Below are 288,358 nucleotides of genomic sequence, written 5' to 3'. Positions count from 1 at the left end.
TCTAACTATCCTTTCAACTTTTAATTTAAAAAAAAAAAAAAAAAAAAAAAAAAAAAAAAAAAAAAAAAAAACCAGCACAAAAGCCAAGACCAAAAAACCACCCGCCATGTAACCCCTTATTACCACCACACCATTTCAGAAGGAGAAGCGCATAAGCGCTAGAACTTCGTTTACTGAAGAGGGTCCATCCCTCAGCCCTGTGCGAGGTCGAGGTCGAGGGTGAGAGGCCTTTCCCTCGCTTCCCCCACCATGCGCCCCGAGGACTGCCGCCGCCTGGCCTCCCCCTCCACGCCGCCAGCGCACTGAGGAGCCCGCAGCTGCCGCAGGCAGCCATGGAAGAAATTGCACGTTAACAACAGTTTCAGTAACGAAAACCATGCGAGGCCGTCACCACAGTAGCGAGACTCTTGCCAAAACCACCGACCAGTCACTTAGGCCGTTCGTTTTCCATTTCTCTCACTGTCCCTCTCACTATCCTTTAATCTTTATTTTATTTTATAAAAAATATAAAAAATCGCAAAAAAAGGGAAAAATGCACAAAGCCAAGCAGCACGATAAAACCATGAAATTTTCTAGCCAAACCGTCATGCCAGAAGGTGAAGCGCCTCGTGCGCTAGTACTTCGCCCCCAGTCGAGGATATCTTCCTCCTCCAAATGTGCAGGCGCGCGCCGCCTCAGTCGGCTGCTGGCCAGCAGCCAGGGACGCCGCTCGGCGTCTGACTAGCTGCGCCAACTGTGTGCGGGCTTCAGCCTGGCAAACGTAATCACAACAGTTACAGACACCATGGCGCGCGTGCGGGCGGCGCCTGATGGCCTCAGCAAATTCATGGCCCTCGCTGAGGGTGCTATGTCATTATTCGATTCTTTTAATGTATCACCTCGATCCAGAAAACTAACAATATTAAACTTTAACGCAAATGGCGTAAAACCACAAAAGCAGATACCAGAAGAATTTCTCGACCGGCATGACATCGATGTTGTGTGCCTGACAGAGATCCACCTTGAGCCCGAGGACCGCTTCTCCGTCCGTAACTATGCCATACATAGAACCGACCGCGTAGGCCGCGCACGTGGCGGAGTGGCGATCCTCGTGAAAGGCAGACGGTGCTTTCGCACCGTGGACTTACCCCAGACACGCAGCATCGAGGCGGCCGGTATAGAAATCAAAATTAGAAACTCGACATACATAGTAATTTCCGCGTACCACTCCCCAGCCACCACTATACTGCAACAGGACCTTCAGGCTCTGCTAGGTACTGGCGTTCGTGTAATTGTGGGAGGGGGCCTCAACTCGAAGCATAGGGCCTTTGGCTGCCGCGCCGAGAACAGTAGTGCCGTGAGGTTGCATAGACTCGTTGAGGTGCGTGCCGCCCTCAGCGTCATCGCATCCGTCGAGCCTACGCACATCCCCGCAGACACGACAAGCAATCCAGACATCCTGGATATTTTAGTCGCAAAAAACTTCGCTCTCGATGCGACAGTCACTGTGCACCACGAGCTGAACTCCGACCATAATCCGGTCGTTCTGGACATAGCCAGTGTCGAAGACGATGCCGGGAGGATGGCAAGAACAGAAGTAATAACGAACTGGGACCGATATAAATACCTGGTGGGTGAGCACGTGGAGGAAATCCCTCAGATGGAGACAGCAGAAGAAATAGACGACGCGACAGCGAACTTCACAGACGTCCACGCCTGTGCTCGCGCTACAAGCGTCAGGCTCACCACAGAGCCAGGCCCCAGGGACCTGCCCCCTGACATCTGGGACCTCATAGTCGCCAAACGCAGGCTGCGTAAGCTGTGGCAGCGTCACCGCGACCCCGCTGACCGCCGCCTGGTGCAGCGGATGGAGGACCAGGTGAAACTCCGACTACAGGAGCACAGGAGCCGCTGCTGGGAGGAGATGTTACAAACCGTCGAAACAGAGAACAGAAAACGCAAGATCTGGCAAATAGCCCGGCAGCGGAAAGCCCCCACCAGAGAGAACAGGCCACTCCACGGCGAGAACGGTCTAGTGTACGAAGACCAAGAAAAGGCGGAAATAATGGCAAAATCACTAGAGTCACAATTCCGAACTCACGTCATCGATGATGACGAGAGTGAGAGGCAGGAAAGAATAGTCATCGGACGAGTGACTCACATCAGAAATACGCGCCCAAACACAGAATTCGTGCCCGTTAATGAGCCGAAAGTAAGTGCACTCATCAAGCGACAGGGAAACCACAAGGCTCTGGCCCTGACCGCATCCGCAATCCCACTCCTAAAGCGCCTTCCGCCTCCCGCCATAACATTTCTGGCAAGCGTCTTCAACGCTTGCCTAAAACTCACCTACTTCCCCTCAGCGTGGAAAACTGCTAAGGTAATCACCCTCCCCAAACCTAACAAAAACCTGCTCCTTCCAGAAAGTTATAGACCATCTCCCTACTCAACGGCATGAGTAAAATACTTGAGCTGCTCTTCCTCTCACTCCTTCAACACTTACTGAACACAACATCCTGATGCCTGAACAGTTTGGATTCCGCGCTGAGCATTCCACAACCCAACCCAACTTCTTTGTAGAGCACATTTGTCTGGCGAGTTCAAAGAGAGAATATACAGGAGCAGTGTTCCTGTATATACAGAAGGCATTTGATCGCGTTTCGCACGATGGCCTAATATATAAACTAGATCAAATTGAATCTATTGTAGATCTCAAGACCCACTAATGTGAAAAAAAAACCTCCAGGCCCCACTTCAACTGGCTGACGACACCACCTCCCCACAAGGGAAAGTCCTGAACATCGATGACTTCCTCAAAGCCACGACCTTCAGTTTGACCAACCTTTTCCAAGGGCGCAAAGATGAAGCAATATACGCAGTCAGACAGGTGGCCCAACGCTTCTTTGACAAAGACCTAATTTATAACCAGACCGGCCAACAAGTCACGACCACCATAACACGTCGCTCCTTCGCGCGCGCACACACACACACACACACACACACACACACACACACACACTCATGACTTAAAGACCTCGCCGACTCGTCCGCCGCCCCCCCCCCCCCCCCCAAGACTCACCATGGATACCTGCTCTAACAGGCACACCACTAACCTGATGTTCTTAAATGCAGGAGGCATCAGGAATTTAAAACTGTTAAATGATATCCTTCCTAGACAGGACATAAACATCGCTGGCATAGCCGAGACATGGACCAAACAGTCACACAACGTCAACATTAACAGAGACTACGATAGCTACATGAAACATCGAACAGACGGCAGGGGCAGAGTTGCAATATCTTGAAGCGGTAATGTTCACCGTCCCACGACACAGACGTCGCCGACAGTCTCTATGTCACCCCAGGCACAGAAATTCCGAGGGCCTTCCTCAGATACGTGGACACTTTCCAAGAAAACATAACGAGAATACTGATGACGACATAGACCTTCGTAGGACACGGTGGCAACTCCCTTCCCGAACACATCCTCCACAGTCGCAGCTTGACAGACACCATTACCACAGCGACAGTAGGAGACAGCATAACGAGCGACCACCGCCCCATTCTCTTCAGCACAACTGCAATTAACCCTCCCCCTCCCCAACAAACCTCCAAAACCATACGACTATACTCAAAAGCAGACTGGAAAAAATACCAAGAGACGATAAACAACAATCTACTGGCACCACTGACTATTAATAACGACTTCGAGTTAGACTTAATTAACGACACAATCGTGGACACAATAAAAACAGCCATGGAGACAGCCATCCCCACCAAGACCATTGAACGCTGGAAACCTCTTCTACCCCCTGACGGACTAAAACTCATAAAACACAATAGACAACTACACACAGAAATAGTAAGGTAAAACAACCCAGATATCAAACCACTGTGGAACGAGTTAATCGCGAAAATAAAAAGACTTGTCTTGGAACATCGACAAAAGCAGTGGGACAATTCATGCAAACAACTTAACAAGACAAGGACGCAAGTTCTGGACGAAATTCAAAACATTCATAGGACAGAACACTGACAGGAAATGCAAACTGACAACCGACAACACACCCACAATCAACGACAAAGAAATTGCAGAGGCATTCAAAGAAGTTTTGGTCAATGCCTACAGTTTCCCCCCAAGACAACCTCTTCGACGAACAATTCAGACAGACAGTCACGGACGAACTCCCCCCCCCCTCCCCTCCTCATCCATATGGCCACTGTGCCCTCCGAAAACGATCACGACTTACTCTAGGGCATGACGGAAAACGAAGTACCAGACGCCATCATGTCCGGCAAGAACTCAGCCCCAGGCGAAAACGGCATTCAAAGAATTCGTCTCATGACTAAAGCCCCCCCCCCCCCCCTGCTGACACTACTGTTTAACTACTGTATGATGCATGAAACCACCCCCACAGCGTGGAAAAAAACAAAAACTGTAATGATACATAAACTGGGAAAACCTAAAACAAACCCGAAATCATACCGCCCCATATCCCTAATAGACGTCCTCAGAGAAACCTTAGAAAGGATAATCACCGACAGACTGACCAACTTTACAGACAAACTAGAAATAATCCCCCCTTTTCCAGTTAGAAGAGAGAGACGACGCGATAGCGAACTTCACAGACGTCCTCCACGCCTGTGCTCGCGCTACAAGCGTCAGGATCACCACAGAGGCCAGGCCCCAGGGACCTGCCCCCTGACATCTGGGACCTCATAGTCGCCAAATGCAGGCTGCGTAACCAGTGGCAGCGTCACCGCGACCCCGCTGACCGCCGCCTGCTGCGGAGGCTTGAGGACCAGGTGAAACTCCGACTACAGGAGCACAGGAGCCGCTGCTGGGAGGAGATGTTACAAACCGCCGAAACAGAGAACAGCAAACGCAAGATCTGGCAAATAGTCCGGCAGCGGAAAGCCCCCACCAGAGAGAACAGGCCACTCCACGGCGAGAACGGTCTAGTGTACGAAGACCAAGAAAAGGCGGAAATAATGGCAAAATCACTAGAGTCACAATTCCGAACTCACGTCATCGATGATGACGAGAGTGAGAGGCAGGAAAGAATAGTCATCGGACGAGTGACTCACATCAGAAATACGCGTCCAAACACAGAATTCGTGCCCGTTAATGAGCCGAAAGTAAGTGCACTCATCAAGCGACAGGGAAACCACAAGGCTCTGGCCCTGACCGCATCCGCACCCCACTCCTAAAGCACCTTCCGCCTCCCGCCATAACATTTCTGGCAAGCGTCTTCAACGCTTGCCTAAAACTCACCTACTTCCCCTCAGCGTGGAAAACTGCTAAGGTAATCACCCTCCCCAAACCTAACAAAAACCTTCTCCTACCCGAAAGTTACAGACCAATTTCCTTACTCATTGGCGTGAGTAAAATCCTTGAGCTGCTAATACTCACAACCCTCCAGCAATTCCTTACTGACAACAACATCCTGTTGCCTGAACAGTTTGGATTCCGCGCTGAGCACTCCACAGTCCAAAAATGCCTGCGCTTGGTAGAGCACGCTTGTCTGGCCAGGGCAAAGAGAGAATCCACAGGAGCAGTATTCCTGGACATAGAGAAAGCATTCGACCGCGTCTGGCACGATGGCCTAATATTCAAACTAGATCACATAGGGTGCCCAGAACATATCATAAAGATCATTGACTCATTTCTTGCGGAGCATCACTTCTTCGTAAGAAATGGGTCAGGATCGAGCCACATGCGACCGATTGCGGCCGGAGTTCCGCAAGGTTCGGTTTTAGGTCCCGTCCTATACTCCATTTACACGAACGACATACCGAAGCAGGTCGGCGGAGAGATCGCTCTCTACGCCGATGACACTGCCATCTACAGGAGTAGCCGCAACCTTGACTTCATACGACGAAAGCTGCAAGCCCACCTCGACTCCATAACGCAGTGGTGCAATTTATGGAAAATTAAAATCAATCCGAGTAAAACCCAGGCCATATACTTCACAACCAGGCTAAAACTCCCAGACCAACAACTAACAATTGGTGGTCGGGACCTAGCCTGGCGAAATTGTATTACCTACCTCGGGATGGAGATCGACAACCGCCTCACATGGAGACAACACATAAAGAAAGTGGCAAACAAGGGGTGCGCGCTCCTGTCCCAACTATACCCTCTTCTGAAGGGTGAAGGACTCACCTTGAAATGCAAAACGCTTCTCTGGCGCCAACTCATGCTTCCGGTCATCTTGTATGGCTCGGAAGTGTGGTCAATGGCGTCAGACACCTCACTCGCAAGGCTACAACGGCAACAAAATAAAACCTTCCGGGTAATCACAGGTGCTGACAGATACGTCCGCAACACACAAATCAGAGATTTCTTAGAACACCCCACCATCTATTCCCCCATAAAGGAAAAATCTGCCAAACTTTATGAGAGGACACAAACATCGCCCCATCACCTCATTCGAAATTTAGGCTGCGAACATCCAGACCTTCAACATAAGAGACCTAAACTAACCCTTACGCGCCACTTTAGGGACATTTAAAACACACAAACACACACACAAAACAAACATTTACTCAAAAACACGCACACAAACCAAACCACCACCTTCATGAACCCCCTAGCGCATTCCTAGAAGTCAGACGGGCACAGCCCAGTGGTACTTCAGTACAAGAGTGCGAACAGAAGGCCTGTCCAGCGCCCACAGCAATATTGTCGTGCTCTACGCTATTTCAGCTGCGATACAAATTGATCAGCATCTATTTGTATTGCGCTTAGGGACCGATAGGGCACGCTGTGAGCCAGGACCCCCTTCATGTGGGATCAGTCCTCGGTCACTCGCTTAGATTCCGTCTCTTCCTCTCCTGCCCTCCTCATCATGGAAGCACAAAGCACTGACGCGGCGGTTACCGCCCCATCTGTGCACGCTCAGGCGGCGGCCGCACCCGCCCCACCACCTGTGGCAACCGCGGTCACGACCACGGTCGTGCCCTCTGCTGCGCCCCCAGGATACATCCCGTTAACCGGGTTACAACTGTTTGCCATCATGAATCGAATGTCCAAAGCCACCACAGCCTCTGAAAGAGAGGCTGCTGAGAAGGCTGGCTTACGAAAGGATCAGAAAATACGAACTTGCCGCTGCGTCGCCAGGCGCAGCCAGAGAAGAGATCTGTGTACCGACGGGAGCCCCGCCAGGCGTGTCCAAACAAGAGGACACTGTCCTGCCGGAGGCGGCCCTGAAGGGAGCAGTGCCACCAGGCTTGGTTTCCCAAGCAACCAATGTTCTGCTGGCCGCCCCTCCGGTGCAGACCATTCAAGAGGCTGTTGACCTGCCCTCTGCAGCACAAAAGGGCACAACGATTCCAGAAGCGAACCTGGAACAGCTCCTTCTGCACGAAGAAGCAATGGCCGTCGCGCTGCCGTCTCGCAAGAGACCAGCGACAACGGACGATGACGAGGCACCCGCAAGCGCGCCTCTTTCTGTTCACAGGCTGCCCCAGAGGAAGAAACAACACGCGCCAGAGGGCGCCACAGATGAGGAGGCCGCCCAAGAAGGAGAGGGGGAGTTTGTTGTCCCCAAGCGGAGGCACACGGCTCGGGCAAAGACGCTCGAAACCGACTAACTCCTTTGCAGCCGTCCAAGAGGATAACGAGGCCTTGGAGACGGGGCAGGCGCCCATAAAACGTGCGCCTGCACCGCCTCCGATCACTATCCAGTGGAAGGAAGACTACAACTCCTTCCTACAGTTGTTTAAAGACATCCCCTCCCTAGCAGTAAAGACTCAGGGACCTGACCTGTTAAAAGCAACTGTCCGCTCGATGGACGATTACCGTCGAGCTATGAAAGTCGTCGATCAGGAGAAGCTCAAATGCTCTACTCACAACGCCGACCCCCAGAAACAACTCAAGGTGGTCCTTCGCCACCTGCCAATGAAGATGACGACCGATCACCTCAAGGAAGAACTGGTAGCCATGGGCTACCCAGTCAGCTCGGTGACACTCATGAAGTCACCACGGACCAAGCGAGACATGCCACTGTTCCTGGCTATCCTCCCTGACAACCTGGATAACAGGAAAATATTCCAGGTAGAGAAGGTAGCGCGGGTGACAGTGGCGGTCGAGCCATTACGGGCAAAACGCAGAAGGGCCCAGTGCTACTCATGCCAGAGCCTGGATCATGTTGCATATTATTGCAGCATGCCATCCCGATGCGTTAAATGCGCCGGCGAACATCAAAGCCGGGACTGCGCAGAAAAGAGAGAAGAATCTCCGGAGTGCTGCAACTGTGGTGAGCCACATGTGGCGAGCTACAGGGGCTGCACTATATTCTAGCGCACAACCAAACGCCAAGGTAAAAAGCCTCCTTCTCACAAAGTACAGCCAGGCACTAACTATGCTGCCAAGAGGACCACTGCCACCCCATCGCGCCAACAATCACAGAAGTCTCTGCCCCAACACCAAAAAGCGGAGACCACCTCCACAGCCCCAGAGGACTCAGGAATGTCGGACATGCCCTTGCCCAACAACACAGTTCGTGGACACCCCAAAGTGCGCCCCACCACCAGCAACCCACTGCAAAGTGCGGAACGCCCCATGCAGCAACCGGTAGCGGCGTCGCAGCCGCAAACCGTTGCCGCCGCCGCGGCACCCACCCACGCAGCCGCCACCCCTCCAGGTACAGATGCAACCAGCTTGGGTGAGATACTACGCTCACTCAACACACTACTGACCCAACTGCCAGTGCTCGTCACTGCAGTAACGTGGGCCCTCCAGGCCGTCACCGTTCCATCATCAGACCACCATGGATAGACAGCAGATCCATGGCCTATCGGTCTGCGTATTTAACGCAAACGGACTGGTTAAACAACAAGGTGAGTTTCGCCAATTTATACAGGACGAGGCAGTGGACCTGTGTCTAGTGTGCGAGACTCACCTCAAACCATGAGTCCACGTAAAGGTAGCCAACTATGCCTGCTACCGCCACGACAGACCAACCGCCGGAGGAGGAACTGCCATCTACATCAGGTCCTCCCTACGACACCACCAGGTCCATCTCCCAGCCCTGGCAACTCTTGAACCCACAGGGGTCAATGTCTCCTCCATGGTGGGACAGATCACCTTCGTGGCCGCCTACAGGCCGCCACGCGGTGATCTCCTGGAGGCAGACTTTGACACGCTACTGACGATCGGGGGACGGGTTTTCCTTGCTGGCGACTTTAACGCCAAGCACACTGAGTGGAACTCCCGTTTTACCCACGTCAGCGGTCGTCGACTCCTCCGTGCCGCCCTCCGCAGCGGCGCCATCGCGCTCGGACCCCACGACCACACCATCTATCCACACCGAGGGCAGTCAGATGTCCTCGATATCGCCCTTATTAAGGGCATTGGGAACCATATGACCGCCACCACCCGGTGTGCACTGTCGTCAGGCCACCTACCAGTGCTCTACGACATCGACGTAAGGGGGGCCACTCTCCCACCCCGCCGCAGGAACTACCACCGAATGGACAGCGAGAGGTTTCAGGAGAACGTTCTGGAACTTCTTTCGGATGCACCAGACCCCACGGAAGTGGGGGGGCAGACAATGTACTACGGTACTTTAACAGCCAGCTGCTACTTGCAGCTGAAGAAGCATCACATCCTCCCCCGCGCCAGCCAAAGGACTTCGCCCTTAGCCTCCCATTGCACATACGAGAGACTATACGGGAGAAGAATAGAGTGTTCCGTGAGTGGCAACTCACGCGACAACCTGCCACCACACGCCTCCTAAATAGGATGAGGAGGGAGATCAAGGCGGCGGTTGAGGAACACAGAAACCGCGACTGGGCTCACCTAGTCGCCACCCTCAACCCACACGACGGCAGTGCTTGGCGAGTCGTCAAGTCCTTCCTGCGCCGGCGGCAGCGAGTCCCACCACTGCAGGCCGGGCAGATGGTCGTCTGCAGTCCAGATGGGAAAGCAGGATTGTTGGCCGACCACTTCGAGTCGTCGTTCACCCCAGTGGATGACAATCTCGATGTGGCCCACATTGGCAGAGTGGAGGAAGAGCTCCCCATCATCCTAGCAGCGAGAGAAGAAGGGGACAGGATTGACCCCCATCTCCGAGGAGGAAGTAGCAGAACAGATACAGACGCTCAACACCAAAAGGGCGGGAGGCGCCGACGGCGTCAACAATCACTTGCTGAAGAACCTGCCAGAAGGGGCCTACCAGCTCCTTACAGGCATCTTCAACCACGTCCTCCGCTCCGGGATCTACCCCTCTGAGTGGAAACACGTGGAGGTGGTAGCCATACCCAAAGCGAATAAGGACACCCGGCAGGCCGAAAACTACAGGCCAATCAGCCTTCTCCCGTCCCTTTCCTAGGTGTTCGAGCGTCTGTACGCCAAGAGGCTGCTCCGGCACGTGACGGTCGAGGGCATCATCCCGGACGAACAGTTCGGATTCAGGAGCGGATATTCCACCACCCACCAGCTTCTGCGGCTGGTGGAAGAGGCCATGCGCGCCCTGGAGACCAGGGAATACCTTGGGGCGGTGTTCCTTGATGTCTCCAGGGCCTTCCACACCCTGTGGCACGACGGCCTCGTGTACAAACTCTTTGTGCACGGGGTACCGACATCACACGGAGTCCTCATCCGCTCCTATCTGGCCGACCGGACCTTCCACGTCCGACTAGATGATGGCACCACGACCCACAGGCCGATATGAGCGGGAGTGCCGCAGGGGTCCGTCCTTGGCCCCCTGCTGTACTCCATTTTCACTGCAGATGCCCCACGAGTGGCGCCGGTGAAGTTAGCACTCTACGCTGACAACACCGTGATATTCGTGCGGAGCATGAACGCGAGGGAAATGCGACGCCTCCTCCAGATTGGCTGCGACCCCCTGGGCGCGTGGTCAACCAAGTGGCGGCTCAAGCAGAACGCCGCAAAGAGCCAGGCAGTAGTATTCACTAGAAGACTGCTGCCTACCGATTTGCCGCCGGTTACAATCAGGGGAAGCCCCGTGCCGAGGAGTAAAACCGGCAAATACCTCGGGGTCCCACTCGACCAGAGGCTTACCTGGAGACCACACGTCCAGGATGTTAGGAGCAGGGCTATAGGGCGACTTCACACCTTGTACCGCCTGCTTAACCCCACGTCGACGCTGGCCCTCCAACACGGCATCACCCTGTACCTAGCGCTGGTCCGACCAGTACTGGAGTACGCAGCCGTGGTGTGGGGCATGGCAGCCGACACTCATATAGGCACACTGCAGAGGGTGCAGAACAGAGCTCTGAAGCTCGCCCTGCGCCTTCCAATAAGATATTCCTCCGCTCTATTACACGAACAGACCGTCGTCCTGCAACTGCGGGACCGTTTCAGATAGTCTGCACGACTGTTCTACAGCAAGGCCGAGGGTTCAGAAAACCGGCTTATACAGGATCTGGGCCAAAATATACACCGCAGGCCAACCACACATTGGCCTGACCTACTGAGGGATTAACAACCCTCAGCAGGCAGGATGCAATTGCATCCCTATAGGCCGAATCGAAAAACAAGGCACTATAACCAAAACCATAGGTATAGCAGGAAAAACAAAACATTGTTTACCCTACTCCTACGCGACCAAGGACAGCTCGTAAGGTACAAGCGAAGCGAATGCCAGCGTCCAGACGAGACTGGAACGCCGTCGCGGAAGGGTCGTTTAGCAGCGGGGAAGAGCAGCCAGTTCCCCCCCCCCCCTCCCTCCGCCAACAACGACGGAGTGGCCAGACGCCGGCAGTCGCTAAACAGCGATCATTGCGGGGTACTCCCACACCAAAATAAGCTGAAGAGTGCTCCACAGTCGATTGCAAAGCGCAGGGATTGGCAAATTGTTGTGACTCTTAAAAAGCAAAACTGTCGCGAGAGTCCCTGCGTTGCGATCGGGAAGCACCATCCTACCGCATCGTCGCAGCGCGCGGACAGCCGGAGAACACTGAACAAGAGGCCTACCACAAGGGCGCAGGGAGCGCAGTTGGTAATATTCACCCGTCACGCTGCCTCAGAGCCTTTCTCTGCCCCACCCTAGTCTGTTAGGGCAAGTACTCCTTCAGGGCCCAGTCACTGGCTGGATACCGCGAGGAGAGGTGTAAACTACTCTCATTAGGCAGCAAACCAGCCCGCACACAACGCCACATCCGACCAACATGGCGAAGATAGGGAGACTCGACCCAGCGACCCAGGGGTCGCCTGACTCACCTGACTCTCCCCAGACACCCCCGCCATCAGCCTTCACCCCCACGACGAGGTCGGCTATCACCCTCGCGAAGAGGTCACGGCAGACGAGGACAATGAGGGCTGGACAGTGCAGCGCTCCAGAAGAAGAAGGCGTAAATCAGACAGCGACACCCTCTCTCCTCACCATCCCAGAGAACCGAGAAGGATTACTCCGGACGGGGGGCCTAGGGAGGACAACGAGTCGAAAAGGCCCGCTGGAACGACAAAAGCACCCACCACTACGACATACTTCCTCAAAAATTTACCTGATAAGACTACCAACAAAAGTCTGTCCCTGCACATCAGGGAACACATTAGAGACTACAGCGGCTCCCTTAACGTCTTCAGGGCGGAAGGACCGCTGAACTCACTGTAGACAAACATTACGATATTAAATATCTGCAGAGAACTCTTAGGCAATTTCTCCCAACCAATGTCATAGTGGAGAAAAAGTTGAGCTGGCCGATGGCAGCGCAATTGCCGAAGACCAAGCCCCCATCGTTTAGTGCAGTCATAAAGGACGTGTACTTCGATATTGACAAAGACGACGTGATAGCTGAGCTGAAACTTCACGGCCTAGAAGTAAGCTCAGCATGGCGCATCAAGTCGCGCAGAACAGGGAGATTTGGCCCGATGTTCAGGGTCATCACCCACAACTAAAAGCACATAGATTTTATGCTTGAAAACGGCGTGCACATTTTCCTATCGCACCACAAAGTCGAGCCCTCAAACCCACCAAAACCCCAACCTATACAATGCCAGAGGTGACAGCAATTTAATCATCACACCAAAGACTGCACATCCACCCCAAAATGCAGTCGCTGCGGCGGCAACCACCATCTTGCCGAATGCGCCAACGACGACGGCTCCACCCCTTTCTGCGCAAACTGCGGAGGACCACACTCCGCAAGATCCTTCAAATGCAAGGAAATGCCCCCAACAGCCATAAATGAACTGGCTGACACGTCCTACTCACAAGGAGAAGTCCTGAATATCGAGGACTTCCCTAAAGCAATGACTTTCTCCCTAACCAACCTCTTCCAAGGCCGCAAAGAGGAAGTAATATACACGATCCGACAAGTGGCCCAGCGGTTCTTCGACAAAGACGTAATCTATAACCAAACAGGACAAGTGACAACCACCATTACCCGCCGCTCTTACGTGCAGACACTCAGGACTTAAAGACCTCACCGACCCCTTCCCTCCCCCTAGACTCACCATGGACTACCGCCCCAACAGGCACACCTCCAACCTGATGTTCGTCAATGGAGGCAGCATCAGGAACAAAAAAAGCCTACTAAATGACATTCTGACAAGGCAGGACATCGACATCGCGGATATAGCCGAGACATGGACCAAAGAATCACACAACATCAACATTAACACAGACTACGACACCAACATGAAACATCGATCAGACGGCAGGGGAGGAGTTGCAATACCCCGCTCCCTATCCAATTCAATCACCTAGAAGCAGTAATGGTCACCATTCCTCGACCAAGACGCCGCCGATTGCTGATAGTCTGTCTATACGTCACCCCAGACACGGAAATTTCGAGGGCCTTCCTCAGATACGTGGCCACCTTCCGAGAATACATCTTAATGGGCGACCTTAACGCCAGACACGAACTCCTTGGCGACACAGGCAACAACAGAAACGGCGAAGCGCTCCTGGACTTCCTAACCACGGAAAACGCTACTAGAATACCGATGACGACATACACCTTCGTAGGACACGGTGGCAACTCCCTTCCCGACCACATCCTACACAGTCCTAGTTTGTCAGACACCATTACTGCAGCAACAATAGGAGACAGCATTACGAGCGACCACCTCCCTATTCTCTTCAGCACAACTGCAATTAACCCTCCTCCATCCCCACAAACCTCCAGAACCATACGACTGTACTCAAAAGCAGACTGGAAAAAATACCAAGAGACGATAAACAACGATCTACTGGCACCACTGACTATTACTAACGACTTTGAGTTAGACTTAATTAACGACACAATCGTGGACACAATAAAAACAGCTATGGAGACAGCCATCCCCACCGAGACCATCGAACGCTGGAAACCTCTTCTACCCCCTGACGTACTACTACTCATCAGACACAATAGACAACTACACACAAAAATAGCAAGGATAAAAAATCCAGAGCTCAAACCATAATGGAATAGACTGAACGCGAAAATAAAGCGACTCGTCTCGGAACATCGACAAAACCAGTTGGACAACACATGCAAAAAACTTGACCACAGACAAGGACGCAAGCTCTGGACGAAATTCAAAACACTCACAGGACAGAACACGGACAGGAAATACAAACTGACAATCGACAACACTCCCACTATCAACGACAAAGAAATTGCGGAGGCATTCAAAGAAGTACTGGTCAATGCCCACAGTTTCCCCCAAGACAACCTCTTCGACGAGCAATTCAGACATACTGTCATGGACGAACTTCCCCTCCTCCTACATATGCCCACCGTGCCCTCCGAAAACAACCACGACTTATTTAAGGAAATAACGGAAAACGAAGTAGCAGACGCCATCATGTCGGGCAAAAACTCGGCCCCAGACGAAAACGGCATCCAAAGAACTCACCTCAGGAAATATCCCTCACGACGCTAATCCCCTACTGACTCTACTGTTTAACTACTGCATGACGCATGAAACTACTCCCACAGCGTAGAAAAAGACGAAAGCCATAATGATACACAAGCAAGGCAAACCGAAAACAGACCTGAAATCCTATCGACCCATATCCCTAATAGACGTGCTCAGGAAAACCTTCGAAAGGATAATAACCGACAGACTGACCAACTATACAGACAAATTACAAATAATCCCCCACCTCCAATCAGGTTTCAGAAAAAAGACACTCGACAAACGACCCCCTACTAAGACTTACCACAGACATAACAAGACATCAGAATCTGGGACAATGCACACTCGCGGTCTTCCTAGACATCGAGCGCGCATTTTACAAGATCTGGCACGACGGACTACTGTAAGAACTACTAAAACTAGGACTTCCACCTAATATCGTGAGACTCATACAATCACTACCACAAGACAGACAATCCCAGGTACACGTGAATGACGAATCATCCGCCTCCTCTTCCCCACTAGCAGGAGTAGCGCAGGTTGGAATAACCTCCCCCCTGCTATACTCACTATACACCACGGACGTACCAACTACCACCAGACCCAACGAACAAGTCCCAACTCTATGCAGACGACACGGCGTATTGGAATTCAGCACCATCAACAATCACAATCAACCGTGAAACGACGACCTAGCTGACGAAATTACAACAGTGGATGCAGAAATGGCGCATAAAGCCAAAGCCAAACCCAAACAAAACTCAGTTAATCATTTTCAGACACCGCGACATACCCAAAAAGACGAAACAAAACCCTGACAACATCACGCTAACGCTGTGGGGAACCAGACTGAATATGACCGGCAAAGCGAAGTACCTGGGAGCGACTCTAGACAGGTACCTAAACCTGGACCACCATGTCAAAGAGACACTCAACGAAGCAAGACAATGCCAGTCCTTAATTAGACGAGTCCAGGGCAAATTCCATGGCTGCAATGATAAAACAGCAATCAAGACATACAAAACATTCGTCCGGCCCCTCTTCGAGTATGCAGTTGCCCCCCTAGCCTGTATGTCGAGAACAAAAACAGAGACTATATCAGACCGAAAGACGCATTCTACGCAGTATTCTGAGACTGCCATCCACCACCCCCCAGACAAAAGCATACGATGAAGCGAAGGTCCCCCCCCCCCTTCAGACGAGACTCGCGGTCCTCCGCGCACGTTACGGCCGACGCATACTTACAACTCGCCCTGACCTCACACAGCTATCCACAAACATACCTAGACACAAAAACAAACCGAAATTCAAATACACTTTTCCACCCCGAACAATTATACACAACACACCCAGACACCATTCACGACCATGAACACTCTGCACAAATAACACTAATAGCACATGAACCACCAACACCACCACACCTACTGGCACTAGACCCAGATCCCGATCCAATGTGAACTCCCACACACCGCAACAACCTAAACATTGCACAGCCATAGGCCAGGAATCAGAGCAAACTGGTCACTCATTTATTCAAAATCATAGTAACTAAAACATTAATGTTTCACATTGTCAAGCATCGAAGTACTTATCGCCTGAGTAATTGTGTACCAAATATATCAAAAATTTAGCTGTATTCCCAATTTCCCTCCGTTAACTTAAGTCTAGCTCTTAAATCTTATTGTCAATCACATCACATAATTGTAGTATGCCATAAAATTCAAATAAACATCAGCAATCTGTACATATGCCCAAACATCAATAAGTCCGACTGAGGACAGCTAGAATTTTAATTATACAAAATGTATAGTAGATGTAAGTCATAGCTATAAGGACATTGTCAATAAAGAGAAAAAGAGCAAGCAGAAATGTTAAGCTAAGGCCAAATAGAGCGAGAGGCTCTCCAATGGCCCGCCCACTACCCCTCAGGAGTGGGAATGAAAAGTATAAAAAAAAATGCCAGCGTCGTCGTGCTGGCAGATGCGCTCCAGCCGTCGCAGCGGAAGGAGCTCTCAGCCGGTGATGGCCGGTGCAACGGTAGCTATTGGGGTTTAGGCCTCGCTGACCGCTCTGCTCTACAGAGAGTTCCCTTTCGAGGCGCCAGTAGCGCTCGGTGGATCGGCGGAAGGTTGAGCTTTGCTCCCTTTCGTCGAAAAGCCGCGTAGCTCGCGGAGAAGCTTGATTGTCGCAAGAGTCACTGACTCGCAGCAACCCGTAACTTCGGTTACAAACTCCCTTAGCGAGACTATCTCGTTCTGTGTTAAGGTTGACCAGTACCAGGGGCCCGTTAACGTCGGACCACCCCGCGTACTGTAGGCCACTTTTCTTCCTCCGCACCTCCTTTAGGTGCAGCGCCACTGCACCAGCGGCGCACGCTAGACCGTAGGGCATTCCCCCTCTTCAGTAGGACCTATTTGATAGCTCTTTCTTTTCAGAAAAAGCAAAATTGTCGTGCCCACCCACACCTAATAAAGCTCCTGACAGCACCAAGATGGCAGATTCCGCCGGTGTTTCCCCCGCCCTAACCCGCAGCAAGGCTGCAGCTAAAGAGGCGCGTGAGTCGGATGTTCCCGTCGGCGTCAACGTCCCGCTTGCCGCCGTTGAGGGGGTGTTGGCCGACAAGGATCGGCAGATCGCTGCGCAAGCGCAGGAACTGCTGAAGCAGCGTCGATTAATAACCGACCTCTGCGGCCCAAGTGATTCCCCCACGCGGACAAGTACCCTCCACATCACACTACATTCACCTGCAACTGGTGACTTATGCACTACCGTCCCACTGCGGCAGCTGACTCCAACGGCGGAACCAGCGGCTGCAGATGCGGACACAGAACACCACTACACTGGGCCCTGGCAGGTGGAGGGCCCACGACGAAAACCGAGAAACAGCACGCAAACAAGCGAGCAATCACACTCGCTAGGTAGCCGAAAGGCGCTGCTGCCTACACCGAAACCCACACTTCCGGTTACGAACACTACCACAACAACAAACACGACACGACCTGCGGTTAGCAACACCACAGAAACACCAACCGCAGCTACGCCCGCACAACAATACTGGTTTTCTCCCAATCGTAATACAAAACTACGGGGACCTTAGTGTCCTCAACACAACATTCGCGGAAAGGCACACACCTTGCACGCTACACACGAAGTACTCTGGGGATAGGGCCTCACTGTACGTGTCAACTAACAACGAATATAAAGATCTCCTTATCTTCCTCAAAGAAAAGGGGATCGAACATTATACGTACAGGACCGCTGAAGAACGAACACAGCAGTACGTGGTAAAGGGAGTGGACCCCAATACCCCAAACACTACAGTACAAGCGGCGCTCAACTTCCTAGGATTCGACTGAAAAAGTGCTTCCAGGATGACGGGCTTCCGCTCCTACCATTGTCTACCACACTACCTGGTCGAGATGGCCGACACAGCCGCCTCCCGCGGCCTTCTGCAGATAAAAAGCCTTCTGCGGATGGACGTAAGGGTAGAGATATACGAACCACAAGTCCCCCAACAATGTAACAACTGCCAGCGGTTCGGTCATTCGGCCCTTCGCTGCGGCCTGGCACCCCGTTGCCGCGGATGCGCTGGCAAACACGCATCCATCGCCTGCACACTAATCCACCAAAACATACCCCGTTGCGCCAACTGTGGCCAAGGCCATGCGGCCAACTACAGGGGCTGCGACGTGTACAAAGTGGCGCAGAGTCGAAGCCACAACACGTCCAAGGCCCGCACTGCCTTCACGCCCTTGAGGAGCGGAGCAGGCCGCGGAACCTCTGCGCCCAGCACACGCACCTAACACAACCGCTGCGACAACAACACAGCCGTCTCAGCCAACATGCAACACTACAACCACACCGGTACCAACACCAGTCCCCAAAAACAACACAACCCCACCCCCTGAAGTCACTGCCTGTGAACCAACACACGATACACAGGAAGACACACCTACACAAGGACCCCCAGAACCAAAAACCCAGAGAAGGCGTAGGCGACCACGAGGTAACAGGAGTGGGAACACACGTGCACCACAACAAAGTACCCAACAACAACAAAACACTGACACACAGTCAGCAAGCCAGTGATACCAGCACACACACTAGTCCACCCCTCACCACATGTGAAACACAGGCACCTCAAAATGTTCCACATAACAACACAAGCGCCATTCCACACATAACGCCAACACCCGCACCAGCGGCCGCCAACACCACAACCGAGCCACAGGCCGACACACACAACACCAACACAACACTTGAGGGTTTATTGGCAATAATATTCCCCCATCACACGACCGCTCAGATCTTTAACAAGTTCGCGGCAGCCGTCACCACACTCGTCACACCGCTCATAACTGCTCAACCTGGGCAGTACTGGGCCGCCATACAAACAGCGCTCACCACACTGTTTACACCAATACACGGATAACACGCCACACCCGGCCCACATCGCAAACAACCAGACACAGACACATATCCTGTTCTGGAATGCAGACGGGATCAACAACAAAAGGGCGGAATTTGCCGCGCTCATGGAGTGAAAGGGTATCCTTATCGCACTACTGAGCGAAACTAAGCTCAAACCACGCAACCAACTAAACTTAACCGGTTACCGCGTCTGTCGTACCGACCGACCGGACGGCTCCGGTCATGGCGGAACAGCCATCATCATACACAAAGACATAGAACACACAAACATAGTGCTCCCTGAACTTGAAAAACTAGAGGCAACCGCCGTCAGGGTCATGTTCAACGGAACCTACACTACACTGGTGTCTGTATACAACAGCCCTAAAACCATCAAAACACGCGACATCAGCACAATACTCAACATATCACCACGCGTAATCGCCGCTGGAGATCTTAACGCAAAACACCCGAACTGGAACTCACGAATACGAAACTCCAACAGCAAGAAACTATACGAACACGCACTAGGACGAAACTACATCACACTAGCGCCGACCGAACCGACGCACATTCCCTTCCGGAGGGGACACAGGCCAGACGTGTCAGACATGGCCCTCATCAAGGGCATAACAACGACACTCAACGTTGCCGCTGAAAACGATCTGCCCTCAAATCACCAACCCGTTATACCGTACACTGAAGAAACACTGCAGCACATTGAACAACGCAGGATGTTAAGACTACAGGCGCGCGAATTGGACCCAGTCCAAGGAAACGCTTGACAGTCGCATGCCACCCACCCACGCGATTAACGAGACAGCCCAAATTGATGAGGCAGTTGAAACCCTCACCGGCGCCGTCGAAGACGCAATAGCCGACACCATACCGATCCGCACACAACAACAACACAGTGCTTCCCTGCCCCAGGAGATCCTGGGCCTAATCTCAATGAGGAACCGCCTCAGGAGACATTAGCAGCGTACCAGGCGCCAGCACTTCAAACAGCACATGAACAGGCTCCAGGGTATAATCCGGGAAAAAATACAAACATTTAAGACACAACAGTGGGACCAGAAACTAGAAGGGCTGGACACCACGCGACCTGACGTGTGGCAGCTGGCCCGACAATTCACCAGGGAGAAACTGCACACCCCCACGTTACAAGGGCCCGACGGACCGGCATATTCTGCGGAAGAAAAAGCGGAACTGATGGCCCTCACACTCGCAGCGTCATTCACACCGAACCTGGCTCCCTCAGACCCAGCGTTCACACTTGCTACGGACCAGGAGGTCACACGCATCCTGACCCAACCAGCGCGCAACATCATCAGACAAGCTAGTACAGCTGAAGTCAAATGGGCCATCATGCATACCACCGCTAGGAAGGCCCCTGGTCACGATGGCATTCAAAACTGTGTCCTCTAGGAGTTCACGGACAAAGCTGCAGACTACCTAACACACATCACAAATGCCATACTCAAGCACCAACACTTCCCCGCCTTTTGGAAGACGGCCAAGGTCCTGATGTTCAGGAAGCCGGGGAAAGACCACGCCCTCCCACAAAATTACCGACCCATCAGTCTGCTGAGCGCGCTCAGCAAGATCGTTGAGAAGGTAATATTAAAACGACTCACCAGGCACTGTATCACAAACGACACCCTGAGACCGGACCAATTCGGTTTCAGGAATCATCACTCAACAACAACTCCACGTCGTTGAATACATAACACACGGATACAACACAAAGCTACTGGGGCGGTGTTCCTGGACATCTAAAGGCTTTCGATCGTCTATGGCACAACGGCCTAATACGCAAACTTAGCGACGCAGGGTTCCCCGACGGGCTCGTACGTCTCGACACGACATGGTATCCAGGTAGGAGTACCCCAAGGAAGCATCCTAGGGCCCTTACTGTTTAACCTCTACATTAACGACCTCCCAGCTACACACAAGACGACGGTGGCAATCTAAGCGTATGACACCGCCATCCTTGCGCAAGATTGGAAGCAGTCTAACATTAATTCACGACTACAGACTGCACTCAGAACGGCGGAGGTTTGGGTGGTGAAATGGCGTGTTAAGAGTAAACGTCGACAAGTGCGAGGCCTTTCTGTTCACTAGAAGACCGAAGCAACTGCAAAAACATCAGCACTGCAACCCAATAACACTACACACACGCCCAATACGTTTCCGCGAGAAGGTCAAATACCTCGGTGTCTGCTGGACAGGAAACTACTCTGGTGAGGGGGGTGGGGGGGGGGGGGGGGGGGGGGGGAGAGGGGGGAGAGCACATTCAACACGTGACCAACAAAGCAAACACGAGGCTCAAACAACTCTACCCTATGCTTAACAGGCGTAGCACGCTGAACAGGAGGGTGTCTAGGTCCATGTACATGACACTTATTCGACCCATGATGACGTACGCAGCCCCTGTCTGAGGATACGCTGAGCCATCTCGCCTGCGCCGTCTGCAGCTCATACAGAACAAAGTACTCAAAATCGTAAGTAACGCTCCGCGCTACACACGCATCGCGGACCTTCACCGGGAATACCGGCTAGATACTATCTTGCAGGTATTCCAAAAACTCTCCGCACGATTGTACAATAACACGAGACACTCGCGCAACCCGTTTATCCTTTCTCTGGGTAACTACGACCACAACCATAGATGGAAGCATAACGGACCATAGACACTACTGGCTAGGAACTAAGCATCTATGGTCCATATCACGCCAACACGACAGTACTGGCGAGCCCTTGCAACACAGCTACTACTGGTAACCCCAGATGTTCGACCAGCCGAAAAACAGGCAACCGCAGGGAAACCGCACTGTACACAGCACGCAAACCAACCACACACACCCCCTACACCGTCTGTGAGCCGATCTATGACCGATCGCCCACTAATGTACAACGACCTTGAACTGTTGCAGGGACGCAGCAACTGCAGCAAGCCCCGCAACGAGCTCCAGCAACGACAAAGGTAACGATGCACGATACCTCGTACTAACATGCACACCTTGCATGCACTATCGCAGATAGCAAGCCGCTGCTGCCCTTACTACCCGTCCTACTGCCGCAGAGGTTTTTTTCCCTTGGCGCTTGCCTTGGCACTTTTTATCCTCTGCCCTTACAACCGCTACCCTTCGACCGCTTTCGTCCACTTTCTATCTCCTGCTGGACCATGTTAATGAGTAATCTTACCCAGACGCATGGATACCATCACAGCCCGCATCCTGTGACTCCTGATTCAAAAACTAACATGTTATACGGAGGTGACAGTAGAACTTTTGGTTTGGTCACCACGTTGGTGTGGGCGTGGAGGGGCCCCATCCTTCGTGAAAGCCAGCGTCGTTTCCGAGCGGAGCAGCCAAGCGAAGCGGACGCACGTTGCAACGGGAACGGCGTCTTCGCGAGCTTCTGGATGCGTCAAAGCAGCCGCACAGGCGAGCCAGTGGGAAAGAAGGTCGCTGCGGCCCCCCGGACTACGACCACAGAAATACTTCGCTCCTGTCAACACCACAGATGGTGTTGCGCAAGAAAGCAAAACTATCGTGTTTCTCTGTCCTTTGTGCCGCTCGCGACACAAAGAAAGAAAAAGCGTATTGTCTCTATCGGCTACCATGAAGTGGCTGAAAAATTGGCGTGGCACACAGAAACCAGTGTCGTACGGCAGAACAGTTCTGCCTCCTCCGAGCATAGGGACAATTCCGTGTCAGGGCCGGCGGCGCTGCCCCGTTCCCCGCGCATGTGTAAAGACAGGGCTGCACAACTCGTGGAGGCCTTCAGGCGAGGCTTCTGCCAAGCAAGGTGCCAACTAAGCGGGAGTGCGGTGTACCCCAGTACGACCCCCCCCCCCCCCCACACACGCACACACACACACACACACACACACACACACACACACACACACACACACACACACACACAAAAACACAAACAAACAAGGAAACTGCAACAACATGGACCGCACCAGGACCCACAACCATCCACTCCCCACCAGGCAAGAAGAAACAATCCAAAACACAGGCTCCCCCTCATCACCAACACCCGACAGCAGAAGGCGGAACATCTCCATCACCAGCCCGCCCTCGCCAGCAGGGAGCTGCAGTCCGAATGCGCCTGCACGCCCCATGTGCGACCTCATCTGCCACACATACGTGATAAAGGGCTTGTCCAGCGATATCACGCAACACGACCTCGCCTCCACCATTCGCCGATTCTGCAAAAGCGCGATCGTAAAAAATGTCAAAAGCCTCACCTTTACAAGGTACCAAAAGGCCTTCTTGGAGCTCAGGGTGAAAGAGATAGAAGGGGAACTACAGAAAGACCTCCGAAATTCGGGCTACCCCACGGCTAAGGTCCAATGGCAAAAACCAAGAGGACCGAGACCAAATCCCAACCGCAAAATCACACCATCCCTGTCAGTGATTCTCAAAAAAATCCCAGTCACCACACCCGAGGAGGAAGTCAAAAAACAAATGATAAAACAAGGACTACATGTGGAGAAAGCATGGCGCATCATCTCCAAAAAAAACCAACAACCAACCGGGAAGTTCAGGGTCATAACACACGACCAGCAGACCGTCGACCAACTGCTAACAGAAGGCGTCGACATAAACTTCAAAAGAAGAATGGCGGAACCAGCACAATGTGGCCGATGCTTATCTTTTGAGCACCCCACTAGAAAAGGCACACAGCAACAGGCCAAATGCGCCAGGTGCGGAGGGCAGCACAACCTCTCACAGTGCAATCTGAAGGAGGAAAAATGCGCGAACTGCTCAGGATCGCACTCTGCCCTGTCTTACAAATGCCCCCGCAGACCCAAGGAACCATCCAACCCTGAAGTCCGCGCCCCGTTCAAAACAATGGGCGGGCCAGATCACCCACCCACAAAAAAAGACGAAAACGGAGATTCGGTCTCAGCAAACCACATCGTCTTCAAGAACGACCTGATACGTCTCATGACTACCATCCTGATCGATCTCTTCCAGGACCGACGCAAGGACGCAAAGAAATCCATCGACCGTGCTTCCAAAAAAATCCTTGAGAGGGGGATGATAGCAACACAAGTCAGAAACACACTACATGTCACCATTACAGAGGCATGGGACCCAGAAAACTACACAGACACAGAACACTTAAGTACAAACATACCTCACCACTCCACCTCACCCCACCCCTCCGCCATCCACCACTCCACTCCACACCACACCACACCACACCACACCACACCAAACACAGCAAGAAAGCAGCGCCGAAAGGCAAGCACAACAGTGAACACTAACGCGCACGTACACACACACACACACACACACACACACACACACACACACACCACCACCACCACCACCACCACCACCACCACAAGCACGGACGACAGAAACCACTTAAAACTTCTCTTTGCAAATGCGCAAGGGATAAAAAATAAACGGACTGTCCTCACACACACTTCACCATGAGAAAATACATATTGCTGCGATTGCAGAGACCTGGCTCCGCGACCACGACAAATACGACTTCACAAAACATAACACCTTCCGCAAAGACAGGCAAGACGGAAGAGGATGCGTTGCAATCTATATAAACAATTCCATAGCAGCCCAAGAAATTGCGCTCCCACATGCATACAACAACATTGAGGCCATAATAATTAAAATCAAAGACGGGGATAGAAGGACTCTCCAAATAGTTTGTATGTATAACCCGCCAAGCACAGCACCGCCAACACAATTCATACAACACATCATGACACAAAACCGCACCATCCTCCTTGCAGACCTAAACGCCAGGCATCACCTACTAGGAGACAGACTAGACAATGGGAACGGCCGACTACTATTCGGCCTATTAACTACCGAACCCATTCTCAGACTACCAATTCATGAACCCACTTTCATAGGCTTCCAAGGCACATGAAACCCAGACCACATCCTCTACAGCCCAGACCTCCACGACACCTTAACTGAACCCAAAGTAGGCGACTCCATCACAAGTGACCATCTCCCACTCACACTCACAACAACAGCCACACAACCACCTCCCCCTCACCCGACCAGCAGAACCATAAAACTATACAGAAACGCTGACTGGGACAAATATCGAGACATACTGACAGAAGAACTAACTGCCCCCGTCAGTATCACAGACCCAAATGACCTACAACTTGTTGCCCACAGACTTGAATCAGTCTTCCAAAAAGCCATAACAGAAGCGGTACCAACAAAAAAAAAAATATATAGAACTGGAAACCCTCCATCCCCCAGAAGCATTAAACCTCATTAGACAGAAAAAACGACTACAAAGACAAACGAGACGTGGAGACAACCCAGACCTTAAACGACAGTGGAATAGACTAAATGCTAGGGTCAAGAGAATCATCTCAACACACAAACAACAGCAATGGGACGACACCTGTGCTCAGCTAACCTACAGGTAACCTACAGGGAGGGCAGAAAATTTTGTAATAGATTCAAGACCCTAACAGGACAACGAAAGACGACTCAATCCACCCTACTGGTAAACAACGAGCCAACGACCGACCACAAAGAACAGGCAGAAGCATTCAAACAAGTGCTGCAAGAAGTTCATTCATTTCCAGCCGACGACAAATTTGACGAACAATTCAGACAACACTTAGAATCCCAACTACCACAAATACTAGAAACCCCCACAACCGAAACAGAACAACTAACCCTCACTAGAGACATAACAGACTGAAAGAGCAGACGCAATATACACGGGACGAAACTCTGACCCTGGCGAAACGGAATCCAACGACTCCACCTCCAAAAAGCCTCATTACATATCCTCACCTCTCTACTATCCCTCATCTTCAACTTTTGCATGACTCACGAAACAATACCGACAAATTGGAAAACCAGCAGAACAATAATGATCCCCCACCTACACAGGCAGGTTTTCGACAGAAGCACTCCACTAACGACCCCCTACTGAGACTGACTGACAGCATAGCGGAAGGATTCAACAAAGGACACTGCACAGTCGCTGTCCTTCAGGACATCGAGAGCGCCTTTGACAAATTATGGCACAACGGACTACTTTACAAATTAACAGAAATTGGAATCCCAACGAAAATTATCAGAATTATAAAAGCTTACTTAACAGACAGAACCTGCATCGTATATGTAGGAAAAGAAAAATCTGAAGCCTTTACCCCACAAGCGGGGGTACCCCAAGGCGGGATACTATCGCCCTTACTCTACACGTTGTATACAGCCGACATACCCACTGTCAGGACACGAACCGAAACCGTAGGACTGTCTGCAGACGATACAGCATTCTGGTGCACCGAACTAAAAACAAACACTGTACAACGAAAGACGAACGACTACCTCACACGACTAGAGCAATGGATGACCAAAATGGCGAATTCGCCCAAACCCCAACAAAAAACAGACAGTTCTCTTCAAACACAGACGTCTGACAAAAAAAAGACGACAGGACGACAACGACATCCGACTAACACTATGGAACACGCCACTCGCACTGACCAACTCAGCCAGGTACCTTGGAGTATATTTAGACCGATACCTGAACTGGAAAACACACCTAAATCACCTTCTGAACAAAACACGACTACGACAAAACTTAATAAGACAGGTTCAAGGACGCTTCCACGGCTGCAGCGACGAAACAGCCCTACGTACATATAAAACATTTATAAGACCAATACTCGAATACGCATTCGCCCCACTCGGGGGAATACAGGCCCACGTAGCGGAAAAACTATACAAAACGGAAAGGAGACTAATACGCAGCACCACCAAGCTACCCCCTACAACCCCCAGCAATGAAGTATATACAAGCTCTGGCATAGAATCACTCCAAACCAGAATGACCAAACTTAGGACGAGATGTAAAAATCACATTCTCCACAACAGACCGGACATGGAGGATATTCTCACTATTAATGCAAGAGGAAACAGAAAACCGGAGTACAAATACGTTCCCCCATCACGCACAATAGCCCAAAACACAGCCAAAATATTCCCTGACCTCATCCCAATCCCGCTACCCTTAACTGCAGACACAACACCAACAACTCACCTTGACGAAAGAATAACAGATTAAACACACACACACACACACACACACACACACACACACACAACAAACGACCACAGGAAACACAAACAATCTAAACCAACACCAAACACCGCTCACCCCCTCTCAGGGTAAATCAGGATAAAACAGGATAAATAATGTATTATATATACCTATTTATTATATATATTTCAAATTAAACTATGGAAAAAAAATTGTAGAGCCAGCTACGCTCGGAATCCTTAATACACAACAGAATAATTATATGTATATATGTATCAACTTCTCACACCACATTATCAACCACACCCAAACATATACACAAGACATATTTAACTCAATCATCCAATAAATTCCTATAATGTTAACATAAATTTGTATTCTATATGTCTTTTTGTATCCCAATTATTTTTTATTCTATATGTCTCTTCTCTTCCATTGCTATGTACATTGTGTACTTCATACTTTTGTAAACTTAAAATTTATTATCTTAATATACTTGTTTAAGTTATCTTCATTTTGCTAAAAACCTGCAGTAACAAAATTGTCAACCAATTATAACAATGCACTTGCAGGAAAAATAAATTGTATCAAATAAAAATAAGTATGTAAAAACCCAACGGCTGAAAAGCGACGCCAGCATGCTCTCAAACAGCCCGCCCTCCTCCAGCAGAGGAGGGAATGAAAAGTGGGAAAAAAAACTGCCAGCGTCATAGCACCACCACACCAGTCTGCGCTGAGCCGCCGTAGCGAGAGGACGCTCTGGCTCAACGCAGCTGCTGTTGTTCCGTTCGCGCTATTGTTCTCGCGCGTCTTTGTCTGCACGCCTTTGTCTGCACGCCTTTATCAAGGTGCGTTGGTCAACGGCGTCTGCGTGGTACAAGCAAAAGCGTGTCTCTCCTGCTGACCACTCGCCTGCAAGTTAGTTAGCGGCAGAATTGTCGTGTAAACTGCTACCGGCTGTGGCACAAATCGATTCACGACCCCCTTCACGTGCGACCAGTCCGCGGTCACTAGAGTTAGGAAATACCATCATTCCATCTCTTTCCAGCTGCCCTATGGACCCGAGTTGCGACCTAACCGCCATGGAGGATTCCGCCCCGACAGAGGGCGCTCTGGCGCTCTACAACCCGCGTCTAACGACACCATGTCCTTGGACGACACTTCTACTGCCCCCCCCCCCCCCTAAGTTATCGCCCCCTCTCTGGGATCGAACTGTTCGCGAGAATGAATCGCATGGCAAAAGCCACCACAGTTCCAGAAAGAGAGGCCGCAGAAAAAGCGTACGAAATGTTCGTCCGCTACGAACTTGCCGCCGTAAAGGCGCAACAGCTTCACAGCGAGACGTCCCTGTTGCCACGTGAGCAGCCGCGCTCGGCCACAGAAGAGGAGATTGTTCCGCCGGGAGCCCTGCCGGGCGCAGCAACTCAAGATGTTGCCGCTCCGGCGGAGGCGGCCCCGATTGGTGTTGCGCCACCGGACCTGGTTACCCAAGAAGCCAGTGCGCCGCTGGTCGCCCCAACGGACTATCCCAGTCAAGAAGCCGCTAGTGCGCCAGTTCTCGCCGCGCAAGGACAGACTGACTGCGACCACCCCGTCCCCACACGGCCTACAACTACTCCAGATTCTCTGGAAATACCAGAGGCCAACCTGGAGACACTCCTATCGGCAGAAATGCCAATGGAAGTGCAACAGGCATCGAGAAAACGGCCGGCCACCTCCGACTCTGACGAACAGACTACTATAACAACTGCGTCTGATAGGCGACAAACCAAGAAGAAGGCTGCAACAACAGACGCCCCCACGGCGCCCCCAGCAGACGAAAGACGGTTTCACTGCACCGAACCGGCGGCACACCGCCAAGCCAAAGAGGCTAGAGCATGCGCTTCCGCCATCTCCAACCACGTCAAATCGTTTCGCAGTGGCAACCGAAGAGGTCATGGAAGCAGAATCAGCCCCCCCCCCCCCAGTACGTAGACAGACACGCCCTCCACAGGTACTCATGAAATGGGAGGACGACTTCATGAACTTCCGTAACAAAATTAAAGTAGTCATAGAGGTCAAGTCCTTCAAGGTCACAGGGAACGACCTTTACAAGGTCTTCCCATCCACCCTAGACGAACACAAGAAGCTTATGGAGTTTGTTAGGACACAGGGACTCCACTGTTATACACACAACACAGAGTCCCTAAAAATCCTGAAAGTGGTTATACGCAATCTCTCTCTTAAGATGGATCCAAACCACCTAGAACATGAACTTTCCGAACAGGGCTACGCCGCCCGCACAGTAGAACTTATGACGTCCCCCCGGACGCATAAGAAGGTGCCGCTGTTCCTCGTTTGTCCTGGTGGACAACCGAAAGATTTTCCAGTTGGAAAATATCGCAGACGTCGACGTCACAGTCGAACCGCTCCGGGCCAAGGGCGAGAGAGCACAATGCTACTCTTATCAGGGCCTCGACCACGTGGCGCAGGCCCGCACCAAAGCCGCGACAGCGCCAAAAAGCGCGAAGAGCAGCCCCAATGCTGCAACTGCAGTGAACCGCATGTTGCAACGCGTTCAAGGCACGCAACCGTCGCACGGCTGCAAAGAAAATGCAGCCTAGCGTTGGTTTTGCTTCTGTCGCCGGGAGGCAAACTACCGATCAGCGACCCCCACTTCGTGGTGACCGCCGCCAACCCACCCACAAAATCGGAACTCAGTGCCGCTGGGCCACCCCCACCTCCTCCTTCGGCTCGCGCTGAAGATGAACAGCCAGCCCCCACTGCTCAGAGTCTCGTCGGAGAACAGTGCCAGCCTGGTCCTGCCCCAGCGCCCCCCGCCACCGCGGCCGCGAGCGCTATCGCCGGCGACCTGCAGACTCTACTAAGACACTACATACAATCACGACACAGCTTCCCACGCTAGTCTCCGCAGCTGCGACGGCCCTCCAGGCCATCGCGCAGCCCCCCCCCCCCCCCCCCCAAGGCATGGATAACGACCACGCACATGCCCTGACTGTTTGCGTCTTCAACGCAAACAGCCTAGTACCACAGCAGGGCGAGTTTAGGGAATTTCTCCACAGCGAGGCAGTGGATATCTGTCTCGTCTGTGAAACCTTCCTAAAGCCCGGAGTGCACGTCAGGCTCGCGAACTACAACAGCTACCGCACCGACCGACTGACCCACGGCTGTGGTACGGCGCCTTACGTCTGGTCGTCCCTGCGGCACTATCCCGTGCAATTACCGCAGCTCGACACCCTCGAAGCCACTGGTGTGGTCGTCCACACGTCTATCGGCAAAATCACCTTCGTGGCGGCCTACCGGCCGCCGCGGGGTGTTTTGCAAGAAGCCGACTTCGACTCCCCACTGGCCATGGGCGGCGGCTGTTCATCGCTGGGGACTTCAATGCAAAGTCCGCCCGCTGGAACTCCCGCCTCACCAATGTCAGTGGGGGTCGACTCGAACGCGCCGCCCCAAGACACGGCGCCATCTTCCTAGGGCCCTACGACCCTACCTTCCACCCAACGCGAGGACAACCTGATGTGCACCACATCGCCATACTAAGGGGAGTCGATCGGTTTGCGACCGCCGAGACGAGGACAGCTCTGTCATCCGATCACTTGCCGGTGATCTATGACATAGACGTCGTCGGCGCGGGGGTGCGGGCCGGCCGTCCGTCCTTCAAGAAGGTCAATGTCGAGCACTTCCAAGACGAGGCAACGACGTACCTCAAAAATGCACCTGACCCAGAGGAGGTGGGGGCACAAGCAGCCATCACCTGCCTAAATCAGGCGCTCCTGCGAGCTGCAGAGGCGGCCACTCCTGGTCGCCCTCGACAGCCACAAGACAGGTCACATCGCTTCCCGCAAGGAATACGCGAGATCATTGTGGCAAAAAACAATCTTTTTCGCGAGTGGCAACCAACAAGGCAGCCAGCGACGAAACGCCGCGTGAACCGCATAAGTCGTGTCATCACTGCTGCCGTCCATGAACACCGCAATAAAGCATGGGCCGACCTCGTCGACTCCCTTGACCCGGACGACGGCAGTGCATGGCGTGTCGTGAGAGGTTTCCTGCGCCGCAGGCAGCGCATTCCCCCTCTGCAGATTGGCCAGGATCACGTATGTGAACCTGACGCCAAAGCAAGCGTCCTGTCCGAAGCTTTCGAGGCTAACTTCCGGCCTGTAGCAGACATTGACGAGGCCCACGTCCAGCTCGTGGAACAACGTCTTCCTGCGTTCCTTGCCGCGCGAGATGAGGAGGATGTCAGACCACACCACCGCCGAAGAAGTCGCTCTGCAACTCCGTTCACTAAACGCCATGGGGGCAGGCGGCAACGACGGCATTCCTAACTTACTCCTACAGCATCTCTCCCAGGGCTACCATCCATACCTGGCCTCCATCTTTAACAAGATACTTGCTTCGGGTGTTTACCCCTCGGTGTGGAAGCACGCCGAGGTGGTGGCCATCCCGAAACAGGATAAGGACTCCCGGTTGCCGTCCAACTACAGGTCCATAAGCCTCCTCCCATGCCTCTCGAAGGTTCTCGAAGGTTTTCGAAAGGCTTTACGTGAGGCGACTCCTCCGGCACTTGGACGAAGAACAAGTACTGCCAGACGAGCAGTTTGGTTTCCGTGGAGGTCATACCACCATCCACTAGCTGCTTCGTCTCATAGAACCCGCGATGAGGGCGCTGGAAATGAGGGAATACCTTGGGGCGGTATTCCTGGACGTCTCCCGCGCCTCCGACTCCATGTGGCATGACGGTCTCGTTTACAAATTGTTTGTACTCGGGGTAACGACGTCGCACGGAGCCCTTATCAGTTCTTACCTCTCTGGCAGGACCTTCCACGTCTGGGCGGACCAGGGAACGTCCACAGACAGGCCTATCCGTGCCGGAGTACCGCAGGGGTCCGTACTTGGCCCCCTGCTCTACTCTCTTTCTCTCTTTTTACGGCAGACGCACCACGAGTGGACAGAGTAGAGCTGGTCCTCTACGCGGACAACACTGCTCTGTTCACTCGCAGCATGAATGCGCTTACGATGGGACGTCGCCTCCAACAAGGCTGTGAAGCACTTGGTGCGAGGGGCACCAAGTGGCGTCTTAAATTCAATGCTGGAAAGAGCCAGGCGGTGGCTTTCACTAAGCGGAAAGTGCCGCCAAACCTAGAACAATTACACATCGCGGGAGGCCTCATCCCGTGGTCGAAAACGGCAACGTATCTCGGCGTGAGATTGGACCAGCGGCTCACTTGGGCCCCACACATTCAGTGGATCAGAAATAAGGCGATAGGGCGGCTTCACGCCCTCTATCCCTTACTAAACCCGGAGTCGACATTGCCCTCGCGCCACGGCATCACGCTTTATCTGACACTGGTACGCCCAGTGTTAGAGTACGTGGCCGTGGTGTGGGGCAATGCCGCCGACTCCTCCATACGCTCCCTCCAACGTGTACAGAACAAGGCGCTCAAGCTTGCGCTGCGCCTTCCCTCGTTCTATCCTACCACCTTCCTCCATGAAGACACTGGTCTCCTGACGCTGCGAGACCAATTTCGAGTCTTAGCACGTCAGTTCTATGAAAAAGCGGGTCAATCCCGCAATTGGCTCATACAGGGCTTGGGCCAGCAGCCACACCACCGACCAACTACCCGTTGGCCGGACCTGTTGCGGGAGTAACCTATTCCCCCAACAGCACCGGGACGAAACCCATATCATAGCGAGGACCCCACAAATAGATAGAACGCCTTTTTAAACTTTTTTCCAGGCTCTGCAGGCACAGCACTCACGTGCTTACCCTGCCCTCACATGTGCCTCAGGAAGGCACGACAGTCTCGGAGTCGGAGCCAGCGTCAGAAGCCAGCGGGACACCGCCCTTCTCACCTCTCTCCTAGGGGTCGCTCCCCAGAGGACGCTTGCAACGCTAATAGAGCTAGCATGGGAGAAAGAGAGCAGCAAGCGGAATAGCAGCCAGCACCCTCACTGCCAGACAGTGGAGGAAGCTTCGAGATTCCACAAGAAGACAGAAGAATCTCCGAGACCACAGAGCATCCAGAAGCTCAAGAAGAGTCAACGAGATCGCCACAGAAGACTACAGCAACAGTTCTCGCTCTGGGACATGGGTCCACAGAAGAGAAAAGCAAACTAGTCGTTGTTGCCAACTAAGTTGGCGCCCATCCCTGCGTGCACCTGCATTCAAATTCTCTTCGGTTGGCATTCGCGTTCTTCAGGAAGAAGGCAAAGCCACCTAGGGCAGCTAGATTAGGGAAAGAAGTGGTCCAGGGCCCCCTTCACGTGGGACCAGCCCGCGGCCACCAGGCAAAGGCTAGCACTATCTTCTTTGACCAAACTCCCACACGCCCCAAAATGGTTAGGTACACTGAAAGTAGGGAAGACTCCGAGCTCCCACCCCCGTCGCCATCCCCAAGCGACCATCTAGAAGATCAGCAGGAACTGCTGATTGCCCTCCATGATGCTGCAGACGCAGTTACCACCCCCAACAGTTCCAGGTACGAGCAGGGGCTCTACCCCAACCTCGACGCCATGGAAGAAGAAGAAGTCCTGGATCCAGCACCCGCACCAGAACCGGAACCCATGAACCACAAGGCGATCTCCCGAAAAAGGAAGACACAAGACGCCGCCAGTGCAGAAGAAGAAGAATAATCCCCAGACAAAAGGGTCTGTGACTCACGCAGTCCCGGAAACGACGGGTTCATATTCCCCAAGACGACGGCACCAGTCGCCTCCATCAACCAGGTAGCGACAACAAACAGCTTCTCAACACTAGCAGAGGTACAACCAGACCCAGTAGAAGCTGCTGCAAAAAGCGCACAGTCATCCAACAACTCCAAGATTGCTCCCATCATAGCAACGTACAGTGGCTCTTACATGGAGCTGTACGAGAGCTTAAAGGAGAAAACTACACACGTCTTCCGTGTAAAGTCAGCAGGGGCGGGGGGTATGGGGGGGGGGCACCCTCAAAATAACAACGAAGGATGCAGAAGACTACGTCAAAATTCTGCGAGAACTAAAACGCAGGAACATACCATTCCACACACACACTCATCAGGGAATGACAGACCACTGAGATTGGTAATACGCGGCATGCCGCACTCATTCACAGCAGACAACATGAGATAGTCACTAACAGACTTGGGGTTCACAACAAAAGCAGTGACCAAAATGAAGTCCCCCAAAGAAGCGAAGGCCCATGCCGCTATTTGAAATAGTGGCCACAAACAACGCTCAGAACAGGACAATATGGAATGTCAAAACCGTAGCCGCCTGTGACGTCACGATAGAAGACCCAAGAACCAAGAAGAAGTAGGCACAATGCTACAGGTGCCTCCAACCTGGGCATGTTGCACGATACTGTGACAGGCCGCAGAAGTGCGTCAGGTGTGCAGGGGACCACCGCAGCAACGAGTGCCCTGTGCCAAGAGAAGAGCCGGCCAAATGCTACAACTGTGGGGAAGCGCACCCTGCAAGCTACGGCGGGTGCAGGACGCTACCAGACGCCCAGACCAGAGAGGAGGCAACACACAAGAAGCCGGGAACGACATACGCCGACACAGCGAAGCGCCGCCGCCGCCAGCCGAGGAACACCCCCAGCACGAACGCAGCAGCCCAGCAGGAAACCGGAAGCAGCACCAAGAAACCAGGCGGAACCCACGCAAGCACCGCGACCGCTGCCCCGCCACCACCTGCAGAAGAGGCCGAGAACGGAAGGAGACCAACCGACACAAGGCCACGACCACCGCCAGCAGCAGGAAGCCACAGCAGACAACCGCCACGGCACAGAAGCACAACAAAACACCAACGCAGCAACCACCAGAGTAGAAGCGGCCCCACAAGCACCCACAGCCGCAGACATTGCACCCCTCATGGCAGTCATGATGGATGCCATCGTCACGCTCAAGAGCGTGACAGAGAAGATAGCCACCTACATGGCAAACACGACAGCAGCCCCAAGAAACCAAGATGGCAGATAGACCCATGCAGGGACTAAGAATCGCGGTGTGGAACGCAAACGGGCTAACACACCAGGCAGGCGAATTCCGTCAGTTCATATATGACGAAGCCGTAGATATATGCCTCATATGCGAGACATTCCAGAAACCTGGAGTCAGGTTAGGAGTACCCAACTACGACTGCCACCGGCAGGACAGACCAACACACAAGGGAGGGACGGCTATCTATGTAAGAAGATCACTCCGGCACCACCCCATAGAACTCCCGCGCCTCAACACACTGGAAGCAAACGGAGTGGCAGTGGACACGACGCTCGAAAGAATAAACTTCATCGCCGTCTACAGGCAACCCGGCAGAAACGGAGCACTCGACCCAGCCGACATAGAAGCTCTTCTCTCAATCGCATGAAACATCTTCGCAGGAGGCGACTACAATGCGAAGAACCACGCGTGGAACTCGCGAGTAAATAACAACAGCGGAAGAAGACTACTAACGCCGCTGAAAGAAGACAAGCAACCATAATAGGACCCAACAGTCCGACGTACTATCCGAAAAACTACAATCCGGACGTACTGGATGTAGCCTTGGTAAAAGTACTTCCCCTAGCCATCCATGCCAGCAAACGCAACGCGCTGGCCTCGGATCACAAACCAGTCATCTACGACATCACCCTGGAAGGACTCGCCCCGCCAAAGGACGGACTCGACTTAAAAGGCAACAGATGGCAGAACTACAAAGAGCTGCTAGCTGAAGATCTCGCCATCCCACCCGACCCGGACGAAGTCGGAGCAGAGGAAACCATACGGTACGTGACAGAGAGAGCCATAGACGCAGCCGTAGCCACTACGCCAGCAAGGAGGGAAGAGGAACAAGATTCCACACCACACCACCTCCCCCCACAAATAAGAGCAACCAACAATAGCAGACAAAAACAGGCTCTTCCGAGAGTGGACCAGAACGAGAAACCCAGCAACCAAGAGGCAAGTGAACAGGCTACAAAGAGAAATAAAGGCAGCAGTGGAGGCACACAGGAGTGCAGCCAGGATATCAGCACTCCGAATCGAAGATGGGACTGCCTGGAACACCACAAAGAACCTCCTGCGCCACTACCAGAGAATACCACCACCCACAGTGGCAAACGACACGTTATACGAACCCAACAGAAAAGCGGACGCGCTTGCGGACGTGTTTGCGCAGAACTTTACACCGACAGAAGACCTCAGCGACCTGGAGCACATCGAAATGGTGAACAACCGCCTCCCCTGGTTCCTGAACGCTCAAGACGACGGAAACCAGATACAGGAAATTACCACGGAGGAAGTAAAGTTACAGTTCAAATACCTAAACCCAAGAAAAGCGGGAGGTATAGGCCTGTTCACAAACAAGATGCTCAAAGAAATGCCAGAAGAAGCCGCTGCAGTACTAGCAAAGTCCTTCAACGCCATACTGCGGACGAAAATGTTCCCCCGAACATGGAAAAACGCCATAGTAGTACCGGTCCCAAACCGGGAAAGGACGCCACCTAACCAACAAGTTACAGGCCCATTAGCCTGCTACCGGCGATTTCAAAAGTATTTGAACGCTTATACCTAGCAAGGCTACTGCAACATGTGAACGAGGACCAACTACTACCCAACGCACAGTTCCGCTTCCGAGCGGGACACTCAACAACACAGCAACTCCTAAGAGTCACACAGGAGGCCACGGAAGCGATGGAACAAAGGGAATTCTTCGGCGCAGTGTTCCTGGATGTTTCCAGAGCATTTGATTCGGTATGGCATGAGGGCCTACTATTCAAATTGTAGGACATAGGAGTGACTGTGTCACACGTGACACTATTGAGGTCTTATCTGGAAGGAAGAACATTCCACATTAAAGTACAGAATGGAGAATCCTCAAGAAGCAGCATCCTAGCTGGAGTACCACAAGGAAGTGTACTGGGCACGGTGTTATACACATTCTACACCAGCGACATCCCAGCATCACCCAACGTCCACACAGCTCTATACGCGGACGACACTGTGCTCCACGTACGTAACAGGAGTGCCAGAGTCCTCAGGCATAGACTGCAACGAGCCACAGACGAACTCTGCGCCTGGCGTTCAACGGAACAAAGACACAAGCAATCCCCATCTGCAGAACGAAGTTCCCGATGGACCTGCCACCGATAGAAGTACGCGGCACCGCAGTCCCCCGGAGCAGAACAGCACTCTACCTAGGAGTCACGCTAGACAGACACCTTACGTGGAAAGACCACGTAAACAACATCAAGGACAAGGCAATGAGCAGACTCAGGATGCTCTACCCAATCCTCAACCCCACCTCCGCACTCCCGCAGGAGATGGGCATCAAATTATACCTCGCACTGGTGCGGCCACTCCTAGAGTACGCCGCAGTGGTGTGGGGTAATGCAGCAGAACAACACATTGGCAGCCTGCAGTGAGTCCAGAACAGGGCGCTGAAGAGAGCCCTGCACCTGCCGTGGGATTTTCCAACAGAAGAGCTCCACGAGCTGGCCGGGGTTCCCCGACTCCACGAGAGGTACCGGCAAGCAGCGCACATCTTCTACGAGAGGGCAGCAGCAGCAGCAGCAGCAGCAGCAGAGAATCCCCTCATCTCTGCCCTCGGGCACCGAGAGCACCGCAACGTCAACACGAGATGGCCGGACCTGCTGCTGAGATACGCGAAGAAAAGAAGACAATACCCCTCCTGTTACCCCCAATCCCGAATGTAAATAGTGTAAATATCCCCCCATACAAATGTAATGTAATATTGTAAATATTCCCCCATACAAATATAATGTCGCCACCAACAGGGGCGAGTCAGTGAATGAATGATCGAGTGAATGAGTACAGAGATCACCTTCAATGGTGAGGATGAATGTGTGTCTGGAGAAAAAAAAAAAAAGCTATCCAGCAAAGTGGAAAAAAGCATGGCACCAAAAAAAGTGTTCCTCGAAGAAGCCAATCACAATTGTATGTACACCCTACACTTGAAAATTAAGATTTGTCCACAGGAATAGCTACAAAGCTCACACTGAAAGACGCCGAGGAAGAAAGAAGAACCTTCCTCACAAGAAGAAAGGTGCACGCCGACAGTAGTGTCCGACATCATCGCCGAACACCCTTGCGGCGCACATAAGAAAAGCAAGTGCCGTGTAATTCTAAAAAAGCAAAAGTGTCGATTGCTGTTTCGCCATGGCAGCGAAACAAACATAAGGCCGTAAAGCCACAGCTCCAACCACCACACAGTGCCGCACGGCAGAGCAGCTCTGCCCCCCTCTGTAGGGACAAATCCGTGCAAGGGCCGGCAGCACTGCTCCGTAACCCGCGCACGAGTAGACAGGGCTGACCACTCCCGTGGATACCTTCAGGCTTCGATGCAAGGTGCCAACCAAGCGGGAACTCAGTGCCCCAAGTGCGGCCACATATGCCTAAATATTTAGACTACCCAGCTGACAACGCGCCAGCGCACCAACAAAACCTAACCAAGATGACTGGACGACCGACTGGTGACCCCCCAAACCCACGACCATCAGCCCAGCATCCCCAGATGACATACCATCTGCACAGCGGGATCAGAGGAGCCGGACACCACCAAATACACGATCATCGAGAGATACCTCTCCGAGCTCCTACTGCAGCACGCCGCCACGAAGGCATAGAATCACCACATACGAAATACTCAACTTGCCGTGCGAAACGACCCAAAACTCTATTGCGACAACCTTCAAACAATTCGCCAGTTCAAACATGAAGGCAAACGTTGTGAACATCAATGTCAGGAGAGGCCTCTCGACAATTGTAAAATACACATCCGAGGAAGCTGCGCCAATCCTGCAGACCTTCTTCCGCAACCACCTCTCCCCAGCAATTAAAGTGCAGCTGCTCCCACCCAGAGAACTACTGCACCGCAGACAACTGAGCAAGCCCTGACTTAGCGCAGTGATCAAGGGTGTGGAGCAAGAGGTAGATGGGGAAGAAGTAAGGCAACAGCTGATTGAGCAAGGATTGAAGGTCCATAAAACCTGGCGAATCACCTCCCGCGAGACTGGCGGGCCAACCATGAAATTCCGCGTACTGACTCACGATCCTGACACCATCGGCAGAATGCTGAACGATGGTGTCAAGATCGAGAACAAAGTACTAGCAGTAGAGCCATCAAACCACCTGCCCCCCCAACCGGCGCAATGCGGTCGCTGCCTGTCATTCAACCACGGCTGCATTGCCAAACCAAAATGCCCACAGTGTAGCGGAGAACACACGTTGTCAAGGTGCAACGCATCCCCACAGAACACGAAATCCGCAAACTTTGGAGAAAGCCACTCTGCACTGTCACTAAAATGCCAGAGCTGGCCCAAAGAAGCAGTAAACACTTACGCACAGGCCGTCCTGAAAACAACTGATGAACCTGCCCCGCACCCCCAAACAACAGCAGAACTGAAAGAAGAGGCAGCCATGAAAGAAGACTTCATCCGTACACTCACCACCGTCCTGCCGAACATCTTCCAGGACAGGAAACACGAAATTAAGACTGTCCTGCGCCAAACTGTCAGACAACTGCTAAATAAAGACCTGGAAGTGACACAAAGCAATAACAGAGTCCATGTGACCATTACAGACAACATAAATAACTCCCCCCACCCCCCACAGCAGTCAGAATCATGATTCATGATGGCGGGACGGATGGAGAACGACAGAACCAACATCATGTTTGTAAATGTCCAAGCTAGAAACGCTTGTTTTGATAACAACCAAGTTTCCGGACGTACCTAAGACAGGAGAGAACATACGGCACAAAATCGAAGAGCGGATGCTTGAGTTAGGAATTAACAAGAATAATCTTACAAAATGTTACTTTGTCACCGACCAAGGAGCTAATATGAAGAAGGCACTTTAATCTTACGACCGTTTGCCTTGCTTTGATCACTGCTTGATGACTGCACTTCGTCACAAATTTCAAGATATGTTTTTAGAAGATGAAGCCCCTGAAATCCTGTTGTGTCTACTATCAGCAAGAGTTATAGTAGGCTATTTGAAGAGATCGGGTCACTCAGGGTGTCTGTGGCACTCTGTGAAGAAAGAAGCTGTAACTTGGTGGAACAGTATACTGTTAATGCTCAATTCCGTCATAAGTCAAATCGACAATATTCGAGATCTACTAGAATCCCGAGGGCAGTCAACACTCTTAGAAACCTTCCAAGAAGGGTGCATACGAGACGTTGTCGCTTTTCTAACCCCCTTTAAAAAAGCGAGTTTGGATTTGGAAACTGCAAAGATAAGAATGCTGGAACGTGTGCTGCCGTAGTACTGTTACATCATTGTGAACCAATAGACAGTGACAACGAGGTAAGAACACTTTCTATAGGTTATGATCCACCATCACCACTAACCAGGGTCGGCAGTTTGAGTCTTCCCTGTTCACCATTTTATGTCACATCTGCAGCACAAAGAAAACATCTGCAGCACAAAGAAAATTCATACCACAGCCTACCAAACACAAAGCAACGGGTTGGTAGAATGGTGACACCGCACTCTGAGAACGGCCCTCAGGTGTCACAACTGCCTCTGGTCTGAAGCCCTTCCATGGGTGCTCCTCGGCCTCCGCTCAACTTTCAAGCCCGACTTACAGGGAACTGTCTCAGAATTCGCTTTTGAGGAGAACCCCATCCAACCTGAGGAACTCATTCAGCCTCAGGTACCTGAAGATTTCCCCCCCACCCGGATTTCTTAAGTTGCATGCACACTCACTTCAAACATGCGCACCTGCACCCACCCATCAGCCACTCCCACTGGACACTTATGTGCCAACCGCTCAACAACAACAAAGTCCTCTGACAGGCAGATACAACTTTCGACATCATCATCAAAGACTCTCCCCAAACTGTTTCGTTACACCGACTCACACCAGCATTCGTGGACCCCGACACCCTGCTGGCTCAGTCAGATTCTTCTAACGACTCACCCGCCGTGGAGTCCGACAACGTTTCTCCTCGGGCCACCACACCGATTTCCCCGGCGCCATTCGCAGGTTTCTCGGATACGTCAGCCTCCACCCCGACAACAATCCGAGTCTTCATTTCGCTGGACAGCTCGGTTAGCATCCGGGCTTGCCACACCTACACCCTGCCATCCACCGTAAGGCCAACCTGCTCACGGGCTGGCTGCCGCATCGTTCACCCTCGCTGGTTCAACGACTTCGAGGTGGGACCTGCCTCCCGTCGTGCGTCTACCATCTTGTATGACCACCAACAGTGTTAATGCCCACACTGTCTCCATCCAAGATTCACCTGTGGTACTCCATACTGTGGGAGGGGGGGTTGTGTGGCATCGATAGGTCATATTGACCATGAACAACATGATCTTTGGCTGAGATCGGACATTCGCGCCACCATGTTATTCTAACAGTCTGCGTTAATGTTCTTGCTGTGTACGTGTGTACGACTACTGTGGAAATATATATTTAGGTGCAGATATTTGTGGGACAGTTCGTTCAGTATACCTTTACATGCATCCCGATCCCATAACTTAAATCACCAGCATTCAATATACAGTAGCTTATTTCCTTCATCATAATGACCCAAAATGCTCATTGAAAATTAAATTGTATTCATTTATTATTCTAATTTAGCATATTATGAATGTTGTTATGCATACGGTTTCATGTTATACATGATAATATTTTATTTATTGACATATAATTGTTAAACTTCTCATGTCCTATTTTCTGTGTAAGACAATGTATGACAAATCCTACATCATTTTTATAATGATGAAATACAAAGATTCCAAGTAAATACATAAATAAATAAGTAAGTACGTCATAGTATTGCACATTGTGTGTTTATTCAGTGCGCTCGTAAATATAGGTGTTTACTCGTGGAAAAACAATTTATTAAGGCAATATTCTGGCTTAAATAAGTAAATTAGTATCTATTGTGATCTACATATTGAAGGTTTTGCTTTTACTTGCGTAGTTTTCGTGAAAAGATAACTGCTCTAAAATGCAAGCCGTTGGCGTGGGTTCGTTTTCATTATCGAACGCAGTAAGTTATGCGATTATTCAATAATTTCTGGGTAGTGACTGTGTAGCTTTATTGTGAAGAGTATCGTGCGTGTATAGTTTGCATTCGATTCGTGTTTCTATACTTCCGTACAGTTAATTTTCCATATTGTGCATCAAAGTCATTAAGTGGTGTTTCTGTTTCCATTACAGTATTTATACATAATTCAGTGATATCGCCTGGTCAAATTTGTCGTTAGAAATTATCAAGCCTCTTCAGTTTCTTGCTCGTTTCGTGATTTCCGCCATTATAACTTACGCCAGCAATTAACTTCACGCTGTTTACATTTGCCTGCTGCTACAGTCATCTGACGTCCAGAAGTTCTCTGCTCATCTCACCGGAAGCTAAGTTACTTTCTACTAGGCCTGATTATTAGTTGGTGTAGCGGAATTCTTTGTAGAGTAATTTGTATTGTTTGTATTCATGTTGTTTGTTTGTAGAGTAATCTATACTGTTTAATCTGCCGTCATGTGCGACAAATGTGGATGTAGTAGACTAGTAAACAAGGGAGTGAAATGTCAGGGTTGTGGGTTGGTGTTTCACTGTGGTGATTGTAGCGGGGAAGTTGTTATAGTGCCAGATGAGGCTCGCCAATGGAGTTGTAGATTATGTAGCTGTGACAAGAAAATCGTGGAACAGGGAAAAAAGATTTGTGTCCTTCAGGCTGAACTAGAAATGGTGTACTTCGAATTAAACAGGTTGAAGGGGGCAAGAGACAATCGGAGCTGGAACAGGTAACAAGTCGTAGTTAGAAGGAGAAAACCCCAGAAATCACTTTTCAGATTCCAGTGAGCAATCAGTTTGATTTGTTACCTGAAATAAAAGAGCCTCAAACAGTTTTTAAGCAAAGTAGGGTGCAACGGACTCCTAGTAACAATTGTAATGATACGTCGGGAGTAAAGTCAAGCAGAAAGAAAGAGAGTCCTGCTGTTAGGTAGCAGTCATGGGATAGGTGTAGGCAAGTTGCCACAAGATAGCCTAGGAGTCGAGTACCAGGTCACAAGCATTGTGAAACTTAGTGCTAAGCTCAGCCAAGTTACAGAAAACCTAGGGGCCTTGTGCAAAGACAGGTGACAGAAACGTCAGAGGCAATGACGTCACACAGGAGGAAAACTGTTAGCAGTCTGTAATGGTGCCAGCATTTGCAGACTGAAATCATGTAAGTTAAGCCCACTAACAACGCCCTTTATTAAGAAGGTGCCTACCAAATAGCATGGGGGTAGTATCATAGAAAACAGTAGGGCAGAGGAGAGGTGGCAGTGTAACAAAGTTTGTTTACCTAGGAAATGAAGTAGCATCTTGTGAAAGAAAAAGTCAAAATAGACATCACAGGAACCATGTTAGTGAGGAACCAGGTACAGGAAGCAAAGATTCAAATCAGGAGGTGGGGTTGAATCAGCACTGCAAAACAGATGAGAGACCTACCAGAGATGGTGAAGTAGCATTATTATCGGGGAAACAGCTGTGGAGGTACCCAAGGAAGAATATAATAGAGCAGAGGAGGTTGTATATAGGTTGAATGAAGTAATTTCCAATAGTGAGGAAGAGGGGTCAGCAGAAGAGGAAGGAGAAAATGATTTTGAAAATTCTGACACCACCTTGGAGACGGTTGCCGAAGTAGAGGTTATTAAAGGTAAGAAGCTAGGGATATATTTTGATTTATCAATAGTGGACAGGGTAGTTAAAGCTGCCACTATTAATGAAGTGAAAGAGGACCCAGTTAAGGTACGTGTACTTTCCACAGAAGAGAGAGGTTTCGATAGGCATGAAATAGTGCAGGATTTACTAGATGAACCTCAGTCTGCAGTCAGAAAAGAATATATTGGACAACCTATAATTGAGGTGACAGTGTTTGAAGAAAAGGTTCCTTGCCTAATTGATACTGGTTCTGAAGTTTGTGCAGTGTCCCACAATTTTGTGAATGCTCTCCCTAAAAGTAAGCAAATTGTTATAATGCCTTTGGGTGGGATGAAAATTGTGGTGAAACTGAAACTGGGTAAAACAGAATTTGTAAAGAAAGAAATTAAGTTTCTGGGACATATTGTTAGTGGCAATGGGATCATGCTCAATCCAGAAAAGTTAGAAGCCATTAGTGATTATGCAGCACCGACCACAAGAAGAGAGTTAAAAGGAATGTTTGGCCTTTTTGGATTTTACCGAAAATTTGTACCTTGTCAGTTATTTAATTAACCTTGTCTGAGGGAACTTTTAAAGGAGAATGTAACTTATAAGTGGACTCAGGAATGTCAAACCGCATTTGAAGAACTTAAAGAGGCACTGGTGAATAGTAAAATTTTAAACCATCCTGATTTTTCCAAGCCCTTTTGTCTTGGATCTGATGCCTATGCTTATGGTCTGGGGGTAGAATTATTTCAGATTGAAACAGTTGGTGAAGAACAGGTCCAAAAAACAATAGCTTTTGCTAGTCGGTCATTGCAACAAGCTGAAAAGAATTACAGCATTTCAGAGTTAAAAGCACTAGCAATCATGTTGGGTTTACAGAAATTTGAACAATACTTGTTGGGCCATAAAGTTTTAGCTTTCAGTGACCATAGTGCATTAACTTACCCACAGATGTGACAACTTAAACACAGCAGACTTCGGAGGTGGGCCATGTATATCCAGCAATTTGATCTTCGCATAGAACACACAAAAGGCTCTGAAAATATTGTGGCGGATGCATTATCTCAATATGTAAGGGAGAACGAGCAGGATGGAGATTTCTTAGGAACACGGGTTTGTGATGAAGTTTTGCTGGCGGTCAGTCAGGAAGAGTGACAAATAAAATGTATTTGTAAAAATCTCAGGTGGGAACAAAACCAAGATGACAATCTTAAGATGGTAAAAAGCAAGCTCCGTCATCCTGATTTTTCACTGAAGAAGAAATAATCCGCACAATTATGAGCACGAAGTACAATAAAGCTTGTGTCCTAGACAACATCTATAACGAACACCTGAAAACTACACTCCCTGTACTAGTGATTCCACTCAGTGCTCCTCAATGAGTGCCTGAAAGGAGGAATTGTACAGGATCAGAGGAAACATTCAAAGGTGATAATGCTGTAAAACGGAAAAGGTAACATGGCTGACCCAAATGTGTACAGAGGCACTGCACTACAGAACGCCCTATTCAAGATCTTTACAACACTACTGTGCAAGCTTCTTAGAGATATCATCGATAAGAAACTCCCCGATTTACAGTTTGGTTTCAGATGTGAGAGATCAATGACACAAGCTGTACACTGTCTCCAAACCAATATAGAAATGGCCTTAGCGAACCGTGGGGGAAAGCTTCATGCAATTTTCATAGACCACACCAAGGCAATTGACACAATCAATAGATCCATTCTAATGAAGAAACTGGAAACCGCCTTAGGTCCAAGACATTACCTGTTGCCAATCATTAGACATCATCTCACTAACAACTGGGTGGAAATACATGATGGTATAGGTAAGTCCAGCCTGATACAGCAAACAGCTGGAGTGTTGCAAGGTGACCCACTGAGTCCCTTACTCTTCATCTTAGCCACGTCAGATGTTACTGAGACAATGAAACCCGACAATGTAAATCTTCTCATGTATGCAGACGACATGGCATTAACTTCAGTTTCTGAAGATTAGCTGCAGAAAACATTCGACCAGTCAGTGTACTGGGTACGAAAAAACAACCAATTCTTGAATGAAGAGAAGACAACCTCCATGACTTTAGAAACGGAGGAACACCCAGCACTTCCTATGTTCGAGAGACACCGCCAAAGTTAATCACCAGTTTTAAGTACCTAGGAGTTACCCTTCAGTCAAAGGGAACAGTAATCACAAGCCACGTACACTACAAAGCCAGAGCCGCAACGGGAGCCATAAATGATATCAAGTCAATAGGCAAACACTCCCTGGTGTAATGGAACTGACAAATATACCTCATTCTGTTATATTATACACTAATTAAAGTTGTTTTAAAAACCATTTGGTCAATATGATATTAGATAGGTGATACAATCAATAATCAATAATAAAATTTTATGTTTTTTGTCACTATGACTGATCTTTGATGAGCAACGGGATTTTGGCCATGGTCGAATGTAGTCGTTTTCGAGCTCTGACAATAAGTGTGTGTGTGTGTGTGTGTGTGTGTGTGTGTGTGTGTGTGTGTGTGTGTGTGTGTTTTATTTTATTCATTTATTATTTTAACAAACCGTGGAATACTGCGTCATGATTTCGTCAGTACAGTCATAATCAAAAACCCACACCTTTTCTTGCACCCAGAGCAGCAAAGGAATCATCGCCTAGACAACGAGAAACTACATGGACAACACAGACTCGGCAAAGGAGACATCATGGCCAGCTCTACAAAGTACTATACAACCATTAGCCACACCATAACAGTGTCATGGAGATAGCTTTTGCAGCGTAGTAGAGAGGGTCTATGATAACTGGGGGTTCATCCGGGATTAAGACATTTATATGTACATGGGTTGACAAAATCTGTTTTGCAGGAGCCTAAGCAAGGAGAGAAAAAAAAATTTCTTGTGTCTAATAACCACGTGGTAAAAAGAAGTGCAATACATGGAAGTCAAGGGAGACAAAACAAAACGGTGAAGTGGACTGACCGCCCGAGTGAAGACCCGGACTGAAAAGATTAGTACATTTGTGTAGTGCTTTTTATTGCTTTTATTATTTTGTTTGTGAAATTTTACAAAAATGGCCGTTGTAAAAGAGGAAAGTGGTGCTGAATCCGAGCAGGATTGTGAAAATTTGTTACTCTCTGAGGACTTAGACATGCCGATAAAAACAGAAGACGAGTCATTCAAAAAAGCGGATCAAAGTCTTAATCCATCAGAATGAGAGATGTTTGACATAAAATCAGTGTTATAAATTATGGAACAATCATTAGCTTTAAATCAAACAGTTGCAGCACGCTTACAAGCTAATGGGGAACAGTTACAAAACATGAAACTGACTGTCGCGGACAGTTTTCATGTCATGGACCAGAAAATTTCTAAACGATTAAAAACAGTAGTCGAGAATTTAGAACACACTATAGATCAGAAAGTGTCGCATCTCAAGGCAGTGATGAAAAAATATTGACAATGACTTACTTTGCGGTAATAAACATCGCAACGACATATCACAGATAGACAAGAAACTTGAGAAACCTTTAGGGAGTGCTCGGCTCGAAACCAAAATAACCAATAGCATTTGCGGGTAGCGATATCCAATAGGATTGCTTCGTTTTGAACACCCCGTGGCGTAGACATTTTTATCTTTGGAAAGTTTACACATGCAGTTTTGTCAGCAAATACGTAATTAATGGAATAAGTGTATTTTGCCCTTACTGTTACTTCATGCTGTGGAGTTTACTTGCCCATTTCAAAGTGAAACAGTGTTCCAAGTTACTGATACATCAATAAACATTCACAGTGACTTAGAGACGATCAAAAGTGCAGAAGATAAGTGTGCAAATGAAACTATAAACTTAAGTGAGTCAACAGAAGTGACAAGAATGATAGGATAGCCATCTTTTAATGTAAATATTCATTCGGATAGTCACGGACACGGACTCGCGAAAGTTCTACGTTTGGATTATGGAGTTAACTTTTGTAGCTATGTTAAACCTGGAGCACCTATGTGCGAAGTCACAAATAATATAAAAGCTGGAATTTCACTAAATGCAAATGAGTTTACAGTAATAATGGGAGGTGTCAATGATGTCTACAAGAATGAATTATCTCGTGCTGTTCTAAACTTAAAGTTAGTGTTGGAATCTAATACAAAAAACAAGCTCATCATCGTTGGAATACCTCACAGACACGACCTTATAAAGACTCTTGTGTTAATAAAGAAATCAATGAAGCCAACAAACAATTTGAGAAGCTCTGTACAATGCATCAAAACACCCAGTTCTTGCCTCTAAACTATCTGGAGAGATAATGCTTTACCAGACATGGACTGTGCCTTAATGGTAAGGGCAAGAAACTTCTCAGTTATAAAATTATGGAATTGTTGGTTGCAGCTCACGGAAGTAATATTAATAATGTGCTGATAGCAAGAGTACCACATTTAGCTTGCCAGTCACAAACAATAGCTCATCAAACCTTACCAACTGTAGCAGTAGAACCGACACTATCTACTGATAAAACACAGACGTCACCAATACCAACAGCAACGTTACCTTCTCTAGAAACAGCAGCAATTACAGAAGAAGCATTATTGTCACCCCAACAAACATCACAACTACTGTTACCAGAGTCAGCTGTTATGCCAGAAGCACCAATGACACAAGCATCAGCCTCCACAACTTCGGTAGAAGAAGAAACTATAGCAATAGCAGCACCAATAGAAGACCCCTGTGCCCCACCATCAACATCTCAACCGGCCACAACCACAGTCTCCAAGGTCCCATCTCCAGCATCACCTGAAGGAGCCGAAAAAGAAGAGATGAACAATGAGACACTTTTTTCAAAGCTTCTACCGTCCACTGAAATGTCTGCTTCCACACGTCCAAGAAAAAGCCATAAAAGTAGAAGACCTGCTGTTCACAAATACTATTTTTTATGGGATCAGTGCTGCATCACGAAACAGAGGAAAGCACAAATCAAATCGTAAGTAATGTGTGCACAAGCAGGCCCCTTAACAGGGAACCAGTCAGTAAATCAAGTATCAATCCTGATGTACTGAGACATTCTAATTTAACACCCATAAACTGCAACTTTAAATCTGTATTGAAAGATAAATTCTGTATGTTCCACCAAAATATCATGAGCCTCAGAGGAAAATTGGAGCTTTTGGGTCTCATGTTAAATGAAAACCAACCTCATATATTGTGCTTTACAGAACACCATGTAAGGTCTGCCATGCTGATGCCCCATCTGGAAGGTTATGTTTTAGCTGCTAGTTGCTGTACATCAAACAGAGAGAAAGGTGGATCTGTAATTTATGTCAAAGAGGGTATACCTCGTAAATCACTTAACTATGCATTGTGAAGATTTTAATTTTGAAAAATGTGGATCTGAAATTTTTGCTGATAAGTCTAATTATTATAGGGGTAACAATTTATAGGGCTCCTGCAGGGAAAATCTGTATTTTCTTAAAACAGCTTGAATCAGTTTTGGTAAAAATATATTCTAAGGCTAAGCAGTTAGTCATTATGGGTGATTTTAATGTAAACTTCCTTACAGGCAACACCAGTAGAAGAGAATTGGAACATTTACTGGAAACCTTTAATTTAACTCCAATAGTTCAATTTCCTACCCAGGTGACAGATCCCAGTGTAAGCCTTATTGACAACATCTTTATTGATAAGTTTAGTCGTAGTCTTAGTACTGTATGTCAAATTCTTAATGGTCTGTCAAACCATGATGGGCAGTTGCTAACTCTTAATTACTTATGTTCTGACATTAAAAAATATAAACCAGTTTTTAGGTCCTTCAGAACAATCAATGTGGACACTTTAGAAAATTTCAATCAGCTCTTGCAGCAGACTGACTGGAGCCCAATTTACAAAGAAAGAAATGTTAATATTAAATTCAACCCATTCACAGATGAATTCATGTCCCTCTTTGAAGCAGTAATCACAAGAAAACTATTAAAATTAACCCCCAGAATTGCAAAATCAACCCTGGATTACAAAAGGGATACAAATTTCATGTAACACAAAAAAAGGTTATATATGTCACAAAGATGTTCTGAAGATCCTGCAATAAAAGAACACTACAGATTATATTGTAAAATCCTAAAAAGAATTATACAGTGCTCCAAAACCTTACATATTAGAATTGAAATAGACAACTCTAACAACAAAATAAAAACCATCTGGGATGTCATCAAAAGGGAGCTGGGTAAAAAAAGAAAAAAGAGGAGAGTGTATTCAGCATAGAAATAAGACAGTGTGGTAATTTAATTAAAGAAACAAATGCAGTTGCAACAGTCTTAAATGAGCACTTTCTAACAGCTTCTGAGAAAATTGGTTGCAGGGGTTCAGTCAACGAGGCTATGGACCTTCTGAAAGGATCTGGTCTGTGTAAAATTGATCAAATGCTCATAGCCCCAGTTACAGTCAGTGAAGTGAAAAGGATGATCACTAAAATGCAAACCAAAATGTCATCTGGCTTTGATAATATCCCCGCTAAGGTACTTAAACATTGTCATAATGCCATTTGTGTAATACTGTCCCATATATTTAATGAATCCCTTCGACAAGGTATCGTCCCTGATAGAATGAAGTATGCCAATGTGAAACCACTGTTCAAGAATGGGGAAAAACTTATGCTCCTAACTACTGCCCTACATCCCTTTTAACATGCTTCTCCAAAGTTCTCGAGAAACCGATACACAGGAGAATTGTAGAACACCTGAATTTCCACAAGTCTCTTAGCCAATGCCAATTTGGTTTCCAGTCAGGCCTGTCAACTGATGATGCCATATTCTCCTTTACTAATAATGTTCTAGAAGCACTGAACAATAAATTGGCTTCAGTTGGTATTTTTTGCGACTTAACCAAAGCCTTTGACTGAGTGAGCCATGAAATCCTCCTTTCAAAGCAGCCTATTATGGTTTAACTGACACAGTGGGAATGTGGCTCAGATCATACCTGATTAACAGAAAGCAGAGGGTATTGCTGAATCATGAAGATGGCTCAATAGCTTCGTCTGGCTGGGGAACAGTTACTGTAGGCGTGCCGCAAGGTTAGGCGCTTGGCTCTTTGCTCTTTCTTATTTTTACTAATGATCTTCCTCACTGTTCTAAGGCTACCATCAAATTTACTCTTTTCGCAGATGATACATCCCTTGTAATTGAAAAAACACCTGAAAATGATATTGCATCATCTGCCAACTTGGGTGTTCCATGACCTCCGTAAGTGGTTCAGATGCAACGACCTAACTTTAAATCTAAAAGAAACCCAGTTCATACATTTCCATGGGCCTCACAAAGTTCAAGATGACATAAGGCTAAGCTGTAATGATCAAGATACACATCAAGTTTATTCAACAAAATTTTTGGCCTCCGCATTGACAAATTAAATTGGTCTTGCCATATTTTGGACTTGAGAAAAAGACTTAATTCAGCAACTTATGCTCGAGGTATTATAGCAACAACTGCTAATAGTGATGCTGTTAAGGCTGCGTATTTTGGCTATTTCCATTCATTGTTATCCTATGGCTTAATATTATGGGGTAGCCAACCAATGGCAAATAAAGTATTTGTAACTCTGAAAAGAGCAATTCGAATTATAAGTGGAGTCAACAGGAATCATTCAAGCAGAAATCTTTTTAAAACACTCAAAATATTAACAATGACCTCACAATACATCTTATCCCTTATGTGCTTTTCAGCTAAGAACCTACACATGTACAAAACCAATACTTCTTATCATGACTATGACACAAGAACAAAACATGGCTCATATTGACAGAAAAAACTTGAGTCTGATACAAAATCTTACCAGTTAAATGCCAAAATTTAAGAGTAAATTGAAGGAATATCTTCTGGAAAAAACATTTTACTCTCTTAATCAATTCTTTAATGTAACATTGTAACTCAGACGTAATGCTTTACTGGTAATATCAGCTATTTCCACTTTGTAACTTCATACATTTTACACCAGTATGGGAATTTGTGTTCAGGCAATTGGCACTATCAAATTCCTGCTACTGTATAGTTTGTAATATGGAAAATTGTAATTTATTATTTTATCGTTTTATACCTCTGTTTTACCACAGAAAATGCTTAAGCCTGTAACTATTAACATACTTTGTTTCTTATACACCAATTGCAATTTACATTTGTTAGCATATAGAAGTAGGCTACTGTGTTAATTTATATTGTGACTCGTTCCATATCCATGTAATTCTTTTGTATACCGGATCTACGGAACACGAATAAATAAATAAATAAATAAATTAGTGTGTCCGTGTAAGCAGTGAAATTTTCGTTGCGTCCAACATGATTTTTCAATGTCGTGTGAGATAAGGCCTATCCTAAAAAAGGAAATTTGAATAGACACTTCTTAGAGGTTCATGGACAGCAAATAGAGCAGCACAAATTGTTTGTGTGCACCCTGTGCAATGAAAGAAATACTTCTGGAAAGTGCCTATTTGAACATTTACAGTCGGCACATGAAAGAGATGTGAAATACTACATTTTAGCACCGTTGATGAATTTCAGAAGTGGAAGGAGGAAACTGAGCATACAACACTCTTAAAGTTCGTCAAGCATTGTGGTTCCCATGCTAAGGTTGATTCAGAAGCTGTTTCTTATATTTGTCACCGATCTGCTGAGTTTGTGTCTAGAGGAAAAAATGTAATGATGTCTTAAATTGCAAGGTAGTAGTAAGATTGATGCACTGTGCCCTGCTAAGATGAGTAGATATGAAAAAGGATGGAACCTGCTGTGTGAAATGTGTTTCAACCCATGTTGGCCACAAATCCAAGTTATGTCATCTGCAACTAACAGAAAGAGAAAGGGAAAGTATTGCTGCAGATAAGCAAGTGGCATACCATTCTCTGTCATATTAGACAAAATTCGAGATACAGATGTAGATTTGAACTTGGAAAGGATACATTTGATTATGAGACAGGATCTACATAATACAGATCAATCTTATAATTTGTCCTTCAAGTCAATAAAACACTATAATAATGCAATAAATGTAGAAGCATGGGTAAACGAAGCAAATGATGGAGACAGTCCTTGTGTGCTTTTCTACAAACCACAAGATGTGATCCTTGATTCATACACACAATTAAAGCGCTGTGATTTTGCATTGATAATTATGAACAGTGCTCAAGGCAAAATATTAAAGAAATATGGGAATGACTGTGTTTGTGTTGATGGGACACATGGTCTCAATGTATATAATTTTGAATTTGTAACTCAACTAGTGCTACATGATCTGAGACAAGGGCTTCCATGCGTGTTTCAAATATCTAACAGGATACCAGACACTGTCCACATTTTTCCAGCATATGAAGAGGCACGTTGGGCCAATTTAGCCAAATGTTTTTATGTCGGATTTGGTCAAGTCTGTCTTTATTGCAGGGAATTATGTCGTGGCAGCTCCATCAATGTGACTTTATTGTACATGGCATGTTGATAGATGTTGGAGGAAGAATATATTTAAGATTCAAGGTGTAGAAAAACAAGGTGAAGTATACAAGCAAATCAGAACTTTGATGCATGAGCAGGATGTATATTCATTTGACACTTTGCCATGAAGAAAAATAATCCTAATCCTACTCCTAATGATCCAGCTCCCCAAGACACTATACAAATTGAACGCTGCCTGGAACAGTTCCGTCCTCCGTCACAGTGGGACCCACCTCCTCTTCCTCAAAATCACCCTCTCCAAACCTTCCAGGAATTTGTCCTTGCCTCTCAATCTTTCTTGAAAAATCTTAATCCTACTCCCAACATCACCACAGCTGAAGCCCAGGCTATCTGCAGTCTGAAGGCTGAACGATCCATCGTCATTCTTCCGGCTGACAAGGGTTTCACGACCGTGGCACTTGATCATCAGGAGTATGTGGCTGAGGGACTGCGTCAGCTTTCAGACAACACTACATACAAAGTTTGCCAAGGTAATCCCATTCCTGATGTCCAGTCGGAGCTTCAAGGAATCCTCAAAACCTTAGGCCCCCTACAAAACCTTTCACCTGACTCCACCAACCTCCTGAACCCACCGACAACCTGCACCCCTACCTTCTACCTACTTCCTAAAATTCACAAACCCAAACATCCCGGCCACCCCATTGTAGCTGGTTACCAACCCCCCACAGAACGTATCTCAGCCTACTTATATCAACACCTTCAACCCATTATATGCAGTCTCCCATCCTTCACTAAAGACACCAACCACTTTCTCGAACGCCTGGAATCCTTACCCAATCTGTTACCCCCGGAAACCATCCTTGTAACCACTGATGCCACTTCCTTATACACAAATATCCCGCACGTCCAGGGACTCTCTGCGATGGAGCACTTCCTTTCACGCCGATCACCTGCTACCCTACCTAAAACCTCTTTCCTCATTACCTTAGTCAGCTTCATCCTAATCCACAACTTCTTTACTTTTGAAGGCCAGACATACCAACAATTAAAGGGAACAGCCATGGGTACCAGGATGGCCCCCTCATAAGCCAACTTATTTATGGGTTGCTTAGATGAAGCCTTCTTGGTTACCCAAGCCTGCCAACCCAAAGTTTGGTACAGATTTATTGATGACATCTTCATGATCTGGACTCACAGTGAAGAACTACAGAATTTCCCCTCCAACCTCAACTTCTTTGGTTCCATCAGATTCACCTGGTCCTACTCCAAATCCCATGCCACTTTCCTCGACGTTGACCATCTGTCCAATGGCCAGCTTCACACATCCGTCCACATCAAACCCACTAACAAGCAACAGTACCTCCATTATGACAGCTGCCAACCATATAAAACGGCCCCTTCCCTACAGCTTAGGTCTTCGTGGCAAACTAATCTGCTCCAGTCCTCAATCCCTGAACCATTACACCAATAACCTGAAAACAGCGTTCACATCCTGCAACTACCCTCACAACCTAGTACAGAAGCAAATAGGTAGAGCCACTTCCTCATCCCCTCAAACCCAGAACCTCTCACAGAAGAACCCCAAAAGTGCCCCACTTGTGACAGGATACTTTCTGGGACTGGATCAGACTCTGAATGTGGTTCTCCAGCAGGAATACAACGTTCTCAAATCCTGCCCTGGAATAAGATCCATGCTTCATGAAATCCTCCCCACTCCACCAAGAGTGTCTTTCCGCCGTCCACCTAACCTTCGTAACCTCTCGGTTCATCCCTATGAAATTCCCAAACCACCTTCCCTACCCTCTGCCTCCTACCCTTGTAACCGCCCCCGGTGTAAAACCTGTCCCATGCACCCTCCCACCACCACCTACTCCAGTCTTGTAACCCGGAAGGTGTACACGAGCAAAAGCAGAGCCACATGTGAAAGCAGACGCGTGATTTACCAACTGACATGCCTACACTGTGAAGCCTCCTATGTGGGAATGACCAGCAACAAACTGTCCATTCACATGAACGGACAAAGGCAGACAGTGTTTGTTGGTAATGAGTATCCCCCTGTGTCTAAACATGCCTTGGTGCACGGCCAGCACATCTTGGCACAGTGTTACACCGTCCGGGTTATCTGGATACTTCCCACTGACACCAACCTATCAGAACTCCGGAGATGGGAACTTGCCCTTCAATATATTCTCTTTTCCTGTTACCCACCAGGCCTCAACCTCCGCTAATTTCAAGTTGCCGCCCCTCGTACCTCACCTGTCATTCAACATCTTTGCCTCTGTACTTCTGCCTTGACTGTCATCTCTGCCCAACCTCTTTGCATTTACATAAGTCTGCCTGTGTCTGTATATGTGCGGATGGATGTGTGTGTTAAGTCTTTCCGCTCCCGGGATTGGAATGACTCCTTACCCTCCCCCATAAAACCCACATCCTTTTGTCTTTCCCTCTCCTTCCCTCTTTCCTGATGAGGCAACCATGGATTGCGAAAGCTTGAAATTTGTGTGTGTGTTTGTGCGTTTTTTATTGTGTCTATCAACATACCATCGCTTTCTCATTTGGTAAGTTAAAGCATCTTTGTTTTTTATATACACTCCTGCAAAATGGAAAAAAGAACACATTGACACCGGTGTGTCAGACCCACCATACTTGCTCCGGACACTGCGAGAGGGCTGTACAAGCAATGATCACACGCATGGCACAGCGGACACACCAGGAACCGCGGTGTTGGCCGTCGAATGGCGCTAGCTGCGCAGCATTTGTGCACCGCCGCCGTCAGTGTCAGCCAGTTTGCCGTGGCATACGGAGCTCCATCGCAGTCTTTAACACTGGTAGCATGCCGCGACAGCATGGACGTGAACCGTATGTGCAGTTGACGGACTTTGAGCGAGGGCGTATAGTGGGCATGCGGGAGGCCGGGTGGACGTACCGCCGAATTGCTCAACACGTGGGGCGTGAGGTCTCCACAGTACATCGATGTTGTCGCCAGTGGTCGGCGGAAGGTGCACGTGCCCGTCGACCTGGGATCGGACCGCAACGACGCACGGATGCACGCCAAGACCGTAGGATCCTACGCAGTGCCGTAGGGGACCGCACCGTCACTTCCCAGCAAATTAGGGACACTGTTGCTCCTGGGGTATCGGCGAGGACCATTCGCAACCGTCTCCATGAAGCTGGGCTACGGTCCCGCACACCGTTAGGCCGTCTTCCGCTCACGCCCCAACATCGTGCAGCCCGCCTCCAGTGGTGTCGCGACAGGCGTGAATGGAGGGACGAATGGAGACGTGTCGTCTTCAGCGATGAGAGTCGCTTCTTCCTTGGTGCCAATGATGGTCGTATGCGTGTTTGGCGCCGTGCAGGTGAGCGCCACAATCAGGACTGCATACGACCGAGGCACACAGGGCCAACACCCGGCATCATGGTGTGGGGAGCGATCTCCTACACTGGCCGTACACCACTGGTGATCGTCGAGGGGACACTGAATAGTGCACGGTACATCCAAACCGTCATCGAACCCATCGTTCTACCATTCCTAGACCGGCAAGGGAACTTGCTGTTCCAACAGGACAATGCACGTCCGCATGTATCCCGTGCCACCTAACGTGCTATAGAAGGTGTAAGTCAACTACCCTGGCCAGCAAGATCTCCGGATCTGTCCCCCATTGAGCATGTTTGGGACTGGATGAAGCTTCGTCTCACGCGGTCTGCACGTCCAGCACGAACGCTGGTCCAACTGAGGCGCCAGGTGGAAATGGCATGGCAAGCCGTTCCACAGGACTACATCCAGCATCTCTACGATCGTCTCCATGGGAGAATAGCAGCCTGCATTGCTGCGAAAGGTGGATATACACTGTACTAGTGCCGACATTGTGCATGCTCTGTTGCCTGTGTCTATGTGCCTGTGGTTCTGTCAGTGTGATCATGTGATGTATCTGACCCCAGGAATGTGTCAATAAAGTTTCCCCTTCCTGGGACAATGAATTCACGGTGTTCTTATTTCAATTTCCAGGAGTGTATATAGTAAATGTGTCAAACGTTTAGACAAAGCTGTTTGACAGGCTTATTGTGCTAGTTAAAGGTAAACTGACTAAGGACATTCGCCTTAGGCATAAATCTGGGAGTAAAGTTATGGAGGACCTCATTACTATGGAGTTTTCTGGTTGGAAAGTGCGTTCTTCGTCAAAAGGGTCAACAGATTATTTTGTAAATGATAACGACTTTTAGTGGAACTGCAGATTGATGGGCATTAAATTTACGGCATGCATTCACAGGTATTCTTGTAAGTGTATCGACTATACCATCAAATGGAATATGTGCAAGCACATACATAGTGTGTGCCAGATTCAGTTAAAGCAGCAGTCTTCTGAACACCCAGGAAATAGTAAAATTATACTTATTGGGAGTGAAGATATTTCTGTTGTAGATGAGAAAACAGAAATACTAGCTGAGGGAACGAAAAATAGTAGTAATGATTCTGTCTCTTTGTCAGTCCAAAGAAGGGAACTTATCGCAGAGTTTTCTGGTACTGTATCTGAACGGACCTCAAATGACTTGGAAATTGCTAAAAAAATGTTATCATCGCTAAAGTCAACTGTAGCTGTCAGAATGTTGCAGCAAAAACAAGCACCAATGCAAAAAGAAAGGAAACAACCACAAAAGATTTTACTTCAACGTAGACTGTACTCTACAAAGAAAAACAATAGGAGTAATAATATATCTCTGGTGCTACCAAATTCAGAAGAATCCAGTTTAATCAAATTATCTCTACTGGCAGACAAAGAAGATGCACTTGTGGAAAAAGGTATGTTACTGGTGCCCCCCCCCCCAACAAGATACATCCCTACAACAAAAAATACTTATAATTAAGAGCACTGGTAAAATTTTACCTATGACTCAAGTGGTATAGTGTGCTGGTGTTGGCCATGATCAACCGTGAAGTAAATAATTAACGCTGTTCCTGTTCTCTGGTTGTCAGGTTCTTGTATGTATCCTTGTTCGCTCAGTAATTTAATTATCCTTGTAAAGCAAACATTTAGAATAAGTAATTACAAGAAACAAAATATACTGAATAAATCAACAGTTGTTGCTAACATCGCAGCACCATGCCGATTGAGCCGTAAGTAAAATTTAACCAGTGCTCTATTATCTGTTAATGTCAGCAGTGTAAAATAGTATTGTGCTTGCAGGTTCAGCTGTTAAAAAGCCACCAACAATAAGAAAGACGAGGGTGTAGCAGGTCCATTCCTCATTACAGCATCATTTAACGATAAAATAAACACATAATTGTAGCAAGCAACAAAGTTCGTCAAGACAGATATTCATTAAACTAAGTGCTACAAATTACAAAAATATCAGTGGATCTTCACAACGTGTGAATGTTTCAGTACGATAAGCACTCGCGTATTCAAAATATGGGCCACATTATGTTTCCCTCCCCTTTTTCACAAATATAACTGCAGTGACAAAATACACCATTCCACTTATAAAAACGCAATGAAACATTTCACTAGTATAGTTGAGAAATCGTCAAAAAGCTGTTGCCAAACAGACATTTTGTCTTCTTCTCCTGAATAATCGTACAACTAAAACACTGTCAGTGCAAGGAAAACAGGTATTCACTGATGATGCGTAATTTTGTTGCTCGTAAAAGGAGTTGTCAACACGTTTCACCTGGCCGCATGCAAAAACGGTAACTATCGCACTAATATAAGGAATTTTGCAATAACTACGTTAACTGTATCTCTACATATGTAAAGGCAATATGACAAGACTTTTTATTGTTAAAATTAATGCTGGATTTCAGTTATAAACGAGAAAAACAATAACTATCTCAAAAGAGTAGAGAGTATGCAGTATAAAAGAGAGAAACAGTAACTATCTCAAAAGATTGGAGTGTGTGCAATCTATGTTATTGAAGATGGCATGTAAACACCAAAGATGAAAATATCCACGCCAAGTTCATCCGAAGCGAAGCAATCCTATTGGCTCTAGCTACCTTGAAATGCTATTGGTTGATCTCTTTTCGAGCTGAGCTGTCTCTAACGGCAAGCAGAAACTTGGCAGGGCGAAAACAAAGATTTTGACGATAGAATCTAAAGTGAGGGAAGTCACATCTAGTCTGAGAAACAAAATTCAATCTGTAAGAAAAGAACTGGTCACGGACAGAGAAAAATGCAAAGTGTTTTGTTAATATTAACAGACAAATAGATACAGTTTGTGTAAATCTGAAAGTTATGGCTGTAGATCTTGAAAGTAGAGTAGATTCGAAACTAACTGTTGTGAATGATAAAGTGGAAACAGTCAGTGACACTGTAAAACCCCACAAGGTTGAAACTAAGATAAACATTAGTGAACTAAAAAGTACAATATCAGAATTAAATGATATAGCTAACAAAAATTTTTCTTTGAGTACGTGAATCTTATTATTCAATATTCCAGTTAAGAACTTTTCTATTGAAAGTAGTTTGCATCCTGTTGACTATATGCAGATTCGTAAGGGCAACAGTAGCCCAATATGAGTAAAAGTTCGAAAATGAAGTTTGTAAAAAAATTCTTGGAGGGGGGGATCTTTGTCATGGGCCAATCAAATTTTTTCTATGGACATGTCTTATGCAGAATTTGAAATGGAGTTCCTAAAATGGCTCTGGTCTGAAACTGAACAAGCCATGAGAGTTCCTGAATGGACCAAATTATAGGCAAACACAGTTTCGTAAAAATCAATTGAAGAAACTTGTACATTTGAGTAAATCCTTTGATGAGCTCACACAGATTGATGCTTTAAAGAGATCCTGATGTGCAATGGGACCTAGTTTATGGACCAGATAACAACATTGACTTATTTCTAAACTACGTGGACAAACTAGACAGAATCATAGACAAAGTGCGGTAGCCACATAACTATTTCAATCTCACACAAGAGATGTGTAGGAATCATAGTTGGGGAAATACTAATTTTAACAGAGGGGAAAACAGTACCTGTAGGCCTAACGACAATAGTTTTCATCATAGGGAACAAAATCATCACAATAATAATTTCCATTCAAGGGAAAACTATAATTTCCAATCAAGAGGAAAACTGGTTGTAATGATGAGACATAGAAAGTAATTGACTTAGTTGAATTTTATGAGTGGACAGAAACTTGTAGTTTGTCAGAGGACCAGCAGGTTAACAATTTACATGATTTAAGAATTGAAGCACTGATGAGGGAACCAGGTTAGCAAATTGTTGACACTGCTTTAATGAGCAAAGAATTAAATACACTTAGATGTGAAAGCAGTGTTGTAAGTTTTCAGGAGAGAGGAGTTGATGATCTGCACTGTTATGGTATAAGGGGGAATGCAGTAGACATCAAATCATTTTTGGAGAATAGAAAGCACTGTGTAGAAAAAAGCAAAAAGTGAAAAATAATATTAAAAGTGTCTCTTCAAATTTTGAAATATGGGGTTCCTCAAGAATTCGTCCTTCATCCAGTACTTTTCATTCTGTATGTTAATGATATGACCAAAACAGTATCTGATAGTGTGGTCATGTATGCATGACACTTCATTTGTTGCTATCAGTTCTACAACAGATGACCTGCAAGAGAAGGCTTCACTAAATATGAAAAGTGGAAACAATTATTTCAGGGAAAACAATCTCTTTATAAATGGAGAAAAAACAACTTACTTGAAGATTCACGCAAACAAAATACGCACTATGCGCAACTTACGTGTGAGGCTTGGAGATCTAGAACCAAAGGGGACAGACAGCTAAAAATTTCTAGGTGTAACAGTGGATAGATATAAGATATGGAAGAATCACATAAATAACATTTGCAGCAAAATAGGTTCAAGCATATTTATGATGATAAAAATGTCAAAGTTAGTAAATAGACACATTCTATAAATAATGTACTATGGACTAGTCCATTCACACCTCTCATGTGGCATCCTGGTTTCAGGAAATGCTGCCTATGTGCGCACACAAAAGAGAAAACCATATCATGCATTCCAAAAGTATCACCTAGAGAACCAACCCTGCTGAAATAAAGTCAGGGAGTGAGTGTGAGTGTGTGTGTGTGTGTGTGTGTGTGTGTGTGTGTGTGTAACAATTATCTACTTAAAAAATCTAACTGTACTGCATTGCTAAATAGAAAATATCATGAACATAATACAAGAGGAAAAAAGACTATAATATAGAAGGAAGTATGCTAAAAGTAACAGACAAAGAACCTGTAAATGCTGACCGCATACTGTACAACAGTTTACCACAATGTATAAAGATGATAGAAAGTATGTCTCTTTTAAAGAAAATAATCAATATTTGCCCTTACAGTGTTAAAGAATATCTTCGAATAAAAAATTAAATAGTGTGTCAGTATACATTGCAAAGGGAAACTGTAACAAATTTAAAGCTGTATATAGAATCATTTCCAAGATATATGAAATAATATTTCGGGTCAAACCCAGACGCTGCTGTCTTCTACTTTTCCTCCACACACACACACACACACACACACTCTATCTTTTTGTAACTAGCAGATATATGTAATAGATTATAAATGCAATCATACCTTAATTGGTATACAAGTATATCACTGCATTTCGCTATGTATATGTAAGTTTTATGTAAACATGACGTGTCCAACATCATTGTAAGAAATGATCCACAGACAAAGAACAAGAACAGAAAAAACGGGGTCAAATACTTTGCACAGGAGAAAAACAGTGCCCCCTATCCATTTGAATGATTTTTTAGTCGGAGGCAGACAGAAGAGGAAGCACAGAAGATGAATGGGAATGGAGCCTCCTGTAACTTGAAAAGGAACAACACAGAAGCAAAACCACCACACTATGTAGCAATTAAGTTTCAAAGCCCAAAGTTAATTGCAAATTTGTCAGTGCTTCATCAAAATGTGCAGTCACTGACAAAGTGAGTGAACAACCCACAGTATCTGAATCCTCCTCACTGGAATTAGGTTTTCTGAACTGAGTAGATGGGAGTTGTTCTTGCGACACATTCTTCGTTCCCATAATCTGTCCAGTCTCAACCTCCGTTATCCCTCTGCCCCAAACTCAACACTTTCACTATGCCCAAGATCCTAACTTCATTCACACTGTACTCTCATGTCCTTACCTCACAGTCACCCCCGTTTTCTGTTGTTACCCTCCACCAATCCACTCACCCATACCTCTACTGTTCGTTGAATCTTCTTTACTCCCAAATTATTTAAATTTGGAGAACAGTTGCCTACAGTGATAGCATACTGCATAAATATTCTATTGGGTTTCTACAGGGTTGGAAACAGCAGTCCCGTTCCTTGGCCCGCGTGGTCCTCCAATCCAAGGTCTCCCATTCATAAGGGGTTTGCAGATTTCACTCAGATATTTTAGCCATAGGCTATGATTTTTAATAATAGTGAAAAACAAGCTCAACTTTAAATACTTTTATGGTTTTCAGGTCTAACACGACAAGCAATTTCAAGTGGTCATTTTAAGAAACATATTAGACAGCAGCTAAAAGTAAATTACAATGTTGATGCGATGAATGAATGGAGCGCAATTCAGACCAAGTACGAGCCTGAAATGTTCGCAAAACACAGAGTTATCGTGGACCCCAACAAATAACGTCAACAGTGAGCGGATTTTATCTTGCTATAATAAAGTTGTTACAGACAACAATACAGACATATGTAGACTACTTTCTTTTGACCAGGAAAAATATATATTTTAAAAAAATCAGCTCTCAAATACCAGTTTACTTACTTTTCTCGAAAATACTGATATAACAGTAGCAGATAATGAAGTAATTGGCAACTGCAAGATGTTACATACACTAACAACAGGGAGTAATCAGATTCTATTAAATCTAGAAATCTACTCATTTCCACAAAATAGAAGCTAATTTTGCCAAAAACAGATGCTAATTTCGCAAAATACGGTAAAACTCCATTTTTACGTTCCTGGATTTTATGTTTTCCTGCTTTTTACATTCATTTTTGTTGGTCCCACCAGGAGCCACTCAGTACATTTCTTTCCTGTCATTAACAATTCCATGTGATAACATTTCCAGCATTTTTTGTTTCTCTTGATGTTATCATAAACTTTAACATTGAATTTCATACGCATTTCTGCAAAAAGTGCATTGTTTTCTGGCTCAAAGCCAGTTGGAATAAAGCAGAAAACACAGACTACATGCAAAGGTACTGATCATGTAACATAGTATAGCGCAGATTTTTATTGTCAGTGCATTGGGTCATGATCGCCCCTGTTATAAGTTTGCAGTGTTTTGAAGTGTGGAAAAGTGTGCCGAGTCCCTGCCTTAATGATAATCACAATCTGATGATAGTGACTCTGCCAGCAACCTTCCTCCCATTCACTGTGTTGTATTACAACAGCTTTAATTCAATTTCACAGTCATTTATACATATAAACACCAATTTTGAAGACAGTCATCTCTATAATGGGCTCCCACGAATCACTGTTACTTCTGCGGAAAATATGCTAATCTGTGCCAGGTGCACAGTCTTAGGTTGGTACAACGTAAACATTCCTCCTCAAGATGCTCTGTAATGTGATTACAATTATTGCCCTCTTTTTCACCCAGGACGTTCCTGAACAGGGTGACCACCATGTTGGTAACAAGCTGTAGATTTCATTCCTCCTGTTCTCTGTTTACAAATGCTGGCAATGTTAGTATTTTAACCAATATTGTGTTCATAGTTTTATTTACCATAATTTTATAGTGATTATCAATAATAAGTCTCACTTTAGAACCTGAGTATCATCATAATGTGGTTTCACACATGAGTAGAGTTAACTGCTATTAGAAAGAAACAAAAATAATTATTTCAGATATTTTTTTTAAAAAAATAGGCAAACTTTAAATTGTGTTAATTTCACATTTTGAACACTGTAAAGACAATAACAGTAAGAGTAATTTATTTGTTATTGCTTGCTGTGTTTCCTATACTCTCTTGTATTTTACACTTTCCTGCATTTTACACTTTTTTGGGTCAGTCCACTAAAAGTATAAAAAGGGGCTTTTACTGTATAGATGCTACATTTTATGTCTCCATTGATAAGTTTGTGCAGTGGCTACATAAAAACAAACCAATCTAAAATAAACTGTTTACCTTTTTCTATTACAAAACAACTCAGAAAGTGAGTGAGTGCAACATCATCAGATCACTAGTAACACATTTGGACCAGTAACTCAAAAGCGATGCACAATTTAACATTGCGATAGAAAGATGTCTTTGTCTTTGGGGCTTCTTTGGTCGATATATGGAGTTGAGTGGAGGTCAACATGGTGAGTGGAGTTGAGGATAGTAGGCTGAGTGAGATAACGTAATCGTCTCAATTTAGGAAAGTAATACAAGTGCTAAGCAAATACGAAGAAAAGCTAAGTGTGTATCAATCATTTTGTATTCAGCATTTAGACAGAGTTGAGGCAGGCAAGCCGAGTGGAACAATGCAAATGCCAGGAGCTATAAAAATAGCTGGAGTGTTAAATATAATAAAAGGAGAAAGACATCTATGTGTACTGTACATTTTTGAGCAGAATTAAGTCCTCAGTGCAATAAAAAGTTTTGATTTAACTTTTTTTCTTATAGTTTATGACTCCAATTATCAAAGTAGTATGAGTGACATGATGCACAGTACTTGCTCCCCCACACCAGTACCTTACAACAACCAGAGAAGTTTTGCACCAAACTGTCACAAGTGGTTTACCTAATATGCAAATTAAAAATTACCAATAAGGAACAGATTCTGTCTTCATATATTCATCCTCACTTAACATGCAGATATTTAGCAAGGGACCAATTTTCCGGTGCAAAAAAGGGGAAAGGGGAGATTATATATATATATATATATATATATATATATATATATAAAAAGAAAGATGATGAGACTTACCAAACAAAAGCGCTGGCAGGTCGATAGACACACAGACAAACACAAACATACACACATGTCTGTGTGTCTATCGACCTGCCAGCGCTTTTGTTTGGTAAGTCTCATCATCTTTCTTTTTAAATATATTTTTCCCACGTGGAACGTTTCCCTCTATTATATATATATATATATATATATATATATATATATATATATATATATATATATAGCTTCACCATAGCCACACTTCAAGCCAAGCTTCATGGCAGCAACAGTTCAAAAACTACAAATCCTAACAGGACCTTCCATTTGTATTAAAGCCCATTTACTCTCAATGACAAAGCAGTCAGAGACTAACTTGAAGAAATGATGTTCACAATAACAGTTATGTTTCTGACATAGAATTTCCTAAAGCAAATATGTAATTTTTAAATCGAAATCTAAATGTAATCTGTAGTTTTCATTGTAAAATCTCATAATCAAACCTGCATAGTAAGTGCCGTCATCAAAACTCAATGTGTGTGATCTGTGGTACATGAATGAATAAATTACCTACCAAGAACATGCTTATATCATGCTACATGTCTGGTAAACCCCAATGGCCCAACATTTACATTAAAAACTTTCAGTCTAACCAGCTAATGGACAGAATACTGAAAGGAAGAACATATGAAACACTATTCACAGAGCTAAGGAGCTAACCAAAACATTACAGGTCTTCATTTTTCTCATATGAGTGGGTTAGACCCAAACTCTTCATATGAAACTGTGTAGTACAATGTGCTTAGAGGCAATAAAAAGTAATTAATGTAATCTGTTGTTCAGATAGTGTGACAAAACAATTTGAAGAACAATGCAGAGATCCTGAAGTAGTCCTCAGTTCATATGTAACTTTAGTTACAGAACATACATGTATGGTCAGCTAAGGAACATAAAAACTCCTGTTGTTATTAAGCTGTTATCACAAAACAGGAAACTCAACAGACCCACATTGTGACTTCAGTGTTTCATATTTTCTCTACTAAATACTAATAAATGGTTTGCCTTATATATCACAGACTAGCAGTGGAGAAATAGGCAACCCATCAAATCCTTATACTATCTGGCCCATTATTTTGTAAAGATGATATAAACTGTACATTTCACAATGTGGTCAAGAGAGACCTTTACAAATTAAGTACTATAACATGATTGCAGACTCATTTGCAGAATTTATGTCTTTAACTGACAAACTATCTGGCTCAATGGAGCAGTAGTAAAGTGCCAGACTGCAGATCCAAATGTCTCAGCCTCAATCCCTGGTCACTCCTAAGATTTGTATCTGTCATCTTTAGCAATGTTTCTTGATATGAAAAATGACAAGTTCCAACATGGTGTGGAATACAGATTTACATGTAGCTCCCTCTACAATCATCTGGTTGTAGAAGAGGAAGGGTATGACGTACTTACACCGACAGGACCATGCGTAGTAAGCACTGTGGTATACAAACCAATCTTATGATTGGTAACAGTTTTAACTTTACTTTTGAGACCAAAACATACACTGTCTTTCTTCTTGCTGCAAGGAAGTAAATCTCCGGAGTCTCAACAGAGAACAGGTTACCTTTCATTCTCTGTCTACTCCTGCACCTTTCTGATGGCTAACATATCTTGAAGTGACATCTAGACATATGTCTGCGAACTGTAGACTACACACCAGCAAAAGGTTATTTCTTGTAGTTTTCATACCAGTGCACCTGCTCTTGTGACAAGGAGGGCCGAGACAAAGACAGAGCTTTGCTGAAGTGATTGTGCTTCACATGACTAGCATCCATTCCTTCATCAGTTAGAGCCCACAAAGCAGCCTGAAAAAAAAGAAAAAAATAATGCTCTGTAATTAGGTAAGAATCACTTCAAACATCAGTAATGGATGGGATGGAATGAGCCAAAATGTCAAGGATAAGAGATGGAGGGACAGGGCACATAAAGGTATAGGAAATTGTTGCATTCCACTGTGTATCACTCTCTTCCTGTTCTGCTACCTCTAACACACCCCTTTCGGACTTTGTCAGATCATTTGGGGAGGGGGTAGTCCACTACACACAATATGAAATACTAGTACTGAAAGCTTTGATGTTATTCACTTCTGCACCTGTATGGTAAGCACATTAGTACTAAGGACAGTCACATAGGACTCCACTTCAAAGGAGATACGAGAAGCCAGGACAACAGGAAATATCTACACATACATCTATACTCCACCTAATGGCGTATGGGGAAGGGTACCTTTGTACCGCCGTCACATTCCCTTTTCCTATTCTACTCATGCATGGTTTGCAGGAGGAACAATTGCAGTGTTCCATGTGACCTCTAATATTACTGGCCTTATTCTTTTGTGATATATCTGTAGAAGAAATAGAATGTGCACTGTCAGAACTACCAGCAAACCGCACTGTGATGCAGAATGCCTCTCTTGAAGTGACTGCCACCGGAGTTCGCCGACCCATCAGCAATGCTTTCACACTTACTACATGAATGCATAACAAAAAGTGTTGCTCTTCTTTGGATCCTCTCTATTTCCTCTGTCAATCAGGATCAGATATGTATTCCAGACAGATAAGCAATATTGAAGCTCAGTACAGCCGATAGATAACACAAAACAGAACAGAAAATTTACATTCCTAGCTTTCGGAACTTGCACTCCAACACATCCTTTCACCCCGCCATCCCCCTGGACTGAACCTACGTTAACCAACCTCACTCCCATTTACTCTTCAGTCTTCTTCTTTTTCCCTCTCCTCTTTACCCATTCATGCATCTTTTCATCCTACATAGTTGTGTTTATCTTTATACTATATACCTCTTTACTTCTGTGTGAACCCTCTTTGGTTTGAAGCTGGCACAGTACTTAACAGTAGAATATCTTTGGCTTCCCTCTGACAACCATGCCTCCATCCTTGCTACCCTCCCTGTTTACCTTTCCCTGTTGCTTCATAGCCTGGGTTGTGAGTAACTGAATCCACTTTCCCTTCTTCCCTTTTTTCCCCTCTCTCCTCCCTGAAGAAGGAACAAAGTTCCGAAACCTAGGAATGTAAATTTTGTGTTCTGTTTTGTGTTATCTATCGGCTGTACCGAGCTGAGGTAAGTACTGGCCAGTCCCTCTATCTCTTTGTTAGTATTTGTTTCACATCTTTATATGAGATTTTCCACGTCTGTACACTGTCACTGCATACGATCTTGGTATCATGCAAAAAACCAAGGACCCACTAGCACCAGCCATAGGAGGCCCAAAAACTCTGAGGACAGCTTTAACATCAGTCATAACTGGCCGTACAATAAACAAACATTATTGTGATCTCGACTGTCATTTTAATCACAATATTCAAGTATTGGTTGAATGAAGATTTTGTAAGCTACCTCCTTAGTGAGTGGGCTACATTTACAGAGGATTCTTCCAGGGAATTTCAATCTGGCATCTGCCATGATAAGCTTTATGTAGATGTTTCATTTTGTATTGCTCTGTAGACATACACCTACATGTTTTATGGGCTAATATAACAATGAAAATGATCAATTTTTGACAAAGTAAATTAATTAGATAGATAGAAAATCCACTTACCATGCGGCGGCACAACACACTCATAAAAGAGGGTTACAATTACACAAGCTTTCAGAGCCAGTAGCTCCTCCTTCAGGCAGAAGGGCTGAAGGGGAAGGAAGATGGATGAAAGAAAAGGACTGGAGAGGTCTAGGAAAAGGAGTAGATTTCTGGAAAGTCACCCAGAACCACGGATTAGGGGAGACTTACCAGACAAGATGAGAAGAAAGACTGATTGTTGGGGACTGCATTGGACGAGATTTGAAAACCTGAGAGCTTAAATATGCAAGGCGGGGTAATATGCAATATAGAGATTACTGCTTAACATCTTGCAAGAGTTAATAAGAGTAAAAAGCTAAGTGCATTGTACATAACAGATGTGGGAGGGGGCAGTGAAAAAAGGACAGGTAAGACATTGAAAGATGTAGAATACTAAAACAGAGTGAAGAAAAGAGTAGTTACTACGAAGAAATGCTGAAATGGAAGAAATTAGCATAAATTAAGGCCAGATGAGTGGCAAGAACGAAGGTCACGTTGTAGTACTAGTTCCCACCTGCAGAGTTCTGAGAAACTGGTGTCTGGGGGAAGAATCTAGATGGCATGTGTGGTGAAACAGGCACCGGGGTCACGATTGTCGTGTTGTACAGCATGCTCTGTAACAGGATATTGTGAGTTGCCAGTATACACCCTCTGACTATGCCCATTCATCCTAACTGGTAATTTAGTGGTTGTCATGCTGATGTAAAAGACTGAACAATGTTCACAAAACAGCTGGTATATGACATTGTTTCACAGGTTGCTTTCCCTTTGATAGTATATGTTTTGCCAGTTACAGTGTTGGTAAATGTGCTGGTAGAAGGGTGCATAGGGTAAGTCTCGCAGTGGAGACAGTCACTGTGGTAGGACCCATAGGTTAGGGAGATGGGTGCAGGAGCAGCATAGCGTTTGACAATAATATTGCGGAGATTGTGAGGGCAAATAAAAGCTGTTCTAGGTGTCGTGGGCAAAATCTCAGACAGAATGGATCTCACTTCACTTCAGGGCATGACTTTAGCAAGTCATGGCCTTATCGAAGTAGTTGATTAATACATTCCAGACCAGGATAATACTGTGTGACCAGTAGGGTGTTCCAAAGCTGTTTTTTGGAGGAAGCAGCAGTACCAGGATTGGATGTGATGACCAGGGAAATTTGCTTTTGAACTAGGCTGGTGGGGCGCTGAGGTGAGAATGGTGGGGTATTGCTGTAAACAGTCTCCATCCCCATCGAAACAAATGTGTTTGCCTCGAATGCCAAGGCTGTGTAGGAGCAAACATTTGACATGGAAAGGATGGCAACTTCAAAATGTAAGTACTGTTGTTTGTTAGTAGGTTTAATGTGGACAGAAGTATGTAGCTGGACTCCGGTGAGGACGAGATCAACATCAAGGATGCTTGGGATTTGGAATATGACCAAGTGAAATTTAATTGGGAGGAGGAATTCAGAGATTCCAAAGAATTTTAAAAGGTCAGCCTCACCATGAGTCCACTTGGTTAAGTGTATCTAAACCAAACCATGGGATGAAGACTTATGGATCCCAGGACAGCCCCCTCCAAATGACCCTCAATTTATGTTAATTTCTTCCATCTTTGCATTTCTTCATAATAACTAGTCTTTTCTTCGCTACGTTTTAGTTTTCTACATATTTCATTGCCATACCCATCTGTTTTTCATTGACCCCTCCCACCTCTGTTACATACAATGCACTTAGCTTTTCACTCTTATTAACTCACGCAAGATGTTTAAGCAGAAATCTCTATCTTGCATATTACCCTGTCTTCCACCTTTCAGCTCTTAGGTTTTCAAATCTCATCCAGTGCAGTTCCCAACAATCAGTCTCTCCTCCTCATCCTGTCCAATAAGTCTTCACTGACCCACATTCTGGGAGACTTTCCCGAAATCTACCCCTTTTCCTAGGTCTCTCCAGTCCTACCCCTTCACCCCTCTGCCTTCCCCTTCAACCTTTCTACCTGAAGAACCAGACACTGGCTCCGAAAGCTTCCCTAACTATAATCTTCTTTTATGTGTGTGTTGCGCTGGGGGAGGGGGGGGGGGGGGGGAACCAGACAGCGAGGTCATCGGTATCTTCGGATTAGGGAAGGACAGGGAAGAAAGTTGGCTGTGCCCTTTCAAAGGAACCATCCCGGCATTTGCCTGGAACGATTTAGGGTAATCACGGAAAACCAAAATCAGGATAGCAGGATGCGGGATATGCGTGTGTTCTGCTGCTGCTTGGGCGAGTACACTTTTTTTTAATCTATCCAATTAATTCATATATTTTATGGATGTGACTGCTTCAAGTGATTATTCTGCAATCACATAATTATTGTAATAATGGGTCTCTTACATTTGCTTGCACAGGGGCTGAACTTTCACTGCCTGTGTCACATGTTAATCCTCTCCAGGTCCTCTGCATTTTGTTACAATTTTCTAGCATTGCAACTTCTCTGTGCACAACAGCACCACCCGCAACAAGCCTCATAGAATCTCAGATGTCATCCATGACGTCATTTATACATATTGCTTAGGTATATTGCGAAAAGTAATGATCCTGTAACATTCTTGTGAGATACTCCCAAAGTTACTTTCATGTGGGTAAATTTCTCTCACTTTGAATGTTCTGCTGTGTTCTGTTAGCCAGGAATGTTTAAATTCATTTACACAGCTGGCCTGATATCCCGTACACTCATATTTTGTTAATTAGACAGCAGCACTGTTATACTGAATGCCTTCCAGAAGTCAAGGAACACGGCATCGACCTGCATGCCAATACCTACTGCTTTCCGGATCTCGTGGAAGAATGGAACAAGCTACATTTCACAAAATCGTTGTTTTAAGAGGCCAATTCGATCCTACAAAGGAGATTTTCAGTCTTCACCAACTCATAGCATGCGAGTATAAAACGGGTTATAAAATTTTACAACAGGCCAGTGTCAGATATAGTCCTGTAGTTTTGTGCATCTGTTTGCTGTCCATTCTTAAAAACGGGAATGACCTGCCCTTTTTTCCAATCATTACGAATTCTTTGCTCTTCCAACGACCTATGGTGTACTGCTGTAAAGAGGGGGAGCAAGCTCTTCCACATACTCAACAGAGAACCGTACTGGTATTCCACTAGGTCCAGTGACCACTCTTCTGTTGAGCAATTTTGGTTGCTTTTCTATCCCAGGGTCACCTATTTACTACCTGTCTTTTTGACATTCGTGCAACAATTTAAAGGAGGAGTTACTGCATTATCTTCATCAGTGAAACACTTGAAAAAAGACATTTAGTATTTCAGCCTATAATTATCCTCTGTTTTAGTGTCATCTTGGTCACAGAGTGTCTGGGCACATTGCTTTTATTTGTTTAATGATTTAACATAAAACCAGAATTTCTTAAGATTTTCTGTCAAATTACAGACAGAATTTTACTTTAGAATTTGTTGAAGCTTCACACACATGCCTCTCCTTACACTAATTTTTGCTTTGTTTGGTTTTTGTCTGTCTGTGAGTCTTAGGCTACATTTGAATTTGCAATGAAGTTCACTTTGCTTTTGTAGCAACTTTCTAGCATGGCTGTGAAACCATGGCATGTTTTCAGCCCTCACAATTTTGTCTGGTACATACCTGACTTGGGAGTACTGCACAATGCTTTCGAACTTTGTCCACTGATGTGTGTAGAGCATCTTATTTATTCATAATGTCAAAGTTGAATATTATGACTGTCCTTGATATCATAAATGATGATCAGCTTTTCTGAATTGTAAGCTTCCGATATTTGCAGCCCGTAACTCCAAAAAAGTAAAACCAATAACTCAAGACGTCAATAAACGCACTTCCATAGACACTGTGACTGTCATTTCAAATCAGGAGACTTAAGTCGCCTAGGAGGCAGGGCAGAAATTGATTTCCCCTTCCTTCAATGTATCTTCCAGTACTGTTACAAGGGAAGTCAAGTTACTCACCAAATTACTATGAACTAGGTATGTATCGAATGAAAGAACCGCGTCAGACAAAACGTACAGGTTTACGTGAAACTGAAAGAAATTGAAAAATCACTCAGTGATGTTAAGAATTGTATAAGAACAAAATTTTCATTTGTTTTTTCTTAAAGCAGGGCTGGTTAAAATCAGAACAGATTAACATTGTTCTTGCAGGTGTTTTGCCAGAACTGGTGGAAATATTCGTTAAAAGTATTTCCTGAAAAATGGGTTTCTTAATTCAGTGTTTTACTGTACTTGTTAACTCATTATGTAAAATGTTTAATTTATTTTTACTTATGACCTTCTAATGCCATGGTGTGAATTTTTATCAAATTCGTTTCATACATTACCTCCTTACACAAAACAGCCAAGTCTGCCCCACTGTAAAGGTCAGTGGCAGCTGCAACTGATGACAGGTCAACACAGGGAGCGAGAGGCATGTGCGCCGTATGCACGCGAAGTATTTCCAGACGGGCATGCTCGTTTGGTGCAGACACATACACCAAGCGGTCCAATCGTCCCGGCCTCAACAGGGCATCATCAAGCAAATCCGGCCTATTTGTTGCTGCCAGTACAATCACACCAGCTACCTGCAAGATTTGTAGAACTTAAGCATACTCAAGACGAAACTGCATGTGCCTCCAAGTGCTTGTATTAATATCTACAGACATTATAGTAAAATATTAAGTTAGCACTACTAACATCAAGCACACCTTTCAAACAACAACTGTGCCTAAGCTTACCTGCTTCTATGCTATAACAACTCCTTACATCAGTAATGTCACAAGTATTTTTAATTCCTTTTTTTTATTGCGCTGTTTTTCTCAAGTTACATGGAACCATTTGAGCCTAATTCAATCACACAACATCTAACTCAGCCTATTCACATAATGCTGATAAAAGGAAAATTTCAGGAATTGAAGAAGACATGGCAAATTTGCATTATTATATTAACATAAAATATGTAAGAAAGTATGGTGAAGGCATCTAAGCTTTTGTAGTTCTTTTTATGAGAGTCCACATTGCAAACCACAAATCCAATGAACCCACCCAAGCACAGGAACGAAAAAATTTAGACAGGCTCTAATAATGGCTGACACAAAATTTGTGACCAGATACCATAGATCATTCTGTTAATCTTTTGCTATGCAAAAAACATTATTTCTGAATGCACCCCAGTTACACCAAAATACGGTGCTATTACATAAAAAATAAAAAGCTTTTGTATTACAGTGTCATTGTATGCAAGAATAATTCCAAAGTGAAGACATCATCAGTCAAATTTCTGCACAAGATTCTGAATGTGATTCTTAAAAGAAACATTTTCATGTACCATCAGTCTTACAAATTTAAAATTTGAAATCAGTACCTAAAAATAATTTCCTGTTTCTTCATTAATCACTGCAGCTCCTGAATATACCAAAGTTCTGAAGGCATCCACAATCTTACACCTTACAAGGAATTTGCGCATGTCATGATTTGACTTTAATGTTTCCATAAAATTTGTTTTGCGCATGTAAGCATAAGCTACATAAAAGAAGAATGGTTTCAAAAACAAATATTTTAGCTACATAATTTATCAGCAAGGAAAACTTCGTAAAAAGAAAATGACACAGTCTTAGAGACTAAGTGACTGACATATTCCTTTATTTCTTATAATTCTTTATGACACAATCAAATAAGCACTTCACAATGCCACAACAGGTTTTGATCAACCAGTGGTCATTTTCAAACTAAAGGCAAATGAGGCAAGTGGTTTCTGCTGTGTTGTTAACAATAGTCAAAAGCAACTTGTAAACAAGGTATTCATGTTTGTGTAATTTCTGAAGTAAATTTTTTTAACATGAACATCAATTCTGCAAAGATAGAATAATTAGAATAGGAAAGTTTATGGCACAAGTGCTCCCTTAGAAGACACAGTCATGTCAATCAACTATCTTGTCAAAAAGTCACCACGTGTGGCCATATAATTGAGTGAATGCATGGGTATGGAAAATTTTAACTGAAGATAACATTTAATGATTCAAAGAGTTACGAACCAGCTGAAGTGGAAGCTTGGGGAGTGTAAGTTATTGTTTAAAATATTCATAAAGAAGGTACGGTGCAATAGTGTCTAGTTTGCCACACATAATATGGGGTGCAAGACTGATGCAACAAAATGCCAAAATGGTGGAGGGAAGGAGCAGTTCATGGCACTCTGATTAACTTTGTGAAATGAACAATTATCCTCTGAACAAAATCAAAAATTTACAAGTGTATCATCCTATAATATCAAATGGGGTTACTAGCAGGGACAGGCAGCAAGATCTGCAAAGAATTCATGACACTATTACATCAGATGGTGATGATAGTATATCTGAAATGCTGCTGCTTGCCTCGGTTAGATACTAAAAATTAGTTCTACCCCTACATTAATGTCAATATTCTGCAAACCATTGAAGTGTATGGTAATGAGGGACTTCCTACTGTGCTATGTATTAGGGCTGCTTCCCTCCCATTTGCATATGAAGTATGGGAAGAATGACTAAGTGGCTCAGTGCTCACTGTTATTAGGCTAGTCTGGTGTTTGTGGTCACTATGGGAACACCACCTAAGCACTTATCTTATGGTCATAAATTCATCACCACTGGAAGTCAGTTATTGAAACTTTGTAAATAGACTTTTACTGGACAGTTAGTATCTAATTTCAAGTGTGTGCCAATTTTGAGCTTTCAGCATTTCCACGAGGTTCTTCCTCAGGTCAAATGAACCTGTCATCATTAGTGCTGACCTTCTTATAAACATTCAATACCCCTGGTTGGTCCTATTTGGTATGGGTCTCATACATTTAGGCCAAATTCTAGCTTAGGTCACACAAAAATTTTATATGCAATACCTTTTGTATACTGACAATTTTCCTAGCATCCTAAAATGGAATCAATGTCTGCCACCTGCTTCAACTATTGTATCTCCACGAATCAAGTTGGCTAATTCAAACTATGACACACTGACACTGCAGCCATAGGATACTAAATTCTTGCATTTTGCAAAGTTTTACATTTCAGATCATTTTAAGCAAGTCGCCAATCTTTGCATCACTATGTTATCATGCTTTTTTCAGGCAGTATTTCAAGGTAACTATCATAAGCATAAAAGACTGAGGCTATTACTACTGACATTGTCTGCCAGGTTCCTAATATGCTACATCATCATTAAGGGTCCCAACACACTTCCCACACTTCCTCAGGGTAAACATGACATTACTGCTGTACCTGTTGACTCATCATTCAGGATAATATACTGTATCCTCTGTACCAAAAAAATCCTCAATCCAATCAAAACTTTTGCTTGGTACTGCATGTGATGGGGCTCAGGAAATATTTCAAGATTCTACAACAGATGTATACCAAAGATCTGGGCTGCAATTTTGAGTGTTGCTTCTGCTGACCACCTCAAACAATGGAAAATCCAGGATGAAATAATGACAATATTTTTTTAAAGGAGATACTGTTACTCACCATACAGAGGAGCTGTTGAGTCACAGACCGGAACAACAAAAAGAAGTAGGAAACACACACGTGGCCACTGACTCTGGCCCAAAGCTCAAATGTATAGCAATCTTCTTTGCTGTGCTTGTCTGCAACTCAACATCTGCTGACCTGACAGATGAGTGTGACTTTTGCTTTCTCCCAACTACTGGCCACAGTTTTTCTTTTTAAGAAATTTTCTGTATATTTTGGTTAGTGGAGGAACTAAATCTCAGCATTTCTGCTTTCACTTCTATACTTTCAATTTCAATTCCTGTTCATTCACAAGTGTCTGAAAATTAAATTTGGTGCCACACACAGCCTTTGCAAACAATTACACTTTCTTCGTATTTTCTGAGAGGACTTTTGATAAGATTTTGCAACAGCAGTGACTGTAAGCTTCATGCACTGCCCTTTTGACAGTCTTAACATGTTTCATTTAGCATCTCCCTATCTATATCCTATGTTTCATTTTACACCTTGGGAAGTCTCTTTACAGAGACTATGTACCATGGTTGGTCTCTGCCATTATGAACTGTTCTACTACATACTTCTCAATCTGGTACATGGTGAATTATTCTTCTAAACAGTTCCTCCAAATGCTCCTGCTCAGAGCAATATAATTCTAATTTTTCCTTGAGATGCGACACTGCCATCTTTATCTAGTTGGCTGAATATGTAAATCTGTTCACTTGTTTTATTCATCCTTCGTACTTCAGTAATTATTTCTGTTGCCAGTTCAGTTCAGCACTGATTTAGTTGTCCGATCAACCTATCAGATCTTCAGTATTTTCCAGAGCAGCATTATAAGTCCTAAAATACCCCTGCAAACAATGACGTAATAAACCCCTGGCATATAACATAACACAGCATGTGGAGTACTTTCAAGAGAAATAACTAAGTTACTTATGTGGTTAAGAGTCCACTGTGGCCTTCATGGGACTGGAGTGGCTGACAAGTTAGCAAAAGAAACAATAACCATGGGCGTTCAGCAATAAGATAAGGTTCCATACTCAGATTTCATAATCCAAGTCAAGGAAGTGTTAAGAAACAAATGCGACTGAATGGAAAAGACTTAGTGCTACTAGAGGACATCATCACAGTGAATTATAACTATATGTATCTCCATTCCACTACTGTATTAATGACTCATACTTCACTGATTATATGTGACCGTACTTTACTGACTATATGTAACAATGTCAGGACTAAAAGTCAATCAGGGACACTACCAACAAGAACCACATCAAACAGAGGTATGACTTGCCACACTAGTGTGGAGAGCAAGATGACATTAACCACACTGCTCCCCTGTCTGTGATAAATATAGGCAACTGACTTCCTGCATCATCAGTTTCTGAAGTAGAGGAACAAAGGACCTCACAGCATCACAAAGCTTCTCTCTACTATGGATGTCAGCATCTTCAAACTATTATCTACCTTCCTTGCTGCAGAGGGTGTGGAGATATGACAGTAGGAGGCTCACACAATCATCTCAAAAATTCTCAAAAACCTAATCATAAAAAGGGCAACATTAAGAATTTTGATGGGACTGTACATGACTGAGAAAGAGTGCGGCTGCAGCATGACAATTTTGTGAATAAATGCTCAACATAATGAGCCCAGATTCGAGGGCAATGGGGCAAGGAATATAATTCAAATACTCTGAAGTGAAAGAGAGAAGATAATTCAACTGAACTGTGTGTTTTTATTATTTTGCTTTTTTAATCACCATTATGTATTCACGGGCATAAGGAAAATGAGCAACATCATAATGCCCAGTTTGACTTATTTGCTTTGTATTCCATATGATAAAGTTTCTGGAGAAACTGACTCTCCTCAGCCATCATTAATTGTGTACATGTGGTGCATGATGGCCTCTTCTCATAAAGCAAAGCTTCCCCTTTCACATTATGAATGTGGGACTGCTACTTACTTTTGTTTGAGAACCTTGAGTGTCCAAAGGTCCACCAATACCATCCATTTCCAGTAGAAAGGCAGACAACACTCTCTCCTGGACACCCCTCTCTCTTCCCTGGCGGCTTCCGACGAGAGCATCTGGTGACACATTTTCGAGACAAAATATCTATTAATAAGCAAAAGTTACAGGACCTAATGGCTACTGAGATAATATGGTAACCATAAAAGGGCACAGAAAATTACTTCAAAATTACAAGGAAACACAGCGGCTGATTAGTATTTACTTTCAGGAGATATCGTTCCAATTTCCAGTGACAGGTGGAACTGCGCATAGCTGAAGCTGTGTTTCTGTTACTAGTAGAAAATAGTCAATTTTCATAGAGTAAAGTGATTGTATGAAGCATATTTTGTAAGTAAGTTTGTTCTTTTATATCTCGTTTATCCAGGCAACTGAAGATTTGGTGATCTGGGGTTTTTACCACTTAAAAAAGCACCATGCCTAGTAAACTGTATTCTGCCAATAGTAAATATTGTCTAATATCAAAAAGTACTTGTGATAAGTAGCCACCAGCAGTTACATTTCATTGTAAATTAGACTACCTGAGTACCCGACACTGTCCTGGTACATATTTACTTCAATCCTACTAGTACAGCTCCTCCTCCCCTCCCCTCCCCCCCCCCTCCCTCTCTCTCTCTCTCTCTCTCTCTCTCTCTCTCTCTCTCTCTCTCTCTCTCTATCCATCTCCACTTTTCTTTCTATGACCACCTTCCATTTCTCTGTCTTCCATCCCTCATATCTCTTGAACTGAGTATCATAAATAGATATAATTTTGCAGGTACATTCAGTGATAACATCATCTGCAAAATGTGCCACAAAACAGTTAGTAGTACGAAGAAATAAATTAAAAGTCATGTCTGGTGCTAAAGCGAACAGTCAAAATATAGTAAATGATAAACTTTCTTCCTTTCATCATAATGTGGGGGAGTGTCAATAAAAAAAGATCTGTAAAGATTTGAAATTATGTGTAAAGTTTATTTCAAGTCACTCAGTGCTCTTGTTCTCAAATACTTGATTAAAATCCATGTATTTATGCACTGTGGCCTAACACGTATAAATATATTTTTTTTCCGTAATCCAATTTTGATGCAATATGGTCCATACGGTGCCCTCGTCATGATGAAGTTATCAGTGAAAATCCTATAAAAAAACTGTCTACTGGTTTTAAATGATCGGCAGGTCTGGCAGATAAAGTTTTAATAAGACTTTCAATCACAATATCTTTTTTTTTTCTCTGTGATCTGATTTTGATAAACTAAAGCCTATACAGTGTCCCAAACTACACTCAAGTTACCTGCGAAAACCCGACAACAGGTGATCTAGTAGTTTAGGAGATCAGCATATTCAAAGATAGATAGATATGATGGTTTTACAGATTCATTATTAATATATATAAGTTAATTAACAGTTAAGTGAGTACTGAGTTCTTGTTTTAAGCAGAAATGATTAACTTTTTCATTATAACATGCACCTGAACGTGGACGTTGCTGTATGGTACATAGAGTGGGAGTGGTATGTGTAGATTGTGAGCTGGAATTCCACTGGGGCAACTGTAGTGTGGAACTGAATAGGGAATTCAATGAGGCTCTCCCATGGAAGTGTAGGCTCTGCAAAAGAGATGAGAAACACTAAACAGGAAGCAAATATTTGTGCCCTTCAGGCTGAAGTAGATCACGCAAAATTTGAACTAGATAGGCTGAAGGGGAAAATGATTGTGGGATCATCACACAATGAAAGATCCCTGTGGTTCAAGGTGTCAGAAAGCACCTTTTTTGGTTTGAATTTAGGCTCAGGCAACCCTACTGTGAAAGAAGTTAATTTAACAGAAGAGTCCCACAAAATGCTTAAGGATGTACAAAAAAGTAAGGTTAGGTTATTTCATCACAATATTAGAGGATTGAGTAAGAAGCATTGAGTAAGAAGCATAGAAATTTTAGAAAGCTCTGAAAAGATAGACATCATGAGCTTATCTGAGTACTATATAACTACACGGTTAAAGAAGTTAAATATAAAAGATTACCCTCATGCAGGTCTAACAGGGAAAAGGAGGAGTTGTTGCATATATTAAGATGGAAAAAAGTTCAAAAAGATTGATGCAAGTGGATCTTTTAGTGGTCAGCACATAGAAGTATGTGCCACTGAAAAATATTTCACTTTGAGTTTTGACTGTGTACAGATTCCAACTCTCAAATTTTGAACTACACTCCTGGAAATTGAAATAAGAACACCGTGAATTCATTGTCCCAGGAAGGGGAAACTTTATTGACACATTCCTGGGGTCAGATACATCACATGATCACACTGACAGAACCACAGGCACATAGACACAGGCAACAGAGCATGCACAATGTTGGCACTAGTACAGTGTATATCCACCTTTCGCAGCAATGCAGGCTGCTATTCTCCCATGGAGACGATCGTAGAGATGCTGGATGTAGTTCTGTGGAACGGCTTGCAATGCCATTTCCACCTGGCGCCTCAGTTGGACCAGCGTTCGTGCTGGACGTGCAGACCGCGTGAGATGACGCTTCATCCAGTCCCAAACATGCTCAATGGGGGACAGATCCGGAGATCTTGCTGGCCAGGGTAGTTGACTTACACCTTCTAGAGCACGTTGGGTGGCACGGGATACATGCGGACGTGCATTGTCCTGTTGGAACAGCAAGTTCCCTTGCCGGTCTAGGAATGGTAGAACGATGGGTTCGATGACGGTTTGGATGTACCGTGCACTATTCAGTGTCCCCTCGACGATCACCAGTGGTGTACGGCCAGTGTAGGAGATCGCTCCCCACACCATGATGCCGGGTGTTGGCCCTGTGTGCCTCGGTCGTATGCAGTCCTGATTGTGGCGCTCACCTGCACGGCGCCAAACATGCATACGACCATCATTGGCACCAAGGCAGAAGCGACTCTCATCGCTGAAGACGACACGTCTCCATTCGTCCCTCCATTCACGCCTGTCGCGACACCAGTGGAGGCGGGCTGCACGATGTTGGGACGTGAGCGGAAGACGGCCTAACGGTAGTCCAGCTTCATGGAGACGGTTGCGAATGGTCCTCACCGATACCCCAGGAGCAACAGTGTCCCTAATTTGCTAGGAAGTGGCGGTGCGGTCCCCTACGGCACTGCGTAGGATCCTACGGTCTTGGCGTGCATCCGTGCGTCGCTGCGGTCCGGTCCCAGGTCGACGGGCACGTGCACCTTCCGCCGACCACTGGCGACAACATCGATGTACTGTGGAGACCTCACGCCCCACGTGTTGAGCAATTCGGCGGTACGTCCACCCGGCCTCCCGCATGCCCACTATACGCCCTCGCTCAAAGTCCGTCAACTGCACATACGGTTCACGTCCACGCTGTCGCGGCATGCTACCAGTGTTAAAGACTGCGATGGAGCTCCGTATGCCACGGCAAACTGGCTGACACTGATGGCGGCGGTGCACAAATGCTGCGCAGCTAGCGCCATTCGACGGCCAACACCGCGGTTCCTGGTGTGTCCGCTGTGCCGTGCGTGTGATCATTGCTTGTACAGTCCTCTCGCAGTGTCCGGAGCAAGTATGGTGGGTCTGACACACCGGTGTCAATGTGTTCTTTTTTCCATTTCCAGGAGTGTATTTATGAGGAATTTTAATTCCTTACTATGCTATCTGACTGACAGCAGCAAGCTGTTAATGGTCTGCGATTATTTCAATGTAGATTTTCGAAAGGATTTTCACAGGAAAAATGAGCTGGAACCCTTATTTGGATTCTACAACTTAATCTCAGCAATCACCTTTCCAACACAGGTGGATCAAGACAGTAGGAATTATTAATAATGTTTTCTTTGATGAAGCTCAAAGCAAGAAAATAACTGTACCAATTAACAAATGCTCTCTCTGATCATGATGCACAGCTACTTAGGATAAATACAAGGGCTACCCTCCTCCCCCCTCCCCTCCCCCCAACCACTGATCGGTGAAAATCTGACGAAACATAGTGCAAAGTCGCTGATACGCCCATTGAGCACGTCACATTGCACATTTCAGATCTGATTACACAGTGAGTATGTGAAGATGCTCAGAACAGTAGTGTATCCTGTCAAGTGTGAAGTGCCTAATTAGGCGTTCCGCCTGATTTCATGCAGACCATAAAATGTAACTGTCATGCAATTCTTTTGTCATGACAACACTTGGGTGCACAACAGTGCAACAATGACACTCCTATAGCCCGGACTCAGCTCCCTCCAATTTTCATGTCATCACTCACATTAACTGCTGGCTATGAGAACAGAATTTGCACAGACAATGAACTGCAGATCAACATAGTGAGCTGGCTGATAGCGCAGGCAAGTGCCTTCTATGACAAGGGTGTTGGGAAGTTGGTACCACACTACAATAAATTTCTAAATCGACGTGGTAACTATGTAGAGAAGCATCTGGAAGTTGTAGCTGAATGTTTGAAACAAAACATTTTTGATTTTCACTGTGGTTTCTATTTTGCAACTGATCGGATGTTGAAAAAACACTAAAATATATCGTATCACTGTTTGAAAATAGTTTTCTGCATAAGATAAGCAGAAAGGACACTAAACAGCCATGTCAAAAACCATGGATCACTAGAAGGAGTAAAGAATCCTGAGAAAGGGCAAGATAAATATACTTGTTGGGAAGAACAAGCAGAGAGATCTTGCAGTTAATTGCAAACTATGAAAACAATGCAAAATTGCTCAGAAAACTCATTACAAACCAAGGAGCATACAGTTTATGTCAGAAATCACTACTACTGACAACAGACTTAAGGAATGTAGGAAATGAGAAACAGGATTACTTGCCGAAGAACAGGATTAACTGAATTAAACAGTAGGACCATAAGCGTTGAGTCACAGATAACAAATATATTTTATAATCATTCCTTAAATATAGCAGAAATCATATGGACTGAGAGTTCCAGAGAAGACTCATAGCAGCCAGTTGAAAAAGCAAGTCCCAAAATTCAATCATATGCATGTATCACCAATTTCTACCTCTAAAAATAAGAAAATTATAAAAGGAAGCACCAAAGAACCAGTATAGGCATGAATATTCAGATACAGAGACACGTAAACAGGCAGAATGTGGCGCAGCGATCGGCAATGACTATATAAGACAAGTGTCTGGTACAGTTGTTAGAACGGTTACTGCTGCTACAATGGCAGGTTATCAAGATTTAAGTGAGTTTGAATGTGGTGTTATAGTTTGTGCACCAGTGATGGGACACAGCATCTCTGAGGTAGCAATGGTGTGGGGATTTTCCCATACGACCATTTCACGAGTGTACCATGGACATCAGGAATCCGTTGAAACATCAAATCTCCAACTTCGCTGCGGCCAGGAAAAGATCCTGCACTAGTAGGACCAATGACAACTGAACAGAATTGTTCAACGTGACCAGAAGTGCAACCTTTTGCAAATTGCCGCAGATTTCAATGCTGGGCCATCAACAAGTGTCAGCATGCGAACCATTCAACAAAACATCATCGATTTGGGCTTTCAAACTGAACGCCGCTCATGTACCCTTGATGACTGCACAATACACAGCTTTACGCATCGCCTGGGCCCATCAACACCGACATTGGTCTGTTGATGAGTGGAAACATGTTGCCTGGTCAGACAAGTCTCGTTTCAAATTGTATCAAGCAGATGGACATGTACAGGTATGGAAACAATCTCATGAATCCATGGGCCTGCATGTCAGCGGGGGCCTGTTCAAGCTGGTGGAGGCTCTGTAATGGTGTGAGACATAATGTCCATTGTGCATTCCGACAGACTTTCACAATTCCAACAGGTCAATGTGACACACCACATGTCCAGAATTGCTACAGAGTGGCTCCAGGAACACTCTTCTAAGTTTAAACACTTCCGCTGGCCACCAAACTCCCCATACATGAACATTATTGAGCATATCAGGGGTGCTTTGCAACGTGCTGTTCAGAAGAGATCTCCACCTGCTCGTACTCTTGCGGATTTATGGACAGTCCTGCAAGAGTCACGGTGTCAATTTCCTCTGGCACTACTTCAGACATTAATTGAGTCCATGCCACATTGTGTCGCGGCACTTCTGCAAGCTCGCAGGGGCCCTACACAATATTAGGCAGGTGTACCAGTTTCTTCGGCTCTTCAGTTTACATTCTCTCAAAAATAAAAGCTCATTTGGAATTGGTGTTTTTTCCAACAGTACTAAAGATTTATTCCCATATAATAAGCCCTACATAATGTGGAATACATCATGCATCACTAGCTCAAGGTATGTTTCCATATATGCCATTCCTAAATCCTTCTATAAGAAAGGGAATAGGAGAGCGATCAGTCACTTCCAACAGGACTTCATTTTCTAAGATTTTTGAGAAGGTTATGTATTCTACAATAGTATCCCACCTGAGCAACAATAATATCCTTAGTAAACGACAGTTTGGATTTCAGAAGAGTTGTTCTCCTGAGAATGCCATTTACATGTTCATTCATCAAATTTTATGACCATTAAACAACAAAATAGCACCAGTTGGTAATGCAAACACACACACACACACACACACACACACACACACACACACACCAGACTGGTGCATGGAACACACAAACACGTAATAGGAAACAGCATTCACACTATCATTCAAGCTCGCTCTCTTTTTCTAGCAAAAGTATACACATTCACACGCACAATTACATACATCAAACGTATACGTACATGGCGAGTTTCACTACGGCCATGGGAGTGTGCGTTTGAGTGTCCATGAATTGCATGTATGAATGTGTGTACTTCCGCCAGAATAAGAGCAGGAGCCCAAAAGTTAGTGTGAATGCTGTGTTTCATGTTGTGTGTTTCTGTGTTCCATGCATCGTCCACTGTAGGTGAATAGTTGCCTTTCCCTTATTTCATGCATTTGACTTTGTCAATCACAATATTCTCCCATACAAACTCAAGTAATATGGAACTAATTGTATAGCCAACCTTTGTCCATCACAATATTCTTCTATACAAACTCAGGTACTATGGAACTAATGGTATAGCCAACCTATGGATGAAGTCACATCTAACGAAAAGAATGCAGAAAATTGTACTTGGTAATTCAACCAATGTAATTGGGGTGATTTTCTGACTGGGGAGAATAATGTACAGTGCTCCCAAAGGCTCAACCTTAGGTCCACCAATGTTCCTCATACAACAAGCAGAAGTCATTCTTTTTAAGGGATGCCACTAGCATTGTAATCAGCACAAGCACACATACAGCAACAGAAGAAATTGTAAACAATGTTCTTAAAAGTGTCCGACTGGTTTTCTGCTAATGGTCTCACAGAGACAACATATTCAGTTCTGCACATCTAGACGTACTACACCAATGTTATTTCCTCGCACAAAGTGAGGAAATAACAAATAATGTGGAAACCCTCAAAATTATACTTGTCCCTATGGATGAGAATTTAAACTGGAGAAAGTACATTTTGGAATTACTAAAACAACTTAGTTCAGCCACATTTGCATGTAGAATTATTGCAAGTATTGGGAACAGGGAAGTCAGTGTGTTGACATATTTTGCATATTTTCATCCAATAATGTCACATGGAATAATGTTCTGGGGAAACTCATCTTTAAGAAGTAAAGTGTTCGTTGCTTATAAACTTGCTCTAAAGATAATACATAGTGCTCACCCACTATCATCTTCTAGATACCTGTTTCAGATCTTGGGCATTCTGACTGCTGCTTCACAGTATATTTATATCCTCATGAAGAGTTGTAAATAATACACTCCAGTTCAAAAGGAGCAATAATGTATACAATTACAATACTAGAAAGAAAAACAGCATTCATTATTCCACATTAAGGCCGTCTTTAGCACAGAAACAGGTGCACAATGCCACAACTAAAATTTCTGATAGCTTACTCAGTGATATACAAGGTGTACAACATTGCTACTGCAATTTTTTCCCAACATTTGAGGCTTTAATTAAAACAAATTGTTTACACATGTATCATTCAAAGTATTTTCCATCTCTGGCCACTACTTTCACCCATCTTTCGGGCAGCGTACGAATCCCGCATCGAAAAAATTGTTCATCTTTTGAAGCAATCCACGAATTGATCCAACTTGTGACTTCTTCATGAGGTCAGAAGTGTTGGTCAGCCAGGCCATGTGCCATTGTTCTAAACAGGTGATAGTCAGAGGGAGCAATATCTGGAGAATATGGCAGGTGGGGTAGGACTTCCCATTTTAACATTTCCAAGTACGTTTTGACCTCTTTTGCGACATGAGGTCGAGCATTGTCATGCTGCAAAAACACTTTATTGTGCCTCTCGCTGTATTGTGGTCGTTTGTCTTTTAATGCTCTGCTCAAACACATTAATTGCATTTGTGATTGTTTCACTTGGTTTTAACACCTCATTGTACATGACGCCGAGCTAGTCCCACTAAATGCAGAGCATAATCCTTGAGCCATGAATATTCTGTTTGACCATCGACGTGGAAGCATGGTGGGGATATCCCCATGAGTTTTTGCATTTAGGGTTATTGTAATGAACCCATTTTTCGTCCCTGGTCATAATGTGACGCAGAAATCCCTTCTGTTTTTGCTTCTGAAGGAACTGTTCACAAACACACAAAAGCTGTTCAACATCTCTTGGTTTCAGCTCACACGGGACCCAAGTTCCTTCTTTCTGAATCTCACCAGTAGCCTCGAGAAGTTTTCAAATGGCTTGCTGTGTCACTCCCACTAATCAAGCCAATTTTTCTTGAGTTTGACGTGAGTCATCGCTCAGCAATGTCTCCAGTTCTACATCTTCAAAAACATTCTCTCTTCCACCACTATGCCAGCCTACAATGTTAAAATAACCATTCTTGAAGTGTTGAAACCATTCATGACACGTTCTTTCACTAATGGTGTCCTTACCATACGTACTTGAGAGCATTCGATGAGACTCAGCCGCCGTTTTCTTCATATTGAAACAAAACAGTAAAAACTGACATTTTCAATCAAGAACAACTTTATGATGCCACCACTACTTACCGTTGTCATCACCTATTGGCAAATGGCAGAAGCAAAGTTGTACACCTTGTAAAATGTCTGAATAACAGACAGCACAGCAAAATTTGAAAACAAAACAAATAAGTTTCTCCTAGTCAACTTCTCCTATTGCATAGAAGAACTTATGTTAACTGTAGCGTGTAAAAGGTGGTGGGTGGAAATTACTAATTCACATCTCTATAATTTTAAGAGAGAGAGAGAGAGAGAGAGAGAGAGAGAGAGAGAGAGAGAGAGAGCGCAGGGGGCTCAGCATTTAGCCATATTTACAAATTATTTTTTATGTGAAAGTGAAACGACTTGTTCTACATCATTACTATTTATCATGATAACTAACAAGGTGTGCTGCACTTCATTTTTTGGTTTTCCCACCTTTTCTCCTAATTCTTCATTGCACTCTACGAACTGAGAGGTGGAGAAATGAATTGTGCATTTAAGAATTAGGCAAAAGGCAAAAACAAAGACATGCAATGACCAAGGATTGACACTTTTCCATTTTTAATCTCCTGAAGGTAAGCTTGAACCAGTCCTCCTGTTTTCTAAAATTTTATCAAGTAAATTTTCCTTCCAACTAAAAAAAAAAAAAAAAGTCAACAGAGAGGAGATGGGAGAGAATTTGAATTTTATTTCCCGATATGATGATGGAACACTGATCTTCACTATGCAACATATATGGCTTTTTGCATACAGCAGCTCCATTTCAGACATAATGGAAAATAAACAACAAATAAAATAACGTATATGACACCAACTTACACAGCGATTATCTGGGGAAACTGAGAGCAGGTCACCAGTGAACATCACAATGAGTCTAAAAGCTTGATTTTCAGAACAGACAGTTCCTTTTTCATGATCTAGTTAACATTTCATGATACAATCAACAGTAAAACCTTTTGCCAAAATTTCATTTTCAAAAAAATGGCCTTATTGGGAGACTGGTTGCCACTTTTGTTTGTACTTTTAATACTCTCACCAATTCTATCACACAGAAGTTTTATACTGTTACCATTAACTGGTTTCGGCCACCATCAAATCAACTGAAGCAGCCTCAGGATGGATGCCAAGTAATGCTTTGCCAGACAAAACATTACCTGGAGCCCATCCTGATGCTGCTTCAATTGTTCTACTGGTGTTTGATACAGTATAAAACTTTTATGTGATTGAATCAATGAAAATATTAAATGCAGAAACAAAATTTCCTTCGCTGATGACACCATACCAATTAAAGTGATTGTACTCACACTGATGGAAACAAATTAAATGCTTCACATAAATGAATTTACAGGAAAAAAGAGAGGAGGATGTCTCTTAGTACACTGGCTGGTTCAGCACGCAATATACATGTAAAAAATATTTAAAGTTCATCCAACACGTAACATTTATAAAATTTGGTAAAAAGTAGAAAAGAATTCTTTTACTAACTTTAACATCACATTGTGTCAGATGGTACAGACCACAGACACACAGAGTTATTGATATTGTGCGTTGCCCTTCTTGCCTCCAGAATCTTCGACAGACAGATTGCTACTCACCATATGGTTGAGACATGCAGACAGGCACAACAAAAAGACTGCTAACAAGTAAGCTTTACTTCTTTAGTATTCTTTTTGTTGCGACTGTCTGAAAATCAACATCTCCATTGTGTGGTGATTAGCAAACTATCCTTTTCATAATATTGTCATTATTCCATCCTGGATTTTCCACTGATTAAATAATATTCAGAGAGATTTTACCCAAAGTACAGTGGGAAGAACTACATCAGTGACACACAGTAGACAAAAGACTTAATTACTTTTTAAATCTATTCAAGAATATCCACAAAGCACATTCGGTACCAACCTACCTATTTCATCCACAAAGAGCAAAGTTGGAGCTGCAAGTCTAGCTCGCTGAAAAAGTTCACAGACATTCTTCTCAGCTTCCCCAACATATGGTGAATACAATTCTGCAGCAGAAGTAGACATGAACGTCACTTGCATCTCTGAAGCCAGTGCTCTCACTATGCTGGTTTTTGCACATCCTGGTGGGCCATACAAGAGAAGACCTAGAACAAAGACAGTACAGTTCAGCATCTACAAACAACAATATTATGTTTAGTATTTAACTTTTTATCATCTTAGTCTAAATCTACAACCATACTCTGCAAACCATACTGCCAATAGGCCAAATTAGGGCTTCTTCCCATGCCCTTCACATACGGTGCCCATGAAGAACGATTTTTTAAGCATCTGCGTGTACTCTGCAATGAGTCTAATCTTGTTGCAGTATAGATGGGAAATTTTACATGTGAAACTGCAATGTGTAGATTCTTATGGTTGTAATGGGCTACCTATGCAACCACATAGGTAAATGTAATCATTATCTGCAATTTTTTCTATCTATTGTGAAATAATGGAACAATATGGAAGTGACTGATTGCTATTCACCACAAATAGGAGGCAGTGAGTCGCAGACAGGAACAATGAAAAAGACTGCCAAACTGCCAAGATGTTTACACTTGGAAAAAAACACACACACACACACACACACACACACACACACACACACACACACACACACACAGCCATTGTCTCCAGGTGCTGGATCCAATCGAGACAGTGAGCTTGTGTGAATGCGTCTGTTTTCTACTTCAGAAAGAGGACTTGGTCTGAAAGATTAACCATCTTAGCGGTCTTTTCCATTGCCCCTCTCTGTGATTCAAGCCACCTCTACGTGGTGAGTAGAAGTCTGTCTTTTCCATATTATCATTATTTCATCCACGACTTTCCACTTTTCGAAAAGTAGATAATCTCTTTTTAACTTTGTTTTATTTTTAGACCTGAAGAGGACCAAATATTGATCAGAGCTAGTCATCATAAAAATAAATGAGCAACTGAGACATCTGACCAATTTCTGTTTTTGCTTTGCTACCCTCAATTTCAGTTCCTGTTTCATCAATGAGTGTCTGGATGCCAACTTTGGTGCCACTGGTTGTGGATGACACTGGAGTTGTCATCAGATGATGTCCTGTATGTGTTCAATTGGAGATAGATCTGGTGATTGAGCAGACCAAGGCAACATGTTGACACTGTCTCACTGTCTACATCTACATATATACTCTGCCAGCCACCAAGCAGTGTGTGGCGGAGGGCACAATTTGTGCCAAAGTCATATCCTCCCCCCCCCCCCCCCCCCTTCTTGTTCCACTCATGGATTGTGCGAGAGAAAAACGACTGTCTGAACACCTCAGTATGAGCTCTAATTTCCCTTCTCTTTGAATGGTGATCACTGCGCGATTTGAAAGTTGGTGGTAATATATGCTCTACTTCCTCAACGACGATCAGATTTTGGAATTTAGTGAGCAGCCCCTTCCATTTAGCGCATCGTGTACCTGCATGTGTGTCCCACTTCAAACTTTCCATGAGATTTGTAACACTCTCACGATGGCTAGATATAACAGCCATGAATCTTGTTGCTCTTCTTTGGACCTTCTCAATCTCTTTAATCAGACCCAACTGGTAAGGGTTCCATACAGATGAACAATACTCTCAGACTGGACGAACTAATGTATTGTAAGCAATTTCCTTTGTTGAAGGACTGCATCGCTTCAGGATTCTACCAAAAAACCACGATCTAGAGTTCGTCTTGCCAGTTACTAGTGTAATCGTATCATTGCATTTGATATCATTTCGAACAGCCACACCCAAACACTTGATGGATGTTACTGCTTCCAAAGACTGGGCATTTATTTTGTACTCTTACATTAATAGGGATTTTCACCTTGTTATATGCAGTAGGTTACACTAATATTGAGAGATAACTGCCAGTCATTACACCACGCATTTATTTACTGCAAATCCTCATTGATTTGTTCACAACTTTCATGTGATGCTACTTTCCTGTAGACTACAGTGTAATGCCACTGTCAATGCCATCAACCAGATCGTTTATGTAAATCTTAAAAAGCAGCGGACTATTACACTGCCCTGGGGCACACTCAAAGTAATGCTTGTTTCTGTTGAAGTCTCCCCATTCAGGACGACATACTGCTCTCTGGCTGTCAGAAAACTTTCTATCTAACCGCACATGTTATCGGATAGACTGCAAGTCCGCACTTTTTGGAGCAAGCGACAGTGTGGAACTGAGTCGAACGCCTTTCGAAAAGCGAGAAATATGGCATCAACCTGGGAGCCGGTATCTAGAGCCTGTTGTATATCATGCACAAAGAGGGCCAGCTGTGTCTCACATGACCACTGTTTCCTAAACCCTAGCTGGTTTCTGCAGATGAGCTTCTCAGAGTCTAGAAAGGTCATTATGTCTGAACACAAAATATGTTCCATGATTCTACAACAGATCGATGTCAGTGAAATTGGCCAGTAATTATGTGCATCCAATTTTCTACCCTTTCTATAGATTGCTATGACCTGGGCCTTCTTCCAGTCCCGTGGAACTTTCCGCTGTTCAAGGACCTCTGATAGATGATGGACAAGAATGGTGCTATATTTGTAGCATAGTCAATATATAATCTTACAGGTACACCATCTGGGCCAGATGCCTTCCTAGCGTCTAAGGATCTTAACTGTTTTACAATTCCAGACATACTAAACACTATGTCAGCCATCCTTGCATTTGTTCAATAATTGAAAGGGGGAATGGTGCTACAGTCCTCTACCGTAAATGAGTTTTTGAAAGCTAGGCTTAGAATTTCGGCCTTCTGTTTATCATCATTCGTTACGTTATCCATACTGTCAGCAAGAGAAGGTATTGAATTATTTGTAGCATACATAGATTTTACGTACGACAAAAATTTTTTGGGGTCTTTTTAGAATCTGCAGATAAAATATTGCTGTCAAATTCGTTAAAAGAATCCCTCATTGATCTTTTGGCAGCTGCTTTCATTTCGCATAATTTCTGTTTTTCAGCGGGGCAGTGACAATCTAAAACGACTGTGCAAAATTCTCTGCTTTCTCAGCAACTTCCTAATAGGTTTGTTGTACCATGGTGGATCCTTTCCCTCCCCTACATTTTTGCTAGGCACATACTTCTCTAGCACCTGGTGGACAATACCTTTAAATTCCAACCAAAGAAGCTCAATATCTTTGTGTCCTGCAATGAATACTTGGAGCTGACTATGAAGATATTCATTAATGACACTTTTATTTGCTTTCCCAAAGAAGAAAACTCTATGCTGTTTCTTTGGTTAACTTCCATTGACACAGAAGCCACAACGACATTATGGTTGCTAATACCTTCTTTTAGATTAACTTCCTCAAAAAGATCAGGTCTGTTTGTCAGCAAGATATCTAATAGGTTCTCATCTGGAGTTGATTTTCTAACCAATTGCTCAAAATTGTATGTTGAGAGCGCTCCTAGAATAACTTCACACGAGTCTTTACTTCTGCCCCCTGTGATAAACATGTCATTTTCCCAGTTAATGGATGCCAGATTAAAGTCTCCAACTATAACTAATGGATAATTTGGATATTTATTTTCTATGTACTCAATACTTTCCCTTAAATGTTCTACGACATCCGTTGCAGATGCTGGTGGTCTACAAAAACATCCTAATACAATGGTCAATCCTTGTCCGATTGACAGCTTTATCCAAGACTATTGCACAGTCCGACCTAGTATCAATCCAAACTGCATTTAAACAGCTTTCAGCTGCAATGAACACACCACCTCCCATGGCATCAGTAATACCATTCCTAAACATTGTCCAATCTTAGTTCAAAATTTCACTGCTATTTATGTCTGGTTTCAACCAGTTTTCAGTACCTAATACAATATTGGCATTGCTACTGCTTATTTCAGAGAGCAACTCGGGGATCTTGCTACAGACACTTCAACAATTTACCAACATGAGATTTAGCATATTTAAATCCTTTGGAATGACCTGTTTAGGTGAACTAACAATTTTTATAGTTGGCACACCCACATCAGTGTCATGCACTGGTAATTTTTCAGGCCAACAGTTTGTTTCCCGTGGGGAGGATCCTAATCTAAAAAAACCCACATGCATGCCACAAGTACTGTGCTACCCAGTACCTGCCTCCTGTGTGTAGTGCACCCCTGATCTATTGAGGGGCGTCCTACAACCTTCCACCCCATAATGTAGGTCGAGGAATCTACAACCATTTTCATCACAGAGTCTGGTTTAGATTCTCCACTCGACTCCAAACCAGAGGACCCTGGGTACGATGCCGCAGATCATCAGCTTGGCTTCCACTCCTCGAGAGATGGAGGCCGCCTTCGCCAATTTAGCCATCCGTCTAAAGGATCCAAGGATTTCCTCAGAAACCCGACAACAGGCATCATTGGTGCCGACATGTGCAAAGATCTGCAGCTGGCTGCACCCCACACGCTCAATAGCTGCTGGAAGAGCCTCTTCCACATCCTGGACAAGGCCCCCGGCAAGCACACTGAGTGAACTTTGTACTTATTCCCCACTTTGCAACAGTTTGTTGTGTCGCTGTGGTACCAACTGCTGCTAAAATTGATGCTGTAGATGCAGTATGATGCACCAGAGCCTTATGCTGAAAACAATGATCTTCCCTCTAGGTAGTGCAACTTGGCCATCCGGAGTCCAATCTTCTTGGTACCATACACTCCTATGACCATCGCTGCCAGCAATTGTGTACACTGGCTACATTCCTGCCAAGTGTCTTGGTAATATCATAGAAGGAACATCCAGCTCCTTGTAACCCTATTACATGACCTAATCGAACTCAGTGAGGTGTTGATAATGGTGCCTTTGTTGCCTTAAAGGCATTCTTGATTAACCAATTCATCATGTCCAATCTCAAAGCCAACTAACCCTCACAACCATTACAGCATGTATTTAAAGCAGACCTGATTTTCAACCTCATACTGGTGCTACTAGCACCACTCTTTGCAATTGGCACAAAATTTCAAGGGACGTTATCTTTCAGATGTAGAAATATGCCCACCAACTTTTGTTTACGTTGTACAGCTCCTACTTTTGTTGCTTTTTTCCCCCCGTCAGTGTATTTTTCACTTTCAAACAAAATCCTCCTCCAGAAGTAGAACTCTCACACAGTCACTGTTCTCCACTTCCCTAACACCTAACCCGTTCCCTGCTCCCACTCCCATACACGCACGACTTCTATTCCACCAATGGACCTACAAGTCCTTTACTCTACTACCCCCCCCCCCCTCCCCCCGCATCACTGACTCGCGCATTCCTACATCTCTCCAGCACCCTACCTGATCTTCCCCAGGTAAGTGTCTACCAGTTTTGCACTCTTCTGTAAACAATTCATGTCAGTATTTTGCAGGCTTAACTTATTAAACTGTTGGTTCAATAATATTCAGTTGTAAGCACTGGCATTATTACATTCTTCTTGAATGTCTGAGGGTATTCTGCCTGTATCACCATTCAGGCTGCATCTTATTCACTTAAAACTTGCCATATTTGGTGTTCTATCTTCTGTTTCTCATTGATGAAGGGATCTGTTGCCTGACTGCACATTTTACACAAATTCTGTCTTTGAAACTAGTTTTCTTGCTCATTTTTTTTTATTTGTAGCACAGTGCCAAAGAAAAATTTTTGTGCTATGAACATATAGACATCAAATCAAAATTGTGAGTAAGAAAAGATAACCAAAACCCCACAATTCACAATGTTTTGAGTGAATAAGGTGAAACATGTAGCATGATGAGAAAAAATGCATTGCATCAAATGGATGCACACTATCAACTTAATGAACTATACGCACAGCAGCTAAAGGTACCATTGTCACACGAGTGAAGAACTTGACTTATTATTCTGGAAGCATCGGCAATTGAACAGGTAATGATTTAATATATGAGGGTTGTCCACAAGTAAGTTTCGTTTCTATTTCCATCTCAACAGCACTATGATCGCAGTTCCGAGCATGCGCGGCAGTTACTCTGACTCCAGGAGAAGACATGTACGCCATTTTAAGATTGCTACTGCCAACGTGTGCTGTTTAGTGCTTCTTTATACATCTACATCTACATGACTAATCTGCAATTCACATTTAAGTGCTTGGCAGAGGGTTCATCGAACCACAATCAAACTATCTCTCTACCATTCCACTCCCGAACAGCGCGTGGGAAAAACGAACACCTAAACCTTTCTGTTCGAGTTCTGATTTCTCTTATTTTATTTTGATGATCATTCCTACCTATGTAGGTTGGGCTCAACAAAATATTTTCGCATTCGGAAGAGAAAGTTGGTGACTGAAATTTCATAAATAGATCTCGCCGCGACGAAAAAGTCTTTGCTTTAATGACTTCCATCCCAATTCGCGTATCATATCTGCCACACTCTCTCCCCTATTACGTGATAATACAAAACGAGCTGCCCTTTTTTGCGCCCTTTCGATGTCCTCCATCAATCCCACCTGGTAAGGATCCCACACCGCGCAGCGATATTCTAACAGAGGACGAACGAGTGTAGTGTAAGCTGTCTCTTTAGTGGACTTGTTGCATCTTCTAAGTGTCCTGCCAATGAAACGCAACCTTTGGCTCGCCTTCCCCACAATATTATCTATGTGGTCTTTCCAACTGAAGTTGTTCGTAATTTTAACACCCAGGTACTTAGTTGAATTGACAGCCTTGAGAATTGTACTATTTATCGAGTAATCGTATTCCAACGGATTTCTTTTGGAATTCATGTGGATCACCTCACACTTTTCGTTATTTAGCGTCAACTGCCACCTGCCACACCATACAACAATCTTTTCTAAATCACTTTGCAACTGATACTGGTCTTCGGATGACCTTACTAGATGGTAAATTACAGCATCATCTGCGAACAACCTAAGAGAATGTCAGCCGTAGTTGAAAATGCCACCGCATGTGAAATCAGATCTGTGATTCGTTTTCTAAATGCAAAGAAATTTAAACCAAAGGAAATTCATCGGTAAATCTGCAAGGTTTATGGACAAAATGCTATGAGTGATTCAATGGTTAGAAGATGGGTCAGACTGTCCAATGAAGAACATGATCCAGTGCATGATGAACGAAGTGTATACTGATGAACTGGGATGGCTTTGATCATCCTCTGTACAGCCCGGACCTCGCTCCTAGCAACTTTCATCTCTTCTTACACCTAAAACCTGTCCTTCGAGGTCAAGACATGAACGATGATGACGAGCTGAAAGAACGTGTTACCACATGGTTGAATTCACAGGTGGCAACCTTCTATGAAGAAGGCATACAAAAACTTGTGCCAAGCTATGACAAGTGCCTACAAAATTTCGGAAGCTATGTAGAAAAGTAGTTTAACAGTTGTAGATTTTTGTACAATAAATATTTTTTCTGTATCTGTACATGTTTGTTTTATATAACCAAATGTAACTTACTTTGTGTACAACCCTCGTATTTACATTGCTTATGTACAGACAAATCAGTAATACAATTGTTGATGCAATTACATTAACAATATCTTTAGAACAGCATGTATTTCTGTCCTGTAGATCACGTCACGGCATGCAGCTACATTCATGTTGTGCACATTCTTATCAGCTGCAGATAGGAAGCACCTCTGCCAACCTAATATGAGCTGCTTAGACAAATCACTACTAGCCACCTGAAATCTTAAATTCCTTACCAATCAGTTCTCCAGGACCTAGGGCCATTCTGTACTCATTTCTGCACTGTCTTAAAACTTTTTCTCATGTATGTTTCACCTTGTTCTTTTTAACTCAACCTGAAAGCTAGTAATGTCTGTGCCATTGCGTGTTTACTCCACATGTAAACCAGCAACAGGTGTGTGGCTGCCTCTCCCAATCTCTGTTTATTACAACACAGAATACAGTCCTTATAACTTTCTTTGTGTATAAGTTTACTACACAACACCAAATGAAAATTTTTAGTCCACCTTAACTTCACAATAGTTCACGATATTTCTTTGTATGTTTGCTAGTGGCGAACAAATAAAACTTTTATTGTATCTTAATTTAACAACAGTTCACTTTGGAGGTCCTTTTCAAATCAATGCAAAATTATGTGCTTAGCAGAGTCCATTAAAGTGTGGTGAAAAATTAATCATCAGTATTAATAGAGCAAAAAGTGTGAATAGAGTTAGCCCTACATGTCTTAAACAAAACATGAAATGTACAGTAACAAATTTGAACAATTTGTATGGAGAGAATTTTCCATTGCATTTGGCCCTGAGTTACAGAGCACTACTTATATGCACAAGGAACTGAAATACAATTTAAATAGAAAATTACTTGACATGGGCTCAAAAACTTACACAAGATATATTCTAAAAATAAGGTAGAATCCATTATTTATAAAAATCTCTCACTTTCTAATATTTCTACATTAAATCCAACAGAATGTACTTTTACAAACATCATTAGCAAAAACAGGATCTGATTTACCTCTTGGATGTGGAAGACCTAATCTGGAAAACGCATCTGGTCGGAGTAATGGCAGTTGAACAGCCAACTGCAATATACGCTTTATTTCTGAAAGACCACCAACATTTTCCAGGCCTCCAATAACTTTCTCTGCGTTTGTGATACATCCAGCCAACATATAGCTCGGTCGCACTTTTCGAGCAGCAGCAAGCAGCATAGCTTTCCACTGTGCAGCACTACAAGGTGTGATAACTGAACTATCCTCTGCATTTCTCTGTACAAAAGACAGGGCTAATATAATTAACTATCATAATCATATGGGAATACCGAGTTACTACACAGTGAACATGGTAAAAGTAGCAGCACACAGAGAGAAAAAAATAAACATACTTTTTCTGCTATTATCTTTATCAGATGGCATAAAGGAATAGAAATTGTAAGATGAACTCAGCAGACGGGTACTATGATGATGTAACAGAGAGAAATTAGAATTGACCAACATAGTTTAATTGAAATTAGCGATACCAGAATTTAAAGAACTAAAACAAAACACTTCACAGAACTATTGCATTAACACGAAAAATAACAAACCTGCAAATTACGAGTGGAACCATATGAAAATTCTCAAAGAATGCACAGTACGTACCCACTGCAACAACAGTAGTCCATAGACTACCGCCAAAAACAGAAGCCCTATGACAAATCACTGCACACACTTACTGTGAAAAAGGGAAAAATAATGACCCATGGAATCGGTAATTACAATTGACTTTTAGGTCAGTTCTGGCAACCAATTTCAATGTTTGTTATTCATTGCAATAATACAGAAAGCAACACCAAAAATAGAAATCATATAACAAAGAATTGCAGACATCTACTACAAAAATGCTGAAAATTATGAACCTTGGAGTGTGTCATAAGGATTGACCTGTATAGTTCAATTGTAGTTACCGATTCCAAGATTTGTTATTGTTTCGTGAATTTTCATTACTTGTGTAGTGCCTTTACTTTTATGCTTTCTGTGTAGCTCACTGCTTACTTTCTGGTAATGTCCTTTTTACAATTCCTGTAGGTTACTATCTATTCAATTTTACATTAGTTGTGTCAGATTTTAGTACATCCCCGACCAAAAACCACCAATTTCCCACTGTAGCCCCCCTTAGATTCATTATTTATTACTAATAATTACCACTATTCCATAATATTATGAGTGAATCATGCAGATATTGTAGTGGACTTCAAGGGTCGTCTGCAGTTCTTTCACTTACTCGCATAAACTAAGATAACTTATTTGAGAAATGAGGTTTTTCCTGAAGTTACTGTCTTCTTTCTTACTTTAATTTCTTTGAATTATAATTCATGGCTGTGTAATTAATCACTTGAACTGTGATTGTATCTTATCATATGGATTTGCATTTTTTGTGATTCATTTGCTTGTTTATGAATGAGCCCCTATGGCCTATGCCTTCAAATATTGCCTCTATGTAGCATCTTTGGTTTAGCTATGATCTCGTTGGTTAAAGCCAACAGGTGGGAAGAATCTAATCCAATTTTGAAGCTGTGGCCACAATTAAATTATCATGAAGAAATGCAAAGACAGTAATTAGTAAACATAGGTCACTTCCATGCAAACACCTTCAATTACTTCTGTGTACTCAGGATACCTTTTTATGTAATTAAGTATGATGAAAGCAATGTTTGATCTACAAAGACTTACGAAGTTCTGTGAATTATCAATCAGTGCAATGATTTAACACACAATGGAGACTTGATTAACAGGACTAATTGTTATTGTAAGTCATTCAGATCTTCAAAAATCAGGATAACTGAATGCATGAAGGCAAGTTATTTTTGCACTATTAATTCTAGAAAGATAATCTACATCCATATGGTTATCTTTTATGTGCATTGTCATATGGTCATCTTTATTGCGTTAATGTGTAATGTTAGGTGTTTATTCAAAACAACAAAAACAGATTAAACTTATTAAAATCAACAAAAGTCAATGTTTATTAAGATATTAGAGACATTTATGTATGAAAATATTTTCTTAAAATTGCTAAAATACTGCAAGCCTAATCTTGGAATACCTAAGAAAATTCATGGTAGACAATCACTGTAGTTGAATTTTGTTTAAAATATTTGGTAACTGTCATTTGACAAACAATTTTTTCTCTTCATTGCTACTACATCATGAATACAGTGTTATTTAAACCCGTTTCCAGGGCTTCAAACCTTCTCTATCAGAGGGTCCTACATCATTTTCTGCATCTACACATTATTCTGTTTCATCTTCTTGCATTTCCTGCTGTTTGTTTGCCTGTAATATGCTTTCAATGATTTCGACATCTGCAACAGGGTGTCTATGTGGACAAGGAAAAAAAATTCCCGGATTTTTCCCGGATTTCCCGGTTAAAAACACACTTTCTCCCGGATGACAGTATATTTTCCCCTATCACTCCTTTGAAAGGTTATGGTTTTGTACACGGGCGTACAATTTCCCGGCACTTTAGAAAACGAAAATCAGAGAAAAAGACACGTTTTGGAAATATCTTTGATGTGCAGCAACATGTACGCTGCGTATTTTCGTATTACGAAAACATACATTAGAAAATCCCCCAAACACCGCATGTTACTTTCCGAACCATTGAAACCGAGATTTCAATGCGCTTTTGTAAGCCGTTCGTAACTCATGTCACGTGATCTCGCCAGCCGATGACAGAGGATATTCAGAGCATAGGACACGTGATGTAGTCAGCCAATAGCAACATCAGTGTTAAGTAGCGCGGCAAACAGGGAAAGTTAATAGTTTAAATTAATATACATAGTGTTGTTACAAGAAAAGCAAAGCTTTCACATAAAATATTGGTCTCAAGCTGCAAGAGAAGCTAAGCTTCCGCATATACTGTTGATCTTTTTTGCGCGTGTTACACTTTAAGAGATATCATACAAATGTGCCTGTAAAATTTTTAGTAATGACATAAATGTCTGATCTTCAGGGTTCGAGGGTTCGAACTGCTTCTAAATGGCTCGTCGTCAGACACCTAATTTTTAAATGAGAGTCAAACGCTTTGTGATTTAATAGATTCACAGTCCATTCTTGTACGTAGTTCAACTTACGTAAAAGGATATTTACTTTGAAAGTAACGCTTTTCAAACCACCAATCTTAATATTTTCCTGCGACCTGTTACAAATAGGTTCGTTTCAGCAGTTGCCAGAGAGCTCAGGTAACAGTCGACACCGCGCTTGGGTAGATATCATGACGTAGGTTAAAAATGGTTAAAGTGGCTCTGAGTACTATGGGACTTAACTACTGTGGTCATCAGTCCCCTAGAACTTAGAACTACTTAAACCTAACTAACCTAAGGACATCACACACATCCAAGCCCGAGGCAGGATTCGAACCTGCGATCGTAGCAGTCACGCGGTTCCGGACTGCGCGCCTAGAACCGCTAGACCACCGCGGCCAGCCGTGACGTAGGTAGCCCGTATGTACGTACGTGTAAAAGATCATCAATGAAAGACGATACTGCAAGAGCGTCGGAATTTAGTGAACCATATTAAAATGTGCACATTTAAAGTGCATACTTAAAGGCACACTCGTATGTCCAGATTTCCAATGAAGTACTGCAGACCCCGACCTGATATTAAGCTCTTAAGTGTGGTTTTCAGGATGTAATTTTTCTTGGAGCACCAGTACTGTATTATATCATGTTTGGTTCTTTATTATGGCATAATGCCATACGTGCTAGAAAATGAAAACGTGCACTTGAAATGCAGCGAACAGTTGAAACTACCCAGTACTGTGGAATTAAACATTTCGTTTCAGATACATTTACTGCCTCTGCGGAAAAGATTAGCAAAAGTCAAATTTCTTTAGCAAAAAGACAAAAATAACTTCATTGTTCCGCAAGGCGATTAATGCTTGACTGTCAGAAAGGTGGAAATAAAATAAAATCTGAAACTAATTACATATTTGAGCCTTTAGTAATTATGTGAATGTGTTTTAATTCACTTGATGGCTCCCGGCCACTATTATCTGTTTTGTTTTCATTTGACGTGAGAGTAAACGAAGGGGAAACAGCAAAATCACTGAACGTAAACACGGGTCACGTGGAGACTACCCACTATAACTCAGATTGCTCTGTGCACCAAATGGTTCAAATGGCTCTGAGCACTATGGGACTTAACATCTATGGTCATCAGTCCCCTAGAACTTAGAACTACTTAAACCTAACTAATCTAGGGACATCACACAACACCCAGTCATCACGACTCTGCGCATCAGCCCCGGATCTACGACATTTGCGAACCGGGTCAATACTAAAAAAAAATCGAATTTTCAAAATATGTTCAACTTGTAGCGCACATCTTTCTGAAAAGTCTGAAACATAAAACGTATGTATTCGAGGAAATGTAAGAGATATTATTTGGTCTTAGGTATGCCCAAGTGCAGTGGCATGCCTCTTCATAAAGCATTTTTCTACTGCACGTCCAAACTACAGGGTTATTACAAATGATTGAAGTGATTTCACAGCTCTACAATAACATTATTATTTGAGATATTTTCACAATGCTTTGCACACACATACAAAAACTCAAAAAGTTTTTTTAGGCATTCACAAATGTTTGATATGTGCCCCTTTAGTGATGCGGCAGACATCAAGCCGATAATCAAGTTCCTCCCACACTCAGCGCAGCATGTCCCCATCAATGAGTTCGAAAGCATCGTTGATGCGAGCTCGCAGTTCTGGCACGTTTCTTGGTAGAGAAGGTTTAAACACTTAATCTTGCACATAGACCCACAGAAAGAAATCGCATGGGGTTAAGTCGGGAGAGCGTGGAGGCCATGACATAAATTGCTGATCATGATCTCCACGACGACCGATCCATCGTTTTTCCAATCTCCTGTTTAAGAAATGACGAACATCATGATGGAAGTGCGGTGGAGCACCATCCTGTTGAAAGATGAAGTCGGCGCTGTCGGTCTCCAGTTGTGGCATGAGCCAATTTTCCAGCATGTCCAGATACACGTGTCCTGTAACGTTTTTTTCACAGAAGAAAAAGGGGCCGTAAACTTTAAACCGTGAGATTGCACAAAACATGTTAACTCTTGGTGAATTGCGAATTTGCTGCACGAATGCGTGAGGATTCTCTACCGCCCAGATTCGCACATTGTGTCTGTTCACTTCACCATTAAGAAAAAATGTTGCTTCATCACTAAAAACAAGTTTCGCACTGAACGCATCCTCTTCCATGAGCTGTTGCAACCACGCCGAAAATTCAAAGCGTTTGACTTTGTCATTGGGTGTCAGGGCTTGTAGCAATTGTAAACGGTAAGGCTTCTGCTTTAGCCTTTTCCTTAAGATTTTCCAAACCGTCGGCTGTGGTACGTTTAGCTCCCTGCTTGCTTTATTCGTCGACTTCCGCAGGCTATGCGTGAAACTTGTCCGCACGCGTTCAACCGTTTCTTCGCTCACTGCAGGCCGACCCATTGATTTCCCCTTACAGAGGCATCCAGAAGCTTTAAACTGCGCATACCATCGCCGAATGGAGTTAGTAGTTGGTGGATCTTTGTTGAACTTCGTCCTGAAGTGTCGTTGCACTGTAATGACTGACTGATGTGAGTGCATTTCAAGCACGACATACGCTTTCTCGGCTCCTGTCGCCATTTTGTCTCACTGCGCTCTTGAGCGCTCTGGCGGCAGAAACCTGAAGTGCGGCTTCAGCCGAACAAAACTTTATGAGTTTTTCTACGTATCTGTAGTGTGCCGTGACCATATGTCAATGAATGGAGCTACAGTGAAGTTATGAAATCGCTTCAATCATTTGTAATAGCCCTGTATATTCAGGAGAGTGGAAATTGAAATGTCCTGTGGTGCCTCTCCTGCTCCCAGTCGGCCGGTTTGGCAGCCTGCCTCTCTTAAAAAAAAATCTCGCAATTAATAGCGGATGGGATTATTTGTAATCGAGAGAACAAGAACTCTTCGGAAAATCTGAACTCTTCATTGCCCATTAGTTAATAACTTGCTGTTTTGTGTGTCATAAAATTAAATATAGGATATATAAAACCAGTACTGACAAGAGATAAGCAAGAAATTACACATTTCTTCAAACCTTAGCTCCTAGCATTTTTTTCTCTCTAACCTTGCTACAGCTTTACATGGCGTGTTTTCCTTTCTGTGAAAGAATCTTTTACCTCATCAAAGTTTGCCAAACGTTTTGCTACATGGAAAATCGAAATGCAGTTATCTAATACTGAAAAAGCTGTTAATACAAATAATACCCAAGACTGGTGTGGTTTCTCGATCTGATTACGTCTATTATGTCACTGTCTGCTAGATAAAACAAAATAGGCCTTTCTAATACGGCAGCAATTTTATAACACACCAAATAAACGAGACTGTTTTGGCACAAATGGTCATTTTTATAACACGACAGAATATAATCCAATAAGTATCAATATCAAATGCCTATTAGCCCTACTACAAGCAAAAAGCTTTATGTTAGGAAATAGTTTCACGTTTCATTCATATGCACCAGCCTCTCTAGCATGACATCAAAAACTAGTATTACGAAATTTTTATATAAATTTGGAATCGTCTTATTCTTCCATAATTTGTGTGATGTCCTCGTTTCTTCTCCGTCCTCGTTCTAACAAACAATCCTGTCATCACCAATTCTGTAGCTATTGCTGCCACTGTCAAAATTTGTTCGACGATTAACTTCACTAACCCTGCCAGAATCACTGGTTTAGTTCTCCCGCAATTATTCTCCGGTTAGGCGTTGTTACGTGTTCGTACAACACGTTTTCCGCGTTACTTCCATAATAGAACTTAAGCGGCTGGTAGCTGGGGACTGTACTACTGGTCCTTACTAGTGTAGCGATCTGGCCAAACATTTTCTGTCAAAACTTCATTTTCTTGGACACACCGAGAAGATAACACATAATCTTTCTCACCTGTTATTCCTGTCAGTCGTTTATTTCCATTCTGATAGTATGAATCTATGGATTTCGCTAGTAATTATAACAACGCTGATCATTCCCACACCCAATCAGCCACATAATCAGACAGCGATTGCCATTCATCCATTCGGCTTTACTCCACTCAGCGCGTATAGCCCCGTCCCCTTTTGTCTGTGGAAAGTTTATTTCTAGATGCGACGAGGATTCTCCTGACAGAGACATCACGTACACTATGCATGCATTCAAAAGTCAGCTTATGATTCATTCAGAAATCAACTTAAAATGTGTTCAAATACCAACAGAGAAGCGTTTCAATATCATATGACTAATTGATAGGCAAATGTGCGCTGGATGCTAGGTGCTTTGTGAAACAAGTTTTTTTCCCCTCAAGAATATGAAATAGGCGCCCCCTTTTCCCGGAAGTATCTAGCTGCTGGCTGCGACTGCTTGCACAGCCAACAGCCACATTCCAGTGACAGAAGCGGGAGAATCTACTACTCAAACGTGACTCTACTGCGCATGCGCGTGAGCCCGCGCGTTAACTGTGAAAACAAATCGAATGTAAACAGTTGCGACTTCACGCTCATTGGAGGCAATTTGTTGTTATGAAGCACTGCATAGTCTTCCTAAAGACTTTGACACATTTTCAATCGGCAGACGCTTGCATGAGCACTTGTGTCGTCATTGCATATGGTGCATTTCCTTTGCAATTTAAGTTATTTTCGTTTTTTTCTCTCGTTTATGTTTTATTGTTGAAGTATTATTCCGCAGTAGTAGGATACAGTAATATCCTTTGTTAGTGTGTCGGTTCTTGCTAGTCAAAATTACAAAAATTTAACTGAAAACTAAAACAATGAAAAATTCCCAGAATTCTAAAAATATCCCGGGTTTTTCCCGGTTTTCTCCCGGATGAAAAAAATCCCGGGTTTTTCCCGGATCTCCCGGTTGTCCCGGGTCGTAGACACCCTGTGCAATGATCTGAAAACCTTGATCATGGCTGACACAAGAAAGGCACTCTTCCATATCACAGATTTTACATTCCTGGCATTTTTGTATGTTTATCATAAGCTCCGTTATATCTTCCAAAACAAAATCATCCATACCGGTAATTAAATTTTCATGCTCCCATTTTAGTACTCTGTTCCAAGTTCTGTTCAGAGACTTCCTTTCAATTAAATCTCATTGTGTACAACCATGTAACAACACAAATTAATTTATTTCAAAAATCACAAAATTACTTTTACGCTACCTTCATCAACAGATAACATTCTAAGTAAAAGTTGTTTTCTGTAAAGTTGTTTTAATATTTCAATACTCCACTGGTTGTAGCAAGGATGTCATATTAGGAGGCAAAAATGTTACTGTGAACGTCCCATTTTTTTCTCTAATAGTTCAGCCAAAGGATGAGTCGGTGCATCTGGCAAAAGTAGGGCTTCTCCTTGTTTACCAACATTGTTTTGAAATTTTTTACTTCACAGATAAAAGTGTTGTCACACCAGTCAACGTGTATTTCAGTGTTCAGCCACGCGCTTTTGATGCGCGACATGTTTTGACAGTAATGATTTCTAATTTACCCTGCTTGACCAGTGTTGCAAACAAAGTCCAAGGCAAAGTAATTTTCATCCAATTCTTTTTTAAAACCATCTTTAAAAGAATTTGCTGGATCTACATCAGCAACCTTTTTTTCACCCTGTATTTCCAATTCGCGAATTGCATAAGAGATTTAATTCCATACAACCACCTGCTACCTGCCACAAACGATTTATCATTACCTCTCTTTTTATGTAACTATAGTACCTATTCACAAAGCAAAGGACCAGATATTGGTTGCTCTCTTGATAGTTTTTGCAGAAACTAACAATACAAAGCTTCTTGCAGAAGTTCATTTCTTGGTTTCTTCACCATTTTTTGATATTTACTTCCATTTTCACTATCAATTTTGCAGATGTACTTCAAAATTGAATTGGTAGTCTTATTAAAGTCACTTATCTACACCAGACGTGTCATCTGACTAAAGACCAGTTTCCCCTCTTTTTAATGAATCAATAATACTTATTTTATCTTTATGCAGTAACAGTACTCTCTTACACTTTGACATTTTTAAGCACAGCAGCAACACGGCACAGCAGCATAGAAATTGGCATCTGTCTAACTCAAACAACAATGAAATGCAAGGGGCAGATATCACACGGGGTGTAGGCAGATAGTGCCAGCATGACATGTCCATGCACAGACAGACTAGACTACAAAGATATTTGCTCATAACTGACAATCCAGGAAATTGCAAATCCGTAAACTAAGGTACAGATTCTTCTCAAGTCTGCACTGTAAAATTAACAGTTGACATTCGCTCCATGTGAGAAAAAAGTGGATTTAGTGAACTAACTGGCACTATCCAAACTAGTCCATACACTCGCAGGGAGTACCTGAACCAGTCTATTTACAGGAAGAGAAACAAATAATGCTTCACAGTCATGTAGGAAGTTCTTTAACATATGAAATATAATTTCCATCAAAAGCTTGACATGATTAAATAACTGTAATAGCTCTTCTAAATTTTCGAGTTGATCCACTTTGTGGAAGAATTATGCTGTTCATTGCTCTGGCTTCCTACAGAAACCTAACAGTACCATTTTGCTTCATTACTTCTTGTACAGGACTACAGTACTCACTATCTGATCACTGAATGAGTCGCATATCTAGCACTCATTGAATTTCTTTGTCAACTGCATGCTTCTTGGTTGATAGAACAGAGTAAGTTTTCAAACAGAATGGCTTTACTTTTAATTTAAAATCACTTCCTCTCATTGTTCCAGGGTGAGATGAAAACACACCTTAGTAGAACTGGAATACCTCTCTCAATTCTCCCCTTTCATGCTCGGTAAGTTCTGTTTATTTGTTTTGTTTTGTTCAAATATCTGCAGCAGTGCCATTTACATCAACCTGTGACTTCATGTCCCCCTCAACTCCCACTTCTGTAAGTTCCCTTATGAGCTTTGTCCAACCGCAGTTACAGTTCCATTTACCAGATAAATTGCTATGACCATTGAGATCTTGAAATAAATTCTCAGGAATCGCTCCAAGCCAGAATCCAATAGGAAGTCAATATCAACTCTGCATACATTAGCTGTAACAACTATTGTTGGCATCCTTAGTACATGGCTCATCTTCCCTTAATAAGTCTTCCACAATGTCACATCCATTATCTATCTGCATTGTAAGAGGTGACCTCATGTCCATACATTCAGTTTCAAAGTGGTCGCATCAAATTTAACTCAGTTTTCCGGCAGATCCCTATGTGGAACCACATTATGATTTCTCCCCTGTTGTGGTGATTGATGGTCTCACGACCATCGTTCCTCTGGAATTCACAACACCCCTGGTTTTTATCATATGATCGTGTATGGCCATCATACCTCTGTGATCCGTTATGATCATTCCAATTCAGTGCTCCAAAACTCCATTCGTTACGATACTCATTTCACAATGTCTCATTGGAACGATTGAACCTCACTCCACCTTTTCTCTCTATCAAGAGCTTCTATTCGATGTAATACCAAATATAAATTGTCGATGACTTTGTATCTTGTGAGAGCTACCTTCTCACGGGAATGGAGTAGTAATTGCTGGATAAGAATCTCCTCGAGTTCTGTATCTTTGACAGGTTCGTCTAGATATACTGTAAGTAACAATCCCAATACTTCAGCTAAAACTCACCAATGGTACTGACACTGTGACCATCCGTTGGCAGTTCCAGCAATTTTGTCTCAAGTTTCCCCATTATTGTTTGATATCCCCAAATTTATTAAAGAAGGCTGTATGGAACTCACTGAAACTAAAACTATCAGCAACTCTCATGCGTCATGTATGTGTACTGTCTTTCAGATTATTCACATAAATATCTATTTTTTTCTTAGAATACAATGTTAAAAAGCATGCTTAAACTACTGTGTGAAAGCAATGGGATGTAATCCTCGATTCAGTTCCATTACCTTACAGCAATCATACTTGGAATTGCACTCAGCATAATTTGTCATTTTTCTTGTAATTCATTAATGATTTTTTTCTTCTAGCACACATCGTCTAAAGTGAGTTGCTGCACATTTTCAACTTGATTGGCGAGCTTTGTGCATTGTTCCTGTATGCCAACTACCACCTTAAGGTGTGTCTTCTTGTAGTATGAACAATCCTCCTTTACTGCCGTGGTCTCAGTTTTACTTTCCACCAAACTGAATGACTCACGATCTTTGTCCTGCTTAAGTTTTAATTTGTCAACCTATACTCTGGGATTCAGCTGTTCAGCCATAACTTCATTAAGTAATTCATTGTGCTTCCCCATGAATATATTGACAAGTGCCTTTTGCGAATTTTTTAATAATTCTCGAATCTCGTGTGCTTTCTTTTTGACCTGACCATCCACGCAATTGGTAATTTCAACAGTTTGATTCACAAGATACTTGGCAGTTTGCTGTTGATCATCAATTTGTTTTGCAATCTGCTGTTTAATATCATCATTTTGCTGCCCAAGATCATTATTCATTTTCTTAATGTGTCCAAACAATTGATTTAGCCACACCATTACTCCATTAACGGTGCATGGATAACTGTTGGTGTGGTAACCTCCATTGTTGAGCTGCCTACTCATTTCTCCAAGTTTATTATTCTCACATTTAAGTTGCTGCTACGTAACAAAATTCATGATTTGTTTTCAGAATCAGACGTTATAGTTGGATTGTTGTGCATATTGATATTTTCTACACTCCCAATGGTATCATCACTTAACATTAAATGTCCATCAAAGCACGAGACCTATTACCTCTAAGTCGCAGATTACAGGGGAGCGGCACAACATCGCAGAGTGGAGCGGCATATTTGGTAGCTGCCGCACTGTTGCTTCGCGCTCAGGTATAGTGCGACCAGGTAGCAGCAGCCAGCAGGCTTGCTTCACTGTGTGGATGGCAAATGCACAAGGCAACTGATCTACAATCTTTCTTAAATGATTTTTGAGGAACTACTCAGTAAAAAGAAATTGATTCTCACACATCTCATAACTTTGTCACCTTCATGATGAACTGCTTATTTTGTTAATCCTCATAGTTATTGTGATAGTTCAAAATTTATTAAACTACTGCAAAAAAGTCCAATAGCATGCAATGGAAAATAGAGGTCACTATGAATGTATTTAGTGCACGTTAGGTCACATGTTGCTGCATATCAAATGTAATTAACATATTGAGATATTATTTAACCTTGGAATGGGATCTACAACTCACTCCATTCTGGGAAAATGGATTGCATATTGCACACTTCATTCCACTCTGGCACCTAGACAATAAGTGGGAATGGAATATTCATAACACCTTTGTATCTGAAATGGTTTAAGATACCGAAACAAGACTTTGGCAAATAATAGCATGCAAAGAGGAAAATTGGTTGCCCTGTGTACTGTTTGTAACTACCTTTCTAGCATGTTAAAATACAAGCAACTCCAGATATTTTCAATGGAATAATGTAATTTTTTGAGGGGCATTGACAGCTGGTGAAAAGAAAGTTGTTACAGGGCCCAGAAACCAGAAGTAGTTTCTGCGATGTGGCTCCGACATTCACAACAGGATTCACAACCACTGCAAGAATTGTGGAGTCAACTAAGTGTTGTGGGACTGTCTCCAGCAAATCTACATGAGAGTGCCTTCTGAAAGAGATTTTCTAAATACTGTAAATCATTTATATAACACACAGAATGTTCCAGTGCAGTTGGTGATTTTGACGGACAACAAAATTGTTTCAAATGCCCAGAAAATTCTGGTACAATGTTTTATAGTTATAAACATCTCCATTCAATTGTACAACAAGCAGTTGCCGATTCTCGCAGAAAATTCATTATAACCAATGTTGCGGGGGATATGGGAAGGAAAGTGAAAGTGGTAGATTTCATTCTTCTAGTGTATTTCACTTAATGCAAGAAGGGGATCTTAATGTACCGCCAGGCACTCCAATACTGAAGACATCAGTTATGTTGCGTTTTGTATTCAATGGAGATTAGGCAATCCATTGTTGAGGCATTTTATCAAATATTACATTCGAAGTGTTTTACATCCAGGTAAAGAATATTTCAACAAACACTTTTCCATACCATGAATACCAACTGAACATGCTTTAGACATAATGAGTGCTAAATGGAGCACATGTTGGAAGCCAACAGAAACTTCACCACAATTTGCTGATGATATTGTGAAATGTACATGTTGAGCACAACACTGTCAGTGACCTAGAAGGATTCCAAGTGTCAATGAGCAACATACAGTAGAAACTGAGCGTTTTATGCAAGTCACTTATCAGACAGTACGAAATTTTAACAGAGCTTAAAATTAAGCTGTCAAAATGAAATGGTTTTGAAAACATTTTCCACATAATAAAACAATTTTTATGGTGCTAAATAGAAAAATTGCTATCAAGGCTTCCCCTGATGCCATTTCCTCAACAGTACAATGAAAGAAACACAAGAGCCAGTGACAGTGTGGACTGCTACCAGCAGCAATAGCCAAATGCTGCTGGCATTGCCCAAATGCAGCTGGAGTCACACTAATGCTCTGGTTGCCATGCTCAGAAACAAACATGTATAATTCACTCAGAATCGTTCTACTTGCAGCGCCACAATAATCACTTGCACTGAACAGCTCTCGTTTGTTTTTCCAGAGTCGCTCTGGTCTGCTCGGCATGCTGCTCGGGTCATGCCACAACCTGGAAGTCACACCTATTCCCAGTTTATAGTTACCAAATTATCAGCACTTTACAACTTTGTTTTTAAAAATATGAAGTGTTGCTGTGCTAGAATGCTGCAACTCACCATTGTTGTATTTTTACATTAGTCGTCCCTGAAGATTGCAATTACATCTGACACACGTGACACCTGTTAAGAGTCCCACCCTTCTTCTTTGCCTCATTTAAATGATAAAAACACCTCCCCTTTTAAACAATGACTTGTTGACTAATTAGTAACATTTAATTACTGGTGTATGAAGTTCATAAAGTATGATGGACTAAGATGCAACTATTGATTTATTAATTCATTTGTACATGACAGTTATGAAATCAGAATAATGAAATCATGCCATGAGGTTCTAACAACACTGTTCTGAAATGAGTTATCTTAGGGTGACATTCCCTACATTCATACTAAAATTAAAACAAGTCTCATGAACATGGCTGAACATGTTACAGCACCTTTTTAACGATGTACGATATCTTAATAACTCCAGCCAAATCTGAACAACTACCACATTGCGTGCCCGATGACGACGACGCTAACAACAACCACATCTGACTGTTGTAACCAAAGAGGTTTAGCCACATATTGCTGCAACTTGCAAAGGCTGTACTTGTTGCCCTAAGAAGAGAGGTGTAGCGACAATAACCTCCCAGTAGCCCAGTCAGCAATTCCATTGTCTGTCATAGCCAAATTTCTAGGTTCAAGTCCCAGACTGGCACACAGTTTTGATCTGACAGGAAGCTCCAAATTAGTGTGCTCCACTGCAGGATGAAAATTCATTCTGCAATCAACACACGCGTACTCCTGTGGCTACTGTCCCAACACAACTTGTCTGGGCCCAGTCAGGGCACAGCACTAGGACTATAAAACTTGCCATGTATGTGTAAGTGCTTTTTCTGTTTGTTGGCTATCACTGAGGAAGAAAATGCCCAAAAGCTTAGCCATACGCTCAGTTTTGATTATGTGCTTGTCTACTGCTCAATGCCTCCACTACATGGTAAGTGCTTCTTTTATTTAGTCTTAATGATTCATAGCTCAAAAATTCAGCAAATTCTGCTGGAGCCCACAGCTTGAAAATAACAAGAACAATGGCATCAGACAAGAAAGATGGTAAAATGTAAACAAATATATCAAACAAAATTCTTACCTCATTTGTGCTATACTGCACCGCAGCATTCTGGCACAGCAAGGCAAGATCTGCCCCGACATATCCCTGTGTGAACCCAGCCACCTCTGCACACACTTCATGAAGTTCATTCGTCTTCATTTTACTGACCAATGGATGCAACAACACCTGTAGGATTTGTTCTCGTTCCTGGTGAGTAGGCACTCCTAAGTGTATCTGCAAATTGAACACGTATATGTACAGTACTAGATTCATACCAAACAAGGCAGCAGTTTAGGTAACACTTTCGAATTAGAATACTTTTTACCTGGCACGTGCCCCATGAGATTAAGTCAGAAATACAGCTTAACTTCAGTGGATGGTAAACCTCGACTACATATACAAAAAGAAAAAGCAGCAAATTAGCTATGAAGCTGACTTGACGTAACAGCCCTAATTTATATGCTTCTTGGTGGAATCATTACACAGGACATGGAAACATTCAGTGACCCTACTGTCACTCAACATCAAACAGTGAACCTGTTTCGTCTGCCAGGCCAAAAATATTTACATGGAAGCTTATCAAGCTAGAGATGTTCTCTTAATTCTTCACAGCAATTACTGATTTTCTCTTGCAAGCAGTGATATTTGGCTTCCAAGAGTCCACTATCTGAATAACACCAGTTTCACATTGCATGACCCTTTTGGAAAACAATTCCTGAGGGGTTAAGGAGAAAAAAAAAAGTATATGTGTATATGGCTAGAAATGCAATCCAAGGCAGGTGCACACACTTAAAGGAGGAGGTTGGTTGGCTGATTAAAGGGACAAAACTACTAGGTCATCAGTCCCTTTTTCCTCAAACAGATATGTCTGCATGAATGTACATCAGAGATGGTCTACCAGGCAAAACCCTGGGGAAGAAAACCCCAAGATCTACTAAAGATGAGATAAGAGACAAAAAAGAAGAAAGGGACACGGACAGGTCAAGAGAAACACAGATATACAAACAACAAACAAGTCTAACAGACCAATTGAGAGGGGGGGGGGGGGGAGGAAGGGTAAAAGAGCAGTTAGGGTAAGGGCCGGAGTGGACCACCAAGCCCAGAGAGCCGCAGCCCTGCCTGGCCAGAGGCACAACAGTGTCCAGTCAAGCCCTCAATGGGTGGATAAGGTTAAGTGGTAAAGGGCTCCTTCACGAAGAAAACATAAAAGTAGCTCAGCTGCTGAGGCACTGCCTCCTAAACCAGGGGTAGCGAGTCGGGCCGATTAACAGTCTGCCGCAGGATGGCTAGGTGAGGGCAGTTCAACAAACTATGGACCACCACCAAATGGCAATCATAATGACATGAGGTGGATCTTCATGGAGAGACGGCCATGAGTCAGCTAAGTATGGCCAATGAAGAGTTGGCAAAGGACAGTAGAGTCGTTGTGAAAGGCCTGCATGGAGGACCTCCATAGGTTCGTAGTCTTGTTTATCACCCATAGTTAGTTTGGTGAAGTCAGAGTGAGCCATTTCATATTCCAGATCCCTAAAACTTTATGACATAAGTCGATTGGAGGTCCATATCAGGGATGCCGATCTCAAGAGTCAGCTTGACGGTAGCCAGTGTGGCCAAGCCATTAGGTTTTCATTCCCCAGGATCCCAACACCGTCTGGGGTCCCGACAAAGGTCACTAAGTGTCCACACTATTCAGGGGCATAATGGGAATCCTGGACAGCCATGACCGAGGAATGGCGAGGGTGACACTAGCTGAGATTTGCAAATGGCACAAGGAGTTGCTACACATGAGAAAGGACTCACGGCAGCACGAAAGGATATGCTCAAGAGCACAAGAGATGGTTACCAACTCTGCAGTGAAAACATTACAGCCATCCGACAAGGAGCACAGTTCAGTATGTTTCACATTGAGTACAAGCAAAGCCTGCATTACCAGCAACCATTGAGCCATCAGTATAGACTACTTCTGAACCCCAGGATGAGCCAAGGATGAAGAAAAGTTGGTGGTGGAGGGCCTCGAGATGAACAGGCTTTCGAACCTTGTCAAAGGTCAAGGTGCACCATGGAGGGATTCACCACAGAGGTCTACAGAAATGGGCCCTGAGGAGAGGTGGTAGAGGAAACAACTGAAATTCATACGGCCGCCATTGCAGGAGATGGATTCCCGTGTTTGGACAGACGAGACGGTAGTTCAGATGCTTAACAGAGCTGCATTTGGGTGTAGCGTAATTGACAAGCTGTTGTTGGCACCTGATCCACAATGGAGAGACCCCACCATAAGGCTAGTTCGAAAGATTCCTGTCAAATCAAACCCTGCAGTGCTGTATCTGATCCAGTATCCGCAATGCTCAGGGCAATGCTGAACTGTATGCCAGACTCCCATAATTCAGATGGGATTGTATCCGGGCTTTGTACAGCTGCAGAAGGGTAGTGCGATCCGCACCACAGCTAGTGTCACTCAGGCAATGAAGTGTATTAAGGTTCATCCAGCACTTTAGCTTAAGCTGGCGAATATGGGGAATCCACATCAACCAAGCATTGAAGACCACTCAAAAAAAGTGAGTGGTCGGTTGTCGAGGTAATGTTCTGGTTGTGCGTGAATGGTAGGACATTGATAAAAGTACACGATGTGAATCTTGGTGGCTGAAAACCTAAAGCTGTGGGTGACAGCCCATGACCGCATGTTTCACATGGCCCCTGGCAGTCGACATTCAGCAACACCCACACTAGAGGAGCTACAGTGGAACCAAAAGTTGTCGGCATACAAGGAGGGTGATACTAAGGACCCCACAGCTGCTGCCAGACCACTGATGGCACCTAGAAAGAGAGGGACACTCAGTACAGAGCACTGCAGGACCCCATCCTCTTGGATATAGGGAAAACTGCACCAACTTGAACCCAGAAAATACAGTGAGACAAGAAGTTGTGCACAAAAATCAGGAACAGAGCCCAGAGACTCCACTTGTGTAAGGAAGCGAGCTTGTGGTGTCTCCATGTGGTGTCATGTGCCTTTTGCACTTTGAAGAAGATGTGTATAAGGTGTTGATGTCAGACAAACGCTGTTTGACTCCGAGACTCAAGGAGCCAACACAGCTGCTGGGTCACCATACGTTCAAGCAACTTACTGAGAACATTGGTGAGACTAATTGCATGACAACTGTCCATCTCTAGAGGGTGCTTACCCAGTTTCATTACTGGGATGATGATGCTTTACTGTCATTGCAAAGGAAGCACAACCTCACTCCGTATGTGGTTGAAGATGGCAAGGGCGTGCTGCCATTAATACACTGATAGGTATTTGAGCATTTGCTTGTGGATGCAGTCTGGTCCTGGTGCTGTGACAGAGCAGTGAGCTAGGACACCGACTAATTCCCACTTGCTGAATGGGGAATGTGGTTCCAGGCGGTGTGTAGTAAAAGGTAATTGCTTTCACTCCAACTGCTGTTTTAGGACATGAAAGGCGGGTTGATAATTCTCACATGCAGAAGCTTGAGCATAATGCACAGCAAATTGTTTGGTGATGGTACAGACAGTGTCATTCAAGGTAATACCAGGAATACCTGTATGTGTCTGGTTATCCATAGAGACTGTGACGAAGCAAGCTGGGATCTCTTTACTTCCTCTCTTGTTTTGCCATCTGCCTCCTTAAATTCATTTTTGACTATCATTAACATACATGAGTATAATCTGCATAAAAAAAGAGAAAGAAAGGGGGGGGGGGGGGCTGGCCCTCAGTCTTAAGAAATATAATACCAGATCTTAATTGTGTACTAATTTTAAGCATTTGGAAGAACCACTAGGATTCTTAAAGTATTTATATGTCTCTACTCGAAAACACATCATCAAAGCCAGCCCTTAATTATTTCCAAAATAATTACCAGATTTGACAAAAGCATTGTTTGCGTACCTATATCCGTTAATTTCATTATTTAAACAAATAATTATGCCTACCTTTGTGGTAGAAGAAACTGTTAAAAGAAGAAATTTAATGGATTCAGTTAGTTAAATGAGTTATGTTGTAATTGTAATTTCTGTAAATTAAATGTTGAACAATGTATAGTTTCAGTACCTATTATTGTGAGTATATATAAAGGCCCAATTTTTCGTCCCGAGGCAGTCAGTCCATAGCCAATTTTCAGATGGGAAGTCTGTGTCAGCGTAACAATAATGCATTAACTTAACAGTGGCATAAGTGTAACACCAATAGGTCGTGTGTTAAAGCAATGACAGTGTCTGTTCAATTTATTTGAGAAATAGTGACAAATGTTCTGTATTATTCTGAAAAAACTGAACTGTGTGGTTAGGTATTCACTGCTCATATATGTTCAACAGCAAACTACTGTAGCAGTATGCTGACGTTTGCCTCCAACCAATTAATGAGGCTTAACATTTACCAATAGTGAACTGGCCATATAACCGTGTAATATTGGGGGGAGGGGGGTTGTGAACAGTGAAAGTAAAGAACTGCGAAACTCAACTGTGCAACTGTCGGCTACATCATTCACAGAAGTCAGTGTTGAATTTCCACCCCCCATTTTTCAGCTAGTATAACAATGAAGTACGTCGACACCGAGGACTATCAACGAAGAAATAAAGCAGGCGAATGTCAGAAGATGTATGATCTTTGCCCAAACCTGCCCAAAGGAGAGATACGTGGTCTGATGGTTGAAATGTACCACTCCCAGCATTCTCACTTCTGCCACTTTATTAGGTGGCAGACCTGGGCACAGAGACATTTTAATGCAATGATGTGCGCCATCAATGGGTGCCACCTATGGCACGGTTAAAAATACACTCTCTCTCTCTCTCTCTCTCTCTCTCTCTCTCTCTCTCTCTCTCTCTGAGGAAAAAAAAAAAAAACACTTTTTCCCTGTTAAGTAACAGTATACTTTTCCTATGAACTGTAAAACTCATCAATCCTTTCAATGGTTGTGAATGGTAGAATTTCCCAGCACTATAGAAAATGAAACTCAGGGGAAAAAACACATTTTGGGAAGATGTCTGGTGTGCAGCAACATGTACACTGCATATTTTCATATTATGAAAGTATAAATTCGAAGTCTACCAAACACCGCATGTTATTTTCCAAAGGATTGAAATTGAGATTGCGATGTGCTTTCGTAAGCCAGTCATAGGTCACGTCCAGCAATCTCGCCAGCCGATGACAGCGGATATTCAGAGCATAGGACACATGATGTAGTCAGCCAATAGCCAGAAAAGCTATCATGTATAATATTGGTCTTGAAGATTAATAAGCTACAAGAAAAGCTAAGCTTTCACACATAATGTTGATCTTTTTTGTGTGTGTTACACTTTAAGATACATCACACAAACGTGCCAGTAAATGTCCGATCTGTGCTCAAAAATATTGTAAATGGTCGTCCTCAAAGATCTGATTTTTGAATGAGAGTCAAACGCTTTGTGATTTAAGAAATTCATCGGACATTCGCGCACAGAGTTAATCTTGCGTAAAAGGAAATATACTTTGAAATTAACGCTTTTCAAAAAACCATTTGCAATATTTTCCCCACGACCTGTTAGAAATAGATTCGTTTTAGCAGTTGCCAGAGAGCGTTAGATAACAGCCATCACTGTCCTTGCGCAGCTGTGATGACGTAGGAAGCCCGTACGTTCGTACGTGTAAAACATTGAATGATCTTACATTATGTCATAAAAGATACAAAATATTAGAGGATACTCCAAGACCGTGAGAATTTTGTGAACCATAATAAAATGCATAATTCAGCTTAAAGTGCACATTCCTATGTCCAGATTCAAATGTAAATTTTCTTTGAGTACCGGTACTGTATTATCTCGTGTTTGGTTCTTAATTATGGCACAATGCCATACGTGCTAGAAGATGAAAACGTGAACTTGAAATGCAGCGAACAGTTGAAGCTAGCCAATAGTGTGGAATTACACACTTTGTTTCAAATAAATTGACTACCTCAGCAGAAAAGATTAATAAAAGTCAAATTTCTTTAACAAACTGACAGAAATAACATCATTGTTCTGCAAGGCGATTAGAGCTTGACTGTCAGAAAGGTGGAAACAAAATAAAATCTGAAACTAATAACATGTTTTAGCATGTGTGCATGTATTTTAATTCACTTGATAGCTCCCAGCCACAAGAAATCTGTTTTGTTTTCATTTGACATGAGAGCAATAAACGATGAGGAAGCAGCAAAACCACTTAACGTAAACATGGGTCACGTGGAGACTGCCACCTCCCCACTACAACTCAGACTGCTCTGTGCATCAGGTCTGGATCTACCATATTTCCGAACCAGAGCAATATTAGATAGTAGTGCTCCCCCTCCCATGAGCGTTTGAGGTAGGACACCAAAAATTTAAAAAATCAACTTTTCAAAAATATCTTCATTTTGTACTGTACATCTTTCTGAAGAGTCTGATACATAAAACATAAATGTTCGAGGGAATGTAAGACGTTATTTGGTCTTAAGTGTGCCAAAGTGCAGTGCAACACCTTTTCACACAGTATTCTTCCATCGCACGTCTCTGTATTTCGCTCTGTGGAATTCAAACGTGTAATAATTTTGTAATGGGTGCCATCAAACTATATTCAGGCTAGTGGAAATGAAAATGACCTGTGGTAGCTCTCCTGCTCCCAGTCGGCCGGCATGACACCCTGCACCTCTTAAGAAAATTCTCGCAATTAATACTGGATGGGATTACTTGTAACCAGCAGAACAACAACTCTTCAGAAAAATTTGTAGTCTTTACTGCCTATTAACTACTAACTTGCTGTTTTGTGTGACATAAAATTAAATATAGGATACCTAAAACGAGTAAAGACAAGAGAAAAGCAAGACAGTACACATTTCTTCAATCCTTAAGTCCTTGCTTTTTTTTCTCTCTCTCTAATCCTGAGACTGGTTTGATGTAGCTCTCCATACTACTCTATCCTGTGCAAGCTTCTTCATCTCCCAGTACTTACTGCAACCTACATCCTTCTGAATCTGCATAGTGTATTCATCTCTTTGTCCCCCTCTACAATTTTTGCCCTCCACACTACCCTCCAATGCTAAATTTGTGATCCATTGATGCCTCAAAACATATCCTACCAACCAGTCCCTTCTTCTGACGAAAAAGTATTAGTACAAAATTTTTACATAAATTTGGAATCGTCATATTCTTCCTTAATTTGTGTGAGTCCCCAATTCTTCTCCTTCCTCATTCTAACAAACAATCTTGTCATCACTAATTCTGTAACCATTCCTGCCAGTGTCAAAACTTATTCTCTGGTTAACTTCACTAACCCTGCCACAATCACTCATTTAGTTATCCCACATTCATTCTCTGGTTAGGCATTATTACGTGTTCGTACAAAGCATTCCCCGCGCTGCTCCCAGAATGGAACTTTAGTGGCTGCTAGCTGGGGACTGTATAACTAGCTCTTAGTAGTATAGTGGCCTGGCCAAAAATTTGTCAAAATTTCATTTTCTTGGATACACGGAGAAGACAATACGTAATCTTTGTTGCCTGTTATTCCTGTTAATCATTTGTTTCCACTCTGGTAGTCTGAATCGATGGAATTCACTAGTAATTATAACAACACTGATCATTTGCAAACCCAGTCAACCACATAAAGAGCGATTGGCATTCACACATGAAACTGTGAATAATAATCACTACATACAACAAATTATCAATTTGAACTATGCATTGATCAAAAAAAGACCAGAATGGGCCAGAAGACATGGCAAAGTAACTTTTTTACACAACAATGCACCTGCACACAAGGCAAAACTGGTTCAGGATACAATCAAAACACTTGGCTGGGAGCTGCTACCCCACCAGACTTGACCCCTTCCGACCACCATTTATTTTCATCAATGGGACACGCATTGGCTGAGGAACACTTCAATTCCTACGAAGAAGTCCAAAATTGGGTGTCTCATTGGTTTGCTTCAAACGACGAACATTTCAATTGGCATAGTGTCCACAAATTGCCAGAAAGGTAGTCAAAATGTATAGAAAGCAATAGTCAGTACTTTGAATAAAATGTTTTTACTTTTCAATTCAAAATTAGTATTTCATTTTCACAAAAAAAACGCTCATTTCATACCGGTACACCTGGTACACCCTGAAATATGTATATGCTAATGTGTGCCTATCAGTACAGTACCAGTTTGCTGATAACTAACTCAATTTCTTTTAAGGAGATGCTGAGTCCATCCTGGATTTTCCATTGTTCAATTTATTTTAATTATGATGAGCTTCACAACTTGAAATTTTATTGATTTCAATGTACAAATACAAGAAGCATAAAACACTAATAAATTATCCTAACAACAGAAGTTAATTATAGAATTTTTTACAGTGCTGATTCACCCAGTAATAACTCAGAAAAATATTTATGTAGCATGTCTACTTCCAAACTTAATAATGGGCTAGGCATTCCAGCCTTTCTTGGAAACATCTGATATCTTAGCAAATCTACTTTTGCCATGGAATACAAATTTCTACACACTGACAACTAATCCTAATAATTATGTTAACCTAATGCAGCAACTCATTTGTAGCATTGTCGTGTACCCACAGTTTATAAGTAACAAGGTAGTTTCTGCTGGCAGCACAAAGTAATAATTACTTCCTTGAAGTCTGAGTGTTTCAGATATGCTGTTATCACTAGCAATAATCATGCAACATACATTGTGACTCTGATAGAATAAACACATTTTACATTGTCAGCAGAAGCCACGAAGCTGCTTCTAAGGATGGGGCTGGGAGAAGCATAAAAAAGAACTGCTGCAACAAGTTAATGTAAAAGCTCAGATTTGCATTCAGTGTAAAAGAAATCAGCTGTAGGTTAGCTAGGCACGTAGGAATCTCTCTGTTTTACTGCATAGTGAATTTAATACAAACAAACATAGAAAATAAACGTTTACCTGACTACTGTCTGTTTCCCTACACATCACAACACCTTGGACATATTCATGGACATTTAATGCTAATGGGGGTCTCAATACTGCTACAGGAAATAATATTTGAGACATATATTATCTCTGGGCTCACAGGACACTCACCTCAGTGGACAACCTGCCTGGTCGCCTCAGAGCAGGATCCAGATCACCAGGGCGTGTCACTGTAGCAACGACCACCAACCCTGGAACACTGTCGGCACGTTCCAGGAGAAGAGCAAGTTCTCCCGCTACTCTTCTCATGACACTTGCACTTTCAGAGCGCTCCTGTGATCTTCCAAACAGGACATCGATGGCTTCCAACACCAGCACGCAGACACCTAGGATTACAGCTTCTTAACTTCAGCCAGTCTTGGAATAAACAATTACAGCATTTACATTTCAGAAATGATTGGGTGCATTAAAGAAAGCTAATAATATTAATGACAGCAGTGCACAGTTATTAATTACGATCTCTACATATGGAATGAAAGGAGAGATGAAAACTATATAATTTTATTAAGAAGTGTGACTTGAAAATTAGCGCAGTTTCTTATCAGTTACACATCTCTGGAGTGCAAATTCCGCAAGCAATATGCATCTTCTGTCTTGAATCTACATAATCAAATGAGATCCATCCTTCGTGAAATCCTCCCCACTCCACCAAGAGTGTCTTTCCGCCATCCACCTAACCTTCGTAACCTCTCGGTTCATCCCTATGAAATCCCCAAACCACCTTCCCTACCCTCTGGCTCCTACCCTTGTAACCGCCCCCAGTGTGAAACCTGTCCCATGCACCCTCCCACCACCACCACCTACTCCAGGCCTGTAACCCGGAAGGTGTACACGATGAAAGGCAGAGCCACGTCTGAAAGCACCCACGTGATTTACCAACTGACCTGCCTACACTGTGAAGCTTTCTATGTGGGAATGACCAGCAACAAACTGTCCATTCGCATGAAAGGACACAGGCAGACAGTGCTCATTGGTAATGAGGATCACCCTGTGGCTAAACATGCCTTGGTGCACGGCCAGCACATCTTGGCACAGTGTTACACCGTCCGGGTTATCTGGATACTTCCCACTAACACCAACCTGTCAGAACTCCGGAGATGGGAACTTGCCCTTCAGTATATCCTCTCTTCTTGTTATCCGCCAGGCCTCAACCTCCGCTAATTTCAAGTTGCCGCCACTCATACTTCACCTGTCTTTCAACAACATCTTTGCCTCTGTACTTCTGCCTCGACTCACATCTCTGCCGAAACTCTTTCCCTTTACAAATGTCTGCTTGTGACTGTGTATGTGCAGATGGATATGTGTGTGTGTGTGCGAGAGAGTGTATACCTGTCCTTTTCTCCCCCTAAGGTAAGTCTTTCCGCTCCCGGGATTGGAATGACTCCTTACCCTCTCCCGTAAAACCCACGTCCTTTTGCCTTTCCCTCTCCTTCCCTCTTTCCTGATGAAGCAACCGTTGATTACGAAAGCTTGAATTTTGTGTGTGTGTTTGTGTGTGTGTTTGTGTGTCTATCAACATGCCAACGCTTTCGTTTGGTAAGTTACATCATCTTTGTTTTTAGATATATTTTTCCCACGTGGAATGTTTCCCTCTATTAAATTTTAATCAAATAATTTGTATGAGTTAATCATAAGAAATGTTTAATATTCTTTAAATTAGTAGAGATTCCTAATACCCTAATAGCCTGATGGAAGCTTTGAGCCATATGCAGAACATATAGAACAGCACAAAAAAACCTAGATTAAGAGGCAAAGTTAACTTGAAAAGTATTTTTGCATATTTTATTGTGCTTGTTAGAATCACACTCCAATTGAAACCGATTTTTATTTTTTTACAACAAATAGAATTAAGGAATAAATGTACTGAGAGATGAGTGCAGGATTCGAAGGAATTTCAAGAAGCTTCTGCAAGGAGTGTGGTTATTCGCATTCCACAATATTTAGTTGATTTCTCCAGAACATAGGACAACAGGGAGTGAAAAACATGTAAAATTATTCAACACAATGAGAGTTAATTCTGACGGCAAAAACAGAACAATACTATTCAGATAGGCATTCAAACCATTAGCTATATTTGGACACTAAGACTATTACAATTATGCAATTGTGAAACATTACTGTTTAAAACCCATTAAAATGACATACCCAGTTGACAATAGGAGCAGAACCAATAGAAAACCCTGTGCGACATCTCATTTTGTATATCCCCATTCTGGATTCAATTTTATTCCTGTGGTGCAGTCCAGAAATGTGGTGTACAACTCCATCAGTGCAAAAGAATGGAAGTCTTGCTCTAACTTTACAGTGCATGAGAGTCTTATCAAAGCCACTTAATATACTAACAGGATAATTTGTCTTGTTTAGCTCTTCCACATATTCATTTGTATAGTCATGTATATCTTTTCTATGGAGAATCTCTGTACTAAAGCTAAGCTGAAAGACAGTTAAGAAGTTCTGCTAACAAAAATAAATCAGTGTTTTGAAAAGAGCTGCAAAAATAAATTGGGTGGCAGCTTCCATTTCTGCAGCAGCACATCACTGTACAGAGTTTAGTTTGAGTTGTAACAAGCTTCTGACAAGAGGTGAATTATTTTTACTCACTGTGTGTATTTTAGCTTAAATTCTTAAATTTCTTGTGTACGTGTGTGAGCACGCGCGCGCGCGCGCGCTTCTAGCAGCCACAGTTCCACATTTTAATTACTGTCTACTGTACTGGTAGTCAACCTGTTCCATACCAACCACTAGCGGGTGTTCCAGCCTTCACAGTAGGTGTTAGGGATTTTAAAAAAATTTTCATTATGTTTTTCATAAAATTTTGACAAAGTAATTGTTAAATAATTATAAATTATAAGTTTAACTTGCTGTAACTCTGCTTTATAGATTTTATGAAGTAAAGTTACTTCCTAATTTATAAGTCATCATTACTGTACATCTGGTTGGCAGTTAGAAAATTTTACAACTAACAAAGGTACAAAAGCTAGAAGTAGATAAAGCCTGACCCCCTGGTCTAGCATATTTTTCCACCATCTTTAGTGTGGATAAGGACTCTGATTGCTGTGTTCAGATATGAGCCAAGTTGGTGGCCTTTCACTCAAACCTCCAGTCAGTGCTGGCTACAGTCACACAGGTTGAGGCTGTTGCAAATGGTATCACTCAGAGGACCAAACAAGGCAATCCGAGATATGTCCAGTACGTTCCACATTCCCCCCCGATCAGTCCACTACTGTGACTGTCTCTGTTACTGCCTCTACTGCGGTGGCGCCCCCACCCATGGGTGAGTGTAAAGCAGCAAAATACCTTTAGGGCTGGAGGGGGAGAACACAATTGAATGGCCTTCCCAGTTTTTCTGACAAACGGATTTCAGGTGTTATCAGTGGCTAACACACATCCTGAGGCAGATGAAGTTGCTTGCGCTGTTTCATAGGAGCCTTCTCAACCCACAACATCTTGGCACCCACAGAGTGGGATTGCTGACAGTTCAGAGCTCCAATGTTTCATGCATGACAGGACCCCTTAGATATATGGCTACAAAGAGGGGAAAGAAATTCAGTGTTCACTGTGTGCATACTGGCACACGTCATTCCAGATATGGAACGACTGCTTCTGGACATCTTGAAGAGCACAGGTTGCAGCCAACTGCAAGTGGTCACTCATGCTGGAACTAATGGTGTGTTCCTCTTTGAACCGGATAAGATTCTACCCAGTTTTGGATGGCTATCTGAATTGGTAATGACTGCTAGTCTTGCTTGCAAGATAAATACACAGTTCACCATCGGTAGTGTTGCCGATAGTACCATTGGTGGACGCTCGGTACAGAGCTGAGTGGAGGGCCTGAATCAGAGGCTCAGATGATCCTGCAACTGTAGGCTGCAGATTCCTCAACTTGTGCTACAGGTTGGTAAGGTTTCGGGTTCATATTAAGAGGTAAGGTATCCACTATACAAAGGAGTTGGCTACAAAGGTAGCAAGGGCTTTGTGGAATGGGTTGGGCAGTTGTTTTAGGTTAGGGGGTCTCAGCCTCAGTCCCCTAGGCTGGAGGACAAACACAGAATGAGAGTAGACATAGCAACAATCAGTACTGTAGTCGTAAATTGTTGTAGCTATGTTGGGAAAGAACCAGAGCTCGAAGCGCTGATAGAAACCACTGGACATTAAATCATTATGGGTACCTACAGTTGGCTAAAGGCAGGGAGAGGCTCAGCCAAAAATTTTGACAAAAGGACCTGAAAGTTTTCAGAAAGGATAGGTTAAAGAGCGCACAAAATAACGTGGACAGTAGATGTGCAATCGGCAGAGTACTCGTGGCGAGAGCAATAGTGACGGGGGTTACAGGCAGGCGCTGCAAGGGAAATGGTGAGTGCTGTTTGGGAAGTGCCATTCTAAACTGAAGCCAACATTAACATTTTTTATAAATATTAAGTGGAGTTCCTTCTCCGTCCACACTTGCACCGTGGCCATTCAAGAAGATCTACTGTCATCTCTGCTTTGGTCAGTATCTAAAACCAGTCCCACAGAAAATGCAACGAAAGCGGCAATTTATTTTCTCGTGCCTTTAACCATTTGTAACTTTCAGAGAAGCACAGTGAATGATTTCTCTTGTTGCCATGTTAAAATTGGCTTCTTTCGCCAAAACACGGCGGAGTTTACACAAAGTCACCTCACTAATATGTTGCAGACACAACTGCAAAAGAATTCTTAAACAATGGTTTATGAAGTTTATTATTTGAGGAAATGATGTAAAGTAGGTCAACAGGTTATGGAAAAGCACATCCTTGATACAAAAAATAAACATCTAATGTCTTCACTTATGTTGTTCCAAACCCATAGCATTTCTCATTTCACCAGCAATCAATAGCTCTTAAAAATTACATTCTTTCATGGAGAAAGTATGCAGTGTGTGGAATATCATGGCAAATAATGGAGTTTTGCATAAAAACCATATGGAGAAACATTCTGCTCTTTGTGTGCTATCATTTGCCAAAATCTCATTTCGATATCTCAAACCACTCATGAAATATGAGGAATGTTGTGAGTATTTCATTCTGGCTTTATCGCTGGTACGCACAGTCGTAAATGAGTGTGCTACATCATATCAATTTTCTCGAGACTGATGACAGAGACCTCCACCCAACTTCAAAGAAAAATTCAATATGTTAACTAAATTTCATACAACAACAACATATTACAAAATATGCATCAAATGCAAAATCATAGCGACCCCTATTTTTCCAATGCAAATTTTTTGCGTTTCATGCAGTGTCTTTCTTATATGCAAATCACAACGACTACAACCATGAACAAAATGATGGGCACGTCGTCATGAAGCTGACACACAAAGCTATAAGTAACACAAAAATGAAATTTTTTTACCACATAGTTCCTGTAAAATGGTTTGAGAAACATTGCAGGGGATGCATCTCGATTATGTCATCACAGTGCATCGTTGACTGGCCAAAAGCAGGCAAACAATGTCTGCCTCCCCTTCTACACAAAGGAATTAATTCGCACACTGCTTCAGACGAAAACTGCTCACTGGGCATCAGCCACTGTGTCCTGCACAGACTAACACTAAAAACACTGATGGGACTTTTTGTCCCATAGCAAAATTTTGGCCCCTTTCCCTTTTCTAACCACTTTAGGAAGTGGATGAGGGTTCATGACTTTTAATATTCCTTAGCCTGTTACTTTTTGAAATAACAGTCAATGCTATCAAATACATAGTTCTCAAGAAAAAATAATAAATACCTCAAATTGTCGATGGGACATTTTTGTCGAATTGTGTAAATTAAGTGTTGCCGATTGCTACTCGTTGTTGGCAGCCCTTACTGCGCCTGCTGATACAATGCAGGTATGAAACACTAAGGGCAGAGTCTTTGAGAGAACAGAACTTTATACAAGTAAGAGGAACAGACACTGAAATAAAGTAAGATGACCTGTTGTCACAGTCTCATGGATGAGTAGATGTCGGCTTTGAAAAATAATATTGAAGAAGTTGAATCTAAAGGAGAAGACATTGACATATATTGACTTATTCTGATTCTGATACAAAACAAAGTACAGCAGGGAGTTCGAATGCATCAGAGTGCAGCAATGATGATTCTGATCTCCATGTACGTACAACAACATAAAAGGCAGGTCGATAGAAACACAATCATACACACAAAATTCAAGCTTTCGCAACCAACCGTTGCTTCGTCAGGAAAGAGGGAAGGAGAGGGAAAGACGAAAGGATGTGGGTTTTAAGGGAGAGGGTAAGGAGTCATTCCAATCCCGGGAGCGGAAAGACTTACCTTAGGGGGAAAAAAGGACCTTAAGGTAAGTCTTTCTGCTCCCGGGATTGGAATGACTCCTTACCCTCTCCCTTAAAACCCACATCCTTTCGTCTTTCCCTCTTCTTCCCTCTTTCCTGACGAAGCAACGGTTGGTTGCGAAAGCTTGAATTTTGTGTGTATGTTTGTGTTTGTTTGTGTGTCTATCGACCTGCCAGCACTTTCATTTGGTAAGTCACATCATCTTTGTTTTTAGATATATTTTTCCCACGTGGAATGTTTCCCTCTATTATATTCAACAACATAAAAGGTAAGAAATAAGACATCCCTCAGATGGCATATTTCTGCTTTACTGGCGAATATGTTATCGAACATATTCAAACATGAACTGAAATACTGGCACTTGGAGATTGGGAGGTGATAAATGGTCATTACCATTACTTTTAAAAGTGTGTGATGTCATGTAATCACTTCAGGCAAATCACAAGGTTCCAGCATAGTGCCAAAGCATGCATATTCCTTCTTCGTACATTTCTGTTGACGAGCAGTAGTTGCCTTCCAGTTATAGATGTTGGACCAGTCATTTCATGGCTTGAAAACCTAACAAGTATGGGATGGCTGTCGATAAAGATTGCAAGTATATGGTAAATTCTTTCCCGTATCTACGTAAAAATGAAACTAATCCTGGTGGAGAAATTTCTTAGTCATTTCGTAGTGAATAAACTTGTAGGACCATACCCAAATAAAGGAAGCAGAAATTCTGAATATGACAACTACTTCAGCTTTCACTAGTACTACATCTGGAAAAAAATAAATAAATAAATAAATAAATAAATAATGGAGGGATGTACTTGAGTCCATGATGAGAACCTATGCAAGGCTGTATCTTTCAAAAATGTCAGTATATTCCTCAAACTGTATCAAGGAAAGCCAGGAAAGAATGTAATAATTCTCATTTCTTCCCACACAGGTGTTCAGTTAGGACTGAGAAGTTAAAACCTGATACAGTGACATGTTACAATGAAACTACATATGGAGTAAATGTCTTTGAACAGATTGTCTGCAAGTATTCTGGTGGAAGGAGGTGGCCTGTTCATACTTTCTAAAACATTCTAGATTTAGCAGGCATCAATGATCAGGTAATCAACAATGAAACCTCAAACATCAAAATACCAAAACAGTATTTCTTTCTCAAGCTCGCAAAAGAACTTGGCAAAAATTATAAATACATCTATGTCACAGCTGTAACTAATCATAGTGAATCATCAGATGCAGGTGGAAGTCACCTGCTAGGTGTGAAAATCATAGAAAGATGGGAAAAGTTTTATATAATTGTGCTGCGCGTAACAAATTAGTTTGTAAGAAACATGTTGATACAGTTTCCTCTGTCTAGATCACAACGCTCACTCTACAGACAACAATGATCAGTAGGTATCTAAACAGAACATATTTACTTACTCAGGTAGTAAAGGTTACTTTTACATTATGTGTGTCAAACTGTACAACAGTATCAGACTATGGAAACCTATGTTACCTGTTCCTGCTTACTTTTAGAAAATACTTTTATTTTTGGCTTGGATGTATTTCTATAAAAACACAAGATATCCTCAATTTATTATACACAGCTTTCAAGTTTTTGCATATTTAAACTGATTCAGACACAAAAATAAGAAAATATCCAATGTTTAGAATTAAAACAAAATAACAGACAATTAGAGTGACTATCTGTTACAGAAAAACGCATCCCCTACAACTTAAAAAGACTTAAAACACATTGACTTGAGAAGGGACATTTTTGTCTCAACAGTGGTCATAGGGAGCTTGGAAAATCTGGTGGCTCTAGTGTTAAATACCGTTGGTGGTGGAATGTTTGTTGTTCTTCGAAGTTGTTTACCTTATAGTAAAATTGAAGTATGTAGTTCTTGTGAGCTGGTAGAGGAACAGGCTATACTTGACAACCGGAATAAATTATTAATTAGTTTCTTTTACTGAACCCTGACTCAGATGATTCAGTTGCTGAACAGTTCAAAGAAACCTTAACCCATTTCAAAGAAGTATACCACTCACACAATAAATTACAGTTTGTGGAGATTTCAATGTAGCCTCAATACACTGCTGAAAATACACGTTTAAAGTCAGTGGTATGCATAAAATATCATTTTAAATCTTACTAAATGCTTTCTCCAAAAATTTTGAACAATTACTTAGGAGACCACTCAAAGTGTAAATGGTTTTGAAAACTTACTTGACCTCTTGCTAAAAAATAATCTTAAGCAAATGGGGAGCATGGCGACAGATACAGGGATTAGTGACCTCAGTGTCACTGTAACAAGACTGAATGCCATGAACTTCCAAATCCAACAAAAATAAACACAAAATACACCACTTTATTTAAATTTCTGTCATGGATGGATGGACTGATGGGGTTAAAGAGACCTAACTACAAGGCCATCGGTCTCTTAATCCTTTGGGAGTCAGGCAGGGATTAGTCCCCAGAGAGGAAGTACACAGAAGACAAATTCCAATGGCCTCTACTGTATCCGAAAAACAAGAAACCTGAGACACAGAAGCAAGTTGAAGTGAATGAGGGACAAAAGGATGAAGGTGGGAGTGGAAGAGTTGCCCCACCCGAAAGCAGCTGGCAGCCCCCTGAACATGTTATGCGTCCGGAGACACACCTTCTGCATTCAACTGGCACTTCCACAGCCTCCATTACCATAAGAAAACAAACTACACACAGACAAGATAAAACATCAGGAAAGGGAACAATGACAACGAGTCTGTCAAGCAATGACAAATATAAAAGAATAAGAAGAATTAAAAACTTGGGAAGGGCAGGAGCCAGGCTGGACCACCGAGCAAGGGCAGCTGTGGGCCCCTAACATCAGAGCATGTGACAGGAAGCCCTCCAATCTCTCAATTGGCCAATGAGGCTAATGTGTCCTACATCACAGTGAGTAAGGCAAAAAAAATTACAGGAACAACATAAAACCAAATCAGCCACTTCGGCATGATCCGCTAGCACCAGAGGTAGCGTATCAGCAAGCTTAAGGTTTTGCCATAGGGTGGACAAATTAGGGCAGTCTAGTAGGATGTGGGCCACTGTGAGACAAACACCACACTGAAGGTGGTGGTGGTGGTGGGGGGGGGGGGGGGTGGATGGATCCTCACATTAGATGATGTGGCTGTCAGTCAGCCAAGTGTGCAAGTGTGGACAATGCGAAATTGGCAGTACATTCCTGTGAGAAGAGCAAAGGAAGGACTGCCACATGGTCATGGTCTCCTTTATTTTTTGCAGTTTATTTGGAGAAACCAACAATTATTGGCGTTGAGTCGACTGAAGGTCCATTTCCTTTATCACCAAAGTCAGCATCATGGCAAACAGATCAGTGTGTTCATTCCCAGGGATCCCAATGTGACCACGGGTCCATACAAAGATGACCATCCGTCCAACATGGTGGTCATACGGAAGATCCTGGAAAGTCACAATTAATGCATTTCGAGAGTAGCACTGGCCAACAGCCTGAAGATTACTCAAGGAATCACTATCAAGTAAGAATGACTCACCAGTGCAAGAACAAAAGTAGCCGATGGCTACCAATTCTGCAGTCAATACAATGCATCTGTTTGACAGGGAGCGTAGTTCGCTCCACCTTTCATGTGTATAGGCAAAACCAGTTCATCCGTCGGCAGTAGTCATCAGTGTATACCATGTCTGAACCTGGAAATGTGTCAAAGATTTCCAGAAACAGGCAGCAAAAATCTATAGGGTCTACTGAGTCTTTCAGTCTAAAGGAGAGGTCAAAGCAGATCCAAGGACATGGAGGCACACATGATTTCTCCCCGACAAGAAGCGACAGTGGGGAAAGATGGGAGTTCAGAGCAGAGACTATGTACACAACCTGCGATTGTGACTCCAGACCTTGGCCTCTATCGTGGAATCTAGATCTCTCTACCAGCAAAAAGGATGCTCAGAGGAGCAGTGAGTTTGTGTTGCATAGCTGAGCAGCAGTTGTTTGAGCCTAATCTGTACGGGTTCGTTGGTTGGTTGGTTGTTTGAGGTTTAAGGGACCAAACAGCAAGGTCATCAGTCCCTTGTTTCAAATGTGGTCCATTCCACTAATGTGACATCTCAGGAAAGTCAGAACAATAAAAGGGAAAAGGCTAAAAACGTAAAAGGGCAGTCTTGTTGTCAATGGTAAAAACAAAATTAGGGAAGTCAGCAAGAGAACGAACCCAACGCTATGCTGAAGCAGCATAGGCAAGACCACCTGTGACTTAAAAGGTGCAACCACTAAAATGTAGAAGTACGTATGTGAAAAGGAGACTAAACAATCTTTTTTTTTTTTAGGGTAAAAACAGAGTAAAAGGGGAAGAAAAGAGGATCTCGGTCAGGGAGGTGAATCGGGAATCTCCGAACACAGCTTACAGACACCCAAACACTCACCGCCCTGCCTCAACACCAGAGAGAGATTAAAAACCTTAAAACTGAGAATAAAAACCACTTTCCCGGAGGAAACCGAGAACCAGAGAGACCATCCAGGAATCATCAGCCAACATCAAAGGTAAAGTGTGGGGGGAGTCTGTACTTAGCACGCAGAGGCAAAAGAAGGGGGCATTCAACAAAAATGTGGGCTACTGACTGGAAGGCTCCACAACCACAAAGTGGGGGTGGCTCATCACACAAAAGAAAACTATGGGTCAGCCTGGTATGGCCAATGCGGAGACGACACAGTGTGGTCGAGTCCTTTCGGGAGAGGCGAAAGGAAGAACCCCACGGGCCTGGTGTCACCTTAATCGCACGAAGTTTATTAGACAGGGGAGTAGCATCCCAAGAATTGGCCCATGACTGTGCGAAGTGGGATTTGATGTAAGCCGTAAATCCGCTGCAGGAGGGGTTACAGAAAACGGGGGATAAGTGACTGCTCCCCCAGCCAAACAATCAGCGAGCTCATTACCCGGGATGCCCACATGTCCAGGGACCCAAAGGAAGTCAATGGAACAAGCAGCACGGTGAATATCAGCGAGATGGTCATGGATGGCAGAGACCAAGGGATGGCGCGAAAAACACCGGTCAATAGCAAGAAGGCCACTCATCGAGTCCGTACATAACAAAACACGGTTGTGTTGGGACTGTTTAATAAAGGTAAGGGCCTGGGAAATTGCCATCAATTCCACAGTAAACACCCCACATGTAGGTGGCAGCAGATGATTTTCCGTTTCAACAGAGGACGTGAAGACATACCCCACATGATCAGCAGATTTAGAGCCATAAGTGAAAAATCAACAGCATCCCAAAACTCCCATAAAATTTGGTGGAAAAAGGAACGGAACACCACCAGGGGGATGGAATCTTTCGGACCTTGGCGGAGATCCATCTGAATTCGAGGCCGAGGAACGAACCAAGGAGGGGTAGAGGGGAAGGAGCGAGGAAGACAGGACAAAGAAGGAAGCTGAAAATCACAGCAAAGAGACGCAAGGCGGAGCCCAACCGGTAAACCCGCCCGAGGGCGGGAGTCGGGTGGGCGACATCCATGGTCTGGGAACAGGAGAGAATAGGAAGGATGAGTGGGAGAGGAACGGATAGCGAGTGCATAAGACACCAGAAGCTGGGACCGCCGAACAGAAAGGGGGGGGGGGGGATCCCAGCTTCAACCAGGAGACTATCAATAGGGCTAGTAGGGAAGGCACCGGTGGCCAAACGGATACCACGATGGTGGACTGGATCCAGCATGTGCAGTGTGGAAGGAGCAGCTGGACCATAAACTTGACAACCATAGTCCAAACGAGACAGAACTAGAGCACGATAAAGACAGAGAAGGAGGGAACGGTCCGCACCCCAAGAGGAGTGGGCAAGGAAGCATTGAGTTTATGGAAACATCTACCTTCAGAAGTCTGATATGGGGCAGCCAAGTGAGCTTGTTGTCGAAAAGAAAACCCAGGAAACAAAACTGTGGGACCACAGGCAATCATTGTGCATCGAGATAGAGCTCTGGATCAGGGTGGATCGTAGTACGGCGACAGAAGTGGACACCCGCGATTTTGAAGGAGAGAATTTAAACCCGTGTGAGAGAGTCCCTGCAGAGGCACGCCGTATAGCTCCCTAGAGCTGCCGTTCTGCAGATGCCATCAAGGAGGAACTAACCCAAATGCAGAAATCATCCACATACAGGGCAGGGGCGACCAAAGGACCAACAGAGGCCACAAGTCCATTGATAGCAATGAGGAAAAGAAGAACACTCAAGACAGAACCCTGTGGGATGCCCGTCTCCTGGGTCTGTGGAGAACTAAAAACAGTACCAACTCGAACTCTGAATGACCGATGGAACAGGAACTGGCGGATAAAAATCGGGAGTGGGCCCCGAAGACCCCACTGATGAAGGGTAAGTAAGATGTGATGGCACCAGGCCGTGTCATAGGCCTTGTGAAGGTCAAAAAACACTGCAACCAAATGGCGGCGCTGGGAAAAAGCCTGCTGAACTGCAGATTCCAAACGAAGTAAATGATCGATAGGAGACCATCCCTCTCGAAAGCCACACTGGTAAGGGTACAATAGATCCCGAGATTCGAGGACCCAATTGAGCTGACAGACTACCATCCGTTCAAGTAACTTACAAACAACATTGGTCAAACTAATTGGCCGATAGCTGTCAACAGATAGGGGGTTCTTACCAGGCTTAAGGACAGGAACCACGATGCTATCCCTCCACTGAGAAGGGAAGTCACCCTGGAGCCAGATATGCTTAAACACCCGAAGAAGATGTTGCCGTTGTGGAGCACTGAGATGTTGAAGCAGTTGGTTATGAATGGAATCTGGGCCAGGGGCCGTATCATGAGAAGAAGATAGAGCAGAAAGAAATTCCCATTCAGTAAAAGGTTCATTGTAAGATTCTGACTCACAAGGGGTAAAACATAAGGTGGAAGCTTCGGCCCGCTGTTTCTGGTGAAGGAAAGCAGCTGGATAGGAGGCTGATGCTGATGCCACTGCAAAATGGGTCGCAAGATGGTCTGCAAGAACTAATGGGTCCGTACAAAGGCCATCTGGGAGGTGAAGGCCTGGGAGGGTGGACTGCTGATGGCAACCTTGGAGAGAGCGAAGTGTAGCCCATACCTGTGACAGAGGGACAGTAGAACCGAGGGAAGAAATGAATCGTTCCCAACATATACGCTTGCTCTGTTTGATTAAATAACGGGCTTTAGCACGGAGGTTTAAAGGTAGTAAGGCTGGCTACGGATGGGTGCCTCTTAAAGTGCTGCAAAGATCGACGGCGATCACAGATGGCAATGGCAATGGCCGTACTCCACCATGGGACTTGCCAGCGACGAAATGGTCCAGATGAGCGCGGGACAGCAAGGTTAGCAGCGCGAACAATCACATCAGACACGTCATGTAGGACGTCATCAATACAACCCGACAAAGAGGGAGAAAACACGACCTGCGCAGTGTATAGAGGCCAATCGGCACGTTGGAAAGACCAACGAGGTAACCTGTCCATCAGGGAGCGGGAAGGGAGCGAGATAATCAACGGGAAATGGTCACTATCACAAAGGTCGTTGTGTGGTGACCAGTGTAATGAAGGGAGGAGAGAGGGAGAAGAAAGAGAAAGATCAATGGCAGAAAAAGTACCATGACCAGCACTGAAATGAGTAGGGGAGCCATCATTAAGAAGGCACAAGTCGTGGTCTGCAATAAACTGGTCTATAAGAAGACCTCATCTAGATGGAAAGGCACTGCCCCAAAAGGGATGATGAGCATTAAAATCCCCAAGGAGGAGGAAGGGAGGAGGAAGTTGCTGAAGAAGGGCAGTTAGGGCAGCAGGTGTAAGAGTCCTGTCAGGAGGGAGATAAAGATTGCAAACTGTGACCGCAGAGTCTAGGTGGACCCTAACAGCAACCGCTTCCAATGTAGTTTGAAGAGGAATCCACGTGCTAGCAATGTCTGTACAGACCAACGTACGAACGCCACCAGAAGCCCGCAGGGGTCCGACCCGATTTCGACAGAAAACACGGAACCCACGGAGGCTCGGTGAGTGAGCATCAGTAAAATGAGATTCCTGGAGAACCACACAAGCTGCAGAGTAAGACGAAAGAAGGGATTTCAATTCCGGAAGGTGACGATAGTATCCATTACAATTCCATTGGAGAACCACAGAACGATGATTAAAATGGGGGCTGTACACGCTAAAGCCAGTCATACCACCGGGTCCCCACCCGCCACCGACAAGGAGGGGGCGACATCCATGAACGACAGGTCAGAATCCGGTTGTGAAGTCGGGGAAGGGACCTCCGGCGACACCAAAGGCTCTTTGTCCCGGGACTTATGTTTCTGCTTCTTTTCAGGCTGAGATTGAGGAGGGCTGTGTGGCATAAAGGAGCCAGCTGCAGCAAGATCAGGAACAGAAAGAGATCGGGCGACCTGGGGGCCGACAGACCACGGCTCTCGCGGTCATCGCGCGACAGCAGACCTTTGGCCTGGAAGGTACCAGGAAGGGGAATCCCAGGAGAGGCGCCCTAGACTGGCACACGCCGAAGGAGTGGGAAACTTCTTCGGCTGGAGAGGGTGAGCAGCGCCCAGAGGAGAAGGTGTGGGAGCCGCAGGGGAGGGGGGGAGGAGAGGGGTCCGGGATGGGGGTAAGGAAGGGCGAGGAAGGGGTGAAGATGTAACCAAGGCGTAACTAGATGTCATGGACACAGGGTGAAGACTTGTATATTTCTTACGGGCATCTGTGTAGGTTAAACGATCGAGGGACTTATACTCCCATATCTTCTTTCCTTCTTATATACTGAGCAATCTGGTGAACGTGGAGAATGACTACCATGACAATTTACACACACAGGAGGGGGAACACAGGGACTCCCCTCATGGAGTGGACGTCCACAGTCACCACAGAGAGGGGCCTGTGAACAGCGGAAAGACATGTGTCCAAAACACTAGCACTTAAAACACCTCATAGGAGGTGGGATGTACGGCTTCAAATCACATCGATAAACCATAATCTTAACTTTCTCAGGGAAGGTATCCCTTTCGAAGGCCTGGATAAAGGCACCAGTATCAATGCGATTGTCTTTAGGACCCTTCTGAACATGCCGAACAAAATGAACACCCCGCCGACCGAGATTGTCCCGAAGTTCCTCATCAGTTTGAAGGATGAGGTCCCTGTGAAAAATCACACCTTGTACCATATTTCGAGACTGGTGGGGGTAATGGACACAGGAATTGTGCCAAGATGGGTACAGGCACGAAGGGCCGCAGATTGGGCAGCTGAAGCAGTTTTGATCAGCAACGAACCCGACCGCATCTTGCTCAGGGAGTCCACTTCGCCAAACTTGTCTTCAATGTGTTCCACAAAGAATAAAGGTTTGGTATTGGTGAAAGTATCTCCATCAGTCCTGGTGCAAACTAGATAACAGGGAAAAGGTTTTGCCCCTAGCCGACGGGCCTGACCCTCTTCCCAGGGGGTAGCCATGGAAGGGAAGGCCGAAGGGGCAAGAGAAGCAGCACTTAAGGAATCAGTTCCACGCAGAGAGACGGCCGCAGAAAAACGGCCAGAGTTCTGGACCCGTATGCATTGACCCATGGTCTAGGGGTAGCGTCTTTGATTCATAATCAAAACGTCTTCGGTCCCGGGTTCGATCCCCGCCACTGCCTAAATTTTGATAAATAATCAGCATTGGCGGCCGAAAACTTCCGGCATAAGAAGTCAGCCTCATTCTGCCAACGGCCTTGTCAAAGAGGGCGGAGGAGCGGATAGAGGTTCAGGGCACTCTCTTGTCCTAGGGGTGGGAAATTGCTCCTAAAGGCGGAAGAATCAGCAATGATCAACGACATGAGGATGCAGAAGGCAATGGAAACCACTGCATTAAAGACACGTAACGTGTATCTACAGGACATGTGGCCTGTAATTGAAGAAGTGTCATGATGATCTCTCCATTTGCAAAAGATTCCGGAATAGTCCCCCATTCGGATCTCCAGGAGGGGACTGCCAAGGGGGAGATTACCATGAGAAAAAGATTGAATAATCATCGAAAGGATAACGTTCTATGAGTCGGGGCGTGGAATGTCAGAAGCTTGAACGTGGTAGGGAAACTAGAAAATCTGAAAAGGGAAATGCAAAGGCTCAATCTAGATATAGTAGGGGTCAGTGAAGTGAAGTGGAAGGAAGACAAGGATTTCTGGTCAGATGAGTATCGGGTAATATCAACAGCAGCAGAAAATGGTTTAACAGGTGTAGGATTCGTTATGAATAGGAAGGTAGGGCAGAGGGTGTGTTACTGTGAACAGTTCAGTGACTGTGATGTTCTAATCAGAATCGACAGCAGACCAACACCGACAATGATAGTTCAGGTATACACGCCGACGTCGCAAGCTGAAGATGAACAGATAGAGAAAGTGTATGAGGATATTGAAAGGGTAATGCAGTATGTAAAGGGGGGCGAAAATCTAATAGTCATGGGCGACTGGAACGCAATTGTAGGGGAAGGAGTAGAAGAAAAGGTTACAGGAGAATATGGGCTTGGGACAAGGAATGAAAGAGGAGAAAGACTAATTGAGTTCTGTAACAAGTTTCAGCTAGTAATAGCGAATACCCTGTTCAAGAATCACAAGAGGAGGAGGTATACCGTATTTACTCGAATCTAAGCTGCACTTTTTTTCCGGTTTTTGTAATCCAAAAAACCGCCTGCGGCTTAGTGTGCAAAGCAAGCGGAAGTTCTGAAAAATGTTGATAGGTGCCGCCACAACTAACTTCTGCCGTCGAATATATGTAGCGCTACACAGGCATCCTTTGTACTGTAGGCACAAAGATAAATACTGGCGCCAAAACCTCTGCGTCAGTAAATAAAATTAAAAAAAAAAAAATTGGAAGACGAGCTTTTTTTCTCCACCCGAGTTTCGACCACTGCTTTTTCATACATAATCCAACGAAGTAAATACAAATTCCGTATTGTTCATCTTCGAATTTCAATGTACTACGAAAATCCGACTGGTAATACTGGGATTTTTGTCAATATGGCCAACTCTACGTTCTGAATTTTTTCCTACCTGTGAGAAGAGATGGTTGCTAATAGGAACCTGATGAAATGTGAATCACGTGCAGTATTCTCTTCACCATAAGAATAATACGAATATAAACATTTTGCCATGTATTCTTTCGTGTTTGCTTCTATCTCATTTATATCCTGTCTGCCAAATAAACTACGAAACTAGAGTGAGACAACAGCAAACGCGGAAGAATATACGTATTGTGTCATGTTTATATTCGTATTACTCTTAGGCCTAATAGTGATACAGTCAGAAATGAAGCACGGCAACTGATTAGATTTTTAAATCTAAGATGACTAATTTCTGTGCAGAATTTGATGTACTAAAGAAGCGGCCGCAACGATTTTCAAACGGAGAAAAATTTTCGCCAAACTCTCGTTCAGAACATGTTCTATCATACGCAGTCTATTATTTGGTTCTAGTTGATCATTATCAAAGAAAGCAGCAGTCTAAGTAACAACAAATAGCAGTCTCTTGCCATTGTTTCGCTAATGAGACGATTCCTCTCCTTTTTAAATTGTAGGCGGCGGTAGTGCGCACAAAAGCAAGCCATGCCGCGAGCAGCGACAAGCCGTAAACACGCACTATCAGAATGCGACAAACGATGCATGACACAGTGTAGTAATGCATTTTCAGCTTCGAGTGACTGACGTAAACACCTATAACATAGAAAACGGCACTTATCAGATCAAAGCAAAATAAGCAATCGATTCAAACCAGATGAAGCACGTGAAAAAGGAAGGGTATCCGTATAAATACGGACGGAGCGCCTGACGCATAGCAATGGCTACCTGGTAAAGCTTAACTGCTAAGCTTTCGACTCGAACCAAATTACTGTAGCTGTCTCGTCATTCATTCGACCTAAATTGTGTCTCATATTACAATGGACCAACTTTGTTTCGATTTGGAGGTGCGGCCTAAAACTTTTCTCTCCCCTTGAATTTCGAGTCTCAAATTTCAGGTGCGGCTTAGATTTGGGAATTTTTTTTCCTTTATTTCGAGTCTCATTTTTCAGGTGCGGCTTAGATTCGAGTGCGGCTTAGATTCGAGTAAATACGGTACTTGGAAAAGGCCGGGAGATACGGGAAGATTTCAATTAGATTACATCATGGTCAGACAGAGATTCCGAAATCAGATACTGGTTTGTAAGGCGTACCCAGGAGCAGATATAGACTCAGATCACAATATAGTAGTGATGAAGAGTAGGCTGAAGTGCAAGACATTAGTCAGGAAGAAGCAATACGCAAAGAAGTTGGATACGGAAGTACTAAGGAATGACGAGATACATTTGAAGTTCTCTAACGCTATAGATACAGCAATAAGGAATAGCGCAGTAGGCAGTACAGTTGAAAAGGAATGGACATCTCTAAAAAGGGCCATCACAGAAGTTGGGAAGGAAAACATAGGTGCAAAGAAGGTAGCTGCGAAGAAACCATGGGTAATGGAAGAAATACTTCAGTTGATTGATGAAAGGAGGAAGTACAAACATGTTGCGGGAAAATCAGGAATACAGAAATACAAGTCGCTGAGGAATGAAATAAATAGGAAGTGCAGGGAAGCTAAGACGAAATGGCTGCAGGAAAAATGTGAAGACATCGAAAAAGATATGATTGTCGAAAGACAGACTCAGCATACAGGAAAGTCAAAACAACCTTTGGTGACATAAAAAGCAACAGTGGTAACATTAAGAGTGCAACGGGAATTCCACTGTTAAATGCAGAGGAGAGAGCAGATAGGTGGAAAGAATACATTGAAAGCCTCTACGAGGGTGAAGATTTGTCTGATGTGATAGAAGAAGAAACAGGAGTCGATTTAGAAGAGATAGGGGATCCAGTATTAGAATCTGAATTTAAAAGAGCTTTGGAGGACTTACGGTCAAATAAGGCAGAAGGGATAGATAACATTCCATCAGAATTTCTAAAATCATTGGGGGAAGTGGCAACAAAACAACTATTCACGTTGGTGTGTAGAATATGAGTCTGGCGATATACCATCTGACTTTCGGAAAAGCATCATCCATACAATTCCGAAGACGGCAAGAGCTGACAAGTGCGAGAATTATCGCACAATCAGCTTAACAGCTCATGCATCGAAGCTGCTTACAAGAATAATATACAGAAGAATGGAAAAGAAAATTGATAATGCGCTAGGTGACGATCAGTTTGGCTTTAGGAAAAGTAAAGGGACGAGAGAGGCAATTCTGACATTACGGCTAATAATGGAAGCAAGGCTAAAGAAAAATCAAGACACTTTCATAGGATTTGTCGACCTGGAAAAAGCATTCGACAATATAAAATGGTGCAAGCTGTTCGAGATTCTGAAAAAAGTAGGGGTAAGCTATAGGGAGAGACGGGTCATATACAATATGTACAACAACCAAGAGGGAATAATAACAGTGGACGATCAAGAATGAAGTGCTCGTATTAAGAAGGGTGTAAGACAAGGCTGTAGTCTTTCGCCCCTACTCTTCAATCTGTACATCGAGGAAGCAATGATGGAAATAAAAGAAAGGTTCAGAAGTGGAATTAAAATACAAGGTGAAAGGATATCAATGATACGATTCACTGATCACATTGCTATCCTGAGTGAAAGTGAAGAAGAATTAAATGATCTGCTGAACGGAATGAACAGATTAATGAGTGCACAGTATGGTTTGAGAGTAAATCGGAGAAAGACGAAGGTAATGAGAAGTAGGAGAAATGAGAACAGCGAGAAACTTATCAGGATTGATGGTCACGAAGTCAATGAAGTTAAGGAATTCTGCTACCTAGGTAGTAAAATAACCAATGACGGACGGAGCAAGGAGGACATCAAAAGCAAACTCGCTATGGCAAAAAAGGCATTTCTGGCCAAGAGACGTCTACTAATATCAAATACCGGCCTTAATTTGAGGAAGAAATTTCTGAGGACATACGTCTGGAGTACAGCATTGTATGGTAGTGAAACATGGACTGTGGGAAAACCGGAACAGAAGAGAATCGAAGCATTTGAGATGTGGTGCTACAGATGAATGTTGAAAATTAGGTGGACTGATAAGATAAGGAATGAAGAGGTTCTACGCAGAATCGGAGAGGAAAGGAATATGTGGAAAATACTGATAAGGAGAAGGGACAGGATGATAAGACATCTGCTAAGACATGAGGGAATAACTTCCATGGTACTAGAGGGAGCGGTAGAGGGCAAAAACTGTAGAGGAAGACAGAGGTTGGAATACATCAAGCAAATAATTGAGGACGTAGGTTGCAAGTGCTACTCTGAGATGAAGAGGTTAACACAGGAAAGGAATTCGTGGCGGGCTGCATCAAACCAGTCAGTAGACTGATGACCAAAAAATTCATTTCATTTGCATAGCGTCCGCCCTGATACCACCCACTCCGATCAGGGGCTCTCCTCACGGGTGCCACCCAGCCACAGCAAGGGCTGTCTGGCACGGCGGCCATTGCCAGGAGTTCTGATGCTCCAGGATGACGAGCAACCACTCCAAGGCATGCATGAGGAGGTCACAGCTCAGGTATCAGAAGTGTGATCCCTGTGTGTTCAGGGGGCTCAACCAAAAGGGTACATAGCGACCCCACAACACGGGCTGGCTACCGCGCTGGCTATGCACCCTAGCATCAGACAACGACGTGAAAGAAAAGGTGGAATGTACTAGGAGGGCGCATGTCGAAGACACTAGGTAAGATGCTCTTCCCCAAATGGCTCACACTACAGAGGAGAAATTTTGTAATGGAGGTCAAACCCCAGTGGGGGACCAAGGAATGCCAAAAGGAGGAGATGATTACGCAACAAAGCCGAATTGTAAAACCAACAGAACCAGGAGGATAGCAGGGGGCCAACATAAGCAAGGACACCAAGAGAGGGAGAGGAGAGGGCGACGGGAAAGGAGTAAGGAGGGGAAAGGAGGGGAAGGAGAAGGAAATGCAGCCCTGGAGAGAAAGAAGGCTGCAACTGCTTGGGTTCCCGTGCTCGCCACAAAAGAGTTGTGGACCCCCTGGGGGGAATCTGTACGAGAGGGATGCCAGCCTCCACAAGTACATGGGGCTAATCCGAAAGACACCTGTCACAAGTCCAACCCCACAACAGCGTATTGCGTCCAGCAGAGCCATTAGCCAGGTTCCCATAATCAGGTTGTGACAGGATCAAAATTTTGTAGAGCCACAAAAGTGTAGAGTGGTCTGCACCCCAGCTGGTGTTACTGAGAAAGGGAGAAGAGTATTAAAGTACGACCAGCATGACTGCTTAAGTTGCCATAGATGGGGTAGCCATGTCAACTGGGCATTGAAGGCCAATCCCAAAAAACAATAAGACTCCACCACCCTGAGCATTTTGTCCCTGAGGTAGCATTCTGGCTGGGTATGGACAGTACAATGGCGACAGAAGTGCACAACAAGTCTTGGTGGCAGAAAACTAGAAGCTATGGGCAGACCAACTTTTGTATGGTACCCTGCAGTTGGTGTTGCGTGTTGAGGAACAAAAATAGATGCAAAGGTTGTCAGCATACAGGGACGATAAAACTGTAGATACCACAGCTGCAGCTAGACCAATGATGGCCACTAGAAAAAGAGGCACACTAATTACAGAGTGCTGTGGGACCAAATTCTCCTGTACAAGAGTACTGCTGTAGGAAACACCAACTTAAACTCAGGAAGCACAGCGAGACAAGAAGTTCTGGATTAAAATCGGGACTTGGCCCAGCAGACTCCAGTCATGCAGGGTAGCAAAAACATGGTGACAGCATATGGTGTCTCACATCCTACACAAATCAAAGAAGACAGCAATGCGATGTTGAAGCCGAGCAATAGCTGACCAAACAGCAGACTCCAGGCAGACCGAATTGTCAGCAGTAGAATGGCCTTGGCGAAAACTGCCCCGATACGGCCAAAAGACCTCAAGATTCAAGTTACCAATACAGCCATTGGCTCACCTGATGTTCAAGCAACCTGCAGAGAACATTAGTGAGGCTAATTGAGCAACAGCCATCCATCTTGAAGGGGTGTTTACCCACTTTCAGTACTGGGACGATCACACATTCTTGCCACTGAGACGGGGACTCACCCTTGCTCCTTGAGAACAGCAAGGATATGACATTGGCAATCCACTGATAACTGTTTGAGCATTTGGCTGTGGATGTGGTCAGTCTGACCCTGGAGCCATGTCAGGTCAGAGCACTAGAACAGAACAATGAAGAATTCCCATTCACTGAATGGAGCATTCTAAGATTCCAGGTCACATGTAGTAAATGGTAAAGGAAGTCACTAGCACTGTCTGAGGAACAAAACACAGGATGACAATTCTCAAACGCAGGGGCTCGAGCATAATGAAATGCAGAATGTTTGGCAATAGCATCTGGTTCGATGTAGACATTACCATTCACAGAGGCACCAGGTACAACCCCAGGGTACTGGTGTTCATAAACTGAGTGAATCTTGGCCCCAACCTATGAAGAAAGAGCACATGGTCCAATGGTAGCAAGTCATTTTATGAGGTGGTGGACCATGGCACAAAGCCATTTAAAGGCAATGAGGGGCTCCATTGACAGATGTCACTTATGGCTTTAGACAGCCCACCCGTCTGCAATCTCTAATAGTAACGGTGATTTTGGTAGTACAACGAGGTACTGTCTACCAATGGGGGGGATCCAAGGAAGAGGGTGGTGATGATGGCTTCTTGTTGTTTTTTTGTGGTTTTAGGGCGCAAAACATCTAAGGTCATAAGCGCCCAGTATAGAACCATAGAATGCTGGGACCATGAGGGTAAAAAACCATTTTGAGGTCCAATACAAAGAGGAAGAAAAGACAAATCTAAAACGCAACACGTTACGGAGAGTATCTAAAAGACGTCGACAAGACACCAGAGTCACCAGGTAGAAGTCTAATCTGTTTTGTCATATTACTGTTTTGTAAAAAACTTAAAATGTGAGCCACAGCTCGCACATCATCCACTAAAATGTCCGGCAAAGTGGGCGGCAGCCCGATCCCGAGACGTAAGTGGCTAAAAAAAATAGGGGCAGAGGATCAGGAAATGTCTAACTGTTAATGGCTGGCTACAGAAAGGACAGCTGGGTGCAGGGTCACCACTCGACAAGTGGCGGTGACTTAAGCAACAGTGCCCTATTCGCAACTGAGCTAACATTACTTCCTCATGGCGAGACGGCCGGGAGATATTTGACTTCTCTGAGTTTGTTCCCATGAAAGGAGCACCAACGGTCATGCCATAGTGACATGATACACCGATAGAGAAAATTACAAATATCTTGCGAGGAACAGAGTAAGAGGCGGGCCGACCGAGATGGACTGTGGCCTCGGCTGCAGCAAGAGCAGCGTCATTCCCAGGCACACCAATATGGCTAAGAACCCACATTAACATCACTTGGGCTCCCCCATCTGGGAACAAATGGAGGCTGTCCTGGATCCACCGAACGACAGGGTGGACTGGATCTGGAGGGAGTCAGAGCAGATCACACAACAAGTGAGCTGGTGTCTCCGGATGTAGTGAACAGCCTCATAGAGGGCAAAAAGTTCTGCGGCAAAAATTGTGCACTAGTCGAGAAGTCGGTACCTAAACTTATCACCCCCGATGACAAAAGCACAGCCAACACCGTGGGCGGACTTGGAACCATCAGTGTACAAAATATGCTTTCAGCAAGTTGTGAGCGAAGTTCGAGAAATTTGCAGCGATAGGTCAGCTCAGGAGTTGAATCCTTCGGGAACGAGCTGAGGTCAAAATGAACACAAACCTGTGCCTGAAGCCAAGGTGGTGAAGGGCTCTCACCCATTCGGAAAGTGGCAGGAAGTGTGAACTGCAGCTGCTGAAGCAGGTGACGAAAGCAGACGCCGGGAGGCCACAAAGAAGAAACGTACATCTCATATTGGTGGTCAAGAATGTCATCAAAAAAAGGGTCAAAGATTGGGTGGCCTGGCATGGAAGAAAGCCAACGCTCTTACCTACTGAGCAGGATGTCGCGCCGGTATGACAGGGGTAGTTCACCGGCTTCTGCGTATAGACTCTCAACTGGGCTAGTACAGAAGGCACCAGTGGCGAGACGGATCCACAAATGATGGATTGTATTTAGGCAGTGTAAGATAGATGGCCACGCAGAGGTGTAGACAATGCATCCATAATCCAACTTTAAGCAGACAAGAGATCGATAGAGGTGGAGGAGGACAATCCGGTCAGCTCCCCAAGAGGTACCACTCAACATGATGGTTTGAGGTGAGGAGTGTTTGACATCATGGTAATTAGTGCCCTGACAAAAAGTCAGCATGCTAATCTCATGGGACCAAGGAAGAGGGGATTGCCGAGACAGCTGCCGAGAGAGTGGCTGCAGTTTTGCTCTGGTCAACTGCATCAATACCTCCATTTGGCATGGTGTGAAGGGCAATAGCATGGTGAAAGCATCCCAATCAGCTTTGGAGAGAGCCCATCTGAGTGGATACTCAGGCAAGTAATGCCGAAGGAGGGTCAAAATGAATAGAAAATGATCACTGTCACACAGTTGATATCTCCAAAGGATGGACAGGAGGAGGCCTTGACTGAAAATGGAAAGGTGGTACCATTGCACAGGTACTTGACACTCCAATACCATCATCCCACAATGGAATGGCTACTTTGCTGGGTTTTCGATGTAGTACCTTTTCAAGAAACAAGGATGCAAAGAGAGAACAGCACAAATGTGGAACACAGGCCACACTGGACAACATTCCCTGCATTGTGAACACTTATGTAAAATTTAGGAAAGAAGTACCAAGTCAGACTTGATAATGGGACCATATAATTAATAATGAAAAGGTGTAGAGGGCTGGAAGGTAAGAAAACTTATGTCCAAAACACAAACTCGATCCAAGCACAAATGACACCAAGAAGACCATCCAATGGAAAAGTAAGCAAAACAGGATAATAGAAAGACAGACTTGCAGCACAGAAAGGGAAATAGCACTGCAAGGGCTGAGGGCCAGTGGTGGTCAGGCAATTACTTACAAAAGAGTTGAGAGTCCCCTGGAAGGGGGGGGGGGGGGGGGGGGGGTTGACGTAGTTGCATGCAATTTATACTGGTGACAAGTTTCGAACATAGCCATTCATTTTCAAACCAGACCCACACTAAAACTGCTTGTCACAGCAAAATCCCACTGACAGACTTTGGAAATGTCACACAACACATAGTCCTACAAACAGATATGGAGTCTCTTATTACCTGTGTGACACAGTCAACAGACTGAACACTCATTTGCACTCTGTTGAATGTATTATGCCTGTAATAGGATCACTCCATGTTTATTTAAGGACTACGTGTTGTTTGGATGTTACCCAAGTATGTCACTGGGATTTTGCTTTGATAACAATTTCAGTCCAACTTTGGTTTGTAACCAGTCACCACCATAAACTAAATGCAACTGTAAGATTTAAATGAACAGTTATCAAATGTAAGTTGTTGGTCTTTCTCCTACAAATTGTCAGAACTACATAAACAAAATATATCTATTTAAGGAAGCAGATAAAAATTCTGCTTGACGTCCTCCTGAAACTCTCTCTCCACTCCTTCCAATCTAAGGATATAAATTTAGAGCAGATATGGCTTAAATTCGAAGAAATACTATCAGCAGCAATTGAGAGATTTATTCCACATAAATTAATAAAGTCTGGTACTGATCCTCCATGGTACACAGAACAGGTCAGAACATCGTTGCGGGAGCAATGAAAAAAAAAAGCATGCCAATTTGAAAAGAATACAAAATCTTCGAAGTTGGCAGTGTTTTACTGAACCTCGAAACTTAGCACAGACTTCAATGCAAATGCTTTTAATAATTTTTACAATGAAACTCTGTCTCCAAACTGGGCAGAAATCCAGAGAGATTCTGGTCATATGCAAAGTACAGCAGCAGCAAGACACAATCAATACCTTCACACTGTCTCTAAAACAGAATTACTGAACACAATTTTCCAAAATTCCTTCGCTAAAGAAGAAGTAAATATGCCAGAATTCTAATCAACAACAGCTGCCAAAATGACATCCTCAGTGTAGCGAAGCAACTTAAATCACTTAATAAAGCAAGTCTTCTGGTCCAGATTGCATACCAATTAGCCTGCTTTCAGAAAATGCTGAGACAATAGCTTCATACTTAGTAATCATATATAATTACTCACTTGACGAAAGAATGTCCCTGAAAACTAGACACCAATACTCAAAAAGGAAGTAGGAGTAACCCCACAAGTTACAGATCCAAATCACTGATGTCAATTTGCAGCAGAATTCTGGAACACATACTGCATTCGACCATTATGAATTACCTCAAAGAAAATGGTCTATTGACACCATCAGCACAAATTCAGAAAACATCATTCTTGTGAAACACAGCCTAGCTCTACATTCACACAAAGTAAAGTGGGCTGTCAACAGGGGTCTCAAATGGATTCCATATTTCTAGATTTCCAGAAAGCTTTTGATATCTTTCCTCAGGAGAGACCTCTGACCAAAAGTGCTATAGACCCTGTGCTGTTTCTAATCTATGTAAACAATTTAGGTGACAATCTGAGCAAACCGTCTTACAATGATTGCAGATGATTCTGCCATTCGCCATATAGTCAAGTCATTAGAAGTTCAAAACCAATAGCAAAATGACATACACAATGTCTCTATGGTGCAAAAAGTGGCAACTGACTCCACACAATGAAAAGTGAGAGGTCATCCACAAAATATTACATGGAATATGTTTAATTTCGTGACACAATAAACCAACAAAGCTAATGGCTAGGAATTACAGTTATGAGCAGCTAAAACTGGAATGATCACATGGATATTGTCGGGGCGGGGTGGGGGATGATGGCAAGCTAACCAAAGATTGATTTATTGGCAGAACACTTAGGAGATAAAACAGGTCCTTCTAAAGAGACTGCCTACACTACTTGTCCTCCTCCTTCTGGATTATTGCTATGCTGTGTGGGATCCTTACCAGATGGGATTGACAGACGACACTGGAAAGTACAAAGGAGGTCAGCTCATTTTGTATTACCACAAAATAGAGGAGAGAGTGTCACAAATATGATAAGCAAGCTGTGGTGGCAATCATTAAGAGGGTTTTTCATTGTGGCAAGATCTTTTCGCAAAATTTCAATCACCAACTTTCTCCTGTGAAAGTGACAATACTTAATGATGCCAACCTAAACAGGAAGGCATGATTATCATAATAAAATAAGAGAAGTCAGCACTAGTGTGCAAAGATTTAAGTGTTCTTTTTTCCCACCCGCTATGAGAGAGTGGAAAGGTAGGGAAACAGCCTGAATGTGGTTAAGTGAACTCTCTGCCAGGAATTTAAGTGTGAACTGCAGAGTAACTTATGTAGATAAGAATTTCAAAGTGGCAGAAAGATTGGAAACTTACTTTAAATGTTCAGAAATGTAAAATTGTACACTTCAGAAAATGATACAATATCAGTGAGACAAAGTCAGTCAGTCAACTCATACAAATGCCTGGGTGTAACACTTTGTAGGGCATGAGTGGAATGATCACATAGGCTCAGCCATAAGACTTATTTATTGGTAGAATACTGGGGAAATGCAGTCAGTCTACAAAGAAGATTGCTTACAAATCACTCACATTACACATTTACATATCTACACCTACATCTATACCTATACTCGAAGCCATTATTAAGTGCATGGCAGGGAGTATGTCACATTGTAGCAGTTTGTAGGGTTTCTTCCCTCTCCATTTACGTATGAGTGCGGGAAGAATGATTGTTTAAATGCCTCTGTGAACGCTATAATTAATCTAATCTTGTCCTCACGATCCCTATGCGAGTCATACATAGCAAGTTGTAGTATATACGTAGAGTCATCATTTGAAGCTGATTCTTGAAACTTTATAAGTAGGGTTAGTGTGTATATGTTCAAGAGTCTTCTAGTTCAGTTCCTTCAGTATGTCTGTGACACTCTTCTATTAGATCAAACAAACTTGTGACCATTTGTGCTGCCACTCTCTGTATGTGATTGATATCCCCATTAGTCCTATTTGGTATGGCTCCCACATACACTAGCAGTAGCCTAAAGAGGGCACACGGATGATTTTTAAGCAATCTCCTTTGCAAACTGATTGAATTTCCCCAGTATTCTATCAATGAAGCTAAGTCTACTGCCTGCTTGACTAATGACTGACAGCCTAAGTGATCATTCCATTTCATACCCGTACAAGTGTTACAACCGGGTATTTGTATTAGTTGGCCAATTGCAACAGTGACTCATTGATATTATAAGACACTTAGATTTTTTGTTCTGTGAAAATTTTACATTTCTGAACAGTTAAAGCAAGTTGCCGTCTTTCTGCCACTTTGGTACCTTATCACGAATTGACTGAATATTTCTGCAGCTTTTCTCCGACAGTACTTCATTATAGATAACTGCATCACCTGCAAAAAGGCTGAGGTTCCTATTAACACTGTCCTCAAGGTCATTGATATACAAAATGAACAGCAAGAGTTCCAACACACCCGAAGTTACTTCTACAGCTGACGATGACTCTCCATCCAAGACAACCTGCTGTATTCTCCCTACCAAAAATTCCATAATACAGTCACAAATTTCACTTGACACACCATACAATTGTACTTTTGACAAGAAGCACAGAGATGGTACAGAGTCAAACGTTTTCCAGAAATCAAGAAATTTGGCATCAATCTGACTGCCTTGATTGAAAGCCTTCATTATGCTACTGAGAAAACTGTGTGTTGGGTTTCACATGATCAATGACATCCTAGAATATTGCTCAAGAGTGTGATGATGATGTTTGGTTTGTGGGGCACTCAACTGCGTGGTTATCAGCGCCCATACAATGTCCCAACCTTTGCTCAGTCCAATTTCGGCACTTTCCTGGATGATGATGAAATGATGAGGACAACACAAACACCCAGTCATCTCGAGGCAGGTGAAAATCCCTGACCCCGCCGGGAATCGAACCCGGGACCCCGTGCTCGGGAAGCGAGAACGCTACCGCGAGACCACGAGCGGCAGACACTCAAGAGTGTGGGACCCATACCGACCAGGACAAACAAGAGACATTGAAAATATAAAAAGAAGAGCACCATGAGTGGTCATTGGTTTGTTGCTCATGGAAGAACGTCATGGAAATTCTAAAAAACCTGAATTGGCAGACGCCTGTAGATAGACAAAAACTATCTGAAGAAAGTTATTTATAAGCTTTCAGAAAACAGTGTTTAGTGATGACATGCACTACATCCTCATGTAATTCAGCCCCATAGATATTGCGAAGATAAGAGCAGACTAACTACAGTACACACACAGGTAATTAAGCAGTCATTCTTCTTACATTCCATATGCAATTGGAATAACAGGAAGTGATCTTAGTACATCGTACACTGCAAAGTAGCATCAGTCATTTCAAACTTCCTGGCAGATTAAAACTGTGCACCAAACTGGCATTTGAAACTTGGACCTTTGCTTTTCATGGGCAAGTGCACTAGCAAATGCACTATCCAAGCACAACTCATGACCCTCCTTCATAGGCCCCAAGTATGAACCCCTGTTTGGCACAGTTTTAATCTTCCAAGAAGCTTCAAATTAGCACACATTCCATACTTGTTTTTCAATTATTGAGAGTTTTTACCTGGGCAGATGTAGACGGGGAGGGTAGGAAAGGATCCACAAGTTGAGAAAGGGGTAGCAAAATAGTTTAAGGTAAATTTTTCAACAGGTAACTCAGCAGCTACACAACAAGATGAAAGGAGTTCAGAGGGTAGAGTATATATGAGATGAAGATGGGGAGGAGGAGAAAGGAAAGGGGAGGGGGAGAGGCGGAGAGAGTGGGGAGAGAGGCGGAGGGAGGGGGGAGAGGCGGAGGGAGGGGGGGAGGCGGTGGGAGGGAGGGGGGAGAGGCGGAGGGAGGGGGGAGGCGGTGGGAGGGAGGGGGGAGAGGCGGAGGGAGGGGGGAGAGGCGGAGGGAGGGGGGAGAGGCGGAGGGAGGGGGGAGAGGCGGAGGGAGGGGGGAGAGGCGGAGGGAGGGGGGAGAGGCGGAGGGAGGGAGGGGGGAGGCGGAGGGAGGGAGGGGGGAGGCGGTGGGAGGGAGGGGGGAGGCGGTGGGAGGGAGGGGGGAGGCGGTGGGAGGGAGGGGGGAGGCGGTGGGAGGGAGGGGGGAGGCGGTGGGAGGGAGGGGGAGAGGCGGTGGGAGGGAGGGGGAGAGGCGGTGGGAGGGAGGGGGAGAGGCGGAGGGAGGGGGGAGAGGCGGAGGGAGGGGGGAGAGGCGGAGGGAGGGGGGAGAGGCGGAGGGAGGGGGAGAGGCGGAGGGAGGGGGAGAGGCGGAGGGAGGGGGGAGAGGCGGAGGGAGGGGGGAGAGGCGGAGGGAGGGGGGAGAGGCGGAGGGAGGGGGGAGAGGCGGAGGGAGGGGGGAGAGGCGGAGGGAGGGGGGAGAGGCGGAGGGAGGGGGGAGAGGCGGAGGGAGGGGGGAGAGGCGGAGGGAGGGGGGAGAGGCGGAGGGGGGGAGAGGCGGAGGGAGGGGGGAGAGGCGGAGGGGGGGGAGAGACGGAGGGAGGGGGGAGAGACGGAGGGAGGGGGGAGAGACGGAGGGAGGGGGGAGAGACGGAGGGAGGGGGGAGAGACGGAGGGAGGGGGGAGAGACGGAGGGAGGGGGGAGAGACGGAGGGAGGGGGGAGAGACGGAGGGAGGGGGGAGAGACGGAGGGAGGGGGGAGAGACGGAGGGAGGGGGGAGAGACGGAGGGAGGGGGGAGAGACGGAGGGAGGGGGGAGAGACGGAGGGAGGGGGGAGAGACGGAGGGAGGGGGGAGAGACGGAGGGAGGGGGGAGAGACGGAGGGAGGGGGGAGAGACGGAGGGAGGGGGGAGAGACGGAGGGAGGGGGGAGAGACGGAGGGAGGGGGGAGAGACGGAGGGAGGGGGGAGAGACGGAGGGAGGGGGGAGAGACGGAGGGAGGGGGGAGAGACGGAGGGAGGGGGGAGAGACGGAGGGAGGGGGGAGAGACGGAGGGAGGGGGGAGAGACGGAGGGAGGGGGGAGAGACGGAGGGAGGGGGGAGAGACGGAGGGAGGGGGGAGAGACGGAGGGAGGGGGGAGAGACGGAGGGAGGGGGGAGAGACGGAGGGAGGGGGGAGAGACGGAGGGAGGGGGGAGAGACGGAGGGAGGGGGGAGAGACGGAGGGAGGGGGGAGAGACGGAGGGAGGGGGGAGAGACGGAGGGAGGGGGAGAGATGGAGGGAGGGGGAGAGATGGAGGGAGGGGGAGAGATGGAGGGAGGGGAGGGGAAGAAAGGTGGTAGGGAAGGCAGCACATGATATGGTTGAGAAAAGAGTGGTCCACACAGAAGAGAGACAGGGACAGGCCAAGTGAGGTATTATATAGCAGGTTAGAAGATGTTTAGGCCTGAGGAATGCGGCAGTGCAGGATACGCTGGACCCAGAATTTCCAACTGCATAATTCAGAGAAACTAGTGTTGGAAAGGTGTATCCAAACAGCCTATGTAGAGAAACATTTGTTGAAATCATTTTGTGTTGTCGTGCACAGCATGTTGAGCAACTGGATGGTCAAGTTTGTGACTGGCAGTGGCCATTCATGTGAATAGACAGTTGGCTACTTGTCATGCTCACACAAAGCTGCAGTAACTGCTGTATAGCTGATATATAACCTGTCTGCTTTCACATGTGTCCTAGCCCTTTATAGTGTAGGAAATGCAAGTGATTGGACTGTGGCAGGAGGTGGTGGGGGGGGTGTATGGGACAGGCCTTGCACCTGAGTATCAGAAGGGAATGACCCATAAGGTGCAGGAATGGAAGCAGGTTTGCAAAAGGGATGGACAAGAACGTTCTGTATGTTGGGCAGGCAGTGGATCATTATTTTGGATGATGTCTGACATTGGGTACAATATCCATCTCCGGGCATGGCAAAACATAGTCGAAGCTCTAGTGAAGGATGAGGCTGAGTTTCAAAAATTGGTCTTTTCTGGCAGTGGAATGGGGAAAGACTACCATTTCACAACTGACAGCTGAGTAACTTTGTGCCAAACCTGTCAAAAACAAGGCTTTTTTTAACATTCATTTTATCTACCAGCCTTCTTGCAAGGCTTCTCCCTGATTTTCAAATCGAAATTTAAAATTAGTTTCCTGAAACGAATATGCGAATAAAATGAAGTTATATTTTACATGATCACATTCTTATTTTTTAGTTACTGGTATCTTATTAGCATTTGTTTTAATTTTAGGTAAGCAAAGACAAAAAGTTGCATTTCCTTCCATCTGAAGAGTTTTGAAAACCTAGCTTCCATTCACTTAACTTGCATTCAATAACCAATGATAGAGGACGAAAAACACACACACTCACCTTCGTACGTTAGGTCAGATGATTCTTTAAATGCATGATTCAATACTGAAGATGGAGTATCTGAAGCAGAGTGACAAATGTCCAGTGCATTGATACTGATCATAACAGCACTAGTACGTGCACACACATGCCTGACCAGACTGGTTTTACCACAACCTGGAGGGCCAGCCAAAAGCACCTACAACAAAATTTTCTAAGAAACAATTTCAGAAACATCTATTCAAACATTGCACTACTGTTATAATAAATAAGTTAAATCAGTAATCCACATCATATTATAGCTTTCTGGGTGTTTACTGTATCATACACAAAAATCAAATACAGCAGACAGAATGTATAATGCTCACAGGTTTGGTATTTACCACAAATTACTTATAATAAAATAGGATCCCATATTGAGTCTGCTCCCCTACAGGCTTTATTTCAACATGCACACGATTAACAGGAACAGCTGCAGTAATTAACTTCAGCTTGCATTTTCAACATGTTACCTGATTTAGGACATCCTAGTGATGAAACATACATTTTCAGACTCGTGTTAAGATGTTTCTTTGTAGATATACCTAAGACCTGTTTAACTGGACTTTTCCTCATCATGAACAATATTTAACTAGTACTGTTTCTGCAATGAAAACTCAAGGGGCATATTAACATTTATACGAGGAGAGTTTGATTTTCCTGAATCACTCCAAGTAAAATAGACTCTCCTAATTACTATTCTCTAATAGTTGTTTACAATCAACAACTTACAGACAGCAAAATTAGACACTATTCATTCAATGATAGGCCTATTCACTGTAGGTATGTTCCAGTGATTGTGCAAATATTACATGATCCCCTACAATAAAACACAGAAATTCAGTTTTTAATAACAATTTTCCTTAAAAGCCGAATTCTTTCTACGACTTTTTTTCGTTGTCTACCTTGATTTATCATGGAGATTATTAGTTGGTTTGTTCTCCGGCATTGGCAAGAAAACATTACCACACTGGGCCACTGTCAAATGCATACAGTCCAAACGCAAAACTTAAATGTCCCGTGAGGATAAAGTTCAAACGAATAAACGAACTTGTCTTTTATACTTACTTGCTCATGGTGCCTTAGCGTGAGTCGTGGTTTTTCTCTAGCTTGTTTACTCTGCTCTATGATATCTATCAGTTTTGCGCAAGCTTCATCTAACCCACCGATTGCTGGAGCTGTAAGTTTATCCTGTAACTGTTCAAATCTGACCTTACTAAGAAAACTACTAATAGAAACCTTCGTTGCCGAATTGATTCTCCCGCATGAGTTTCTATTGGATGGATAAATATCCCTTACAAACACGCAATGTATTCCACTTTTCTGGATTTCTTTTAAGTTACGAAAAGATATTAAGCAACAATCTGTAAACACATACAAGCGTAGCATGGCTCTGAGCTGAGAAATTAACACATTTCTGTTTTTCTTCCATAGCTTCAGCTGCGTAACACTGTCAAAAATGACAGTAACGTTCAGTGATTTGAAAGCAAGTACTGGGCTGTCCACAAACTCCAATTGATCCACCTCTATCACACTGTTCTCCACTACGGAAGCCATAGGTGGAATCACGCAGTCAGGTGATTCTTGAAAATCTCCACAACATTTTACGACGCTGGTATCCACTTGGACGAAAGAGCGATGGAGATTATGCCTAGGATATATTTTACAAACGGTTTTCCAATTATTCGACACTTTAATAATGGCGTGTTGTCCAACTTGCCATTTCCCTTGTAATAATTCTGCAGAGACATACGCTTTCTGAATGTTAAACACACTCTTCTCCACTGTCAGTAAGTTCATCATTCTCTATAGCATTTGAAAACACAGTAGCGGGCAAATCGCACACGATGCACGTGCGATACTTTTTGTTTACATTGAAGTGCACTGCGCACGTATCACTTGCGTGGCTAAAAGCCGGGCTTCCACAGGCATGAATTACTTGTACGTGCATATCGCCACCGCCACTCGCGCAAGTCAACTTATGGAAACACCCTACTTTCACAACGCCAGTTAAAACACAGCTGCTAAAAAGTCGGGTTTCCACAGGAATGAATTAGTACCAGTATCCTTACACGCAAGTTAGTGGCTCGGTAAACCATGAGTTACTTTTAAGTAAACTTGAGTCATACAATGTAAATGCTGCATCCATGCAATTGCTGGCTACATATTTATTTAACCGCATGCAGTGTACAAAGATGACTTACAAAATCAATAATCAGATCATTAATTTCCAGTCCAATATGAGACAGTCACACAAGGTGTACCCCAGGGCTCAATTTTGGGCCCTTTCCTTTTCCTAGTGTACACAAATGATATAGAGCAACCTTTCAACTCCCAATTGGTAACCTATGCAGACGATACCTCACTGTTATTTCTTGGTAAACAAAATGATGAGTTAACGTTGATAGCAACTGAGGGACTACGGCAAATAACTACTTATTTCCAAGATCAAGGTTTGAAAGTTAATATCAGTAAATCTCAGTTATTGCCATTTAAACTTACAAACTCACACGTATTCACCTAGATGAAAATCTAAAATGCAATAAAATCAGCAGTTCATTACATCTAATCAGCCAGTTATCAAAAGTAGATCCACATCAGACATTAAAAACAATTTATTATGGAACCATTTTTGCACAGATTAATTACGGGATAGAGATACGGGGTTGTGCTGCCGACATACATATGAACAGAATATTAACCCTACAGAAAAGAGCAATCAGAATTATCCATGGATTTGGGTATAGAGATTCATGCAGGGAAATCTTTGTTCATCATAAATACCTCACTGTCTCTTTACAAATTAATTATATTTTTGGTGACACATCAAAACAAAGAAACAAAGTGCTCTGATACGCATGCCTATAATACAAGAAATAAAGACTGCTACTACAGAGTACAGACAAAGAACAAAATTAAAAACAACAGACCATAGTCCATGCATTAGTGGTCAAATATGGTACAACAGATTACCGAGCTCTATAAGTTGCCACAAAGGGAACTTATTGAAAGTGAAACTGAAACATTTCTTGATTGACAAGTGTTTATACTCTTTAAGTGAATATTAATATTAAACTAAAATAAATTATTGTATATATATATATATATATATATATTTTCTGTACTAAACTTGTAAAAAAATGTTATGACGTTTGCAAAAGACACCAGTTGGTGTCTCCATGCAAAAAAATACAATAAATAAATAAAAAATAAATAAATAAATAAATCCACAAGCGGAAGATGTAAATGCTTCTTCGCAACTTAGAAGAGGGCGACAAGTGAAGTTACTCGATCGGAGTTGCACAGCTTTTATCCAAAAACCTTGTAGTCACGTTGATAAAGAGAATACGGATCCACAAATGTTGGGTACAGAGATGGGTAGCTCGTAGGAATCGTTTAGGGCCAACCACTACACTAATAAATGAGTCACTTGTCAATGCCAAGTTTCCTTCGAAGTTAACACAAATTTGAATTCCTTTTGAGCTACCTTTATGACTCTATAAAAAAGTCTAATACACAGATGCGAGATTCAGAGGCAGCTCGCATTAAATTACAAGTAACATAGCGCTATCTGATAACTTTAGACGCATTATCGTCACTGCAAAACGCGTATCGTGTTATGACGAGCTCTGTTTCTAAATTTTGTGTGTGTACTGGTTGATATCTACAATACACTGAAGGTAGACCGGATGATTTTCTTTCGTGGAGGACCACGCTCATCATTTATTCTACATTATCATGGTGTCTTTATGGTCATTCTCGAGTGCAACAATAAATCTTAAAATTGCCCATTCTATGTAACTGATTGGAAAATGGCGCAAATTTCTTTTACAAAAATACATCGGAAAGTAAGTGTTTTCCATCAACAATTTTGCTTGGTTTTCATCTTTTAGAGTTAGTCTAAGTTCTAACAGGACACAGGTGCTGCAAACATTAACGCTTCTTGTACCGGCATGTTAATCAATTTAGTAACCAAACTTTATAATATTGTGCAGGACAATCATTACTTAGTGATCGCCCCAATACGAACATTGTTGAATTTACATATGATTTTAATTAGGGTCAAGGGTAGCTGTATGTCTCTAAATGCACAAATAATTTTTTTAAATTCCACTTCATTGTTATATTTACTCCCAAGAGCTAAAGATAATAATTATTATGATGATATTGAAATATACGCTGAAGTAATTACTGTTCTGCAGTAATAGGAACCTCAGCCACTACATACTCTCAGTTAATATACTTTTCGAGTCAGTTTCGCCACTTCAAACCACGCTGTATAACGTCATACAAATAAGTGATTATAAGGAATTACTGAAACCCAGAATGAGATCACTATTGTACTATTTATTTAGTCACTTTACAAAGTATTTATTCACGTAATTGAACAATAAGTGCATTATTTTGGCAAGACGCTAAAGTTAGGTTCACACACACAACTCAGGTGATGCCATGGATAATGGCAAACTGCAGTGACACGGTAGTTGCATGTGTAAACACCTAGTTTTCACTGGCCTCATTCAAGTGATACAACCTCTGTGATACCACAAAGAGTTCAACTCAGTTGTACGCTGTGCCGCCGCTAGCTTTCTCCTTCACTGAATACAATTGTTGTTGTTGTCGTCTTCATTCCAAACACGGGTTTGGTGCAGCTCTCCATTGTACTCTATACCGTGCAAGCATTTCATCTCTGAGTCACTACTAATCTACATCCTTCTAAATCTGCTTACCGTATTCATCTCTTGGTCTCCCTCTACGATTTTACTCCCAACACTTCTCTCCAATACCAAATTCGTGGTCCCTTGATGTCTCTGAATGTGACCTACCAAAGGATCCCTTCTTCTAGTCAAGTTGTGCCACAGATTTCTCTTCTCCCCAATTCTATCCAGTACCTCCACATTAGTTACATGATATACCCACCTGATCTTCGGCATTCTTCTGTAGCATGATATTTCAAAAGGTTCTATTCGTTTCTTGTCTAAACTTCTTCGTCCATGTTGCACTTCCATACACGGCTGCACTCCACCCAAATACTTTCAGAAATGACTCCATGATATTAAAATCTATGCTCCATGTTAACAAATTTAACTTCTTCAGAAATACTTTTCTTGCCATCGCCAGTCTACACTTTATATCCCCTCTACTTTGACCATCATCAGTTATTTTTCTGCCCAAATAGCAAAACTCATCTACTACTTAAAATGTCTCATTTCGTAATCTAATTACCCTCGGCATCACCTGATTTTATGCGACTAGGTTCCATTATCATGGTTTTGCTTTCCTTGATGTTCATCTTATATCCTCCTTCCAAGACACTATCCATTCTGTTCAACTGCTCCTCCAAGTCCTTTGCGCTCTCTGACAGAATTACAATGTCACTGGCAAACCTCAAAGTTTTTATTTCTTGTCCCTGGATTTTAATTCCTACTCTAAACTTTTCTTTTTTTCTTTACTGCTTGTTCAGTGTACGGATTGCATAACATCAGGGTCAGGCTACAAAGCAGTCTCCCTCCATTCTCAACCACTGCTTCTCTTTCATGCCTCTCAACTGTTATATCTGCCCTCTGTTTTCTGTACAAGTTGTAGATAGCCTTCTGCTCGCTGTATTTTACTCCTGCTTCCTTCAAAATTTCAGAGTATTCCAGTCAATATTGTGAAAAACCTTCTCAAAGTCTACATATGCTATAAACGCAAGTTTACCTTTCCTTAACTTATTTTCTAAGAATAGTGTGCAAGTGTTAGTCTTAGTCGTAGAAAATGGGAATTTTGTTAAAATTCAGTAAAGGTGCGGTTGGGCGATAAAGTCTGGGGCTGCTGGCAGTGTGTAGTAAGTAATAGTCGGCAGCCAGTAGGCCAGACCGGGTAAACATAGTGAGGAGCTGCGATGGTGTTATTGCATGCACAATGTGTTTTGAGTGGTGCAACAACGAGGCAGGAAACCTCAGTTTTGCTTGAAGTTATTGCGATGTATGAGGCGAGGCAGTAGGCCAGAGCCTGGAGGACGATGTGTAAATCGCTGACATATGGGAATTTACCCCTGCCATAGTTTCTGTCTCTCTCTGACACTACATCAGAAGCGAGGGGGAAAGCAGTATAAATAGACGGGCAATTTTAGCTAGAGACTAGGGTGTGCCATGTCAGTTGAGAGTCGAGACGCACCTGTGCTGGTCTGTGCTTATAGGGGCCAGTCTGGCAGTGATGCTGTAAATATTCTGTGTACTTGTTTTTTAGGCTGTATTCCACCTCTGGGGATGCAACACCAGGGTGGGACAGAACGGCAGCCAGGTACTTGGAGATTGCATGGTGTGCCTGAAGGAGGGCAGTGACAGCGGTCTGCAGCGGGTCCTGGATGGACCATGTTCGCTTCCCATCCGGGGTCCGGGCAAGGCGTAAGCCACGAGAGGCGCGGCAGCGCTGAAGCAGGGCCAAAGACGGCGGCGGGTGTTGCCAACCAGCAAGCACCACTAGTGGCAAGTTGCGGCACTGCATCCAGGAGGGCGCAGGTTCGAGTTCGGTCCTGTCCTGGGAGCAGCGGCAGCCCGAGGGCCACAGGTGACCAGTATATCAACCTTTGTCCCATGGTCGGACAGAGCTGGCCAAACGGGGCGGAGGGTGGTGGGGACCAGGGACTGTAACAGTCTCCGGAATCGTGGTAGTAGAGTGGCACCTGTCGCTACGTGTTGGCGAGCGGCGACCAGGCGAGCAAGGCTGACTTCTATCGTTGGGCAGTCTTCATGACTGCAGCAGCAGTGTCGTCAGTCAAGGAGTGCTGAGACAGCTGGACTCGCAGAACAGCGCGCGGGCGGTGCGCTGATATTATGCCTCTGTAAACTAGTTGAATAAAGAAACGCTTCTGAATACTGCTTTATCACTCTGCTCTGCCCCTTGACGCTACTGAACTTCCTCAGCCTCCTGACAAAAGCAACGCAATGGGTCCCAGCTTCAGCTCGGCTATCTAGAGTCCTGGGTTCGACCATTGACCACCGCAACAAAAGTCATAGGGTCAGTATTGCCTCACATGTTCCTACATTTCCCTTGAATCGAAACTGATCTTTCCCAAGGTTAGTTCCTATCCGTTTTATCATTCTTCTGTAAAGATATTGTGTTAGTATTTTGCAGCATGACTTATTAAACTGATAGTTCGGAAATATTCACACCTGTCAACATCTGCTTCCTTTGAAATTGGGATTATTATACTCTTCATGAAGTCTGAGGGTATTTCGCCTGTCTCATACATCTTGCCCACCAGATGGAAGAGTATTGTCATGACTGCCTCTCCCTAGGCAATCAGTAGTTATAATGGAATGTTGTTACTCCCTGGGTCTTGTTTGACTTAGATCTTCTAGTTTTCTATAATATTCTTCTCGCAGCATCATATCTCTCGTGTCATCTTGCCATCTTCTCTTGCATTTCTATAATAATGCCCTCAAGTACATTGATTATTGATCCATTTCATCTACAGCTGCACAATGTGCAAGAGATATTTGAACTTTTATGTTAATATTAACAATTTTATGTATAATTATACCTTTGCAAATAAAATAACACACATTTATATACCAATTAATTATGAATACTTAAATAAACATTGTTAAACTATATATATGGGGAGATAATATGCAAATTTCTGTATAAGACTACATTGGATTAATATAGGAAAATTTATTTTTGTAGATATTTATTTACTGTGTAAAACCAGTGCTCAACCAAGTATGACTTCAATTTAGATTTGCAGTGACCAATCTTCTGTATGTGTTTAATGATATCTGGTAATGCATTGTACAGTTTGATACTATGATGCATAAGACTGTTTTGAAATAACTTTCTGTTGGCACTTTGAGGTGGGATCATCCTTTCTTGAAACAATTGTTTACTTGATTTGTGATTATCTACCCTCTCCATTATTCTTATAATTTCTTTTTGAATTTTGCTTATTCTGATAGCATCTCCAGAATTTCCTCAGAACATAAACCCATACCGGAGGTGAGATTGTATGACTGCATAATATACACATTGAACAGTGTTGCAGCTGGTACAGTTTTTTAATATCTGCAACACAAAACGAGGAGCACTTAATTTTTTGTTCATTTGCTCAATATGTGCTGTCCATTTCAAGTTGTCTTGTAGATGGAGTACTTGAAATTTGGTACAGGCTGTTTTGGTAATTTTGTGTCCATATAGCTCTAGATATCAGATTTTTTGTTTGTGCTATGTGCATATGCATAGCTACAGTCTTTCTAGTGTTAATTTTTAAGTCATTGTTATCAAGATAACATGTTAGCCTGTCAGTGGCTTCTCTTATGTTTTTTTTTTTTTTTTTGTATTTTTTTTATGAGGGTTTCTTCTGAGTTTCCTGTAATTAGAAAGCTTGTATCATCAGGAAATTGAAATATTTTAATTCTGTCATTACTTATGTTTAGGTCATTTACATAGAGTAAGAACAGAACAGGACCCATTACTGATCCTTGTGGCACACCATATTTAATAGTCAGTAGCTTGGAATTACATTTCCTAAAGACATTATCTCTTTCATGCTCAATTTCCACATATTGTTCCCTGTTCTTAAGATAAGAGCAGAGCCAGTTGTTCGCTGCTCCAATGAGTGCAAGATTTTCTAGCTTGTAGAGCAATTTATCATAATTTATGGTGTTGAATGCCTTTGACATATTTAAAAACGTGCCCTTGGTAAATTTTTTCTTTAATGCTAACAGCACCTCAAATAGAAAGGAGTGAATTGCTGATTTGGTTGAAGGATTTGCTCTAAACCGATATTGAGATTCTGACAAAGTACCATTATCCTCTAAGAAGTCTGTTAGTCTCTTATTGAAGAGCCTTTCCAATATTTCTGAGAAAACAGACATAAGTACCAATGGTCTGTAGTATGAAATATCATCTTTGTTTCCTTTCATGTACAATGGTTCTACTTTCACCATTTTAAACATGAAGGAAAAGTTCCTGTAACAAAAGATAGATTACGTAGGTGAGTTAAGGGCTCAATAATCAGGCCCCCACATTTCTTTATAATTAAATCAGGTATATCATCTACTTCTGCAGAGTGTTTCATTTTGAGGCTTTTTATTGTAACCTGTACTTCTTCTACATTTGTTGGGTACAGAAACATTGGTTTGCTTGAGGCTTTTTTGCCTGTTTCTTTATGCTCTTTTCTATGGGAGGTCTGTTGTAGTTTCTCTGTTACATTAATAAAATAATTATCAAACATATTAGCTACTTCCACCAGGTTATTAATGTTTTCCAAGCTAGATGAATTAATCTTTACACAAAAGCTTATAGCCTGCGCATGACGGTCTGAGGGTCCAGCTTTAATTACTACTGATTTATACACTCCTGGAAATGGAAAAAAGAACACATTGACACCGGTGTGTCAGACCCACCATACTTGCTCCGGACACTGCGAGAGGGCTGTACAAGCAATGATCACAAGCACGGCACAGCGGACACACCAGGAACCGCGGTGTTGGCCGTCGAATCGCGCTAGCTGCGCAGCATTTGTGCACCGCCGCCGTCAGTGTCAGCCAGTTTGCCGTGGCATACAGAGCTCCATCGCAGTCTTTAACACTGGTAGCATGCCGCGACAGTGTGGACGTGAACCGTATGTGCAGTTGACGGACTTTGAGCGAGGGCGTATAGTGGGCATGCGGGAGGCCGGGTGGACGTACCGCCGAATTGCTCAACACGTGGGGCATGAGGTCTCCACAGTACATCGATGTTGTCGCCAGTGGTCGGCGGAAGGTGCACGTGTCCGTCGACCTGGGACCGGACCGCAGCGACGCACGGATGCACGCCAAGACCTTAGGATCCTACGCAGTGCCGTAGGGGACCGCACCGCCACTTCCCAGCAAATTAGGGACACTCTTGCTCCTTGGGTATCGGCGAGGACCATTCGCAACCGTCTCCATGAAACTGGGCTACGGTCCCGCACACCGTTAGGCCGTCTTCCGCTCACGCCCCAACATCGTGCAGCCCGCCTCCAGTGGTGTCGCGACAGGCGTGAATGGAGGGACGAATGGAAACGTGTGGTCTTCAGCGATGAGAGTCGCTTCTGCCTTGGTGCCAATGATGGTCGTATGCGTGTTTGGCGCCGTGCAGGTGAGCGCCACAATCAGGACTGCATACGACCGAGGCACACAGGGCCAACACCCGGCATCATGGTGTGGGGAGCGATCTCCTACACTGGCCGTACACCACTGGTGATCGTCGAGGGGACACTGAATAGTGCACGGTACATCCAAACCGTCATCGAACCCATCGTTCTACCATTCCTAGACCGGCAAGGGAACTTGCTGTTCCAACAGGACAATGCACGTCCGCATGTATCCCGTGCCACCCAACGTGCTCTAGAAGGTGTAAGTCAACTACCCTGGCCAGCAAGATCTCCGGATCTGTCCCCCATTGAGCATGTTTGGGACTGGATGAAGCATCGTCTCACGCGGTCTGCACGTCCAGCACGAACGCTGGTCCAACTGAGGCGCCAGGTGGAAATGGCATGGCAAGCTGTTCCACAGGACTACATCCAGCATCTCTACGATCGTCTCCATGGGAGAATAGCAGCCTGCATTGCTGCGAAAGGTGGATATACACTGTACTAGTGCCGACATTGTGCATGCTCTGTTGCCTGTGTCTATGTGCCTGTGGTTCTGTCAGTGTGATCATGTGATGTATCTGACCCCAGGAATGTGTCAATAAAGTTTCCCCTTCCTGGGACAATGAATTCACGGTGTTCTTATTTCAATTTCCAGGAGTGTATTTTGTTTTGGAGCTAATTATCATTTGGTCTATAGTAGTAATAGAATGATTCCTTTTATATATAGGGGAGCATACTGTAATCTCCAAATTATTGGCTGTTAATATGTTCATCAACTCAGATTTTGAACTGCTTGGCTTATTAAAGTCTACACTTACGTCTCCACATATAAGAACTGTTTTTCGGTTTGTTATTACCTTATTCAGCAAACTATCAAGATGAGGGTTGAATTTGTATAGACACTCTATATACTCCTTCCACCTTTCAGCTTTTCCTTCTTTGCTTAGGACCGGTTTTCCAGCTGAGCTCTTGATATTCATACAGGTTGTTCTCTTTTTTCCAAATGTCTCTTTAATTTTCCTGTAGGCGGTATCTACCTTTTCCCTAGTGAAATCTGCTTTTAAATCGTTGCATTTGTCCTCTAGTTACTGCTGCTTAGCCATTTTGCACTTCCTGTCAGTCTCATTTTAAGATATTTGTATTCCCTTTTGCCTGCTTGATTTGGTGCATATTTACATTTTCTCTTGTCACCTATAAAATTCAGAAACTATCTCTTGTCTTACCTAAGGATTTCTGTTAGACATCATATTTTTACCTATTTGATAGTCTGCTGCCTGCACTATTATATCTCTCTTCCTCTACTGTATTCCTTTCTCCTGCTCTTGTCAATCGTTCCCTAGTACTCCCTCTGAAACTCTTAACAACCTCTGGGTCTTTCAGTATATCCAGATCTCATCCCCCTCAATTTCCTACGCCTTTTTTGGGTTGGTTCTGAAATCTCTCTCTTATCATTATACAATCAATCTGAAACCTCCCAGTGTCTCCAGGTCCCTTCCACATATACAATCTTCTTTCATAGTTCTTAAACAAACTGTTAGCGATGATTAAGTTATGTTATGTAAATTGAGGGGTGGGGGGGGGGGGGTAGGAGGAAAGTAGAGGAAAGGGAGGGAGCTGTTAAAGTCAGCTGGAATGGGACTTTATGTGTATTTAGCAGCAAGAAGTGATGTGCCCGACCAGCATTCGACCCTAGGCAATTGTGTTAATCATTGCACCATCCAAACACATGTTTATCACAAGTATGCGGACTATCAAAGCAGGTCTCCTGGCCGACGCACATTCCAACCTAACACTCCCCATTCACAGTCCTCGCCCCTGTCCCCCACACTCACTGCTTTGAGATTCCCACAGGATATCGACTGTAATTGTGCATCTGCACTGAAGGTGTTGGATTCATCTGAAAGAACACACACAACGTGTTGATACAATTGAGTCACCCTGATGGACAATGAATCCACCATCTTCAGTGTGGATGCATGATTAAGTTCGACCTCATGTGGGTATCTCAAAGTAGTGAGCCTGGAGGGCATGGATGGGAACTGCAAATAGGCAGTGCTGGGTGGGAATGTGGATCAGCCAGGAGGCATGCTGAGATAATCCATGCAATTTCGATAAACACTGTGTAAGGATAGCACAGTGGTTAATGTAGCTGCCTAGTGAGCAGGAGATCCCAGGTTCAAATAAGTCTGTCACACATTTTCACATGTCACCACTAAATCCACCTAAAATCTCATCACAGCTGACATAAATAGTTCCTTCCCTTTCCTTTCCTTTCCTTTCCTTTCCTTCCCCCTCCTCCCCCTTCAATTTACATAATTTGTATGACAGCTCCGAATCCAGCATGGTGTTTCTTCTTCCAGTCACGACCGAAAGAACAGACACCACACATTCATGTAATTAATTCAACTCGATGGGCAATGAATCTCCTACCTTCAGTGGGGATGCACATTTACCTCTGACCTCATATGGAAGTCTCAGAGTAGTGAGCATGGAGAACATGGACAGGGCCTGCAGATCAGTTGGGAATGTGGCATCACTGGAAGCTGTGCCAAGATAGTCCATGCAACTGCAAAACACACTGTCTCTGGATGGTGCAGTGTTTAATGCAACCACCTAGTAAGTAGGAGAGGCCAGGTTCGAATAAGTCTGGTTCACATTTTCACATGTCGCCACTAAATCAGCATAAAGTGCTGTTTCAGCTGACATCAATAATTCCTTCCCTCTACTTCTTCCCTTCAGTTTACATATTATATTTCACAGCTCTGGATCCTATGTGGTGTCTCTTTTCCCAGGCATACCTGAAAGAACAGCACCAAACACTGTTGTAACTGATTCACCTCGATGGGTAATGAATCCCGCACCTTCAGTGTGGATGCAAAATTACTTTTCACCTCATGCGGGAATCTTAAAATAGCAAGCATGGAGGACATGGACAGGGACTGTGGATAGGTGGCGCTAGGTGCGAATGTGGGTTGTCCAGCAGGCGCGCCAACATAAGTCTGTGCAATTGCGATAAACACTGTGTTAGTGCAACTGCCTAGTAACCAGGAGATCCTGGGTTTGAATCCCAGTTCAGCACACATTTTCACTGGTCACCGCTAAACCCACAAAAAGTTCCATTGCAGCTGACATTAATAGTTCCTTCTCTTTCCTTTCCTTTCCTTTCCTCTCCCCCCCCCCCCCCCCCCCCACTTCAGTTTACATAATATGTATCACAGCAGCAGATCCCTCATGGTATCTGTTCTTTTTGACATTTCTGAAAGAACAGACCCCACACACTCATCTGATTAAATTATGATGTGTGCAAAATCCTACCAGGCGGCTTCTCTTTCATTCCTTTCCCCCGTCCATATTCACGTGTCATTTTTCCTTCTCTTCCTTTTCCTACTGTCGAATTTCAGTCTCCCATGATTATTAAATTTTCGTCTCCCTCAACTATCTGAATAATTTCTTTTATCTCCTCATAAATTTTTTCAATCTCTTCATCATCTGCGGAGCCTGTTGTCCTATAAACTTGCACTACTGTGGTTGGTGTGGACTTAGTGTCTTTCTTGGCTGCAATAATGCATTCACTATGCTGTCTATAGTAGCTTACCTGCATTGTTCTTTTCTTATTGATTATTAAACCTACTCCTGCATTACCACTATTTGATTTTATATTTATAAACTGGTATTCACCCGACCATAAGTCCTGTTCCCCCTGCCACCAAACTTCACTAAACCCCATCATATCTAAATTTAACATGTCCATTTCTCTTTTTAAATTTTCTGAAATACCTTTGCAGTTAAGGGATCTAACATCCCTTGTTCCGGTTCATATAAAGTCAGCATTTTTTTCTCCTGATAACAACATCCTCCTGAGTAGTCCCTGCACGGAGAGATGAATGGGGGGATTGCAAGAGAATGGAATCATTATTTAACCATACAGTAGAGCTGGAGGCCCTCAGGAAAACTACAGCTATAGTTTCTCCTTCAGGTTGTATACGTGGACAAGGAAAAAAAATTCCCGGATTTTTCCCGGATTTCCCGGTTAAAAATACACTTTCTCCCGGATGAAAACACACTTTTTCCGTGCTATTAAGTGACAGTTTTTTTTTTTTTTTGCATCAATAAGTACGCTGTATATTTTCGTATCACGAAAGTATAAATTCGAATCCCACCAAACACCGCATGTTACTTTCCGAACCATGTAATCGAGATTACGATACGCTTTTGTAAGCGAGTCATTGCTCATGTCACGTGATCCGCCAGCCGATGACAGCGGATATTCAGAGTGTAGGACACGTGATGTAGTCCGCTAATAGCAATATCACTGTTAAGTAGCGCGGATACACAAACAGGAAAAGTTAATGTTTTAAATTAATATACATAGTGTTGCTACAAGAAAAGCAAAGCTTTCACGTACAACATTGGTCTCTAAGGTTAATAAGCTGCAACAGAAGCTAAGCTGTCACATATAATGTTGATTTTTCTTGCCCATGTTACACTTTAAGATACATCACACAAATGTGCCAGTAAAATTTTTAGCCGAGTCCAGTGACTTGTTCTCAAAGTTTTCCACAAATAAATTAGATACCGCAGAGGAGCGAGAGCTTCCCGTAGCACTACACCAATTTGCTCATAATAACGACACGATTGTCTGATCTGGGCTCTAAATACTTTGTGGGTTTTTATGGCTATAGTGACGGTCCACGCACCAAAAAATACCAACTTATTACGTTAAGGCACTTTTATTACGGTTCGTTTATTCCAGAAACACAAGAAAAACAATGCACAATTTCACTACATGTGTACACTCTCTAGACGCAGACAGGAATAATCCAAAGAACCTCGAGTCCTCAAAGACCTTTTACTCTGCGCTTTGCCGGTGAAGTTACTGGCAGTCGACTGTCGCCACAGAGCCCCCCCCCCAGGAGTGCGGAGCACTGGTGGACGGACGTGGGTGTCTTCCTGTGTAGTGGCGTTGTGGGATGCTCGCTGGTTGGTAGCAGCGTGCGCTAAGTGTCCATACTGTCTGTGCAGGGTGGACTAGCGCTCGTGTAGTCCGCCATCCAGTGGGGGGGTCGGACTGGTCGACCTGTGCGCGTGAACTGGACGGGCACAGGGGATGTTGTTGCAGTACCGGCGGAGAGAGGGATGCGAATCTTGAGCATCCCGTCGGTGCTGAACGTTGCGGTTATGGCAGCCGTATCCACCCCATTTGGGATAGGGACTGTGCGCAGGATGGTGATGTGTGACGTGGGTGTGGACCCACGTGAAGTGTCCCCTATGCGGAGGACGAAGATGGATCCCTCGTGGAGCTGCAAGGAAAGCTCGTCGCGTTGGCACTCAGAGGCGTTGATTGCGATGCAAATTTCGTCGGCAGTGGATGTAGGGTGCACTAGGGGGGGTGGGGGCGAAAAGTAACGTAGTTCAGGAGAAACCTTGGAACACTCTGTGGAGGTATTGGGTATCAACACTTGGGACGGTGTAATGTCACACGCAACATGAGTTTGAGCCTGAGGTTGTGGATTGTCACACGCATTGCCTGTTTGGAACGAGGGTAGCATATCATCGTACGCAACCGCTGAGTTGCCCTCGGGTGTAGGCTCGGTGCCATTACGATCGTGGTGGGACGCAGGGGGGTGAGTGGTCTGTGTGGGGTCGGGGTCGTCACCATCTGATGAAAGAACACTAGACTCGGGGGGAGGTGTTACAGATTCTTCGATCGTCCAGGCTGGTTTCACGCGTTTGAGGGAAACTGTCTGCTGGCGACCACTGACAAGAATGTCCATAGTATTGTCCCTGCGAGACACTACTCGATGTGGGCCAGAGTAGGGTGGTTGTAATGCCGGTTTGACCGTGTCATCCCGTAACATAACGAACTCACAAGAGTCCAGTGCCACATGCCTGAACACGCGAGGGCGGGTATGTGGCCGTGGAGGAGGCGTGCGGATCGCGGCTATGTGTGTCCGGACCCGTTCAACTAGCATGGGGAGGTCGGACAGGTCGGCGATTGCTTCGTCGTTGACGAACTCTGCAGGGAGGACTAGGGTCTCGCCATACAGTAACTCTGCGAGCGAAGCCTGGAGGTCTGTCTTGTAAGCCGTGCGTATTCCTAGCATAACCCAGGGAAGGGCATCGCACCACTCACCACCATGGCACATGAGTGCCGCTTTCAGCGTTCTGTGCCACCGCTCGACCAGTCCATTGCTCTGTGGGTGGTAAGCTGTAGTGCGGAATCTATCCACCCCACAGAGGACGCAGAGTTTGTTAAACAGCAGGGATTCAAACTGTCTTCCCTGGTCGGTGGTGATGGATGTAGGACAGCCAAATCGAGCTATCCAGGAGGATACAAATGCGCGTGCTACGGAATCTGCTGTGATGTCCTGCAGGGGGATTGCCTCCACCCAACGTGTAACGCGATCAATGCCGGACAGGATGTACCTGAAACCATCCGACATGGGTAATGGTCCCACGAGATCCACATGTACATGACGGAAGCGGCCTTTCGGGATGTCGAATTTACCTAGACTGGGTTGTGTGTGCCTGCCAACTTTGCTGCGCTGGCACTGTAAACAAGCACGGGCCCAAGTACGACAATCCCTCTTCACACCTGGCCACACAAAGCGTTCTGTAACCAGGCGAGTAGTAGCCTTAGCACCAGGGTGTGCCAGGTTATGTAAACTACTGAACACTTGGCGACGTAGCGCAGGGGGGACAATAGGCCGAGAGGTGCCCGTGGAAGTATCACACCACAGTGGCTTCGCCGAGCCCGGTAGGTTGCACGAAACGATCTGAAGGGAAGTATCTGGGTCCTGTCGGAGGTTGTGCAATTCGGTGTCACTGTCCTGTAAGTGGGCCAACTCATCGAAATTAATGGGGGATGAAATTGCAGTGATACGCGATAGGTAATCAGCCACCACATTTTCTGACCCTCGAATGTAACGGATGTCTGTTGTGTATTGGCAAATTAAGTCCATTTGCCGGAACCTACGTGGGGGAAGGTCAGTAGCGGGGTTACGGATAGCCTCCGCGAGGGGGCGGTGGTCCGTGAAGATTGTTATATTCCTTCCTTCAATGTCTGTGCAGAAATATTTTACAGCTTCGTAAACTGCGAGCAATTCTCTGTCGAATGCTGACCATTTACGTTGGGCTGTAGATAATTTTTTGGAAAAGAAACGGAGCGGTTGAGTCTTGTCATTGACATGCTGTTGTAGGACTGCACCGATTGCGAAATCACTTGCATCCGCTGTAATCGAGATGCAGGCATCTGGCAAAGGATGGGCGAGAGTGACACCATGTGCTAACGCTGATTTAAGGTCTTCAAAAGCTCTCACCATGCTGTCAGACCACGGTACTCAGCGACTGCCTGAGGTTTGTTTTCCGGCCAATGCATCAGTCAAAGGGGCTTGAATTGCTGCCGCCATCGGCAGGTTACGACGGTAGAAATTGACAGTTCCTAAAAACCGGCGTAATTCGCGAAACGACACTGGGAGAGGTAGCTTACGAATGCAGTCAACCCGCTCCTGCGGGGGGCATATACCATCCGCGGAGACTGTGTACCCCAGAAAAGTGACAGCGGTGCAGCGGAGTTGCGACTTGTCATTATTGATCTCGACTCCGTTACGTGTCAATAAGTCCTGTATCGTGGCCAGGTGGAGTTCATGTTCCCTGTCAGAGGGGGAGAAAATTAGTATGTCATCGAGGTATGCGTAGCAATACGTGCAGTTAAAAAGAAGTGAGTCTATAAAACGCTGCCAAGTTTGGGCCGCGTTTTTGAGACCATAAGGCATGTAACAAAATTCGTACAGGCCAAAAGGTGTGATTACTGCTGTCTTTGGAATGTCACTCTGTTCCATTGGTATCTGTAAATATGCCTTGCGGCAGTCCAAGACACTGAAGATGCATGCTCCGCTGAGTACTTGCGCAAAGTCTTGTATGTGAGGTATCGGGTAATTGTCTAATACCGTCCGTGCGTTGAGGCGACGATAGTCGCCGCACAGGCGCACAGTGCCGTCCTTTTTGGGAACTAAATGTATGGGGGAGGACCAGTTACTGTCCGATGGGCGGACAATGCCTGTCCTTAGAAGTTCCTCCACTGCGGCTTTAGCAAGGCGTAGTTTATGTGGTGGCAGTCGGCGCGCTTTATGGCGTACTGGAGGCCCATCTGTCGTGACAATTTTGTGAGTCGTGCCATTCGTAATAGCGTTCAGCTTGGCTGGCAGACTCATTTGGGGGCCGTCGTGAACGGGGATCGGTAGCACACGAGAGTCACTAACCTGATGTGCCAGGGAAGCAGTCTGCTTCGGTGTCGACGAGGTTCCACGAGGTGCATCTCCGGTGTCAGGTGGTGGCGGCGTTGGCAGGCGTTGTATGAGGCGTCGTGCCTCGGTGAGGGCTTGCGTAGCCGATGAGCTGGCACGGTTCCGTTCGGCGTTGTGAGGACGGAGATCGTCGACTGCAGGGCATTCAGGTTGGGGATGGGCAGTAGAAATCGTGAGGCTGTCTGCCGATGAGGGGCACTTGATGGGATCTGTGCCAAGGTCGTCGGGCAGCCGAGGGGGAGGGGGGGCCGAAGAGGCGACTGAACATGCTATTTGCGTGGACGAGGCGTGGTGCAATAATGCGGCTGACTGAAGATCTGGAGACAGTCCGAAGTGAAAAAGAAAGTCGATGCCTAATACTGGATCTTCGACATCAGCCACGTAGAAGGACCAAGTGAACTGTTTACCAGGTATGAGTTCAATAGGTAGCTTTGCCAGGCCCTTGACTCGAAGTGTCGACTTATTTGCTGCTTGAAGGGACAGTTTGGTTGATGTCATGTCCTTTATGGAAAATGTGGGAGGTATGACACTAACGTCTGCTCCGGTATCGACGAGAAAATACCGGCGCGAACCTACATCCAAGGCGTACAGACGTCCTCGTGGGGTGGGGGATCTGACAGAATGCAATGTCTGTGGGCGCCCCTGCCTGTATCCGCGGGCCGTGGCGCCTACAGCGGCCCGCGTGCGGCGTTTGGGAACGCGCAGGGCGGACGGCAGTTGCGAGCGGCGTCCCTGAAAGTGGTGTGAAACCAGCATATGTGTGAATCGGCTAAACTCGTCCCGCCAGCCGAAGCGTCAGGCGGGGGGAAGGCGGGGCGGGCAGGCGCTAGCCCTGTTGGGGTGGGGAGCGGCTGTTGCCGACCCGCTGGCGGTTCCCGGTCTTGGCCGCTAGGTGGCTGCTGTTCCGTGTGCTGTCCGCGATACGCACGCGCCCGGCCTCTACCGCCCGACGGTGGAAGTATACACACAGGGTTACCAACCTCGGCGGTGTTAGACACTGTGCTGTGTCGAATAATAGCGTATGCCTGATCCGCCAGCCGTAGTTTATCCTCGAGTGACGCTGCGGTATGTGGGAGCAAATGTAACTGTAATTCTTGTGGTAGCTTCACCAACCACAATGCCCAGAGCGCTAAGTTCGGCAGAACCTCGGTACCGACCTGTGCACGCAAGCGTCGCCACAGCTGTGAGGGTGTTCTGTCGCCTAAGGTCTCGTCGTAAATTATATTGTGAATAGTATCGGCCGGCGGACGAGAGAGACGTTCGATAAGTAATGCGCGAGCAGAGGCATATTTGTTGCTCTTAGGAGGATTCAGCAATAAGTCACTGATGAGATCAGGGTGGTCGTGCAGATGGTTCACTAAACACACGAAACGGGTGCTGTCGTCCGCAATACCGTGTATGTCCAACATATTGTCCACCAAGGTAAACCACATCACTGGGTTGTCCGGTTGTAACGGCGGCAGCTTCGGAAAACGGCCGGGGGTCAGTGTTTGCGGGGCTGTAGGAGGGGCACGAAACGCACAGGGATTCTGCAAGGTGTTCACTGGGTTGCGTTGAACGTCCGTTAACTGTGTAGGCGAGACGTGGTATCCAGTCCATGTAGGCACGGAATCTGTGCGCCCACACGACAAGCACGGCACGGCAGGCGCGGGCGGAATCTCGAGCAGGGGCGCGAGATCGCGATTGAGCGCCGAGTGACGGGGCGGAACCACAGCAGGTGCGTCGCCCGAGGTGTGCGCGGGGCGGCAGGACGGGTAGGCGTATAAACGGTCCGGCGCGGTTGGCGCGAGTGTACCTTCGACCGGCGCGAAGCGGGGCACGTTAAACGGCAGCCGTGCATGTGGACCCAGAAACTGGCCGGCCGCGTGGTCCATGCTGTGTGGTAGGAACTCGGGGTTTCCGTGGTCCTGTGCTGGCGGGGCATCCTGTTGAGCGTAGAATGCCGCGGAAGGTGTCTGCGACGATGTGTACAGCGCCCGGTGTGGTATGCCGGCCGAGGTTAGAGTCGTCCGGCCAGGCGAGGCAAACACGGGAGATACGAACATTCCCGGTGTATTAGTGGCACACGGGGTGAAGCGTTGCGCTTCACAGTCGAATGTCCATTCTGTGGTCGCGGCGTCGTGCACTGCCGTAAAAACTGGAGGCTGCGACATTGTCTATTGGCGCGAAACCGGTGATACACAGCGAGCGACTGCAACGTATTTTCGCGACTCGGGGTCACCAATGTGGGTTTTTATGGCTATAGTGACGGTCCACGCACCAAAAAATACCAACTTATTACGTTAAGGCACTTTTATTACGGTTCGTTTATTCCAGAAACACAAGAAAAACAATGCACAATTTCACTACATGTGTACACTCTCTAGACGCAGACAGGAATAATCCAAAGAACCTCGAGTCCTCAAAGACCTTTTACTCTGCGCTTTGCCGGTGAAGTTACTGGCAGTCGACTGTCGCCACAACTTCTAATCGCTCGTCATCAAACGCTCTGTGATTTAAGGAATTCATCGCACATTCTCACACATAGTTCCACTTGCGAAAGAGGAAATTTGCTTTGAAAGTAACGTTTTTCAAACAGCCATTCGCAATATTTTCCCGCGACCTGTTAGAAATAGGTTCGTTTCAGTAGTCGTCAGAGGCGCCAGGTAAGAGGCGCCACCGCGCTTTGGCAGCTACAATGACGCAGGAAGCCCGTATGTTCGTATGTGTAAAACATTAAAAGATCTTACGTTATGTCATAAAAGAAAAGAGGCCGAAATATCGTTGTCTAATGCTGCGTAAGTTGTTAATACAAATACTACCCATGACTGGTGTGGTGTCTCAAATCTGATTACGTTTATTTTGTCGCTGTCTGCTAGATAAAACAAAATAGGTCTTTCTAACACTGCAGAAATTGTAACACATACCAAATAAACGAGACTGTTTTTGCACAAATGGTCATTTTTATAACACGACAGAGTATAATTCACGAAGACCAACATAAATTGCCTATTAGGCCTACTACAAGCAAATAGTTTAATGTTAGAAAATAGTTTCACATTTCATTCATACGCCCCAGTTTCTCGAGCATGAGATCGAAAAGTAGTAGTACGAGATTTTTACTTAAATTTGGAATCGTCATATTCTTCCCTAATTGGTGTGATGTCCCCGTTCCTCGTCCTAACAAACAATCTTGTCATGACTAACTCTGGAACTATTCCAGCCTTTGTCAAAATTTAGTCGCTGGTTAACTTCACTAACCCTGCCAGAATCACCGGTTTAGTTATCCCTGATTATTCTCCGGTTAGGCGTTATGATGTTCGTACAAACCACTTTCCGCCCTACTTCCAGAATAGAAGTTAATCGGCTGCTAGAAGGGGGCTGTACACCTGGCCCTTACAAGTGGAGCGATCTGGCCAAAAATTTTCTGACAAAATTTCATTTTCTTGGATACACCGAGAAGATAATACGTAATCTTTCTTACCTGTTATTCCTGTTAGTCGTTTATTTCCACTCTGGTAGTCTGACTCTATGGATTTCGCTAGTAATTATAGCACAGCTGATCATTGCGAGCCCAATCAACCACATAATCAGACAGCGGTTGGCGTTCACTCGTTCGGCTTTACTCTGCTCAGCTCGTATAGCCCGGTCCCCTTTTGGTTGCAGGAAAGTTTATTTCTAGATGCGACGAGGATTCCCCTGACAGACATCACGTACACTAGGCACGCATTCAAAATTTAACTTATGATTCATTCAGAATTCAACTTACAGAGTGCGTTCAAAAACCAAGAGGGATGCGTTTCAAAATCATGAGTAATCGGTAGACCAACGTGCGCTGGATGCTAGGCTCTTTGTGAAACATGATTTTTTTCTTCTCAAGAATATGAATTTGGCACCCCCTCCACCCCCGTAATTGTCATTCGGGTCAGATACATCGGTTTGCCCCGCCACTCAACTGCGCATGCGCACGAGCCCGCTCGTAACTCCTATAACGAATCTAGTTAAACCGTTGTGACGTCACTCTCATCGGAGACATTTTGTTGTTATAAAGCACTGCATAGTCTTCCTAACACCTTTGACACATTTTGTTGTTGGCAAACGTTTGTATGAGCACTGTGTTTTGTTGTTGTATATGGCACATTTCCTTTGCAATTTATGTTTTATTTTCATATTTTTTTCTCGTTCACGTTTTATTGTTGTAGTATTATTCTGCATTAGCGGGATAGAGTAATATCCTTTGTTAGAGCATCGATTATTACCAGTCAATATTGCAAAAATTTAACTGAAACCTAAAATAACGAAAAATTCCCGGAATTCTAAAAAATTCCCGGGTTTTTCCCGGTTGAAAAAATTCCCGGGTTTTTCCCGGATCTCCCGGTTGTCCCGGGTCATATACACCCTGTCCTTGCTTTCAGCCATTCACAGTACCAGCACAGCAAGGGAATTTTGGTTGATGTTACAGGGCCAGATCAATCAATCATCCAGACTGTTACCCTGCAACAACGGAAAACGCTGCTGCTTCTCTTCAGGAACCACATGTTTGTCTGGCCTTTCAACAACCACCCCTCTGTTGTGGCTGCACTTACGATATGGCTCTCTGTATTGCTGAGGCACACCAATGGAAGGTCCACGGTTCATGGGGTGGGGAGGCGATTGGTGTACAATTGTAGACAATTTACAATACCTACATATAAGATATCTCAACTCTATTAAAAATAGAAAGCAACTAAGAACAACATCTCACTCAAGGAACAATTATAATTGACCATTCACACACTCCAGAGAGTATACAGTACATCATACTTCACCTGTGTAGATACTAATACTACCCTCCCACCATCCACTAAACTGCAGAGCACTTGAAATATAGGAGTACTTCAGTTTGACAACTCTGCCAGCTATTGTACAAACCAACTTTGGCTGCAATGACAGGGCAAGTGGAATGGTCTTCTGTGAGGCCAGTGTGAGCTGCCCAGGACTATGTTCATTGCCTGCAGGATGTATGGTTGTGGGAGCACTGTCCCCATGCCCATCCACATTGCTTTCCTTGTCACAAAACTTGGTAGGGTCCCATACCTTCTGTCTAAGCTGATAAGACCAAATACTACATTTCTATCTTAATGTCTGATACGTCCTGCATTGCAGGACCAGAATATTAAGATCATTTTTGGCTCATGACAGAGTGCTAGGGGCTTGTCCCACCTCTGTCGCAGACTGGTCAAGCATTACTGTACTACCGGGTTCAGCCCACCTAAAATCAGTTCAAACATTGCCTCTCAGCCTGAAATGCAGGTGGTGTCCATGAGGAATTCGAGTGCAGCACGACATGCAAACAATATGTTAGTGCCTTGTGCCTAGCTGGTGCTTGTCCGATCTCTGGCATGTAATCCTGAATCGTCTGTACAAACAAGGATAACTCTGTTTGGTTCAGAAGTGGCACAGAGGTTAGAAACTCAGTTGGTATTCTTAACGGCTCTCCGTGCACTATCTCAGCAACTGAGGTGCAGATATCAACCTTGTAAGCTGTCTGGAACCCCAACAGTATGAGAGGGAGTGCTTTGATCCAACTTTCTCAGTGGCACATGAATGCTGCATTCACTCAGCAATAGCAGCAATGCATTGCATGAATACTGCCAACAGAAATAACTGCAAGAGGCCCCATGTTAATAAATGGGCTAAAGAATTTGAAGAAACAGAAGAGTTACATGGTGGAATAGGCAAAGGGAGTTGGCCAATTCAATTCCCAATTATATCTGTCTACAAAAACATCTCTTGAGCTTTTGTCATCAATAGACATTCAGCAGGCAACAATTTCATTCTGGATGCCTTCTTGCTTTTTGTATTCCCCATCAGTGATGAGGTTCAGATTGTCTCTGACACAGTTCTCTTCCAGGGACTTAACAACCTTTGGACCACCTTTGTATCTATATTTGAACCTGGCTTCAGATGTACCACAGATTTCCAGGCTTGTATCTCCTCATGGCCAAATGCGGTACCCCATATCTGCTGAGCATGGCCCTTTGAAGTCTCCATCTGGACAGCTGTTATGCAGGAACACGATTTTTCCATGACACTGGGGCGGTTCAACATGTTAAAACCGGTGCTTGGTCCACACCCTTGGTAGTGGCAAAGAAATCAAATGGCTTCCTCTGTTTATGTGGAGACTTTAAATCAAAAATCAATGTTCAGGCACAAGTGGAAACCTTACTTTCCTTCTAATTTGTTTAGACATTTCATTACTGTGAAATATTACATTCAACAGTTGCTTTGGATTCACTCAGGTTTCACAGCACTCTGTTGAAGTGTTTATATTTCACGCATTGTGTTGCTGGTATGGGTACATTTCTGCGATACAGTATGTAATCTGTGCAAATGCATCAGGATCACCAGCGCATACTGCATCTTCTGCGCATCAGGTGGTAGGCACGACAGCCAGATATTCCGTAGAATGTATTTGTTGATGGCATTACGTGTTATAGTCTGCAGGTGGTGCAATAATTGCCAAGGGCAAACTGTCACCTTGTGTCGTAATTAGTTTGACACTGCAGTGCACAATCACTTTACATGCAAACACATGAACAATTTAAAGCACTATATAACATTTACTGTTTACTTTGTTCTCACACTGAAAAGTATAGTGACTGTTAATAACCTGAAATTTGTGTTGTAATTTTGTAGCCAGAATCATTTTCCAAGTAAAGAACTGTTAAGAATGTTAAAAAAGACTACAGATATTTCTTTGTAATATTAGGATGTGAGTGAGCCCCCTCCTCATTTTTTTACACCATGAGTTTTCACGAAGGAAGAAAATCATGCAGACAGTCAAACAGCAGAAGAAATTTCAATGGTATTTATTTCAGTAAAATTATACATAAACATTCAGTTAATGTAATACTAAGAAATTTTCAGCCTTTTCATTGATGTTAGTTGATTTATAAATTAAATACTTAGGCAGTAAAACACAAAGTTCATAAAAGGGGAGGTGGTAAGTCACAAACATGTGAAACAGCATACTGGGACATACAGACATAATCAGTAGATTATGAATGATAATTAATGTAACAAATTATTTAGAAAATTAGTCATCTGTTGTACCATGGAACATGTTCACCGTGCACTACCATTATATGAAATTTATTAACAGGTCGATAAAAGACAAAAGTGATATATTTTCAGTATTTACATAGCTACATTTACACAAGATGGCAGCTCTCTTAATTAGTCCTCCAAGAGCAGATGAAATAAGGCGAGTAAAACAGATGAAATACACCATTCAAAAGGTACTTACTGAACATACACTTCTAAGAGAACTTTATGTATGTCACAGGTCTAATTTATTGAACAGTAAAATGTTCAAGAAGACAAAGTGAGTGGAATTTCACTGCCACTAAATTTGCAGTTCTACTGCCAAGTTAGTATTAAGATAGAACCTTATTGGGAAACTGATGGGCACCAAATAGGTGCACATCCTGAAGTACTTCACATTTAATCCATGATGTTCTGCTTTAAACTAGGTGAATAAACTGTTAAAACGATGTAACTCTGCTCATATACAAAATGGCTGGTTTCATTCCAATTCAGAAGTTTAATTTTTTTGCACACATTGTTTATTAAACTGGTTTCTTAATCCTGCTATAATAGACTCTAAATTTCAACAAAAACTTCAACTTGACAGGCTAAACTGCATAACCAACAGGCTTCTGAAACTACAAGGAGTGACATCTTCTCTGAAACTTACAAGTCAGGCTCCGAACATATGTTGTTGCATGGCAAGGGTCCTACCAACTTCCAATGTCAAGGCATATCGCTGATCCATCTTTCCCTATACAGTAAATGGTCATTTCATACATTTTTAGATTATTTAACACAATTTTACAAATAAGTGGCTCATAGTCTTCTAAATACAGACTAGAACATTTCCTGTTACTGATGGCACCATCCAGCTAAGATGACTCAAACTTACAGTGGGCAGTACTACACCACAGTAACAATGCAATGGTTTTTTTAACAACTCAGTGTTGTGTTAAGATCACTTGGCATTAATTACATGACCTTTTGTCAATGGTAATGCCTGCAGCTGGCCATCCTCTTCGCTCAAAGCCAACAGCGGAGCGGCATACTTCAATTGCTGCCTCGACAGTGAGCTGAACACCCCTTTCATCTGAGAGTTCTGGGTTAACTTCTACAATATCAAAAGCTGCCATACGTCCAGTGCGATGAACTTCCTCCACAATCTGCAGTCCCTCTCGTAGTGTCAGTCCACCTCGTACTATGCAAGATGCAATTTAATATAAATAAGCAAAGTAAACATGAGGTTGCACTTAATGGTAATAATGAAATTAGAAATAGGAACGAATTTCATAGAGAAGTATATAGCAAGGCTTTATGTCAGAGAAGGCTGCAACATCAACCTTACATAATATTAATGCACATCTTGCAAAAATAAAGGACATAAAAGCATTAGTTCTATTTAAGGATAAGTTGAAAAAGGTGCTAGTATTTAATAATTTCTGTAGCTTCGAAGAATATATATTTATTATTCATACTGGCAGAAGTCTGCCACTTTCATACACAAAAAGCATTGATGTCACTGGTGATTTTATTAAATTCACCACTCATTTCTCTGCAAAATAAGAAGCTGGAGAGAAATTGAACCATCTGCCTTGAAATGAAAAATGAGCTGACAGAAAAAAAACGTAACACCAAAAAATAATAAATGCAGAGTAATGAAATTTCAGGAATACGCTTCCTAGGTAACATATTTCAGTGGTTAACATTGCAAGATCACATGTTAATGTACACATGAGATAAGCCATTGCAAATGTGAAATGCTGATACATTAATATTTGGTGTAGCTGCCAGAATGTTGAATGGAAGAATGCAAATGTGTTGAATAGGTGCTGGATGTCAGCTTGTGAGATGGAGTTCCATGCCTGTTGCAGTTGGTTGGTCAATACAGGAACAGTTAACACTAGTTGTGGGTGACATCGGAGTTGTCGTCCAATGATGTCCCAAATTTATGCTAAAGCCTATAAGTAATGGTCAAAGTAGATGTCATGCACTGGAATATAAGTAGCTCAAACACTGAGACTTTAAACAAGAAATGCTCCAAAACAGACGAATTGGAAATCATTCTGACAGACTGTGCAAATAACACAACTGTTTGTTTAAATAAGCACTGGTTTACTGAGGACACAATCAAAAATTTTAAACAAGATAGGGACCTTCAGATTGGCAAGTAGGTTTTGCAGAAGAAACAAGTCACATAGAGGCTCATGTATACTTCCACATAGTGATATAAATTATGAGACTAGAAACTGATTTAGTTATTTAAATGGAGAATGTGTGTTTGAGAGCTATTGTGTAGAAATAGCAGACTCACTAGTAAATGTTATAATAATCTGTATATTAAGACTCCCAGGGAGGCCAAGGAGGAGACCGGTAGAATGAAGGAGGAGACTGGTAGAACCAGACATGAAGAGGAACAAATAGCATTAAGAATAAATGATACATTGGTGACAGATGTGTATAGTGTTGCAGAACTTTTTAACAAACATTTTATAACCGTTACTGAAAAGATGGGGTTGTCAGGTTTGGTAGATGCTGTTATGCATTACCTTAGACCAGACATTTCAAGTAACTTCCATAATATGAATTTGACCCTCACTACCCCAACAGAAATAATGTCCATCATAAAATCTTTAAAATCAAAAACATCTAGTGGGTATGATGAAATATCAACAAAGTTAATTAAAGAACATGATTCTGAGCTAAGTAACATATTAAGCTATCTGTGTAACCAGTCGTTTATCAGTGGAATATTTCCTGAATGGCTGAAATATGCTGAAGTTAAGCCACTGTTTAAGAAGGGAGATAAAGAAATAGCATCAAATTTCCGTCCAATTTCACTGTTGCCAGCATTCTCAAAAATTTTCGAAAAAGTAATGTACAGTCGTCTTTATAACCATCTTATCTCAAATAACATACTGTCAAAGTCACAGTTTGGATTTCTAAAAGGTTCTGATATTGAGAAGGCTATCTACACTTACAGTGAAAATGTGCTTAATTCATTAGACAAAAAATTGCAGGCAACTGGTATATTTTGTGATCTGCCAAAGGCATTTGATTGTGTAAATCACAATATCCTTTTAAGTAAACTAGAATATTATAGTGTAACAGGAAATGCTGCAAAATGGTTCAAATCTTATATCTCTGGCAGGAAACAAAGGGTGTTATTAGGAAAGAGACATGTATCAAGCTATCAGGCATCATCCAACTGGGAACTAATTACATGTGGGGTCCCACAAGGTTCCATTTTGGGGCCCTTACTTTTTCTTGTGTATATCAATGACCTTTCATCAGTAACATTACCAGATGCCAAGTTTGTTTTGTTTGCCGATGATACAAACATTGCAATAAATAGCAAATCAAGTGTAGTCTTAGAAGGATCAGCCAATAAAATATTTGTGGACATTAATCACTGGTTCCTAGCCAATTCTTTGTCACTAAACCTTGAAAAAACACACTACATGCAGTTCAGAACTTGGAAGGGGTGTCCCAAGAGTATATGTCTAACATACGATGACAAGAAGATAGAAGAAGTGGACAGTGTTAAATTCTTGGGATTACAGCTTGATAATAAATTCAACTGGGAGGAGCACACCACAGAACTGCTGAAGCATCTTAACAAATCTCTGTTTTCAATGTGAATTTTGTCAGACATAGGGGATATAAAAATGGAAAAGCTGGCATACTAAGCTTACTTTCATTCCATAATGTCATATGGGATTATTTTTTGGGGTAATTCATCAAGCCAAGATAAAGTTTTCTGGGCACAAAAACGTGCAGTAACAATTATATGTGGTGTGAACTCAAGAACATCCTGCAGAAGCCTGTTTAGGGAACTAGGGATACTAACTACTGCTTCCCAATGTATTTATTCCTTAATGAAATTTGTCATTAAAAATAAATCACTTTTTCAAACCAACAGCTCAATTCATGGAATCAATACTAGAAATAAGAATAATCTTCACAAGGATTTAAAGTCACTTAGTCTTGTACAAAAAGGTGTGCATTATTCAGGAACACACATTTTCAATAACTTGCCAGCAGCCATAAAAAGCTTAACAACCAATGACATTCAGTTTAAGAGAAGCCTAAAGGATTTATTGGTGGCCAACTCCTTCTAGTCCATTGCTGAATTTCTTAGTAAAACCAACTGATTTGTATACAAGTACAACATAACTTCTGCACCATTTCAGTGCAGTAATGTGTTCATTGTAAATAAGTAATACAGTAGTTGTATTACATTTTTATTACCTTATAAATAAATAAAAAACTTTTTTATTTTAAATTCAGTGCATTAGTATTTGTAAAATGACTCTTAGTGTTCATTAAAAAATGACGATCATTCCACTTGGGACCTGTGGAATGGTACATTAGCTTATTTGTTTTAGTTGTAAATATTTGTCATGTATTGTTGTTTTTCTAACACGTTCCACATCCTGGAGGGCCTCCTCACTATGGATCAATTGGAATGAAAGTAAATCTAATCTAATCTAATCTAATCCAACAACAGAACTATTCTTATCTAAGCTTCAAATTATGCTGAAAGACATTTGTAGAGAAAAAAAAAAAAGAAAAAATTGTAATAGCTGCTAATTTTAATATCAAATCAAAATGAGACAGTGGCCAATCAGCAACCTGTACTGATAATGTTCTAATTAATTGGGTTGGGTTGTTTTGGGGAAGGAGACCAGACAGCGAGGTCATCGGTCTCATCGGATTAGGGAAGAACGGGGAAGGAAGTTGGCCGTGCCCTTTGAAAGGAACCATCCCAGCATTTGCCTGGAGCGACTCAGGGAAATCACGGAAAACTTAAATCAGGATGGCCGAACGCGGGATTGAACCGTCGTCCTCCCGAATGTGAGTCCAGTGTCTAAGCACAGCACCACCTCGCTCGGTCTAATTAATTATTTATATGAAGATGTATATAAATTTTATCTATTTCTAGGTATTTCAGATCATTGTGCATTATTCACTGAGCTGCCACAGACAGACAAGAACATTTCAAGTATGGTACGAGGATCCATACGAGAAGGAATTTTAGCAAAGAAAACTTGCTAACATTTAGTAATAAGCTCAACAATGGTTCAAATGGCTCTGAGCACTATGGGACTCAACTGCTGTGGTCATAAGTCCCCTAGAACTTAGAACTACTTAAACCTAACTAACCCAAGGACAGCACACAACACCCAGCCATCACGAGGCAGAGAAAATCCCTGACCCCGCCGGGAATCGAACCCAGGAACCCGGGCGTGGGAAGCGAGAACGCTACCGCACGACCAAGAGATGCGGGCAGTAATAAGCTAAAACAGAAAAAATGATCATTGTAATTCAAGTGATGAAACCTTCGAGAAATTCCTAAATAGTTTCCTACGTGTTTTTAATGAAATACACTCCTGGAAATTGAAATAAGAACACCGTGAATTCATTGTCCCAGGAAGGGGAAACTTCATTGACACATTCCTGGGGTCAGATACATTACATGATCACACTGACAGAACCACAGGCACATAGACACAGGCAACAGAGCATGCACAATGTCGGCACTAGTACAGTGTATATCCACCTTTCACAGCAATGCAGGCTGCTATTCTCCCATGGAGACGATCGTAGAGATGCTGGATGTAGTCCTGTGGAACGGCTTGCCATGCCATTTCCACCTGGCGCCTCAGTTGGACCAGCGTTCGTGCTGGACGTGCAGACCGCGTGAGACGACGCTTCATCCAGTCCCAAACATGCTCAATGGGGGACAGATCCGGAGATCTTGCTGGCCAGGGTAGTTGACTTACACCTTCTAGAGCACGTTGGGTGGCACGGGATACATGCGGACGTGCATTGTCCTGTTGGAACAGCAAGTTCCCTTGCCGGTCTAGGAATGATAGAACGATGGGTTCGATGACGGTTTGGATGTACCGTGCACTATTCAGTGTCCCCTCGACGATCACCAGTGGTGTAGGAGATCGCTCCCCACACCATGATGCCGGGTGTTGGCCCTGTGTGCCTCGGTCGTATGCAGTCCTGATTGTGGCGCTCACCTGCACGGCGCCAAACACGCATACGACCATCATTGGCACCAAGGCAGAAGCGACTCTCATCGCTGAAGACGACACGTCTCCATTCGTGCCTCCATTCATGCCTGTCGCGACACCACTGGAGGCGGGCTGCACGATGTTGGGGCGTGAGCGGAAGACGGCCTAACGGTGTGCGGGACCATAGCCCAGCTTCATGGAGACGGTTGCGAATGGTCCTCGCCGATACCCCAGGAGTAACAGTGTCCCTAATTTGCTGGGAAGTGGCGGTGCGGTCCCCTACAGCACTGCGTAGGATCCTACGGTCTTGGCGTGCATCCGTGCGTCGCTGCGGTCCGGTCCCAGGTCGACGGGCACGTGCACCTTCCGCCGACCACTGGCGACAACATAGATGTACTGTGGAGACCTCACGCCCCACGTTTTGAGCAATTCGGCGGTACGTCCACCCGGCCTCCCGCATGCCCACAATACGCCCTCGTTCAAAGTCCGTCAACTGCTCATACGGTTCACGTCCACGCTGTCGCGGCATGCTACCAGTGTTAAAGACTGCGATGGAGCTCCGTATGCCACGGCAAACTGGCTGACACTGACGGCGGCGGTGCACAAATGCTGCGCAGCTAGCGCCATTCGACGGCCAACACCGCGGTTCCTGGTGTGTCCGCTGTGCCGTGCGTGTGATCATTGCTTGTACAGCCCTCTCGCAGTGTCCGGAGCAAGTATGGTGGGTCTGACACACCGGTGTCAATGTGTTCTTTTTTCCATTTCCAGGAGTGTATTTCACCTAGACTCTACGGCAATAAAATGAGAAATTAAAGTTTCCAGTGTAAGGAAAAGGCAACAGCACAGAGAATTAAAATATAATAAAGATACTGATTTCATTGAGTATGTTATGACTCTATAAAACCATAACAAAAAAGTCGGCAAGGCAGCAAATGCAATTTGCAAATAAGAGGCTAATTTTAAACCATAAAAATAGGACAAAGGGTGTGTGGGTCAGTCATTAAATCTAAGTTAGGTGTTAAAGCCTGTAACTAAGAAGTTTCAAAAATTGACACTGAAGGAAATACTACAGTAAGTCCAACTCAGATACTTAATGAATCCTTTATAAATGTGGTAAAGTCTGTTGTAGATGTAAATCCTTTTGGCATAAATGAAAACTCTGAAAACTTTACAAACTCTTTAAAAAGTGTTTGTAAAGGATGTAGAAAATACAATCCTAACATTAAAAAACAAAAAAATCTGCAGGTTGGGATGGAATACTCACTGGAGTATTAACAGTACACAATAAAATGCAAATCTACTAGCTCAAATAATAAATCATTGTTTTGAAGATGGCTATTTCCCAGAGGTACTGAAATATGCTGTAGTCAAACCACTCATCAAGAAGAGGTCAAGAGAGATCATGAAAAGTTATCATCCTATCTCAGTTCTATCTAAAATATTTGAAATAACTAAGTGTAAAGTATTTTAAAAACTTACTGTTGCCCAAATCCAAAGCTTCACTGCAAAATATTCTATTATTCTAAACAATTTGGGTTTCAACAGTGGGAAAACACCGTAGATGCAGTGAGCAGTTTCATTGAGAAAATAAGTACATCTTTAGACAAGAGAAATAAAGTGGCAGGAATTTTCTGTGACCTCACTAAGGTGTCTGATTCTGTAAACCATGCATTGCTTATTTACAAACTTGACAGGTATGGCATCAGTGGCAGAGCCCTACAATGGCTTAAATCCTAATTATCAAACAGAAAGCAAAGAATTAGCATCTCTTTAAATGGCGTAATTTTCTGACGGGGAGAAAATATCTCAGCGTGTTCCACAAGGCTCCATATTAGGCCCAGTCCTATTTCTCTTCTATGTTAATGACTTACCATTAAATATAAGTTCCCCATCAGTTCTGTTCGTAGATGATACTTCTGTCTTAGTTGAAAAGCAGGATTCAGAAAAAAATTCTCAAATCTGTGATCAGTACCATCAGCATCTTAATATCTTGTTTCCAGCTAAATGGGTTGAATCTATACATATCTAAGACTCACATGATGCAATTCAAACTCAAACAGTCACAATGTGAGCAGATTAAGATTGTTCACAACAACCTAGTTACAGAAGAAGCTGACTCAGTCAAATTCTTTGGTATAATATAGACAAAAATTTGAGCTGGCAGGCACACATTGAGTACCTAGCAAACAAACAGAGTAGCTTTGAATTTGCACTGCAAATGTTGTCAATTGCAATTGACATGGACTCACAAAAAGTAGCATATACAAGCTACTTTGAATCCATTACTAAGTACAGGATTGTTTTTTTTTTTTTTTTTTTTTGGGAAACTCGATGAACAGTGAGGATACTATAAACACAGGGAAAAAAAATCATTCAAAATATGTACACTATGAATCATAAAGAACCATGCCTTCAATTATTTAGAAAATTTAAAATATTAACGCTGTAATCTATCTTTTTATACACTAGACATGAATTATTTGAGGGAAACCATTCTGTTCATGCATATGTTACTAGAAACAAAGAAAATTTCATGCTGCCCACCAATTGCCTCAAACTGTATACCCAGAACTGCAATACATGGGGATGAAAATTTATAATAAATTAAAAGGGAACTAGTTAATACAGATGAATTTAGGTAAGCTTAAAATAAAGCTATATAAGGCACTGACACAGAAATGTTATAACTCAGTGGATGAATTCATACAGGACGAACTGGAAATTTGAGCTGGATACAATGTATGATATATCATTGTAACTGTATTATAAATACTTGACATGTCTCCTGTATGCAAACCAAATGGATTGCAAATGCACGCCATGAAATGAATAAACCACAACTCCACAATTCGATTTGGTTGGTTGGTTCATTCGTTCGTTTGGGGTATAAATGTACCAAACTACAGAGCCATCAGTCCCTTTTTCCTGATGCAAGCAAGACTCAAGGTATAAAAACACCCAAAGTATGTATGGGAAAGTAAAAGGGGGAAAAGGAATTGGGAACCACACCTAAAAAGAAAACGAATGAAACAAACAAAAAATGGTGGAAACATACACCACAAGGAAAAGTAGAAGAAGGTATTAAAACCACAGAGCAGATGGTCTGCGCTGGCTGATCACAATAATAAAAGAGGATGAGCCAGCTACTCTGAAACACATTAAAATGTCCACCTAAGAAGACAAGGTGAGATGAAAACATGTAGAAAAGATGACCACCAAGACAAACAAGTGCAAAGAAAGTGCGACAGAGTTAAAATGGAGGGAGGGTGGCAGCCTTGGAGAGAAGGCTAAATGCCCATCCTTAGACGGTACAATCAAAACCCCCCCTCACGAATAAAACGTAAAACTAAATCTGCTGTTGAGGCATTGTTGTCCAACACCAAAGGTAGGGTGCTGGGAAGGTTAAAAGTCTGCCGCAGAGGGGCTAAAAGTGGGCAGTCCAGCAAGATGTGGACAATAGTCGTATGTGAGCCACAGTGACACCGACGTGGGTCATCACGACGGAAGAGGTAGCCATGTGTAAGCAACATATAGTCAATGTGGAGCTGGCAGAGAACCATAAGAGCCCTGCGAGAGGCCTGCATGGAGGACTTCCACACAAATGTAGTCTCCTTAAGAGCACGCAGTTTGTTGTGCATTCTGAGATTATGCCATTCTGCCTCCCAAAGCTGAAAAACCTTGTAGCATAATAATGATTGCAGGTCAGTTATGGGAATGCCGATCTCCAGAAGTGGTTTCCATGTAGCCTGTTTGGCCAGCCTGTTGTCAAGTTCATTTCCTGGGATTCTGACGTGGCCTGGGGTCCACACAAACACCACAGAATGACTGGACTATTCCAGGGCATAGATGGACTCCTGGATGGTCACTACCAAGAGATGGTGGGGTAGCACTGGTTGATAGCTAGTAGGCTGCTCAAGGAGTTAGTATAGAGAAGAAACGACTTGCCAGGGCATGAGTGAATGTGCTCAAGAGCACGAGAAATGGCTACCAGCTCTGCAGTGAAAACACTGCAGCCATCTGGCAAGGAGTACTGTTCAATATGTCCTCCATAAACATATGCGAAGCCAATGTGACCATCAGCCATCGAACCGTCGGTGTAAACCACTTCATGATGCCGGTACATGCCAAGAATCGAGAGGAAGTAACAGCAGAGAGCGGCAGGGTTAACTGAGTTCTTAGGACAATGTGAAAGGTCCAGGAGAAGCTTCGGCCTAGGTGTACATCATGGAGGTGTACGTGACTGGACCTCGAGTATAGGTGGTAAAGGCAAGGACTCCACTTCAGACAGAAGGGATTGGACGCAAACCGCAATCTTAAATGTAAGCCCTGATCTGGGCCTCCAACATGGGAGATGAACCACAGTGGGATGGATAAGGAGACAATAATTCGGATGATCAGGAGAACTACGAATGTGTGCAACATAACTAGCGATCAGTTGTGCATGCCTAACCTTCAATGGAGGGACTCTGCCCTCCACCAGGACGCTGGTCACCGGACTCATCCTAAAAGCTCCCGTTGCCAGTCGAACACCACATTGGTGCACTGGGTCGAGTAAACATAGCGCTGAGGGTGCTGCCGAACCATAAACTGGACTACCATAGTCAAGATGGAATTGAACAAGGGCTTTGTAGAACTGCAGCAGCATGGACCGATCTGCACCCCAATTGGTGTTGCTCAGACAACGGAGGGCACTTCTGCTTCAGCTGACGAAGATGAGGAAGCCACATCAGTCTGGTTCTGAAAGGATGGTAAGACGCTGACAAAAGTGCACAACACACGACTTCGCGGCTGAAAACTGGAGACCGTGGGCTAGAGCCCGTGACTGCGCCTTGTGCATGGTTCCCTGTAGCGCCGCTCAGCGACACCAGTACTGGAGGAGCAGTATGAAATGCAGAAGTCATCTGCATACAGAGAAGGTGCAATGGTCGGCCTGACAACTGCTGCTAGACCGTTAATGATCACTAAAAATAGAGATACATTCAATAAAGAGCCCTGCAGGACCCCATTCTCCTGGATATGGGGGGAAACTATGGGAGGCACCAACTTGGACACAGATAGTATGGAGCGACAGGAAATTTTGGTTAAAAATTGGGAGCAGGCCCTGGAGACCCCACTCATATAACGTGGCAAGGATATGATGTCACCAGGACGTGTCATAAGCGTTTTGCAAATAAAAAAGATGGCAACCAGGTGTTAGTGTCTGGAGAAAGCTGTTCGGATGGCAGATTTGAGGGACACAAGACACAATGGTAGAGCGACCCTGGTGGAAACTGCCCTGATATGGAGCCAGTAAGCCACGTTACTCCGGGACCCAACACAACAGCCGACTTACCATACATTCTAATAGCTTACAAAAAATGTCGGTGAGGCTGATGGGGTGATAGCTACCCACATCAAGTGGGTGTTTGCCGGGTTTGAGCACCGGAATGATGGTGCTCTCTTGCCATTGTGATGGAAAGACACCATCGCACCAGATCTGGTTGAAAATGACGAGGAGATGTCGCTTGTAGTCAGATGAGAGATGTTTGATCATCTGACTGTGGATATGATCTGGCCCATGAGCTGTGATACAGCAATCTACAAGGACGCTGAGGAGCTCCCACTGTGTAAATGGAGCATTATAGGGTTCACTGTGATGTTCAGTGAACAAGAGGACTCTCATTTTCATCCACTATTTGAGGGTGTGAAATGCTGAGCGATAATTCTCCGACGTGGAGGCTCGAGCATAGTACTAAGCAAAGAGCTTGGCAATTGTGTTTGCATCAGCAGATAACATGCCATTGATGTGAAGGCCAGTGACACCTGTCAGGGTCTGGCAAGCACAAACACGTATGATCTTCGCCCAGAGTTGGGAAGGTGACGTATGGCACCCAATGGTTACGACTTACCTCTCCCAACATTCCTGTTTCCATCTTTTTACAAGCTGGCGAATGCAGGCATGGAGCCATTTAAAGGCTATTAGCTGCTCTAGGGAAGGGTGCCGCTTATGTCGCTGTAGAGCTCACCGACGCTCTTTAAAGGCCTCAGTGATTTCCAGCAACCACCAAGGTACTGACTTTCGACAGGGGTACCCTAAAGAACAAGGGATTGTGTATTCTGCCACACAAATGATCGTTCTAGTGACCCGCTCAACTACCACATTGATGGTACCATGTGGAGGAGATTCATCGGTGACAGCAGAGGTGAAAGCTTCCCAGTCTGCCTTGTTTAAAGCCCGTCTTGGTAGATGTCTGGGGGAATGGTGCTGGGGGAGTGACAGGAAGATGGGAAAGTGGTCACTACCACACAAGTCATTGTGGGCTCTTCAGTGGACAGATGGGAGAAGTCCTGGGCTGCAGAGGGCTAAATCAATGGCCGAGTAAGTGCCATGAACCACACTGAAATGTGTGGAGGCCCCAGTGTTTAAGAGGCAGAGGTCAAGTTGAGACAGGAAAGTTTCAACATCTCTACCTCAGCCAGTAAGCACATTACCACCCCACAAGGAGTTATGGACGTTAAAATCTCCCGAAAGTAGGAAAGGTTTAGGGAGTTGCTGAATCAGTGCAGCCAATGCGTTCAGGGGTACTGCACCATCTGGAGGAAGATATACTTTGCAGACAGTTATTTCCTGCGTCGTTCTTATCCTGACAGCCACAGCTTCGAGAGGGATTTGAAGGGGTGCAGGTTCACTGCCTACTGAGTTCAGAACATAGACACAAACTCCACCTGGTACACTATTATAGTCTCTACGGTTCTTGTAATATCCACTATAGCTGCGGAGGGCAGGTGTCTGCATTGCTGGGAACCAGGTTTCCTGGAGGGCAATGCAGAAAGCTGGTGTAAAGCTTAAAAGTTGCCATACCTCAGCAGGATGGTGGAAAAAACCGCAGCAATTCCACTGGAGGATGACTGTATTGTGAGCCTGGGAAGGCATGAAGCACGCGAGGCAGCTTACGCCTCAGGGTCACCTGCTGCCACTGATTGAGTATTTGTATTCTTTCCTATTGTGGATGAGGCATCAGTGAGATCCAGATCCTCAGGGGACACTAAGATCTCCACCTCATCCTCAGGTGCAGAATTGGTAGAGTGGTGGTGTTGGGGACACCGGAGGGTCCTTTTTCTCAGCAGACTTCTTTGTTTGCTTGCCCTCTCGCTTCCCTTTAGTGGCTTTCTGGGAGTATTCAGGCACAGAGGAAGACCATGAAGCTCTTCATCCAGCAGATTTTGGCTCCTTTCACCACTGGTGAGTGTCCACTGTGAAATTAGTGGAGACTTTGGGAGAAAGGGTCCCAAAGGACCCCTTCCGTACAAGAGCGGAGGGCGCATTGTTTGTGGCACAGAGTGTGGTACGACTGGTACTTGTGACGGCGATGGTTATGTAGTTGCAGCATATGTGGACGTCAACCGAACGTGGTGTAATTTGTTCAAATTTACGTTTAGCCTCTTGGTAAGTCAACAGGTCCAGGGTCTTTTACTCCATGATTTTCCACTCATTTTGGAGTACTGTGTAGTCTGGCTAGCAGGGGGAGTGCTGCTCTCCGCAGTTGATACAAGTGGGAGGAGGCGCACATGGAGTATCTGGATGCAGTGGACGTCTGCAGTCTCGACATGTGGCGCTGGAAGTGCAGCAGGAAGACGTGTCTGAGTTTCCGGAACTTAAAGCACCACATAAGGGGAGGGATGTGTGGTTTAACGTTACAATGGTAAACCATCACCTTGACCTTTTCAGGCAATGAATCACCCTCAAAGGCCAAGATGAAGGCACCAGTAGCAACACTGTTGCTTTGGCTCCCCTGTAAACGTGCTGGTTGAAATTAACACCCCGCTGTTCTAGATTGACACGGAGCTCATCATCAAACTGCAATGGAAAATAATCCCCTGGACCATATTGAGGCTTTTATGGGGAGTGATGGAAACAGGAATGTCACCCAGCTGGTCAAAAGCTAATAACGCCCAGGATTGGGCTGGAAATGCTATGTGAATCAAGACTGCACCGCTTCTCATCTTGGACAGCACTGTCACTTCCCCAAACTTATCCTCAAGATGTTCAATAAAAAATTGAGGCTTTGTAGGTAGTAAGGAGTCCCGTCCATTTGCTACAGACTAAATACTGAGGCAAATATGGCTCTCTTCTATCTATAGCCCTATGTCCCTCCTATGGTGTAGCGTGGGAGGGAAACAATTTAGGGTCATATCTGTCAGCATTGTACTTGATCTTGCCCTTCTTAGAGACTGCTGGCGCCTTACGGTGACCAGCAATAGATGACGTACTTCGCTTCACTGCAGGTCATCTGCCCTGATGCCACCTCTCCGATCAGGGGCTCTCCCCATGGGTGCCACCCAGCCACAGCAACGGCCATCTGGCATGATGGCCATTGCCAGGAGTCTTGATGCCCCAGGAAGACAGGCATCTACCTTATTTACTCGAATCTAAGCCGCACTTTTTTTCCGGTTTTTGTAATCCAAAAAACCGCCTGCGGCTTAGAATCGAGTGCAAAGCAAGCGGAAGTTCTGAAAAATGTTGATAGGTGCCGCCACAACTAACTTCTGCCGTCGAATATATGTAGCGCTACACAGGCATCCTTTGTAGGCACAAAGACAAATACTGGCGCCAAAACCTCTGCGTCAGTAAATAAAATTAAAAAAAAAAATTGGAAGACGTGCTTTTTTTCTCCGCCCGAGTTTCGACCACTGCTTTTTCATACATAATCCAATGAAGTAAATACAAATTCCGTATTGTTCATCTTCGAATTTCAATGTACTATGAAAATCCGACTGGTAATACTGGGATTTTTGTCAATATGGCCAACTCTACGTTCTGAATTTTTTCCTACCTGTGAGAAGAGATGGTTGCTAATAGGAACCTGATGAAATGTGAATCACATGCGGTATTCTCTTCACCATAAGAATAATACGAATATAAACATTTTGCCATGTATTCTTTCGTGTTTGCTTCTATCTCATTTAAATCCTGTCTGCCAAATAAACTACGAAACTAGAGTGAGACAACAGCAAACGCGGAAGAATATACGTATCGTGTCATGTTTATATTCGTATTACTCTTATGCCTAATAGTGATACAGTCAGAAATGAAGCACGGCAAGTGACTAGATTTTTAAATCTAAGATGACTAATTTCTGTGCAGAATTTGATGTACTAAAGAAGCGGCCGCAAAGATTTTCAAACGGAGAAAAATTTTCGCCAAACTCTCGTTCAGAACATGTTCTATCATACGCAGTCTATTATTTGGTTCTTGTTGATCATTATCAAAGAAAGCAGCAGTGTAAGTAACAACAAATAGCAGTCTCTTGCCATTGTTTCGCTAATGAGACGATTCCTCTCTTTTTTTAATTGTAGGCGGCGGTAGCGCGCACAAAAGCAAGCCATGCCGCGAGCAGCGACAGGCTGTAAACACGCACTATCAGAATGCGACAAACAATGCATGTCACAGTATAGTAATGCATTTTCAGCTTCGAGTGACTGACGTAAACACCTATAACATAGAAAACGGCACTTATCAGATCAAAGCAAAATAAGCAATCGATTCAAACCAGACGAAGCACATGAAAAAGGAAGGGTATCCGTATAAATACGGACGGAGCGGCTGACGCATACCAATGGCTACCTGGTAAAGCTTAACTGCTAAGCTTTCGACTCGAACCAAACTACTGTAGCTGTATCGTCATTCATTCGACCTAAATTGTGTCTCATATTACAATGGACCAACTTTGTTTCGATTTGGAGGTGCGGCCTAAAACTTTTCTCTCCCCTTGAATTTCGAGTCTCAAATTTCAGGTGCGGCTTAGATTTTGGATTTTTTTTTTTCCTTTATTTCGAGTCTCATTTTTCAGGTGCGGCTTAGATTCGAGTGCGGCTTAGATTCGAGTAAATACGGTACTCCTTGGCATACATGGGGAGTTTACAGCTCAGGCATCAGTAGTGCAGTGCGACCCCTATGTTGTCAGGGGGCTACCAACAAATGTGTACATGACAGGCCCACCACAAGGGACTGGCTACTGTGCTGAATATTGGGTGCAGAGAAATCCAATGTTGTCATGGGGGTGAAAGAGGACAGGAGACAATGGAAGAAGATGACGTACCCCAAAAAGTGACCTCGCCCAAACAGTTGAATTGCAGATGGAGATGCAAAGCCATGACAAGAGGTTCAGGAGATCGAATCTAAGAGCACAATGGATAACTCGTGCACCATTTAACGCATCCTTCCCCATATGGCCCGCACTTCTGTAGAATTTCGAAAGTGGCGGGTCAAACCATAAAATGGGACCTGAACTTATAGGGCCAAGAAGTGTGAGACTCCTTTTAGTCACCTCTTACAACAGGCAGGGATACCTCGGGCCTATTCTAAACCCCGGACCCACAGGGTGGTTCAATCTGGTTATCGAGCAGGCCAAGGCAACATGTCAGCATTCTGTAAAGCATGTGCTACAACAGCGATATTTGGGTGGGTGTTATCCCGCTGGAAAACACTCCCTGGAATACTGTTCATGAATGGCAACACAACAGGTCAGATCACCAGAATAACATACAAATTTGCAATGGATAACCATAAGAGTGCTCCTGCTGTCATATAAAATTGCACCCTAAATCATAACTCAAGTTGTAGGTCCAGTATGTCCAGCATGCAGACAGGTTGGCTCCAGGCCCTCCACTGGCCTCCTCCTAAGCAACACATGGTCATCACTGGCATCAAGACAGAAACAGCTTTCATTAGAAAACACAACAGACCTCCATCCTGCCCTTCAACAACACTCTGCTGAAGTCTCAAGTGGTGGTTGTTCGTTGTCAGTGGAATGTGTGCAACAGGGCATCTATGTCAGAGCTGTTCTTGAAGTTGTAACAGCTCATTATGTCACTACAGTGCCAATTGCTGCCAAAATTGCTGCTACAGTTCCAGTACGATGAACCTGAGCTGTACGTTGAACAGAATGGTCTTCCCTCTTGGTAGTGTCACGTGACCATACGGAGCCCAGTCTTCTTGCAACTGTACATTCCCATGTCTTTCTGCAATATTGAGGAAGGAACATAAAGCTTCTCACAGCCCTATTACAAGACCTCATTCAAATTCAGTGAGGTGTTGATAATGGGTTCTTTATCACCTTAAAGGTATTCTTGACCAACATCAAATCACCACATCTTATCTCAAAGGTAACTCACACTCATGACTGTTGCAGCATGTATTTAAAGCAAGCCTGATTTGCGTCCTTATAGTGGTGCTCCTATTGGCATTCTTATGTCACTGGCACAAAATTTTAATAACATCATCTTTCTCGTTTAGAAACACACCCACCAACTTTCATTTATATTACACAATTCCTTCCTGGTGTTGCAATTCTATTTTCCTGTCAGTGTTTATGTCACTGCCACATGACAGTCACATTCAAGTCAGAGCTGCTAGGGGTAGTGCTCATCTGTGCATGAGGCATGCTTGCTTGTGTGAGTATGTGTGTGTTTTCTTTGCTGAAGAAGGCTTTGGCTGAAAGCTATTACGTGTTATAGTTTTCTCCTTGTGCCTGTGTGCGACTCAATAGATCATCCTTACGGTGAGCACCAATCTATCCTTTTTGTGAGTAGCAATCTATCCTTTTCCTAACATTGCTCATAAGCCAAAAGAAAACTGCACTTAATTAATATGATAACATTACATTATTTGTTTGCTGTGATGTGGCCATTATAATTAAGGCTTGCTGGGCAATGATTAAATGCGCATAAAATGTCACAGCTTTGGAAGGTTTAGTTTTGTTACATCCATGTTCCATGGATCACAATAGTGATATCTCACTATGGTGTGGAAAGCAACATGATGACCATTTACCCTGATCAGCCATAACATTATGACCACCTAATAGCCGGTATGTCCACTATTCGCACAAATAACAGCAGTGACATGTCACGGCATGGAACTAATGAGGCCTTGGTAGAGCACTTGAGGGAGTTGGCACCATATCTACACACACACACACACACACACACACACACACACACACACACACACACGTCACTTAATTCCCACAAATTCTGGGAGGGGGTCAACGATCTCTGATGCCACAGCCAATCACATCCCAGATGTGTTTGATCGTGTTCAGACTTGGCACACAAATAGTGTACAATATTCCTTAGCAGTCATGGTGCCTTGCATGAGCTCCATTGGACCCGTGGATGCCAATGTGAAAGCTCCCCAGAGCATAATGCAGCCGCTTTGTCTCCATCCCACAATACAGGTATCAAGGAGCTGGTCCCCTGGAAGATGATAGATTCATGCCTTCCTATCGACGTGAAAAAGAAGGTATCAACATTCATCAGACCATGCAATGCTCTGCCATGTGCCAACGTCCAGTGCCGATGGTCACATGCCCATTACAGTTCTAGTTGCCAAAGTCATGGCTGATTGAATGATTGGGGGACTAAACGGTGAGGTCATCTGTCCTGTGATTCAAAAGTAACTTGTCTCTCTGCTAATAGTGGGCAGATCCAGTCAGAGAGGTCAAACTACAAAGTGAGGAAGCTAAAAACACACACAGTAAAAGGCATAAAAGGGTACGCCAAATCTGAAAACTGGAAAAACAGAGGGATAAAAGAGCAGTCTTTGCAAGGGGAATGGTCATGGGTGCCAGACGCAGAAAACATGAAGAGAGGTGCCAACCATAACCATCGTGCCCCTGCTCCAGGAGTAAAGCGAAACATTGTAACTGAAAACAAAAACCGCTTCCACATAGGAAAGCAAGGACCAGTTCAACCATCCATGAATTGTCAGGTAATATTAAAGACAAGGAATCTGGGATACTGTTCTTAGTACAAAGGGCCAAAAGAAAGGACATTCCACAAATATATGGGGTACTGTTAGCCAGGCTCCAGAGCCACACTGTGGAGGTGGCTAATTACACAAGAGAAAACAATAGGTGAGTCCAGTATGACTAATGCGTAGATGCCAAAAGACAGGAGTCTCTTTGGTTGTGCGGAATTTATAACTGACAGCAATAGTGCACCAGATCTCATTCCACTTTTGGGCAAAGAGTGATCTGATGCGCATCTGCATATCATGAAAGGGAATGGGGGAAAGTATCTGCCTCTCTAGCCAAAAAGTGAGCCAGTTCATTCTATGGGATGCCCACGTGACTTGGCACTGAGACAACTGAGTAGGCAGCACTGCAAAGGGCAGAGAGGAGGACATGAAGAGCAGAGACCAAAGGGTGACAAGAGTAGCACTGGTCCATGGCCAGCACGCCACTCATTGAGTCAGTACATATTAAAACACTGTGCAGGGAGGCCTGAGTAACAAAAAGGAGAACCCTGTTAATGGCTAGCAGCTCTGCTATGGGCACACTACATGATTCTGGCAGTAAATGGTGTTCCATGCCAGTAGGAGACGTAAAAGTGTATCCTGTCTTATCTATTGTTCTAGAACCATCAGTGTATAAGATTGTAGCACCCTGGAACTCTGCAAGGCTGGAACGTAAAAGACACCGGAGTATCATAGGGGTGATACAGACCTTAGGACCCTGGAACAGGTCGGTTCTAATCCATGGTCTACGCACCATTCAAGGGGAAGAGGTAGGGGGTTGGGGGGGTGGGTGTGGTAGGAAATACGTGGGGTACATTCCAGTGAGTGGACACAAGATCCCGACAGAGGGAAGTGAGACACATTCCAGCCAGCAATCCCACCTAATTTACAAAGAGGACAGGATACACGGGACTGTCAGGAAATCATCGAATGGTGTTTGTGTAAGAAACCAGGAGTTAGCTCTATCATATCTGTAGAAGGGGAATGCCTGACTTTCCTCTTTTACTGCTTCTTGCTTCTCAATTTGCAGATCAGCAGATCTTTGATCAGCATCTTATCAGCTTCATAAAGACTTCAATATACTCTTTCCACCTATCCTGAACTTCGCGTGTGTTGCTTAATACAGTTCTAGCTTTCCTTTCTATCTCCGCATTAGGTTTGTTCATCTTTTTCTGAAACACTATCTCCACTACTCAATACATCTCTTTGTACTTGTCTTTCATCTCCAGTGTCTGGATTCCCAAGCGGATTTCCCTCATCCATTTTTCCCTGGCCTGATCAGTTACACTTCTCAGCTAGTTGTCCACACCCTGTATTGTCATTTTCCTCCTTCAGTTTGTGTATTTTTCTGTTGATGCCAACAAATTTCATAGGGGAGTAAATGTACTGCAAGGCTGTTGTTGATGTGCCCACCTGTTTAAAGACTGACTTAGAACTAAACTTGTATTATGTGCATAAGGATTTACATCAAATTACAGAATTTATAACAGTTGAAATGGGGAAGTGTGTAGCATCATCTGTTGAGATACATGTTGCATACCTCTGGGAAGCCACATACTCAATACATTTTACGCAAAGCTGACAAAGTTTTAAACTAAAATTAGACTGGATATACCCGATCTGCTTGGAAGGAACACACAACAAGGATACAGAGAAGCAGCAGGCAAGGAAAAACATTTAAACACACAAGGCATATAAAATGACTGCCAACTCTGGCAGCTCAGACCAGAATGCATTCTGGTTTCTCTTTCTTTTCCTGGCTAAGGCTGTAGTCAAAAGGTTACGTGTGGGTGTCTTAATTGCACCTGCCTGCAACTTAATGTGTCATCTCTATTGTAAGCAGCAATCTATCTTTTCCTACATTATTATTAAATGAGATATGCAAGCCCATAATAATAATTATGGGGGAGGGTGATCAGATTATGTTAGGAACAAGTGAAAAAAGTGAGAAAGTATTTTTAACATCACATGGTTGAAGTAATGTGACACCAACTTGCACAGTAGGTAATGGTTTAAATCAACACCATCACTAGTAAATAAATCTGATAAACAAGCCCAGAAATTACACCAAATGTATAAGGGAATTAATTTTTGAGCTTGTGGTAATAGAAGAAAGAGTAATCAGCATGGACACCAAGTCTACTCAGTAGAAGGCCCTACAACAACCTAAATAACAAATAAAAACTGCATTATTATTTGTCTTCTGAAGCTCCACCAATCCACAATTAGTAAGGCCTGTTTAAAAAAATGTTTCTCTCCATCGTAAGTCTCCTATGTCACAATCTTCACTCCTATGATGCATCCTTTGTCAGAGTCCCTACTGCGTAAAATTTTAATATTCACCAATCCAGTTGCAGCTTTTCCAGCAGTTACATGAAGAAGAAATGTCTGTTTTTCCTTCCAGTAGCAATTATTTGTTCACATCAACTAGTCAGTTCTTCATTTATATTTCTCTTACTCTAACATAATCTAATCGATCTTATCTTAATCTTCATTAATAACTACTCACATACTCATGTCTATAAACCAACCAGACAAATCATTCCCCATGTTTATCCACAATAAGCCTGAGTTAAGCCACTCTGCTAATCCCATAGCCTCAAACCTACTGTTAAGATAGATATGAAACAGACAAGATTCACATGTCACTTAATGCATCCAGTGTCTTTTTCCACTGGATGTCCACATCCCATTCCATTATTATAACAACAATTAACACTGTGCACTGATATTACATTAAATAGTTGGTTACATGTGCAATAATTATAAAAGTTGCAGAAAACTATTACACTTGTTTGTAAATCTTTCTATAGCATTTCCTTCTCCAATCTTGATCAAATACATCAACTTCTTAAAGGTCACTTGCAACAGTGGCCAAAACATTGGTCTATAAAACATGATGACAAAGTCACTTATCTGTTAAAAGCTTTATTAGGCTTACCATAATCCACTGTTCAATTTCAGTGACACCAGTTTATACGCAATTAACACTACGGGCATTTCTGCTGCCTCCTGCTTGAGCACCCTAAGCCACAAAATATTCTACATTGTTTTTGGGAAGTTTGGAAAGTAGGAAAGGGGTAATGACAGAACTCAGCTGCGGGGGACAGTTTGAGCTGGTAAGACCGCTGCCTGTGAAAGACAGGGTTCGAGTTACAGTTCAGCACACAGTTTTAATCTGCCAGTAACTTTCAAACCATCACACATTCTGCTGCAGAGTGGAAGATTCATTCTGGAAACATTCCTCAACACAAGAAATTGAAAATTCTTTTAAGCCCAAGTTAAGTGCTCACAATAAAGCCAATCCTGAAATTGGGTAATAGGTGGTATGGTGTGCCTGAAAATATGTTCCTTACAAATTCATTCAGAAGTGAACACTGAGGGACATTGCATCAGTATAATTCCTACACAGATTTTATGGGTAATACGCCAAATAGTCAATGGCCAGGCATAAAACCACTGAATCCTTGGATCAAAATACTGAACCAAACGATTTAGAAAGTTAAATGACTGAAAGACCAGGATGCAATAAGAACAATATGAAAAGGACAGATTGCTACTCACCAAATGAAATAAGCACTGAGTCATTTACAGATACAATTAAAAAAAAATACTAGAAATATTTCAGCTTTTGAATAAAGTTCTCCTTTAGTAGTAGAAAACTCACACACATTCATACAAGAACAGCTCTCACACACAAGGCGACTGTCCCCAGGTACCAAGGCCAGTCAGGCCTTAGTGAATGGAGACAGAGGCCACATGTGTGCACACATTGTTTTTGTGTAAATGTGGGTGAGTTTTCTACTTCTAAAGGAGGACTGACTGAAAGCTGAAATATTTCTAGCATTCATTTTCATTGTGTCGGCCTGTGGCTCAATGCCTCCTGTAAGTAGTGAGTAGCAGTCTATCCTTTCCAGTTTGAAAAGTTAAGTCTAGTCAACCTTCCACATCTACGATGCATAGGCCACAAGGATGGGTATCCCAAATAACTGCCAGGCCATTCTCCTCCGAACATAACTGTTTGTACATGTTGTTAGAACTTCAAGTTTAACACATATATTTCGGAATGACACAACCACATATACAAGTCACAGAGTAAGTTGACATGCGTACTCGTTAGCATTCGAATAAGCACTGAGTCCCAGTCTAGCAGCCGCTGCTCGGCGGGCCGCTTAGGTGGCGCAGCTGCTGCATGGCTGGCAGACAGTGCCGCATGTAGAGGACGCGCGTAATTGCGCGGCGGCACTTTGAATGATCGGCGAGTCACAACACTTTTCCCCCCTTTGAAATTGTTGCACTGGTCTTGATGGAGGTGTCCTGGTGATGGCTAACGTCCATAGGCGTTGTTTGACTCGCCGTAAAGTCTCGAGGATGCGGCTTGCCGTACGGACGGAAGTGTCCCCGATGATAACAGGTCGAGATGACAGGAGACGTAGGGGTCGAATCTGCTGGGGCCCCATGCACCAATCTGCCCATTGTGGCAAGTCCAGTTGATATGACAGGAGACATGGGCGATGTGTCGGCGTCCATTGGAGGAGGAGGCGAGTAGATTTGCTCAGACAGAGGATGGTCCTCCGGTTCCTGCATGGGCACGTCTCCTGGTGGCGTCCGTTCTGGTGCTGGCATCGCGATGACGGTGAGAGGGCTGCGTTGTGAGTATTGAGAGATGCCAAGATCCCGAGCATCAGGTAGAGCCAAAGGTGGTGTGGCGGCATTCGGAGCAGGTGTTGCTGGCACCCGAGGCCGAAGCTGGTCCGAATGACGCACTGCAACACCCGTGTCTGTCTGGATTTCATACAGGCATCTGCCACGGTGTCTTAAGATGCGGCCCGGGATCCATTTTGGCCGCCTGCCATATCCCCGTACCCAGACGAGGTCGTCGGCGGTGAATCGGCCAAGTGAAGGCACCTGCGGCCGTGAGGTGGGAGGCCGCAGAAGATGAAGTAGCGTGCGGGGCTGTCAGCCATGTAAGAGCTCAGCCGGACTGTGGTCGCCCATGGGGGTGAAGTGGTAAGACGCCAGAAACTGGAGAAGCGCCTCCTCAGCAGCAGAAGTCAGAAGTTTCCGCATCTGAGCCTTAAATGTGCGGACCAGTCGTTCAGCCTCACTGTTGGATTGGGGATGGAATGGCGGGGCCGTGACATGTGTAACGCCATGACGAGCACAAAAAGCCGCAAATTCAGAAGAGGCAAATTGCGGACCATTATCAGTAACAAGAGTAGAGGGGAGGCCTTCCAAAGAAAAAATGCGGGCGAGAGCACTGGTGGTTGCCACGGTGGTAGGTGACGTGCAACCTACAATGAAAGGAAAGTTAGAGTAGGCGTCAATTACAAGGAGCCAATAAGTACCTAAAAAGGGTCCCGCAAAGTCAGCATGAATGCGCTCCCAGGGCTTCTCAGGCGAAGGCCACGGTGACAAAGACGACTTCGGGGCAGCGGCCTGTGACGCACAAGGGCTGCAGGCAGCGACCATGTGTGCTATTTCAGAGTCGATGCCAGGCCAGTACACATGACGGCGTGCCAGAGATTTAGTGCGAGACACACCCCAGTGCCCTTGGTGAAGGAGGCGCAGGACTGAAGCACGCAAAGACGCAGGTACCACAACACGCGGTGAAGCATTGTCAGTGGAGAGGAGGATAACACCATCCCTAGCTGTGAGGCGGTAGCGCAAAGTGTAGTAGTTCCGCAACGGATCAGAAGTCTTAGCGGACGGGCGATCTGGCCAACCCTTCTGAATACAGCGTAAAACCCGGGAGAGGGTCGGGTCAGAACCCGTAGCAGCCGCCAGCCGGTCCCCAGTGATGGGGAACCCGTCCACAACCCGCTGCTCTGCAACATCCAGGTGGAAACACAAAAGTTCGTCCCTATCGAATGCCTGATCAGGACCCATGGGAAGGTGAGACAGAGCATCAGCATTCGCATGTTGAGCTGTTGGCCGGAAATGAATCTCATAATTGAAATGGGACAAGTAAAGAGCCCAACGCTGGAGGTGGTGTGCAGCCTTGTGGGGAAGTGACGTTGATGGATGAAACAAGGAAACAAGTGGTTTGTGATCCGTAACAAGATGAAATTTTGAGCCATAGAGAAAAACACCAAACTTATGAGGAGCATAAATGATGGCCAAAGCTTCTTTCTCAATTTGAGAATACTTTTGTTGGGCATCCGTGAGCGTTTTGGAGGCATAAGCAATGGGTTGTTCCGAACCGTCAGAAAAACGGTGCGCAAGGACTGCACCGACCCCGTATTGAGAGGCGTCTGTGATAAGAACAAGATGTTGGCCAGTTCGATAAGTAGCCAGGCACGGGGCCTGTTTCAGCATAGTCTTTAATTTCTGGAAAGCCGCTTTCCATGACGCGGCCCAGTGAAAAGGCATGTTTTTATGCAACAGGCGATGCAACGGCTGAGCCACCGAAGCCGCAGACGGTAAAAACTTGTGATAGTATGCTATTTTCCCCAAGAAGGCCTGCAGTTCCTTAACAGATGTAGGGCGAGAAAGGGCATCGATCGCAGCGACAGTCTGTTGAAGCGGACGAATACCATCCCGAGAGAGTTGAAACCCCAAGTACGTGATAGATGCCTGAAAAAATTGTGATTTCTGAAGATTACACTTAAGACCGGCAGTCTATAAGACATGAAAAAGTGTGCGGAGATTTTGAAGATGTTCTTCAGTGGTGGAGCCAGTGACAACAATGTCGTCCATATAATTGATACACCCAGGAACAGGGAGCAATAATTGTTCCAAGAATCGCTGAAAGAGAGCAGGGGCGCTAGCAACCCCGAATGGCAAGCGTTGGTATTGATAGAGGCCGAAAGGCGTGTTAAGGACCAGAAACTGCCGGGAAGCAGCGTCGAGAGGAAGTTGATGATAAGCTTCTGACAGGTCAATTTTAGAAAAATACTGGCCTCCAGCAAGTTTAGTGAACAGTTCTTGAGGACGGGGCATAGGGTAAGTGTCGATGAGGCATTGAGCATTTACAGTGGCTTTGAAATCACCACAGAGACGAATATCACCATTTGGCTTAGCAACTACAACGACAGGAGAGGACCACTCACTGGAAGTGACAGGAAGCAAGACCCCTGACACAGCAAGACGATACAACTCCCGTTTTACCCAATCACAAAGGGCCACAGGAATGGGCCGAGCCCGAAAAAACTTAGGCCGAGCAGTGGGGTTGAGCGTGATATGAGCTTCAAAGTCGTTTGCACGGCCTAACCCAGGAGAAAAAAGGGACGAAAACGTCGTCGACAAGGAATCCAGTTGAGCATAAGGAATAGCGTCAGAGACAATATTGACAAAGTCATCTATGGAGAACCCAAAAACGCGAAAGGCATCAAAACCAAAAAGATTTTCTGCGTTGCTCTGGTCGACCACAAATATTGGAATAGTGCGAACGACGGATTTGTAAGATACCTCAGCATTAAACTGTCCCAAGAGAGAAATTTTCTGTTTATTGTACGTCTGTAATTGCCGAGTGACAGGGGACAAGAGTGGAGAACCCAGCTGAAGATACGTCTGAGAATTAATTATAGTGGCAGCAGAACCGGTATCCACTTGCATACGAACATCTCGACCAAGGATTTGGACAGTGAGGAATAACTTCCCTGAAAGGGAAAAAGTGCAATTGACAGACAACACAGAATCAGAATCAGCGTCATGTTCATGAACATCATGTATGCGGTCGGATTTACAAACGGAAGACACATGACCTTTCTTTTTGCAATTGTGACACACAGCCCAACGTTGGGGACAATCCTCCCGTGAATGTTTCGTAAAACACCGCAGACATGAAGGAAGTTGCCGGGGGTTTTGCTGCAGTTTCTTAGCGGGTTGTTTACGGCTAGGCCGAGGCTGCGCGTGGGAGCGCACTGCGGCCACGTCGGCCGGTGGGGACGCGCCGCACACGTCGTCAACAACGCACAGAGGTTGTATTTCCCCGACATAACCCCACGCTTCAATTTGCACCCCAGCAGCGCGAGAAATTTCAAAAGACTGCGCAATGGAGAGAACTTCATCTAGAGTCGGATTCGCCAACTGAAGGGCACATTGCCAAACTTCTTTGTCGGGCGCCGACTGGATAATAGCATCCCATACCATGGAATCGGCATAGGATTCTTTGTGAACGTCGGTAACAAATTGACACTTTCGACTGAGGCCGTGAAGTTCAGCAGCCCAAGCGCGATGGGATTGATTTGGTTGTTTTTGACAACGATAAAAGGCAACACGAAGGCTACCACACGCGTTTGCTTTTGAAAATAGACAGACAGAAGTGAGCACATTTCAGCGAAGGACAAAGATGCAGGATCCTTCAAAGGAGCCAATTGCAACAACAACCGATACATTTGAGGTGAAATCCAGGAAAGGAACAGAGACTTACATGGTTGTTCGTCCGTGACATGAAATGCCAAGAAGTGCTGTCGAAGACGTTTTTCATAATCAGGCCAGTCTTCCGCCATCTCGTTGTAAGGAGGAAAAGGAGGTATAGACGACGACGAGAAACGCCCCGCATTTGACGCCGCGACGAAATCGCGAATCGCCGCCGTTAGAAGCGTTTGCTGTTCAAGGAGATTTTGCAAGAGTTGCTCGACAGTAGCCATGGAACCCTGTGAGTCAACGGTGAAAAGGAAAAATCCACTACCTCGTCGCCAATTGTTAGAACTTCAAGTTTAAGACATATATTTCGGAACGACACAACCACATATAAAAGTCACAGAGTAAGTTGACATGCGTACTCGTTAGCATTCGAATAAGCACCGAGTCCCAGTCTAGCGGCCGCTGCTCGGTGGGCTGCTTAGGTGGCGCAGCTGCTGCATGGCTGGCAGACAGCGCCGCATGTAGAGGACGCGCGTAATTGCGCGGTGGCACTTTGAATGATCGGCGAGTCACAACACATGTCAACATCAAAGTTTGTCTATTATTATGCTATGATAAAAGGTTGTTTTGGAGAAGTTTCATCATTTAAACAAAGGAATACAATTTTTGCAAAAAAAAATTGAGCTGCCAGTGAATGCAATGTTGGAAGCCATAATCTAAGACATTTTGACAACAAATTATGCTATTTTCACATATACTGACGATTAATTTATTAAGGAAAAAAGGAACATACAATGAGGTGAACAATAAATTAGTCAGTGAACAATAGACTCTTTCACAAGACATATATTAAATTTAACTGGCTGATGTGTGTTCCCATACAGCATTGCCCCCCCCCCCCCCCCCCTGCACCTCCCCCAGCTCCCTCTGTCTGACTATAGTGTGGGTGGTTGGTTGGTTGTGGCACTGGAGCAGTCGTAGGTGTAGTTGAAAGTGTGGCCAGTAGTTGGTGGCTGGACATTGAGCCTGCAGTTACAATCCACACTAGTGTAAGTCTCTTGATAGATACTTTGCTGCATTTAGCATTTTGCAAAATGTCTACTGTTTGGTCTCCATGTTGCAACGTTTGGAATGGTCCAATGTATAGGGGATGATGAGGGACACAAACTAAATCAGTGTGGAGGATGACATGGGAGCAGTCTGCCAATGTTTTGTGTACAAAAATTGGATGTTAACCTTGGTGCTAAGTAGATGGCTGTTGGAGCTTGGTGATTTGTACCCAAAATAGCTATACCAACACTGGTAGTTTCACCTGGTCTGACAGTGGTAAAGGTGTCAACTAGTCTGCTGGAATCCTCAATGGCTCCCCATATACCACTTGAACTGACAATGCACTGATACGAGATTTATAAGCCAACCATAGTCCAAAATGACCAGAGGAAGTGCTCCTCTATATTTCTCTTGATGACACATGAGAGTGGTCTTTCAAATTCTATGCTATCTTTAACCCTTTGTTTCCTGACATAAGAAAAAAATTACTTTTTAACATTTTCTTTGCAGAATTTATGCTATTGTGGCCTCAAATGACGGTAGGATTTTTCTGAAAATTTTATTTTATTTTTCACAACTTTTTTCTCTCCTGGTACTCTGAAGTACCATCAGACTCCATGGACAGAATCACAACATGCGCAGAAAAATGCTCCAATTTTTATAACTTGTACTTTATTCCACATAAATATTAAATATTTTTACATTAGAAAATTAATTAACAGAAATATGATATTTCTGATTTTTTTTTAAATTTCGCATAAATTTATTCTGGAGCAACTTCACAATACATAGTAACTTAGCTATACATTTTTGACAGTATATACATATCACATATTTAGTGATACCTCATGAAATTGTAGGAAACAGTTCTTTTTCTCATTGAAGCACAAATACACTTTAAATGTACTACATTGTGAATGTGGTCTCGACTGAATTTTATTTTTCGCACACATTTCGCACCGTCCTCTTTTTACAACTGAACACTACAAAATGATTTCCTCAGTTGCCAAGACGTACACCCTTCGGAACAGAAAAGTTATCCTTCCTTCTCTTTGGGAGAGTTATTTCATCTTTACCAGAGTTTCTCTTTTTGAGATTGGGCACTTGCTGTTCATTCATTAGCCCTAGTGCCACAGCACGTCTGAATTCCAGCAGTGGCAGTTCCCCATGTAGATCACTGAAAATGACGTAAGCATTGACAAAAGCAATTTCTATTGCTCCCCAGAAGAGACGGTGCCACCATTTCTTTGATCGCTTGTCAAGACCATAAGTTGAACGTAATCTGTCTGCATGATCCACACCACCCACGTTTTTATTGTAATCACATACAATAACTGGACATGGTATAGTCATACTATTTCCATATTTCTGTTTTCTTGTCACTACGCTCTGTTCAGTGCCATGGAAGTTTGACGCAAAATACACTACTTTATTTTCCTTCCATTGAAATACTGTTAGGTCTAAAGATGACTCTCTGTGATTTGATTTAGACACTTTTCTTTAGGTAAATTCCCTGGCAAACCTTTCCTGTTTGTTCTAATTGTTCCACAGGCAAATGTATTTACGGATTTCTGTGTGAGAAAAAGTGGACAGAACAACTAGTGAGAGGTAACGCATTGTTGCTACAATAAAGTGTTCGCACAACCTGACGGTACTAATAAGTCCGCCTTATATTTTCCACTTTATCTCATTCACCTGTAACGTAATGCTTCAAACTATTATAAAAAAAACAAAGAAGGTAAGTACGTACAATGGAAAACTCAACGGAAGTTTCGATAAATTGCACACAAATTCTGGCAACACCATGGAAACAAGCACATACAATCTTCTGTTTTCACAGCAGCGTGCGAAAAACAATTTCAAGCTCTGAGCGCCAGAGAGGTCTATGTATTGCACAACAACATCTATGAAACAGTAGAGCAGAGTTACTTTTACGTACCGACAGGCTCTCAGATCACAAAACTGCACCACGAGAAAATAATGAGAGTCAAAACTTATGGTACTTTTAAGTACCGTCAGGCAACAAAGGGTTACACCATTCCATTGCTGGCAGGATGATAACTTGTAATGTGATGGCATTGGAAACCACATGGTTTAGATAGTTTGTTGAAAAGATTGGACTGAAGTTTCCAGCCCTGTTCTGTTGTGATGTGGAGGGGAAAGTCAAAGTACATTCACCAATTTATGGCAAACAATTTTGTAACTGTTCTGGAGGATATGTCTGCAACTGTTAAAGTGTCTGCATCTTGTGCATCTGTCAACTGCCATGAATAGATGCTTGTAACCTACTGAAGGGGGCAGGGTGGCAATGAGGTTGATTTGTATGTGATCAAACCTCACTGGAGACATGGGGAAATGTCCAACATCTGCATGTATGTGGCATCTCACCATGCATCAATGGTATCGAAGACACACGAGTTCAGACCTGAATGGCCTTTTTTATTAACAGCCACACAAAACAATTGGTTAATAATCTAGTTGTGGCACTTGGCTCTGAACGTGACAGGTTGTGGACACTGTCAAATTCCACTTTGTGAAAGTATGATGAAATGTAGGGCCATGGCCTCCGCTGTGAGACATCACATCCATTTTCAGAATTTGCATCTTGTACCTTGACCTGCTTCAGTCTCAGTCCCATGGAATGACCACACAGGAAAAGTTGCAGTTGATCTGTTGCTTGGGCCATAGTGAGATTGTGTGCAGTTCAAAATATTTACCATATTGCAAATGGAGAAAAGTAGTCAGTGACTTTGTTTTGTGTGCCTTTAATAAGATGCAAGTCCATGGTAAATTGACCAACAAATTCAATGTGCTAGAACTGTTGAGGGGAACACTTATCACTGACATCTTGAAAGGCTGGCATGATTGGCTTGTGATCTGTATAGATTGTTACTGGTGGAGTTTTGATCTGGAGGAGGGGGTGGGACGGAAAGGGGGAGGAGGGCAGGGAATACCTCATGTTCTCATGTGGCGCAAACAGCTCTCTATTATAAGTACATCATTTTCTTCATCCTGGCTGCAATTTAATTTTTTTTATTTTTTGGGAGGGTTCAAAATGGCTCTGAGCACTATGTGACTTAACTGCTGTGGTCATCAGTCCCCTAGAACTTAGAACTACTTAAACCTAACGAACCTAAGGACATCACACACATCCAGGCCCGAGACAGGATTCGAACCTGCGACCGTAGCGGTTGCGCGGTTCCAGACTGTAGCGCCTAGAACCGCTCAGCCACCCTGGCCAGCTTTTGGGAGGGGTGGGGGGGGGGGCTATAAATAAATAAAATAAAACTTCATGTCTGCTGACTTTATAGTGCTCAAGTTGCTTGTAAGAAACTCAAATCAGTCAAGATACAAACTAGAACTACATGCAAAATTGTATGGGCAAGAGTTAGTTTCAAGGGTGAACATAAACATACAACTGGGCCTTCTATCAACTGTTTCTCTCATCCAAAAGATGATACTGAAAACTTTACAGAAAACTTCAGTTTACTAATACTGATGTTCCCCAATCATGCTGTCATCATTCAACAACCAATTGGGATAACTACTGTCTTTTAAGAGGGAGACATGGCAAGAAATTCTGCAAAAAACACTACACGCTGTATCTGAAAACCAGTTAGAACAAATAGTTTAGCAGCCCACTCATGATGGACGTATATTAGGCCTAATCACAATGAACAACAGAAAATACAGAATGGAATAATGACAATATTATGAAAAGGATAGACTGTACACACATACGCGCGCGCACACACACATACACACATGCACACAACCAAAGTCACTGGCTGCCAAGGCTGGCCTCTGCAGCCAGAGACTGTGGTCGTGTGTATGTGTGTTTTGTCTGATTCCAAAGAAGGCCTTTTCGGCTGAAAGCTTACTTGTTTGACAGTTTTTTGTCATGCCCATGTGCGATTCAGCATCTCTACTGTATGGTGAGTAGTAATTCATTCTTTTCATAATATTGCCGAATCACAACAAATAGACCTGACCTTTTTGTAGAACACCATGAGACGATCAATACGTATATGAACTTTAGCTCATGTTTAAAAGGCTAGTTGACCAAACACTGGATCAATATGTATCTAGTAGAACAATTCATGATGTGGGGTACCTTCAATGATACACAATCACTGTAAAGAAACTTCTAAAGAAACAGCAATAACAGCACAATAGGTGCTAGAGTAACGCTACCTGTGTGTCAGACTTTCACCAAATAGGACTAACACAGACTAATGAACATATGCAAATACAAGCAGCATGAATGGTCAAACTTAGTTTGACCCAAAGGAATGTGTGACAAAAATGCTGAAAAGTGTGAACTGGTAGATGTCAAGTGATAGATTCCACCATGAAAGGCTACTTACAAAGTTTCAAAACCTAGTATCAAGTGAGGAACCTAAGAACATATGACAGCCTCCTAAGCATTGTTTCCACTGTCATGGCAAAGGCAAGACAAGTCAAGCTCAATGGCATTTAGGGAACCATTTTTTCCACACTACATTTGCAAATGTTATGGGTAACAGAAGAGATACTGAATTTAATTGACGAGAGGAGAAAATATAAAAATGCAGTAAATGAAGCAGGCAAAAAGGAATACAAACGTCCCAAAAATGAGATAAATAGTAAGTGCAAAATGGCTAAGCAGGGATGGCTAGAGGACAAATGTAAGGGTGTAGAGGCATATATCATTAGGGGTAAGATAGATACTGCCTACAGGAAAATTAAAGAGACCTTTGGACGAAAGAGAACCACTTGTATGAATATCAAGAGCTCAGAGGAAAATCCAGTTCCAAGCAAAGAAGGGAAAGCAGAAAGGTGGAAGGAGTATATAAAGGGTCTATACAAGAGCGATGTACTTCAGAGCAATATTATGGAAATGGAAGGGGACGTAGATGAAGATGAAATGAGAGAAATGATACTGCATGAAGAATTTGACAGAGCACTGAAGGACCTAAGTCTAAACAAGGCCATGGGAGTAGACAAAAAAGAGTTCAAAAGGCTATGAGCACTATGGGACTTAACTTCTGAGGTCATCAGTCCCCTAGAACTTAGAACCACTTAAACCTAACTAAACTAAGGACATCACACACATCCATGCCCGAGGCAGGATTCAAACCTGTGACAACAGCGGTCACGCAGTTCCAGACTGTAGCGCCTAGAACCGCTCAGTCACCCCGGCCAGCAGGAGCAGACAACATTCCATTAGAATTACTGATAACCTTGGGAGAGTCAGCCCTGACAAAACTCTACCATTGGTGAGCAAGATGTGTGAGACAGGCAAACTACCCTCGGACTCCAAGAAGAATATAATAATTCCAATCCCAAAGAAAGCAGGTGTTGACAGGTGTGAAATTACCAAACTACCAGTTTAGTAAGTCACGGCTGTAAAATACTAACACAAATTCTTTACAGACGAATGGAAAAACTGGTAGAAGCCAACCTTGGGGAAGATCAGTTTGGATGCCGTAGAAATGATGGAACACGTGAGGCAATACTCACCCTACGAATTATCTTAGAAGATAGATTAATGAAAGGCAAACCTACGTTTCTAGCATTTGTAGACTTAGAGAAAGCTTTTGACAATGTTGAGTGGAATACTCTCTTTCAAATTCTGAAGATGGGAGTGGTAAAATACAGGGAGCGAAAGGCTATTTACAATTTGTACAGAAACCAGATGGCAGTTATAAGAGTCGAGGGGCATGAAAGGGATGCAGTGGTTGGGAAGGGACTGAGACAGGGTTGTAGCCTATCCCCGATGCTATTCAATCTGTATACTGAGCAAGCAGTAAAGGAAATGAAAGAAAAAATTGGAGTAGGAATTAAAATCCATGGAGAAGAAATAAAAACTTTGAAGTCTGCCAATGACATTGTAATTCTGTCAGAGACAGCAAAGGATCTGGAAGAGCAGTTGAACGGAATGGACAGTGTCTTGAAAGGAGGATATAAGATGAACATCAACAAAAGAAAAACAAGGATAATGTGATGTAGTCGAAGTAGTAGATGAGTTTTGCTATTTGGGAAGCAAAATAACTGATGATGGTCGAAGTAGAGGGGATATAAAATGTAGACTGGCAATGGCAAGGAAAACGTTTCTGAAGAAGAGAAACTTGTTAACATTGAGAATCCAGGATGGAATGTAACAATATCAGAGAAGGAAAGTTGCTACTCACCATATAGCGGAGATGCTGAGTCACGATAGGCACAATAAAAAGATTCGCACAATTAAAGCTTTCGGCCATTAAGGCCTTAAAATAAATTAAAAAGACTGGGTGCGGCAGTAAAATGACGGCTGTGTAGTGCTGGAATGGGAACAGGGAGGGGGCTGGATGGGTGAGGACAGTGACTAACGGCCCCACCCAGTCTTTTAATTTCTTTTATTTCTCTCCTTTCCACTACTTACCCCTCCCCCCTCCGCACCTTCTCTCCTGCCATCCGTCTAAACTGCAACACTTGACTGTCTGCCACTCCCACCACACTATCCCTCCCCCTCCCCACCCCAGCCTCCTCCTTACCCCCACCCAGTCGCCACTCCCATCATGCACTGGTGCTGCGGTTCGCAGTGTAGTCTCAGCTCTCTGAGACTGCAGACGTGTGTGTGTGTGTGTGTGTGTGTGTGTGTGTGTGTGTGTGTGTGTGTGTGTGTGTGTGTGTGTCTACTGCTGACAAAGGCCTTAATGGCCGAAAGCTTTGTGTGAATCTTTTTATTGTGCCTATAGCGACTCAGCATCTCCGCTATATGGTGAGTAGCAACTTTCCTCCTCTGACATTGTTAACATTAAGTATAGATTCAAGTGTCAGGAAGTCTTTTCTGAAAGTATTTGTATGGAGTGTAGCCATGTATGGAAGTGAAACATGGATAATAAATAGTTTAGACAAGAAGAGAATAGAAGCTTTCGAAGTGTGGTGCTACAGAAAACGCTGAAGATTAGATGGGTGGATCACGTAACTAACGAGGAGGTACTGAATAGAATTGGGGAGAAAAGGAATTTATGGCACAGCTTGCCTAGAAGAAGGGGTCAGTTGGTAGAACATGTTTCTGAGGCATCAAGGGATCACCAATTTAGTATTGGAGGGCAGCGTGGAGGGTAAGAATAGTAGAGGGAGACCAACAGATGAACACACTAAGCAGATTCAGAAGGCTGTAGGCTGCAGTAGTTACTTGGAGGTGAAGAAGCTTGCGCAGGTTAGAGTAGCATGGAGAGCTGCATCAAATCAGTCTCTGGGCTGAAGACCACAACAATAGCAACACGGAAAGAAACCATAATATTTGGTACAATGGTACTTATGCTCTGCCTGGCACTTCATAGTGGCTTGCAGAGTATGTTTATATGCATGTACGCAGATGACTAACCATGTGGTGAGGATAAGAGATTACATTACACATGCACACTACTGTGTCAAATCACATGATGATGGTGATACAGCCAAAACATTAATGTGATTTCTATAAGTGCACATGAATTATTGGTATATGCTAGATGGTCCTCAAGAAAACAGCTGGTACAGGTGAAGACTGTTTCTGGTCCAAGGTACGCATTTCAGTGTCGTCTACTGGTGCCAAGAGCCCTGCCTCCTCATAGGAATGTGATGATGTGGTATGCAAAGGGGATGTATGCTCGTCAATTTATGCAGGCTTGAGTTGCTCGACTGACAGTCTCCTGTTTACCGTCTCTTTCAATCTTGAAAGTTTGCCTCTCACGTGCAATTACTCTGTATGGCCCTGAATATGGCGAAACCGGAGGAGGTGCATGGTGCAATCTCTGTGCCACACATGGCTTGTACTTGCAAGGCCTTTGTGCAAAAACACCTGCTGGTTTCCTTGCTGCCAGGAGTGTTATGCTGAATAGACCTCACTCTGAGAATGAGTTGCTGGGCAAACTGGGTGCATAGCTCCAGAACAATCACTGGCGTGGGTGCTGGCAAGATCACTTCTCCCTCAACTGTTCACGTAGACCAAAGCTAAGGTTGCATCGACACTTCCGTGTCGCACCTACATACATCTTTCTTGGATATTTTCGTCTGACGTATCTTTTGCAGTGAATTAAAAGTCGTGGATGGTGATATACGGTTGAGCAGTAAGCTCAAGTGCTTGCATCAACATATCCATTCTTTAGATGACTCTACATTTTATCATTATCCTTCGCCTCTTTCTTTTTTTGGAGTCAACACTATGGGAACTCATCTTATGCTCACATTCACAATAAACATTGTTCAGTATTCAATATTTAACTGTACTATGCAAGCACAGGATAAACAAAGAAAAAGAGGATAAACAACCACTGTAAATAACGACAGTCACTATGCAGACAGCTGCAAAGATGCTTAATGTCATCTGCGATGATCTCTTTCACTTATCACAGCTAAGTATATTGCAGTGTCATCACACATACAGCCTCTTGTCACTTGCAATGACTGAATCACATTCAGGAAAAATACATTGAAACGCCTTAAGAGTGTTATCAGTGGTATCAGCACAACACCATTTGCAGGTGAGACTATAATAATGTTGTCTAAAATTCATTAACAGTCATTCCACACTCTGAGATTCTATAGGAAAGAATGCTTGTTGCAAAAACTACAATAAAGACGCATTATGCATTAGTATAAATGAAAAATTATCTTGTGAAAATAATCAACTGAATATTCATGGGAAGGAATGAAGGAGATTTCAAATTCAGCACTCTGCTGCAAACCAAAAGAGGACTCGCCCAGAAAGTATTCACTCAGAAAAATGCTGTGTAATGAAAAACTGACAGGAGTACAAACCTAAAATTATTAGCGATATAGCAAATGACACACCTGGTACCTTTACTCTGGGGCCATGTGAATCATATGTAACTCACACAAAAAAATTTAAAAAAGGTACTAAAATGCAATATGTTCACTTTATTTGCACTTAACAAGTTCACTTGGAGCAAACTAAAGCAGGATGTTGAAAAAAAGTAAATGGCCCCAAGGAGTCAGTAACCCAACTATACCGTGGCAGTCAATGTGTTAAACACGAATTTGGTAATCCATTTGAAATGGCGGCCCCAGTATTTAAGAGGCTTTTAGATGAAGTTATGGACATAAGTGATGAAGATTCTGTGTCTTTATTTGGTGATAGCTCAGACGAGTTTTTACCAGAGGAGACCGGATGTGAAACCGGAAGTTCTGATGATGGAATCACATCATCAGTGAATGTAGGAAGAAGAGTTTTATGTCCACATTAAGTCAAAGAACCAGACTTCACAGCTGTAAAAACCAGGCAACAAAGCACCTCTAACCATGTTAGCACCATAACTACTGCAGTTGATTCAAGTTCAATTGAAGTAAGTGCAATATCAGAAAGTTCTGAAGATGAAGATGGAACACTTAGAACAAATTGTAATGAGAATGTCTGGGGCCATTTACGGGTAAAAATATGAAAAGCTTTACATTTATTCATTCCTATTCTGGTATAAATGCTTCTGTTGCACTAACTCTCAAAGGCAGGACACCATACGATTTATTCAAATATTTTGTAACCGATGAAATTTTAGAATATGTAACTCAACAAACATATTTGTACGCAAAACAAGTCTTAGAAAGTCATTCAGTAACTGTTAATCTGTGACTGAAAAAGTGGACTGATGTCAGAAAAACTGAAATTGAACAATTTTTAGGATTTTTCTTATGGATGTCACTAAATGTAAAACTGAGGATTCCAAATTATTGGTCAAGAAATATGCTCTATCACAACAATGTAAAAAATGTTATGTCACGCAATCATTTTGAACTGCTTTTATGTATGTGGCATTTTTCCGATAACTAGTGCCCACTGAGAAACCGCTTATTCAAAATTCAACCTCTTATAGAAAAATTACTGCAGAGATTTCAAAGTGCAGTTGTGCCAGAGAAAGAAGTTTGCATTGACAAAACACTTGTGCCATTTCGCGGAAGACTAAGTTTCATTCAGTATATAAAGAATAAGCTCCATAAATTCGGAATTAAATTGTTCAAACTTTGTCTGAAGGGTGGCTACACCTTGAATGTGATAGTTTACTGTAGGAAGAATGTGAATCCTGGTGTTCCTCTTGCCACTTCTGTTGTTATGAGCCTTAGGAGTGGATTACTAAATGAGGGCAGAATCTTACATACAGACAATTTTTACACAAATGTTCATCTAGCACACCAGCTTCTTGAACAATCAACACATTTAGTTGGTACTCTAAGATCAAACAGAAAACTGAATCCTCATGATGTTGTACAGGCAAAACTGAAGAAGGGGGAACACAAAACAAAGTACCACGGGTGTAGTAGTAATGAAATGGAAAGATAAGAGGAATGTTCTGATGCTGAGTATTGTTCGTGGTGAAGAAGAAGCAGAAGTTCAAACCAGGAAGGGCACAAAGAAAAAACCAGCAATGATAATTGACTATAATCAATCAAAGTCTTTTATAGATCTTTCTGACCAAATGAAGTTGTACTTGCATTGTCTAAGGTGGTGTGTGAAATGGTACAGGAAGTTTGCAATTGAATTGTTGACAGGGTCAGCACTGGTAAATGCTCATGTGATTTACCAATACATCAACAAAAAGAAGATCTCAACCACAGAATTCAAAGAGTAAGTGACTTTGAGACTGCTCCATACAGGAGATGCCGATGAGCCTGAGACATCTCTCACCAAAGCCACCACGTTACCTGCAGATTGTGCAGCCAGACGTAGGTGTACAGTGTGCTACAAAAAACTGAAGAATGAATTTGGACGAGAGCAAGCTGTCAAGAAATGCAAACAAACTGCATGGAAATGTAAGAATTGTGACTCATATTTTTGCATAGAGTGTTTTTTCATAAAGCACAATGCATACAGGTGTTAGAGAAACAAAGTGGAATGACCCAAATTTTTCAGTTTTATTGTTGTTGCAATTAGAGTTGAAGAATGTAAATAAAACTGTATGTGATTTGCAATCGACTGTGTAAGTAATATGTCAAACTAAATAATAAATAAATAATAAAAAGAGGAAAAGTCCAATACGACTGAGCAATGTAAGTTATATATAACTCACGAATTCAAATGTCAATAACTACTGTCGAGTTCTTGAAAACCGTAGGCCACGAACATGATTTGTTACTGAGGCCATAACCTACTATAACACCGAGTCACAGCACGCTCCTGTGAGTTACAACTGTACCACGGAGAAGTTTTATTTACTTCACGTGGCCCGAAGGGAACACTTCCTGTGAGTTATATTTAACTCACGTGGCAGTCAATGTGTTAAGTGATGAGGCAAGATCAATTGATACAATGGCTGTTTTAGTGCATTTCTTTTCAGGAAAACAATGAAATAATATTATTAAAATTAAAGACTCCATTGCAAATAAATGTATGATATAACTAACTAGTTTATAAGACATAAGAATTAACTTTTACTAATGTGTGCACATTTAACAAGTAATAACTGGAGACAACTTACCAGGGGTTCCAGTAGCTGGTGCTTCATTCGTATCTAGGCTGTCAATATCAAAACTCATATGAATTGGACGAGACCCACTTGGGTCAAGTTTTGCAAGTACAGCCTGTACTATATCCGAAACACCGTAACGTTCCACTTCCTCTGTGCTATATGCTAATATACCACAATCAGACAGGAATTTCCTACAAGAAAATAATCAGCTGATTAATGTAATTACTGATCTCTCCATGCATAAGGTATTTATTCTGTCTAAGACTTAATACCACATATGAACACTGGCGCTATTGCTCTCAAGACAGTGAAAGAAGTAACAATTTGCCTTTACAAAACGCCATATTTTATCTCTTTTTATTTACAATGAAATTTTAGTGTGCCACTCCTATATTAGACTATTCTTCAGGTTTAATGTTTAATTACCACCTCCCTGATATTTGGCTAAGTGACAGTGCTTTTCCCCCTATTTGTGGCATTTCTAATGATTTTCCTGCAGTCATTATTTAAGAAAATCATGATCATAACACAATACTCCACATATCAATGATTTTTGTGCTTAAAAAAATCCTCATTTTTCTCCTCTTGCATAATACTGTCTGCCTCTGAGAGAACAAATGCTATAGTGGACATCCCTCCATCACAATAGTTATAATAGCTGTTGCTTATGGCAGACCTCTTTTATTATTATTCTCTTACTCCTATTGCATTTATTTATTACTATTCTATACATTATTATTTATAAATGTCTGCTCCTGGTAGCTGAGTGGCAGCGCGACAGAATGTCAATCCTAAGGGCCCGGGTTCAATTCCTAGCTGGGTCGGAGATTTTCACGGCGCAGGGACTGGGTGTTGTGTTGTCCTAATCATCATCATTTCATCCCCATCAGCGTACAAGTCGCCGAAGTGACAAATCAAAAGACTTGCACCCGGCAAACGGTCTACTCGACGGAGGCGGGAAAAAGAGCATTAGAAAGAGTGAAGCAGTTACCAATGGCCAGAAGAATTTCAATGGAGCTGACAAAAAGATTTGCTAAGTGTTGTGTTATAAAGTGACGAATCAGGGATGGTTAAGAAGAATGATAGTTAGAAAGTTTTGAAATGTGGCTATGGAGAATAATGCTTAAAAGTGAAGTGGACTGACAGACTTAAAAACAAAGAAATAATGAAGAAAATAGGAGAACAGAGAATATTACTGGACGCAATCAGAGAAAGAAAACAAGTCTTGACTGGGACCTCTACAGTGTAGGAATTGTCTGCAACAAATAGTTATAGCGGGAAAAGTGGGAGGAATGAGACAGAGAGGTAAGAAGGGAATTGGAATGACGGACAACGTTAGAAATGGATGAAAATACAAACAGATGAAGGAAGATGCTCACAACAGAATACGATACACAGCCTCCAGTTGAAACCAGGCCACCTGAACCCTCCTTCCAGCATCAGGACTTTTCCTTGGAGCTCATCCTTCCCTCTCATAATCCTCCTGGCCTCAGTCTCCACTAACCCAATGCACCCACACCTTCTACCCTAGAGTCTCCCCTTCCTCTGTCTTACACACCCTCCAAATCCTCTCCACCACATCATCATCATCATCATCATCATCATCATCACGTGCCACACAAACTTATTAGCTCAGGTGCTTGTGTGTGTTGCATACTGCATGCCTATCCTGCACATTTGCTGCCTCCCTCTGGGCCATCAGCCACCCCTCCCCAATCCTCCCTCCCACCTCTTATTCCTGCTACCCATGCCACCCAGCACAACCCCTCAGCCCTGTCTACCGGTCGAACTTCAGTCACTGTGTATTCAGCTGCCACAATTTTTATGTGCACCTGCCGACAACTCAATGCTTCTAGTATCTGGTGAGTTGCTCCATTTCTCCAAAATTATTTACATTCTGTTAGGCCTTTCCTCACCATAATTTCTGTAATTTAGTTAGATCACAGACTTCTTCAAAGACTAAAAAGTAGCGAGTAAATAATTAACAGATATGCAGAATGTATTTTTTGTGGACCACTTCTGCTCTTTCATTCAATAGTAAAAAAATTAGGTCCAATCAAAAAATGTACATGAAGGTTTCATAATATACTACTGTCAAGAAAAGTTTTCTTAATCTATTCTCATTTTTCCTTCAAAATTGCCACATGATGTTGAATCATTTGCATGTAATGTACATACCTTTCACCTGAGTCAACATCACGTAGACCAATGTAGCCAATGTCTTTCACAGAGAGCCTATAAAGAAAAGCAAAAGGATTTAAACTGTTATTGATTCCTGTACACAAGAAATATTTCAAAGAAAGTCAGATATTTATTTATACTCGAAGGCCTTCATTACTAAGCAGTAAGGAAAACTTTTTTTTAAAAGAACAGTACTACAGGCTAAAAATAGTAAACCATAGTTATGCATTTGATAAGTGGGCATGTTATTCTGAACCATATACTTATTTCTTAGCTTTTCTATGAAGTATCATGTGACCACAATTGCCTTTGCCTATTCATATGCATGTTTGTGTTTGTTTGTGTGTCTATCGACCTGCCAGCGCTTTTGTTTGGTAAGTTACAACATCTTTGTTTTTAGATAAATTCTCTAATAATATATACACATACATTATCCTCAAGTCAAGCAAGTTTACGAAGTCCATGTGTATAGTAATACAACGTATAGACATGGTTGACACAAAGACAGTATCCTCTCAAAAAGAACAACTCAATTCCTAGTGGCTATCACTTGATAACAATCTAATAGGCCAAAACTGTGATTGCAATGAATAAATACATTTAATAACAAACAGTCCAGATGATAAATGTCCTTTGTCAAATATTGATGACCTGTGACAGGAAGTAAACAGAAAATAAAACAGTAATGGGAGTTTTTGTATTGACCTCTAAAGTAAATTTAATGAATAAGAGTTCAACAACTGGATGCTGGCTATCGTCTGTAAATAAACAAGTTTCATTTCTGCCACAATACATGTAAAGAAAATTATTACAATGAGAACATTACAACAAACAAGAAATGTAGATTAATATCAACTATTGTCACTAGGCAAAGATTAATAATGAAACTTCACAGAGAACTAAAATCTAATAAAGATACTGATTTCATTAAATATGTTAGACTGTATAAAACCATATTTAAAAGAGTTGTCAGGGCAGCAAAACAACTGTCAAATAACAGGCTAATTTTAAATAATAAAAATAAGACAAAAGCTGTGTGGTCAGACATTAAATCTGAGTTAGGTGTTAAAGCCTGTAACCAAGAAATTTCAAAAATTGACATTGAAGGAAATACTATTGTAAATCCAACTCAAATACCAGAGTACTTTAATGCATTCTTTATAAATGTAGCAAAGTCTGCTGTAGATGTAACAGATTATTGCAACAAAGTAAATCCCTTTGGCCTAGGTGAAAACTCTGAAAACTTAACAAAATTCTTAAAAGTTTCTGTGGAGGATCTAGAAAATGCTATTCTAACATTAAGAAACAAAAAATGTGCAGGTTTGGATGGAATACCTACCGAAGTTATTAAGGTGGTACACAACAGAATTGCAAACCCACTATCTCAAATAATAAATCAATGTTTTGAAGAGGGCCATTCCCAGAGGTACTGAAATATGCTGAAGTCAAACCACTCTTCAAGAAAGGATCAAGAGAGATCATGGGAGATAATCATCCTATCTCGATTCTCCCAGTCCTATCTAAAATATTTGAAAAACTTGCTGTTGCACAAATCCAAAACTTCATTGCAAAATATTCTGTTATTCTAAACAATCAATTTGGTTTTCATCAGGGGAAAAACACCATAGATGTAGTAAACAGTTTCATTGAGAAAAAAATGTTACAGGACACGTGTATCTTGACATGCTGGAAAATTGGCTCATGCCACAACTGGAGACCGACAGCGCCGACTTCATCTTTCAACAGGATGGTGCTCCACCGCACTTCCATCATGATGTTCAGCATTTCTTAAACAGGAGATTGGAAAACTGATGGATCGGTCGTGGTGGAGATCATGATCAGCAATTCATGTCATGGCCTCCACGCTCTCCCGACTTAACCCCATGTGATTTCTTTCTGTGGGGTTATGTGAAAGATTCAGTGTTTAAACCTCCTCTACCAAGAAACGTGCCAGAACTGCGAGCTCGCATCAACGATGCTTCCGAACTCATTGATGGGGACATGCTGCACCGAGTGTGGGAGGAACTTGATTATCGGCTTGATGTCTGCCGAATCACTAAAGGGGCACATATCGAACACATTTGTGAATGCCTAAAAAAACCTTTTGAGTTTTTGTATGTGTGTGCAAAGCATTGTGAAAATATCTCAAATAATAAAATTATTGTAGAGCTGTGAAATCGCTTCAATCATTTGTAATAACCCTGTATTTTTGTACACCAGACATGAATTATTCGAGGGAAACCATTTTGTCCATTCACATGATACTAGAAACGAAAATTTTATGCTCCCCACCCACCGCCTCAGATTGTATGCCGAGGGAACAAGTTGAAGCAGATGAATTTGAGTTCACTTAAAAGAAAGCTATATGACGTACTGGCATTGAAGTGTTATTACTCAGTGGGTGAATAATGCGGAACAAACTGGAAATTTGAGCTGGATACAATGTGCTACACGTTCCAAGAAATATAATGTTATTATTTGTTATAGTGCTATTATTTATTAATGGAAAAATCATTGTAACTGTTTTATAAATTTTTGACATGTCTCCTGTACACAAACCAAATGGATTTCAAATGTATGTCATGAGATAAATAAAACACAATTCACAAAATGTATTATGTCTGCACAGAAAACAGTTTACCTTTCCTTTAATTTAAACAAGGAAAGTCAAACATTCATTAATGCTTAAGGAGGTGGAAGTATTGGGAACTTTATGGTAACAGTTAAATGTAATAAAACTATTTGCTGGAATTATAATTTTTTTGAGTACATCTACAAATTATTTACTTTATTTTGTGAACTGCAAATGCATATTTCTTTCAAAATAATATACCTACAAAGTTTCCTTGCTCGCTTGTGAGAGACAGGCAGAAGTTCAAATCATTTCTCACAAAAATCTTAAAACTTATTCACATTAAAAATTATAAATACGTACTTGGGCACCAACCACTCCATTGCAGGCAAGTCTGGAAGCCATGTCTCGGCAATCTCTTTGAGTAAAAGAGCAACAGGCATGCCATGTGCATTTCCTGATGGGCTAGTTGACATTGTGTTAATGTCTGCATGGGCATCAATCCATAGTATAATTGGTAGCTTATCTCCCAGTCCATTAACACTGCCAGTGATGGAGCCAGCCGTAATTGAATGGTCCCCACCAATTGTGAGGCACATGTGACCGCTCGAGACAATTTCCCGCACATGGTTTGATACCTGTTGTCAAAACAGTACTTGTAGAAACATGACACCGTCTGTCTGTGACCAAGTATAGTAGAAAATTCAGTACAGATTTACTATGGATACAACACATCTTTCGAGACAAAAATTTGTGAAATAGTAAGAAAAATTAACTTCATTTTCTTACAATTCTTACACTATGGGATAGTGGGGAGTGGGGGAGGGAATACAGAAGTAGGGCAATGTAGTCAGCCAGGAAATGTAGGTGATGTATGTATGAAGGTTTTGTATCAATTAGCCCTGTCCAAAGCTCAGCACCATTTTCAATCCTATTTTATGATTACTCAATGCCTCATGCCTCAATTATACAGAAGCGGTTACCATAACTCTTTCCACTACGTGGATTCTTCTTCCCAGGACTTGACAGTTTGAAATTGATTTTACAAATGTTTTCAAGCAATTACCTGATGTTCTTTGTAGCTGCTAACAATACAAACCTTCAAAACTAGTATGTTTGCAACCGGTTACGTATTAGAGACATTGCTACAGATTGTGATGCAATTTTGAACATGGGTTTCAGAAAACTGGAAGTATTTTCCAGAATGTATACTGTTAACTGCAAGAAAAAGGGTGGGCATTATTTGCTGGTTAATGGTATATATAAGTAAAGCTGAAGCAAAACTCTAAGATGAGAAAAGGGGAATTTCCGAAGAAGAAGCACTCCTGGTCTTTTTGAAAAATGTAGATCAGCACAAGGATTTTTGTATCAATGGTAAAGTGTCAGTGAAATATTTGTTCCTCATTATCAACCACAACACTACTATCTCTGTCTAACTTTTGACAGGTCTTCAGACTGCTGCTTCCATCCCATGTGATAGCTGCATTCTGGACTGAGCTGCCAGAGTTGGCGGTCATGTGTGCATGAGATGTGCTTGCTTGTGTGTATGAATGGTGCATGTTATTCTTTTGCTGATGAAAGCTATGGCCGAAAGCTTTGTGTAAGTGTCTCCATAAGTGTCTTAATTGTGCCTATCTGCAACTTGACGTGCCTTCTTTACACATTGTTGGTATTCCTACCTGGAGTTTCAATTGTTCAACTTCATTTAAAACGTAACAACATGTATCTCAAAAATAATATTATGGATCTAAAAAGAAAAGAAGTTGTTGTTATGGTCTTCAGTCCAGAGACTGGTTTGATGCAGCTCTCCATGCTACCCTATCCTGAGCAAGCTTCTTCATCTCTGAGGAACTACTGCAACCTACATCATCCTGAATCTGCTTAGTGTATTCATCCCTTGGTCTTCCTCTATGACTTTTACCCTCCCTGCTTCCCTCCAATACTAAATTGGTTATCCCTTGATGCCTCAGAACATGTCCAACCAACCGATCCCTTCTTATAGTCAAGTTGTGCCACAAATTCCTCTTCTCCCCAATACTATTCATTAGTTACGTGATCTACCCATCTAATCTTCAACATTCTTCTGTAGCACCACATTTTGAAAGCTTCTATTCTCTTCTTGTCTAAACTATTTATCGTCCATGTTTCACTTCCATACATGGCTACACTCCAAACAAATACTTTTGGAAAAGACTTCCTGACACTTAAACCTATACTCGATGTTAACAAATTTCTCTTCTTCAGAAACGGTTTCAGTATCTCTCAGAAAAGGGTTGATTAAAATCAAAATTTAAATGTTTACAAATAAGAAGAATTTTTTAAATCTTTATGCTAATATCTGTCAAAAGTGACATGTTTTGTACTTTTTTTACCTTTTTTTCACTGTGCATGGCTGTCAACTATTATGGGTTGTCCATAATTGTTATGGATTTATCATCTTAAGTATGGAATTATGGAAAGTTACTAAAAATTAAAAAATACACCTTTTTCAATTTGGTGTTTCATAAAACTGGTAAAGGTACTGTTTATATTTCACTAATCATATGGTAGTAAAATGTTTTATAGATTGCAATGATTTCCTTTCCAAGCAGGTAGAAAATCTGTCTATGAATGATTTCATCAACATGGCTTATTAAAGTAAGTTATTTTGAGTGCCAATGAAAATTTTTTGTTCCAAGAGAGTAAGCTCAAATAGTACGAGGGTTGCCCAGAAAGTAATGCACTACATATTTCTTTTTCTCAGCTGAAAACAATGCTATGAGTGCAAAATGTTTTGTATGTATTATCTGAAGTCTCCTGAGCGAGCACGCCAAGTTTCTGTTACTTCTGACAGATGGCGTAGCTACGGGACAGTTTCAAATTGGCATCTGTAGGTGATGCATGTTACAAGCAATGTGCCATCATTGAATTTCCACTGCAGAGAAATAAATTGTGGGGAATATTCAAAAATCGCTTGTGTAAAGTCTATGGAAGACCTGCTGTCGACAGAAGTACTGTTAGTCGTTGGGCACGGGTGGTGAGGTCATCAGAAAGCGGTTCGGTAGAGCTACACGATTTGCAGTGGTCGGGGAGACCATCCACAGCTGTCACATCTGACATGTTGCAGAGAGCTGATGTTGTCATTCACGAGGACAGATGCATTTTGACTCGGAAGTTGGAAGACATTTTGAGGACGATGAGGAGGTGATTCACACAGTGAAGCACTGGCTCCGCCACCAGGACAAGGATTGGAACGGACAGGGCATACACCCAGGCACAAGGCACGTGTGAAAAGTGTGGCCGCACGGGGTGGCACTTTCCAAGGCGAGGCAAATCTGCCCCCCCCCCCCCCCCTGGCCACAACAGCCGGCCCACAAAACAAAACGTTAAGTCTGACACCTTCTCAAACGAAAATCCATAGACAGAACATTGCTTCTAAGGGTTTCCTTGCTAGCTTTGAATCTCATTTCTGTTTGACAAAAGTTGTGCAGTTTTTGCAAAGTTCATATTTCTTTCTATTGTTCATAATGCCATAGAAATTGCTGCCTGATAATACATTTATCCATATCATCGGTCACATACTTATTGTGAGCTTCTTGCTTCTTCTTGTTCTTCTTCTTCTTCTTGGGCACTAGTTTAACTGTAGCCTCGCTGTACCTCATCACGTGACCTAGTTCCTGGCACGGCCACGTCATCACTTCACCTTTCCAGGCCATTGTTATTGTTGCATTCTCTACAACGAAAACTACAGAATTCGTTTCGGTAGTTGCCGAGGGGGTCAAGATTGGTCAGAAGCACTTTCATTGCGTTTTGTACGAACAGAAGAATTGCTGGGTCCGAATTTCCTGCAACTTGGGATGTAATGGGTAAGTGCTTTTCATTTAATGTACAATTAGAGTTGTGATTGCACATTACTCACAAGTTAGAATTTTTCTATTTCAAGATTGCAGAATAGGAAAATTTATTTTTCTTATGATCTGTTACTTCAAAAATTGGCAAGTCGGCAAATAAGCACACGTCGTCCCAATAGCAAGAATGAAAATAAAATGAAGAAAAGTGAAGTGATACAGCGAAGACTAATTTGTTACCCCTTATACCATAATCAGACCCGAAAGAAGTGACACATGGAAATTACGACAGATGACGAGTGTCAGTTCTTTGAAATGAACAACCGCAGTGCTGTGAGTTAATCTATTTTGACTAGCATTAGTACCCCTCGATGCCCAGGTGTGTATTTATTGCATTACTATGTTACTGCATCTCCTTATTCTTCCTCTCTCCATTGTCTTCCGCCCCACTCTTCAACCGTTTCACGAGTGTCTGTAGTGAAATTCGGCCTGAAATTCAATTTCACATGGTTCAGTTCTTATGACTTCATCTCCTGAACAGTATATCCTAAACTAATATAATTTTCGTTTATGTGCAGTGGAATATCAGGAAATTGTCTGCGAAGTGTGTTGCAAATAAAGTTAGTACACTGACATCAACAGTTAGTTTCACGTAATCGTTCTTTACAGGCTGGATCGAAACATGTCCGACGGTAGAAAAAGTGAATACAGGAAAAGACGGGCACTGAAGGAAGATGATGATAAGAAGCCAAAGAGAGAACGATCTAGCAGCGGCGAGGGTGGAAAAATAGATCTTGAAAGTACAGAAACTAGTGGAGCTACTGCAGCTACATCTTTATCTTCAGGACATAACCAGAAAGTTGACGAACACAGTACTGCAACCATTGCATACAGTAGCAATGCTGATGGTGGGACATCCACAACATATTCAACAGACCTCGCCTGGACTCAAGACCTGCTTTGTGAGGAAAGCTCCGAGATTGAAACATAAGGCAGAACTGAAATTAGGCAACCTGATTCAGAAAATACTGGAGGAACATCAGCCGAGGTACTCATCACCAGAGAAGGGATTGAAGGCAAGCCTAAACTGGATGACACAATTGACTCAGATCCCGGAAGATGGTCGGAAATTATTACTGACTGCATTCAAACGACTTTTGTCATGCGAGGTCCTCCCGAGTGCATTAAGGAAGCTGAAGAATGTCCTAAAAATGTGAACAACCGGCGTTTCAGCCCTGTGCACTACAGCTATTCTTTGAAGAATTTACAAGAAGCAGATCGACATTGGTTGGTGTACTCAAAGAGCAAGGATGCTGTGTTCTGTTTTTGTTGCAAACTTTTTTGTCATTTACAGTAAAAATTGTGAAGAACAGTATAAGGGATTGGCGGCAGGTTGCTTCGTATCTCGAAAGTCACAAGAAGTCTACCGACCATTTGAATTCAAATAAAAAGTGGATCACGTTTTCTGAGGGACCGAAAAAGTCACAAACTGTTGACACCCATCATCAAAGGCTTCTGAATACTGAAAGCGAACATGGGAAAAATGTTCTTGAGCGCTTAATAGCAATAATTCATTTCCTGGGTCGGCAATGTCTGCCTTTGAGAGGAAGTACAGGTACACTCTTTCAGCCTGACAACGGAAACTTCTTGAAACTCGTTGAATTATTCAGAAATTTCGACACTGTGATGATGGAGCACCTGCACAGAACAAAGCAAGGAGAGAACAAGGGTAATCATTATCTTGGAAAAGAAACACAGAATGAAATAATTCATGTTATTGGATCATCTATAACCAACAACATTCTATTAATGATGAAATCTGCAAAGTATTACAGTATAATTCTGGACTGCACACCAGATATTTCAAAAGTTGAGCAGATGACAGATGCGATACGTTTCATCCAGGAGACAAGACTCGACGGGGTATACGATGTCCGAATTCGGGAGTATTTCCTGGGATTTCTTCCAGTGCGATTCTTCAAGCTCCACTTTGATGCAGGTCGTACTCAAGTTCTTGGAAGATAAAAAAAATCCTATTGTGTAATATAAGAGGGCAAGGATACGACAATGGAGCAAACATGAAAGGAAAGAAGTCTAGTCTCCAGAAAAGAATTTCAGATATGAACAAGAGAGCATTTTATGTACCATGTAGCAGTCACTCACTGAATCTTTTTGTGAACAATGCCGCTATGTCTTCTAAATATGCTGTTTCCATGTTTTCGACAGTGAAGAGCTTGTATGACTTCTTCTCATCCTCCATTCGACGTTGGGATGTCTCGAAGAAGTATCTGCCTAACCTGTCGCTGAAGACATTGAGCAATACTAGGTGGGAAAGTCGCACCGATGCACTTACTCCCCTGAGGTTTCAAATTGGAGACGTTTACGATGCACTGGTTCAGATATCAGAAGAATTTGATGGCATGACCGCTCACGAAGCAACATCACTTGCGAATCAAATAAAAAATTACACCTTTCTCACTTCTCTGGTAATCTGGTATGACGTTCTGCTTCACATCAGTGTAGTCAGTAAGACCCTCCAGACCAGTGACATAAATGTTTCTGAGGTCATGGAAGTGCTTGAAAAAACGAAAGCATATTTTGAGACCTGCAGAACAGAAGAAAAGTTCGTGTCTTTCTTGATGGATTCCAAAGAATTGGCTACAGAATTAGAGCTAGAAGATCTGACGTTATCACGGATAAGCATTTCCCGGCGACGAAGTAAGAAGCCAATACACTTTACCTATGAAGGAAGGGATGAGACAATAGATGACCCAACGAAATGTTACAAGATTGAATTCTACTATTATCTTTTAGATATAGTAACCACATCTTTGGATGAGAGCTTCAATCATCTGAAATCTCATTGTGATTATTTCGATTTTCTCTACGACATCGGCGAGCTAAGGAATGCACCTCCTGACAGCCTGGACACAAAGTGTAGAAACCTCGCAGCGATTTTGCACTGGAGTTGAGGAAGAACAAAAAGTGCTTTCATCATTGTTGAAACCTGGAATAGGTCCAAAAGAGACTCTGAAGTTTATAGGAAGACATAATTTTTGCCCTAATGTTAACATTGCTCTGAGAATTCTCCTAACACTCCCAGTGACAGTTGTGAGTGGAGAGGGGGTTTCTCAAAACTGAAATTGATAAAGACATACCTTTGATCAACGATGAGCCAAACTCATTTGAATGATCTTGCAACAATATCGATTGAGCATGAACTTGCAGAGGACTTAAATTACACAGATCATGTGAAAGAGTTTGCACAAGCAAAAGCCAGGAAGGTTTGATTTGTCTAGTATTTCTTTAAATTTTTATATTATGTTCAGTGTCTTGGTTATTTACTGTGTTGTTTCTTATTTTGTTCAACATTAAATAATTATTGTAAATATTATTATTCAATCCAAATTATTGTTAAATTGTAAATATATTTTGTTTTCCGTTGAATACATTATCTGTTCACAACCATAGAAAAATGTTTATGTTAACTGTAAGTTCATGCCACGCGGGATTAGCCGAGCGGCCTAAGACGCTGCAGTCATGGACTGTGCAGCTGATCCCGTCAGAGGTTCGAGTCCTCCCACGGGCATGGGTGTGCGTGTTTGTCCTTAGGATAATTTAGGTTAAGTAGTGTGTAAGCTTAGGGACTGATGACCTTAGCAGTTAAGTCCCATAAGATTTCACACACATTTGAACATTTTTGTAAATGAAAAAGGCTTATTCAAATTAGCAAGATTTGACTAGCTAGGTTTGACTCCATTTTTGAGCTGGTGCCCAGCAACTGTTTTGTACAAATCTGTAGAGAATGTCACCAATCAGTCACAATTTTTGTTTTTATTTTCCAGATCTACATAGATTTCGGGACAGTGTGGCTATTCTCAATGCTTTGAGTTACGTTTACATCTATACCGTCATGCTGAACGTAACTGTCTACATGACGGTTTAGATGTAAGCAAGTATTAAAAGCTTTGAGACTGGCCACTCAGTGGTGGAAGCCTAGGTAGATCTGAAAAGTAAAAACAAAAATTGTGATTGATTGCTGACATTTCCTACAGATTTGTTTAAACAAAATTTCACAAATGTTTGGTAAAAAAATGGAGGGGGGGGGGGGGGGGGGGCACGGGGCAACACTTAGGCTTGCACCAGCCCTGCATACACCTTTGTTTCATGCTGGAGGAAGGCCATAGAAGGGGTTGGAGATTACAAGGAAAATTAAGGTGTGTAGATTAAACGCCATTCTTTTGTGTGTGTAATTCTCATTATGTTCAATAAAGAATTGCCGAAGAAAAAAAATGTGGTGCATTACTTTATGGGCAATCCTCCTAGGAATAAAACTGATTTTAACTGAGTGAGGTAACAATTTCATTGCATTCATCTGTAGGCTTTTGCAGTATTTTAACCAGGTGATGAAACAAGGTGCACAGTTCATCTATTTACCCATACTTAATATCACATACCACAATGATGCACATTTTTATAGTAATGGCCGTCTCCTTTAACATTTTTCAAATTGTGCCAAGAGTAAATTATTAAAAACTGATGAAAATTTTTGGGAATTTTGTGACATTATCTGTGTTTGGTAGTTTTGTCATTTCAGAATTCAAACACTGAGTATATTGTGAGAACTCCTAAGGATTTTTTTATTTGTTTTGTCAAAAATGCAAAAATTAGAGTTTATCTGTTCCTTCAGCAGTGTATATTGATTTTGCAGCATTTTAAAATTACAGACAACGTTTCTGAAGCATCGTTGATGTTTACTAAACTAATTTTTAGCCTTTCCCACTTAACTTGATTTTTTCATTTAAAATTGCTTTCATTCCTGGAAAAATCTTCTTTATTTATTTTTGGAAAGTGTCTGGAATACAGAATTTGAATACCTAAATCATGCTTCCAATTTTTAAAATTTTCCAGGGGAGGGCTTCCAGACCAGCATCCACATTTGCTATGTTATTACTGACAGTCTCTTCTCAATGTTGCTAGCTATGACTTTGTAAGGGCAATATCAAATTCCAATATACTACTATAATACTGATAGTAAATGCACGACTTCTGATGTGGTTTGGCCACTATTTACTTGTAATTACATAAGTATTGTACAATTTATGGTCTTTCTACTGTTATTAATAAAAAATTTTAATTACAGGAGAAGTAATATGTTCACAATAAGTTAAAAAATAGAATGTGTGTGAGAATAGTATGAGCCTAATTTATGTACCAAAGATAAGAAAATAAATAAAAATGAAATTTGTCTCCTTCAAAGTAGTTCTCTTTGGCAGCTATATATTGACTGAGTTGTTATTGCCAGTCTTTGTAGCAACGCTGAAAGGCCTAAACTGGTAGGGCCTTTAACATGTCAGTCACGCTCTTTTGAATGTTCTCCAGAGCCACAAAATGGTGTTCTTTTAAGACATTTTTCAGTTTTGGGAAAAGAAAAAAGCCACAAGGACTCAGATAAGGTCAATGGAGTGGTAGTGAAATAGTAGAAATGCCTTTCTAGATAAAAAATCCCATGATGGAAATGACCTTGTTACATGGGTGTTATCATTGTAGAGTGTCCACTTGTCTGCAATATCCAGTCTCACTCAATTCACTCTTTTCCTGAGCATTTCAAGGACATCTTCGTAAAACATTTGGGTGATAGTTCGTCCCTGAGAAACAATTTCCTTGTGCACAATACCTCTGTTGTCAAAAAAGTAAATCAGCACTGTACTGATGTGTCATTTGCTCATTCAGGCTTTTTTTGGTCGAGGAGATGTCTCAGTGTGCCACTCCTCACTTTGCCACATTGTCCATGCACATAGTAAAAAATCTAGGATTCATCAACTGAACCATTTGTGGTCATTAGCAATCCTCTCAGGAAGATCAATGCACATATTTCGTCAGATGTCCTTCCACTCAGTTGTGAGGTTTTTCGGCACCATTTCGGCACAAAACTTTTGCATGTGCAAATATTTTCTCAAAACTTGACGTACGGTGAAAGTGTTTTAAGTTTAACAGGTCACCCATCTCCCTTATTATTAAACATTGGTCTGATCTCACAAGAACATGTACACATACAACATTTTTGTTGATTTTTGAAGCTGAAGGTCTCCCACAGCGAAGCTTATCTTCAGTGTGATCTGGGCCTCCCAAACATGATTTGTGCCAGTGAAAAACTTGTGCTCTTGATAAGAAATGTTCCCCATAGGCCTGTTTCAACTTTTCCAACACCCAACTCATGGATTCCCCAAGTTTAACATGAAACTTGATGGCATAATGTTGCTCTAAAGTCTGCTTTCCATTTTCATAGCACACAACAAAAACACAACTTCGCTGTTGGCTCACACAAAAAACATGTGGTGGTTGTATGGAAGTGAAACTCTGACTAAGCATGTGGAAGGGATGAAAAAACCTGACTACACAATCAGAACAACACAGTGTTGCCAGATTGCTCATGGTGTTATCAGTCTCATAACCTTTCTCACAAACCTCCTAAGTACATAATTGCGCAGAAAATTGCACTGGAGTAATTAGCACCTTTAATTCTTTGATTTTTCTTAAAAAAATTATGTTGCTGAAGCACTTCTTCTTTTATCAGCTCTAGACTGGAAAGCATCTGCATCTTGTTTCTGATTCTGAACTTCTTTCTGGACCTGAAGAGCACCTCTGAAAATGGCCTGGGCAAGTGTTGATTCTTGAAAGTCTTTCTTCTGTAAGGCAACCATAAGTCTTCATTAGCTTCAGAGACCAGCTTATTACCTGCCATAAGTTTTCCTGTTCCTGTTGTCCTTTTTATTTAAGTATTTCCTCACACGATGAATCCTTCATTTTCCACACTGAAAATTTTTGTTGCATTTCTTCTTCTTCTCATGCTCTTTTTTTCCTCTTCATTAGTTGTTTTTGCTTTTCTTCCTTCTTTCTTCTTCTATGTGGTTATGGGATTTCTCATTCGCACACTGCTCCAAAGAAAGCACCTCTTTTGTCGTAGGGACTTTTGCTGGTTTGTTGTCACACAGTTTCACTGTGTTTTTTACTATAATTAATTTACAGTTTTTTCTGAGAGTGATGCCCAGTCCTCTGTAAGATATCTACTTGGTACAGAAAGACTCCAATTAACTTCAGCATTCCTGTGAGAGAGAGCACTCCCAAGCATTAATAGTATATGCAAAGAAAGGTTTGTAGAATCTAATGGGCTTTTAAGTTTACCAGCAATATACTCAGATGTTGATTTACCAATGAAAAAGTCTATACATGATGGCTCACAATTTTATTCTGAGCTGCTAACTAATAGCCAACCACAGTTTCTTATGCCTTTGCACCAGCAATTTTTGTTGTTTCATCAAAACATAGCGAATAATATGCATTATGCATGTCATCCAGCATCTGCTTTTTAAAATAATGTTCTAGGGGTTCAGTAAGAATGTATGGAATTTAATGCAATTTATTTTTCTCCAGGAAACAATTTACTCTTTTACACACACACACACACACACACACACACACACACACACACACACACACAAAGAAAAAAACACAATACACACTGCTATAAAGCTATGTAATTCACCTCAGTATGCAGAATAAGTGAGTAGAAAGACTTCTAACAAGAAAAACTACGGGTAACAAAAGTGACTTGCTGGCAGCACTGTATTTTATTATTTATGTCATCTTCACTTTTTCTGTCTGATGATATCATAACCCCCAGATACTTAAAAGTCTTACATTCTTTTATCTTGCTGGCTCCTGCCCCCAGATCCTCAAATCTTAAGATAAGTGGTTTTTGTCATGCTGATTGTGATGTTCTGTTCACGGCAGCCAGAGACAGTAGTTACGTCTGTGAGAGCTCCATTTGTGTGCGTACATTGCCTGTTTTAGAAGAAGGCCAAATCTTACATGTTTAGTACTCTTTAGCTTGTCTGTGAACCAAATCTGCTCTGTGGTGAGTAGCAGTCTATCCTTCTAATAATATTATCACTTTTCATCCTGAATCTTTAACTGTTTAATAACTGTGATGTCCTGTCTTTATGTTCCTCTTTTAAGTTCCAAAGAATGTATTCATTATCATCCTTGTCTCTTGTTACAATGTCCTGGTCGTCAGCAAAGAGGAGTGTGTACATGATTTCATCCCTCAATCCCCCACAGGGATTCCCATACATTCACATCTGCTCCTCTAGACTTTAAGTGCTTCCTAGATCTCTAGATCTAGATACTTGTAACTCCAGTGATGCTGAATTTTGTAGTCTGACAGCCCTCACACATTCTATATGGAACTGTTTAGTTGCTTTGATGTAAGTAGTTGACTCACCACTAGTCTTCATACTTGCCCACATATTGTTTTACAGGCCTTCTCCAAGTCCACAAAGATTAAAACTTGGTATGTTTGCTGGTAAATGTATTCTTGATGTAGATTGCCAAAATACATACAAACAAATGAACAACACTGCCTGAACATGCCATGAAGGCCCAATGGTACCAACCGGCCACTTTGTTGTCCTCAGCCCTTAGGCGTCACCAGATGCAGATACGGGGGAGGGGGGGCAAGTGGTCAGCACACTGCTTTCTTGGCCACTGTCAGTTTTTGTAACCAGTGTCGCTGCTTCTCAATCGAGCAGCTCCTCTGTTGGTCTCACAAGGGCTGATGCACCCTGCTTGCCAATAGCACTCAGCAGACCTGGATGGTGATCCATCCAAGTGCTAGCAAAGCCCAACAGCACTTGACTTTGCTGATCTATTGGGAACCATAATTACCACTGAGGCAAGGCCGTTGGCTGCCTAAATACATATACCTGTTGAAACATCAAGCTATCCTTAAAAATGAAATTTTTGCAGAAACTCAACAGAAATAAAACGTTTCATTACAACTTTTCAGGCTGACAAGGAAATATAGGGGACCATGAAACTGACAAAGTGTGCCCCTTAGCAATAGTATAAGAAGTAAAATGCAGTGTGAAGTACATGACAGAGGAAAATATGCCAGAGCAAAACAATAATATTTTTTAGAATGAATTCTTACCTCCTTTTGGCAAGCAGCTACATGTGCAATGTTGTGGTAGTTCTCCAGAGGTGGCAAATTAGGTATGGGCTCATAAACTATGTCACCAACATCCTGAACATTCAAATCTGTGAAAATTTTAAAGGAAACCTTCTCTTAAATATATTTACACATGAATACAAAATCCATGCAAAACAAACGAAATGTTCAACATTAAAGAAAGACACTCATCGATATGATCAGACTGTTCAGCAGAGGAAATTGCCATCAATTGAAGAGAAACTAGCACTGCATACAGGTTGTTCCCTTGTTTTGGGACAAAAAAATTCTGTTTCAGCAACTAATTAGGAGAATGGAGGAAAAGAGTTACTGTGTGTGATAGTGAAAAAGAAAAGTAATTTATAAAAAAGTATTAGAGCATTAATTAAATAAAAGACACTACTCACAAGACTGACACTCATATGAAAAGGAAAAGCATGGAGCTGCTATAGGAAATATGGATCACTCCCAAAACTAATGACAAATGAGAAAAAGAAGTTGGGAAATATGAGAAATAATATCATGGCCCCACACCTTTTTAGCACTTCCAACTTCTCTGAAACCTCTGACAAGTGCCATTGACAGTAGAGGTATGCCAGAAAACTCACTTGCAATTTAAAAAGTGCTTTAAATTGCTCTCATATTTAGCAGCATTCAGTCCCAGAAAACACTTGCCACTGATGTTCAGATTGTGGCACTGGTGCAATCCTTTCCAATAAATATGCTGGTGGCACAAAACAGTCCATTGTATTCGTGGCACAGCAAAATTATTTACAAATCGTGAAAGGGATGTTGGCTTTCATATACGATGTCATAAAGTTTCACACGTCTTCATGGTACTAGGTTTCTCTTCATCACTGATCACAAGCCCCCCATTTTACTATTCGGTCCCTACTCAAAACTTTGTGACAAGATGGTGCAGAGGCTGAAATGGTGCACACTGTTGATTAATAACTGTAACTAGACCACACAGCATGGAAACATAGATGCTCTTTCCGGAGAGTTGGCTGTAACACCTGCCATGTTTTTCATTATGACACAGGCTTAAGACAACTGATGGTGTCTTACTGTTAGCCACAGATAAATATGAATGGTGGGTGGTAATTCCATTCTTGCTCCACCTCCACATACTACAGCTCATCTACACTGCAGATAGGGGAATGTGCAAACTGAAGGCAACAGAGCAGCGATATGTGCGCTGGCCGGGTGTTGACACCACCACAAATGTTATGTTTCAGAACTGCCAGGCCTTTGCCCAATGAATCAGCCCCTGCACAGCATTCCAACCCTTGGCATTCCCTGACCACTCCCAGCTTAGAGTGCATACTGATTTTGCCAGGCCATTCTGAGAAGCAACATGGTTCATAAAAGGCTTTCACCACCACTGTAACTATCATCCATGCCTTCTCCATATTTGCAATATAGGGGGCAGACAATGGTTTCTGACAATGGCTCTTAATTCAAAAAATCTCCAGTTTATAAATGGAATGGTACTGAAAATGTGCCGTATAGCTCACTTGCAGCTTAAAAACTGCCTTAGGTTGACCCTCTGTTTAGCAGCGTACAAACTCGGGGACCGTCTGTTTGTTCCCAGTTTCTGTGTCAGCACCCGTGCCAGTGATTACTAACTGTGCTCTACCTATGCCGAGTAGGATAAGAAATAATACACACAGCCCACCTGAACGTACAAGTCAGTGAGAGGGAGGAAATATAATAGTTAAAAGAAACAGGAAAATAAAACACTGGAAGGCACTCAACAGACTGCACATCTGACCTAACTTCCTCAGCGTCCAATTTGGAATCAGAGCAGGCAGTCATCAACTCCAAAGTGCAAAATGTGCAAGATTATGATGCCAGCCAACACCAAGTTAGCAGTCACCAACTTCCTTGCAAAATACCGATGCATCCCACACATAGACATAGTCTGGCCAAAATTTTACACAGGCACAGACTGCACACCCTCTTTCAGGAGCTGCGCCCAACTCAGCAAACCCCACTAAGGACACACACACAGCCTTACTTGAGATCCTGTGTATGGACCCACACTTTTGGCAATAACCCACGGCTTTGCAGCTAGTAAATGTTTTAAGTTGCAGCCATCGAAGAGCACATAGTCTGGCATCGTAATAAGTTTGGGCTGCAATGATATGTAGCCTCCTACTCCCCCTTGGCAGACAACAATGGGCCACGCCTCATGCAACCACAACAGTGACAAGCCTTCCCAAGAACCTGCCTACCACATCTCCAACCTCTGCCAACATTTTAGGTGCCAACGTTGGTTGACAATGATTAGTAATTGAAACCGATCGAGGTGGAACTGCTTGTAGTTCCAAAGCCATTTCTGGTTCCCACCAACATCAGAGACAACCCCCTCATCAAACATTTGACAAAGGTTGAGCATTATCGGACTGAGGTGCCCTCGGAGGCTGAACTGTCGCCCCAATCTGAACCATGGCCGACACTCAATTCTTTGTAGCCAGTACCAAGCAGTGCCCCAGAAACTGTTGATTAGCCAGTACTTCCACAGGCAGTGCTGACATCTGTGATGAGGAAATACCACGGAAGCCCTGGGCAGGGATTTCGACACCTCTCTCTCCCCTTCCTAAATGAAGTCGGCAGCATCTAGGCCATTTCTGGCCCTATGTGGCAATTCAAGGGGGGAGGGGTTTAATACCTGACAGTGATTTGGATTCCTGATCCAGCCCAAGTATTCATATAGAGGCAAGGTCAGGGATAATCTGGGTTTATATCACAGCCACAGCGTGCTCCTGTGCAGGGCACCACTACTGCAGTAGGGGTATCATGTGGGTCTATCCACTGACATGTCAGAGTCTGTAAATACCACAGGCTCACACTTGTCCAGCAATACTCTCTATTCTCTGAAGACATTGATGCATGAAACTGATAGTAGAGTGATTGAGTTTGCCTGCATTTACATTTTCCATTCAGGTCACTCCCTGGACCATTTGCACACTTACTACAACTTATGCTATGCTCTGTATGTTGATCCTGGTTAGCCATTCATTTAGTGAACTCTGCTGTCATTGACCACAGGGACCACCAGTCTGTTCTCAGACTCCACAACAGCACCTATAAACTGTATTCCACCTACGCTGAGGATGATAGAAAAGAATACTAACAGGCCATTTAAAAAGCACAATTTGGTGAGGTGGAGGCAAGATAATAGTCAAAAGAAACAGGAAAATGAAAAATGGAAGGCAATTGGAGGACTGATCATATACAAGATGAGTGGGTGGTTTAAAAGAGGGAGGAAGGGACTAAACTACGAGGTCATTGGTTCCTTGTTCATAATAAAACAATGCCACAAGTGTGAGAATAAAACAGATGAGACATATAACACAAAACAGAAAGAAAGGAAAAACCACAAGAATGAAGGAAAGGGAACGAACACTAAAAGGAACAAAAGAGGACAAGAAAACAACAGAGAGATGCTAGAAACAAGAGAGTAAAACAAGACAGAGAGTAAAACAAGAAAGCAGATTACAGTGGCTGGCCAACCACGAGAATAAAGAGGAAAAGCCGGCCACTTTGCAACACATTAAAACCTCCACCCTAAAAGCACTAGGGTGGAGGGGACAGAGGGACAAAGGACATGCGCTAAAACTTAGATCAAATGATAAAACCCACCCTCATGAATAAAACGTAAAACTAAATCAGCCGAAGAGGCGTTGTCAGATAAAATTAGTGGCAACGAGTCCGGTAACAGAAGATTTCTTCGCAGGGCAGTTAAAGTGGGACAGTGCACCAGAATATGGGCCACTGCAACCAGGTGACACACTGACACTGAGGTGGGTCTTCACGGCGCAAGAGGTAACCTTGGGTCACCCAAGTGTGGCCAATGAGGAGCCGGCAGAGGACAACAAAGACCCTGCAAGAGGCCCGCATGGAAGACTTCGACACATTCATTGTCTCCTTAATGACACACAGTTTGTTGTGCGTACTGTTATGCCAGTCCGTCTCCCAAAGCCAAAAAACTCTGTAGTGTAAGTCAGAACGCAGGTCAGGTTCAGAGATGCCCATCTCCAGAAGCAGTTTACGCGTAGCCTGTTTGGCCAGCCTGTCGGCAAGTTAGTTGCCTGGGATGCCCACGTGTCCTGGGGTCCACACAAACACCACTGAACGACAGGACCGGTCCAGGGCACAGATGGACTCTTGGATGGACGCCACCAAAGGATGGCGAGGGTAGCACTGGTCGACGATAGCTTGTAGGCTGCTCAAGGACTCGGTACACAGAAGAAACGATTCTGCTGGGCATTAACGGGTATACTGAAGTGCACGAGATATGGCCACCAGCTCTGCAGTGAATACACTGCAGCCATCGGGCAAGGAATGCTGTTCAATACGGCCTCTGTGGACAAAGGCGAAGCCAACTACCATCAGCCATCGAACTGTCAGTGTAAACCACTTCAGAGCCCTGGAACTCTTCAAGAATCGAGAGGAAGTGACAGTGGAGAGCCGCAGGGTGAACAGAGTCCTTAGGGCCACACAAAAGTTCCAGGCAACTATTCGACCTACAGCTACACCACAGAGGTGTACATGAATGGACCTCGAGGACAGGTGGTGAAGGGAAGGACTCTAGTTCGGACGGAAGCGAACGTACGTGAACCGTAATCGTTAGCTCTGACTTGGGCTGTCTATGTGGGAGGTGAAACTGCAATGGTTGGGAAAAGAAGATGGTAATTAGGATGTTCAGGAGAGCTATGAATGCCGGCTGCGGTGGCCTTGCGGTTCTAGGCGCTCCAGTCCGGAGCCGCGCTGCGGCTACGGTCACAGGTTCGAATCCTGCCTCGGGCATGGGTGTGTGTGATGTCCTTAGGTTAATTAGGTTTAAGTAGTTCCAAGTTCTAGGGGACTGATGACCACAGCAGTTGAGTCCCATAGTGCTCAGAGCCATTTGAACCATTTGAAGAGCTGTGAATGCATGCAACGTAACTGGCGAACAGTTGTGCACGACTTATCCTCAATGGGGGGACTCCAGCCTCCACCAGTACGCTTGTCACCAGACTCGTCCTAAAAGCTCCTGTTGCTAGTCAAACTCCGCAATGGTGCAATGAGTCAAGTAAATGCACTGCTGAGGGCGCCGCCAAACCATAAATCACACTCCCATAGTCAAGGTGGGATTGAACAAGGGCTTCGTAGAGCTGCAGCAGCGTGGAGTGATCTGCACCCCAGTTGGTGTTGCTTAGGCAGTGAAGGGCATTGAGGTGCTGCCAACACTTCCATTTAAGCTGACGATGATGAGGAAGCCAAGTCAAACGAGCGTTGAAAACCAGACCTAAGAATCAATATGTCTCCACTACAGTGAGTGGATCATCATTAAGGTCATTAAGGTACAGTGCTGGTTCCAGATGAACAGTACGATGCCGACAGAAATGCACGACACACATCTTCATGGCAGAAAACTGGAAGCCTTTTGCTAGAGCCCATGACTGTACCTTGTGAATGGCTCCATGTAGGCAATGCTCAGCAACACTAGTACTGGAGCAGCAGTATGAAATGCAGAAGTCATCTGCATACAGAGAAGGAGAGACGGACGGTCCGACAGGTGTTGCTAGACCGTTAATGGCCACTAAATATAGAGAGACACTCAATACAGAGCCCTGCGGGACTCTATTCTCCTGGATATGGATAGAACTGAGAGGCACCAACTTGGACATGGAAAGTGCGGAGCGACAGGAAATTTAGGATAAAAATTGGGAACGGGCCCCAGATACCCCACTCATACAATGTGGCAAGGACATGATGTCACCAGCTCGTGTCATATACTTCTTGCAAATCAAAAAAGACCGCAACCAGGTGTTGGCATCTGGAAAAGGCTGTTCAGATGGCACACTCAAGGGACACAAGATTATCAGTGGTGGAGCGACCCTGATGAAAGCCACCCTGACATCGAGCCAGTTGGCCACGTGACTCCAGGACCCGACCCAACCCTTGTTCCAGCAGCTTACAAAAAACATTGGCGAGGCTGATGGGCTGATAGCTATCCACATCAAGTGGGTTTTTACCAGATCTGAGCACCGGAATGATGGTGCTCTCCCACTATTGCGATGGAAAGACACCATCGCACCAGATCTGGTTGAAGATGATGAGGATATGTCGCTTGTAGTCAGATTAGAGATTTTTAATCATCTGGTTCTGGATCTGATCAGGCCCAGGAGCTGTGTCAGGGCAATGTGCAAGGGCACTGAGGAGCTCTCATTCTGTAACACCCATTACAGGATTCACTGTGACATGTAGTGAATGAGAGGACTTTCCCTTCCAGCCGCCGTTCGAGAGTGCGAAAGTCTGGGGGCTAATTCTCCAATGCAGAGGCTCAAGCAAAGTGCTCAGCAAAGTCCTCGGCAATCACGTTTGCATCAGTAGATAACACCAGGGACAAAATCCTGCTTTCGTCATTTGATAAGCTGGCAAACGCAGGCACAGAACCGTTTAAAGGCTACGAGGTGTTCTAGGGAAGGGCGCCGCTTATGATTCTGTAGAGCTCGCCAACGCTCCTTAATTGCTTCAGCGACTTCCGGCGACCACCAAGGAACTGCCTTACGCCGGGGCACCCTGAAAAGCAAGGTACTGCGTTTTCTGCCACAGAAACAATTGTTGTAGTCACTCGCTCAACCATCATATCGATGTTACCGTGTGGGGGAGAGTCAATGGTGACAGCAGAGGTGAAAATTTCCCAGTTCGCCTTGTTTAAAGCCCATCTAGGCAGGTGACTGTGGGCCTGATGCCGGGGCAGTTACAGGAAGATGGGGAAGTGGTCACTACCACACAGGTCGTCATGCACTCTCCAGTGGATAGATGAGAGAAGTCTTGGGCTGCAAACTGATAAATCAATGGCCGAGTAACTAGCATGAGCCACACTGAAATGTGGGGCGGCCCCAGTATTTAAGAGGCTGAGGTCGAACTGAGACAGTAAAGTTTCAACATCTCTGCCTCGGCCAGTAAGCACAGTGCCACCCCACAAGGGATTGTGGGCATTAAAATCTCCCAAAAGTAGGAAAGGTTTAGGGAGTTGATCAATCAGTGCAGCTAATACAGTCAGGGGTACTGCACCAACTGGAGGAAGATATACATTGCAGACAGTTATTTCCTGTGTCATCCTTATTCTGACAGCCACAGCTTCAAGAGGGGTTTGAAGGGGCCACACATCACTACAGACTGAGTTTAGGACATAAACGCAAACTCCACCTGACACTCGATTATCGTCACTACGGTTCCTGTAATATCCCTTATAGCCGCGGAGGGCAGGGGTCTGCATTACCAGGAACCAGGTTTCCTGGAGGGCAATGCTGGTAGCAGGTGTAAAGCTGAACAGTTGCCATAGCTCAGCCAGGCGGTGGAAAAAACCACCGCAATTCCACTGGAGGATGAAGTCATCGTGAGACTGGGAAGGCACGGAACACTCAATGAGGCAGTTTACGCCACAGAGTCACCTGCTCCCACCGACTTATTGCCTGAGCAGTCTATATCCATTGTGTCTGAGGGTCTGGCGAGATCTAGGTACTCAGCAGACGCCAGAATCTCCAACCCATACTCAGATGCTGAGCTTGTAGGTAGCAGTGGTGTGGGTGTCACCGCAATTTCCTTGGTCTTAGGGGTCTTCTTTTTGGATTTCTCTTGCTGCTCCTTGGGTTTCCCTGGCTGGGAGGACTTCAGTGGCTCTGTCTCTGGGAATAAGGATGAGCGTAAAGCCCTACAACCAGCTGATTTTGGGCTCTTCAGCCAATGGTGGGTATCATCTTTCCCACTAGTAGAAACCGGGGAAGGGAGTGACCAAAGGAACCCCCTCCTAGCGAAAGAAGCGGAAAAAGACTTACACTTCTCCAGCTTAGAATTGGGGATGGATGACCCCGATGGTTGCAGGGGGGGGGGGGGGGGGGGGGGTTGTTCGGGAGGAGGAGCAACATGGAAGGAAATGCCCCCCACCATCAAGGGGGTAGGTTTAGTTTTCCGGCACTGAGAGGTGAGTGGTGTTGGCGGAGCTGATGGTGCCAGAACTGTTGTAGTGGTGGCATAAGACAATGTCATACATACAGGAGGCAGGCATTCAAATTTTCTCTTAGCCTCCGTGTAGGTCAGTCAGTCCAGGGTCTTTTACTCCATAATTTTCCTTTCTTTCTGGAGATTCTTGCAGTCTGCCGAGCAAGGTGAATGGTGCTTTTCGCAGCTGACGCACACGAGAGGCAGGGCACATGGAATATTGGGATGTGATGGGCGTCCGCAATATCGACATGTGATGCTGGAAGTACAGCGGGAAGACATATGGCTGAACTTCCAGCATTTAAAGCACCGCATTGTGGGAGATATACAGGGCTTTACTTCACAGCGGTAGACCATCACCTTGACCTTCTCAGGCAATGTATCACCCTCAAAGGCCAAAATGAAGGCATCGGTGGCAACCTGATTATCCCTCGAACCCCGGTGGACAAGGACAAAATGTACATCTCGCCACTCTAAATTGGCGCACAGCTCATCGTCAGACTGCAAAAGAAGGTCCCTGTGAAATATAATACCCTGGACCATATTTAAGCTCTTATGGGGCATGAAAGTTGCACAAACATCCCTCAGCTTGTCACAAGTGAGTAACACCCGTGACTGGGCAGAGGATGCTGTTTTGATCAAGACTGACCCAGATCTCATTTTTGACAACCCCTCCACCTCCCCAAACTCGTCCTCTAAATGCTCAACAAAAAACTGAGACTTTATTGTCATAAAAGATTCCCCATTAGCTCTCGAACATACAAGGTATCGGTGCGAATAAGATCCGCTGCCACCCTTAGCCTGACGTTCCTCCCATGGTGTGGCCAGGGAGGGGAACGATTTGGGTCATACTTCTGTGCGTTGAATTGAGCTCGTGACTGCTTACAGACTGCTGGTGTTTCACCACCAGCAAGTGATGATGGACTACGCTTCATCGCGTGTCATCCGCCCTGATGCACCCACTCCTACCAGGGGACCTCCCCACGGGCGCCACTCAGCCACAGCAAAGGCTGCCTGGCAGGATGGCCATTGCCGGGAGTCCCGATGCCCTAGGGGCATTTACCCCTTGGCATATGTGGGGAGTTAATGGTGCCGGCATCAGCAGAGCGATCCCTGTGTGGTCAGGGGTCTACAACCAACAGGGTACAAGGCGGCCCCACCTCAACAGACTGGCTACCGTGCTGGATATCAGGCGCAAAGAAGTCCACAGTCATCGTCGACGTAGAAAGTGACATTGCATAGTGCATGGTGGAAAATGCACGCAGGAAGGTGTCTTCGGCCAAGAGATGGAGAATGAGCGGGACTGAAATGCGACGATGAGGGAGTGGGCTAAAGATCTCAATGCACTATGGACACAATGCACCATGTAAGGGGTCTTTCCCAGTTGGCTCGCTCTTCGGGAAAATTTTGAAAAATGGTAGTCAAACCCTTCAGGGGACCATCACATAATGGCTGAAACATGTGAGACTCCTTTTAATAACCTCTTACGACAGGCAGGAATACCTCGGGCCTTTTCTAACCCCTGTACCCGCAGGGGGTCACATACAAGATGAATGTTTGGTTGCTAGAGCCCTCCGGCATATAAGCTACTTACTCACAGACTGCAGAGCGCCAATGAGACCTGCATCACGCAACTGCTGAGGTCCTTTGGATACACCAGGTTTTGGCTGAAAATCCAGTACTTAATGTGAGTACATCATTAAAAAAGATAGAAAAATATACAAAAATGGACAAATTCATAAACGAAGACATAGAAATGATGCCTGCTGTAGTTGAAGATAAAATAGGGGAAATACAATCATTCACCTACAGCTGATCAACGCATGGAGTGCAGAAAAACGTAACAAAAAACAGAATTTGCACTAGCTTTCAAGCACTAGCTCTTTTTCTAGCATAAGTACGCACAGACACCCACACACACTGCACATCCATGTCCACGGCAAGACTAATTACTGATACCTGATTATTAATGGAGATGGGGAGGAAGCATGGTAGGATGCAAGGAGGGGGTAGCAAGAAAGACATAGAACTTTGGACTGATCACTCCACAACCACACAATAAGACAAAAATAGTACAGAGGGTACAGCAAAATGAGATGCAGGAAGTGGGAGATGGGGGAGAAGCTGAGGGGGAGGGAGAGAATGGTAAAGATGAAGACGTAGAATGAGGGGAAGAGAATGGAGATGGTTGAAAAGTGGAGAGAGGAAAGTGGGAGCAGGAGGAGGGGAGGGGGAGGGGTGAGGGGGAGGGAGAGGGAGGAGAAAGGGGGGAGGGAGAGAAAGAGAGAGAGAGAGAGAGAGAGAGAGAGAGAGAGAGAGAGAGAGAGAGAGAGAGAGAGAGAGAGAAAGAGACTGCCCATATGGGGGTGGGGGGAGGAGTAGCGGGAGAAGGCAGTGCACATTCTGGAAGGAGTTGGGGTAGTGTGGATAGAAGAGAGAAGAGAAAGGTAAAGTGAGGCAGTGGGAACATGTTAGCAGAGGTTTAGGCCAGGGGATTGCAAGAGTGGAGCGTATGATAGTGAGGCAAATCCTGTCTGCATAGTTCAGAGAAACTTGTTCTGGAAGGGAGAAAGCAAATGACCCGCATAGTGAAGAAGCTGTTGTGAAGCATGTTCAACTTGAACAGTTCTGCACCAGGAATTACACATTTCAGGTCAGTGTGTCCAGCCTGCCCAGTACACTACACTGAAGATCACATTCCAACTTAGCACTCAAACAATAACACAGTGTCTGCTCAGTTACAGTTATAGTGACAATATGTAGACTGCCAAGAGACTGCAAACTTCTTTAGATTTCATTGTATTAGGTTTATGTTAGGAAATCAAGTGTCATTTATTATTTCTTATTATGCTGCCATATTTCTGTTACAGGGCTGCCCTGTCATACAAGTGTTTAGTTATCAATCATGCAACTGACCATCTATATGGAACTATAGCAAGGAACAGATGTTTGGGCTGAATTAGTAGTAGCATTCAGTTACTACATTCACAGCACAAGATTTCATTTATTAGTAGAACGTCTTGTCTATAAAAGAGATTACTTGAGATGGGCTACACATGAATGCTGCTCCAGTATGTGAGATCCATATACGGTCAAACTTACTGTAGGCACAGAGGTTACTCATGGACAAATGGTACGAATGATCATACTGGCATGATTCACAAGAAAATATAATAGAAATAGTGGAATAACTTGGCAAATCTGGCAGCAAAATAATTATATCCAGAAAAAAACACATCAAAACTTATCTCTCTAGAAGAACAAGAACATCACAACAAACAAAACAATTCTGTTTCATTTACTATACGAGCAGATAATATTGCTTTTGAGGGTGAAATAACAATGAGTAACTGAACGAGGAACACTAACTTAATAGCATATGTCACCTCCCTTATCCCTCATGATCTACATCTGCACCTAAAGTCATACTCGGCAAAAAAAAAAAAAAACTCTGCAAAATGCATGTCAGAGGATACATACCATTGTACCGGTTATTAGGGTTTCTTCCCGTTCCATTCAAGTATGGAGCATGGGAAGAATGATTGTTTCAGTGCCTCTGTGCATGCTGTAATTAATCTAATCTTGTCCTCACGATCCCTATGTAAGGAGGTTGTAGTATATTCGTATAGTCATCGTTTAAAGCTAGTTCTCGAAACTTTGGTAATAGACATTCTTGGGATAGTTTATGTCTATCTTCATAAGTCTTCAGTTCAGTTTCTTCAGCATCTCAGTAACTCCCCCCCACAGGTCAAACAATCCTGTGAACATTTGTGATGCCCGTCTCTGTGTATGTTCGATATCCCCTGTTAGTCCTATTTAGTATTAGTCCCACACACACTTTAACAATATTCTAGAATGAATCACACAAATGATTTGTTGGCAATCTCCTTTGCAGACAGATTGCACTTCCCCAGTATTCTAGCAATAAATCAAAGACTACCATTTGCTTTACTGACAACAGAGCCTATGTGATCATTCCATTTCATGTCCCTACAAAGTGTTACACCCATGTAGTTGTATGAGTTAGCCGATTCCAACTGTGACTCACTGATCATAATATCAGTGAGTCATAGTATACTAGGTTTTTTGTTTTGTGAAGCACACGATTTTACACTTCAGAACATTTAAACTAAGTTGCCAATCTCCTCACCAATTTGAAATCCTATGAAGATCTGACAGAATATTTATGCAATTTCTTTCAGAAAGTAATTCAATATAGATAACTGCATCATGTGCAAAAAGTCTGAGCTTACTATTAACATTGTCTGCAATGTCATTAAAATACAACAAGGACAGCAAGCGTTCCAACATACATCCCTGTGGTACACCTGAAGTTACTTCTACATCTGATTATTACTCTCCATCCAGAAAGATACCACGTACTATACCCATCGTGGATCTTATCAGTGGAGTAGAACAGGCTGTGCGGCATCTTGCACAGGACGACGCCGACGAAGTGAGACTTGTTACCAGTCGCTTTTTGGCCTCAGCTAAGCCTCCCAGGTCTAATATCAGTAGAGAGGAGAGGGAGGGCCTCCGTTTACTTCAGAAGGATGAAGATCTTGTCATATTACCAGCTGACAAAGGAAATGCCACCGTGGTCCTTAATACTACCGAATATCATAGAAAAATGACTTCACTGTTGGAGGACAGTACGTATAAGTGTCTTAAACGGGACCCAACTTTGACGTACAGCAGAAAAACCATGAAGTTACTGAAGAATTCCGGGCTTTCCAGACGATATTACAAAAAATCTCAGCGTCCGAGCTCCTAGACCGCCCAGGTTGTACGGACTACAGAAGCTCCATAAGGATAATGTTCCCATGAGACCTATTGTCAGTGAAATTGGTTCTCCTACTTATAAGCTGGCCAAATACCTAACAAAGTTGATGACTCCTATAGATGGCCGGTGTGAACATCACATCAAAAACTCCCAGATGTTCATTGAGAAAATCAAAGATATTAGAGTTGGTCCAAATGACATTTTAGTCAGCCTGGATGTGGTGTCACTGTTCACAAAAGTTCCTGTGGAGGACACTTTGAAAATGCTGGCGGATCTTTTTCCTCCTGAAACTATAAAGTTGTTCCGGCACGTGATGACGACCACCTACTTCTTGTATGGTAATAAATTTTATGAAATGACAGACGGTATGGCAATGGGCTCTCCGTTGTCTCCATCACTGGCTAACTTTTTTATGGAGAATTTTGAAGAACATTCACTAAATTCGGCTCCCCTCCGTCCATCCTTATTTTATCGTTACGTTGACGATACATTTATGATCTGGCCACACGGCGAAGAAGCTCTCAAAGAATTCATGGAACACATGAACAGCATCCATTCGAACATCCAGTTCACTGTCGAGATGGAGAAGGACGGGAGACTGCCTTTCTTAGACGTTTTAGTACAACGACAGACGGACGGGCGTCTTGGGCACTCTGTATACCGTAAGCCGACGCATACCGATTTATACCTGAACGCACAGAGTTTCCATCACCCTGCTCAGAAGAGAGCCGTTTTGAACACGTTGGTATATAGAGCCAAAACTGTTTCTGATGAGGACCACTTAAGGTCCGAGATTAATCACCTGAAGAACGTGTTCCGAAAGAACGGCTATGGTGCACGCGATATAAAGGCAGCGTTCTCTAAAAGAAGGAAACGAGATAATGCTGCAACCTCACAGGATGAAACACCGATTGCGGTTCTTCCTTTTTGTGGCGCAATTTCCAGCAAAATTGGAAGAGTCCTGCGTAGACGTGGTATATGACCGATTTTTCGTCCTCCTAAGAAAATTAAGGAGATGATGCGCCCTGTTAAGGACAATCTCGGCCTCAGTGTCCCTGGAGTTTATAATATACCCTGTGAGTGTGGAAGCAATTATATAGGTCAGACTATTCGTACCGTTTCCGACCGCTGTGCAGAACACCAACGCCATATTAAAAATAGAGAGCTGGAGAAATCGGCAATTGCGGAGCACAGCCTCACGAACAAACACAAAATATTGTTCGATGAAACTAAAATTCTGTCCCATGCCTCCACGTACTGGGATTCTGTTATTAAGGAGGCTGTTGAAATAAGAATGAGCCAAAAGAACTTTAACCGCGATAGCGGATACCATCTGCGTGGAAACGAGCGCTTGATGCAGAGAAGCAGCAGAGACGTTCCTTCCAAGGTTTACGTTCAAACGGAAGCGGTGGCGCCACCGGCGCTCACAGTGACACCGTCTGCGACAGCGGGACGTAATCGCCGACCAATCATAAGCCGACCAATCAGAAGCCGTCTTCGGGCTATATAGAGGCTACCATAGCAGCAGTGGAGACATCCTCCTCAACGTCCCCCCCTACACCTTCACCTAAATGGAACCCAACTCCCCTGGCACAGAACCGCCAAGTACCTTGGCGTAACCTTGGACTCTCGTCTTACGTGGAAACCCCACATAGACGAAGTCCATAGGAAGGTCTGCGCCAGAATGTCCATCCTATATCCTATCCTGAACTCAACAAGCTCCCTTCCCTGCCCACTAGCATTAAATGTGTATCAGGCCCTGATCCGGCCAGTAATGGAGTATGCGTGCCCTGTCTGGGGATACGCGGCGAAGCAGCACCTGGACAAACTCCAGAGGCTGCAGAACCGCGCCCTCAGAAGGGCACTGCGCTTACCTCTTGGATTCCCTACAGACGACTTGCACGCCGCAGCCGAAATCCCACTCCTGAGAGAGCGTTTCCAGGATCTGGCAAGGGCCTTCTATGAGGGTTCTTCCAGATCCAGAAACGCACTCATCCACTCCCTAGGTCGGTATGACATGTCCCGCGATAAGCACAAGCGCCCTATGACGATCTTCGACGACTAAGTCGAAGAGAAAATCCCTACACCAAATCCATCATCCTGTTCCTCCCCATATAACAACAAACTTCTCGCCCACCTCAGGCAAGTACCAGACACACTCACAACAATCATCACAAATCACAGACACCAAAAACTACAGAAAAATCACACACACACTTTCACAGGGGAGTAAAAGCCTAAAGGCTACAGACTCCCCCTCACACTTCCCCAAAGAGGGGAAAGCAAAAGATGAGAGAGAGAGCAGTGGAGACAGTCAGCTCCTGACGATGACGATGGAGGTAATCGTCGAAAGCTCGAGATTTTATCTAGAACTGACACGGCAAGAATACCGAGAATATTTTATACATAAGTGCCGCCGCGAGAAACTTCGTTCCCAAAGGAGCCACGTACTGGCTCTCCTTACACAAGGAACTCAAAAAGTTGTAAAGTTCTTACCTTCACATTTGGGTTTTGTGTGATTTCCATAAATTGCTGAAGGCACATGCCACATTGGGCTCTTTGAAAGGGTATGGCCAATTGCCTTCCCAATTTGAGCTCATGCTACATTTATAATGACCTCGCCATCGATGGGACATTAATCCCTAATCTTCATACCTTTTTATGGTGCAGAATCTTGTGGCTTTGAATGTACTTGCTTCCTGCCATCATTGTGTACCCTGCCTGTACCAAGACTTACCAGCCTAGGTTATCTTTCCCCACATTTCAAGTCCCAAAGGTTGTGTTCCTACAGTCACAGTAATCTCAGTGTTCCTTCCTGTGCAATGGCAAGAGGTACACAGTGGGGTGACTGCTTCCCTACTTTATAGTGAGGTGGTGCTTCTAAGAGGTACCGGTTTTCATTCACTGTTGCTGTCATCCAGCAAGGAACTGCTGAGTGATCTGCCATGCTGTTTGCACAGACACATAACAATAAATGAGCTTGCATCCAGCTGAGCTGCAGCAGCACAAGGTAACCTTCAGAATCCTGTAACAGGACTATTTTTCTTAACACACATGCATGATCTGCTTCATGGTACCATCTTAGAGCCACACTTAATTTGCATGACTACAGAATGACTGATGGTTTACTATTAACTGCAGCAGATAACTTCAAAGGTCTCCATATAGTACAATCATACGGGGTATCAAGTGAAATTTGGGACTGGACTGGGGAATTTTCGGAAGGGAGGAAGCATCATGTTAGCTTGCATGGACAGTCTTTGTCAGATGTAGAAGTAACTTCAGGGCTGCCCCAGAGAAGTGTATTGGGACCCTTGCTGTTCACGTTGTATATTAATGACCCCTGCAGACAATATTAATAGTAATCTCAGATTCTTGCAGATCATGCAGTTATATGTAATGAAGTACTGTCTGAAAGAAGGTGCTTAAATTCAGTCAGATGTCGATAAGATTTTAAAGTGGTGAAAAAATTCGCAACTTTCTTTAAATGTTTTTAAATGTAAAATTGTGCACTTCACAAAATGAAAAAGACATAGTATCCTATGACTATAATACCAATGAATCACTGTTAGAATCAGCCAACTCATATAACCTGGGTGTAATGTTTTGAAGGGATATGAAATGGAATGATCACATAGGCTCTGTTATCAGCAAAGCAAGTGGTAGACTTTGATTTGTTGTTAGAAACCTGGGAAAATGCAATCAGTCTCCAAAGGTGATCACTTACAATCACTTGGGCGCCCCATTCAAGAATACTGCTCAAGTGTGTGGGACCTGTACCAAATAGTACTAACAGGGGATATTGAAAGTATACAGAGAAGGGCAGCACAAATTGTCACAGCTTTGTTAGATCCATGGGAGAGTGTCACAGAGATACTGAAGAAACTGAACTGGCACACTCTTGAAGACAGCCATAAACGATCCTGCGAAAGTCTACTAACAAAGTTTCCAGAACCGGCTTTAAATGGTAACTCTATGGATATACTATGACCCCCTAATGTATTATTCACATAGGGACCATGAGGATAAGATAAGAATAATTACACCACACACAGAGACACTCAATCATTCTTCCTGGGCTCCATATGTGGCTGGAACGGGAAGAAACCCACATAACTGGGAGAACAGAATGTTCCCTCTGCTATGCACTTTGCGGTGGTCTGCAGAGTATGGATGTAGATGTATGGTGGGTCTTGCTGTAATAATGGAATGAATAAACAGGGTGTCCCATTTATCTTGACCACCATAAATAACTGTTAGTCCAGATGCATATTACAAAATGTTTCAAGCAGATGTTCCTTAGTCGTCAGGGGGACATCAATCAGCACAATTGCCTTCATTGTAGCTTTGTTTTTTACAAAGGTATGAACAGCGGTATGACTTTTTTAAATGGCACCCCGTAGTTTTTATTTGGTAATTCATTTCCTTGCCTAAAGACCTATTCAAAAACGTATCACAGTGTACCATTCACTGAAAAACAACGTCACAACATTATTAATTACTTAACACAATGCTGACTTTGAGCCTAGGATCACAAACTTGTCCACTTACTGGAATTGTCAGAAAGCAAATGAAAACCAAGTAAAAACTTAACAACAAAATTGACTTTGACTCTCCTGTTCCATTGCCAAGGAGTAGAACATTCACTGTAACATTGTCCGGGAATAGAACATTCAAAGGTGCTCAAAGTTGTGACTCTGCACACTGATACACTTGTTGAATGAAAGAATTACTTACTGCTTCCAGTGTTGCCTGCTGAAGAGAATTACAGGCAAGCACGATATGTTCCTGCATGTCCTCTGGAGTTGTTGGAATATCGCGATAGACAACGTCTTTAATGCATCCCAAAAGACAAAAGCCGAGAGGATTTAAATCAGGAGACCTAGCAGGCCAAGTAACTCTTCCTCCTCGACCAATCCATCTCGCAGGATACCTCCAGTTAAGAACATGACGTGCAAGCAAATGCATTACGTGCTGGACATCCATCGTGTTGATGCCACATAAGCATTATGGTTCTTAGCGGCACTTCATCCAGAAGAGGAGGAAGAATGTGTCTGAGGAAGTTGGCACAAGCTGTGCCGTTTAGACTACTATTGATGAAATAAGGGCCAATAATTGTAGTACCAAGCATCCCACACCAGATGTTAACTCTCCATTGACAGTGATGATCCACCAGTCTAAGCCGTCGTGGGTTGTCGCAGGACCAATAATGCATATTCCTTGTATTTACCTGTCCTTTGTTTGAGAACGAACATTCATTGGTAAGTAGAACATTTGAGAAGAAGTTCGGGTTGGTGAGGATTTGCTGCTGTGCCCACTGACAGAACTGTACACGATTCTGGAAATCATTCCCATCCAATTCTTGATGTAGGTGTACATGGTAAGGATTGAACTGGTGATGTGTAAGAATATGATGTACACTGGTATTAGGAATGCCAATCTTGTGTTAAGCTGTCATGTGCTCACATGTGGATTCATAGCAATGGAAGCGAGAACAATAACTTCAGCAGCTTCATCTGTGCGAGTGCTACGACGATTGCGTTGTTGTGGGGGGTTGAAACTTCCCATTTCCTGAAGCGTCGCTACAAGACGAGAAAACATCCGTCAGGAAGGTGGGTTCTTGTAAGGATATCACTCTCTGTAGAGTTCTGCTGCCTGCGTAGCATTTTGCATACCTTCAACAACAACAAAAGAAATATTATGTCGATGCAGTTTGTAGGAAGGACAGCCTTTACTGTTTGCCTACTCTACACAATAGTATTTAAAAGGACTGAACTACTGTACTAAATGTACCCATATATAAGAAAACAGTATTGCAATTACTGTTGTGCTAACTTAAAAAAAAAAAAAAAAAAAAAAAAAAAAAGGTTCAAATGGCTCTGAGCACTATGGGACTTAACTGCTGAGATCATCAGTCTCCTAGAACTTAGAACTACATAAACCTAACTAACCTAAGGACATCATACACATCCATGCCCGAGGCACGATTCAAACCTGCAACCGTAGTGGTCATGCGGTTCCAGACTGTAGCGCCTAGAACCGCTCGGCCACCCGGCCAGCGCTAACTTACATACCCCATAGATGAGTAGCATTTCTACCTTCTCTTCGTTGGTGTACCATCTACTCACACAACTCTTCAACTGACGATGGTTGACGAGTGTGCATTCTACTTATGTTAACATTTGTGCTCTGTCAGTGTCAGAACGTGGATGCGTTACCCCAAGTACCTACACTAAGTGCTGGGAGCGTCAACGTCAATGTTGTGTTATGTAATTAATAACATTGTGTTTCAGTGAATGGTACACTGTGATACATTTTTGAATAGGTCTTTAGGAGAGGAAATCAACTACCAAATAAAAAATACAGGGTGCCATTTAAAAAAGTCATACTGCTATTCATACCTTTGTAAAAAACAAAGCTACAATGAAGGCAATCATGCTGACTGATGTCCTCCTGACTGCTACAGAACATTTGCTTGAAACGTTTTGTAATTTGCATCTGGACAAACAGTTATTTAGGGTGGTCAAGATACATGGGGCACCCTGTATATAGCCATCCACTGTATATTATTGGCAATGACTGGTCGACAAGCACATTAGCAAGGTTGAAATCACTGCTACGGTCTCAGTTAATGTTCCGTGTGTGTGTGTGTGTGTGTGTGTGTGTGTGTGTGTGTGTGTGTGTGTGTGTGTGTCTGCACTGAGGAAGATGAACTGTGCAAATCTTAATAATGAGTTCAATCTGGATTATCATCTCTAGTAGATTGCTCAATAACTCAAATATAAAGGGCGTGGTTACCTTTACTCCTTCAATTGTTTGTGGTCCACTCAAGAGTGTCCAGTATTGTATTTTCATCCTACTTCTGTATTAACAGACTGTAAAATAACTGCTGTCCTGAGCTCTGAACTAACAGCAAAAGAACTAATACATGTGGGAGATGTACGCTACGAACTAAGCATATGTCAATCTCCAACTAATTATATGAAAAATATCTTTGCCTAATTTAAGTATGTACTTTTTGATTTTCTCAAGAAAGTATGTTATCTAACTGAAGATACAGCCAACACTAAGAACATTATGGGCATTGTATGCACTTATAATGTGGTAGTGAAAATAGAGAAACCCACCATAATGACATAGACAAGAGGAACAAAAAAAATTCCATTTAGTGAACACTATAGTTGCAGGCCATTTTGCTGTCAGTATTGACATCAGTGATATGGAAGATGGAAAGATACGTGATTTTACAAAACATATGTAATAAATGAGATGCTATAGTTTAAAAACTCCAAAACTGAACATCCAGATTCTGATCAAAATACAAAGTGGAATCATTTTTGTAATATATGTCACTTTTGTTACAGCACTGCTAGTTTTATACACCAAATTGTAGACACAGTAAACAACTGTCTCACAAAAGAAGTAAGCTAATTCGAAAAAGAAATAAAATTAGGCTGTATTGTGATCTTTCAGTGGGAAAAAAAAACCTCCCAACTTCAGAAACAATATGTTTACATAGATACACTTATCAGAAAGAGTCTTCTGTCAATTTGGAAGTGCCACTGATATTGAGCTGTAAGCACATACCCTGCTGTAGCTTTGATATGTTGGTAGCATTGTGGTTAACTACTTCTGCAACTGTGACCTTCCACATACCTTTCAACCAACTATCTCTCCTTGTAACAATGTGTTATTTCCTCAGTTTCATGCATTATCTTTTTGAGTAGAGGTGTGTCCTCTAGTGCCTGGGTAAAAAATACCCCATGTGTGTGATAATCCAGCCACTGCACTTTGGGAACAGACTTCAGATTTGAACATGATAAAAGACATGGCATCTCCTATGTAGAGCACTGGGCGAATGAACTGGTGATGATTCAGAGGATGCGGATATTGAAGAGATTGACAGTGTTAAATTTCTGTTATTACAATTTGATAATCAAATCAGCTGGAAAGGGCATACCACAGAATTGCTTAAGTGCCTAAACAAGTCTGTATTCACAGTGAGAATGACGTCTGATGTAGGAGATATAAATACAAAAGAACTTGAATACTTTGCTTACTTTCATTCTATTGTGTCATATGGGATTATATTCCGGGGTAACGCATCAAACCAAGCAAAAGTTTTTAGCGTGCAAAAGAAATGTGGTGTAAATTCAAGAACATCATGTCATGTAGAAACATGTTCAAGGAACTTTATATATTCTACCCACTGCTTCTTAGTATATTTATTCCTTAACGAAATTCGTTGCAAGTAATATATGTATATTTCCAGCCAATAGCTCAAAACGTATTATCAGTACTAGGAAAAGAACAATCTACATAAGGACCTAAAATCTCTTTCCTTGGTCCAAAAAAGGGGTCCAATATTCAGGAACATACATTTTCAATAAACTGCCAGCAACCATAAAAAACTTTGTTTCAGATAAATTATGATTTAAACAGGGTTTGAAAGAATTTTTGATAGGCAACTCCTAATCTATGGATGAATATCTTAACAGAGACTGTTAGGCCAGCTTAAGTAAAAATGTCTGTTAGATTTCAGTTTTGACAGCACTTGGTCACAACAGTCAAGATTACGTATTTTGTGGCTGATAAATTTATTAATAGTGCAGTACAATGTTTCATTTTGACAGCATGCTATTCTGTAAATATTAGCTGTTCCAGTTTACTGTATTGTATTCACCTATTTTGACAATCACCTAACAAATGATCAGGGTAGTAAGTATTATATTGAAATGTTTTATGTTTTTTATGTTATGCTTTCTAACATGTTTCACACCCACAAGAATCAAGTCATTATATGGGTCTAAGGAACGAAAACTGAATCTAATCTATACAGGAAAGGATGGTGCTCTGTGGGAAAAACATCTGGAACACCAAGAAATGCTTTCCCTGACTTATCAAATCTGCTGTGAGGTCCATCATTGGGGTCGCAGTGCCAAGATAGAAGAAAGCTAGATTGTCATCTGGGAGATGTGAGGTGTATCCCCAACAAAAGGACCAAAAAACCAAAACTACACACAAGACTTGCTGTACATTAATATGCAAGGAATGTTAATTTTCAGGTTGCAAAGAACTTATCCGTTATGATTCTGATTACATAAGAGACATTTAATTTTTGTCATTATGACAACTGCATGTTAACATCTTCATAGTCATTAAATATACCTTTAAAATGCTTTAATGTTGTTATGTATACATGTACATTCCAATTTCCTGAACAGTTTCATGGAAATATTTTTTTTTCTAACTGGGGTAGAAAATACCCCACACATGTAGTAACACCATAAAAATAAATGAGTGCACTTATAGGTTATCACAAGGCAGATTTAAATGTCATATCAATACTGAGCCAATTAGAGATAAAGCATTAGCTTAAGTGGAGAAGACCTGTCAAAGTACTGCTGCCATGGTCTTTTAAAGAATTAAGCTGACATCCAGTTATTTGGGAAGGAAGGTTGGAGTTTCAGGACACACTAATTTCAAGATTGTTAGAGACAGAGCACCAACTTATTTGAAAAAGAGCCACGAAGCAAACAAATAAAGGAATATTTCAGAACTGATCCTAGTAGTTACCTAAACCAAACTTTGGTTAACAGTAATGTTCATATTAAAACCTGTCCAGAGAACAGACAGACATACTAGTCTCTGAAATCAGTATAAAGTTACATGAATGCTTGGTGTCAAGAAGTAGATAAAACTGGCAGCGAAACATTGTAAAAGGAAGGGCAGTGACTTTTTTTTCAAAGTAGCTGCTTTCTTACTCTCTTCATAAAAAAAAGGCAATGTTCCAAATCACTCATTCACTGACTCATCATTGCCCTGCCCAAACCACTAAGGATAGAAACTTGAAATCTGCCGAGGGTGTTTGTCTTATACTGCAGGCATTGTTTACGAAGGGATTTTTTGATACTCCATCCCTAAGGGGGGTTAAATAGGGGATGAAAGGCTTTGTGAAAATATATTGCTAATAAGGAATTTTTGAAGCTAGAACTACAAAACTGGTATATGGCTTTTCGGTCAGAAATTTAAAAAAAATACATGCTTCAGCATTTTTGAGAATTCAACCCCTAAGGAGTGAAACAAGGGATGAAAGGTGTTTTTGAAACAAATATTGCTATTAAGGCACTTCTGATGCTAGAACCTAGGAAATTGGTATTTGGCTTTTCGGTCAGAAATTAAAAATACATGCTTCAGCATTTTTGGAAATTCAGCTGCTGAGGGCATTCAATAGGGGATGCATTTTTTTTAAATGAAAGTATCCCATTACGAAAGCATTTTCAAAGCTAAATCTATGAAAACTGGAATTTCGCTTCTCATTTAAAAATATTAAAAAATACATGTTTCACTCTTTATGGAAATTTAGCCCCTATGGGGGTGAAATATGGGAGGAAAGATTTTTATAGAAATATTTCATTAATTAAGCAATTTTGAAGTTAAATCTATGAAATTTTTTATGTGGGTTCTCTGTTTGAAATAAAAACACGAATGACTTAATGAGTGTAAAGTGAACCACAAATAGAAAAATCAATATGACCTGACAGGAGCTTGATCGCTGCTCCTTTTAAATATAGTTCAATCATCTTAATCACCGAGAAGCTAATGGTGAAGTGATTCAGTGTCGAAAATTTTGACTTGAATAATCAGGTAAATGATTGACACGAACTACTCTTGAGGTCACTTATTAACATGCCTTCACACTCAAATTAGTAACAAATATCCTGTCTACTGGTCTGTGGTCTGCAATGTGGGCCTTATACCACTGGAACCGAGCTGAAGCAATAAACATTTTATTTTAGCTACGATAGCACAATGTGGTATACCGTAAATGACCTGTGCAGAATACCAAAAACTAAAGAAAAAGACATATTATTTTTTCGTCTTTAGATACGGTATAGTCCGCACGCCAGAAGCCGTTGCTTAGTCTATCATTTTTATAATTCATCAATCAATAGAAATATCTTACACCTCGATTTTTATGTATACATTGCATAAATTATTTGACGTCAGATTGGCAACACTATAAAATTAGCTCCCTGCCACTCAATTTCCGACACAACTTATTAGCAGACCATTATAGTGCGATCGCAAAGAAAAAAACAAAAACAGACTTTCAAAACGGCAACAATCAAAATCTCTGACTGCCGGCAAACAACTTACCTGTCCTTTATTGAAGGGAACGCCAATAACTGATACTTTCTGAGTGAATACTTTCTGGGCGAGTCCTCTTTTGGTTTCCAGCAGAGTGCTGAATTTGAAAACAATCTTCGCAGACGAAGTCATTCTCATAAAAGATGCCATCTTTCGAAAGAATATCCAGAAAGCATCCACCAGGAGCTACGAACGGCACAGGACTGAGAAGGCGCTGCTGGCCTTATGATGACCTTCTTATCGGAACCTGACAGATCGCCCCAAACAGTAACCGTAGCCGATCGCACTGGTCCTTATAGATGTCCGTGCGCCTGTTTACACAATAGCTGCTCTACTGTCGAACTGCGATGACCACTAATCGTCAACACACGGCACGCACGCAGCTGTTTGTCCGATTACGACGCCAAATATTTCAACAATGAGTGAATGACCAGGAAAACTGTCTATATAGAATGTTTTGTACACATTTGCCGTGAAGAACCGTCTTTCCTGCTTTCTCGCTGCCCAATCTAGACATGGCACTCATCATCAGAATTTTACTCGCTGAATGGGAAGTACCATATTTGTCTACGTCACATTTTTTTTGCTGATAGGTCATAAGTACTAGGTTCTGTGTCACGTAAAGATGAAGGTTTTCGATAATTACGTGTTTTTCTGTCCTGCAAAGCACTTGTAGTTAATGTATTACCGGCATCCGTACGCGATTTTTCCCAGTCCATCTTCATGTGCTTACCATTAATTGGCAAAAACACTCTTAACAGAATTTTCTATCGGGGAAGAAGAATCTCGCCAACACAACCCGAGAACTACAACAAATTTTAACATTGCAAGAAACAGGCTTACAACACAATTCTACAAGTTCTGCACGTTTTAACGCATATCAACATTTTAAAAACAAAATTACTGTATACGCTACTTTGGAAACTGACAAAACTGTTAAAGTAGGTGTGTATAATACACTGGTTTTGAAGCATCTGTGCGTAGCAGTATTTACTCTGAAATCACGCTAAGTAACGTATCTGTTACAAAGTAAAGGAGCAATAATAAACATCGTGTCTTGATTCATGTGGTACTGTATGTAGCATACACTTAAAAAACAACTGCTGGTATGCGTTCCCTAAACGGAAATGGTCGATTTCCTTCTTCATTCTGAGTTTATGTTCCGTCTCTTATAACCTCGTCGTCAACATGTTATATAGATTATACCGTCTGTTGCGAGTGTAATAAAGGCTTATTTAAACCATAAGTGTTGCGCTTTATTTTAAAGCAGCTTCGGTAGTCATAATAATATGATCTTCCTTACAATTCTGTTTGCTAAAATCATGGACAGTTTTCATGCTTTCTGCACGCACTCTTCTCAGCTGCGGATAGTAAATACCGGCCTTGAAAGCTGGCACCTAAAAGTGTGATCTACGATGACTCATTCCTTCAGTTTCACTTTATTCCTTATTTTATAACGAATTTATTGTTTGTCATCCTCGGTTTCATTGTGAAGAGGCACATTCCAAATTGTTCCAGCGGTTATTACAGACATATCGAATGCATTAAGGAACTGGGCCTCTTCAGTTGTTTCATAAGCAAGAGTTGGTTTATACACCTGTGTGCTTTTTTTAAGCTGGCCAGTTCTTAGCCGAACAGCCTCTCGTTTCAAGAAGTCCTCGTTCGATACACTCACGCTGAGCGAGGTGCGCAGTGGTTAGCATACTGGACTCGCATTTGATAGGACGCCGGTTCAAACTCGCGTCCGGCCTTCCAGATTTAGGTTCCCGCGACTTCCTTAACCCCTCTACGAACAGGGTGTTTTTTGTTACAGTGAGTACTGCTGGGGTCAATATGACCCCAAGTAATTAACACGGCATATACTGGCAGTATTTTATTTATTTTAATGAACTAATATAAAAGCATACATTACTGACTGAAACCAGGTAAACTATGTATATAAGTATTTAAAGATCTTGTCTCAATCTTTGATCTTAGATATCCTTACATTTAAAACAAAGCAACTCTTTACATTTAAAACAAAGAATGTTGTTTACAGAAAAAAGAAAATCATCTTCTGCACGTTTCTGAATGTTTTCTATCCACTGAACTTTCGCATAAGGAGCACCGTCCCTGTATGCACTTTTGCTGAAGGATGAGGAAGAGAAGCTTTACTGCGCCGACTTCTGTTTTACTAGACTTGTTCCCCGTTCCAGAAGAAATTCTCTTCCTTTGTAGTTTTTTTTTATTCCAGTCACGATTTTAGTCCAGACAAATTATGAAAGCATTTAGGGCACTAATGTCCACAACATTATAAAAAATAACCACGGGCCATCATCTTGCCATACATTTTGTGGTGTAGGTCCTGACTAACTTGTCCATTGTGTATTCAACTGATTTAGTTGTATTACAGTCTACGATTATAATAGGTTTTGCTGCTTCGCCGTCGCCTATTACCTTTCTGAAATGCATAGTACTCAGCAATGTCACTATATTACCCTATTTTTGGGCAATAGGAGACTATTGTAGCTGATTCCTGGAATCCAAAGAGACGTGAAGCTGCAGTTTTTCCCCTTGCTTCGATAAATTCTACAGGTAGCAGATTTTTTCTTAGTGTTCCTAGCAGAGGCATTTGTTTTCGTTCTAGTTCCTTTGCCAACTCCAAACTTGTAAAGAAATTATCTGTTGTGACACTTCTAGCACTCCTGGATAAATGTTCTGTCAATTCTAAAACTACTCTTTTCCCATGATTTATTTCTCTAGGCTGGCCTTCGCCCTTCCCTGTGTATACCTGCAGGTGTGTGACATAGTAATTAGTGCTGTTACATGCAGCCCATATCTTTATACCGTACTTTCCTAGTTTTGATGGGATGAACTAGCGAAATGGACATCTACCCCTAAAAGTTACCAATTGTTCATCGGTTGTAATATTCTCGTGTGGTTCGTATGCATCATGTAACGTGCTTACCCACTGTTTATATAAATCCCCTATAGGAGCCAATTTATCAAGGGTACGCTTTTGTCACCGGTGCTAAGCATCATCAAACCGACGACAGCGTGATATTTCTGTAAAGCGGTTCCTAGCCACAGAACTATGGAAAATAGGTCGGCCATGCTCTTCGCTCCATCAAGTCACTGTGCCCTCATTGTGACCTTTGTACAATCCTGCAAAAATAAGCGGGCTAAGAAAGCATTCAAATTCTTCTCTATCAAGATCTGTCCATTTGTTACCGAAACTAATGTTACCTTCTTTGCTGGTCCACTTCAAAATAATCTGGAAAATGCTTGGCTTCATAAAAAATTCAAATGCTGACTGCACAGTATTTACGTTCCTAGCAATATGCCTCATGGTACCTGGAGCCGTCTTCAGTATATTTCATGCTGGTTGTCTCCCATGTAATCTAACAGGATTTTTTTCCCCAAGTTTCATTTCCATTTCTCGAACTGAAAAAAATGGGATTACTATTTTACATATGTACTTACACATTATTATTATTAGTACTATCATTAAAGTTTTTGCAGACATATGGTCGATTATGTGCACTTACTTGAAAACATTCTGATTTGAGATGTCAGCAACTTCAGGAAGTAGAGTTTCCAAATCTCCGACTTCTTCATCAGAGTCTTAAGTTGATTCACTACCTCCAGAAATAAAAGCATCAATCCCTTCATCGTCATCAGACGGTATATCTCCTAATTCCTCTTCTCTATTCAAAATTGCTTGTATTTCAGCACTACTACTACTACTAAAAAAAAAATGGCTCTGAGCACTATGGGACTTAACATCTGAGGTCATCAGTCCCCTAGAACGTTTTAAACCTAACTAACCTAAGGACATCACACACATCCATGCCCGAGGCAGCATTCGAACCTGCGAGCGTAGCGGTCGCGCGGTTCCAGACTGAAGTGCCTAGAACCGCTCGGTCACACCGGCCGGTCTCAGCACTACTCAAACGTTTTCTAGTCATAATGTAGTTCTTGCACACGCTGAGGCAAAACACCAGCAACAACTGAGGCAATATAGAACAGCTGAGGCAAGAAATGGCAACAGTGGATATAAACAATAAGTGAGAAATGTTAGTTTCATTGTTGCAGGTGTTTCGTACAATATCTGTTCAACGTAACATTCGTCATTCTGTTACATTCAAGAAACAAAACAAAAATTTAGGTTGGGGTCATGCTGACCGCAGTGGTACTCAGTGCACAGCCCATGCACAAATTTTAATATGTTGTAAAGGTAAAACTGAACAATATGTCATTGCATACAAGCAACTTAGAGACACAAAGTCATAAATTTGGAAAATAATCGTTTTGGAAACAAGGGAGATATACAGGGTGTAAATTTTAAGTTGACAAACCAGAATAACTCGAAAAATAAGCTTCACACGACAAAATGTGTAGGATGCAAAATGATTATTTTCGAGGAGGACATCTGCTGGTGCTAAAATTAGCCCGCTACCCCAGCCTCCTGGGGGTGGGGCGGGAGGCAACTTTAAAATTTCAGATGGGAACCCCCATTTTTTATTGCAGTATCAGATTCTACATAAAAACTACGTACATTTTGTCTATTTGTTTTGATTCTTGGTAGTTGGCGCTGTAACTCAAGAAAATCTGCGGAAAAAATTAATATTTGGGTCAACTTTTGTAAAACTCTAATTCCTCTCTCTCAAATCGCACCCTATGGGGAGAGAGCGAGAGTTTTAGTTTAAGCGAATCAAAATTTACGAAGTAAATAAGTATTTTTTATTTATCTGTAACCATTTTCCACGCAAAAATGAGAACATGGATTTTCTTGAATTACAGCGCCAACTACCAAGATTCAAAACAAATGTTTATGACAAAATGTACGTAGTTTTTTTCTGTAGAATCTGATTCTGCAATAAAAAATTGGGGTTCCCATTTGAAATTTTAAAGTTGTCTCCCGCCCCACCCCCAGGGGTCCGGGTTGGTAGGCTGATTTTAGAACCAGCAGATGTCCCCCTCGAAAATAATCAACTTTGGATTCTACACATTTTTTCGTATGAAGCTTAGTTTCCGAGTTATTCGGGTTTATCAGCTTAAAATTTACACCCTGTATATTTCAAAAGTGCTTATGGGGTCATATTGACCACAGTGGTACTAGAAGGGTTAAATCGCTCCAGCCAAGTACCGGGATTGTTCCTTTGAAAGGGCACGACCTATTTCCTTCCCCATCCTTGCCACAATCCGAGCTCGTGCTCAATCTCTAATGACCTCATTGTCGAAGGGGCGTTAAACCTATTTTCCTTTCCTGTCCAATGCGATCGTGCGTTGTCATCCATGAAAGTGAAGTCAGAGCCAAATGCACACCTGAAAAGACGCAACACGGGAAAGGAGTACAGTGTCACAGTAACGTTGACTGGTGAGTGTGCTGTGTTCAAAGATCTGTAGGTCAGAACGGCCATGTAACATTATGCCTCCCACATCATAACAACTGGGTCACCAAAACGATCATGTTCGACAACGCTCCTGGGTCCCCACCTGTTGCCATATTATGGTACGTCAAGAATCACTACTCAGACTTAATCTGATGTCATCCGAGAAGAATGCGTGACTCCACTGCTCGTTGGTCTAGTTGGTCTAGTCTCTATGCTCTAGACACCACCGCTAACGGTGCAGCCTGTGTGCAGGTGTCAGTGGAATACAACGTACTTGTCGGCGGGAAAAGAGACCATCTCCATGCAGTTGCCGTGCCACCGTAGTGCTTGAGATTGCGTGCCTTACAGTCCTGTTGAATGTGGTTGCAACTGTACCCCCTGTCTGACGTGGGTCGCTTCTGCTACTGTACTCGACCACCGCCTCTCTGTCGGGAAGCAGTGCCTGTCGTTCGGAAAGCTCCCCATGAAGGTGAGACTATGCCGTGAGCAACACCAAACTCTTTTACTTCACTCGCCACACTTCGTCCTTCCCCAAGTTTCTCGATGGTTCTTCCCCATGTGAAGTCATCCAAGATCCAAATGTTGTCTCCGGGCTATTTTGTAACGAAGAACGCCACCGCAATGCAACATAATTGCCAATTGCTCACTGACTGACACGCACTGTCTTTTCCCGTCCCTTAAACTGTCTCGTGTTGCAGAACCAGCCCCATTTGGTGCTGTGGTCACGCTGACCTCTTGCCATGTGACGTTCAGCTTTCGGTGCACGACTAGGGCACCTCTGGCTGTATGCTCCCACACTTTCATTTACTTCTACCGAGTTGTTAATTTATTACGTTCCTTTATCCACCTCGTTCTAAGGGATTTCAGAGCAGTTACCAGACGCTCTACCTTTTTTTTTTTTTTTTAAAGAAATGTATGAGACTGTGGTTGGCTGCTCAGCATCTCTATGATGCCAGTAAGATCTGTAACTGGTAACCTAATTAGTAAACAGATCACCCCATCTATGGAACAAAGTGAAATTATTTAATGAAAAGTGGTGCAATGAAAACTACTGCAATCTGGTTTGACAATAGGGGTGGGCCAACAAACATGACAATGCAGTTCCACAGTACTCATAGATATATTAAAGAAGCATTTCATCAGGCTGTCGAATGAAACTAAAGGTCACACTCATGTTAAATTTGCACAGAAGAGCCAAAGAAACTGATACATCTGCCCAATATCGCGTAGGGCGTCCGCGAGCACGCAGAAGTGTCGCAACACGACGCGGCATGGACTCGACTAACGCTGACACCATGAATCCTGCAGGGCTGTCCATAAATCCGTAAGAGAACGAGGGGATGGAGATCTCTTCTGAACAGCACGTTGCAAGGCATCCCAGATATTCTAAATAATGTTCATGTCTGGAGAGTTTGGTGGCCATCGGAAGTGTTTAGACTCAGAAGCGTGTTCCTGGAGCCATTCTGTAGAAATTCTGGACGTGTGGGGTGTCGCATTGTCCTGCTAGAACTGCTCAAGTCCGTCGGAATGCACAGTGGACATGAATGGATGAATGTGATCAGACAGGATGCTTACGTACGTGTCACGACGTATCAGGTGTATCATATCAGTCCAACTGCAGACGCCCCACTCCATTACAGAGGCTCCACCAGCTTGAACAGTCCCCTGCTGACATGCAGGGTCCATGGATTCATGAGATTGTCTCCATACCCGTACACGCCATCCGCTCGATACAATTTGAAACGAGACTCGTCCGGCCAGGCAACATGTTCCATTCATCAATAGACCAATGTCGGTGTTGACGGGCCCAGGCGAGGCATAAAGCATTATGTCGTGCAGTCAGCAAGGGTAGACGAGTGGACCTTCGGCTCCGAAAGCTCATATGGATGATGTTTCGGTGAATGGTTCGCACTCTGATACTTGATGGCCACGCATTGAAATCTGCAGCAATTTGCGGAGTCGTTTCTTGCATTTTGTGAAAGAATTGCAGGAGTGACAGCTGTGTGCTGTCAGCCGGCATGCGCAAGATCGGGCAGATTTGTGCGACATTGTTGCGATGATTGTTCTCAACTCACTCGTGTGACGCATCCTAGAATACTGCTGAAATGTGTTGGACCCGTACTAGATTGGACTAACATGGGATATTGAACGTATACAGAGAAGGGCAGCACGAATGGTCGCAGGTTGGTTTAAACCAGGGGAGAGTGTCATAGAGATAACAGAAGGAACTGGTTCAAATGGCTCTGAGCACTATGGGACTCAACTGCTGTGGTCATAAGTCCCCTAGAACTCAGAACTACTTAAACCTAACTAACCTAAGGACATCACACACATCCATGCCCGAGGCAGGATTCGAACCTGCGACCGTAGCGGTCGTGCGGTTCCAGACTGTAGCGCCTTTAACCGCTCGGCCACTCCGGCCGGCCAGAAGGAACTGAAATGGCAGGCTCTTGAAGACAGACGTAAACTATCCTGAGAAAGTCTACTAACAAAGTTTCAAGAACCGTCTTTAAATGATTGCTTTAGCTATATATTTCAATGCCCTGCGTGTCGCTCACACAGGGATCTTGACGGTAAGAGAACAAGAATTACACATAAACTAGCGTGCTACACGAACTCACTTGCACGCCTTCGATAGAAACACTGAGCGACACCGATGTAAAGGAGCTGCAGAGGCTGCCAGGTGACGCCACAGCTCGAGATTCATCATGACGGATGGGGGAGTGGGAGGTCGCATTTGCACTCCCGCGACTTTGATGAAATGCGTTGACATCGCGCATGGGCTTATCCTCGCGAATATTATATGATGAGTAACTACTGTACGCACAGAGGCATTCAAGCAATCATTATTCCCGCGCTGAACGGAACAGGAAGAACCTAATTACCGGTACAATGGGATATACCATCTGCCATGCACCTCATGGTGGTTTGCAGAGCATAGCTGTAGATGTAGATAACAACGGTGAAGTCACTGATGACAGTGCCACTAAAGCAGAGTTATTAAACACGGTTTTCCGAAACTACTTCCTCCTTCACCAAAGAAGACGTAGTAAAGATTCCTGAATTCCAATCAAGAACAACTGCCAAGGTGAGAAACATAGAAGTAGATATCCCCGGAGTAACGAAGCAGCTTAAATCACTTAATAAAGGCAAGGCCTCCGGTCCAGATTGTATACCAGTCAGGTTCCTCTCACACTATGCTGATAAAATAGCTCCATATTTAGCAATTATGTACAACCACTTGCTCACAGAAAGATCCGCACCTAAAGACTGGAAAATTGCTCAAGTCACACGAATATCCAAAAAGGGAAGTAGGAGTAATCCGCTGAATTACAGGCCTAATCACTAATTCGATTTGCAGTAGGGTTTTGGAACATATACTGTATTCGAACATTATGAAGTACCTCGAAAAAACGGTTTATTGACACATAGTCAGCAAGGTTTCAGAAAATATCGTTCTTCTGAAACACAACTAGCTCTTTATACTCATGAATTAATAAGTGCTATCGACAGGGGATGTCAAATTGATTCCATATTTTTAGATTTCCAGAAGGCTTTCGACACCGTTCCTCACAAGCGTTTTCTAACCAAACTGCGTGCCTACGGAGTATCGCCTCAGTTGTGCGACTGGATTCGTGATTTCTCGTCAGAAATGTCGCAGTTCGTAGTAATAGACGGAAAGTCATCGAGTAAAACAGAAGTAATATCTGACGTTCCCCAAGGAAGTGTTATAGGCCCTCTATTGTTCCTGATCTATATTAACGACATAGGAGACAATCCGAGTAGCCGTCTTAGATTGTTTGCAGATGATACTGTCATTTACCGACTTGTAAAGTCATCAGATGATCAAAATGGCTTGCAAAATGATTTAGATAAGATATCTGTATGGTGCGAAAAGTGGCAATTGACCATGAATAAGGAAAAGTTTGAAGTTATTCACATGTGTACTAAAAGAAATCAGCTAAAATCTGAAGGCTGTAAATTCAACTAAATACTTAGGGATTACAATTACAAATAACCTAAATTGGAACGATCACATAGATAAAATTGTGGGTAGAGCAAACCGAAGACTGCGATTCATTGGCAGAACACTTAGAAGGTGCAACATGTTTACCAAAGAGACTGCTTACACCACGCTTGTGCGCCCTATCTGGAGTATTGCTGTGCGGTGTGGCATCCGCATCAGGTGGGACAGACGGATGACATCGAAAAAGTACAAAGAAGGGCAGCTCGTTTTGTATTATCGCGAAATAGGGGAGAGAGTGTCACAGACATGATACGTGAATTGGAGTGGCAATCATTAAAACAAAGGCGTTTTTCGTTGCGACGGAACTTCTCATGAAATTTCAATCACCAGTTTTCTCCTCCGATTGCGAAAACATTCTGTTGTTATCCACCTACATAGGGAGAAACAATCATCACGATAAAATAAGATAAATCAGGGCTCGCACGGAAAAATTTAGAGCTCGTTTTTCCCGCGTGCCGTTCGAGAGTGGAACGGTAGAGAGACAGCTTGAAGGTGGTTCATTGAACCCTCTGCCAGGCACTTTACTGTGAGTAGCAAAGTAATCACGTAGATGTAGATGTGGACGTAGATGATGACAAACGCCTCGCCCAACGACTCACCAATGCTTTTATTCATTGCTATGTCTCCGTATACATTCTGCAAGCGCCTATGAATAATTGTCATGCTCTGGTTTTTCGCCTAAAGACTCTCAGTGATAGTTCTCTGCTTGAAACGCATCTCCATTACAGACACCATTTTGAAAGCTACGTATAGCGTCGCTACCCGACGAAACTTTGTGGAACGGGAGGGGGTGAAGCGGGAATATTCCGCAATGTCCCACAATAACGTCCGCATTTTGTATCAACCGAAATTGGCCTAGAAAAAATGTGTTGCATTACTTGCTGAACGCCACTGCTGGCAGTAGATCAACGGTTGGTGCTGCGACTGTCAGTTAAGTTGTTGCTCATAAACAGGTGGATAGGTCCATTACTGTTCGATTATGTTACTGGCGATATCAACGTCAATAAACCGCTATCCCGGAACCCGGTACTAGTTGCAGGTGGCCTTCTAACAACTTCCACGTGCAACAAAAATCAATATTTCACGCAATTATTGGGCAAATTAAAAAAAACTAATAATCTGTCATAATCTACTCATTAAGAGCAGTAATATTATGTTAAAGTACAGTCGACTCTCGATAATTTGAAACTCAATGGACCAGCGAAAAAATCCAAATTAGCGACGGTTCAAAATAATAGGAGTTCAAATAATCTAGAGGGGCGGAGGAAAAAAAATCAAATTAACGAGAGTTTTATTGCCAAGTAGATTGTAGTACCTACGTACTACATATGCAGGGGGAATCTTATTAGCGTTTAAAAACCCCCGGAGCAGCGTAGATGACGTTGGGGCAAGTAATTTAATATCAGACGCATGAGGCAGCAAACGACGGGAAATACCCGAAAAGAGGATGACGAGTCTTGACAGTGTGACGTCACCAGATGACGCGCCTCGCTGCACGCGGAGAGGCGGAGCCTATCGGTCGGTCGCGCCTGATCATCCCAACCCAAGTAAACGAGACCACACCGTGGTTCAGGTCGAAAAATATCGATTTTCGGTTTTCATCATATTTCGATAAAGGTTCTATTTAAGTACTCTGGCCGGCCGCGGTGGCCGTGCGGTTCTGGCGCTGCAGTCCGGAACCGCGGGACTGCTACGGTCGCAGGTTCGAATCCTGCCTCGGGCATGGGTGTGTGTGATGTCCTTAGGTTAGTTAGGTTTAAGTAGTTCTAAGTTCTAAGGGACTTATGACCTAAGATGTTGAGTCCCATAGTGCTCAGAGCCATTTGAACCATAAGTACTCTGAAAAGGATTTTGATGAAAAAAATTGTTTTCGAGCATTTAAAGAGCATTTTCCTACCACGTGTGTTTATGTGCCACGCCCACGTTTCTGTCACCCACTTTTCTGCATATGTTTTAGATCTTTATATCCTCTACATTGCAGTTCAGGTATTTTGTTTTTTACCCCAGAGTGTGTTGGCTATCCTTGGAATGCAACGGTCGGTATTCTTTTGTTTCTGCTCTTTGTAAAGAACACCCTTTCAAACACGCTGTTAGTTTTGTTCAAGTGTGATTGCGAGTAGTTGTTATAGGAAACTTGGAAGTATACTATGAGCAGGCAATTAGGAGAAATAAAGAAAATCTGGAGGCAATGAAGAGAGATGTTTGGGCCAGATTCTTGCATAAGTCTTCTACTGATGATAAGCCATGTCATGGATTGTATCCATCAGGAGAAAATTCGTGGTGCAATACAACTGGAGAATCTTATTCTCACCAGCATTCTCTTCCTGCTGGTATTATCACATCAACTAAACCAATTTTCAGAGAGTTGGCTCATCCTGACCTTCTAAGGAAATGTCTGCATTGGCAGACACAGAGCCCAAATGAATGTTTCAACAGCATAATTTGGAACCGCCTTCCTAAAACTGTATTTGTAGGCATGCATACAATGAAACAGGAGTTCATGATGCTGTTATTACACTCAATTGTGGTAATATTGGATAGTGTCGTGTACTGAAAAAGCTGGGAATTAATCCTGGTGAAAATATGATCACTGGGCTGCAACATTGCGATAAAATGAGGATAGCCGACGCAGACAGGTCTGCATCTAACATGGCCAAGAAAGCAAGACAAACATCCAGGAAGTTGAAAAAGAAGCTGGAAGACCTGCTAGAGGCCATCATATGCAGCAGGACAGTTTTAATTAACTGTAAGTAATAAATTTCAAAAGTTTTTTCTGTAAAGTCAATTTCCCTCAAACTAAAATTTTCACTAAATATGCCCCATTATATCAGAAACTATCATAGATAAATGAATGAAATTTTCAGAGACTCTGCATAACATAAAAAGCCACCTCTGATACTACATTCAGTAATATTCCCCCATTAGGAAGTTCACAAAAAATATTTTCTGCAGAAAAAAGCTTAATATTTTTTGTTAACAAATATAAAAAAGTATTTCTTAAAAAGTATAAAATGGATAAAGTAGATTTTAGTACAGTTGACTCTATTAGCATCATGTAAGTAAAAATATTAAGGTCCTTCATCAAATAGTTTTTTTCAGAAATGGGTCAAATACTTGCCTAAATTAACATGGGTTGGATAGGCAGGACGTGGTCCCCTTAAGACAGGTTTTTGCGTCTGTGTGGCTCCTGGCCCTCGCGTGCGACTTTAGCTCTTGGGGCTCAGGGTTCGAGTCTTGCTTGTGGCACACGGTATATATTTTTTTGTATTGTGGTTGGTTGGTTGTTTCCGGGAAGGAGACCAGACAGCGAGGTCATCGGTCTCATCGGATTAGGGAAGGACGGGGAAGGAAGTCGGCCGTGCCCTTTGAAAGGAACCATCCCGGCATTTGCCTGGAGCGATTTAGGAAAATCACGGAAAACCTAAATCAGGATGGCCGGACGCGGGATTGAACCGTCGTCCTCCCGAATGCGAGTCCAGTGTCTAACCACTGCGCCACCTCGCTCGGTTTTGTATTGTGTTAGACGGTTATGTTTTTACATTGAGGTAAGATTTGCCATTTTATTTACCAGCTCTCGCGATCTCCTCTGGTTTATTGCAAAGCACAATACAACAAAACTCTAGCGTATTGCGTCACAGGTAAATGAGTGTAAGCTCTCGAATTGCGTCGCCACCAGTAAATGATTTACGTCTTATTTACATCCTTGCAACGGCCTTGCCGCAGTGGATACAGCGGTTCCAGTGAGATCACCGAAGCGCTGTCGGGCGTGGTCGGCGCTTGGATGGGTGAACATGCAGGCCACCATGCGCTGTTGCCATTTTTCGGGGTGCACTCAGCCTCGTGATGCCAATTGAGGAGTTACTCGACCGAATAGTAGCGGCTTCGGTCAAGAATACCATCATAACGACTGGGAGAGCGGTGTGTTGACCCCAAGCCCCTCCTACCCGCATCCTCCACTGAGGATGACACGGCGGTCAGATGGTCCCGGTAGGCCACTCGTGGCCTGAAGACGGAGTGCTTTTATTTACATCCTTAAAAAAAGAAGGCACAAAAGGAAAAAAAAACACAGAATAAGAACAGCTTTTTCTTGGTTACAGCGAGGACAATAATTTTGTAACTTCTTCGTTTACAACACACCACATTCACGAAAGGTGTTCAAAGAAAAAGGGGCGCCTAGCGACCGGGGTAGGACCGACAAGCCCAACTGCTGTCATGTATGGCGATGTACGTTGTCTGGTAACGTCGAATGTTCAACATTTGTCATATACTTTGCGGGTATTTGCCGAAATTTGCGGCACCATGTGTTTCGTATTTAGTTACTTGCCTCAGCGTCATCTCCTTCGTTTCGGAGGTTTTTTTAAACGTTAATAAGAATCACCCGGTGTACGTACATTCATCTTCGATTTAAAAATATGTTCAGAGAACCATAATGAATCGCGGTGATTTCACCGTAATTATCGACTTTGACTAAAAGCGTTCGTCTCATTTCGTATATCTTTCAGTTACCTTCTGCAGTATACTGCTGTAGTACTTTCTATGTATGGTTGGTTGGTTGATTCGGGAGAGGGGACCAAACAACGAGGTCATCGGTCTCATCGGATTAGGGAAGGAAGTCGGCTGTGCCCTTTCAAAGGAACCATTTGCCTGAAACGATTTAGGGAAATGACGGGAAACCGAAACCAGGATGGCCGGACGCGGGATTGAACCGTCGTCCTCTCGAATGCGAGTCCAGTGTGCTGACCACTGCACCAACTCGCTGGGGTATGTACTATCCACGTTTGCTGGAGCTATGTTGCGTGGCTGCAACACATTATACGAAAGCTACTTTCGTCCTTAAGTTTTGCACACTAGTTTTGCAAACCGAAAGTACCTGAAGCTTTTCTTTGTTTTTAGGAACAGAGAAAACTGATATGAAGCCAATCTGGCGAATATCGAGGCTGAGCCAACATTATAGAATTATTTCATCATCATCATCATCATCATCATCAACATTTAAGACTGATTATGCCTTTCAGCGTTCAGTCTGGAGCATAGCCCCCCTTATACAGTTCCTCCATGATCCCCTATTCAGTGCTAACATTGATGCCTCTTCTGACGTTAAACCTATTACTTCAAAATCATTCTTAACCGAATCCAGGTACCTTCTCCTCGGTCTGCCCCGACTCCTCCTACCCTCTACTGCTGAATCCATGAGTCTCTTGGGTAACCTTGCTTCTCCCATGCGTGTAACATGACCCCACCATCTAAGCCTGTTCGCCCTGACTGCTACATCTATAGAGTTCATTCCCAGTTTGTCTTTGATTTCCTCATTGTGGACACCCTCCTGCCATTGTTCCCATCTGCTAGTACCTGCAATCATCCTAGCTACTTTCATATCCGTAACCTCAACCTTGTTGATAAGGTAACCTGAATCCACCCAGCTTTCGCTCCCATACAACAAAGTTGGTCGAAAGATTGAACGGTGCACAGATAACTTAGTCTTGGTACTGACTTCCTTCTTGCAGAAGAGAGTAGATCGTAGCTGAGCGCTCACTACATTAGCTTTGCTACACCTCGCTTACAGTTCTTTCACTATGTTGCCATCCTGTGAGAATATGCATCCTAAGTACTTGAAACCGTCCACCTGTTCTAACTTTGATTCTCCTATTTGGCACTCAATCCGTTTATATTTCTTTCCCACTGACATTACTTTCGTTTTGGAGATGCTAATCTTCATACCATAGTCCTTATATTTCTGATCTAGCTCTGAAATATTACATTGAAAACTTTCAATCGAATCTGCCATCACAACTAAGTCATCCGCATATGCAAGACTGCTTATTTTGTGTTCACACATCTTAATCTCACCCAGCCAGTCTATTGTTTTCAACATATGATCCATGAATAATATGAACAACAGTGGAGACAGGTTGCAGCCTTGTCTTACCCCTGAAACTACTCTGAACCATGAACTCAATTTACCGTCAACTCTAACTGCTGCCTGACTATCCATGTAAAGACATTTAATTGCTTGCAAAAGTTTGCCTCCTATTCCATAATCTTGTAGAACAGACAATAACTTCCTCCTAGGAACCCGGTCATATGCCTTTTCTAGATATATAAAGCATAGATAAAATTCCCTGTTCCACTCATAACACTTCTCCATTATTTGCCGTAAGCTAAAGATCTGGTCCTGACAACCTCTAAGAGGCCTAAACCCACACTGATTTTCATCCAATTGGTCCTCAACTAATACTCGCACTTTCCTTTCAACAATACCTGAGAAGATTTTACCCACAACGCTGATTAAAGAGATACCTCTGTACTTGTTACAATCTTTTCTGTTTCCATGTTTAAAGATTGGTGTGGTCACTGCTTTTGTCCAGTCTGATGGAACCTGTCCCGACTCTCAGGCCATTTCAATTATCCTGTGTAGCCATTTAAGACCTGACATTCCACTGTATTTGATGAGTTCCGACTTAATTTCATCCACCCCAGCCGCTTTATTGCACTGCAATCTATTGACCATTTTTTCCACTTCCTCAAATGTGATCCTATTTCCTTCATCATTCCTATCCCATTCTACCTCGAAATCTGAAACATTACTGATCGCATTTTCACCTACATTGAGGAACTCTTCAAAATATTCCCTCCATCTTCCCAAGGCATCCACAGGCTTCACCAGCAGTTTTCCTGACCTGTCCAAAATGCTTGTCATTTCCTTCTTACCTCCCTTTCGAAGACTGCTAATTACACTCCAGAATGGTTTTCCAGCAGCTTGACCCATAGTCTCCAACCTGTTTCAAAGTCTTCCCACGATTTCTTCTTGGATGCTGCAATTATCTGTTTGGCTCTGTTTCTTTCTTCAACATAACTTTCTCTGTCTACCTGGGTTCTGGTATGTAGCCATTTTTGATACGCCTTCCTTTTCCTTTTACAGGCTGCCTTGACTGTATCATTCCACCAAGCAGTTTGCTTCTTCCTACTTTTACACACTACTGTTCCAAGACATTCTTTAGCCACTTCTAGTACTGTGTCCCTGTACCTTGTCCATTCCTTTTCCAATGACTGTAACTGGCTACATTCAACTAACTGGTACCTTTCTGAGATCGCTGTTACGTACTTGTGCCTGATTTCCTTATCCTGAAGTTTCTCCACTCTTATCCTCCTACATATGGACCTGACCTCCTGCACTTTCGGCCTCACAATCCCAATTTCACTGCAGATTAAATAATGATCAGTGTCATCAAAGAATCTCCTGAATACACGTGTGTCCATCACAGCCTTCCTGAATTCCTGATCTGTTATTATATAGTCAATGACAGATCTGGTTCCCCTGCCTTCCCAAGTATACCGGTGAATGTTCTTAAGTTTAAAAAAGGAGTTTGTGATTACTAAGCCCATACTGGCACAGAAATCCAAGAGTTGTTTCCCGTTCCTGTGGGCCTCCATATCCTCTACAAATTTACCCATAACCTTTTCATACCCTTCTGTTCGATTTCCAATACTGGCGTTAAAATCACCCATGAGCAGAACACTGTCCTTGTCCTTTACTCTAACAACTACATCACTGAGTGCCTCATAAAAACTATCCATCTTATCTTGATCTGTCCCTTCACAATGCGAATATACTGACACAATCCTAATTTTCTTGCTAGACACTGTCAAATCTATCCACATCAGTCGTTCGTTTACATACCTTATTGCAACTACGCTGGGTTCCATTTCTCTCCTGATGTAAAGCCCTACACCCCATTGTGCTATTCCTGCTTTGACTCCTGACAGGTAGACCTTGTATTCTCCCACTTCCTCTTCTTTCTCACCCCTTACCCGAATGTCACTAACAGCTAAAACATCCAGCCCCATCTTACTTGCAGCCTCTGCCAGCTCTACCTTCTTCCCAGAGTAGCCCCCATTGATATTAATAGCTCCCCATCTCATTACCATTTGTTTGCCACATCGTATTTTAGGAGTCCCTGGTTTGTCAGTTAGAGGTGGGACTCCGTCACCTCCAAAGGTCCGAGGCATTTTGCTCTGATTGTTGCCAGCATCATATTTAAAGTACCAGGGAAGGAGGTTGCTAGCCTTACTTGCCCCGAGTCCCATTGGGTTTTACCCCTAACGGCTGAGGGACTAACTGGTGGATTTGGTAGTCTTTGCCGTATGAGCACAAAGTTGACCACGACTCAGAATATGTCCGAGATGCCCAGCCTTATTCCAAAGTAATTGGTATCCCGACTGTCGGGACCACTTACTTGGCCACTCATACGTTGCCCATGGTTCATGAACTAGGACATGACTACAGGAACCCACACCATGAACCACATATAGTATATAGTATTATTTTTGACCGAAAATTCACGAATAACCAACGAAGTGTGGGCAAGTGCGCTATAGTGTTTTAAAAGCCAAGGGCACTTCCGCCTCAAATCCGGGTGCTTTTTTTCGGATTACTTCACACAAACAGCGTTGAACTTGCAAGTAGTACTCATTATTGATCGTTCGACCTTGTTGCAAGAACTCACGATGCGAAATGCCGTTAAAATCGAAGAACGCTTTGAGCTTAACTACACTCCTGGAAATGGAAAAAAGAACACATTGACACCAGTGTGTCAGACCCACCATACTTGCTCCGGACACTGCGAGAGGGCTGTACAAGCAATGATCACACGCACGGCACAGCGGACACACCAGGAACCGCGGTGTTGGCCGTCGAATGGCGCTAGCTGCGCAGCATTTGTGCACCGCCGCCGTCAGTGTCAGCCAGTTTGCCGTGGCATACGGAGCTCCATCGCAGTCTTTAACACTGGTAGCATGCCGCGACAGCGTGGACGTGAACCGTATGTGCAGTTGACGGACTTTGAGCGAGGGCGTATAGTGCGCATGCAGGAGGCCGGGTGGACGTACCGCCGAATTGCTCAACACGTGGGGCGTGAGGTCTCCACAGTACATCGATGTTGTCGCCAGTGGTCGGCGGAAGGTGCATGTGCCCGTCGACCTGGGACCGGACCGCATCGACGCACGGATGCACGCCAAGACCGTAGGATCCTACGCAGTGCCGTAGGGGACCGCACCGCCACTTCCCAGCAAATTAGGGACACTGTTGCTCCTGGGGTATCGGCGAGGACCATTCGCAACCGTCTCCATGAAGCTGGGCTACGGTCTCGCACACCGTTAGGCCGTCTTCCGCTCACGCCCCAACATCGTGCAGCCCGCCTCCAGTGGTGTCGCGACAGGCGTGAATGGAGAGACGAATGGAGACGTGTCGTCTTCAGCGATGAGAGTCGCTTCTGCCTTGGTGCCAATGATGGTCGTATGCGTGTTTGGCGCTGTGCAGGTGAGCGCCACAATCAGGACTGCATACGACCGAGGCACACAGGGCCAACACCCGGCATCATGGTGTGGGGAGCGATCTCCTACACTGGCCGTACACCACTGGTGATCGTCGAGGGGACACTGAATAGTGCACGGTACATCCAAACCGTCATCGAACCCATCGATCTACCATTCCTAGACCGGCAAGGGAACTTGCTGTTCCAACAGGACAATGCACGTCTGCATGTATCCCGTGCCACCCAACGTGCTCTAGAAGGTGTAAGTCAACTACCCTGGCCAGCAAGATCTCCGATCTGTCCCCCATTGAGCATCTTTGGGACTGGATGAAGCGTCGTCTCACGCGGTCTGCACGTCCAGCACGAACGCTGGTCCAACTGAGGCGCCAGGTGGAAATGGCATGGCAAGCCGTTGCACAGGACTACATCCAGCATCTCTACGATCGTCTCCATGGGAGAATAGCAGCCTGCATTGCTGCGAATGGTGGATATACACTGTACTAGTGCCGACATTGTGCATGCTCTGTTGCCTGTGTCTATGTGCCTGTGGTTCTGTCAGTGTGATCATGTGATGTATCTGACCCCAGGAATGTGTCAATAAAGTTTCCTCTTCCTGGGACAATGAATTCACGGTGTTCTTATTTCAATTTCCAGGAGTGTATTACGCGACGTCGCACTAGTTACGCTGTTGGCGATCTACAATGCCTTCACTGGAACGACTGAGTCTTAGTTTCGAGGCCACGTTTCATCATCTGTGATGGCAAGTTTCATTACTTCTCTATTGGTGTTGACCTCACTCACCGACTCCTAAGCGATTTGCATTCATCTGTCCTCGCTCTAGAGCACGCTAAATAATGTATTTGTATTGAACGATTTGCTGCGGACGATGGATCCACAGGGCGGAAGTACATTGTGTGATTTAATAAAACACCAAACTTACTTGCGACAGAAGACGTTATTATTCTTACTTACTGTGTATCAACTGCACTCCTATAAGTCTTCCTATTAAAAAAATCGTATGAAAGTCATCGTACAATAATATCATCAGTTGCAAGCAGACCCTTGACACTTATCAGGAGGGTAATAGTCAGTTCCACAACGTCCACTAGTAAGTTCATGATGACGCAAAGGCTTATCATGTCACAACGTAGTTGGGGATAGCGCCCGGACGAAGGCAGTAAACGTGGTGGACGTTCCATGCTTAAATTGTAGTTGGGCAATTGTTACTAACTTCGACAACACATTCTAACATCGCACCGTGTACAGAAGGGGAAAGCGGGTACAGGGTCAGCAGGGCAGAGTCTGTCTTAAATCTAGTACGCCTGTTTTAATAGGCAGTTCAACTTTGTCCTAGAATGAATCTACACTGTTGTTGTTGTTGTCTTCAGTCCTGAGACTGGTTTGATGCAGCTCTCCATGCTACTCTATCCTGTGCAAGCTTCTTCATCTCCCAGTACCTACTGCAACCTACATCCTTCTGAATCTGCTTAGTGTATTCATCTCTTGGTCTCCTCCTACGATTTTTACCCTCCACGCTGCCTTCCAATACTAAATTGGTGATCCCTAGATGCCTCAGAACATGTCCTACCAACCGATCCCTTCTTCTGGTCAAGTTGTGCCACAAAGTTCTCTTCTCCCCAATCCTATTCAATACTTCCTCATTAGTTATGTGATCTACCCATCTAATCTTCAGCATTCTTCTGTAGCACCACATTTCAAAAGCTTCTATTCTCTTCTTGTCCAAACTATTTACCGTCCATGTTTCACTTCCATACATGGCTACACTCCATACAAATACTTTCAGAAATGACTTCCTGACACTTAAATCTATACTCGATGTTAACAAATTTCTCTTCTTCAGAAATGCTTTCCTTGCCATTGCCTGTCTACATTTTATATCCTCTCTACTTCGACCATCATCAGTTATTTTGCTCCCCAAATAGCAAAACTCCTTCACTACTTTAAGTGTCTCATTTCCTAATCTAATACCCTCAGCATCACCCGACTTAATTCGACTACATTCCATTATCCTCGTTTTGCTTTTGTTGATGTTCATCTTATATCCTCCCTTCAAGACACCATCCATTCCGTTCAACTGCTCTTCCAAGTCCTTTGCTGTCTCTGACAGAATTACAATGTCATCGGCGAACCTCAAAGTTTTTATTTCTTCTCCATGGATTTTAATACCTACTCTGAATTTTTCTTTTGTTTCCTTTACTGCTTGCTCAATATACAGATTGAATAACATCAGGGAGAGGCTACAACCCTGTCTCACTCCCTTCCCAACCACTGCTTCCCTTCCATGCCCCTCTTATAACTGCCATCTGGTTTCTGTACAAATTGTAGATAGCCTTTCGCTCCCTGTACTTTACCCCTGCCACCTTTAGAATTTGAAAGAGAGTATTCCAGTCAACATTGTCAAAAGCTTTCTCTAAGTCTACAAATGCTAGAAACGTAGGTTTGCCTTTCCTTGATCTTTCTTCTAAGATAAGTCGTAAGGTCAGAATTGCCTCACGTGTTCCAACATTTCTATGGAATCCAAACTGATCTTTCCCGAGGTCAGCTTCTACCAGTTTTTCCATTCGTCTGTAAAGAATCCGCGTTAGTATTATGCAGCTGTGACTTATTAAACTGATAGTTCGGTAATTTTCACATCTGTCAACACCTGCTTTCTTTGGGATTGGAATTACTATATTCTTCTTGAAGTCTGAGGGAATTTCGCCTGTCTCATACATCTTGCTCACCAGATGGTAGAGTTTTGTTAGGCCTCGCTCTCCCAAGGCTGTCAATAGTTCTAATGGAATGTTGTCTACTCCTGGGGCCTTGTTTCTAATTAGGTTTTCAGTGCTCTGTCAAACTCTTCACGCAGTGTCATATCTCCCTTTTCACCTTCACCTACCTCCTCTTCCATTTCCATAATATCGTCGTCAAGAACATCGCCCCTGTATAGACCCTCTATATACTCCTTCCACCTTTCTGCTTTCCCTTCTTTGCTTAGAACTGGGTTTCCATCTGAGCTCTTGATATTGATGCAAGTGGATCTCTTTTCTCCTAAGGTCTCTATAATTTTCCTGTAGGCAGTATCTACCTTACCCCTAGTGAGATAAGCCTCTACATTCTTACATTTGTCCTCTAGCCATCCGTGCTTAGCCATTTTGCGCTTCCTGTCGATCTCATTTTTGAGACGTTGGTATTCCTTTTTGCCTGCTTCACTTACTGCATTTTTGTATTTTCTCCTTTCATCAATTAAATTCAGTATCTCTTCTGTTACCCAAGGATTTCTACTAGCCCTTGTCTTTTTACCTACTTGATTCTCTGCTGCCTTCACTATTTCATTCCTCAAAGCTACCCATTCTTCTTCTACTGTCTTTCCTTTCCCCATTACTGTCAATTGTTCCCTTATGCTCTCCCTGAAACTCTGTACAACCTCTGGTTCTTTCAGTTTATCCAGGTCCCATCTCCTTAAATTCCCACCTTTTTGCAGTTTCTTCAGTTTCTATCTGAAACCTTTTAGTATCTCCAGGGTTATTCCATGTATACAACCTTCTTTCATGATTCTTGAACCAAATGTCAGCCATGATTAAGTTATGCTCTGTGCAAAATTCTACCAGGCGGCTTCCTCTTTCATTTCTTAGCCCCAATCCGTATTCACCTACTACGTTTCCTTCTCTCCCTTTTCCTACACTCGAATTCCAGTCACCCATGACTATTAAATTTTCGTCTCCCTTCACTATCTGAATAATTTCTTTTATTTCATCATACATTTCTTCAATTTCTTCGTCATCTGCAGAGCTAGTTGGCATATAAACTTGTACTACTGTAGTAGGTGTGGGCTTCGTATCTATCTTGGCCACAATAATGCGTTCACTATGCTGTTTGTAGTAGCTTACCCGCATTCCTATTTTCCTATTCATTATTAAACCTACTCCTGCATTACCCCTATTTGACTTTGTGTTTATAACCCTGTAGTCACCTGACCAGAAGTCTTGTTCCTCCTGCCACCGAACTTCACTAATTCCCACTATATCTAACTTTAACCTATCCATTTCCCTTTTTAAATTTTCTAACCTACCTGCCCGATTAAGGGATCTGACATTCCACGCTCCAATCCGTAGAACGCCAGTTTTCTTTCTCCTGATAACGACATCCTCTTGAGTAGTCCCCGCCCGGAGATCCGAATGGGGGACTATTTTACCTCCGGAATATTTTACCCAAGAAGACGCCATCATCATTTAATCATACAATAAAGCTGCATGCCCTCGGGAAAAATTACGGCCGTAGTTTCCCCTTGCTTTCAGCCGTTCGCAGTACCAGCACAGCAAGGCCGTTTTGGTTATTGTTACAAGGCCAGATCAGTCAATCATCCAGACTGTTGCCCCTGCAACTACTGAAAAGGCTGCTGCCCCTCTTCAGGAACCACACGTTTGTCTGGCCTCTCAACAGATATCTCAATCTACACTGAAGAGCCATAATATCGTGTAGCGCCCCTGTGAGCAAGCAGAAGTGCCGCAAACGACGCGGCATGGACTCGACTAACGCTGACACCATGAATCCTGCAGGGCTACCCATAAATCCGTAAGAGTACGAGGGGATGGAGATCTCTTCTGAACAGCAAGTTGCAAGGCATCCCAGATACGCTCAATAATGTTCATGTCTGGGGACTTTCGTGGCCATCGGAAGTGTTTAAGACTCAGAAGCGTGTTCCTGGAGCCACTCTGTAACAATTCTGGACGTGTGGGGAGTCGTATTGTCTTGCTGGAATTGTCCAATGGCACAATGGACATGAATGGATGCAGGTGACCCGACAGGATGCTTACGCAAGTGTCAGATATCAGAGTCGTCTCTAGACGTATCAGGGGTCCCATATCACTCCAACTGCATACGCCCCACACCATTACAGAGCCTCCACCAGCTTGAATAATCCCCTGCAGACATGCATGGATTCACGACGTTGTCTCCATACCCATATACATCCATAGGTCCATCCGCTCGACACAATTTGAAACGAGGCCCGTCCGACCAGGCAACACGTTTCCAGTCATCAACAGTCCAATATCGGTGTTGACGGGCCCAGGCGGGGCGTAAAACTTCGTGTCGTGCAGTCAGCAAGGGTACACGAGTGGACCTTCGGCTCCGAAAGCGCATATCCATGACGTTTCGTTGAATGGTTCGCATGCTAACACTTGTTGATGGCCCAGAATTGAAATCTGCAGTAATTTGCGGAAGGGTTGCAGTTCTGTCACGTTGAACGATTCTCTTCAGTCGTCGTTGGTCCCGTTCTTGCAGGATCTTTTTCTGGCCGCAGCGATGTCGGAGATTTGATGTTACACCACATTACTGATATTCACATTACACTCGTGAAATGATCGTACAGGAAAATCGCCAATTCATCGCTACCTCGGAGATGCTGTGCCCCACCCCTTGTGCGCCGGCTACAACACCACCTTAAAACTCACTTAAATATTGATAACCTGCCATTGTAGTAGCAATAACCAATCTAACAATTGCGCCAGACACTTGTCTTATATAGGCGTGGTCGACCGGAGCGCTATATTCTGCCTGTTTACATATCTCTGTAATTGAAAAGGCGTGCCTACACCAGTTCTTTGGCGCTTCAGTGTAAATGCGGTAAAGGAAGTCGGTTTCTGGTATTTTGTCGTATTTGCATTCGCCGATCTGGACAGCATCTTTTGCTAGGGTATATTCCTGCAAGGTATTTTATGCCATTCGTCAAATGGAGGACAAGCGAACAAGGAGACGATAGTCGCTTTGCATCGACGAAGGATTTGACTTTCTGGGAAAGAAATAATCTGTCGTTATCACGGTCCACTCACACTGATGTGACCACCACCTACGTTCGAAGTCAGCGTGCACGAACCACTCACAGACGGCAGATGGTAGGACTGGCAGTGGAGGGTAATAAAGCGTGCTGAGATGACGCAGGAAACAGTGCAGTCTTTGTCGGAATGCGGGAACGGAGCCATTTATCTAATGTCCAAAACGGCAAGGGTTTACGCATTTCCGAAAAGGTTAAGTTTGTAAACTATTCACGGCCGCAGTGGTTAAACTATACCGTGCATTAAAAAATAGCGCAATCAAAAACCGGTGCCAAACCAACTGTGGTGCCATATGTGACAGGGGTGAACGACGGCTCTGGAGATGGGTACTTTCGCGTACAACTCTCTCGCGAATTGTTAAATTGTTATTCTTTAGTTTATTTATTCTCTTTGTAACAACACATTTACGAAAGAGTTACGTGAAATACTGTTAGCAATGCTGTGCTTTTCTTTTCTTTATCATCATTACCTTTTAGCGGAATAAAATGTATATATGGAAGTCTTATTGTTCTGTATCTGGCCTACGATTTAAGGAACGATTTTTCGTAACTGCAACTCATGCTAGGAATCAATATATCTTCCCTACTTCATAGTGATTAAAAGCTGAAATTACTTTGTTATGAACACTGATGTTACAGTTCGTATGATCGTTCAAAAACACAAGTTCGCAGTGGAGTTTATTTCTCGTTAAAATGCTATTTCATACCACGACTAGCCCAAGAACATGAGACTCTCATTAAAAAAAATACGTTGTCACTATAAAGTTTGCCAGATCAGAACGGAGCACAGCAAGATTCCTATCAGATTCTGAAGGTACATTAAATTATTTGCACTGTAAATTATATCCTATCAGCAGCCCGCGTCAATCTGCAACACATCATAAAATCTGCTGATCTTCACTGCCAGTCTGGAAGCTAAAAGAAATAATATTATTTTACTATTATTTTACCGCTTCCTTGCGGTATGCTCGACTATATTGTAAGTCGTTTAAATACGCCGCGGCAGCGGCTCTTCGTTCTCCACGCAGCTCAGCACCACAGATAATATTTATATAACTGAAAAATGTCTCAACAGGATGGGATAATATGCAAGCAAGCTTAACAATAAATAATACAAGTTTTCATTTATACAACTCTATTAAAACCTTTAAATATCTCAGTGATTACAGACCTTTGTGAATTCACACGTAATGGCGTACATTGCTTAGTCTCGACAAAAGAGTGCTACATTCGCGTTCTCTACGACAACAACAGGAGATCTTACTCGCACAACTTCCAAATTAAGAAGACAAAGACATTAATCTACATCACGCATTATATACTAGTTCCTTTTTTAATCTCTGTTTAACATTTATCTTCTGTGTCGGTTTTATTACTCGCCGACGCAGACGTTTTCAAAAATAAATAATAAAAAAAATACATAATTTTATGCAATGACACAATATGATACATCTAATTCTCTAATTACTACATAATATATTGTTTTTGTTTCTCTAGACGTTACAGTACGGGTGAATAGACGTGCAACTGTTGACCAACTGACCACCCAGGTGAAGCAAGGGGTTAGCAGCGGCGTCTCCTCAACGACCGTTCAGCGGACATTGTTGCATATGGGCCTCCGCAGCAGGCGCCTGGTTCTTGCACCCATGCTGACTGTTGTTCATCGGCGAATAAAGATGAAATTTGCAAGCCAATACCGCAACTGAACATCAACTGAGTAGGGATTGGTGGCCTTTTCACACGAGTCACTTGTTATGCTCCATCGGGCAAATGGCCGTTGGCGAGTACAGCGCGAAACGTCTGAAAGCAAACACCCTGCAACCATTTTCATCTACGTGGATACTCTGAAAGTCACACTGGCGGAGGTTGGTTGGTTGGTTTTGGGGAAGGAGACCAGACATCGTGGTCATCGGTCTCATCGGATTAGGGAAGGATGGGGAAGGAAGTCGGCCGTGCCCTTTCAGAGGAACCATCCCGGCATTTGCCTAGAGTGATTTAGGGAAATCACGGAAAACCTAAATCAGGATAGCCGGACGCGGGATTGAACCGTCGTCCTCCCGAATGCGAGTCCAGTGTCTAACCACTGCGCCACCTCGCTCGGTGCCTGGCGGAGGGTCCATCGAACCACCTTCACAATAAATCTCTATTATTCCACTGTCGAACAGTGCCCGGAAAAAACGAACGCCTATATCTTTCCCCGCGAGCTCTGATTTTCCTTCTTTTATTATGGTGGGCGTTAACAAAATATTTTTGCATTCGGAGCAGAAAGTTGGTGATTAAAATTTCTTGAGAAGATTCCGCCGCAACGAAAAACGCCTTTGTTTTAATAATATCCATCCCAAATCCTGTATCATGTCCGTGACACTCTCTCCCATATTTCGCGATAATACAAAACGTGCTGCCCTTCTTTGAACGTTCCCGATGTACTCCATAATTCTATCAGGAAACGAGCCCAGACCGCACAGCAGTACTCTAGAAGAGGACGGACAAGCGTAGTGTAGGCAGTCTCTTTAGTAGATCTGTCACATTTTGCAAATGTTTTGCCAATAAAACGCAGTGTTTGGTTTGCCTTCCCCACAACATTTTCTGTGTGTTCTTTCCAATTTAAGTTGTTCGTAACTAATTCTTACGCGCTGTAATTCTTAGCCATTTAGTTGAATTTATGGCCTTTATATTTGACTGATTTGTCGTGTAACCGATGTTTAACGGATCCCTTTTAGCGCTCATCTGGATGACCTCACACTTCGCATTATTTAGGGTCAATTGCCAATTTCTGCACCATTCAGATATCTTTTCCAAATTGTTTTGCAATTTCTTTCGATCTTCTGATGACTTTATTAGTCGATAAACGTCAGCGTCATCTGCAAACAACCTAAGACGGCTGCTCAGCCGCGCGGGATTAGCCGAGCGGTCTCAGGCGCTGCAGTCATGGATTGTGCGACTGGTCCCGGCGGAGGTTCGAGTCCTCCCTCGGGCATGGGTGTGTGTGTTTGTTCTTAGGATAACTTAGGTTAAGTAGTGCGTAAGCTTAGGGACTGATGACCTTAGCAGTAAGTCCCATAAGATTTCACACACTTTTTTTTCTTGAACAGCTGCTCAGATTGTCTCCTAAATCATTTATGTACATAAGAGATAGTTAGCAGAGGCCCAAAAACAC

At 43.6% G+C, this 288,358-nt stretch overlaps 2 protein-coding genes and 1 non-coding gene across 3 annotated transcripts; 1 reads left to right on the top strand and 2 right to left on the bottom strand.

The window, feature by feature from the left end:
• Window positions 1–65,427: 65,427 nt before the first annotated feature.
• Window positions 65,428–155,956, bottom strand: LOC126093772 (spermatogenesis-associated protein 5-like protein 1). Its single transcript, XM_049908745.1, has 9 exons — window positions 155,151–155,956; window positions 154,065–154,242; window positions 121,533–121,747; window positions 112,525–112,719; window positions 97,662–97,914; window positions 89,147–89,347; window positions 78,231–78,352; window positions 73,139–73,378; window positions 65,428–67,054 (listed from the first exon to the last, which is right to left on the bottom strand). Exons 1-9 carry the CDS (start codon window positions 155,883–155,885, stop codon window positions 66,917–66,919), a joined length of 2,277 nt encoding a protein of 758 aa, XP_049764702.1. The 5' UTR covers window positions 155,886–155,956; the 3' UTR covers window positions 65,428–66,916.
• Window positions 155,957–177,541: 21,585 nt separating this feature from the next.
• LOC126096604 (U2 spliceosomal RNA) lies at window positions 177,542–177,725 on the top strand. The gene has a single exon (XR_007522060.1). It is a non-coding gene; the product is annotated as a U2 spliceosomal RNA (small nuclear RNA).
• Window positions 177,726–179,304: 1,579 nt separating this feature from the next.
• On the bottom strand, window positions 179,305–261,180 carry LOC126093756 (arginase, hepatic). Its single transcript, XM_049908744.1, has 7 exons — window positions 260,662–261,180; window positions 246,313–246,385; window positions 236,703–236,809; window positions 224,247–224,521; window positions 221,309–221,365; window positions 219,140–219,321; window positions 179,305–180,738 (listed from the first exon to the last, which is right to left on the bottom strand). The coding sequence occupies exons 1-7, from the start codon at window positions 260,800–260,802 to the stop codon at window positions 180,509–180,511; spliced, it is 1,065 nt and encodes a 354-aa protein (XP_049764701.1). The 5' UTR covers window positions 260,803–261,180; the 3' UTR covers window positions 179,305–180,508.
• Between the last annotated feature and the right edge of the window lie 27,178 nt (window positions 261,181–288,358).

The sequence above is a fragment of the Schistocerca cancellata genome, chromosome 1, assembly GCF_023864275.1.
Source record: "Schistocerca cancellata isolate TAMUIC-IGC-003103 chromosome 1, iqSchCanc2.1, whole genome shotgun sequence".
NCBI classification, from domain to species: domain Eukaryota; kingdom Metazoa; phylum Arthropoda; class Insecta; order Orthoptera; family Acrididae; genus Schistocerca; species Schistocerca cancellata.
This window is presented reverse-complemented; position numbering and strand designations above follow the sequence as displayed.

What these genes read in the sequence shown, in the direction of transcription:
- LOC126093756 (XM_049908744.1), bottom strand. Translation starts at nt 260,802, where the DNA reads ATGGCATCTTTTATGAGAATGACTTCGTCTGCGAAGATTGTTTTCAAA. An exon ending in TTCCCTTCAATAAAGGACAG is followed by an intron (nt 246,386 to 260,661) that starts GTAAGTTGTTTG and finishes CTGGATTTTCAG; the next exon opens with CCAAAACCTGGTGTATCCAA. An exon ending in ATGGAGTGGTTGGTGCCCAA is followed by an intron (nt 221,366 to 224,246) that starts GTACGTATTTAT and finishes TTTTCTTTATAG; the next exon opens with GCTCTCTGTGAAAGACATTG.
- LOC126093772 (XM_049908745.1), bottom strand. Translation starts at nt 155,885, where the DNA reads ATGATGAACTTACTGACAGTGGAGAAGAGTGTGTTTAACATTCAGAAA. An exon ending in AGGTCTTCCACATCCAAGAG is followed by an intron (nt 89,348 to 97,661) that starts GTAAATCAGATC and finishes TCTTTGTTCTAG; the next exon opens with GTCTTCTCTTGTATGGCCCA. An exon ending in TGGCTGTTTTGTGTAAGGAG is followed by an intron (nt 67,055 to 73,138) that starts GTAATGTATGAA and finishes CTTTTTTTTCAG; the next exon opens with GCTGCTTTGTGGGCTCTAAC.